Source organism: Delphinapterus leucas, chromosome 5 (assembly GCF_059928025.1).
Source record: "Delphinapterus leucas isolate spDelLeu-1000000601 "Yukka" chromosome 5, BTC_Dleu_Yukka2, whole genome shotgun sequence".
Classification (NCBI taxonomy): Eukaryota; Metazoa; Chordata; class Mammalia; order Artiodactyla; family Monodontidae; genus Delphinapterus; species Delphinapterus leucas.
Window position 1 is genome coordinate 52,673,824 of NC_143133.1, and position 280,632 is coordinate 52,954,455.

The 280,632-nt window shown below is 39.1% G+C and overlaps 2 protein-coding genes and 1 non-coding gene across 3 annotated transcripts; 1 reads left to right on the top strand and 2 right to left on the bottom strand.

Annotated features, from left to right (window-relative positions):
* Nucleotides 1-9,754: 9,754 nt before the first annotated feature.
* On the bottom strand, nt 9,755-18,445 carry CCKAR (cholecystokinin A receptor). The gene is made up of 5 exons (XM_022567146.3): nt 18,322-18,445; nt 17,389-17,640; nt 13,951-14,212; nt 11,584-11,711; nt 9,755-10,647 (listed from the first exon to the last, which is right to left on the bottom strand). The coding sequence occupies exons 1-5, from the start codon at nt 18,428-18,430 to the stop codon at nt 10,115-10,117; spliced, it is 1,284 nt and encodes a 427-aa protein (XP_022422854.2). The 5' UTR covers nt 18,431-18,445; the 3' UTR covers nt 9,755-10,114.
* Nucleotides 18,446-87,808: 69,363 nt separating this feature from the next.
* TBC1D19 (TBC1 domain family member 19) lies at nt 87,809-243,584 on the top strand. The gene is made up of 21 exons (XM_022566430.2): nt 87,809-88,030; nt 119,922-119,994; nt 120,974-121,019; nt 137,394-137,469; nt 154,753-154,827; nt 156,002-156,065; nt 157,235-157,281; nt 161,182-161,292; nt 175,640-175,712; nt 179,051-179,089; nt 180,613-180,725; nt 189,494-189,568; nt 192,853-192,915; nt 204,738-204,822; nt 207,823-207,867; nt 223,686-223,718; nt 227,262-227,371; nt 229,467-229,558; nt 236,671-236,786; nt 242,121-242,191; nt 243,210-243,584. Exons 1-21 carry the CDS (start codon nt 87,932-87,934, stop codon nt 243,282-243,284), a joined length of 1,581 nt encoding a protein of 526 aa, XP_022422138.1. The 5' UTR covers nt 87,809-87,931; the 3' UTR covers nt 243,285-243,584.
* LOC115801957 (U5 spliceosomal RNA) lies at nt 156,442-156,557 on the bottom strand. The gene has a single exon (XR_004022334.1). It is a non-coding gene; the product is annotated as a U5 spliceosomal RNA (small nuclear RNA).
* Nucleotides 243,585-280,632: the final 37,048 nt, after the last annotated feature.

Consider the following 280,632-nt stretch of genomic DNA (forward strand, 5'->3'; position numbering starts at 1 on the left):
ATAGATACCTCTGTTGTTGGAAGCTGAACTCCCCCTACCCTCATGCTTCCCACAGCTCACCCAACAGTGAATTATTCCCTGGCTGGTAGCACTTTTTGAACCTCAAGGAATTTGCCAGATGATTCCAGACCCAAGCATCTGCTCAGTTCTCTATGGGGACTCAGTTTTCTATTGGGGATAACCATTGGTAAGCCCTAGTCCTCACTCACTTGTCCCTCTTTTGAAAGGGCCAGTGGAAGTGAGGGTCACAAAGTGTGACTTCCTGCTCTGCCCTCATGAGTGATGTGGTTCTTGCAGCTTTCTCAAACTCTTTCTCAAACTCTAGTCTCGTTTATAAAATGAGGTTAATAATAGCCACCTCAAGGAACCATGAGGATAAGGAAGAGACATGCACATCTGAAACTGCATTCTGCCACAAGCTGAGGAAGCAGAGGGATTAAGCATTTAATGGACACACACTGAGGGAGGTGGGTGAATACTTCATGGGTAGACTTACTTATGCCCATTTCACTGAGAGCTGTGGAATTAGGAGACTTGAAGTCTCTAAGTCACTGTTACAGGTTGAATTGTGTCCCCTCCCAAATTCATGTGCTGAAGTCTTAACCCTCTCCCCAGTACCTCAGAATGTGACCTTATCTGGAAACAGGGTCACTACAGGTGTTATTATTTAATGACATCATTAGGGTGGAGCCCTAATCCAATATGGCTGGTGTCATTATTAAAAGGGAAATTTTGACACAGAGGCATGACCACAGAAGAACACCAGGTGAAGATGAAGGCAGAGATGGGGTGATGTATCTACAAGCCAAAGAATGACAGACATTCTCAGCCAACCAGCAGAAGCTAGGAGAGAGGCATGGACAGGGCTCAGAAAGAACCGTCCTTGCTGACACCTTGCTTTTGGACTTCTAGCCTCTAGAACTGTAAGAAAATACATCTCTGTTGTTTAAACCTCCATGTTTGAGGTCTTTTGTTACAGCAGCCTTAGCAAAGGAGCACAGCCACTAAGATTCTGCAGGGTCAGAGCCTGGGTCACCAAGGGTCTACACGTGGAGCTGTTGCTAAGACGGTGCAGGGCTCAGGCTACCCCAGGGCTGCGACCTTGAGAGAAAGCATACTGTGCTCTCTCCACCCAAACCAAGGGAGACCTGGTTGAAAGCAATATTTAAGGCAGCCTTAGGGTGTCAGAAATGCCCCCACATGGTAGACTGGGGAGTATATTCAGGCAGTCAGACCTGAGTGTGTCTCATTTTAGTTTCAGATCTACATTCTGTCTCCTTCCCTCAGCCTTTCATGTCCATGCCTAAGTCTCAACCTCTAGTACTCAACACCTTGATTTTTTTTTTTTTTTTGCGGTATGCGGGCCTCTCACTGTTGTGGCCTCCCCCGTTGCGGAGAACAGGCTCCGGACGCGCAGGCTCAGCGGCCATGGCTCACGGGCCCAGCTGCTCCGCGGCACGGGGATCTTCCCGGACTGGGGCACGAACCCGTGTCCTCTGCATCGGCAGGCGGACTCTCAACCACTGCGCCACCAGGGAAGCCCAACACCTTGATTTTTGAGCACCATCCTTGTATATATCTAGGAGCCATGGATCCTGGCCAAACTCTGTTTTTTCCTAATAGCAGCCTTGACAAGGTGGCAGAAGCCACAGGGGAGAAACACTGGCAGATAGAATAATGGCCCTGCAAAGATATCCATGTCCTAATCTCCAGAGCCTGTGGGTATGTATGTTACCATGATCCAGGTGGACCAACGTAATCACAAGGGTCCTTATATGTTGAAGACAGACAGATCAAAGTCAGAGAAGGAGAAGGGATGATGGAAGCATAGAGGGGGCAAGGAGAGAAAGGAAAGGGAGAGGGGGATGGGGAGGACAGAGGGAGAGAGAGAGAGAGAGAGAGAGAGAGAGAGAGAGAGAGAGAGAGAATTGAAGGTGCTATGCTGCTGCCTTCAAGATGAGAAGGCCATGTGGCCTCCAGAAGCTGGAAAAGGTAAGAAATGGGTTCTCCCCTAAAATTTCCAGAAGAAATGTTGTCCTCCTGACACCTTGGTTTTAGCCCAGTGAGACCCGTTTCAGATTTCTGACCTCCAGGGCTATAAGATAATAAGGTTGTGTTATTTTAAGCCACGAGGTTTGTGATAGATTGTTACAGCAGCAACAGAAAATGAATACAACTGGGATGCTTTGACTTGACTCCAAATAACGGGCTGCAGGCTGGGATGGTGACAGTCTCCAGCCCCACCTGCCCTGGCCAGAGACACATCACCCAGAAGCACTCCTTTCCTTCTTCCCAAATTGGTTCAGAACCTATGATGTGCCAGTCTCTGCCGTGTCCTCCGTCTGTGCTGCACGTGGTCATATTTAATTTCTTCCCTCTCGGTTTCCTGACATCCTTTCTCTGCCCCAGCACCTGAGAGCTCCTGGATGCAGTTGCCAGATATAGCTGATAAATACAACATTGCCCAGGACGTGCTTATACTAAAACATTATTCATTGCTTATCTGAAATCAAAATTAAATGGTGTCTTGTATTTTATCTGGCAACCCTCCACCTGGAAGGCGCCCAGGGAAACACCTGCTGAGTTAGGGTCTGGGATCCATTGGCTCCACCTGGGGAGTTTTTCAGCTGGGTTGAACCCGCTCAGCCACTACTCCTGTTCTCACTTGCCCAGCTCATTTATTTGCCCCGCACCCCAGCCCCCAGCCAGCTGTTACCTTATCGCAGCTGCTGCTTCTGTGCTTGAGGGATGTAGCTGAAATTAGGGCCCAAGAGGGAAAGACAGAGCAGTTGATGGAGAAGAGACCTAGGGGCAAGTGTGAGGACTTAGCTCAAACAACTCTCAGAGGTTCTGGTGGTGCCACACAAGGGGCATTTCTGAGGCTCTGTCTTCTCTGACCTGTTTGGACTGGTTTTGGGCCTCAGGAATGAGAGTGGCCTTCTGAGCCCTGCACCTTTGGTAGGGGGAGGTGTATTAGTCAGCTAGGGCTACATAACAAAATACTACAGACTGGGAGGCTTAAACAACAGACATTTATTTTCTCACAGTTCTGGAGGCTGGAAGTCCAAGATGAGCAGAACTGGTTTCCTTTGAGGCCCCTCCTTGGCTTGCAGATGGGCTCTTGCTGCCTCTTCACATGGTTGTCTCTCTGTCCACGTGCAGCCCAGGTGTCTCTCTGTGTGTCCAATTTCTTCTTATAAGGACACCAGTCAGATTGGATTATGGCCCACCCTCATAGCCTCATTTTAATTACCTCTTAAAGGTCCTGTCTCCAAATACAGTCACATTCTGTGGTACTGGGGGTTAGGACCTCAACATACGAATTTTAGAGGGACACAATTTAGCTCACAACAGGAGGCATGTTGGACCGGGATCTCCTCTCAGCTAAATGCTGTGATGTGTTGAGTGGTCTGCTCGCTCGACAAAGCCAAGGGCACAGCAAGTCTGCAAATCAAGACCCTAAACTTGGGGGGCCAAGCTTAACTGTAGTCACTGGCTAGTCCTGACGGAAGACAGGCTGATACTGCAGGTCCAAGGATCACAGATTCTTAGTCTTGAAATCGAGTCAAATTAGTGGTTTTCAAACCCCAAGGGGTTCCACTAAGATTTCAAGGAAGTGTCTCAAAGCCCTCAATCTTTCATCTCTTTCCCATTTGGGCTTCCATACAGAATTGCTTGGGGAGGTAGGGAGGAAAGAGGTTCCTCTGTGTTAAAATTTTAAATCCACTAATCTAGACCCAATACTTTATTTTCTAGGTGAGGGATTCATTCATCAAACATATTTTGAAAACCTTCATGTATGATCCTCTGTGCTAGATTTGGGGTTTTTTGTTAATGAAGCACAAGGCAACAAAAATTGACCAATAGGGCTTCCCTGGTGGCGCGGTGGTTGAGAGTCTGCCTGCCGATGCAGGGGACACGGGCTCGTGCCCTGGTCCGGGGAGGATCCCACGTGCCGCGGAACGGCTGGGCCCGTGAGCCATGGCTGCTGAGCCTGCGCGTCCGGAGCCTGTGCTCCGCAACGGGAGAGAGGCCACAACAGTGAGAGGCCCGCGTACCGCAAAAAAAAAAAACAAAAAAAAAGATGAGCCAGATTTTGAGCCTGAGAGTCTGAGCAAGTGGAGGTACCATTAGCAAGCAGACAGAATCAGGAGAGGTGGTTTGAGACAGATCATTCCATTTCAGATGGTGAACTTGGGGTGGGGACATCTTAGTGACGGTCTGCAGATAATAATAATCTGTAGATTTAACTGGGGAAAGGGGATTCGATAGAAAGATATCAGGTGAAGCGACAGACCAGGAAGCTTCACATGGCAGGCTGACAGATAAATTGGCCTATATTTGTCTCCTCTCTGATTCTTCTAAGAAAATAGACCTACTTTAATAATGTTGATAATTCGCCCAAGAGGTGAAAGCTCATTGACTGATAGCATCTCTCGACTTCCCCGTGATATGGCAAAGTGTATTATCTTCCCTCTAAAAATTAACATAGAGATAGAAGCATCCAAGACACATGTGCAAAATGCCAGCTTTCAAATCCTCCACATTCAGGGAGCTCAGAGCAAGGCCATTGGTGAGTGAGTTTGGGGGGGGGTGGGGGACAGAGACGGGATTTCTCATCCTTAGGCTTGTGTAGCACCAGGACTAGGAACTGTGAAGCATTATAGGAAATGAAATCACCAGCTGTTGATCACTTAGGTTACTGAATGTCACCTAATCCCGACAGCAGCTTGGTGGCATTAGAATGGGCCCGATCTGTCTCTGCTGTTTACTAGCTGTCGGACCTCGTACACATGGTCACTCCCCTGAGGCTCAACTTATTAACCTGTGAATTGTGGAAAATGATGCCTCACACGTTGTTTTGAGATTTAAATAAGAAACCAGATGCTGCTTTGCAAGCAACCTTCTTGGGGCCTTCCAGGGTAAAATCTGAAACCGGCCTCCTTGGTAGAGGGCAGGGAGAGACTGAAGACAGAGGCAGCCCTCCAGATTGGTCATGGCAGGTATAAGAAGCAAGGGGACTTTCTTGGGTGGCAGCACGATGAGTAGATCTCCACGCGTGCCCACCAGACTCTTAGAAGTTTACTCAGAGGCCTTCTCTGCACAGTCCAGGAGCCTCAGCACCACAGTTCTATCTCAAGGCTGTATCCTTGGAGCAGCTTCTGGGAACAGGGAATGCAAGTGGAAAGCATATTCCAGGGACAGGGGAGGGGAAGGGGAGCCTCCACCTCAAGGGTCAACTGGCGGTAGCATCTTTTTGATGGCCTCCTTTAACCCCATATGTACTAGACATTCATTCATCCTTCCATGAGTGTGTATTGTTACCCGCTGTCACCAGTGACTTCACAATGCATAAAGCAGGCTTTAACGAATGTTGGTACTTCTTTCATCTAGGAAAAACTTGGTTTGGGAGTGGATCTTTCTGCCTACGTTTCAGTGGGAATGTGGCTCGTGTTCCAGGGACCAGCCTCACACAAGTTGCTCTGGGCAGCTGTGACCTAGAAGGGGCTGAGAACTTGCACATTCCTCTTTGAGACCCTTTCTTTCTCACCCTGGCCGCCTTCTCTCAGAGGTGCCCTCGAGATCAAGCCTTCCTCAGAGGTGGTTATGTGCTTAGTGTCAGGGAGATTTTCTGATTGCAAAGACAACGGGAAGCCAACAAAACTAAGGGAGGGTATGGAATAATAAAAGCACATAGCAAATTCCGACACACTGAATCCCACAGTACCAAAACTGGAGCAACAACCCGTCATTTTGCAGGAAGGAATTGATACCCAGAGAGGGTGTGTGACCTGCCTGGAGCCACACAGCAAGTTAGGGACAGGGCTAAGTTTGGGACACAGACTTCCGGACTTGGGGTCCAATGTATATCCTCTTTACCGTCAGAGGACGTGTTTATGGTCAGCGAACTGGAAAGCAGTTTTTGCTGTACTTCATGTTCAGCGTGGAGGATTGGAAACAGAATGAGGCTGCCCAGTCAGCTTTACCTCTTGTCAGGCCCTACCTACTGCACACTCTGGGCAAGATGCCTCTGGTTAGGATGGTGCCGTCCCCAAAGCAGCCCGGAAAGGCCTGGCATTGAGGATGGACTCCATTCAAATGTATTCATCCATTCACTTATTCATGCACCCCCAGACACTTACTGAGCACCTGTTATGTGTTATGTACAAGGGTGGCTGCTGGACAATTCATATTTGTCTGATCTCTCTTCTTGAGCAAGAAGGAGGACCTGAAATTCTTCCCAGGCTGGGCTGCTCAGAGCAGGGTGTAGCGTGGAATTGTGGGGCTGGCCCTCAGCTGTGGCAACAGGTTTAGGAAATGTGGAATCTATGTTCCACTTGAGGGTGACCAGAAAGCCGGAGGGGCCATAGAGATCCGAATCAAGGAAGCACCTTGGCTGGAGCTGAGAGCCGGCCACAGGGCTCAGAGGTAGGGTTGGGGCGGGGCGGATGACACAGGAAGATGCCCAGAGGTACCCAGAGGAGTCCTGCAGGAGAGCAAATAGATGGGAGGTAACAGCTAAGGGCGCCAAGTGGGCTTTGATAATACTTATCAGCCCTAACGAGTGAGTAGAGTACTTAAACATGGATTAGGAACACAGTGATGGTTATTTTTACTGTTCTCCTTAAAGAGAATGAGGGTGGAAAGGAGCAAAACCAAGGGATACTATAGACCAGTGCTTCCCAACCCCCTTCCCCCTTTTTTATTTTACTAAAAAACACATTAACTTTAAATTTACCATCTTAACCATTTTTAAGCACACAGTTCAGTAGCTTTAAGTACATTTACATAGCTGGGCAAGAGACCCTAGAACTCTTTCATTTTGCAACACTGAAACTCTACACTAGCTAAACACTAAATCCCCAGCCCTTGGTAATCACTTTTCTATGTTCTGTTTCTATGATTTTTGACTATTTTAGATACCTCATGTGAATAGAACCTTACAGTATTTGTCCTTTTTCCCAGCCCTTTAAAAAAATCTGTGTCCTGGCACCGTTCACAGGCGTGACAGCATCCCATTGGTAACATCTCCAATTATACACACACACACACACACACACACACACACACACACACAAACACACACCACGGGGGAGAGCAAAAGGGAGGGAGAGGTGGCAGCAAATGCTCACACAGCCAAGTCTTGGGTAGGGATACACGCACAGTTGGAAAAAGCCCTCTAGAAATTCTGATACTCCCCAAGAGTATGCCCCCCTTGTTGAGACTCACTGTTGTGGACAGGAAAAGAGTTCTCCAAAGCATCGGAGGCAGAGCAGGAGTCAGTCACAACGTTTATTGAGCACTCATGGTGTACAGAGTACTGGGCAAAGCACTGGAAGGAAATACAGTGGAGATTCAACAGCTACTGTCGCTCGCCTCATGATTACATTTTAAGTGAATGGAGAAGATACACACACGAACATGTATAAACTAATATCTAGACACATGCATTTCTTATTCACCACTGCAAGCTATCTTGAGAGTTTACCGAAGTAACTAAGGCATGAGAAGCCATTGGGACACATGGGCTAAGTAAAAATCAAAGATACATTTCAGTGCTCAGGTTCAAACTTACCACTCTGGTGATGAGCGGAAGCTACCAGAAGACACTAGAAAATACCAGAAACTTGGTGAATCTATTTTCTTAACTCTATTGGTCATTTTATTTCAAATTTAAGAATTCAGTTTACCATGAAATAAAGGCAATTGACTCAACAAAGTATTAGAATAGCTTTATGTTAAAAGCATTTTTTTTAAAGTAAAATCAGCCTATTGATAGTACCATTTCCAAAGGTCAGGCACCGATTCTGAAAGTTAATAGCATTTTTCTTCTTTTTAAGAAAAGCTTCCATTATGTGAAAGACTTTCCAATAAATTTAGTGAACAGAGGCATTTTATTTCTCTATATTATATTTGGGAAAACTTGTTTATATTCTTACATGCTTTTAAAGTAGGGTTGCCAGATAAAATATAAGATATATTTTAGTGCATGGGACATACTCATACTAAAAAAAATTATTAATTGTTTATTTGAAATTAAAATTTAACCGGACATCCTGTATTTTAGTTGCTAAATCTGGCAACCCTATTTTTAGGTTAACATACCTTTGGAATTTCCAAAGGTTTCCAATAAGGTGTGGGGAGCAAAGAGGCTAATTTAGCTTCAGTTATATGCTAACACTGTCAGAGAGGAAGGTTTATTCTTCTGGCAGGAAAATGGTAGGTTTTGTAGGGTTTACTCAAATATTGGAGACATCTTCATTTCTTACACCTTTTATCATTACTATTTTAGCAGTGCACGTTTTAGTCAGTTGAATTTTTACCTTGAAATTTTTGACAGAGATGACTGGTTAGAATTATTAAAATAAGATTGTAGTCTGAGGAATAGAAAAACTAACATCTGGCTTGAAAAGTCCCCTATAACATATGTTCACATCCTCAATAATTTCTTCTCTGTTAACACTTTATACCCCCAACCCTCAAAAAAACAACAAATGTCAACACTCACATCTCGTTACATTATACAACGTCCCTTCCCCTATTCCTGATCACTTCCTGCCACTCTCTGCCCCTCCCCTTTCCATATTGATTTTTTTTTTTATAATTGAAAACACTAGCCCTTGTGCACCACAAAGAGTGTCTGTCAGGCATGGATCAATGGGTGGTCATGGACCCAAGAAAACAGGAAAATGAAAAGCTCACCTCTCAGATGCTTGGAGGCATGAAAACTATGAAAGAAAGTGGTGGGGAGGGAGGGAGGAGGGCTGGTAGACTGGATTGATACATTCTGTTCTAGAAATGCACTTCCTTGTATCTAAATGTACAGTTCATGTCTTATTTTAAGTTGAGATTCTACATTGGAGGAGAGAGATTTCAACACCAATTTTGCAAAGAAAAGAAGTTCATGAAACTCCAACCGTTGTAGAGGAATGTAGAATGATAACACTTTCTGAATTCCAACCTCTATCCACTATTCTTTTTTTAAACACCCTGAAGAGTATATATATATGTAAAGAATGTACTTCTCTGTTCATATTCCACATACACATAAAATTACTATGAACATTAACAAACACATAGATTGTACTTAAAGGCATATACAGCCTTTGACTTTCAAAAGCTACTTGTTAATTGAGTCCAAGTATGCCAGTTTTTATTCTGGGCCTGACTCCACCTGTTTCCAGCTTGGCCAGGTGCACATAGGTTACAGCTCTCCTTTGTACCTTGAGGTCTTTCCAGAAAAGAGGACGAGTATGAGAAATTAAGTTGAGGCAAAGAAGGCATGGGGTTTCATATCACCATATAAAGGTGGAGTTAAGCAATATATATTATTAAAGTAGAAAAATATTTCTATGCCCCCTCTGGCATTTAACATTCCTTATGCTAAGACAGCATTCCATCCAGCTACTTGCCACATACTCTTTTCTTTTCAGAAATATAAGTTCCAAATTCCATCGTTTAGACAACTTTCCAGATGCTGTTCTGATGACGACATAAACTTACGTCTCTGAATGCCCCTGACCGACCTCAAGGAGCACAAGTCAGGCTGTTCTTTTACTACAGAAAACGGCCGGAAGAGGGTTTGCTTTGGGTTCCCATTCGTGGTCATGATGAGGTGGGTGGCTACAGAATGTACGTGAAAGAGTGATGGACTCCCCAGGGGCAAAGTAGCCCCCCAAATTTTGCATCAGCAGAAGCAGTAGTGCACAGAAGGGTGTCCCTATGGGGAGTGAGAGCCCACTCTAAAGCCCCACTTCTAAAGCTCAGTAGGGTCCGCGTCCCAGTTTGAACACGTGCTTGGCAATTACATGTGCAGGAGGAGTCCTGTTGGACTCCTGTTACTGGCCTGCTGAGGTTTTTCTAATGGTGACTGGTATGGAAACTGCCTGCCTGGAGCTGCCTGGAAACCCAGTCCCGGCCCCGCCCTAGTAGTGTTCCCCTGGCACCCAGACGAAGGATGCCAAGCAGACAAGGAATAGTTCCCACTGGGGATGGCGCCTTCCTGCTCCTTCACTTCCCGCTTCCTCTTCCTCCTGCTTTCTTCTTTTTCTCCTTCTCTGCTGCCTCCCTAGGTCCCCGCTCCATCCTTTGGTGCTGGCGGCCAGGGCACAGCTCACGGGGGCGGGGCAGAGGCGCTGGCGTGGCTGTACGAGCGCCTGGACAGAGAGGCCCGGGTGGTCCTGCTCTCCACCTCCTCCCCCGCCTCCCCTCTCGCTCCTGGGGGACCAGGGTTGGGGCAGCAGGGGAACGTGGCCATGAAGCCGAGGCGGAACCGCTGGTTCATGAAGCAGTAGATGATGGGGTTGACGCAGGAGGAGGTGTAGGAGAGCAAGAGGATGAAGGAGATGGGGGTCCCGGAGAGGCGGCGCTCTGCAGAGGCGGTGTCAAAGGCCCGCCAGGCGTTGGCGCTGAAGATGGGCATCCAGCAGAGGAAGAAGAGAACCACGATGACCATGAGCATGCGGATCACCCGCTTCTTGGCCATCAGGTTGGCCGCGGGGCTGCTGCTCCTGATGCGGCTGAGCCTGCCGCCGCCGCTGCTGGACAACTGCTGCAGCTCCAGCTTCCCTGGGTGCTTGGACCTCTGCAGGTAACACCCATCGCTGGCCTCGTATCTGCCGCTGCTGCCGGGGCTCGGCTTCCTTTCTGGATGGGCAAGGGACAACACTTATTTTTCGGGATGGGTCATGCCAGACGGAAGGCGTGGAACCCCTGCCCCCTGCATCAAGGGGCTAAACCACACTTGAACTGTATATTGGGCAGGCGACCTCGGGCCTGCCTTGACGTGGGTAGGTATTGTTTACACTAGTCCTTTCCTTCAAATGAAAAGCTACTTAAAACTACTAAAATAATGTATAGTATCTGATGTACATAATTTATAATAGTAAAATAATATTTTACATATGTAGATTATAGGGCTAAAGAACTGTTCAAGAATGAATAGGCACACTCTTCTTCCAGCTCCTCAGGGGGAAGTTTCCTGCTTGCTTGGGAAAGCTCCAGACTGCTTTTACTGTGAGGACTCTGCATAATGAGCAAAAACCAAAGAAGGCCTTGAAGTTGTATAAGTGGTAAAGAGCTGAGTAAAGGGGTGGAGTGAGAATGGTGTGGGGGCGGGGCGGCGAGTGATACCAACAAAGGTGTCGGGTAAGTTTCTCTGGCGAGTGGACTATAATGAAAGGGGGGACGGGAGGCTCTGTGGCAGCTGCAACAGGAGTGAAGGGGAGGAGAGAGGATGGCGCCTGGAATTACAATTTGCTTTGTTTGCGGAAGGCGGTCCATTTGTATGCAACAGCACAGAGAGCCTGGGACCCATGGGCCCTCAGCTTGTAATTGGGCGATGTGTGTATTATGTCATCTTATTCCACTCAGCACCCTTTTGAGAGGAATAATTTCTTCATTTTACAGATGAGGAATAGAGACACTGGGTCTCATGACTGTGCCTTAGGACACAGAGTCTCCTAAGAAGACTTTTGAAAACCTCTAATATACCCTATACACACTCTGGGTATATCCATTTAAGTTACAGAAAATAAGCGTTTGTAATCTTTTGGCATAAACGTACAGCTAAGAGATAGTTACCTCTAGCAGACTTCTTCTGGCTAGCATCAAATTTTATTCCCTGGTAAAGTTCCAGAGAGATTAATCCATATGCCACCATCATCACAATTCCAGGAATAAGAAAGAGGATGAGTAACAGGAAGGTGTGCCTAATAAAATAAAAAGCAATCCAATAACCAGCATCTCTAGCATTTCAAACTCAGATGGGATGGAATAAGCAGGGTTCATCTCCATTTTAATGAGTCTGAGGAAACACATTAATTACTAGTATTTAATATCTTTGGAAATTCCCCATCTGGAGAGTCAGTCATTAGAAGTTGTTTTCTTCTTTTCTTTCAGATAAAGTCTCTTATGAAGGACTAGTTAAATGGAAAAGTTTGGTGTAAGTCTGCCTGAAACAAGTCTACATTTAAAACAAATGAGAGCTTAAAAAAGAAAAAACAAACAAGCCAATGAGAGTAGGTGAATACCTCAATAAAACGGTTTCTGAAATAATAATAAGAAGAATTTACATTCATTGATGACTTATTCAATTTCAATATAGTATATATATATATTACTATATCTAATTCCCATAATAACTTTTGAGGTAGGTACTATTAACATAATACCCATTTTACAAATGAGGAAACAGACTTAGAGACAATAAACAATTTGTCCAAAGTTACACAGCTCGTGGCAAAGGTGAGATCTGAAGCCGAGCAATACAATTCTAGAACTCAGGCTCTTAAACATCACAATATACCATTTGTTGACTTTATAGCAACAGAATCGTCTAATGCATAGGTAGCAATGATGGAAAACCTCCTTGGTTTTGCAAAATAAGCATTCTGGCTGTTCTGACCCGCTGGCACAGTGGCAAGCTCGTTCTAGTGCCTGGTGGGCCAGAGCTATGCTTTCTCTAAATATGTTTGATTTCTGAAGAATCGCAGCCTCCTTCTTTATGAGTCTGGCCCCTAAATCACTTTTGCAGTCTGGCATGTGTAAGATTACGCGATTAGGCCGTAAAATTGTCAGAGGCTCACGGTGGCTGAGCCATTTCTTATTTCAATTGGACATGTTTTGATAAGAGTTCTTTTCAAATCTTGGAAAAGTCCCTCATTTGCAACATAACTCTTTTTGTGTGTACGCGTTACTTGGTTGAAATGAAAAAAAGGAAGGCAAAGAAAGCAGAGATTATCTCAGTTTTGAGCTATGTTTTTTTTAAATCCTTGTCTGAAGTTTCCAACATCTGTGTTATTTAGGGTTGGTTTCTATTGCCAGTTTTTTTCTATGTACAGCTCATATTTTCCCATTTATTCCCATGTCTAATACTTTTTTAAAAAAATTTATTTATTTATTTTTGGCTGTGTTGGGTCTTCTTTTCTGTGCGAGGGCTTTCTCTAGTTGCGGCAAGAGGAGGCCACTCTTCATCGTGGTGCGTGGGCCTCTCACTACGGGGGCCTCTCTTGTTGCGGAGCACAGGCTCCAGACGCGCAGGCTCAGTAGTCATGGCTCACGGGCCCAGTTGCTCCGCAGCATGTGGGATCTTCCCAGACCAGGGCTCGAACCTGTGTCCCCTGCATTGGCAGGCAGACTCTCAACCACTGCACCACCAGGGAAGCCCTTGAGCCATTTTTAAATGTCTAGCTCCCTGCTTCTAAAACATGCTGGGAACTGGTAAACATAATGTCCTGCATTTGTGTAGCCTTTTTAAAAATATTTAGTGACATTTTCATAAACATGCTCTCATTTGAATCTCACATCCATCTAATGAGGTAGATAAAAAAAATCTTTATTCTTAAATCTTTGTGTAGATAAAGAACTTGAATGTCAGGGAGGTTATATGAACTTGTCCAATATCACCCACTAGTAAGCAAAGAAACAGGTACTAGAACCTTGCCTTTTTATTTCCAGTACAGTGTCCCGTGCAAATACCACAGCTGCAGCTCTAAGAAAAACCACGTGGGATTTGGAACTCATCCTCGGCTCTACCTCCAGTTCTTGGAAAATCAGAGCTCTTCCAGAAGCACGCTGCATAGTGGTTAAGACCAGATGCTATGCTCTCTTATCTCTTCTAGGTTTGGGAACTTGAGTGACTTGCTTAACCTCTCCATGTCTCAGTTTCCTCTGTAAAATGGGGACAATAATAGTACCCACCCTATAGGGTTTTGAGAGGATTAGTTGAATTTATATATATATATATATATATATATATATATAGCATTTAAAACACAGCACTCTAAGTGTTTGCTGTCACTGTTACTCTAGAAAGAGGTTCGAGTGAAACTTCTCGATAAGTCTCCAGGAGACTGATGCCCCCAGACACTGGACAATACATTCCAGTTTTTATTAAACCTGCAAAATTATATCGAGTTGTATTAAACAAATAAACCCATGCAGCCTTACCAGGACTGCTGCATGACATCATTTGGCAGTAGAAAGCGGCACATGTTCGCGGTCTGATTGTTATTTTTGGTAAAAGGCACCAAGTTGCTATAAATCGGGTACGGAGTCATGATGGTAAAGGAGAGGCACCAGGTAGCGGCAATCACCTTCAAAGCGTGGGATTTTGTCTGCCAGACGCGGGACTGTAAGGGTTTGCAAATTGCACCATATCTCTCCAGCGATATGGCTACCAGATTAAAGGTGGAGACACTCACAGAGGTGCCTGGAAAAGGAACAAAGAAGCTGGTTATGCAGGCTCTGAAATCCAAAGTTTATTTGCACAATGAGCTTAAGCATACCTGATCTGCGCAGGTTTGATAGATAGCAGAGGAAAACGCTCAGAGGGTAAGAATATTGTGTATGTATATCTAAAAAAAAATGACTTATTCCCAGCTTTGTTCCCAAAACGATTTGAGGCAGGTAAAGAAATGTGTTTGCAAATACATCTTATTGCCAATTTTTAGATAAGTTTATTGAACTTTGATTACAACCAACTCCTTCCTAGGCTGAAGGCGCTCATTAATTAATAACCAAGTGGATGAAATATGTTCCTATCCCACAGAAGAGGTTCTGAGTGACCTGTAGAATAGCTTTAGTTTTGAGTGTGATCTGCATAGTTAAGTTGACCTTTTAACCCAATATTCTCAAGGACTGTGACCCTGAAAATTCAGTGGGGTCTGAGCTGGGAGCATTAAAACTCTTCCTGAAAATTTCTAGTACAGACTTTTTTTTAAAGATTTTTTTGATGTGGATCATTTTTAAAGTCTTTATTGAATTTGTTACACTATTGCTTCTGTTTCATGTTTTGGTTTTTTGGCCACAAGGTATGTGGGATCTTAGCTCCCTGACCAGGGATCAAACCCACACCCCCTGCATTGGAAGGGGAAGTCTTAACCACTGGACCACCAGGGAAGTCCCCAAACTGTTTTTAAGAGTGAAACATTCTAAGTTTCCAAATGGAGTGTTGAAAAATTACCTAGTGAAAAAGGAAGAAGGGGAAACTCTCCATATTATAACTAACGTTTTTCTCTGGGTGGAAGGACTAGGGCCTTTTTTCTTATTCTCTTTGCTTTCTGTATTTTGTAAAAGAAACATGCATCATCAGTGAGAAAGACGTCAAAACACCTCATTCAAAAGGATATACTTACGTATAGTCAAAAAAGCTTAATTTTCCTTATTTTTTGTATTTTGTGTGTGTACATACTTATTATAATCTCATATCCCCTTAAAATTCCCTTCATCCATAAATTCAACTGATTCTTCTCTTATCTCTTACCATGATGGAGGAGTTCTTAGCCTGGGGCCTTTTGTGAAACTATGTATAAAAATATTCTTTTTCTAGGGAGAATATCCATAGTATTCCTGAGAGACTTGAAGGAATCTACAACCCTGAAACCATTCTATAAGAACTTACGTTCTGAGACAGGATTTGCTGTGTTTTATAGGACTTTACTCTAAGGAGTTGATGACATCTGAATTAGAGGGTACAGCCCCAAAGTCCTCAGAGTCAAGTCTGTACAATGGGTCCACTGTACTTATAAACCCACCAGCAGGCAAGCACTCTTTTTTTTTGGCTCTGTATTAGGAGCTTAATGAGTGTTCACTATAAGAAACGGTATTGAGGAGAACATAAAATTAAGGGAAGAATTGAAATCACTGGAATCAGAAATCCAACAAAACCATTAGGGTATTGCAAACACTTTCAGAATTATCTTGCTTTTCATTTTCTAGAACAGTCTGTCCTAGAAATTTTCAGGAAGAGTTTTAAGGCTCCTAGCTCAGACTGCAGCTATTTTAAAACATTTTTGGTTGAGGTGACACTTACATCACATAAACTTAATCATTTTAAAGTGAACAGTTCTGTGGCGTTTAGCACCTTCACAGGTGACACATCACATAAACTCAATCATTTTAAAGTGAACAGCTCTGTGGCGTTTAGCACATTCACAGTGTTGTGCAACTACACAAGCACTCTCTTTAAATCTCCTTCCACAAACCCTGGTTAAGATTATTCAATATTATCATAAGATATATACAGACAGGTCTTGAAAGCCTAAAGCACTATGAGATGTTGGTTATTATTATTGCGTCATTGTTTAACAATGATCCTTTTCATTTGTGCGTCGAGGACTGGACCCAGATTGACACTTCCTTGGCTATTTGTCCATGTCGCGCAGATCAGTTATTCGTCAGCATTTTGTCACTGCTGGATCCTGCTTCCTCAACTGGGAGAAATAAAGGCTTTTAAAGCTTTCCGGTCATTGAAGGCTGCCCTAGCCCAACTCAGCTCTGCGTATTTGGCCCAGCTTAGGTCAGAACAAACAACAACTCCTTCCTCATTCCCCGCCTCTCCTCCTCCTCTCCCAGCTAATTCTCACAATGGGCAAGGGACAAAGCATTTTGGCAGACAGAGGGGACAAAGAGACATGTTTTGTTTCCGCCTTAGAAGAGCCACAACAGTTGGCAAAGCGAGGTCATGTACTCACCACTGTTGTGGCTACCGATCTGGGTTCAAGTCAGCTCTGTAGCTTACCACCTGTGTGTCCTTGGGCACATTATTAACCTCTCTGTGCCTCTGTTCCCTCCTCAGTGAAACAGGGAAGGATAACTGTATATTCTTTATAGGGTGGTTGGGAGATAAAATATGATCATGGAAGTAAAAATTCAAAGCAATTAGGAGAATATCGGGTGCTCAAAAAATGCATTCAAAAATATTAGCTCTTGTGACTTTTATTATCATCACCATCATTTTGATTGGCAAAGGCAGACAGCTGCATATCTCAGCCAACCAGTGTCAGCTTAGTGACCCACAGGCTCTAGGAGCAAATTCAATTCCTCGTCTAGTGGCAGAGGTCTCTCTCTCTCTCTCTCTCTCTCTCTCTCTCTCTCTCTCTCTGTGCCTGAGATGGTCCCAGACCCTGGGAAAACAGTCTGGGAAGTGAATCCTGAGAAGGGAATCTAGACCTCTGATGAAACTCGTTTTCAAATAGTCCCTGTTCCTTAGGAAAGCCAGAGCAACGGCAGAAAGAGCCCTCTTCCAGCACCCTGGCCACCCCAAAACCATGCCTTGGGTTGGGTAGAGCTCAGAATACAATCAACGACCTCCAGGAAGGAACATAACAGCTTGCATCTGTCTTACTTTCTAACAGAAGCAAGCAAAACCAACCTCTTCTGTGGCTTCTTACCAACTTATTCCACTTTGAGAAACTGACCCTTAAAACTGGGGACTGACTTCTGGGGAGTTATGAGGACTGAGCCCCCCATAAAGCCAGCTCCTCTGTCCTTACACCTAGCCCCACACAGACAGATGTTTTGTTTTGGCTGTTAAGGGTTGGGGAAGGTCTGGGGCTGAGCAGGGTCTGGGGCGAGCTCCAGAAATAGGCACCAGCAGCAACTCACCCATGAAGTAGGTGGTGGTCTTGCAGACAGCGCTCCCAAAGATGAAATCCTTGAGCAGGTTGGGGATGAGGTTGAACGGCATGCAGAAGAGGCAGAGCATGAGGTCACTGACAGCCAGGGAGAGCAGGAAGATGTTGGTGACCGTTCTCATCCTCTTGTTCCGAATCAGCACCGTGATGACCAGCGTGTTTCCCAGCACACTGAGCAGGAATATCAAGGAGTACAAGAGAATCTGCACGGCTGGCTGCCACTCTGAGAGGAGGAACGCGGACGAGGGATGGAGGTTATGAGAGCAGAATGTTAAAACCTAGCACGCGCAGCAAGCACTTATTTCCTGCCGATTTTTTTTTTCAGGGGCGGACATCATTGAACCCAGCTCTCCCTGTACTTAGCAATATTTTGCAGAAACAAAGTGAGGGGAGCACAGAGTGATTCAGTTGCTCCTAAAAGGTTGGTCTGTTAAAGGATCACTCACTCAGGGAACCACTTTTTCTTAAGAACAAAGCTTCCCTAGTGAATAGTGATTGCTTTCTTTCCTAGCTGCTAAGCATTATTTCGCTATAATCACTTCTTCACACTGATTTCCCCCAAGAAAAGGCGACAGCTAGATTGTGACAGCACCTTTTCTGTGATGCTTGTAAAGTTCAAGCTTTTACACTTGTCCTCGCTTCTGGCTCCCCTTCAGGTCCTCCTCCCACTGCTTTTGTGCCCCCGAGTCCTGTACATTAATCCCAACTCTCCCCTGGGGAACAAGAAGAACATTGGACTCAATTCTGCTCTTTGATCTCTTATCCAAACTTCTGAACAGATGACTTTACCCAGCCTTGTCTCACGAGGACTTTGTTATATTTTTTGCAGTCAGCCTTGCCTTTGCTGATTTCTTCCCCCAACGTAATAGTTTTCTGAATTAAAGTATCAGCCTCTGACACCTACCTTTGGAAGCATGGGGCTGATCCAAGCAGAAAAGCGTCTCGTTTTCGATCCCCAGTTTGCAGGGAGGCGTCGTGTTGCTTCCATTCAAGAGAAGGCTGTCCACATCCATCCTTGCTTTGCTGCTTTTCACCAAGCGCTGGTGAGCTGATGAACTGCTCACTCTTGGCTCATTCCTCTAATGACCGACTGGAGAGTTTCCCAAATGGAACCTGCCGTGGAGGGGCAAGGGGGTTGGGGGAGTGATTGCCAGGTGTGGGCTTCTGAAGCCATTCTTAAAGGTGACTGGAGTTCCACACACTCAGGCCAGCTGGGCAAGCATGTGCACTCCTGTCATGGAAAGAGCAGCTGGTGCAAGGCAAGCCTGCTCCACCTTCCAGGCCCACCCCATTCCTGGGCCAGCCATGGGGCCCTGAGCACAGACAGCCTGATTGTAGCTTAACCCTTCCTGGAGTGTCGCTGCTTTTCCACACACATGCCCACAGGTGTGGACACACACACACATGGACACATTACCTCTCTTCTCTGTATAGGAACCTGTCACCGTCCCAGACATAGGCAGAATAAAGCCCAAACTGGCCGTGTGAGACAGAAACAATTAACACAGTAACAGATACCATAATGCAGAGCATCAGGACTAAAGGACACGGAGGGACTGTGTTTCTACCTCCTTATATAAAAGCAGTTAGTGCCTTTTTAGCTTTGGACTCATGCCCAGCAGTGTGTGTGGATATAACTACCGGTTGTTAAGTTCTTACCAACCACAGGGTTATTTCTCTGCCCTTGGAAACTGAAAGAAGGGGGGTACTTTGACTATAGGTGCCTGGATTCTTATTACAGAAACACTTGAGTAAGATTTTCCATTCGTTCATTTATTCACTCATCCATTCATTCAGCACATGTTCATTGAGAGTCAGCCGTTTGCCAGGTACTTTTCTAAACACATAAGCAGATAATGAATAAGATTATTTCAGATGTGTAAAGCACCACAGAGGAAGTTAAGCAGGAAGGCGTAATGGAGAGGGATGGATGGGGGGGTGCTAATTTAGGCAGGGTGGTCAGGAAGGGCCTCCCGCAGGAGGGGTCTATGATCAGAAAGCTAGATGGCAAGGAGGAGGAAAGCTTGTGCCGATCTGGAGGAAGCTGCTTCTAGGCAGCAGGAGCAGCCTGCTTGGCAGAGGTCACAGCAGGAGCAAAGGCCCTGAGGTGGGAATGAACTTGACCTGTTTGAGTTCAGTTAGAAGTAGGAATGAGGTGGGAGGTTAGGATAGAGAGGGGGACCTGGCCGGGAGCTCTAGGTTTTCTGTGAGGCTTTGTGGTGCCGGAAAACTCCTCCAGCCCTATTGTACACGTGCTCTCCTGAGTTGAGACCTTTGGGACAGCAGGTGACAGCAGAGGGCCCTGTGTTTCTCACATGTTGCTTGGCCCAGCTGAGACCTGGTCTAGACGCCTCTGGGACCCCTTGTGCTTTGACAACTTGACAGAGCTACGTGTTATATATTTGCTGAATCCCTGCCGGACACAGATGAGCTAATGGACATTTTCACCATCCAGGCTCAGTGGAGCTGGGAAGAGAGTGGTACCTCTGTTCTCTGAAACCATGAACAGCTCACGTTGAGGCACTTAGTCATAAGAGCTAGAAATTCGAGGAATGTTGGAGAAGCTAACAGTAATTATTAAGAAGACAAGCTTTGGCATCAGGCAGACCCAGGATCACATCCTGGCTTCACTGGTTACCTGCCGGGAAATACTGGGCAGGTTTCTTAACCTAAGGCTCATTTCCTTCTTCTGTCAAATGGGGACCAAAATGACCTCATAGATATTTGTTATGAAGATTGATTGCCTCAGGACAGTGCCTGACACAGAAAAAGTGTTCCATAAATCACAGAGAATAATAACTATTATTATTATTTTCCTTTTACACACAAGGAAATTGACTCAGAGTGGCCATGTGATTTGCTGGCGAGAACCAGCTGTGGATACCCCCTCACTGGCCGGCAGCCCCATCCTCACTCCTCTCCCTGCAGCATAGAGCTTTCTTCACTGTCCTAGTGTCCTGCAGCCAGAACCCGTGTCTCTGCCTGTCATTCCTGCCTCGGTTCCTGTTGGCTGAATCTTCTCATTCTGCAGACTGATACGGACCCTGCCCACTAGGAGGGGACCCTGTGCAATACTGTCCTGATTTGGAAAGGGATAAACATTCAGATTCTGAGCACTGGCTATAGCTAAATTTCACTGCACTGCTGTTCCTAGCAGCTGACTGCTTCAGCGCTTTAAGTGGGCTGATATCACCGTCCATAGAGGGTGCTTCCTAAGGACGTTCCTCAGGCCCTTCGGCTGCGCTCCAGCCACTGTAGGGAACCTGCTGCTCAGGGTCCAAGAGCAGAGGGGCAGAGGGCTGGTGTCCACCTGCTCTGAACTGAAATGGAGCCCAATTTGGAGCATTTCTCCTCCTTTCCTTCCTCCCTCCCTCCCTCCCTTCTTTCCTTCCTCCCTCCCTCCCTCCCTTCCTTCCTTCCTCCTTCCCTCCCTTCTTTCCTTCCTTCCTCCCTCCCTTCCGTCCTCCCTTCCTCCCTCCCTTCCTTCCTTCCTTCCTTTTTTCCTTTTATCCTTTCTTCCTCCTTTCCTGCCTTTCTATTCTGTTCTGTTCATCCATTGGCAGGAAGAAAGGGTGGAGTGCAGGACAGTGAGTCCTAGAAGTTTTGTAAACTCGCAAGGAGTAACTGTGGCACATTTGAGTGCTGTGCTTTACGAACTTTAGTGCAAATCTGATCACTCGGCTTAGTGGTTAAAAATTGGGGATTCCCAGGCTCCCTTCCCAAGGATCCTGATCCTTCAGCCCCAAGCCTGGGAATCTGCACTTTTATCCAGCATTCCTGGTGACTTGGAGGCCAGTGATCACAGGATTACCTCTCAGGAAGCTCCCTGGAAGCTGGTAAGTGTGTGAGAACAGGTGTCAGATGGCGGGAACCTAAGCCTGAACTTCACCCCAGTTGTGAACATGAACAAATTACCTGGCTTTTCTGAGTCTCAGCTTGTTCATCTGTAAAACAGGCATAATATAGCACTACCTCTAAACAAAGCAACACATGGAAAGCACCTCGAAAAATGCCTAGAACACAGGGCTGGACTCTAATTGTTATTATCAGTGGATAAGAGTAATCCTGGGAATGCTCTGTTTATCCCCGTTATCACGGTCAGGATAAGGGTTTGTGTCTCCAGTACACCAGCACAGTGCCTGGCATACAGTATGTGCTTGGGGAATGGGAATAAATAAGGAGTAAAAAATCAGGAGAGCCAATATTGCATTGCTTATTCTACCCTTCTATATCTCTATTACATCGGTTCTTTTCCTGGTCAGCTCTGGAGTTTTCAGTCTGACTTTCGGAGCCAGTGTTACCACAGAGTTAAATTTAAAAAGAGAGAATTCCAACAAGAGACATTAGGGCTATCAAGGGGAGAGCTGATGCATTTTTCAGGGCGTTAGCCGTTACTTCGTTCCTCAGTACGCATTTATCGAATAACTTCTAAGCGCCAGGCAAGGTGCCAGGTGCTGGGGATAAGCCATGAGCCAAGTGGATGGAATCCTGCCCTTGGGAAATTCTCCGTGCACTGTGAGAGGCAGGCGATAAACAGATGGGGCAAAATAAGAGTAGCCTTCTCGGGCTTCCCTGGTGGCGCAGTGGTTGAGAGTCCGCCTGCCGATGCAGGGGACACGGGTTCGTGCCCCGGTCCAGGAAGATCCCACATGCCGCGGAGCTGCTGGGCCCGTGAGCCATGGCCGCTGAGCCTGTGCGTCCGGAGCCTGTGCTCCACAACGGCAGAGGCCGCAACAGTGAGAAGCCCGCGTACCGCAAAAAATACAAAACAAAACAAAAAAAAGTAGCCTTCTCGCCGTGGAGCCCTACCTTCTGACTGAGCAGAGGCCCAGGAGAATTGATAAAAATTCACTGAACTGAGTTGAAATGGTTTAAGTGCCTCCCCTCTCTCCGAGCCACAGAGTTTGGGTGTCTCCTGCAGTCCCCAAAGCCCTGTGGGTACTGAGGACATCTGGCAAACGCTCTCCACTAGGAAGACAGAACATGAGCAATCCTGATGGACCCCTGGATAAAGAAATTGGTAGCTGTTCCCCAAACCATTCTCCATCTTAAGAAACAGTTGTTCTAAAATACATAAAAGATTTATTTGGATTTTTTCCCTCATTATAACATGAATCATATACTCATGATTCATGCTATGCACATTTTTTAAATAAAGAAAAATAGATAAGTAAAAATATTATACAAATACATTTCAGAGCCCCACATGATTTATCCTCAGAGAATCACAGTCCGGAAGCCAGAGGTAGTTAACAGGTAATGGTATGTTGCAGGATTCTCAATTCTTAGGGGCAGCCTGACATTTCTTCAAATGATCTTGCCTCCCCTCTGCATTTTCCCCCTCTCTGCTGCTCAAAATGTCACTCTCTAAATTCCTTATTCCTCATTCTCTTTCTAAACTCACCCAGACTGCTGCCTACTAGGGTTTTTCTCTTTTCCTCCCTGTAACCATCTCAAATTTCTGGAAGAGCCTGACTGGGACTCCCCTCCCTCCTCACCCTGCACTGGCCACGTATGGGTTCCTCAGGAGGGTAGATGCACTGAGCCCTGCTGCCCTCAGAGGCTTGTGTGCAACCCCCTCTGAAGTCCTTCTCCCACTGGCTGCCCTTCTTGAGAAATCATATTGGATCCTTTCTGACAAGTGAAAAACCCCTCCTTGCTACAGAGGAGGGCAGACATCATGTCTGTGTCTGATAAGGCTGTCACTTAACAAGTCATGGCTGAGTTTGGGCAGGTAGCTTTGCCTCGGTCTCCATTTCCTCACCTGTAAAATGGGTTAACAGAGGTAACACCTACCTCAGAGAGCTGCTGGGATATTACATGTCACAGTGTGTGTAAAGCACACAGCAGAGTGGTTGGCATGTCATAAGGGCTCAGTAAATAACAATAACGATAGCAATAGTAATAGTAATAATAATAATAATATACCATGTTTCATGTTGATAGGAACATTAAAATCATCCTTAATACCACTGCCTCAAGATAGATGTTTGTTTGTTTGTTTGTTTGTAAACATCTTTATTGGAGTATAATTGCTTTACAATGGTGTGTTAGTTTCTGCTTTATAACAAAGTGAATCAGTTATACGTATACATATGTCCCCATATCTCTTCCCTCTTGCGTATCCCTCCCACCCACCCTCCCTATCCCACCCCTCTAGGTGGTCACAAAGCACTGAGCTGATCTCCCTGTGCTATGCGGCTGCTTCCCACTAGCTATCTGAGAGAGTGGCATGGACATATATACACTACCAAAGATAGACGTTTGTTAAAGATTTGGTAGCTCTCCTTCCAGCCTTTACCTCTAATCACAGTTCATAAAAAGCAAATTTGAACTCCTACTTTATATACAGTATTCATCCTACTTACCACTTTTTGAAAATGTATTTTTAAGATAGAATTTTCTCTCAAAATGAGAAATATGGTTTTTGTAGGGTTCTGGAAAATGTATTTATTTTTTTTTAATTTAGACAAGAAAGTAAAAAAAAAAATTACAACTCCACCACTCAGAGAGTTTGAAAAGTGCTTTACACATATACTATTTTGTATATTCATTATTTTCACTTAGTATTTTTTCATCATCCTGTTTCGGTACTTCTCTATGGTATTATTTTTAGGGATGGCTATTATTTCATTCAGAACACGTACTCCAAATGACTAAAGTATTTCCATACAGTTGGGTGCTTAGTTATTATTTGTAGCCTTTTGCTTTTATAAGTGACACTGTAGTGAACACTGGTGCATATATATATTTTGAGGCATTTGATGTACATTGGCAACCTCGGCGCTGCCATCAGTACCACTCCAAGGGCAGCGCTCACGGTGAATGCACTGTCACTGCCACTTGTTAGAGCTGCCAATGAACGACGCCTGGCACTGGTGGCCTGAGGCCTGGGCAAATAGCTTTCTAAAGGATCAGACTCGTTTATAAGGCTGCTGTTTATTAGTCCTGGTTTATTATCCATTTATCAGCATTTGATATTATGAGTTCACATTTTCAGTTTGCTAATTTAATCATTGAAAAAAAGCACCTCGTGGTTGCTTTAATTTACACTTTTTCTTTTAATTGAAGTATAGTTGATTTACAATACTACATTCATTTCAGATGTATTACATAGTGAGGCAATATTTTTATAGATTATAATCCCTTTACACTTATTTTAAAATGTTGGTTATATGCCCCGTGTTGTACATTACATCCTTGTATCTTATTTATTTTCTACCTAGCAGTTTGTACCTCTTAATCCCCTACCCCTATCTTGCTCCTCCCCCTATCCTTTTCCCCTCTGGTAACCACTAGTTTGTTCTCTGTATCTGTGAGTCTGTTTCTGTTTTGTTATATTCATTTGCTTGTTTTATTTTTTCAGATTCCACATGTAAGTGAAAACCTACAGTGTTTGTCTTTGTCTGACTTATTTCACTTAGCATAATGCCCTCCAGGTCCATCCATGTTGTTGTAAATGGCAAAATTTCAATCTTTTTTTATGGCTGAGTACTATAATTTGCATGTCTTTTATTACCAAAGATGCTCCATATTTTCCATGGGTTTGTTTACTAGTTGTATTTCTTCTGTCACTTATGTAAACCCAGGATAAGCCAGAGCATTTTTTATGAATTGTTTATGTGCTTTGTCCATTTGCTCAATCACCAAATATTTATTGAACACCTAGTACTTGGCAGGAACTGATGTAGGTACTGTTCACAGCAGTGAATGAAACAAAGTCCCTCTCCTGACTGAGCTCCCATCCTCGTGAGGGACGCACAATAAACATAGAAGTAAATAGAGCACATAATACCGGATAGTGATAAGTGTTATGCAGGGAAACAAAGCCGGATTAGGGGATGGAGAGTGATGGGTGACCAGAGAAGGCTTTCCTGAGGAGGTGACATTTGAGCAGAGATCAAAATAAATTGAGGGAATGAGTCTCATGACTATCTGGGAAAAGAACATTCCAGACGGGGTATTATTTGTCACCCTAAAATGTTTTTCTCATCACTTGACAGGAATCCTACCTAAAGAGACGACAGCGATATTTAATTTACAATTTACTGTCATAAACTGCTGTGTGTAGCACAGACTGCTTCCCTTCCCCCCCTTCTTATATAGTAATTGAAGCCCCAATTTTTAATTGGGTGCGTGGCTGCCTAGAATTAATGTTATATATTTCCATTCTCCTTTGCAGCTAGATGTGGCTGTATGCCAAGGTCTGGCCAATGAGAAGTAGGCAGAAATGAATATACAGCTCCTGAGAAGTATCTTTACAGAGAAGGAGCATACCATTTTCTTTCCTTTTCATCCTTCCTCTGACTAGAATGAAGATGTGAGCACTGGAGCTGGAGCAGCCACCTTGTACCCCGAGGTGGGTGCCAAGAATTGAATGTAGCAGAAACCTGGATACTAATAGAAACCTAGGTTCCTGATGGTCTTAAAATTTATATACTAGCCAGACCTGGACAGCTTACCTCCCAACTTCATTTATGTGAGAAAGAAAAATAAATTTATTTTATTAAGCCAGTGTTATTTTGGGTTTTCTGCCACTTGCAACCTCATCCTAACTGAAACAGTGTGAACTAGAGTCTGCATATTTAATTTCTGATCTAGTCTCACACGATTCCTCAGTTGCACTCAGGATGCATCATGATAGCGGTCACCTCACCGACTGGGCTTGCCAGCATGTCTGACTCCTTCTCACCTAATCAGGGTTTACCATTCTTCGGGGCCCAACTTCATTCCATCTCCAAGCAGCCTTCTCCAGCCCTCATGGCTCTGCCTTTTCTTTTTTTGTGTGTGCGGTACGCGGGCCTCTCACTGTTGTGGCCTCTCCCGTTGCGGAGCACAGGCTCCGGACGCGCAGGCTCAGCGGCCATGGCTCACGGGCCCAGCCGCTCCGCGGCATGTGGGATCTTCCCGGACCGGGGCACGAACCCGTGTCCCCTGCATCGGCAGGCGGACTCTCAACCACTGCGCCACCAGGGAAGCCCTCTGCCTTTTCTTTTAACTGCCACAGCCTTTCCCACTGATCCCACCCATTGGGACTTAATCAAATTGCCTTATTCTTTCTCAGGTTGAAGATAAATTTCTGTCCCATTATTTCATCTCTCCATCTCCACTGCTCTACCCCAGTCCACGTGACCCATAACTGATGTTCCTACTTTCCCTATGACTTCTCCTATCCCTTCTCCATGCAGTAACCTGAGCCGTGGTTTCAAAACATAGACCAGGGGCTTCCCTGGTGGTGCAGTGGCTTCACCTTACATCTGCATGGCTTCATCTTACACTATTCCCCACCCACTCCCCGACTCTGTGTGTGCCGACACACTTTCTCCTCCCTCCTGTGCCACACTCCTGGTCCACTCTCTTCCCCACAGTGTTTGCCCACATTGTTCTCCTGTCCGGGCTTTTCTGCCTGCCTGCTATCTCACCCTCACTTACCCCTACCCACTGATGCCACCTTCACAGGGAATTCTCCCCTGGACCCAGACTAGGACGAGTTTTCCTGTTGGATGTTCATACAGCCTGCAGGACTCTTCTTTCACTTACTATGTACTTACATAGCACTTACTGTAGTTTTGAACGTTACATTTGTGTGATTGTGTGGTCATCATCTGTCTCCCCATTAGCCTGAAGCTCTGCGAAGACCAGGGCTGTGTCTGTTTTGCACATCACTATAGTAACTCCTCAGTCGAAGTGTCCAGGACCATTCCTCGTAAAACCTCTAGGAAGTAATAATATCTATTACTATAATTTCGTTTGGCAGATGAGGAAGATAAGCCACAAAGAGATTGGAAATGCAACATCAGTGTTCAGCCCCAAGTAGGACTGGGGCCAACATCTACGCTTGTTTCATGACACGACTACAGTATAAATACCACCTAACAATTCTCAGAGTCTTATGGCAAAAGAGACCAACAACTGACCGACTCCCACCCCGTCTGGTCCTCAGCACTGTTGTGGATGGGCTGTGAGTCTTTAAGACCCAAGGATATGACTCTCAGAATGGAATTTCACAGTGATGAGAGACACTGGGCGAGACACGTGGGGGCAGAGGCTCTGGTAACCTGAGAGTCAGCAGCAAGACAGAATTAGCTTAGAACTTTCCCCATTCTTTCTTAGGGTCTCCAAGGACCACTCAGAGCAGGACATCCAGGGATGAACATGCCAGGACCCCTCCATGTGTCTTTACTGTGTCATCTCCATTATCTGGCCTCAGTTGGGTTCCACCCTTGACCTTCATGACTCTGAATATCCAGATCCTCATTCATAAAGTACTGATTATAATAGGAAGCTCACAGGCTCATATGAAGATCCCGTGGGATGGGGTACGTGTGTGAAAGTTCTGTCTGAACTCTAGAGAAATGTGTGAGTGATACAAGCACCATTTACTGAGCATGAACCCTCCTTTGGGTGCTTTATTCTGCCATTTCTATTCCTCACCCAACCTTGTGAGGTGGCTTTAATTATCCTATTTTACCAATGAGGGACTCAGAGTTCCAGGAAATAGACCTGCTGCCCCACCACGGAGCATCCTCCAGTTATGTGTGGGAGTCCTCAAAGCAGGGCTCAAGGGCACCTGCACACCATTCTCTTAGCTACCATTCCCTCCTGATGTCTATCATTTTATCTCCCACCCTGGATCTCACCATGGACATGTACTACCCTTGCAGCCACAGGCTATGGAAAAGACACTGTCTCCATATATTCCCACAGTGGCCAGTCCCTGGGCAGAGGTGGCGACCAAGCACCCAAATGGGCCAGAACCTCAGAAAGCCTCCTGTGAAAAGTGTTCCATCCGCCCCAGTCCCCAAATCCTGTCCAAAGGCCGCCCTGACCCTCCATCTCCCCATCTCCCGCTCTCCTGCTCTGCTCCTCAACCAAAAGCCTTTCCCCCCACTGAGTTAAAAGACCACAGCCCCCAGGGACTTCCCTGGTGGTCCAGTGGGTAAGACTCCACGCTCCCAATGCAGGGGACCGAGGTTTGATCCCTGGTCAGGGAACTAGATCGCGCATGCACGCCACAACTAAGAGTCTGCATACTGCAGCTAAGAAGCGCTCATGCTGCAACGAAAATCCCGTGTGCCGCAACTAAGACCCAGCACGGCCAAAATAAATAAATAAATATTAAAAACAATAAAGTCAATCCCAAGGTTGTTTTTTGTTTTTTTTTTTTTTTAAAATGGACCACAGCCCCCAGAGATATCAGTGGCTGTGAAGAGCTGGATGTGCCTCCTGGGTGGTGGAAAGTCTGTGTCCCAACTCTGCCAGCCAAATGTCCTATTCCATTATTATTATCATCATTCAGTAAGATGTCCCAGTTACGCCAGGACAAGGCTGCTGCACACCATTAGGTCACTAAAAACTCCAGGTTCACATGGCTCAGAGGTGTGGGGAGCCATCAACACTGCTCTTATAGGGACCTCTTAGAGAGGTGTGCCTGCTGGCATCTGATTCACCCACATGTCCACTTGCTATCTGGGGACTGTAACAGCTACTGAATCCATTAACTGGACTAAAAATGAAAGCAGTTGGAAGCACAAGTGGCTTGAAATGTTTAAGCACCATAATGCTGATCTGGCTTCATTACTGCCAAAAGTAGGGTCAGAACAGAACTCTTGATCTCAGCCCCCTTCATGGCCCAATACATTAAAGGAGAAATGTCAGATTTAAGGATTAAAAAATATGATTTCTCTGCCTGTCAATAATAAAAGCTTGGATTTGAAATTCGGTTGTCTTAGAAAGGTACTAACAGGTCACAGTGTACTTACGGCACCTAAGCACCCAGGCTCAGAGCTTATAATTCACCTTCCTTCCAGCTCCACGAAGTGGAGGGGGCATGGGGTCTGGGCTCCTTGAGGTCAGGGCCCCCTCAGCCACTTTTGCTGCAATTATATCTCCAGCTGTTCCTGCAATATCTAGTGCATTGTAAGCATTCACTAAATGCTTGCTGGGTAAATGCATGAACAGATGGGAGGATTGATATCATTGAATGTCATTTTATCATTCTTATAGACAGAAGAAAATTTTAGAGTCTGACACTGTGAGATTTTCCAGACTGGATGGCATCGTCTTCCTTATTTTACTTGTGATATAACTGTTTAGAGAACTCAAGTCTCTTGAATGAAGGGCTTTTTTGAAGCCATTAATAATATAGCAGCAACAATGAAAGTAATAATAATACCTAACATTGATTGACTTCTGTTTCATGAGCTTTATAAACATTGACTCTTATAATCCTCATATAACCCCTGAGGGAGGAACTACTATGACCCCCATTTTCTGGAGAGGCTGAGTAACTTTCCGTAAGACCACAACAGAAAAGAAACATGTTCCACTAGAGCTGTTCATGACTTTCTTTGTGTCATAAATCCTCCTTAGGAATCCGACATTATGAGTTTCCACCTAAGGAAAAATGTGCACTCCTCAAAACATACACTACCATGCACAGTTTCAGCAAGTGCATGAACCTGCCAAAATCTATTCATAAACCATAGGTTAATAGCCAGTGTGACAATAACCTTAGGTTTTGGAATAAGACACACCTGGTTTCTTTCTCTTTTTTAAAAGTAATAATTGTTAATTAAGAACTAATACTGGGGACTTTCCTCGTGGTGCAGTGGTTAAGAATCCACCTGCCAATGCAAGGGACACGGGTTCGAGCCCTGGTCCAGGAAGATCCCACATGCTGCAGAGCAACTAATCCCATGCGCCACAACTACTGAGGCCACGTGCCACAGCTACTGAAGCCTGCACACCTAGAGCCCTTGCTCTGCAACAAGAGAAGCCACAGCAATGAGAAGCCCACGCACCGCAGTGAAGAGTAGCCCCCGCTCGCCGCAACTAGAGAAAGCCCGCGCACAGCAAAGAAGACCCAACACAGCCAAAAAAAACCCCAAAAAACAAAAAAAACCCTAATACTGAAGTACATGTTCTTTAGTGAAAATCCAAACATTAGAGGTAATATCTAAATTCCTTTTGACCAGTTAATTCCAGGACCCTTCTTAGAAGTAACCATTCTTATCGGTTCACTTTATATCCATTTTCTATACATTAAATACCTATCTAAGTACCCATGGAAATTACTTGGTATGGTTGCATGTTACTGGGGAGTTTGCAAAAATGATATTGTATTGCATCTTTTTTTCCTGCAACTTGCTTTTTTTTACTTAAGAATCATCAGAGTTTTTCAGCCTATATAGATCTGCTGTATCCTTTAAGCGACTGCATAGTACTGCACAGTGTAGACACATTACACTATCACCATTTTCTTATTAAGTGACTTTAGATTGTTTCTAGATTTTTGCTCTTGCAGACAAAGCCACAGTGAACACTTTTATACGTACTTCTCAAGCATGTGAGCAGGTATTTGTCTTGAAGAACACCAAAAGTCTGGGATTGCTGGGTCATAGAATATGTGCATTTTGCTTTTGTTTTTTTTTGCGGTATGCGGGCCTCTCACTGTTGTGGCCTCTCCCGTTGCGGAGCTCAGGCTCGGGACGCGCAGGCTCAGCGGCCATGGCTCACGGGCCCAGCCGCTCTGCGGCATGTGGGATCTTCCCGGACCGGGGCACAAACCCATGTCCCCTGCTTCGGCAGGTGGACTCTCAACCACTGCGCCACCAGGGAAGCCCTGCATTTTTAAAATATAAACAAAACCACCAAATTTCCCTGGAAAATGATGCTGTCAATTTGTACCCCCTCCAACAATGTACACAATCCATTATTTATCCACATTCAACCATTACTTTTACCAATCAGTCCAGTTTTCCCTAATCCGATAGGGGAAAAAAGGTATTTTGTTTTATTTTGCATTTTTGATTACTAGTGATGTTGAGCATCTTTTTGTATTCTACTGATCGTTTGTATTTTTTCTTTTGTGAATTACCTGCTCATTTTTCTATGCATTTTCGTCTCACCATTGATTTATGAGCTCTCTCTCATATTCTGATACTAAACATTTATTAACTAATGTTACAAATATTTTCTCTCCATCTATTTCTTGTGCTTGTAATTTACACACCTGGATTAAAATCCCGGCACTAACACTGATTTCTGGATGACTTGAATAAATACTTACTCCTATGAGCCTGAGAGTCCTCAACTGTGAAATAGAAGTAGCATTTACCTTTAGGGTTGTTGTTAGGATTAAATGAGATAATGACTATAAAATGCTTGACTCAGTACCTGGCACAGAATAAATGCTCAAAGGTAATTAATGTTATTATTATTATTCATTGCTAATCTTTAAAAGATTCCCCCATATTTGAGCTAAAATAATGCCTACCTTCAACTTTTACCCAGTGGTTTCAGACCTACAGGAAAACAAAAATGAAAGTTTGAAAGATCTTTTAGGATGAATGGTAGAAAAAACATCACATCTGACTTTAGTTTATAACTTCTATTATAGCTCTGTTTTATTTTCACTTCCAGCCAATGTTGAAGAAATCAAATTGTTAGCACAGCAAGGGAAAGCCTGAACAGAAGTAAAAATTGAAAAAAATGTTTCAAGCAAATTTATAAAAACATTTTTCATAACAGCTTGGAAAGATGCACAGACATCCTGTCTTCTCCCTGCTATAACATTACCTACAACATCATTGTTCTTAAAACCACCCATTTGTTCCTAAAGATCAAACAGCTCCTTCTGAATCTGAATCATCATAAGACTTTTTGTATAACTTTGCTCTACAGGTCACAGACCGCCTCATGAACTTGATTCCCCCGTAAGCTTCTAGAATAGGTAAGACAGGAAGAACTCTGCCCCTCCAAACTTCCAAAAAAGGAAACAGAGGCTCTGAGGCAAAGCCATCTCTGACTTTCCCAGTCTGACTTGGAGTCCCCTTCTAGGCACCTCCATCCCATCATGCACCTACCTTACCTCTATCAAACCACCTTCAAGTCGGGTATATATGTCTTGGTTTCCTTCACTAAATGAGTTCCTTGTGAGCAGAAACTCTACCCTCTGTCTGTGCATCCTTAATCCCTGCCTAGCATGAATGCATAGATAACAGACGGATGAATTGATGGATGGATGAATGTATGTCATACCTGCTAAAAAGTGGTACCCAGGTCTCCATAAGCCATACAGAGCATTTCATTTTTAGATGTATTAACACAATTTTTTAATGTCTTAAATGAACATACAGTACAGTAGACTTTGGGGGGAGTGCGTATATAGAGCTCTATGAATTTTAGGACATGTATAGATTCACATACTCGCAGCCACAATCAAGTGACAGAACTGTTCGATTGCCACTAAAAACTCCCTTGTATCACCCTTTATAGTCACACCCTCCCCAACCCCTGGCAACCACTCGTCTATTCTCTATCACTAGCATTTTGTCTTTCTAGAACGTTGTACAGACCATAGAGAGCATGCTCTGTAAGGCACTGAATATTCTAGAGCTTAACTTTGGTGTTGCAGCTCCTCCCTCAGATATTTACCTTGCTATCCCCTTGGCCGCTTCCTGCTCCTGTCTTATTGGCAATTTGCCTCTCTTGCAGGAACTGACTTTTCGGCCCATCTCAGCCTGCTCTCACTTCCGGCTGCATTGAGTCTCTCATATTTTGAGCTTTCCAGATCCACTGAGGGGCTTTATTTATGATTAACATTTTCCACACTGTGTCTGTGCCCTGTATGTCTTTCTTCTTCGCTTTATTAAAACTGGGTATGTTAACACTAGGTATTTTCATCTTTATTAATATACTGAAAAACAGCTTGTTTGTTATAATTTCATCTTCCCAGGACTCAGGGGTGAGTCCTTGGGTGCTGCGTCAGAGGGCAGACAATGGAAGTGACCATGGGATCTCATGTTGTGTTCAAATCCTCCCTCCACGCTAACCCTGCTGAGCTTGGATCACATCTGCATACTTGACTCTACCCTGGGACAAGAGTTTTCCCAGGAGGATTTTCTATTCCTTATGTTAATAGGGTCTTGATATGATCCTCTCCACTACTCTTCCAGATGCAACTGAATCCTGGAGTAAAAGCCCATGGGAGTCCCTGCAAATATACTGGCATACAAGAGTGTTACACAGTTCTGTTGAAATAGCACGGGCTTTGCTGTCAGCTGGAGCTGGAATTGAAAGTGATTTTATCATGTGCTCAGTGTGTGACCTTGGCCAAAGTACTCAACCTTTCTGAGCCTTGGGTCCCTTATCTTCATGTGACAGAGAAAGAAGGAAATATGTTAGATTATGACTATTTGCACTCCCCACCCCCATACACACACACTCCACAATACAACGCACCTGAAATGAGCAAGGATTCTTTGCCTGCTTTTGGGCTCTGGATTGGTTCCACCAGGGTGAGAGGTGGAGAGGAGAATTAAAGAAACCAGAAAGGCCAGATTGCATTGTTTAAGAAAGATTTGAAGGGGCAGTGGTAAACCAGAAGGGAGCAAGCGGGAGCCTTTTTCATGGCCAACTACAAGGACGTGGGAGCTTAGGAGCTGGGGCTTAGATGTGTCATTTTGCATCTTCCGAGAAGCAGATGCCAAGATGGAATTAGAAATACAGATATTTATTAGGGAAAATGCCCGTAAAATAAAAGAGAGAGGAAGCAGGACACGCAGGAGGGAAGTTTGACACCTGTGAAGAAAGAGTGGGAAGGAAGGAGGATTGAATAAGAGCTTCAGTCTGCAGTACAGCTCTGAGGGAGTCTTGGCCAGGCTGATGGGAGCCCCAGACCAAAGACTTCCCAGTAGAGGAGTCCCCTGTTGGGCAGGAATGGCCAAGCTCAGGTACCCCTACCACTCACGTTGGCTGGGAGCAGTCCAGGGAGGGCAGTGGTGGGTCCAAAGCCCTACTGACACTATGGTGGGTCCAAAGGAGCTGCAGCACGAGGCTGTCAGCTACAACAGGTTCTCTCTTGAAGGGAGATCAGAGAGGCATGCTCCAATGTCCGCCATAGACCGTGGTGTAAAGATGGCCCTACCCCATATACCCTCATGGCTGCAGGGTTGATGGTCACTGCTGCTGTGTTACCGTTCTATTGCTGCTCTTGACAATTACCAAAAACATAGTGGCTTGAAACAACACACGTTTATTATCTTATAGGCCTGTAGGTTTGAAGTCCAAGCAGAGTCTCACTGGGGTAAAGGCAGGTGTTGGCAGGGCTGTGTTTCCTTCTGGAGGATCTAGGGGAGAATGCGTTTCCTGGTCTTTCCCAGGTCCAAAGGCTCACAGCCTGCTTCCTCCATCTTCAAAGCCAGCAGCAGCAGATGGACGCTTCTTACATCCCATCACTCTGACCTTTTTTCTGTACTCACATCTTCCGCCCTGTCTCCTCTTCTGCCTCCCTCTTCAACTTTTATGGACCCATGTGATTACATTGGGGTCACCCAGATAATTCTAGAAAATCTCCCCATCTCAAGGTCCTTAACTTAGTCATACCTGCGAAGTCCTGTTGGCTGTTCAGAGCAGCATATTCATAGGTTCCGGGGGTTGGGACGTGGACATCATTATTCTGCCTCTCATGGTGGCTGTGAGTTTTCAGTCTGGATTCTGTGTCCCATCAGAAACACAGTCTGTGGAGCCAGCCATTGACAGAGAGGGAAGCAGTTGGGTTGTGTGGCAAATAGATGAACTCCAAAGTTGGATTCTTATCAAGAATTATGTGGGAAGTTAATGATGGATATTTCTTACAAGCCATGTACTAAAAATAGTTTTGTTCAGGCAAAAATGGGAAGGGGATGATCAATTTGAGGGCAGAGGTAACGCTAACAAGATTTCGTCTACAAAAGAAAAATACAAGTGTAGCCAGTTTGTGGGATGCTTTCATCTGAAGTTGGTTCTTTTTGTCCAGCAGCCTTTTCCCACAAGGAGAGTACCTAAATATCCTCCACATAATCAAAATTTCAAGAGAAACATATTCACAATAAAGCACATATCTGTTTAAGAAGAAGAATCTTGAAATGTAGTGAATCTGAAACAGATTAAATTCTTTTGCTTCAAAAGAGTAAGTTCATACTGTGGGGAATGCATTGAGAGTAAGGGTTATGGGATGGCCTTCATCAATGTTCAAAATCTTATCAATGCCACAGAATTCATAACGGAATAAAAATCTGTGAATAAAATGAATGTAGGGAGATTTTCAGCCATGGCTGTCATCTTACTCAACATCAAGGACGATATGCTGGAGAAAAATGCTGTGGCTGTAATAAATGCAAGAAGGCTTTTAGCCAGTGCTCCATGTTTACTCTCTATTGGAGAATTCATATTGTGGATAAAGCCTATGAATGTTAGGGGTATAGAAAACCTTTTAGCAAGTTCTCAGACCTTACTAGGCACCGAAGAATTAATAATGAAGTTGAAACCTATGAGCTTCATCACTCTAAGGCTGGAGTAATGACTGTGAGAAGACAAGACCTTCAGCCATGCCTCCAGCCTTGCCTAAAGTGAGAGAATTCATGTTGGAGGAAAGCCCTACAAATGTAATGATTGTAGGATGTCCCTTAGACAGAGCTCAAACATTGAGCAACATTTCAGAATTCTCATGTGAGTAATGAATGCAGAGAAGACTTTAATAGATACTGGCAATTCATGTATTGAACAAACCCTATAAATACAGAGAACGTGGGGACACCTTTAGTCTGTGTCACTTCTTACTCATATCAGAGGATTCATATTGGGGAATGAAGGTGGAGCTTCTCTTAGTTATAAATTTCATTGATTTAACATCAGAAAAAAGGCACAGCAGTGAGAAACCTCTGAATTCGGCAATGCCTTTGGTCATAGCTCAATCTTATTGACAAGCAGAGAATTCTGATCTGGGAGAAATCCAAATCACAGAGCAAGTGAGTAATTTGAATACACAGGTAAAGCCTGAGAAATGTGAAGAGATCCATTTGTCTGTGTAAATACTTGATTTTCATTATCATTTCACAGAAAATATTGGTAAATCAAGCCAAAGAGCAAGGATATTGAGGACTTTTGTCTTAGAGTCAAAATCAATAGAGGTAGCGGCTGCAGACAGAAGGCAATTTCTCTGTTATAAGGAAAGCCTAGCACATTTGTTCTTAAAAGCCTTGTCTTTTGGGACTTCACTGGTGGCGCAGTGGTTAAGAATTGGCCTTCCAGTGCAGGGGACATGGGTTCGAGCCCTGGTCCAGGAAGATCCCACATACTGCCAAGCAACTAAGCCCGTGCGCCACAACTACTGAGCCTGTGCTCTAGAGCCCGTGAGCCACATGCCACAATTACTGAAACCCATGCGCCTAGAGCCCCTGCTAAGCAACAAGAGAAGCCACCACAGTGAGAAGCCCGCACACCACAACAAAGAGTAGCCCCTGCTCACCGCAACTAGAGAAAGCCCACACACGGCAACAAAGACCCAACACAGCCAAAAATAAATAAATAAATATATTAAAAATTAATTAATTAATAAAAATAGATAAAAGCCTTGTCTTTTAATAATGTGTATTGTAGGAATCATGAATGAACTCATTTTTTAATGGATAAAGTTTTTTGGGTTTTTTAAACATCTTTATTGGAATATAATTGTTTTACAATGGTGTGTTAGTTTCTGCTGTATAACAAAGTGAATCAGCTATACATATACATATATCCCCATATCCCCTCCCTCCTGAGCCTCCCTCCCACTCTCCCTATCCCACCCCTCTAGGTGGACACAAAGCACCGAGCTGATCTCCCTGTGTTGTGTGGCTGCTTCCCACTAGCTATCGATTTTACATTTAGTAGTGTATATATGTCCATGCCTCTCTCACTTCGTCTAATGGATAAAGTTTTGAATCTATTCCAAATGGCTCTGAGGAGACAATGAAGAACGAGTCATCCAGAATGAAAAGTTTCCAAGTGAAAAGTCTTGATACACAGGAGGAGCCACCATTTTGTGATAATGAGTGTAAAAAGGAAGATGTAGGAGCAGAATGGGGGAACCTAGTGATTTTAGAGGAAACAGTAGACTCACAGTGGTGGTGAGCATTGACTTATGGGGAGAAGAAACAAGGACAAGCTTCAGGATGGAGATCTGTGGAATCTGAGGGAACTATTTTCTTTGCTATCAGAAACCATGTGGAGAAGCAAGTGTGACCAAGGCAAATGGGAATGAAGGGCCAAGGTCCTCGGGGGAGACTGTGGCAGGACTCTCATTTAATCCACAGTGAACATGAAAGTTGGGGATTATGTTATTGTTTCACTTGAAAGTAATTTAATATATTGTATAAAGGAAAAGGTTTTTTTGGAAGAAAAAGAAGAAAAATATTGGACTCCCACAGTGGGGAAAAGATTTGCAAATGGAAGGAAGAGAGGGCTAGGGAGCACCAGGAGGCTGAGAAAGCATGGCCCTGTGGAGAGGGAGAAGAGGGGAGAGATATGCAGATCCTTGAGGAACAGATTTTAATTACGGAGAGCAGGTCTGTGGTGATTGTGCAACGTAATTCCTTCTTTACTTCCCCATCCTGCTTCCACCCTAATACAACCTTCAGTAAAGTTCACATTGCTTTCAGTGCCAGCAGATCAGATTCGTGCTTCTTTTAAGGTGGGCTTGTTTTATTTGGGTTATGTGTAAAAGCACGATTAGCATCTACCTTTTGGTCATAAGGGATACGTAAAGCGAAGCACGTGGAATTGCTTGACACAGAGCATACTGAGCATCTAAGATGTACCTGTCACTATTCTATGTGCTAGGAATGGAGCGATAGACAGGACAGTCTTGCCCTTGTGGATCTTCATAAGTGGTCATTTTTCTTAGCTTCCTTCTCAGGAAACATTCAGTTTAGGAGATAATGCGACCAAAAGGACATTTAGGATCTCTTTGATTTCACACCTGCATAGACAGGCAAGCCCCTTGAGTGGTATGATATTGACCAGTTATAATAATAATCTTGGCTAATATTTGTTGCTTGAACTTGGGGAGTTTTTAATGTGTGAATGTGTTGAATCCTCACATCGTGCTCGTAAAGCAAGTATCTGTGTCACCCCCATTCTGAAGATAAGGACGATGGAGCACAGAGGTCTCGAAGCACTTAGCAGGGATTGGGCAGAGGTGAGATTTAAACCAGATGTTAGCCTTCAAAGCTGCCACTCTGTGGAGACACCATTCTACCACTGGAGTGAAAAGGCCTATTCCCTCCCGAGAAGTAAGTGTTATCTAATGACCCTACCCACGCAGCCCTTAATGAGTTAACTGTTGGGCAAATGTTTGCTTTTCATAAAGCAAACTTTAATGCCTTTATCTTTCCAAATGTGTGTAGTGCCGACAAGGCCATTCAGGGAGCCAGGGAAACAGAAGCAGGCCGAGTAAGCCTTTATTTGCGTTTTGAGAAGACAGTTCAGCATTTTTCTTGTCTACAGAAGAACCCTAATATCTGTCTGCAGAGCTCGTTCTGGGTTCCCGCCACTGTTTGCTCCCCAACCCCGCTGCCAAGATAAAGTCCTCCCCTTAATCCTCAGGATGCTGAGACTGCCCTTGCTCCCACTTCCAGACAGATATTTTCTGTGCCAATGCCAGGAATAATTCTTCAGCAGATTGCTGTATTAGTCCTTCATTTGTGTCCCAGGTTAATTTTTTTTTCCCACTGCCATATTCATTTCTCCTGTGAATGACACACCTTCTTCTGGATTCATTTCTGTCTACTTTTTCCCTCTTTCGTTTAGTTTTTTCTTCCTGTTATTCAAGGTTAATAGTGATATTAATATCTTCTATTTGCACAGTGCTCTCTGAATTACAAATGTTTTCATTTACTTACTTTAATCCTCTCGAGAGTTTTATGAGATGGGCATTTTACACCCATTATAGAGATGAGAAAACTGAGACTCAGGTATTTTTGGCAATTTGTCCAATGTGATTGTAGTGGACATTTGTTGTTCACCTAGCATCTGTTTCCCCTTTTTCTAACACCGTTCCAATTTTTATTGCCGTTGAGTTCCCCGGTCTTAGGGCGTGAGGTCCTTGTGAAGCTGAGTCAGCTAATGGTTCCACAAATGGCTATTAGAGTAATATACCACCTGAGCATCATTGAAAATTGGTCACTGACCTCCATAGAGGTGGCAAAAGGTCATCTTGGGAGTGATCTGGAGAAGGGCCTTCTTTTTTACTGAACATGAATCTTTGAGGACCCACAGGAGAAAAGAGATGACTGAAAATGGAGTTGATGCAGAAGGACGCAGAGCTGAAGACAGTCAGCGTCTTTATAAGTTGGATCCTGCTAGAAGTTCCGGTTGAGAGAGCCAACACCCACCCCTTCTGACTTAAGCCAGGTGAGTTAGGTTTCTGTGGCCGAGTCCTGATCACACCCCACATGCTCAAAGCAGCAAACTGATGTGACCCAGCTCACCTGACTCCACACCTAGTGTGTTTGCCCCTGTTCAGAGTCACCTTCAAAGGACCAGTGACCCACCCACCTGAGTGTGACTGGAGAGCATAAGGGGCCACTCCATTACAGTGTCACCCCCTTCCTGCACACCCCCAGAACTTCATCTTTATCCAGGCAGCTGCATTTCTACTTAAGGATCTTCTCTAAGATCTTTAGAGATCTTAGTGATTAAAAACAGAGTTAAAAATGTCCAGCCTGCAAGCCCAAGGTCACTCTTTTTTCATTTTGAGTGGAAGCGTGATCTTCCTCATTTTCTGAGAGTTTCCTTTATCCTTCTGAAGAACTACAAAATAATAGTTAATAGCTTTGCAGTAATATCTTCCCATTCCCTGAATTCCTTAGAATAAATGCCATCAAGCTTGGCTAATTGGAGTGTGTTCAGCTTCTAAATAATCACTGTCATTCTTTCATCTGCAGAGACAGAGATTAAAGAGAAAACAGTTAAGGGCTGCCAACTTTAGTAATGCTATTTTTTGTCTATCTCTTTTACATTTTGTTTTGTTTTTCCCTAATTTTTATTGCAAAATTAATACATGCTTCCTGCAAAAATTTAAAATAAAGCATATAATATTAAAAACATACTCCCACTCTCCATTAGCCCACTTCCCAGTTCAACTCTCGAGAAATAATCACAGAACAGGGAATCAAAAAACATAACAAATTATATTTGAGTCTTTCCTAATATTTTTTTAATGCATTTCAAACGTATTCTTTGGGAAAAAAAGCACATATATGTATAGAAAATACTCCTTTTCTCCACTCTCAAATTTCACTCCCTTAGGGTAGCAACTGGGTATTTTATACTGTTCCGTGATAGTTTTTGTTTTTACTTAAGAATATATGATGGACACTTTCCAGATCAACATACATAGTTCTACCTTATCCTTCCAAAGGCCGCATGATCGTTCACAGTCTATTTATACTATAATTTATTTAACCATTCTCCAATTGATGAGCACTTCAATTGTGTCTATTTTCTATGATTATGAACAATAAAGCAATAAATATTCTCATACATGTATCTTTATACACACCGGCACAAGTATTTGTGAAGGCTCAATTTCTGAAAGTGGAATTTCTGGGTCATAGATGAAATATATATATATATGCATATAATGTATATATATATATACATATATATATCCTTTTTTAGATGTTGTCAAGTAATGCTCCAAAAAGGCTTTAGCAGTTTATATTGCCATCAAAGTATATAAAAGTGCCTGTTTCTCAACATGCTTGTCAATACCAGAGGTAATCAATTTTTTACATTTTGCCAGACAACAGGTGGAAAAAGGAATCTTGTGGCTATTTTATTTTTATTTATTTATTTATTTTATATATATATATTTTAACATCTTTATTGGGGTATAATTGCTTTACAATTGTGTGTTAGTTTCTGCTTTATAACAAAGTGAATCAGTTATACATATACATATGTTCCCATATCTCTTCCCTCTTGCGTCTCCTCCCCTCCCACCCTCCCTAATTGTGGCTATTTTAAATCCTCTTCTTTTACTATTAGGAGGAGTTTGCTCCTTTTTAATATGTACTTACCATTAATATTTCTTCAGTGAATTTCCTTAATATATCATTTGACCATATTTCTATTGAGTTGTTTGACTTTTTCTTACTGATTTTGTAGGACTCTTTATATTATTTATTTGTTTGTCCTTTTGTCTCACATCCCATGAAAGCTTTCAGCTTATTGGATTATTTATATTGTGATCCATGGTGACTCATTTTACTCTAATTTTCCAGATAGACGATTTCCCCCATTTTTATGTACTCAAATTTATCTGTTTTTCCTAATATAGTAGTCTTCTCAGTTTCATTTCATTATTAGGAAAACCTACTGCAATTAATAATTGATTTTTCTCCAATATATTTGTTAACCTTTCTTAGTTTATTTTTATTTTATTTGGTGTTAAGTAGGAACTTCATTTAAATTTAATAAATTGGTTGTCAATTATTCCAACACACTCTATTGAATAAATCACATTGTTTCTTCTGATCTGAAATACCACCTTTATCATATTTCCTAAACCTGTCTTTATTCTAATTCTGGACTCCCTGTTTTGTTCTAGCAATATATGTGTGTATTCTGAACAAGTGTTGCAGTATACCTATGCTCTACGTTATCCATTACACGTACTACAGAGTTAAAAGCACAGGCTCTGGAATCAGACTGCTTGGCTTCAAATCCCGGCTACACCACTTATTAGCTGTGTGACTTCGGGCCAGGTACTAAATCTTTCTTGACTTTGCTTTCCTTATCTGGAAAATGTGACCAATAATAGTATCAGTCTCACGATGTTGTTGAGATGCTTAAATGAGATAAGATATGCCGAGCATTTAGTTGAATGCCTAGCCCGTTAAAAGTAGTACATTCCTAGGGAACTTCAAGTCTGAGACCAACCAAGTGCTGTGTGCTCCTTTTACAGATATGTTTTTTAATTTCCACTTTAAAAATAATAAGTAAGATTTAGAAATTTTAAGAAACTTGCCTGATGTGTGATGTGGTGGAACCCTGATTCTAAACTATGTCTCATTGTAAGACATGTGCCCTTTCCACTGTATTATCCTCCTTTTAAACAACAGGCACTTTGCAAGAGTGGTAATTTGTGACTCACCTCCTTCCTTTTTTTTTTTTGAATTTAATTTAATTTAATTTTTTTATGCAGCAGTTTCTTATTAGTAATCTATTTTATACATATTAGTATATATATATGTCAACCCCAATCTCCCAATTCATCCCACCACCACCACCCCCCAACCAGCTTTCCCCCCTTGGTGTCCATATGTTTGTTCTCTACATCTGTGTCTCTATTTCTGCCTTGCAAACCGGTTCATCTGTACCATTTTTCATATTCATTTATATCATAGTCTTATTGCTAGTCCCATTAGTCTGAAATCGGTTTTCCCAAAAACCACTGTTTTTTACCCTCTCTTGACCCCCTGGCTTCCATGCTGAGGAAGGATGCCAGTGTTAAAGTTAGTTCTCCTGGGCTTTCCTGGTGGCGCAGTGGTTGAGAGTCCGCCTGCCGATGCAGGGGACGTGGGTTCGTGCCCCGGTCCGGGAAGATCCCACATGCCGCGGAGCGGCTGGGCCCGTGAGCCATGGCCGCTGAGCCTGCGCGTCCGGAGCCTGTGCTCCGCAACGGGAGGGGCCGCAACAGTGAGAGGCCCACGTACCGCAAAAAAAAAAAAAAAAAAGTTAGTTCTCCTAAAAGTCTAAGTCTCCTTAGACTTCCCATGCACTAAGAATTGGGGACAACAAACAAGGCCTAAAACATTTTCTCTTCTGGTGGTTTTCATAGCTATGTTACCCAAAAGAATATTCAACATAGGCTGTTGGCCAAAGCTTAAAATTATTTTAACTCCACTGACTTTTAAAAATGATATTCCTAGTAATAGATTTGGTCATGGTGCTCTTGGTTTGCCCTCTGCTCTGAGTTCCCAGGACATCCTACACCCTGCCACCCTCTACTCTCTTTGACAGTTTGTTGAGCATCCCCCTCACTTGGCTCCAGTGCTTCTAGGATTGTTCTTTCCTAGATCAGGGATCCTTTATGTTGAAAACTCACTGCAGCAGAGGCCAGCTAGATGTTCACCAATCCCGTTTCCTCTTCTTAGACACATGGGACAACTATATTCCCTGCCTTCCCTTATGGGTAGAGCTGGGCCTTAGGATGAGTTACGGCCAATGAAATGTGGTCAGAAGTGATACACACTACTTCCAGGTCTGACAAGAGTAGGCTGTGTGTGATGGTTAATCTTATGTGTCAACTTGATCAGGCCACAGTTCCCAGATATGTGATCAAACATTATTCTGGATGTTTCTGTAAGGGTATTTTCGGATGAGATTAACATTTAATCGATGGACCTTGAGCAAAGCAGATTGCCCTCCATAATGTGGGTGGGCTTCAACCAATCAGTGGAAGGCCTTAATAAAACAAAAGACTGGCCTCCTCCAAGCAAGAAGAAGTTCTGCCAGCAGATGGCCTCAGCACCAGCTCTTCCCTGGTCTCCAGCCCACCCACCCTACAGATTTTGGAATTGTCAGACTCTATAATTACATGAGCTAATTCCTTAAAATAAATCTTTTTTTCCTCTCTACACACACATTCTATTGGTTCTGTTTCTCTGGAGAACCCTAATTAATACACTGTGCCATTCTCCATGCTATTTTGTCCCCCAGCTGTGTGGCTAGAAGTAAAGTCCTCCAAGATGAGGGAGCCACGTGACAGGAGGAGCTTGGATCCATCCCTGCCTGAGTCACCATAAAAGGCATTCTGCCCAATAACATCATCTGGCTGTATCAGGCTTTGTATGAGCTGGAAATAAATGCTTTTTTTGTTTTGTTTTGTTAAGTCACTGAGATGTGTTACAGCAGCTGGAGTTACTTGTCCTAACTAATATACACACTTATATCATTGTTGTCTAGAAAATCCAATGAAAATGTCTGACTTTTCTGAAGTCCTTTCTTTCTTTCTTTTTTTTTGCGGTACACGGGCCTCTCACTGTTGTGGCCTCTCCCGTTGCGCAGCACAGGCTCCAGAGGCGCAGGCTCAGCGGCCATGGCTCACAGGCCCAGCCGCTCTGCGGCATGTGGGAACTTCCCGGACCGGGGCACGAACCCGCGTCCCCTGCATCGGCAGGCGGATTCTCAACCACTGCGCCACCAGGGAAGCCCCTGAAGCCCTTTCTTGAAACTAGGAATTTTGCTTGAAAGCTATCCTAACCCTGGGATTCTATCACACTTGAGTGATAATCCTGGTGCTCAACTATGTGATCCTAATAATTTTTTTCTTCCAGTTTTATTGAGATATAATTGACATACAGCCCTGGATAAATTTAAGGTATACAGCATAATGATTTGATTTACATACATCATGAAGTGATTATCATAATAAATTTAATGAACATCCATCATTTCACATAGTTACAAAATTAAAGAAATTGAAAAAAAAATTTTTTTCTTGTGATGAGTGATCCTAATAATTTTGTCATATTTTCTATAGTAGACTAATTAAATAATCTGCAAACATTATTTTATTAATTTATTCAAGAAGTATCTACAGAGTGCCTACCAAGTTCTAGGCACTGTTCCTGTTAAGGACACAGTGGTGAATAAGAAATGTATGATGCCTGTCCCATAGAATATACAATCTAGTGGGGGATTTATGTCCCTCAGAACCTTGCAAGGTTCACATTATTATCTCTACAGATGAGGAAAAGGAAGCACACAGAAGTTAGGTGGCTCTATTAAGCTCTTTCCGGGTAAGGAGATCTGTCTCATTGACTCACTAAGCCACCCTAGATGCGGGCTTCCAGTGAGCAGTACCTATTTCTCGTTTCAGCTTCCAGTAGCATTTGATTCAGGAGGAGAGCATTGTTTACCACTTTTCTTGCACGCTTATTCCTGAGCTCCTCCACTTTCCATACAAAAGTGTCCAGCGAGCTAAGGAAACCATAGGCTTCTTCTCTACTGGTGTGCACATCCAAATGTATCATCAAGGCTTGTGACCGCAAGCAACAGAAACTAAGTTTGGTTAACTAGGGCAGAAAAGAGAATCATTAGAAGGATATTCTATTTCCAACAGAAATGATGGAAGATTTAGAGAGCAAGTTAAAAAAAAGTTGCAGGAACCCAGGTTAGCAGAAACATAGCCATGACCACATCTCAGGAACTTTCTGGCGAGGCTACCATTGCCACTGTGGTCACTGGATTAAAAACTGCCATTTTTGCTTTGAATACTGTTTCTGCATCTTTGTGTCATCGTCTGGATGGGATAATTGAGTTTTAAAATCTGGGCCAGGAATCCATGCTAAAGTAGCCAGGGATCAGGGAGAAGGATCCCTTTGAATAGAAATGGTGTGGTGAACAGATTCTGGGTAGCCAAAAGTAATGAATGCCCACTCCACCAAGACAGTCCCAGGTGAGACTGGGGTACAGAGGAAAGCCATGACCATAAGAAACTCTCAGCATTGGTGACCCCAGAAGCCAGGCATTGGCAGGGTTTTAATTCTGGGGTAGAGGGGATCCATCAAGTGTGGAGCAGTAGTAATCAAAATTCTGAGTTTCAAGAAGTAAAAATAAACTCTTTTACCTTAAGCAAAAAAGGGAATATATTTCCCAATGACATGAAAACGTACAAGAATATTTTGGCTTTAAATATGTCTTGGTACAGAGATTCAAATGACATCACTAGAATCCAGTCTTGCCATCTCTGAGCAAACTCTCCTGTATGTTTACTCTATTCTCAGGCTCTACTTTGTGGCAAGATGGCTACCAGCAGCCCCAGGCCCACATTCTCCCAGGTTTATAATCAGCAGAAAACAGTGTGTGCCCCTCTCCAGAAAGTTACAGTAGAAGCCTAATTATGTCTTGTTGGTTTCTACCGGTGACATGCCCATCCATTAAATCATCAGCATGGTCAGGGACAGATGATATCTGATTGGCTAATCCCAAGTCACATGCCCACCCTAGAGCTGGAATAGAATTAAGTCTATTTGGCACAAGGACAGAAAATGGGGGAGGAACTGGCCCTTCAGAGAAAAACCAGAAGACGGCAAGTGCATGTTAAAAGCAAGATGTCCACTTTGAAGTAGGACCCCCAGACAGTGGTGGAACATACAGGCTAGAAGGTCTAACCTGGCAGATAAATAGGGGGTTCGTCCAAGTGGGGAACCCTAATGAAAACCAAGGAGGTGATGCAGAAGGGACCTGGGAATTGAGCAAACACAGAGAAGGCTTATGGACCAGAAGCTGGCCTGGTGGGCCAGAGCTTCCTCAGGCAAAACATATACTTGTCCTGCAAAACACACTTTAGACTCCAGCTGCTGGTCAGTGTGAGCTGATTGTCTGGTAAGAATCAACCCAGGGACTGCAAGAGAATGAGCGACTGGGCTCTTGTGGAGCCAGAGAGGCTGGGGCCCAACCCAGCTTACTCAGGAAGCAGGAGGGCAGTGTAGGTAGCTGGATCAGTAGCACTAGCCCAACCTCCCTTGGTCCTTTGCTTATATTCATACTTCTCCAAGTATCCCTGCCCTTCCACCTAATCTTGCTGACATCCTCATTTCTCCCTCTTACCCTATTTCTCTGTGATGAGCTGGGTTTCTTGCTCCCCTCACTTAGCCATCTGGCTCTGATCCATAGCTTGTTTTGGCTGCCAGGCAACCAGATGAGAACTCAGGAATCAGGCACTGACCTCAGCCAGACTCTAGTCTTTGATGTCTCCTTGCTCCTTGTAATGGATTGAATAGTGCCATCTCCCCAGTCATGTCTACCTGGAACCCCAGAATGTGACCTTATTTGGAAATGGAGTCTTGACAGATTCAAGTAAGTTAAGGCTCTCAGAGTGAGATCATCTTGGATTTAGGGTGGGTCTTACATCCAGTGACAAACATCCTTATAAGAAATACAGAGGATGCAGAGACACACATCACAGAAGGTGATGTGAAGATGGAGGCGGAGACTGGAGTGATGAGTGTGCAAGCTGAGGAAGGCCAAGGAGTGCAGGCCGCCACGGGAAGCTAGGAGACAGGCCTGGAACAGATTCTCCCATTGAACCTCTGGAAGGAACCAACCCTGCCAACATCTTGATTTCAGATTTCTGACCTCCAGAACTGTGAGAGAACAAATGTTTTCTGTTTCAAGCCACCCAGTTTGTGGTAATTTGTTATGGCAGCCCTAGGAAATTAACACCCCCCTTCAGGCCCTGCTGTGGCTGTTTTTCTGTATACATTGCCTGCTGCTCAACGTTAAACAGCCAGTTAGTGGTTGAATAGAGTTTGAAGCTGGTCCTTATGATACCTGAATTAAAACTCTTGCCTCTACCTCTTGAGGCTTTAGGAAGCACCCGATTAACGTGGAGGACGAGGCAGCAGGGAGCAAAAGCCCTTGATATCATCAACCCTGACCACTATCAACTTCATCACGGACTTCCTGGTTCAGTATACTTGTTGCCTAATTTCCAACCTTCCTCCGAGGTGAAGAAGGGAGACTGCAAAACCTGTTCAACACAATGAAAGAGAAAAATTCTGTTCATCACCCTGGTTTTTATTTGCTAGTTCCAAACAGCTTAATAACAGAATTCTCTAACTGCCATCAGGATGTGTTTGCTTGGCCCAGGTATGGACAGGCTCAGACGTCTCCATAGTTGGCTTTGTTAGAGGAAAAATAATTAGAACGATGACTCAATGCAAAAATCACATTACTTTAAATGATATGAATAGCAGTCAAGGCAAGAATACAATTATCTGCAGGTGGAATCAGAAAGCAGAGGTTCACTGTCACAGTCCAGAAGGAGGTTTGTTGTCGTCTGAGTTCCTTCCTCTTCCAGACAATTTCATTGACTGTTGATCAATCAAACACAGTCGAGAACACAGAAACTGACCCCAGTGTATCTAAGAAAATAAGATGGTATCTTGGTCTGTGTGGGCTGCTGTAACAGAATACCATGGACAAAGTGGCTTATGAGCAACAGAAATTTATTTCTCACAGTTTTGGAGGCTGGGAAGTCCAGGATCAACAGGTCAGCAGATTCAGTGTCTGGTGAGACTCCACTTCCTGGTTCATAGGCAGTTGTTTTCTCCATGTCCTCACATGGATGAAGGGGCCAGGGAGTTCTCCTGGATCTCTTTTTAAGGGCACTAATCCTATTCATTAGGGCTCCACCCTCATGACCTAAGTACTCCCCAAAGAGCCCACCTCCAAATATCACATTGGGGATTGGGATTTCAACATATAAATTTTGGGGAGACATAAACATTCAGTCTATAGCAGATGGCATTTCAAGTTAGTTGAGGGAAAACAGATTATTCTTATCATTCAACAATTCATATGGGATCAATTGATTATTTGAAAAAAGTTAAGTTCTATTCTTACTGCACAGCATACTTGAATTAGTCGGTGTACTTGGATGCAGACAATAGAATCCTCTCTAGTTAGTTTAAGTAGAAAAGGAAATGATTAAATTATTGAAGGATATTAAGTGGCCCTGAGACTCTCTTAAGAAGGCCAGGAATCAGGCCTGAGGACTATGCGGCCAGGGAATAACCCAAATTACAATACAGCCCAGCTCGAATGGAAATCCTATTTCTCCCCTCCTAAGTATGGACCTCCAGACTTCACCACTGTAGCTGCGCAAAAGCTGGTGACCCCAGAACCTCTGCCATCGCTGCCTCTGAGATCTGGAGGCCTGTGCCGCCACCCTGCTCAGGGTGGATCTTTGGAGGCCTCTACTCCGATCATCACTGGTTTCTAAGTTGAAATTTTACATGGATTGGTAAAGCATTGCTTGTGCCCTATTTGCAAAGGCAGCTGAACATCAAGCTTCTGGCTTCTACCATGAGGGAAGTACAAACAGATAAGGTGAGAACAACCCCTAAACACACACACACACTAGAAGGAGTGTGTCCAAGTTGCTGGTTAGCCAAAAACACGATAAATATTCACTATAATACTTCAGAATAAATTCTAGGAATTACAGAGTTAACTGTAAAGAAGGGAGCCCTAAAAAGACTGGGAGAAGATACAGGCAAATATTGAACCAATCTTGAGACAAGGAAAGACTTCCTGAGCATAAAAGCAATAGAAGAAATCACAAAGGAACAGATCAATAGATTCAGCTACTTAAAAATCTAATCCTTCTTACATCAAGCAAACCATGAACTATTTGACTGATCACCCCATGTGGCACTTGCCTCCTTTAAAATACACACGTGTAAGGCCAAAGTCAACTGAATAAAATATATTTGGAAAGTCATCGGACATCACACAATTTGAGTCTAAATGAAACTATTTCAGTCCTCTCAGATTACCTAAAAACCAGCTCTGTTCTACTCCAGAGGATTATTTATATTTCTAAAGAAGAAGCTCTTGTTTTTCCCAGTCTCTTAAGAATTGCTCTTACATATTAGGAAAGTTTGTTTATTTTTATTGTCCAAATTACTTTCTGCCTTTTAGAGGAATTTAAGTTAATCCATGTCTAGACTTATGAGATTCTTTTAATTAGAAAGAGAAATGACTTGGTTACAATGTCGATTTTTCCTGCAGTTCCCTCAGCTCTGTTTATAAGGTTATTGCTGAATGTATTATTGCTAAAGTGGAGACCGATGTGGGGCGGTTAAAAGGAATCCTCTTTATTCCTTTTCTTTACAGCTACTGGAGAATGCTGGGACTCGGCTTTTGTGGCTAGCTGGGCTCTGACAAGTGCTTTTTACTGACAATATAAAATATATGTTTTTTGATTCCTTGTCAGATTTCAAATGTATCATTCAGATGATAATAAACTTAACCTGCAAGGAAAATGAGGAAAGAAGAGCAGATCAGGGTCTTGACACAGAGATGTGCTGATGTATGTGAGGCTGGTGGTCTGAGCCTAGAGCAGTGCAGATGTGGGGGGACATATCCCACACGCTGACCCACTCACTCCGCGGTAGGTGAGGGGATAAACAATATCCCACAGATGCGGAGGAGATAAAGAAAGGCTATCTGACCAATGTGATCTTAATTGTTTTGGAGTTTGTGATCTAAGATTAAACAAAAAAGGGTACTTGTAAGCAGATATGAAAACCAGGGTCTATTCCCAGCCAGTAGTTTCCATCCTGTGCATTTTTACCCCTGTAAGCTTACCAATACCCATTTCATCACAAAACACAGAAAAAGTCAGAAAACTTTATTCTGGCATCTATATGCCAAGCACTTTGAATAGGTAACAGGAAAATAATTTTGCTGTTGACAACACTTTTTTCAAGATGACAGGTGTGGTGGATTAAAGATGGTGCAAATTCTAATCTGAGTTGGCTCTAGCTTTGACCAATAGAAGGTAATAGAAATTTTTACCTTAGAACATCCAAGGCTGAGCTTTAAGAGAGCTGCAGCTTCTGCTTTCAAGTGTTGGGAATGTTCCTTCTTGGAATCCGATTGCCATACTATGAGAAGCCCAAGCAAGTGGAGAGGCCACCTGAAGGGGAGCTGTGTGGCTCCAGTTCAGCTCCCAGCAGAGACACAGCACCAACTGCCAACCATGTGAGTAAACCATCTTGGACATTTCATCCTCCTGATGCCGGTAAGGCCAGCTTACACCATGTGGAGCAGAGGAACCACATGGCTGAGCCCAGCCAACCCAAAGAACTGTGACAGAGATAATAAATACTTGTTGTTATGTTAAACCAGTGAGTTTTGGGGTGGTTTATGCAGCAATAGGTAATCAAAATAGTGAGTCCTGATAAAATGACCGGAAGGACCCTTTGTTTCCTGAGCAGTGTGTCAAGTTTACATGTGTTAGTGTAAAATTCAGACCTGGCTTAGAGCCAAAGTCATATGGTAATAAAAGTTTGATAGAATTGCTTAGGGTGAAAGATACTGGAGGGAGAGGAGTAGAGGCAAAAAAAGAAAAAAAAAAGAGAGAAAGAGAAATGAGAAAGGAAAAGAAAGATAGATGGATAGAGAGAGATAGAGAGAGAAGCTCTGCCCCATCCCTTCTGGTGGCAGGTTAGCAGAGAAGGGAGTTGGAGAAAGAAACACTAGGTCATTCGCTATTCTTCATTGCCCCTACACAATCTTCATTAAAGTCTACATTACTTACAAATGTCTCTGCGCAAGTGCAACAGTCAGACACAGTGGCTGCCCACAGTTACTCCAGAGCCACAGGACAAGAAGGCAGAGTGCAGGGCACAGGCAATAGGCAGCATCTCATCTTGTCAGCTGCCCTGTGAGATAGGTATCATTCAACTCATCGGCAGATGAGCCAATCGATGCTTTGAGGTGTGATGTTTCCAAAGTAGTGCAGCGTAAAAGTGACAGCAGCGGGATGATTCACCTCTAATACCATTCTCTCTAATACCATTGCTTGAATTCTTTCCACCTCACCTTGTTTTCTGTGCCTCCTCTCATCTTTTACGTTCAGATAAGCAATCTTCAAGACTTAAACAAGGGTTTCATATGCCTTTTATCCCTTGGTTTCTCAAGGCTTTTATTCTCTATAAATTCAATCTCCTAGTAGTATTTAAATGTTGTTTGAGAGGCTATTAGCCTAATGGCCACATGCATAGATTCTGGAGCCAGACTACCTTGGTTCACAGCTCACATCTATCACTTACTGACTTTCTGAAATTCGGCAACTTCCGTAACCTTTCTTGTGCCTCTGTTTCCTCATCAGTAAAATGGGGATGATATTTTTTAACCTCTCCGGGTTGTTGAACATTTTCAATGAGTTAATGCCTAAAGTTCTTATGGCAGTACCTAGCACACAGTAAATGCTACGCAAGTATTAGCTATTGTTATTACACTACCCACATTGTATCAGCACCTTCTGGAAGATGGGAAACTAAACTTTTCCAGTCATTCTGATGTTTATTGCTGGTATTCTTGGTTTGTATTGGAGATGACAGGAGGCAGGATGCCCTCTCCTTGTTGTGAGCTGCACTGCCTGCTGAAGTGGTCAGCTTGTCCCCGGCAAGTGGACAGTGAATTCTGTCACAGGAGAGCAACTGAGGACCAATGAAGAAGTCCGTTTAAAACTTCCTTTTTCTTTGTGGGACGAAAAGAAATAAGCTCCTCTATAATTTAAGGAGACATCAGAAGAGCAAACAAACAAGCTTATTAAGCGAAAACTCTAAACAAATTTCTGCATGGCACTAATTTTCGTTCATTAAAGGAAAAGAGGCAGTGACTTTGGTTGGCATACCTCATCTGTTTCCATGTGAAGGGAACAGCATTACAAGGTCATGTCAAAGATCTCAGATGTGATTTGGGGATTTGTCTCCAGGATTCCCCCATGAGAGAAAATGTAAAAACAGTTCAGGAAGACTATTTATCAAAATACTAAAGGTGAGAAATTTGAAACTTTCTAAGATCAGGTAAAAGATGTCCCCTCACACCACTCGTTTTCAACATCTTACCGGAAGTTCCAGCTAATACAATAAAGCAAGAAAAGAGAATAAAAGATATACAGATTGGGAAGGAAGAATTAAAACTATCTTTGTTTCCAGATGACATGATCTGGAAAGTGTGAGAAAACACTCCTGGAACTAATAAGTGAATATAGCAAGGTTGCAAGATACAAGGTTGTTATACGAAAGTCAATTACTTTTCCACATACCAACAATGAACAAGTGGAATTTGAAATTAAAAACACAGTATCATTTACATTAGCATCCAAAAAATTCAACCTAGGTGTAAATCTAACAAAATATGTACAAAATCTATATGAAGACAACTACAAAACTCTAAGTAAAATCAAAAAAGAATGAAATGAATGGAGACATATCCATGTTTATGGATAGGAAGACCAAATATTGTCAAGATGTGAGTTCTTCCCAACTTGATCTATGGAGTCAGTGCAATCCCAATGAACATTCCAACAAGTTATTTTGTGGATATCAACAAACTAATTCTAAAGTTTATATAGAGAGGCAAAAGACCCAGAATAGCCAACACAATAGTGAAGGAGAAGAACAAAGTTGGGGGACGGACACTACCTGACTTCAAGACTTATTATAAAGCTGTAGTAATCAAGACAGTATAGTATTGGCAAAAGAATAAACAAAGAGATCAATGGAACAAAATAGAACTCAGAAATAGATTCACATAAATATAGTTAACTGATCTTTGACAAAGAATTAAGGGCAATACAATGGGGCAAATATAGTTTCTTCACCAAGTGGTGCTAGAACAACTGGACATCCACATGCAAAAAATTGAATCTAGACACAGCTTATACTCTTCAAATAATTAACTCGAAGTGGATCACAGATCTATATGTAAAACATAAAACTATAAAAGTGCTACAGGATAACATAGGAGAAAATCTAGGTGAATTTAGGTAAGATGGTGCCTTTAAAAATTTTTTTCTTTTGACATCGACTATTATTTTTAAAGTCTTTATTGAATTTGTTACAATATTGCTTCTGTTTTGTTTTGGTTTTGTGGCTGTGAGGCATGTGGGATCTTATCTCCCTGACCAAGGATCGAACCCACACCCCCTGCATTGGAACCACCAGGGAAGTCCCTGATGATGTCTTTTTAGTTTTTTATTTTTAATTTTTTTTAACTTTTTATTTTGTTTTTTAAAAAAATTTATTTATTTATTTTTACTTTTACTTTTTTTTGGCTGCGTTGGGTTGTCATTGCTGTGCGCGGGCTTTCTCTAGTTGCGGTGAGCAGGGGCTACTCTTCGTTGCGGTGCACAGCCTTCTCATTGCGGTGGCTTCTCTTGTTGCAGAGCATGGGCTCTAAGTGCGCGGGTTTCAGTAGTTGTGACACACGGGCTCAGCACTTGTGGCTCGTGGGCTCTAGAGCGCAGGCTCAGTTGTTGTGGCACATGGGCTTAGTTGCTCCACAGCATGTGGGATCTTCCCGGACCAGGGATCAAACCCGTGTCTCCTGCATTGGCAGGCAGATTCTTAACCACTTCACCACCAGGGAAGTCCGATGCCTTTTTAGATACAACACAAAAGACACAATCCATGAAAGAAATAATTGATAAGCTGGACTTTTTTAAAATTAAAACTTGTGCTCTGCAAAAGACAATGTCAAGAGAATGAAAAGAGAAGCCACAGACTGTGAGAAAATATTTCTAAAAGACCCATCTAATAAAGGACTGTTACGAAAATATACAGATAACTCTTAAAACTTAACAATAAGAAAACAAACAACTCAGTTAAAAAATGGCCCAACAACCTTAACAGAGACCTCACCAGAGAAGATATACAAGTGGTAAATAAGCAAATGAAAAGATGCTCCACATCACATGTCGTCAGGAAAATGCAAATTAAAACAACAATGAGATACTAACACACACCTTTTAGAATGCCCGAAATCTGGAACACTGACAATACCAAATGCTGGTGAGAATGTGGAGCAACAGGAACTCTCATACATTGCTGATGGAAGTACAAAATGGTACAGTCAGTTCGGAAGACAGCTTGGTGGTTTCTTACAAAGCTAAACAGCCTCTTACAGTGTGATCCAGCAATCCCTCTTGCTTTTTATTCAGAGCAGTTGAAAACTTATGTCCACACAGAAACCTACCTGCAGATGTTTATAGCAGTTTACTCATAATGGCTGAAACCTGAAAGCAGCCAAGAGGTCCTTCAGTAGTGAATGGATAAAATGTGGTCCATCCAGACAATGGAATAGTATTCAGCACTAAAGAGAAATGAGCTAGTAAGCCATGAAAAGACATGGAGGAATCTTAAACGTATATTACTAACTGAAAGAAGTCAATCTGAAAATGTTACATGCTGTATGATTCCAACTCTATGACATTCCGGAAAAGGCATAACTATGGTGACAGTAGAAAGATCAGTGGTTGCCAAGAGTTGGCTGGGGGTGGGGGATGAATAGGCTGAAACAGGATTTTTAGGGCAATGAAAATATACCTTAAGTTGTTGTCACAACTCTTATCCAGGGGCAGGCTTTAATTTCTGTTATAAGACCTGGGGACCAGAATGCTCCATTGCCAATTGTTCTGCCTTAATGATAATAATAGTTGTAATTATTATCATTAATAATAACAAAATGACCATACTGGTATATTATTATTATTGCTACTACTACAATTCGTTCTAATCATTTGCAATAATTATGTTCTAAAGAGTTACTGAGAACTTTAAATTAGTTGATACTGAACAATTGCTCCTAGGGGAAATATAGGGTTAGGCACCTATAAACCTATGTTCACAACATTTTCATCAATCAATCAATACATACCTTATTTCATGTATGTTTCTGTTTAAAGATACCTCAGTTAGCATATATTGTTGATTAGTTAACATTGAACTCGTGGCCAATAGCACCATAACTCATGCCTGAATGACTCTTTCTTTCTTTCTTTCTTTCTTTATTTTTGGCTGTGTTGGGTCTTCATTGCTGCTTGCGGGCCTTCTCTAGTTTTGGTGAGCAGGGGGCCACTCGTTGTGGTGCATGGGCTTCTCATTGCGGTGGCTTCTCTTGCTGCGGAGCACGGGCTCTAGGCACGCGGGCTTCAGTAGTTGTGGCTCGCGGGTTCTAGAGTGCAGGCTCAGTAGGCGTGGCGCACGGGCTTAGTTGCTCCACGGCATGTGGGATCCTCCCAGACCAGGGCTCGAACCCGTGTCCCCTGCATTGGCAGGCAGATTCCTAACCACTGCGCCACCCCAGAAGTCCATGCCTGAATGACTCTTATCTCACACATGTATTTTCTCTACAGGGCATAGCACAGCCTTCTTGCACTTAGGGACACTAGACATCACTTCACCGTTACACATGGGGATTATTCTAAACAGACATCACCAGAAAAAGCAGAAAAATGCAAAAATCTTGGCACTAAATAGACTGCAAAAGGCAATAGGTTACAGTATGAGAGCTGAAACAAGGAGGCAGAGCATTGCCTGGTTCAACCTCAGCTGGAAGCGTGATCACTGAGTTCCTCCCTAATTTAAAGAGACAAATACATAGCAGAAGAGCAAATAAACAATTAGGTAAAAAAGAACTCCTTTATATTATTTCTCAATTAGCCCAGAACTTACTGGGCCCTGGCATGTACCCCAACACACAGTAGGAACTTAAAATCCCTGGAATCTGAAACAGTTGAAATTTTCATCTCTGATTCCTGAAATTGTCTGAGCTACCCCTTTGTCAAACAGAGTTTCTCAGAGAAGGGAGATGCTTTTTACAGCAAACTGTTATAGAAGCCACCTGGCAAGTCACAGTAGCCCTTCAGGCCTGGCTTGCAATTTCATTGTATGAACTACAATATGCTGGGGCTGGCTCTAACACATCAGGACCACCCATTTCACTGTCCTTGGCACACAGACTTAACAGGGCTCCCTGCTTCTATCAGGACTAAATGACATTCAAACACCGACCAGGAACCGGGTTGGCCGTTGCAAGCTGGATATATTTTCTTTGTTTTGTTTCAGAGCATATTGTCAGTCTCCCCAGGGCACTTTATATTCAGAAAAGATCTTCCCTGGGAGCAGTAGGTAGCTTTTACAGTTTGGCAATGTGGATACAGTACTGGGTTTGAGGTGGCTGAAATGAAGTAAAATCTAAACGTCATTTTCATTCCAAACTCTTAGTTTACCTTAAATCAGCAGCAGGCTGCCTACAAAATCAGAGCATTTAACCCAGAGGAACATGAAAGGGAAAGTCCAGGTTAGATTTTCTAGCAAATTCATTCTCTTGTTAGGGCCCCTTTTGAAAGCTTTTTGTTAATTACAGACATAAGCCTAAAATCATGTTTATTTATTTATTAACGCTTTAGAAGCAGTTTAGACATCTCTGTTCTAGAATAGAATGATGGCAGAAGATCTTTCTTGCTGAACATTTAGTCTGTCTGAGCACAGTCTTAGGCACTTTCACAGATAATATTCCATTTAACCTCCACAATGACTCTGTAAATTGCATATTATTACTCCATTTTACTGGTAAAGACACCAAGGTTTAAACCTGTAATGTAATTTGCCCACAGCAGCTCAGTTAGTAATGGGAGAAATGGAAGGAGAATCAAAGTTTCTAAGACCAGGAGTAGAATAAGAATTTTTTTTTGGACCCAGAGTCAAAAGCATCACAAACTTGACTACATTAAACAAACAAACAACAACAAAAACCTTTTACAAAAACACTATAAGCAAAGCAATATGTCAAGAGTCCCTACATTTCAAAGTGAGGTGCTGGACCAAATATGCAGGACTTGCAAAAGGTATTTAGAAAATATTATTTTGTGACCCCAAATTGAGTGATCTGGAGAGTCAGCGTTGGGGAGAGAGTTGCATATGCTGTGCATTCTGTCTTCCTTTGATGAGGGTGGGGAGGAGAGCGCTGTCTTTCCACCGTAAGCCACATTCTGCAGGTTGCAAGAGAGCGTGGCACGTGTCCCTTGGAGTTGAAGGCACACAGGGATTTGTATTTGACCCAATTCTGAAAAATTTACAGGCGAGTGCTGGGTGATGCTGCTTGAGGCAACTGAATAGAAAGGTCCACTGGGAGTAAACTACAGTTCACTGATGGGGAGCACAGATGCTTCCTGGGGGACCAGGGGGGACTAATTGGAAGATTCCAGCTTGGAGTCATCTTGGACTCCACCTGAGAGAACCTTCCAGAGGTGTAATGTGACTCCAACAGAGGGAGTGGACAGCCAGATGCCCACAGGCTTAGGAAGAATTCTAAGTAGCCAGTGAAAGGGGGGAATTCTCCACATTAAGGAAGCTGTGATCACATGGGGCATCTCTGGAAATCCATGAAAGCATCCCATGAAAGAAAGAATCTGCTCTGGGAATCTCCATACAGTAGAGACAGTGCTATGCATTCCAACTCCCGGGTACCCAGACCACACTTTCCAGCTACACTAGCAGTTTGGTGGGATCATGTGACTGAGTTACAGCCAATGGAGTGTGAGCAGGAGTGGTACCACAGACACCTTCCCAACTAAAATACATCCACAGGATCTTCTGTGCTTTTTCTCTTTTCCACCAACAGCAGAGCAGGATAATGCCCTAGAAAATGGAGAAGCCACAGACTGAAAGAAGTGGGGCTTTGAGTGCTACCAAATATTGGTCCTCTTCTGGCTTGTAACGTCCCTCTACCTCACTCTTATAAGGACACTAGCCATTGGATTTAGGGTCCTTCTGGATAATTTAGGATGATTTCTTCATCTCAAGATTTTCAACCTAACTATATCTGCAAAGACCCTTTTCCCAAATTAGTTAACATTCACAGGTTCCAGGGATTAGGATGGAGACATATCTCTTGGGAGCCACCATTTACCTCACTACAAGTTGATTAAAACTTTAAAAAATCTTTACTAACCTTATAGATGAAAAAATATGTTCTAGGTATTTTTGCTGAAAACATCTTTGCCACAAGCATTTTTGTCACCTAAAAATGCCCATTTTTCTTACATCTGTGGGCTCACACCTATGCTCTTCCTCTCCAACATATTTAGGTCTCTTTGGTGCCTCTTCCTTTCTATTCAAGCATGCATACCTCCATCCTCCCTTGAAATCAAACACATAAGAGCATCTTCATTTAACCCTGTAACCTCCTCCGGCTGAGATTCTATTTTTCTCCTTTTTATTGCTAAATTTCTGGACTAAGTAGGCATCAAATGATCCCTCTGTTGCTTGAATAATTGCACCTTCATTGCCATATTTTGTCATAAAAGATAAAATAATGAAACTTAAAAGAGGGACATTAAAAAGGACATAATGAAGCAAGAAAAATGAATAATAAAATTAAAAAGGCTTCCTTGCAAAATACAAAATATCTGAATACATTTAAAATGTGTGCAGATTCATGGCAATACTGTGCAAATAACTGATTGTATTTTGTGGTTCATACCTAAGTCTCTTGTTCTTGAACAAGTCTCTTGTTCCAAGTCTCTTGTTCATAGTATTTTATACCTTTTTTTCCTGCTTATTGATTTGTGTCCTTGTTTGGCATCACACTTTTTCTTTTTTGCTAAAATTTCTTCCTTCATTAAGAGAGGTATTGGTTTCCACTACTGAGTCAGAATCAGCATTTTAACAAGATCCCCGTGTGTCAGAAGAGTATGAAAGTTTGAAGAAGCACCTGTCATATTCCACTCTCCCTACTAAAAATAAAATATGTGTTTTCTCATTAAAAAAAGAGAGAGGTATCAGTTTCCACATGAGAGGATGCATGGGTGTAACTGAGCTTTGTGTTGCATTGTGAAAGCCTACACTGTTGCTTGTTCTTGGCATATTGTCACATGTCCATGGATAGATGTTCCAAAGTTGTACGGGCAAAGGGGTTCAACTCCATGCCTTTGAGGCCCTTGGCCTCTTTCCCCTTCAGTGTAGGGTGTTTCAAAATAAGAAACCCACCACTGGGGCAAATCATCATCTGTCAGCTCAGGGAAGCCATCAGTAATGTTACTGACTGAGCAAATGCTAGCATATTTCAACCAGTTGAAACCAAACTGTCAACCCATTATTTCTCTTTCATGGAAAAATTGCCTTAGGCAAATTAGCTAAGTGGCAAAAATGCCTGTGGTAAAAGTGTCTATAGCAAAGAAACTTAAGTGAAAATACCGGACAGACAAAAAAAAAAAAAAAAAGATTACCTCTATATACTCCTCTCTTTTTTTTTTTTTTTTTTTTGTGGTACGCGGGCCTCTCACTGCTGTGGCCTCTCCCGTTACGGAGCACAGGCTCCGGACGCGCAGGCTCATCTGCCATGGCTCACGGGCCCAGCCGCTGCGCGGCATGTGGGATCTTCCCGGACTGGGGCACGAACCCGAGTCAGGCAGGCAGACTCTCAACCACTGCGCCACCAGGGAAGACCCTCCTCCGTTCTTAAAATGCCCTTGTGCCTTGATGTGTGCAACATCCCTCTCTCGAGTCCTTTTCTGGCTGTTCCTTTTCAGTCACATTTGCTGGTCTCCCCTCATTTCCTCCTTTATCTCCCCAGGAGATACTCTTTAGAGCTCCTGTCTCCTCTATCTTCATGCTTTTCCTCCATCTGACCTCAACCAGTCCCATGGTTTGAAATACCACCTTTCTGTGCCCACGCTCCTACATTTATATGTCTTGCTCCAGTTTTTCTCTGTACCCTAGTCTATGCTGAGACTCGACATTTCCTCCTGGATGTGGTACCCCGACAAGCATATTGGAGCCTAAGGCAAAAGGAAACAGGTGAGCCCCTATATATGTTTATCAAAATATACGCTAGTGTTTTGAACCAAGTGAAAAAAATGTTAAAAGTTCTACATTTAAAAAAATGAGTATCTGTGGGACTTCCCCGGTGGTGGACTCCATGCTTCCACTGCAGGGGGCACAGGTTCAATCCCTGGTCAGGGAGCTAACATCCTGCTGCTGCAAGGCGTGGCAAAAAAACCACAAAGATTATTTGTAAAGCTTTGTGTTGCGTCATCTGTTCAAATGCCATTGTCAACCCTTGCAAAGTGGGGTAAGGTGTTCCCTGAGGAACCACAGGCTGGTGGAAATGATGGCTCCTGTTGAATAATAGTGCAGGGTCTTAAAGCAAACAAATAACATTGTTTAACATTTTGATATTTCGTTCAACATCAAGTTTTGCATTAATTTTAAAATACTGTATTACAATACTATTTATGCTGATTGTTGAGTTTTTTGGTGCCCCTTAAATTTTCTGCCCAAGGCAAGTGCCACCTTTGTTTCCCCCTGATCCTGGCCCGGCTTGATATGTGAAACCAAACTCTGCATTCGCCACCCCGTCCCCTTCCACCCCACCCCAATCTCAAACTTGTTCCTTGTTCATCTCTGTAAATGTTGGCTCATTCTCCTGCAACTCCTTGAGTCATCCTTGAGGCCTATCCTCCATATCTAATCCATCAGTAAATCTTGTCAGTCCTACCTCCAAAATTACCCACAGTCTGAGCACATCCCTGGACTTCCAACACTACCCACTTAGTCTAAGGCACCACGGTCTCTCAACTGTATCACTGCAAAAGCCTCCCAAATGGTCTTTCTGCCATTACCTTCTAGCGACTTCCAGGCTAACACGGAACAAGACCCAAAGCCATTTTATGTCTCAGTAGACCCTTACATGATCCAGGCACCCACACTCCCAGTCTACCAACTCTCTGACTTCTCCTCCTCCTCCTTCTCCTACCCCCTGCCCCCAGGCTCCAGCCACACTGGCCTTCTTACTATTTCTCAAATATGGCAAGCTACTCCTGCCTCAGAGCCTTTGCACTTGCTGTCTCTCTGCCTAAGAAGCATCCCTACAGCACTCCAATAAGACCTCTGCTCAAATATCACTTCAAAACAGTCTTCTTGACTATTATTTCTAAAATAATACAATCCCCCCACCTTCTACTCCCCATTATTCTCTACCCTATCACCTGCTTTTATTTTCTTCATAATGACCAATATCATATATATATTCATATGTTTATTTACTTCTTTTGTTGTCTGTCACTTCCCACTAGATTTAAATCCATGAAGGTGGGGAATTTCTATTATTCAGTCATATATCTCCTGTGCCTAGAACAGGATCTGACTTGGAGTAATTTCTTGGAGCAAATATGCTCAAACCTGGCTCTCACCCTAAAAGCAGTTAAATACACTATTCTTTGTCTTATTTCTAGCTACCTACATGGCCTATTGAAGTTTATGTGTTCTGGATGTCTCTCTTTCTGTAAGCAAGGTCAGATCTTTCTGGTGTTTCTCTCTCTCTCCTGCTTAGCACTCCTTTAGGAAGTTAATAAAAGTCTGATGATGATAATGATTTTCTCCTTACATCAAGAAGATGAAGTACTGGTAGACTGAGAGCTGGCTGAAAGTCACCCTGGAGAATCACGTTGATTGGTACCTCGTGAGTTAGAGGTCAAAATGACTTAGTTCTTATTATGTGAATAAAAACATTTCAAAGCTTGTTTATATTGCTTATTGATTACTCCACTGAGTCTTGTTGTTAACACATTGGGGAAAATAAATGTAATTCAAAGTCACCCTTACCAAAGAGAAAATGATCCATCAAAACTAAAAATAAACTCCAAAGGGAACAGGTGAGATAATTTTGGGGGAAAACAAATGGCAGTGAGTCAGGTTGTGAAAGACTTGATTGTACAAAGGACAGATGGAGGCTTGACATCTTAGTGCAACTCACACTGGACCCAACCCTCTAGCAAGAGAGCAGCCGGCATTCGTTGGGTACTTTTTAAAAGAGACGGGCACAGTGGAATCCTATAAGATAGGTAATATTATCACCCCCATTTAACTGACAAGAAAACTGAGGTTCACAGAGGTTGGTAAGTTCTCCCAGGTCACAAGGCTATAAAGGGCACACCCAGCCTGGGACTGAATATATGCCCAAGGGAATCACAAGCAAACTGAGGAAGCTCTTCTTATCTTGAGTTAGAGCTTTGGGTCCAAATTTATTCTATTTGAGACAGAATTTGACACAACCTGAGAAGGAGCCAAAAAAAAAAATGGCTTAAAGGAATGGAAATGTGTGAAGAAAGCATAGAAAGCAATCTATTCATGGTAAAGGAAGGGAAGAGTTGCAAGGTTGTTTCCTAAACATTCCTGCTCTAAAATGATTTCTTACCTTGCAACTGAGAAAAAGGCATGCTGACTGGCTACTTTGTTTGAACTTATGAATGGTCAGGCAATAGAATAGGAAAGGGTAATTGAAAGATTGTAAAAACTGCACTGCATTTTTTTTTTTTTTTTTGCTGTACGTGGGCCTCTCACTGCTGTGGCCTCGCCCGTTGCGGAGCACAGGGTCCGGACGCGCAGGCTCAGCGGCCACGGCTCACGGGCCCAGCCGCTCCGCGGCATGTGGGATCTTCCCGGACCGGGGCACGAACCCGTGTCCCTGCATCGGCAGGTGGACTCTCAACCACTGCGCCACCAGGGAAGCCCTGCACTGCATTTTAAAGTAAATTGTCCACCTACACATTTGGGGTAGTCAGAGGACAGAGGCAAATGCCATTTAAATACTAGTTCTCCATGAATTTTAAATGACAAGATGAGATTGGAATTATAATGTAGTGGTAGAATGACTGTACCCTGTATATAATTTTGTCTTTGCTCTTGCCATACTTTGATGTAGCTATTTGTTGAGTGTTTCTTCTGTTGATTGTGAGCATCATAATAACAGCACCCACTTCTTTTTTTTTTTTTTTTTTGGCGGTACGCGGGCCTCTCACTGCTGTGGCGTGTCCCATTGCAGAGCACAGGCTCCGGACGCGCGGGCTCAGCGGCCATGGTTCATGGGCCCAGCTGCTCCGCGGCATGTGGGATCCTCCCGGACCGGGGCACGAACCTGTATCCCCTGCATTGGCAGGCGGACTCTCAACCACTGCGCCACCAGGGAAGCCCAGCACCCACTTCTTTTTTATCTCATAGTTCCTGTGCTATATGGTTTGTTGATTTCACTTATAATAAATAATTGACACCAATTTTCATATTAATTAAAGAAAAATTAGACACTCTCGCCCCCCAAAACATCTGTGAATTGTGGTTGAGCCAACATGTATTAGTCAGGACTCTGTCAGTTGTTAAGGACCGAATTGGCTGAAGTTATCATGGATCCTACAATAGGTGGTTCATGAAATTAAAACAAGCCTTGTAGGAATCATGGCAGCTCCAGGGACATCTGGGATTGGAACTAGACCTCGAAGGCCCAGGACTCTACATCATCTGCCCATCATATTTCCAGTCTCTCTTTACTCTCACCTATTGAAGATGAGCTTTCTCCACGTGGAAGGGAAGAGGGCCACCAGCAGCTCCTGTTCCACATTTTTTACCTCCTGTCCCTTCAACTCCAAATGGACAAATCCCAGGGAAAGGCAATTTTTGGCCCAGCCCGGTCACTTTCTTACCTTGGAACCATTCTCTGTGGCCAGGGGAATGAGAGACCGTGGCCTTCCACAGAGGAATGGCTGAGGGACTGGGGAAGGGGGTAAGGGAGGGGTATCACTCAACTGGAGAAGGAAGGTTCATTCCTCTACTTGGAGGAGGTGTCCTACATCAACAAAAACAATAGATAATCACCTCAGAAATGCCTTATTATTTGGAATAAATCTTACATCAATAGATATTTACTGAGTTTCCAAAGGTTGACACTGAAGGTTGGGAACAGCAAAAGTTTGAGACCCAATGTCAAGGAGCGGGGGGGCCCAAAGAACATGCTGATTTCACCGACTCATCCTTCAGACATCAGCTCAAATGTCAGTTTCCTCAGTCTCGAAAATGAGGCCTATTCCTTTGTTATGTACTCTTGTAGAGTTGTGTCCCTTTCCTTAAGGTAACTTGCATCGAAACATTTCCTCTTTGGCTCTTCTGAATAAGTTGGTGTCCTCTAGAGTGTAAAAGCCCAATGATAGGAGGCAGGACCACATTGGTTTAAGTGCCATTGTATCCCCAGCACTGAGCACACAGTACTTAGAATAAAAGATGGACATAATTGCTGAAGATGTCAACATGAATAACCTATTTGAGGAAGTGTGAAGAGATAGCAAAGCTGAGAGCCAGGGACTGAGCTTAGAGAGGGCCTAAATTAATTTGAGTAAGAGGAAGAAGAAACGGATGGTGAGCCAGACAGAGATGAGCTAGAGAAGGGAGATTTGGCTTACCAAGCCAAGATAGGATAGACTTTCATTGAAAATGGAGAGGTGGCAATGTTTACTGCAGTGAATCAGAAAAGGATAAAAACAATTTTAAGTCACAGCCCCCAGGTTTGTTCTGGAAGAGAGAGGTGAGACTCAGCGCACCACCACAGTCCGTCTTGACCCAAATCAGAACTGTTCCCCCATGGATTAAGGAAAGCTCTCCCACTTAGAAAAAGCCTGAGCACTTGGCCTCGAGCCCAGCCTATGAATCTGATCTGGGGTCTTTGCAGCCTTTAAGAAAAATGAATAATTTCAAAGCTTCTGCTGGTTATTTGTTTTGTTAAAGGTCATCAGTTGGGATTCACTTCTAGTGAAAGCAAGGAGAGATTAAATCTCTGTGCAAAAAAGAACTCAAACTCATACTGGAATTGAGAAGCCGAAATAGTGGGCAGGGAAGCTGGGACTTCTTTACTCTGGCTGCACACTGAACCACATGGGGAGCTTTTAAAACATAACCATATCCTGACCCTGATTCAGAATCATGTGAATCAGAATCTCTGCAGGCACAGTCCAATCACTGGAATTTTTAAAAAGTCCCAGGTGACTCTAGTGTGTAATCAGGATCGGGCTAAACTTAACTAAACTGTTTTATATGTTTGTATGAGCTTTTGGAAGTTTACCTTTCTCTGCCTGGGGCTAGAGATGGGGAGCTAGAACTTGGGAGAGAGAGAAGATAAGAGGGGGCCTTTTATCTGACTGAGGAGGGGACCCTCAGCATCACTGTGACTGACCTTGGACTAAGGAAGTAGACAGCCTATATTGGATGTCCCCCCAGTCCCCTCTCCCCCCCTGCCCCCCATGAAAGGGCCAGTTGGTAAACTTTAGGATTTGTAATTTGTAACTTATGACTGATACATAGTTAATTCTTTTGTCTTCTGTGATAATTCCTCACAGTAAACTTGTGTTAGCAGGGCCATGGGGAACGAGAGAAGGGGCTGTGTCCACACCTGGGCAAGAGTGGCAAGATGGCAAGGGGTACCCACCAGAACAGACTGGTACAACCATCTTGAGGGTGGTGACAAGCATCTTCCATCACTAATCTTCAGCTAGATCTGGCAAGACACTGGATTTCTCATAATAATGCAGAACGAGGGCAAAAGATTTTATCTGAATATAGTTTTTAAAACTAGTCCAGGGCTTCCCTGGTGGCGCAGTGGTTGAGAGTCCACCTGCCAATGCAGGGGACACAGGTTCGTGCCCCGGTCCGGGAAGATCCCACATGCTGCGGAGCGGCTGGGCCCATGAGCCATGGCCGCTGGGCCTGCGCGTCCGGAGCCTGTGCTCCGCAACGGGAGAGGCCACGACAGTGAGAGGCCCGCGTACCGCAAAAAAAAAAAAACAAAACTAGTCCAGAAGAGCAATAAATTTGATTGGGGACAAGGAGATCAAGGACCAAGGAAGGATTTTTAGATTTGGCATTAAGATCTGTGGGAACACCCAAACCATCAGTTTCAGAGGAATGGAGTCATATTTGTAGGCTCTTACCAACAGGGTCTGTGTGTGCACGCACTTGCTGGGGGTGGTGGTGAGGACAAAAGAAAAGCAATGAAGGTGCAATTATTCAAGCAACAGAGGCACCATTTAATGCCCACTTGGTCCAGGAATTTGGCAATAAAAAGGAGAAAAATAGAATATTAGCCAGAGGAGGTTAAAGCATCAAATAAGGAAGCTCTTATGTGTTTGATTTCAAGACAGGTTGGGGGTATGCATGCTTGGAAAGAAAGGAAGAGGCACCAAGGGGAACTAAAGATGTTGGAGAGGGAGGGCATAGGTGTGAGAAAAATAGGCTTTTTTTAGGTGCGTGGTCTTGAAACTTCTGATTGTGCCATTCCTATCAATATAATATGTTTGAGGGTTTACTTTGAATTCAACTATGTTTATTTACTTATGAACTGCTTATGTGACATGATTATTTTATATTATATTATATATTAATAAAATTGGCAAATGGGTATTTTTAAATGATGATATAAAATAAAATATTTCAAAACAGTTTTAATTATGATACTACATAAATCTTTTGTTTTCAAAATATTATTTATATCCATGACTACATATTATTAATAGTAAAAATATTTTTAATCACAGCAAAGTAATCAAATATGCTTCACTATTTTTGAAAACCTTGATTTAACTTTTTGTATTATGTAATTCCAAGGTCTGGTTCTAATTTCAACCTATTTTGATACTTGATTTTATGTCTATGAGAGCCAAAAAAGATACCTCACAAAGATACATAGATCTGACTGGAAGTAGTGTATCATTTGCTTTGCTTGTCAGTTCGTGATACTCATTTTTTATTGCCATCCATCAATTATGCAAGGGTTGTTCTTGAAATTCAGCTAGGAAATTTTCATCTTCCCTGATGTCAATCATTTGTTCTTGTAAACTAATTGTAAGGCATTCTGTCTCTATTTTTAACAAATGGGTTTAAAATCCACTGAAATTATTTGTTTAGGGAAAAACTTCTGTTTTATTGAGTGATAACACACATGGTAAAATACACTGATCTTAACCTCAATAGAGGATTTTTAAGCAGTAGAAAATTCAGTTTCCAAGTTTTTCAAGGGTGCAAATATGGCTGCTTTTACAGATAACAAACATAAATCGTTTGGAGCAGCAACATGAAATAATTGTGGGAAACTCCCAGTACCAGTTTCCAAACTGATCCCTCCATAGCATCAATACATTTTAAAAAACAATGACAGTTCTTTTCTCATCATTAAAAATCTCACTCACCTTAGGGCTTCCCTGGTGGCGCAGTGGTTGAGAGTCCGCCTGCCGATTCAGCGGACACGGGTTCATGCCCCGGTCCGGGAAGATCCCACGTGCCGCGGAGAGGCTGGGCCCGTGAGCCATGGCCGCTGAGCCTGCGCATCCGGAGCCTGTGCTCCGAGACAGGAGAGGCCACAACAGTGAGAGGCCCGCGTACCGCCAAAAAGATAAATAAATAAAAATAAAAATAAAAAAATCTCCCTCACCTTAAAGGGACAGATTAAAGACTTACTTGTTTCAAAAATATTTGCTAGGTAGCATTCTAGTGACATTTACTTGTCATCACAGAAAAGGTCAGTAGATTTGTAATATTTATGGTTTTTTTGTAAAAGAAAAATAAGTATCATCTTTAAGTTTGACAGTGATTTTGCTTTGAGGTAACTGCTTTGTATGTGGGGTACCAAATTAGTCTACTGTTGCTGCAATGATGCGGCGTTACAAACAACCACAGGACCTCAGTGGTCTAAGGCATAAGCAGTGTTTCTTGCTCACATGTCTGGGGAGACCCTGGTCCTGGTTGTATGTGACTGAACTTGGCTCTGGGCTGCTTCGTGTGTCTTATTCGGAACCCAGGCTGCCAGAAAACAGCAATTTAGGGCCTAGTCTTCTCATGGTTGTAGAAGTGAGCAGGACTTGCATCTTAAGCCTCTGCTCATGTGACAGCCTCTAACACCCTATTGGCCAAAGCGAGTCACACACTAAACCCAAAATCAAGAGTGGAAAGAATACTCCGTCCATTATGAGTCTAAGTCAAGTGTATTGAAGTTAATTTTCCAGACTGAAGAATTGAGACCAATCATTCAGTTCACCACAGGCTCCTAAGATTTTTGTGGTCATTTCTCATCTCTCTAAAACATATTATACAAACACTACCACAGGGAGTGCTGTATTTGTAATCTTTCCACAGAATGTGTTTACGTATTCCTCAATGCTCTGGCCCCATCAGTAGTTTGCACTAACACAGCTTTAACTAAAACATCTCTTTCTCTCTCTCTTTGTTTTTGAATGGAAGGCATTCCTTTTTTTTTTTCAAAACAAACAACTTTTTATTGAAGTGTAGATGATTTACAATGTCGTGTTAGTTTCAGGTGTACAGCAAAGTGATTTAGTACACATAATATATATTCTTTTTCAGATTATTTTCCATTATAGGTTATTACAAGATATTGAATATAGTTCTCTGTGCCATACAGTAGGTCCATGTTGTTTATCTATTTTATATATAGTAGTGTGTATGTGTTAATCCCAAACTCCTAATTTATCCCTCCCCCAAGGCATTTCCCATTGAATTCACTCGAATTCTTCTGCTGGATGCCTTTCCTCAGAGGTTCTCACACACACACGAAAGTGGTCAGTCCTTCCTCTGTTCGTTACAGAAACAGAACCCCCAAAACCTTGTGAAGTGAAGCGTGCTGGCGTGACTGTGTTTTCCTTTGACAGAGTAGCAAACTTCCCATACTGCTTAACTTGAACTAATACTAATTTATTCAATTTTACAGGAGTTTTTGGTTATATATTCCAACAATATTTTCTGACAGATGAATATGTATTGTTTGTAATCCTATTGCTTTCAACATATCATTTCAGCCATTTCACCACCACGGGAAGAACAAGTGTTTCCACCTATGGTGTGTAGCTTGCTTGGTTTCAATCTAAACATTTCAAATGAGCATTCTAAATATTTATCACTCAATTTAACAAAATGTCATGAAGTACTAAATTGATATCACATGATTTTAACTATTGCTGAAAAGTAGTAGATTTTAACTATTGCTGAAAAGTAGTAGGTTTCATGTTTTGCCTGCTTGATTTTTTATGTGACTTGGTGTACTATCAAAGGAGAATATCCACTATATCTGGTAAGGATACTAAAACACTCCTCCCTTTTCCAGTTACATATCTGTGTGACACTGGATTTTTTTCATCAACCAAAAACAATGTAGCACCAAAGATTGAATACCATAGCAGATTGAAGAATCCAGCTGTCTTCTGTTAAGTCAGACATCAAAGAACTGTGCAGAAATCTAAAACAATGCCTCTTTTCTCACTAATTTTTGTTTCTGAAAATACATTTCTTTTAAATTAAAATATGTAGGTTAATATATAACAGTTTGTTATTGTTATTTTTAAATGAATTAATAGACAGTGTTTTATTGTGGTAAAGTGTACATAACAAAATTTACCATCTTAACCATTTTTAAATGTACCATTCAGTGATATTAATAAACATTCATATTTTTGTGCAGCTATCACCACCATCCATCTCCAGAACTCTTTTCATCTTGCAAAACTGAAACTCTATACCCATTAAGCAAAAACTGCCTTCCCTTCTCTCACCAGTTCCTGGCATCCACCATTCTACTCTGTCTCTATGATTCTGACTGCCCTAAAGTACCTCATGTAAGTGGAGTCACATAGCATTTGCCTTTTTTGTGCCAAGCTTATTTTACTTAGTATAATGTCTTTAAGGTTCATCCATATTGTTGCATATGTCAGAATTTCCTTCCTTTTTGAGACTGAATAATATTCTATTTTACGCATATACCACAGTTTGTTTATTCTTTCATCTGTCAGTGGGCACTTGGTTTGCTTCAATTCTTTACCTATTGTTAACAATTCTTCTATGAATGTGGATGTACAAGTATCTCCTCAAGACCTTGCTTTCAATCCTTTAGGGTATACCCAGAAGTAGAATTGCTGGATCATATAATAGATCTCATTCTTGGGCTGGCGTCTTCCAGTAAAGTGAGATGTTTCCAGTATAATTCCCAAGATTTAAAAGCTTCTTTTTCCTTCTTTTTCAAGGTTTTGTTATCTTTGTGACCTAAACAAAATAATCTGTACAGTACAATTTAGAAGTTTCTTGAATTTTTTGTGTTTGGCTACAATTTGTACCTTTGAAGATGGGCTATGACTTTTCTTTGCTGTTTATGGCAGAACTATCTATTTTGCTACTTTCAGCTCTGGCCAAGTCGAGAATGCCATTTAAAATTAGTCATTTTTTCCTTCCTGGGCTTAATAGACACCTATTTATGTAAAGACAGAGAATGGATCTTTGCATTTCCAGGAAATAGGGACAATTATGAGACTGTGCAAATAGTGGTCCCAGACAACACAGTGGTCCCAGTGGCTAACAGAATTTTATGCCATTCAGGAAATAGGAAAGCAACATGAGCAAGTTAGAGAGCAAATTATGGATAGATTTCTTTTCCTAACAAAGTGTCCAAAGAATTAGACAAGGGACATTAAGCCCCATAAGGAGAATGAAGAACAATTTGACATAATAGACCCTGAATTATCAGGAAATGAGGAAAGTTTATCTTTAGCCATCCAGCCTCCTCCTTTTATTAATGACTCTCTCTAATATCTTTACAGCACTTTGCAATTTACATAGAGCTTTTCTTGTTGGTGGCACCCTCCTCCTCATGTTTTCCCCTGGTCCCCCTGGGCGTTCTCCAAATCTGATCTCAGAAATGCAATTGCACGACTCATCCCCAGAAAGCAGCTTCAAATCCTTTACGCAACAAGACAGGGTCATACTGGAAAAAAAAAATTCATTCAAACAAAGGTAAAAATGACTGATAATGTTTAATATGTGACCTTTCCAGAGGCATTGTATTTTACCCAAAGATAAGGTCTTAAGTTAAACAGGTGATTCTGTAATTCTATAGGTCGGGCAGCAGGAGAGATTTTCTGGGGGAAGGGAGGGCATAGGATTTGAAGTGTCTTTTTTGATATCTCTAAAATGAAACTATTTAGGAAGCCATTTTGCTCTCTGGAAAAGTATTTCTCTGTCTAGTTCTGTAAAACTGATGGCGTACATTTCTTAGATTAGTTGAATTTAACTGGTTAGAATCCAGATTTTCAAACCATCCAAAAATATAGACTCAGAATTTTAGAGATTGGGACTACAAACAGCAAATGCTGGAGAGGGTGTGGAGAAAACGGAACCCTCCTGCACTGTTGGTGGGAATGTAAATTGGTACAGCCACTATGGAGAGCAGTATGGAGGTTCCTTAAAAAACTAAAAATAGAACTACCGTATGACACAGCAATCCCACTCCTGGGCATATACCCAGAGAAAAGCATAATTCAAAAAGAGACATGCACACCAATGTTCATTGCAGCACTGTTTACGATAGCCAGGTCATGGAAGCAACCTAAATGCCCATTGACAGACGAATGGATAAAGAAGATGTGGTATATATGTAAAATGGAATATTACACAGCCATAAAAAGGAATGAAATTGGTTCATTTGTTGAGACGTAGATGGATCTAGAGACTGTCATACAGAGTGAAGTAAGTCAGAAAGAGAAAAACAAATATCGTATATTAATGCACATATGTGGAACCTAGAAAAGTGGTACAGATGAACCAGTTTGCAGGGTAGAAATTGAGACACAGATGTAGAGAACAGACTATGGACACCAAGAGGGGAAAGTGGCAGGGGGAGGGGTGGTGACAGTGTGATGGATTGGGATTGACATGTATACACTAATATGTATAAAATGGGTAACTAATAAGAAACGGCTGTATAAAAAAATAAATAAAATAAAATTAAAAAAAAAATAGGAAATATCCCAACATGCTTTCAAAAAAAAGAATATTAGAGATTGGGAGAATCTTACAGCTATTTTGAACAAACCCCTTATTTTATAAATAAGAACATTGAGAGCAAGAAAGTCTAAATCTGATTAGAGCCACAAGATCCAAATGCTTTATTAATCAAAGAAGCCAATAATGTAAAGACTAAACCTCAAATTGGTGAAGAAAATCCCAGAGGCCAGGTTTTGTATGTTTGGTTGTGGCTGTGGTTCCATAAATCCAACTGAAGTGCATCCGAGCTGTAGGTGACATGGTTCTAGTGCTTACCGAGGTGTTGCTTTGATCGAGCAGAATCATTACCTTTTTTCCCTAGATTAATCATTATTACTTACATTAATCTTTTACTCTCTATATATATTTATGAAATTTAACATATAGCAGGATACTAGAGAAGTCAACAGATACTCTTTAATCCTGAGTTCTTTCATCACATTACAAAAAATGTCCTTCCTTAAAATACAGTATTGTTGACCTGCTGGATTCCTTGCTGGCTTTACACCGTCATAGATTTTTGATGGAAGATCTTTAAAGATCATCTTGTTTAGACACATGTGGCTAAACAGATGAGACACTGAGACCCAAAGAGCTGCATCCAGAATTGAAAGTTTGGATGCCCTGTATCTGCGTCCATGACTCTGTCCGTCGTACCACGTGGCACCATTTTACAACAAGCCCAGAGGCCTCTGGTGGCTCCAGAGAGACACTTATCCTATATACTTCAAAACTGGGTAAGGTTGACCGGCATGATCCCTTTGGAGTAAATCCAGTTCTGGAAGAGGAGAGGAGACTAAAGTATTCTTTTGCCAGGCTTTATGAGATCCCTGGAAACGTTCTCAGATGATGTGTTAGTCGCTAAGAGTTTGATTTTTTTCCATTTAGCTCCTTTTTGTTTTGCTTGGCCTAACAAGGAAGGAAAACACTTAACTGGGTGATAAAACCAATAACATCTAAATTGGCTGCTTGTTTTATGTTTTCCTCGTTCAGTATTTCCATTTGTGTTAAAATTCAGAAGCTCATCTTAAAGAGCAAAGGTTACATTCAAGATTAATGTCAAAGAATTCCTAAAATAACTGACTGAACTACCAAGATCCTGGTCCTTGGAGGAGCTGTTCTTTCCAAGAAAAGTCTGATAACTCGTGTTGGTTGTAGGAGTTTGTAATTTGCCATGAAAATTGAGCATTTATGATTTAAAGTTTTCCTTGGCTACATCTACCCTAAATTATTTGGAGGAAAATTGGAAAAAGAAAAAACCAACCAAACGATCAATTGTCTGGGTATTTTGGCTCCATAATGACAAACATATAGCTGTTCTGCAAGTATCATATGACTGCCTGAATTTTTTATCATCCAGATTTACAGTCACGCACACATTTGAATTCAAACCTGCATTACCATCAAGGAACAATTTGTTTCTACCTGGCATATAATTGGAAATTTAAGGCACAGATTTTGATAATTACTAGCTTAATGAATGAACATAGTTGAATATGAAACAGCATGACTCATAGAATCAAAAATTAGTTGAAAGAAAAATATTATGTCAGAGAAAGGATTGAAGCAATCCAGCTGCAACTTATAATCAGAGCCAGTGTATTGTCTGCATAATGAGGTGTATTTTAAACCTAAATGTTCATTAAGACAATCATTTGAAAAGTTTCATTATAAAGGCAGGGTCTCTGGAACCTAAGCCCTGAGTTCTACTGATTACTAACAGGAAGGAACATCCACACATAACTTGTAGGTCAAAGGTTCACACTCACCTGTCCAAGAGTTCAGCCAAGGAATCCCTGGTGCCCAGAAAACAGGGGAGGAAAAACACACAAAAACAGGAGATTGTACTAAATGAGAAGGGTCTGTTCTGACCCACATCTATTCACCGGTCTTCAGAGGCTTTACTGCTCATATCTACCAAACTTCTAACCACTAGCAGCTTGGGCTTGGTTTCTTTTGTTTTTCCGTTTGTTCATCCAAGCTAATACCTTTAATTTTGTATCATATTAATTATTTGGATGACGAATACTATTTGATGTTGATGACTAAGTAACCTGGGTCGGCCTTGTCAAATATCATTGCTTAGAGATCACTGATTAGAGATGCCTTCCCTAATCACCCAATCTACATATCAGACACCTCTACCCATCACAGTGTTTTATTTTCTTCAAAGCAACCATGTTCATCTAAAATTGTCTTTAAAAAAAAATTGATGGGGCTTCCCTGGTGGCGCAGTGGTTGAGAGTCTGCCTGCCGATGCAGGGGACACAGGTTCGTGCCCCAGTCTGGGAAGATCCCACATGCCGTGGAGCGGCTGGGCCCGTGAGCCATGGCCGATGAGCCTGCGCGTCCGGAGCCTGTGCTCTGCAACGGGAGAGGCCACAACAGTGAGAGGCCCGGGTACCACAAAAAAAAAAAAAAAAAAAAAAAAATTGGTCATGCATTTACAGTACATTTTCTAGAGTAGCACTGTAAGATCAGGGTCCTGGATGGTCCAGTTCATTGCTGGGTATCTCGTGCCCAGGACCTAACCTGGTACAGGAAAGACACTCAATAAATATCTGTTTAATAAATGTCTGCCTAAGGCACATGGCCTTAATTAGATCTCTTTCTTTGCTTTGGAAGGGAAAAAACCCTCTAAGACAAACTGAGAAATTGGAAAGAAGTTAGGAATAACTAAAAACAAGATGGAATAAAACAAGCAGAGCAGTTGATTGAAAAATAAAAATTCAATGACTATTATTATTCAATGGTTAGGAAATAATTTATTTAAGTGATTTTACAGGTAAAACTTCAAAAGATAGTGAAAAGGTTAAAAAGTAGAAGTAAATTTGGCCAAAAAAATAAATAAAGACAAGATATTGGGTGGAAGGTTTGAACTGAAGTCTTGGCATATTCCCTGCAGGGATCCTCGGGAATTAGAATCTTGGATGGGCCAGAAGCGCGGAGGATCTGGATCTTCCTGGCACTGTAAATAAGAGCCCAATCATTGGAAGCAACCCAGATTCAAATCCTGGAAAGTGTAGATAATTCTGAGATGAACCTTAAGTGAGGTAAACCTGTATAGGTCTTAGCACTATACCTGCTTCTTAGCGAGTATTCAAAACTGCCAGTTCTTATGATGTTTTTTTAAATCAGTAAACAGGCTGCGATGAGCAGAGCTGGTGGACCTCCCTGCCGGCATCCCATCAGCCACCAGGTTACTCCCAAAGTTGGAGTGGAGATTTGTCCAGAACATCAACGACAGCTTGCAGGCGACATTTTGTGCTATCCCCTTTCCTCACTATTGGGTACTTGAGTTTCCCAAGAACTGTACATCTAGAATGGAAAAAAATTCATAAGAAAGGTTCCACTTATAAGCTCTTATTCAGACACATGTAACTGATCATGAAAGGCTTCCCCACCTCCTGTGCTATATTTTCTCCATAATCTCTCCCTGCTTCTGTTATGGCACTTAGCACCTGCAGCTGTGTTTATAACTGTTTCTCCTACAGCAAATCCCTCCAGGACAGAAGCATGTGTTACTCATTGTTATGGACTGAATTATGTCTCTCTGCCCTCAAATTCATATGTTGAAGCCCTAACTCCCCGTGTGACTGTATTTGCAGATAGAACCTCCAAAGAGGTCATTAAGGTTAAATGAGGTCATAAAACTGAGGCCCTAATCCAATAGGACTGACTTCCTTATAAGAAGAAGAGATGCCAAGGATGGTCAAGTGCGCAGATGAAAGGCCATGTGAGGGCACAGTGAGAAGCAGCCACATGGAGCCAAGGAGAGAAGGCTTAGGAGAAACCAAAACTGGCAGTCCCTTGATCTTGAACTTTCTGCCTCCAGAACTGCGAGAAATAGATTTTTGTTGGTTAAGCCATCCAGTCTGTGGTATTTTATTCTGGTAGCTTCGGCTAATACCTCCATCTATGGTGGAAGTGGTAGATTGGCACTCAGCATCCCTTGCAGCCTCCTTCCAGTGTGTCTTCCTGTACTGTAGAGGAAGAGAGCTCGAAGTGTTCTCTTTCAGTCTTGAATGTAAATGAGTTTACTCAATCAGAGGCCCTTACGGGAGATTTGGAAGGTGGAAGCGAGGCAGGGGCTGTCTTCTGGCGGCTGAGGATGTTGCTGGGGCAAGCACAGTCAGGAAGATGCTGAGTTGTTCTGCCACAGCATTCTAGTATCCAGAACTTAGCTTCGAGGGTATTGAGAGATAGCTGTTGGCAGTGGTTGAGATAGCCTCTTGATTGCTAGATGGCCGCTAAGGCAGTGTATCCTCAAACTCAACTGTTCCTGAGGGTGATCTGATTCCCCTCCCCTGACTGTGGCAGAGGCTGCAGCTGCCTTGGTGGGTCCCCTTGACAATGTTGTTCTGAGAAACATTTCTGGAGCCCTGGTTAGAACTTGCTTCTCAAGGCTTTCCTATTTCCCAAGTATTTAATGGTCTGGATAAAATCCCCTCCTGCTTAAGAAAGCTAGAGGGGTTTCTGTTCTTTGCAACTGAATCCAGACGGACGCATTCTCCTCTGTGTCATTAGCCTTGAGCACAATGCCTGGCACGTGTAAAAGGTGAACACATGTTTATTGTTGCAGTCTAAACTAACGGTTATTAATCTTTGATGTGTATCATCAACACCTGGAAGGCTAATAAAGAACACAAAGTCCCAGGCTCATTGAGGTAGAATAGGGCCCTCATTTTTATATTTTTATCAAGTTCCTTAGGAGATTCTAATACTCACCAAAGTTTGAGAAGCTCTGGCTGAAACATTCTCTGAGGCCTCCCAGGGACCAGGGCATGCTTCTAAGCACTTAATACTCAGTGATTCATTGAAGTCTCGTAGTAACATTAACAGTTGGAAGTAGTATTATCCCCATTTTACAGATGTGAAAACTGAGGCGTAAAGAGCTTAGAAAAGTCCCCCAAATCACACAGCAAGTGGTAGATCCTAGCATCTAACCCCAAGCATCAAGGAGCTTAGACCATGAGCCCAAGCTCATGACCACTATAGTCTTCTGCTTGGATGGTCTCTCTTTGCAGAGCCTAAAGATGAATCTCATTTAAATTTACATCATATTCCTCCGAGTAATTTTTTAAAAACTTAACAATATCTCAGTCTCTCTGACCAGGTCCTTCAGTTACTAAAGAAAAATATTGAGCTAACAAAAATCTTTCCAGCAAAACAACAGTCTCTTGGATAAATGCCAACATATTTCAAAGTCTAATAAAACCTATTTAAATCAAGGAATAGCTTGAAGGAATAATTGCCCTCAGATACAAAACTAATAATTCCCTGAATTTTATTATCTTTGAAGTGAAGAATAACAAAACTGACCCTTAGGTCCAACCATTTATTAGAGAAAGCATTTATACATTTTCAAGAAGAATATATGAATATAGTATTATTTAGCTACAGAGTCTCACACTCCTTTTTCCTTACTAATCATGTTCCTTACATTCTCAAGATTACATCCCTAGGATTTAATAAAATCTGATTATTTCTCTAATGCCTAGAAATTAATAATGTCAAAAAAGATATTAGACGATGTCTAGAGGAACTTCTTATAGAGATGTGCACAATGAATAAAAGGAAATATTCTCCCCTCACATACTTTGTAACCTCTTGGTCAAGAGAAGTTCTCACATTTAAATTTTATCATTATTAAAAGGGAGGGGGCTTCCCTGGTGGCGCAGTGGTTTGGGGTCCGCCTGCCGATGCAGGGGACATGGGCTCATACCCCGGTCCGGGAGGATCCTGCATGCCGCGGAGTGGCTGGGCCCGTGGGCCGTGGCCGCTGGGCCTGCGCGTCCGGAGCCTGTGCTCTGCGACGGGAGAGGCCACAGCGGTGAGAGGCCCGCGTACCGCAAAAAAAAAAAAAAAAAAGAGGATTTCTGAAAACTTTTGAAATTTTCATTCCTATCACTAGTGGGGCTTGTAAGACAAAAATGGGACCTGAATATTTTTGAGGCAAAAATTACCCTCATTTTTCCCAGAGAGGAAATATGAGGCCAAACAAGCTGGGTTCAAATCCCAGCTCTGTTATTATGAACTTTATTGTGACTTTTGACAAGTTACCTAAGATTCAAGTTTTAGTTTCTATAAAACTTAGGGAGGGACTTCCCTGGTGGCGCAGTGGTTAAGAATCCGCCTGCCAATGCAGGGGACAGGGGTTCGATCCCTGGTCCGGGAAGATCCCACATGCCCCAGAGCAACTAAGTCCGTGCGCCACAACTACTGAGCCCACGCACCACAACTACTGAAGCCCGTGCGCCTAGAGCCCATGCTCCACAACAAGAGAAGCCACGGCAGTGAGAAGCCCGTGCAACACAACAAAGAGTAGCCCCTGCTCGCCGCAACTAGAGAAAGCCTGAGTGCAGCAACAAAGACCCAATGCAGCCATAAATAAATAAATACATTTATATATATTTAAAAAAAACTTAGGGAAAATAACCCAGACCTTATGAGGTGTTACAAGGGTTAAGTGAGATAATATTAGTTTATTTCCCTCCATGTTGAATCTCTGCAGCTCTGAAACAAAAGAAGGAAGGAAGGAAGGAAAGAAGGGAGGGAAGGAGGGAGGGAGGAAGGGAGGGAGGGTGGAAGGAATGGAAGAAAAGGAAAGAAAAAAGATGATGACAACAAACATCACTCACCAAAATAAAAGTTCTGGAATCATGGGAATGCATGGGATAAATTGTCAGAAAACTTGGGTGTAAATTTGGAGTTCTGCCTCCATCTTCTTATGTGACTAGAAGCAGTTCTTTAATTTTACTGTTGGAAAGAGCAAATTTTCACTCTTGTCAAAAGGAAATGAAATTTTTGACCTCCCAGCTTTGTTCTAATTCTGACAATCTGCGCTGCAGGAATCTAAAAATTAATACTTAAAATTTATTTTAAAATTTCCACCTTTACTCATATCCTGAAAATCTTAAAATGTGCTTTTCAACCATCTACATTTCCTGTCCCTTTTCTTTATTTGTACTGTCAAGAGAAGTTGTTCCAGCAAATGAGTCAGTTGAGACGGAAACATTTATTTTTCTGATGTAATGTGTCAATGATGCTCTTTTAAAGTGTTTCCTGTATGTTTTGACATTAAGTAACATCACACACACACACACATACACACACACACACACACACACACACACACACGGTCTGAGTAAAATACTAATGGTAAATCAGAGCCACTCTTCCCTTCTCCTTAGAGACTCTAGTTTGATTTTGCCATCTTCCCTTTCTCTTAACAAAAGTGCTGTTTGACATACATTTCATGTTTAGTTCTATGAATTAACTTTGTTTTGCTTTGGGACTCTCATACATTACTTGGGACCCAGCAAAATGGACCATTGGGCCCAGATGCCCAGTCTTGGAAAGGGTTGTGGACCCAGCACAAGAGGTCAGTCCCCAAAAATGCAGTCCAGTTCAGCAGGGACACACCAAGAACAAAAGAACAATGCAGCAGGGTAAAGTGCCAAAGAGTCCCAACAGAAAATCAAAATGGAAATTCTATAGAAAGAGTCAGGATGTTAGGGAGACAATGAGGGGGTCAAAGTAGAATGGGACTCCACGGAGGGAGGAATGTACAAGGGCTGTTAAAGACCTATGTAAGAACATGAATACCTCTTGTGTTGGTTAATTTTATGTGTCACCCTGGCTAGGCATGTCCTAACACTAATTTGGTCAAACCCTAATCTAGAAGTTGCTGTGAAGGTCTTTGGTAGATATGGTTAGCCTCTACAATCTGTTGACTTTAAGTAAAGCAGGTTGGCCTCCATAGTGTGGGTGGGCCTCATTCAATCCGTTGTAGACCTTAAGAGCAAAAACTGAGGTTTCCTGGAGAAGAAGCAATTCTGCCTCAAGACTATAACCTAGAAATTTTGCTTGAGTTTCCAGACCGTTGCCCTGTGGATTTTGGACTCAAGATTACCACATCAACTCTTACTTGAATTTCCAGCCTGCTGACCTGCTCTACAGATTTCAGGCTTTCCAAGCCCCACAGTCATATGAGTCAATTTCTTAAAATCAATCTATCTGTATCTGTATCTGTGAGTATAGATTTCTATCTCTATGTCTATGGGTTCTCTTCCTCTAGAAAATCCTGACTGATCAGATCTCTGTTGTCATTGTTCTTCTCTAATGCAAGGATATACAGTTTGGAAGACTCTCCTGGCCTGAAAATTTGGGTTTAAAGCTGCAAGACCCCAGCCAAGCAGCCCTGCCTGGAGAAAATTGGAAATGGTCATTTTTTTTCTTTGACCAGCCCCTAAGAAATGTCTGCTACCTTCCAGGAACCTTACTTGGTGCTAGACTTATTTTGGTTCCCCCCAAAGCAGGCTCTGAAATAAGAATTTGAGTGTAAATAGTGTGGGGAAGTAGGGAAGTGAGACAGGATAGGAAGACAAACAGGGTATGTTAGTAAGTAGGGTACAGTTGCAGGCTAAAGTTCAATGCCACAGAGACTTCTAGAACACTGTATGCTCTGGGGGCATACAGCTGTGTATCAAGGATACAAATTTTGCATTAATTTTCTAGATGTTGCACTATTTAAAATATCTTTACATTAAAATAAACAGACGCATATCTTGGAATACCTACACAGTCTTGTGAATTTTTGAGATAAAGCATGAAAACTCAAAGTATTTTGAGCTATTTGAGAACCACTCTTTTAGTTCAGTCTTTGTCTTTTCTGCTCTTTATCAAACAGGTAACTCAGTTTCCCATTTGAAGGCTTCTCCTTGCTGTGACATCCACTTCATTCCAGGGTTCATGGCCTTGCTCCTTCCACTGCATAGAGCTTATCTCAGGCTTAAGTCCTGGTAACAGACCTGTCAGCCCCTTCCCCAGGACCCCTTCTTGTTAACAGCCTCTGCAGTGGGCCTGCTGGTTATTCACTACACGGCCGTGCTCTGCCCTTCACTGGCTCTGCTCCCAGATGACTGGGTCTCTGACATATGGTTTTTGATATTCTTCCCAGGTCTATAACTTGATCCTAATTATCCATAGGGACAACTTGTTTCCTTCCATAGTGGATAGAGACAGGCCCTACTACGATCTGCAATTGGATCTCTAGGACTTAATATTGTAGCTGTCTTATTCTGATATATATGCTTGTCTTGTAAATGTCACTATGCCTTCAAGAAAACTGCAAAAACAACAACAACAAAAAGATGGCAAGGAGGTGCTGCAGGGAAGGCCGCATAAAATGGAAAAGAAGCAGAGTTGTAATCATAGAAATGAAGAGAAAACGAGCTAGGTAGATCCTGCTCTACTTGGTTCCCTGAAACTTAGAGGAAGAGCCTGGAGAAACTAGGACATCACTTGGCAGCAGTAAATCTCTTTCTCCCCAAGCAGTGCAGCTTGTATTGAAGAATAGGTTATTTCTAATGTTCACTTCTGCTTGTACCACCAGAGAGAATAACCTAGAATTTCAATAGAGTGGTTGCTAGATACAGAGAGCCCTTCATCGAAAGTCATTTATGCACAGAAATATAGATCAATGGAACGGGATAGAAAGCCCAGAGATAAACCCATGCACATATACCTTATCTTTGGTAAAGGAGGCAAGAATATACAGTGGAGAAAAGACAGCCTCTTCAATAAGTGGTGCTGGGAAAACTGGACAGCTACACATAAAAGAATGAAATTAGAACACTTCCTAACATCATACAGAAAAATAAACTCAAAATGGATTAAAGGCCTAAATGTAAGGCCAGACACTATAAAACTCTTAGAGGAAAACATAGCCAGAACACTCTATGACATAAGTCACAGCAAGATCCTTTTTGACCCACCTCCTAGAGAAATGGAACTAAAAACAAAAATAAACAAATGGGACATAATGAAACTTAAAAGCTTTTGCACAGTAAAGGAAACCATAAACAAGACGAAAAGACAACCCTCAGAATGGGAGAAAATATTTGCAAATGAAGCAAATGACGAAGGATTAATCTCCAGAATTTACAAGCAGCTCATGCAGCTCAGTATCAAAAAAACAAACAACCCAATCCAAAAATGGGCAGAATAACTAAACAGACATTTCTCCAAAGAAGATATACAGAGTGCCAACAAACACATGAAAGAATGCTCAACATCATTAATCATTAGAGAAATGCAAATCAAAACTACAATGAGATATCACCTCACACTGGTCAGAATGGCCATCATCAAAAAATCTACAAACAATAAATGTTGGAGAGGGTGTGGAGAAAAGGGAACCCTCTTGCACTGTTGGTGGGAATGTAAATTGATACAGCCACTATGGAGAGCAGTATGGAGGTTCCTTAAAAAACTAAAACTAGAACGACCATATGACCCAGCAATCCCACTACTGGGCATATACCCTGAGAAAACCACAATTCCAAAAGAGTCATGTACCAAAATGTTCATTGCAACTCTATTTACATAGCCAGGACATGGAAGCAACCTAAGTGCCCATCAACAGATGAATGGATAAAGAAGGTGTGGCACGTATATACAACGGAATATTGCTCAGCCATAAAAAGAAATGAAATTGAGCTATTTGTAGTGAGGTGGATGGACCTAGAGTCTGTCATACAGAGTGAAGTAAGTCAGAAAGAGAAAAACAAATACCATATGCTAACACATATATATGGAATCTAAAAAAAATGGTCATGAAGAACCTAGGGGCAAGACGGGAATAAAGTCGCAGACCTACTAGAGAATGGACTTGAGGATATGGGGAGGGGGAAGGGTGAGCTGTGACAAAGCGAGAGAGAGGCATGAACATATATACACTGCCAAATGTAAAACAGATAGCTAGTGGGAAGCAGCCGCATAGCACCAGGAGATCAGCTTGGTGCTTTGTGACCACCTAGAGGGGTGGGAGGGAGGGAGACGCAAGAGGGAAGAGTTATGGGAACATATGTATATGTATAACTGATTCACTTTGTTATAAAGCAGAAACTAACACACCATTGTAAAGCAATTATACTCCAATAAAGATGTTAAAAAAAAAAAAAAAAGAAAGTCATTTATGCAGAAGCTGCTTTCTTCACATGTCACCAAGTTTTTTTTTACGGTACTAGGGCCTCTCACTGTTGTGGCCTCTCCCGTTGTGGAGCACAGGCTCCGGACACGCAGGCTCAGTGGCCATGGTTCACGGGCCCAGCCGCTCCACGGCATGTGGGATCTTCCAGGACCCGTGCGCAGGAACCCATGTCCCCTGCAGCGGCAGGCGGACTCTCAACCACTGCGCCATCAGGGAAGCCCACATGTCACCAATTTTTGTCTTTTTTTTTTTTTTTACAATAACATTTACAGATATTTTGCTCTTGCCACATAATCTTTTACTCATAGACCTTATTTTACAAGTGGGTCTTCTTACTTGGTTTTAGCTTTTAAAATAGCATCATGATACTGAGAAGTTGCTACATTGAGAAGTACTATAATTTAGATTCTGGGTCTTAAACTGCACACAATCAACTCTTTGTGAATGGTAAGTGATCTGAATATTGCCTGACTCTAATGGTTTTAATTTATTTGTAGTCTGATTGGCCCCAATATCAGTCAGGGAAGTTCATTTATAAGTGTTCATATCATAGTAAAATTTTACACTGAAGTCATTTTGGACAATATAGCAGCATCAACAAGCAATCCTTCTCCCTCATCTTTCTCCCAGGATTGAGAATAAAGTACTGAATTATTTCTTGCCAGAGTCTTTTGTAACTAGAGGTGGTTTTGTGAGAGAGCTTAAGGCAATAAGTAGCATGGAGTATTCTTGGGGGCTTCTTGGAAAAAAAAAGTTTTTCCTCAAGAAAGAGAGACATACACAGTCATTGAGAACTCTTATTTCCTCCCTCCCTGCCTTTGTAGGCAGCAGTAGGAGAACATGTTACTTGGAACTGCAGTAACCATCCTGAGACTGAAGCAATAAGCTAGATGGTGAAAGCCAGCATGCTAAAGATGGCAAAATGGAAAAGAAAAGGAGAGCTCAGATTCTTGATGATGTTGCTGAGGCACTGAACCAAACTTGGGACACTCTTCCAGATTTGTTGTTAATAATAAGTATCCTATAATTTAAACCACTGTTACTTGGATTTTCTCCTGAGAGTTTTATAATTTACAAGGAGTCAGCACAGTTCCTGAGATTGCTCACAGAGCCAGTAGCCCAATCTTCCCGTTTCACACACAGTTGCTTGGGACCAGAGGAAGAAAAAAAAAATGGGGAGTGGAGGATAGCGTGGTTTGATACTCAGCCTGGACTCAGAAATGAGGTGTGGCTGCCTTGTAAAGAGAGGTGGCAAACAGCATCAAAGGGGCTTTTTTCATGAAGGCTTTGGTGACCCTTGGGATTTAAGCACCTGTGGTGTTTTGCAGCTTTAAGATCACCAAGAAGCAGCACCCTGGACAGTGGCTTGGGGGCATCAGACATCACCCAAGTGAGCAGAGGAGGTAACAAGCAGAATTTTTCTTAAGCACACCTGTGTCGTTTCCTAACAACTCTCAGGAGTGGCAGGAAGAGACTTTGAAGAGGAGCCTGAGGTCTTGCGCTAGCACGTGGGGCTGCATATCCATGACAGGTAGTTGATATCCCTATGAGCTCATTTGTTCCCAAACACAGCGAGATCTGTGACATTCATGATACACACAGCACACATAATAATTGTTATTTCAGTAAATTCCTGACGACATACAATTCAAGCCATTCTGCAGACACAACATGCTAAAAGCAGTGTCTCCTTCTAAAATAACAGCTGAAAATCATTTTCATTGTAGATTGTAGAGTTTATGCAAGCCACACTCATGTGAATAAAGTAAGGACATGTTCTGTTATACCCTGAAGCATGCCTTGTTTTTGCTGGCAGGGTGTGTTTGATGTGGTCCACACCCTTGCCTCTGTGAAGTTACTGGTCAGTGATTTTAAATGCATCCCCTCACCCACAGTGAAATCTGACACTACATTGTATGTAAAAGAAATCAAAGCAGCGCAGGTCTGAGAAAGTCAAGATTGGGTACAGGGCCTTATACATGTTGGCCCAGAGTACCTCTGCTCCGAATTTGAGGCAATTTCAAGGAGGCTTCTCTCTGCATCTAGTTTGCTGTTGTCTCCGTTTGTACAGTTTTAACCATTCAGATTATTTGGACCCCTTTTGCTATCATTTGTTAGTCTGGGTCATGGTTCACTCTAACATGTCAGAAATAGAGTGTTTTCCCAATCCTCAACCACACTAGGTAGAGTAAGAATTTCCAAGGTAAAGTTCTCCCTTGAGGGATAAATATGGGAATCTGCACCTTCAATGACTTTAAAGTAATAAAATGTCCAGATACACAGGTGGGAGGGGCCTGTCTACAATTCCAGCTCTTTATGTGCTGGCCTTACAATCCCTTTGGGACTGAGAATTCCTTGAGAGAAAGGACCATTTCTTACTTGTATTCCTTGCCATTCCTAGCACAGAGCAGGTGTTCTGAAAAGTCTGGCTAAATCGAATTGAAAAAAAACAGAGAACCGAGGGCATTCTAGAATTGAATTATACTCCAACACACCCGCTTCTATGTATGTGAGAAACACTTTTTTAATGTTAGGATTAAATTTTGTTTTTGCTTGGGCATGCCTTCAGAATCAAATCTGAACTTCTTAATTGCTGCTTTAAGACTGAAAATTGTTTTCTCTTTAAAAGAAAAGTTTTTAAAGCCTCTATCTGTGCAAAGAATTGTGCTGGCTACTTTCACATGTTTTGCTACATTTCTTTAGGTACTTTCTATTCCATTGTCAATTGAACTGAGCATTGTTTTTGCCAAATTATCTCAATTTAATATTTACTGATTTTTTAATACTAGGTACACTATCCCCTCAGGTGGGTATTTTATCCTCTTGTTACAGATGAGAAAGCTGAAACTCTGATGACGGAAGGGACTCATGCAGTTCCAAGGCTACAGAGTAGGAGGGAAGCTAGACCATCTTCTGACTCGACGCACCATGCCTTTTCTTCGGCTCCATGGTTTCATTTCTTTCCCTTTAGTTATCTCTTTAGTTATTAATCACTTCACCCTTTTCAATCTCAAAAGAACTTTCTCCACAGTTTTCTTTTTTTGTTCATAGTGATGTTTGTGCCGGAGATTCCTGAATGGGTGGGGTGTTGGGATGGAGGGACTGTAAAGAGTTGAAGAGATGTACTCATCTACGAGTTTGAGAAATTCTGAGTTGTGGGAGAACGTTTTGTAGAGTCTGTCATTAATTGCCTTAAGTACTTTTTTTTCTTTGCCTGCCTCATTCCAAAGATGTTTTAATAAACGAACCTGACCAAACAGGTTATTTGGAATTTGTATTTACCATCACAATATTCTGAACAGTTGTGTTGTGAAGACCAGGGTACTGTGCATAGATGCCAGAGGTCCGGTCCCTTTGAATTGTTATTGTTTACCTGGTTTAGTCCTTTGCTATTCAGAATATAGTCCTTGGGCCACCAGGGTCACGATCTCCTGGGAGCTTGCCAGAAATGCAGGTTAGCAGGTCCCACCAGAGGCCTATTGAATCAAAAGCTCTCTCGATGCCTAAGCACATTAAAATTTAATGCACTAGTTTTTGCAGCAATCTTGGTCTGTTTTCTTGGAATCTACATCTTCTCTGCTTAAAATATATGCACACACACATTTGAAATTAATTCTTTATTATTTTGGTGAGGTTATTCTAATACATATATTGTTCCATAGGCCTTATATTAGCTGGCTTTTGGAATGCCATTCAACTAATTAAATCAGCTACTTCTAGTTCTCTTAAAAAATTTTGCTATGTTACTTTGATGTCAAGAACCATGTTTTATTTACCTTTGTGTCCACAGTTTCTTGTATGTAAATGCTCAATTGGTTGAAAGCTGAATGAATTTTGAATTGATTTTTGATTGAACGAATGACTGCATGGAAGAAGAGAAATCTAGATGGCACATTCCTTAAGGCTGGGACAATGTCTTAGCTATCCTGGAATTGCCAATGCTTCACAGAAAACCTATCAATAAATGCTTCTTGGTTAAGTTGTAGCTGTTAGATAAGGAGATGCTGTCTATTTATTCCTGGCATAAGACCCCAGAGAACAGAAAGAGAAGGGGGAAAAAATGGAGTGCTAAGTATAGTACTAGGCCCCCTCACAATTGTTACCTCAGCTAATCATCAGAGCATCTTGTCAACTGGGTATTATTTTACTAAGGCGGAAACTGAGTTCTGAAATTTAAGCACCTCGCCCAAGTTCACACAGCTAGCATCACAGCCTCATAATTTTTGGAAGTCATTTGCAATGTCTTTGTGTGCACTGCCCTGGTTCTGTAGAGATTGGAAGGTTATTATTTTCCTTTACAATATTTTCCTATTATTTTCCTTTATAATAAAACACAAAATACACAACTTTCTGATTTCCCCTGGTGCATCAGAGGCGCTGTGGCTCTAGAGGAAAGAGCTCCTCCTCTTGCGTTTCAACAACAGACCAAGCAGGAACAATGGAGTGAAAAGCTACTCCCCTCCCCCCACCCCGCAGGTCGTTTTCTGCCAGCGGAACGCAGGGGCTGGAACCTTCAGGCGTGGGGGGGACCAGAGAGGAACGGACACACGGCCCGGCAGTTGCCTGGTAACGCCCGCTGGAGGAGTCCCTGCGTAATAAGGTCCCCGAGAAGTGTCACTGGCCCTGATTGGGACCCCGTACGTAGCCGGTTCTCTCCCCGCTAGCGGCCTGCCCCCGCTGCTTGGCGGGCTAGGACAGGGGAAATGTTGCAGGAGGAGTCGGATCTCGCTCTCATTATTGCCCAGATAGTCCAAAAGCTCAAGGGCTCCAATTTGTACGCTCAGTTGGAACGGCAGGCCTGGGTAAGTGAGGCTGAGTGGGAAGGGATGGAGACCAGCGGGGCCGTGGCGGTGCTTCGGCCTCCTTCTGCACCCCGCTGACCTAAGCCGAAGCCCGCCTCGGGTCTCTCCAGCTCCGCTCCTGGGCAGGGAAAAACCTCCCTTCCAGGTGTAAGCTCCACTTGCTCAGCTTCGGGCGTGAGAGTGATAGATTTTTTTTTTTTTTTTTTTTTTAAAGAAAGGTGGGGCACGTCACGCCTTTCTTCAGGCCAGAGAACCGCTGAGGCTATTCATTCATATTGTAGTCCTTTACAGGGTCTAATTTTTTAAGCTGCTGGCGTCAGTGGAGGTAGGTTGGACTACTTTTTCCATCCTGTAGGTGGGTTTGAGCCCCCAGGTACATTTTGGCTTTCGCGTCTATATATCACCTTCTTGCACTCTACCCTCCCTGCAATGATTGCCCGTCTAACCGTCCACTGGGCGTTTATCGAGTATTTTCTAATATGCTAAGTTCTTTGGATGCAGAGATTGATCAGGAGATCTTTCCCTTTTTTTTGTGAATGTGATAAATGGAATCATACAGTATGTAAAATTTTGTGCCTGGTTTCTGTCATTTTGCATAATGCTTTTGAAATTCATTCGTGTTGTTGGTATTTCAGTAGTTCTGTTCCTTTTTATTGTTGAGTAATATTTCATTGTTTGGATGTACTACGATTTGTTTATCCATTCATTGGTTGCTGGGCAGTTTTGGTTATAGAGCTATGGGTTGTTTCTGTTTATAGAGATTATGAGTAAAGCCAATACATGTTTTCTGGTATAGGTTTTTGGTTTTTTTTTTTTGCGGTACGCGGGCCTCTCACAGCTGTGGCCTCTCGCGTTGCGGAGCACAGGTTCCGGACGCGCAGGCTCAGCGGCCATGGCTCACGGGCCCAGCCGCTCCGCGGCATGTGGGATCTTCCCGGACCGGGGCACGAACCCGTGTCCCCTGCATCGGCAGGTGGAGTCTCAACCGCTGCGCCACCAGGGAAGCCCTTTGTTTTGGTTTTTAGTTTTCTTTTCTCTTGGATAAATACCTAGGAGTGGAATTGCTGAGCTGTATGGTAAGTGTATGTCTATAAGAATCTGCCAAACTTTTCCAAAGTGGCTGTATTATTTTGCATTTCCACCAGCAGTTATAAGGATTGTTTTGCATCCTTGCTAGTGCTTGATGTCAGTTTTTAATTAATTAATTTTTATTTATAATTACACTCCTCTAGTAGGAGCATAATGATATCCCATTGTGGCTTTAACTGCATTTGCCAAATGACTAAAGATATTGAGCATCTTATCAAATGTTTATATCTCCTTTGGTGAAGTAGTCTGTTCAAATCTTTTGCCTATTAAAAAAAATTGTGTTTGTTCTCATATTGTTGAATTGTAAGGATTCTTTATATATGGCATAAGTCCCTTATCATATATGCAGCTTGCAAATACTTTCTCCCAGTCTGTGGTTTATCTTTTCATTTTCTTAACTGGGTCTTTCAAAGAGCAGAAATTTAGAACACATACATTTTTATCAATTTCTTTCATGATTTGTGCTTTTTGTGCCCTGCCTAAGAATCTTTGCCTCCCCCAAGGTCTCAAAAAGCTTCTCCACAGTATGGAGGTTCCTTAAAAAACTAAAAATAGAACTACCATACAACCCAGCAATCCCACTACTGGGCATATACCCTGAGAAAACCATAATTCCAAAAGAGTCAGGTACCAAAATGTTCATTGCAGCTCTATTTACAATAGCCACGACATGGAAGCAACCTAAGCGCCCATCAACAGATGAATGGATAAAGAAGATGTGGCACATATATACAATGGAATATTACTCAGCCATAAAAAGAAACGAAATTGAGTTATTTGTAGTGAGGTGGATGGACCTAGAGTCTGTCATACAGAGTGAAGTAAGTCAGAAAGAGAAAAACAAATACTGTATGCTAACACATATATATGGAATCTAAGAAAAAAAAAAAAAGGTCATGAAGAACCTAGGGGTAAAACGGGAATAAAGACACAGACCTACTAGAGAATGGACTTGAAGATATGGGGAAGGGGAAGGGTAAGCTGTGACAAAGTGAGAGAGTGGCATGGACATATATACACTACCGAACGTAAAGTAGATAGCTAGTGGGAAGCAGCCGTATCATAGCACAGGGAGATCAGCTCAGTGCTTTGTGACCACCTAGAGGGGTGGGATAGGGAGGGTGGGAGGGAGGGAGACGCAAGAGGGAAGAGCTATGGGAACATATGTATATGTATAACTGATTCACTTTGTTATAAAGCAGAAACTAACACACCATTGTAAAGCAATTATACTCCAACAAAGATGTTAAAAAATAAAAATAAAAAAAAATAAATGGATCATGTCAGGAGGGAAAACCAGAAAACGATAAATTCCATATGTTTAAAAAAAAGAAAAGAAAAAAAAGCTTCTCCTATGTTTTGTTCTAGAAGTTTTATTAGTTTTAGCTTGCACATTTAGATCTAGAATCCATTTTAAGTCAATATTTGTATATGATGTAATGTAAAGCTTTTTGTTGTTGTTGTTTTTTGCATGTGTATGTCTAATACCATACCTATTTCTAGTACTTATTTGTTGACAAATCTATCCTTTCTCCACTAATTTTCTTGGCACCTTTGCTGAAAATTGATTTAGTATACACACACACACACACACGTGCATGTGTGCATGCGCAAATATTTCTTACTCTATTCTGTTCCATCGATCTATTTGTCTATTATTATGCTAATACCACACTATTTTGATTTTTATAACTTTATAGTAAGTCTTGAAATCAGGTAATTAGTCGTCCAACTTTGTTTCTCTTTTTCAATATTGTTTTGACTACTCTAGGTACTTTGCCTTATGAATTTTAGAATTATCTTGTAAATTACTACAAAAAACTTACTGGGATTTGTATTGGGGTTATGTTGAATGTAGAGATCAATTTGGGGAGACTTGACATCTTAACAGTATTGAATTTTCTGGCCAATGAACATGCTTTGTGTCTCCATTTATTCTTATCTGCATTTTCTCTCATCACTGTTTTATAGTTAAGTGCACAAATATTGCACATATTTTATTAAGATTTTCCCCAAGTATTTCATGTTTTTTTGATGCTATTAACATGCTGACTTTTTTTCTCATTTCAATTTCCAATTACTTGTTGTTAGTATACAGAAATAAAATTGATATTTGTATATTTACCATGTATCCTGGGGACTTACTAAACTTACTTGTTAGTTATAGTACCGTTTTTGTAGATTGCTTAGTATTTTCCAAGTATATGTGTCATTTGCGAATAAAGATGTTTTACTTCTTCCTTTCCAATCAGTGTGCCTTTTAGTTCTTTTTCTTGCCTTGTTACACTGGCTAGTGACACCAGTGCAATGTTTTATAGATGCTTTTTGTTAGGTTGAAGAAGCTCTCTTCTATTCCTGGTTTTCTGAGTGTTTTATTACTAATTGATGTTGAATTTTGTTAAATACTTTTCTTGTATCTGCTCATGTGATTTTTTAATATATGTTGATATGGTGAATAATACTATTTGGTTTTGATTGTTGAACCAATTTTGCATTCCTAAGATAAATTCTACTTGGCTATAATGCATTGTCCTTATATATTTCTTGATTCAACTTGCTAATACTTTGTTGAAGATTTTGTGAGTATTTTTATAAAGGATATTGGTTTATAGTTTTACTTTAACATCTTTGTCTAGATTTGATATCAGGTAATGCTGATCTCTTAAACTGAGTTGAGAAGTGTTCCCTTCTCTCCTGTTTTCTGGAAGAATTTGTATAGAATTGATATTATTTCCTCCTTAAATGTTTGGTAGAATTCCCAATAACGTTATTGGGGGCTGGAGTTTTCTTTGCAGGAACTTTTTTTTTTTTTTTTTTTTTTTGCGGTACGCGGGCCTCTCACTGCTGTGGCCTCTCCCGTTGCGGAGCACAGGCTCTGGACGCGCAGGCTCAGCGGCCATGGCTCACGGGCCCAGCCGCTCCACGGCATGTGGGATCTTCCCAGACCGGGGCACGAGCCCGTGTCCCCTGCATCGACAGGCAGACTCTCAACCACTGCGCCACCAGGGAAGCTCACAGGAACATTTTTTAATAAAGAATTTAATTTTTAAAACATGTGTGAGGCCATTCAGATTATCTTGTTGAATGTTCCACATGCCCTTGGAAAGCATGAGCATTCTGCTGTTACTGTACTATACATGTCAATTAGGTCAAGTATATTGACAATTTTGTTCAAGTGTTCTATATCTTTACTGAGTATGGAGGCTTCAGTCAGTACAGTCAGGAGCTAAGCTAGGCTTGAGTTTTGTTATTACTGTCATTAGCTTCAGTGTACCACAAGCTTGAAATTCAGTGGGCTGCTGTAACTTTGTGCTTAGAAATAGTCCTGGGGTACTGGAGGGTTTTTCTCAGTGTCTGTATCCTCAGTTTTCATTTGTCTCGTTTGCCTGTGCCACAGAGGGAGGTCTCTCTCCATGCTCTGATCCCTTCCTCAGCAGTAGTCTGTTGTTTGTTACTCAGTCCTAAGCTCATGGTAGATACAGGCGTTTTCTGTCCTCCTGGTCCTGTCTCAGTCCAGGTGCCTTGGGAGTGGGTCTTTGACAATGTTCCTTTCTCTTCTGCTTTTGGCAGCCAAACTTCGCCTTGTGGCAAATAATGGGTGAAAGAGAGATTCCTGCCTCTTTCTAGTTGTGGCTTACCTCTGCTATGTACTGGTACAGGATTTGGGGCCCGTGAGAGTTTTCTTATGTTTCCGCGAGGAAGACAGTTTTTGTATCTATCTCACCCCCAGAAGCAACAAATTATTGCCTCCCTCAGAGGTTTAAGGCCTCTTCCTCAAATGAGAGGAGAGTTTGGGCAAGGTGGCATGGTTGCATGCTTGTTTTGTAGTGGTAGCCTATCCTTTCTTGCACACCTGTGCCACAGAAGGGGGCTCTCTGCAGTCCCTGCTCTCCGTCCTGATGGAGACCTATGGAAGAGAGCATGCAAGTGAGTGTGAATTCCCCTTGGGTTCTGAGCTCCCAGTGTTTCTCAACTGACATGCTAGCCCACATTTCATCAATAACAGTTAACAATTTTAGCTGAATTCTTCGGTAGCCTCCTTTTCCTCCTGTGCTTTGCCAAATATGAAATAGTCTGGAGTCCCATCTGTCTTTAGAGGGGCTTGTTACTCTTTGGAATTTAGTTCACTTGATTGTCTTAAAACTTCAGTTTTTTGGTGAGTTGAAAAGTTATGATTTTGTAGATTATACCACTTTTTCTCATTGTTAGGGTGGGAGTGATGTTCCTTATTCTGGCTGTCCACATCCTATGCATTAGCAGAAGTCCAATAGTAAGTGCTGAAGGATTGAATCTACGTCAGGGAGAAAGATTGGTCTGTAATTTTCCTTTCTTGTAATGTCTTTGACAAGTTTTATATCAAGGTTATACTGGCCTGATAAAATGGTAGGGAAGTGTTCCCACCTTTTTTCTTTTCTATTTGATACAAAAATGTTTAACTGTGTTATTTCTTTCTTAAATGTTTGGAAGAATTCTCCACTGAAGCCTGTGTCTCAGATTTTCTTTTGAGAAGGTTTTTTATTTTGTTGTGTTTTGTTTTTAATTAGTAGACTTTATTTTTTAGAATGGTTTTAGGCTTACAGAAAAATTAAGTAAAAGGTACAGAGTTCCCATACATCCCCTTTCCTTATATACTGTTTCCCTTATTATTGGCATCTTGCATTAGTGTGGTACATTTGTTACTATTGGTGGACCAATCGATATTGATACATTATTATTAAAGTCCACAGTTTTCATCAGGGTTCACTGTTTGTGTTGTACAGGTCTATGGGTTTTGACAAATGTATGATACCGTGTATCTACTATTCCAGTATCTTACAGAATAGTTTTACAGTCCTAAAAAAAATTCCCTGTGCTCCACCTATGCATCCCTCCCTCCTTCCAAGCCCCTGGCAACCACTTGGTTTTTACTGTCTCTATAGTTTTGCCTTTGAGAATGTCCTATAGTTGTAATCATAACAGTATGTAGCTTCTTCAAATTGACTTCTTTCACTTGGCAATGTCCGTTATGTTACTGTATGTCTTTTTGTTTCTTGATAGCTTTTTTTTTCCTGAATAATATTATATTGTGGGGATGTATCAATTTGTTTATACATTCACTATCTGTTGAAGGACATCTTGGTTGCTTCCAAGATTGGCAGTTATGAATAAAACTGGTATAAACATTCCTGGGTAGATTTTTGTGTTGACATAAGTTTTCAGCTAATTTTGGTAAATACCAAGAAGCATGATTTCTGGCTTGTATGGTAAAAATTTGGTAGAAACTGACAACTTGTCTTCCATTGTGGCTATACCATTTTTGCATTCTCACCAGCACTGATTGAGAGTTCCTGTTGCTGTACATTCTCACCCGCGTTTGGTGTTATCAGTGTTTTAGATTTTGGCCATTCTGAGAGGTGTGTTCTGATATCTCACTGTTTTAATCTGCAATTCCCTAGTGACATGTGATATTGAATATCTTTTCATATGTTTATTTGCCGTCTGTATGTCTTCTTTGGTGAGGTGTCCCTTCAGGTCTTTTGCCCATTTTTAATTGGGTGTTCTTATTGTTGAGTTTTAGGAGTCTGTTTTATGTTTTGGGTACAAGTCCTTTATCAGATATGTGCTTTGCAAATATCTTCTCCCAATTTGTGGCCAGTCTTTTCATTCTCTTAGCAGTATCTTTCTCAGAGAAGTTTTTAATTTTAATGAAGTCCAACTTATCAATTTTTTTCTTTTATGGATCATGCTTTTGGTGTTATGTCTAAGAATTAATCACCAAACTTAGATTTTATCCTATGTTATCTTTTAGAAGTCTTATGGATCTGGGTTTTACATTTATGATCCTTTTTTTTCTTTTTTTTTTGCATGTGGATGACCAGTTGTTCCAGTACAATTTGTTGAAAAGACTGTCTTTGCTCCATTGAATTGCCTTTGCTCTTTTTTCAAAGATCAGTTGACTATGTTTGTGTTGGTATTTCTGAGTCTCTATTCCATTGATCTACTTGTCTATTTTTTAACATTGCCACATCGTCTTGATTTTGGTAGCTTTATAATAAGTTGAAGTTGTCAGTCCTCCAGTTTTGTTCTGCTTCAGCATTGTGTTGGAAAGATTTTAAAGAACAGATTCAATTTTTAATAGATATAGGAGTATTCAGATTTTCTATTCCTTCTATTGTCAGCTTTGATAAATTGTGTTTTTCAAAGAATTTGTTCATTTAAATGATATAAATAATTGGCTTAAAGTTGTCTATAATAAGCTATTATTTCTTTATAATGTCTGAAAAGTCTGTCACAGTTTCTGATTATGAAAATTTGTGTGCATATGTGTCTTTGAACAGTTTTGCTAGGTGTTTATCTATTTAATTGATCTCATCAAAGAACCAGTTTTAGCTTTGCAGTTTTCTCTTAATTTTGGATCACATCTTTATTATTAATTTTCTCCTATTTTCTTTGGGATTGATTTGCTGTTCTTTTTTTAGTTTCTTGAGATGGAAAACTAGATCATGGATTTCATGATATTTCATGATATTTCATAATATTTTCTTTTTTTTTTGTACTTTTTTCGAAGTACAGTTACTGTACAATATTATGTTATAGGTGTAAAATATAGTGATTCACAATTTTTAAAAGTTGTACTCCACTTATAGTTGTTATAAAATATTGGCTATATTCACCACGTGGTACAATATATCCTTGTAGTTATTTTATACCTAATAGTTTATACCTCTTAATCCCCTACTCCTATATTGCTCCTCCCTTCCCTCTCCCCACTGGTAATGACTAGTTTGTTTTCTGTATCTGTGAGTATGCTTCTTTTTTGTTTATTCACTAGTTTAAAAATTTTTTAGATTTCACATATAAGTGATATCATATAGCATTTGTCTTTCTGTATGACCTATTTCACTTAGCATAATGACTTCCAAGTCCATCGATATTGCTGCAAATGGCAAAATTTTGTTCTTTTTATGGCTAAGTAGTATTCCATTGCATGCATATATATGTGTGTGTGTGTGTGTGTGTGTGTGTGTGTGTGTATATGTGTGTGTATATATAATATATATATATATAAAATCTCCCATCTTCTTTATCCATTCATCTAATGATGAACACTTAGGTGGCTTCCATATCTTGGCAATTGCAAATAATGCTGCTATGAACATTGAGGTGCATGTATCTTTTGGAATTAGTGTTTTTGGTTTTTCTGGATATGTACCCAGGAGTGGAATTGCTGGATCATATGGTAGTTCTATTTTTAGTTTTTTGAGAAACTGCCATACTGTTTTCCATAGTGGCTGTACCAATTTACATTCCCACTAACAGTGTAGGAGGGTTCCCTTTTCTCCACATCCTCGCCAACATTTGTAACTTGTGTTCTTCATGATAACTATTCTGACAGGTATGAGCTTTCGATGTGCATTTCCCTGATGATTAACAATGTTGAGCATCTTTTCATGTGCCTTTTGGCCATCTGCATTTCTTCTTTTAAAAAATGTCTATTCAGTTGTTCTGCCCATTTTTTAATCAGGTAGTGTTTTTTTATATTGAGTTGTATGAGCTGTTTATATATGTTGCATATTAATCCCTTATCAGACATATTGTTTGCGAATATTTTCTCCCATTCAGTAGGTTGTCTTTTTGCTTTGTCAATGGTTTTCTTTGCTTTGCCAAAGCTTTTAAATTTAATTAGACTGCATTTGTTTATTTGCTTTTATTTCCTATGATTTAGGAGATGGATCCAAAAAATTATTGCTGTGATTTATGTCAAAGAGTGTTCTGCTTATATTTTTCTCTAGGAGTTTTATAGTATCTGGTCTTACATTTAGGTCTTTAATTCATTTTGAGTTTATTTTTGTATATGGTGTTACAGAATGTTCAAATTTGTTTTTTTACATGTAGCTGTCCAGGTTTCCCAGTACCACTTATTGAAGAGACTGTTTTTTCTCTGTTGTATATTCTTGCCTCCTTTGTTGCAGATTAATTGACCTTAAGTGTGTGGGTTTATTTCTGGGCTGTCTATCATGTTGCATTGATATATGTGTCTGTTTTTTTTTTTGTTTTTTTTTTTTGCGGTACACGGACCTCTCACTGTTGTGGCCTCTCCCATTGTGGAGCACAGGCTCCGGACGTGCAGGCTCAGCGGCCATGGCTCACAGGCCCAGCCGCTCCGCGGCATGTGGGATCTTCCCGGACCAGGGCACAAACCCGTGTCCCCTGCATTGGCAGGTGGACTCTCAACCACTGTGCCACCAGGGAAGCCCTATGTGTCTGTTTTTGTGCCAATACTATACTGTTTTGATTACTGTAACTTTGTAGTATGAAGTCAGGGAGCATGATTCCTCAGCTCTGTTCTTTTTCTCAAGATTTTCTTGGCTGTTTGAGGTCTTTTGTATTTCCATACAAATTTTAAAATTATTTGTTCTAGTTCTGTGAAAAATGCCATTGGTATTTTGATAGGGATTGCACTGAACCTGTAGATTGCCTTGGGTAGTATGGTTATTTTGACAATATTGATTCTTCCAATTCAAGAACACGGTGTATCTTTCCATCTGTTTGTGTTGTCTTCAGTTTCTTTCAAGAATGTCTAGCAGTTTTCTGAGTATAGGTCTTTTACTTCCTTAGGTAGGTTTATTCCGAGGTATTTTATTGGTTTTGATGTGATGGTAAATGGGATTGTTTCCTTAATTTCTCTTTCTGATTGTTGTTAGTATACAGAAATGCAATAGATTTCTGTATGTTAATTTTGTATCCTTCAACTTTATTCTATTCATTGATGAGCTCTTGTTTTCTGGTGGCATCTTTAAGATTTTCTATGTATAGTATCATGTCAATGTTATTGATTTCCAGGTTAATGTCAGTGTTGTCAGAGAACGTTCTCTGACTGATTAACTATTTTAAAATTTGTTGAGGCTTGCTTTACAATCTAGTATGTAGTCAATTTTGCTGCGTGTTCCACATGCACTTGTAAATAATGTGTATCTGTTACTGTTGGGTCAGGTTGGCTATATATGTCACTGAATTCCAGGTGTCAGTTATGCTGTTCAGCTTTTCTATAATCTTATTGAATTTTTTTCTGTTTGTTACCAGCTATTCAAAGATATATGTTTAAATCTCCCATCATGCTTGTATATTTGTCTATTTCTTTTAATTCTCTAAATTTTTAAATTTATTTTAATTTTAAGGCTATTTCATTGGTTGTATATAGCTTTATATTGTGATAGCTTCCTGGTGGATTAACCCCTTAATCTTTATGAAATGTCCTTCTTTATCTCTAATAAGGTTCTCGCCTTAAAGTCTGTTTTGTCCAATGTTAGTATAGCCACAACAGCTTTTTTTGGTTAGTGGTTGCATGGTATGACTTTTTCCATACTTTTATTTTCACCCTTTCTGCATCAGTGTCCTTGTATAGTTGTTTTTTAAATCCAGGCTGACAAATCTTTTTATTTTATTACTTAGTATATTTACATTTAATGAATTTACTGATATATTTGGTTTTATATTTCTGGTCTTAATATTTGGTTTTTTAATTTGATACATTTGCTTCACATTCTGCTTTCTCTCTTTTCTTGTATTCTTTTGGATTATTCAGATTTTATTCAAATATTTTTGTTGTTCTATTTTTGTCTCCATTAATGTGATAGTTACACATTATTTTACTGTTATTTATGTAGCTACCCTAGAGGTTACAGCATTTATTCTTGATTAATTGTAGTCTTGAATAAACTAATTTTTTTTTTTTTACTGTTTCCCTGTAATGTAATGCTAGAACTTAGAACACTTTACTTATTTACACCTCTTTCCTTTGTGTTATTTTTGTTATGCATTTTATTTTAAATTCCACAAGACATTGCTATTATTCTTTTGTAGCATAAGTATTTAGTCAGTATTTGCTGGGGTTTATTTTTGGTTTTTTTGGTTTTGCATTTTAGTATTTTTAATGGTATTGCCAGCATCAGTGCATTCATTATGTGATTTTTCAGAAAGGAGTCGAAATCCTCTGACCTCGATTCTGATTGCTTCTGATTTGTAGCCGAACTGCCTGAATGGGAAAGTTAAGACTATCTTAAGAAAGAAAAAAAGTAATATTTACTCATTTTTAACCAATTTTTATCCTTTTTGTTTCTCCTTATTCCCTCCTGCTTTTCTGTATTTACCCTGGGATTATTTTTCTTCTGCTATAACAACCCTTTTTAGTATTTGTTTCAGTGCAAGTTTCTGGGTGACAAGCTGCTCAGTTTTACTTGTCTGATGATGTCTTTATTTTTGAAGGATTTTTTTTTTTCTGTGCATAAATTTCAAAGTTGTCAGTAATTTTTTTGTCAGCCTGTTGAGACATTTCATTGCTTTCTGGCCTCTTTGTTTTCTGTTGTAAAGTCAGCCATCAGGCTTTTTGTTATCCACTGAATGTATGTCCCTCACCTTCACTCTGGCTGTTTTAACATTTTCTATCTTTGATTTTCAGCAGTCTTGTTAGGATGTGCCTTGGTGTGTTATTATTGTTGTTTGCATTATTATTATTATCATTTAATTTATTCTGGTTTGAGTTTGTGGGGCTTCTTAAATCTGGGGTTGATATCTTTCTCCAGTTTTGAAAAATTCTTGGTCATTATCTGTTTGAATATTTGTTCTGCCACATTTTTCTCTCCTTTCTTTCTGAGACTCCAATTTGTACGCCTATTAGATTTTTCACTGAGTCTTACTTATCTCTAGTACTCTTTTTCTTTACTTTACATTATTTTTTTCCTCTGTGCTTCAGTTTGGAAATTTTCTTTTGGCCTTCTTTCAATTCACCAATCCCGTTTTATGCTATTTTATATCTCTTGGTAAATCCATCTAATGAATTCTTATTTACATTTAGTGTATTTTTCAATTCTAAAATTTCCAAATGGTTCTCTTTTATTGATTCCAGTTCTCAGGTAAAATTACCTGCTTTTCATCTACTTTGTCCAGTTTTTCTCTTTTAAAAAAATATAACTCAATTGTTTTAAAGTCTTTGTCAGTTAACACCAAAATCTGGATCATATGTGGATCTCTATCTATGGTGTTATTTTCTCTTATCTTTTATTCATCTGATTTTGTCTGCTGGCATGCCTAGTAACTTTTATTTGTTGCCAGACATTGTGTCCAAAAAACTGTAATGCCTCCTTTTTTGAGGGTTCACTCTCCCCTCCACTGGGCAGATAGTCCTGTGACTGATTTCCTTAATCCAGTTAGGGAGTATGCTGGTTTGAGGCTGAGTTTTACTTTCAGGCTCAATTTTCCTCTGGTTCTTTCCTGGCTCTCACAAGTTTTCAGCTAAGAATTTGATATACTCTAAGGGTCTTTGCCCTTTGGGTCCCAGACTCTAACCTTTTTCTTGTCAGACTGCTAAAAAACTTTTTCACAGGTTTCATGCTTAGGTTTGTAACCTTCTACCCCACAGAGTTCTAGTATTCAAAAAGTTTCTTGAGAAAACTGGCCATGTGCGTAAGATCTCCAAGTCTATGCAACACCTCTGCTTATTTCTCTGTCCAACCTTGGTAGCCCTCCACCAGGCTTTGTACTGGGTTTGTCCTGATTCTCAGCCTTCTGTTCATGCTCAGAATAATGATCCCAGGGAAAATGTTGCTGCAGAAGCCAGTTCGTCTCTCAAGATTTTTTTCTCTTTCTGTTTCTCTAGTTCTTGTTCTCTCAACAACTCTTTTCTGTCTTCAGATATTTGGATTTTTGTTTGTTTGGTTGGTTCTACTAGTTGTTCTACATAGGGATGCTGATCGACCACCAGCTCCTACATACAACTTGGAAGCATAAAGCCTATTTTGTGAGGACTGAACAAGATAATATGCCAGGCACATAGTAAGTACTCAGTAAATAGAAGTCTGAGTTAAAAGTCCAAATGAAATATCACTCCTTTTTCTAAAACCCCTCAATGCTTTTCATTGCCCTTGGAAAAATGTACAGAGTCCTTGATTAGGCACATAGTAAGTACTCAGTAAATAGAAGTCTGAGTTAAAAGTCCAAATGGAATATCACTCCTTTTTCTAAAACCCCTCAATGCTTTTCATTGCCCTTGGGAAAATGTACAGAGTCCTTGATTAGGCACATAGTAAGTACTCAGTAAATAGAAGTCTGAGTTAAAAGTCCAAATGGAATATCACTCCTTTTTCTAAAACCCCTCAATGCTTTTCATTGCCCTTGGAAAAATGTACAGAGTCCTTGATTAGGCCTACAAAGCTTGGTGGCACTGTTCTTCACACTCTACTGTTCAGCCATAACTGTCTAAGCTTTATAGATCTTCCATAACCTTACAGTTTAGTTTAGGTACTTCTTTTTTTGTGATCCATAGTACCTGGAACTTTATTTTTTAAATAAAGTTAAGTATTTAAACATAAATATAGTTTAAAGTTTAAGTATTTAAACATAAAAATAAAGTAGTATTTAAACATCTGCCTTCCCCGCTAAAGTCTGTTTCATGAAGGCAAGAAAAGACTGTGTCTCTTGTCCTGCTCTTTTTTACACCTAGCATAATGACTGGCCTGAGAAGGGTGCTCAACATATCTTTATTAAATGGAAAAAATCCCAATTCTTCTTTTTTAATGTTCATTCTAACAGTATATATTGAGTACCTACTATGTGCCAGTTACTTTACTAAATGATAAAATAATACAAAAAGCATCTTTACCTTAAGGAATTCAAAGTCTGCTGTGGCGCTCTGCTTTTCTTTAAAAATGTTTTTCCTTTAAATATTTCTTTTTATTCTAATTTGGGATCTAATAAGTCAATAGCTGTTTCTCAATTTTGTAAGAAAGCCTGAAGCTTCAGAAAATAAGCAGTAATGACAAAACTTTTTTTGAAGATTTTTGTATTTCACAGTTGCAAATAAGAGATTCATGACCTATATAAATTATAACTTCATTTGGATATTACTGCCCTGAAGACATATTCTTGTTCCTTTCTGTTTTGAACTCCACTTCTATTAATTCAATGTGATTCTTTATTTTGATTATTCAACAAATATTTATTGAGTGTTTACTATGTGTCAGGCACAATTCTAGGCCCAGGGGATAAAACAATGAATAAGATAAAGTTCTGCCCTCATGGCAAGATGATAGTATTACAGATAAATACAGGTCCATAATCCCTTCTCCAAAACCTGGGGAAGATATGTTTTGGAATTCACATTTTTCAAATTTTAGAAAGGTAATTCATGCATATTTGTATGTTATTTAATATCCTTACCATTGTCTTACAGCACCTTGTAATTATACACATTAATATTAATGTAGCAAAATGTATGAATTTTTACACTAAGTGTGATAAATAAGGACTATAAATAGTCTCATGTCTATTCAGGTCAGATCAGATTTTGCTACCAAATGAGTTCAAGTCAGGACAGATTTCTGCCACTAAGTCAGTTATGAAAAAACTTTGGTTTTCAAAGCTTTTCAGGTTTTGGAATTTCCTGTAAAGGATTATGTATCTATGTAACATCAGGCAGTTAATTGTCTTGAGGTAATAAAACGTAGAGCAAGGAGGAAAGATAAAGGAGGGTAAGGAGATGGTTACATGGGAAACTCAAAAACATGTATTTGGCTGATTCTTAAGATAAAATAAAAGATCTATAACATTATAGGTTCATACTTTAAAATAATATAATTATAAATCCTTTAAAAGTAATATAATGTGGTCTTGGGCTTGAAAAAATAAGTGATAATGATTTTGCCTTAGTTTATATCCAATAGCTCAGGCATTTAATAGAAATCAGTTAACTCTTAAAAGGCAACTTTACAATCAGCCTTGATAATATACATTTAAACAACTGGCTGTTTATTTGTTACACGCCTTTAAAAATGTAATCAGGAGGGCATTTTCCTGCCACGAGCATTTTCTGTACTGCCTTCATTTTATCTGAGTATATTCAGAAAGTGCTACAGCAGTGCTGGCCCAACTTAATTAGAAAAATAAAAATCACACCGAATACTTCAAAGACAAATATAAATGATTTTCAGATTTTTCCCTTGCCACTAGTGCTTCTCTTTTAGTATTAAACATTGACTTTATTTTAATGTATCCTTTTATATATTGAAGTTTAATTATTTAAGATCTTGGTATAATAACATGGAATTTTGTGTTTCTAGAAAAAGCTTATGGTTTTTGATTTCTGAGTTTTCCTAAATTATGAAGTCAACCTACATCTTAAAATTGAATTTGTTCACTCATCCTCTAGACATTAGAGTGATAGCTTAATTCCAAATTTGATCTCTAGCACCAGATCAACATTGTTATTTTGTATCATGCATTATTTGTGTTTAAAATGGATGTTGTGTAAAACCTCAAATGTTATTTCCATTCCATTAAGTGCTTAATAAGTCTTGTTGCTCAGATTGTTATTATAAATAATAGAATTGTGAAAGGAAGGAATCTGAAAGAAGATAAGCTTTGGAGAGAGAAGGAATAATATAACTGATAGGATGTTGTCATGAGTCTAGAACCCCATAGCTTCTTAATGCTGGTGTCCCTTACTAAAAAACTTATGAAATTGTATCTCAAATATCGTTTGTTATTCATCGTTATTAGAAATATGTACCATATAGAGAGAGTTTAGAGATCGTACAAATGAGAGAAGAAACTGACATTTATTTATTATTTATTTTAGGGAAATGAAAATTAAATAGATTTAATTAAATAGATTTTAATTAAATACATTTTCTGTAAGGCATGGATGGATTGAACATATATAAAGTCCTGTGCCATGATTAGAGCTTATTATCTTCTGTCTTTTTTTTCTCTCTAGGGTGGGATTGGAATATATTAGGGGAAGTTCCATATTGAACTACTGCATTTATTATATAAATCACAATTCAGTGACTCTGATTGTGTTTGATGTGAGCCAGGGAGTGGTATCATCCTTACCAATATCTGCCTTGGCTACTGTCATGTCCTTTCATCTTGGAAAGTAAGACAGTGAAGAAATGAATCATGGTATACAGGATTTCAAAATAAGGAACCTCTTGTCCATAGAATTTAGGTACTTGAGGGATTAGATAACTATTAAAATGTGGATCTGCTTTGTGTAAGTAAGTACATCTCTTCATGTTTTATTTCAGTACTGAGTTGCTTAGAGGTCATGTAGGGTTCTTGAATTAGGTAAGGCCAAGTTGAAATGAGAAGGAAAAGTACAATATATTATGAAAGGAGGCTAAGAAGTAAAGATGTAGAGTAAGGGGCATAAGACAGTCAGTGCTGGCTAAGAAGGGGGTCAGCTTGGGAACATCAGCAAAAGAAAGCCAGTGAAGGATCCATCCTCAGGTGAGAGAAACCAGAGCAGAGTTCGAATTATACAATACAGATTCAGTATTAAGGCATGGTCAGCTTGCACAGAGCCAAAATTTCCAGTTTGAAACTAAAACTCATTCTTGGCTACAATGCACGTCCACTGGAACTACGGGCCTTACAGAAACAAATCTGGTTTACAGTTTTAGAAAGAACCAAAAGTATTAGGAAGAAAAGGGGGTACCCAATTCAGCATGTTTTAATTGAGCCTCTTTTCTGTGGTGGTGATGGGCTCTTGAGAAAAATTCGACGAAGTACAAAACAGTTAGATAAGAATGTTTGCGTTTGATGTGGGAAAGGGCACTATTTCCTTTTTTTTTTCTTCTCCCTTAGCTTTTTGTTTACCTCATGAAATACGTTTTGAGTTCCACAAGAGTGAGGGAGGACTATGTGTTGGTTTTCTTTTTATACTGAGGAACTGGCATGTGGGACGTGTTCAGTTAATTATTGAAATAAGAATGCAAATGAATAGGCATATACTAGGGTATAACTATACTAAAAGGAGACCCCTGGGATTGGAGAAGGCTTGGATGGCACTCAAGGTGGGAAGATGGGAGTGAATTCCCAATGTAGGAACAGTGAGAAGGCTAAGCAGAAGGTTTCTGTTGTAGGGTACTTCTAGAGAGATGAGATTATATAAATTGAGTGGGACAAGATTTTTAGAGGCTTGTAAATGCCAGAACGGGTTTGACTTTATTTTATAGGCAGTGAAGTGGTCATTGAGGTATTTTGAGGAGGGTGAAGACATAAAGGTGGCTTTTTGGGACACTAGTCAGGCACTGGTGAGCAGGATGGATAGGAATCCAGACAATGTTCCCCCTTCATCCTCCACTTTATTTCTTCCTACGTTCTATTGGAACTTTGACTATTCTACAAACTGATGGTGCACAAGAACATTCCCATGCCTCTGCTCAGTCTGTCCTCTCAACCTCTATGCCTTTGCTCCCCTTTTCCAGTTTCTTCTATTAGAGTTAATTGTTCCTTTCTCTGTGGATGATACCTCTGTTGTAACATATTTTCTTATAGCTATCTTCCTTTCTGGACTAAAAATTCCAAATACAAGGACAATGTCTTATTCATCATGTTCCCCATGGTTTTGTTTTATGCACTTTTATTTGTAACCTTTTTTTCCTCCTGTTTGGTTTTGTTGTTGTTGTTTTTTGCTGTGCCACGCAGCTTGCGGGATCTTAGTTCCCCAACAAGGAGTTGAACCTGGGCCACAGCAGTGAAAGCGCCAAGTCCTAACTCCTGGACCACCAGGGAATTCCCATTCCATGGGGTTTTGCAGGTGTAGGCCTAAGGAATCTTTAGTGTAATGCATTCATTGAAAACATGTTTATGAAGTACTTACTATGTGATAAGTATTGTTTTGGTATAGAGATGAAAGACAAGTCCTCTAGAAACCTATAGTCCAGTGCAGTGGTTCTCAAAGTATGGTCTGTGGACCCGTGGTGGTCCCTAAGACCCTTTCAGGTCAAAACTATATTGTAAAATACAAAGGCCTTTTTAAAAAAAATTCACTGTGCTGACATTTGCACTGATGGTACAAAAGCAATGGTGATGGGTTTAAATCGGGGAACTAGTACCAAACTGTACTAGTAGTCATTGTATTCTTCACTGATATACATTCACAGTTAAAAAAAAAAGTTTAATTTCAGTGTACTTGATCAAACAGTAAACAATTATTTTATTAAATCTCATTTCTTGAATATACATTTTTAAAATATCCTGTTTGAGGAAATGGAAATTATGCATAAGGCACTACTGCTGTATATTGAAATAAGACGATTATCTAGAGGAAAACCACTCTAGTGATTAATTAACTGAGGTACAAGCTGAACTGCTTTTTTTTTTTTTTTTTTAATGAAACATCTTTACTTGTAAGAGTAAACTCTTGACACACTGTTATTCAGACTTGGATATTTGGAAGATATTTTCTTTAAAAATGAGCAAAGTGAGCCTGTCACTTCAAGGAAAACTGTTAGTGTTGCCAGTGATAAAATCCAAGCTTTAAATAAAAATCAGATTCTGGAAAACTTGTATTATCACTGTGACTTTGATGGCTACTTAATACTTAAAGACTTTTCTGATGATATTGATGGTGATATTAACAAATGTTACTTTTTGATATTGTTTAATGAAATGTGTCCACTGCATCACTTAGTTAATATATTTGAAATGATCAGTACATAATGTTACAAAATCATGTGTAGGTAGAAGATTGATTCAAAGTGCAAGGCAGATTGCTACATGTTTTTCTAATAAAGTCTGAAAAGTTTATTGATGTTCAGATTCCACATTACAACTAATCTTTAGGAAACTACTACTTGTCAAATTTAGTGTACTATCAAAGGAGAACATCCACAGTATCTGAAAAGGATATTAAAATATCCTTCCCTTTTCCAGTTGCATATCTGTGTGACACTGACTTTCATATACATCAATCAAGACAACATAGTGCCATAGATGAAGTATCACAGCAGATTGAAAACTCCAGTTGTCTTTTACTATCCAAACATCAAAGACATTTGCAAAAATGTAAAACAGTGCCTCTTTCTCACTAATTTTTGTTTCTGAAAATACAGTTCTTTTAAATAAAAATATTTAGGTTAATATACAATGGATTTACATTGTTATTTTAAGATGAATTGACAAATTTTTTTTTTTTTTTTTTTGGCTGTGCGGGTCCTTTGTTGCGGTGCGCAGGCTTCTCTAGTTGCAGTGCATGGGCTTAGTTGGGGTATGTGGAATCTTAGTTCCCTGACCAGAGATTGAACCCAGACCCCCTACATTGGTAGTGCAGAGTCTTAACTACTGGACCACCAGGGAAGTCCCAACAAATATTTTTATTGACATAAAATTTAGATTTTAACCATTTTTAACTGTACAGTTCAGTGGCATTAAGTACATTCACATTACTGTGCAACCATTATCACCATCCATCTCCAGAACTTTTTCATCATCCCAAGCTGAAACTCTGTACCTGTTAAACACTAACTTCCCATTCCCTCCTCCTCACAGTCCCTGGCTATTACCATTTTACTTTCTGTCTCCATGAATCTGACTATTCTAGATAACTCATATAAGTGGAATCATACAGTATTTGTCTTTTTCTGACGGGCTTATTTTGCTTAGCATAATGTCCTCAAGGTTTATCCATGTTGTAGATGTGTCAGAATTGTCTTCCTTTTTTAAGGCTGAAGAGTACTCCATTATATGTACTACATTTTCTTTATCTATTCATTTATCTGTGGACACTTGGGTTGTTTAACTATTATGAATAATGCTGCTTTGAGCATGAGTGTACAAATATCTGTTCAAGTCCCTGCTTTCAGTTCTTTTGAGTATATATGTAGATTTGGAATTGTTGGACCATATGGAAATTCAATTTTTAATTTTTTGAGGAACTTCCATACTAATAAACAAATAGGTTTCATTTTTCTGTATTAGTTTCTAATACTGTAAATATCAGTATATCTAATCTACATAAACAAAAGTAATCTTGGATCCTCAGTAATTTTTATTTTTAGCAACTTTATTGGAGTATAATTGCTTTACATTGTTGTGTTAGTTGCTGCTGTATAACAGAGTGAATCAGCTGTATGTATATATGTATCCCCATATCACCTCCCTCTGGCACCTCCCTCTCACCCTCCCTATCCCACCCCCTCTAGGTGGTCACAAAGCACCGAGCTGATCTCCCGGTGCTATGCGCTGCTTCCCACTAGCTATCTGTTTTACATTTGTCAGTGTATATGTGTCAATGCCACTCTCTCACTTCGTCACAGCTTACCCTTCCCCCTTCCTGTCTCCTCAAGTCCATTCTCTACATCTGCAACTTTATTCCTGTCCTGCCCCTAGGTTCCTCAGAACCACTTTTTTTTTTTTAAGTTCATATATATATGTGTTAGCATACGGTATTTGTTTTTCTCTTTCTGACTTACTTCACTCTGTATGACAGACTCTAGGTCCATCCACCTCACTACAAATAACTCAATTTCGTTTCTTTTTATGGCTGAGTAATATTCCATGGTATATATGTGCCACATCTTCGTTATCCATTTATCTGTCAACAGACACTTAGGTTGCTTCCACGTCCTGGCTATTGTAAATAGTGCTGCAATGAACATTGTGGTACATGACTCTTTTTGAATTATGGTTTTCTTAGGGTATATGCCCAGTAGTGGGATTGCTGGGTCATATGGTAGTTCTATTTTTAGATTTTTAAGGAACCTCCATACTGTTCACTTTACATTCCCACCAACAGTGCAAGAGGTTTCCCTTTTCTCCACACCCTCTCCAGCATGTATTGTTTGTAGATTTTTTGATGATGGCCATTCTGACCTGTGTGAGGTGATACCTCATTGTAGTTTTGATTTGCATTTCTCTAATGATTAGTGATGTTGAGCATCCTTTCATGTGTTTGTTGCAAATCTGTATATCTTCTTTGGAGAAATGTCTGTTTAGGTCTTCTGCCCATTTTTGGATTGGATTGTTTGTTTTTTTGATATTGAGCTGCATGAGCTGCTTGTATATTTTGGAGATTAATCCTTTGTCATTTGCTTCATTTGCAAATATTTTCTCCCATTCTGAGGGTTGTCTTTTCATCTTGTTTATGGTTTCTTTTGCTGTGCCAAAGCTTTTAAGTTTCATTAGGTCCCATTTGTTTGTTTTTAGTTCCATTTCTCTAGGAGGTGGGTCAAAAAGGATCTTGCTGTGATTTGTCATACAGTGTTCTGGCTATGTTTTCCTCTAAGAGTTTTATAGTGTCTGGCCTTACATTTAGGGCTTTAATCCATTTTGAGTTTATTTTTGTATATGGTGTTAGGGAGTGTTCTAATTTCATTCTTTTATGTGTAGCTGTCCAGTTTTCCCAGCACCACTTATTGAAGACACTGTCTTTTCTCCATGGTATGTTGTTGCCTCCTTTATCAAAGATAAGGTGACCATATGTGCATGGGTTTATCTCTGGGCTTTCTATCTTGTTCCATTGATCTTTATTTCCGTTTTTGTGCAAGTACCATGCTGTCTTGATTACTATAGCTTTGTAGTATAGGCCGATGTCAGGGAGCCTGATTCCTCCAGCTCTGTTTTTCTTTCTCAAGATTCCTTTGGCTATTAGGGGTCTTTGTGTTTCCATACAAATGTGAAATTTTTTGCTCTAGTTCTGTGAAAAATGCCACTGGTAGTTTGACAGGGATTGCATTGAATCTGTGGATTGCTTTAGGTAGTATAGGCATTTTCACAATGTTAATTCTTCCAATCCAAGAACATGGTATATCTCTCCATCTGTTTGTATCATCTTTAATTTCTTTCATCAGTGTGTTATAGTTTTCTTCATCCAGGTCTTTTGTCTCTTTAGATAGGTTTATTCCTAGGCATTTTATTCTTTTTGTTGCAGTGATAACTGGGAGTGTTTCCTTAATTTCTCTTTCGGATTTTTCATTATTAGTGTACAGGAATGCAAGAGATTTCTATGCGTTAATTTTGTATCCTACTACTTTATCAAATTCATTGATTAGCTCCGCTAGTTTTCTGGTAGCATCTTTAGGATTCTCTATGTATAGTATCATGTCATCTGCAAACAGTGACAGTGTTACTTCTTCTCTTCTGATTTGGGTTCCTTTTATTTCTTTTTCTTCTCTGATTGCTGTGGCTAAAACTTCCAAAACTATGTTGAATAAATGCAGTGAGAGTGGGCAACCTTGTCTTGTTCCTGATCTTAGTGGAAATGGTTTCAGTTTTTCACCATTGAGAATGATGTTGGCTGTGGGATTGTCATATATGGCCTTTATTATGTTGAGGTAAGTTCCTTCTATGCCTACTTTCTGGAGAGTTTTTATCATAAATGGGTGCTGAATTTTTTTGAAAGCTTTTTCTGCATCTATTGAGATGATCATATGGGTTTTATCCTTCAGTTTGTTAACATGGTGTATCACATTGACTGATTTGAGTAAATTGAAGAATCCTTGCATTCGTGGGAAAAACCACACTTCATCATGGTGTGTGATCCTTTTAATGTGCTGCTGGATTCTTTTGCTAGTATTTTGTTGAGGATTTTTACACCTATGTCCATTAGTGATATTGGCCTGTAGTTTTCTTTTTTTGTAACATCTTTGTCTGATTTTGGTATCAGAGTGATGGTGGTCTCATAGAATAAGTTTGGGAATGTTCCTCCCTCTGCTATATTCTGGAAGAGTGTGAGAGGGATAGGCGTTAGCTCTTCTCTAAATGTTTGATAAAATTCACCAATGAATCCATCTGACCCTCGGCTTTTGTTTGTTGGAAGATTTTAAATCACAGTTTCACTTCCAGTGCTTGTGGTTGGTCTGTTTATATTTTCTATTTCTTGCTGGTTCAGTCTCAGACGGTTGTGCTTTTCTAAGAATTTGTCCATTTCTTCCAGGTTGTCCATTTTATTGACATATATTTGCTTGTAGTAATCTCTCATGATCCTTTTTATTTCTGCAGTGTCAGTTGTTACTTCTCATTTATCATTTCTAATTTTGTTGATTTGAGTCTTCTCCCTTTTATTCTTAGTGAGTCTGGCTAATGGTTTATCAATTTTGTTTATCTTCTCAAAGAACCAGCTTTTAGTTTTTTGATCTTTGCTATTGTTTTCTTCATTTCATTTTCATTGATTCCTGATCAATCTTTATGATTTCTTTCCTTCTGCTAACTTTGGGGTTTTTTTGTTCTTCTTTCTCTGATTGCTTTAGGTGTAAGATTAGGTTGTTTATTTGAGATGTTTCTTGTTTCTTGAGATAGGATTGTATTGTTATAAACTTCCCTCTTAGAACAGTTTTTGCTGCATCCCTTGGGTTTTGGGTTGTCGTGTTTTCATTGTCATTTGTTTCTAGGTATGTTTTGATTTCCTCTTTGATTTCTTCAGTGATCTCTTGAGTATTTAGTAGCTTATTGTTCAGCCTCCATGTGTTTGTATTTTTTACAGTGTTTTCCCTGTAATTGATATCTAGTCTCGTAGTGTTGTGGTCGGAAAAGATACTTGATATGATTTCAGTTTTCTTAAATTTACCAAGGCTTGATTTGTGACCCAAGATATGATCTATCCTGGGGAATGTTCCATGAGCACTTGAGAAGAATGTGTATTCTGTTGTTTTTGGATGGAATGTCCTATAAATGTCAATTAAGTGCATCCTGTTTAATGTGTCATGTAAAGCTTGTGTTTCCTTATTTATTTTCATTTTGGATGATCTGGTCATCAGAGAAAGTGAGGTGTTAAACTCCCCTACTATTATTGTGTTACTGTCGATTTCCCCTTTTATGGCTGTTAGCATTTGCCTTATGTACTGAGGTGCTCCTGTGTTGGGTGCATAAACATTTACAATTGTTATGTCTTCTTCTTGGATTGATCCCTTGATCATTATGTAGTGTCCTTCTTGGTCTCTTGTCATAGTCTTTATTTTAAAGTCTATTTTGTCTGATATGAGAATTGCTACTCCAGCTTTCTTTTGATTTCCTTTTGTGTGGAATATCTTTTTCCATCCCCTCACTTTCAGTCTGTATGTGTCCCTAGGTCTGAAGTGGGTCTCTTGTAGACAGCATAAATATGGGTCTTGCTTTTGTATCCATTCAGCCAGTCTGTGTCTTTTGGTTGGAGCATTTAATCCATTTACATTTAAAGTAATTATTAATATGTATGTTCCTGTTACCGTTTTCTTAATTGTTTTGGGTTTGTTATTGTAGGTGTTTTCCTTCTCTTGTGTTTCCTGCCTAGAGAAGTTCCTTTAGCATTTATTGTAAAGCTGGTTTGGTGGTGCTGAATTATTTTAGCTTTTGCTTGTCTGTAAAGGTTTTAATTCTCCATCAAATCTGAATGAGATCCTTGCTGGGTAGAGTAATCTTGGTTGTAGTTTTTTCCCTTTCATCACTTTATATATGTCCTGACACTCCCTTTTGGCTTGCTGAGTTTCTGCCGAAAGATAAACTGTTAACCTTATGGGGATTCCCTTGTATGCTATTTGTTGCTTTTCCCTTGCTGCTTTTAATATTTTTTCTTTGTATTTAAGTTTGATAGTTTGATTAATATGTGTCTTGGCATGTTTCTCCTTGGGTTTATCATGTGTGGGACTCTCTGTGCTTCCTGGACTTGACTGACTATTTCCTTTCCCATATTAGGGAAGTTTTCAGCTATAATCTCTTCAAATATTTTCTCAGTCCCTTTCTTTTTCTTTTCTTCTTCTGGGAGCCCTATAATTCGAATGTTGGTGCATTTAATGTTGTCCCAGAGGTCCCTGAGACTGTCTTCAATTCTTTTCTCTCTTTTTTCTTTATTGTGCTCTGCAGTAGTTATTTCCACTATTTTATCTTCCAGGTCACTTATCCGTCCTTCTGCATCAGTTATTCTGCTATTGATTTCTTCTAGAGAATTTTTAATTTCATTTATTGTGTTGTTCATCGTTGTTTGTTTGCTCTTTAGTTCTTCTAGGTCCTTGTTAAATGTTTCTTGTATTTTCTCCATTCTATTTCCCAGATTTTGGATCATCTTTACTATCATTACTCTGAATTCTTTTTCAGGTAGACTGCCTATTTCCTCTTCATTTGTTTGGTCTGGTGGGTTTTTACCTTGCTCCTTCATCTGCTGTGTATTTCTCTGTCTTCTCATTTTGCTTAACTTACTGTGTTTGGGGTCTCCTTTTTGAAGACTGCAGGTTCATAGTTCCTGTTGTTTTTTGTGTCTGCCCCCAGTGGGTAAGTTTGCTTCAGTGGGTTGTGTAGGCTTCCTGGTGGAGGGGACTGGTGCTTGTGTTCTGGTGGATGAGGCTGGATCTTGTCTTTCTGGTGGGCAGGAATGCATCTGGTGATGTGTTTTGAGGTATCTGTGAACTTAGTATGATTTTAGGCAGCCTGTGTGCTTGTGGGCTGGTTGTGTTCCTGTCTTGCTAGTTGTTTAGCATGGGGGGTCCAGCACTGGAGCTTGGTGGCTGGCTGTTGAGTGGAGCTGGGTCTTAGCGTTGAGACAGAGATCTCTGGAAGAGCTCTTGTCGATTGATATTATGTGGGGCCGGGAGGTCTCTGGTGGTCCAGTGTCCTGAGCTTGTCTCTCCCGCCTCAGAGGCTCAGGCCTGACACCCGGCCTGAGCACCAAGCCACACGGCCAGGTACGTGGGGAGTTTCTTGCCTTTTGGGAAGTCTGAGGTCTTCTGCCAGTGTTAGGTGTTCTCTAGGAGTTCTTCCCCATGTAGATGTATTTTTGATATATTTGTGGGGAGGAAGGTAATCTCCACGTCTTACTGCTCTGCCATCTTGAAGTTCCTCCCAGATCCTCAGTAATCTTTAAGAGTGAGGGTCTTGAGACTTAAAAGTTTGAGAATCAGTGGTTTAGTGGAATGAGTGAAGTAGAGTGGTAGGTTAGGAAGTTACTACAATAGAGGAAAAGTTGGACTGGACTTTGCTCAGACAAGGATGGCCAGGGCAGTAAGGAGAATCTGTCATATGAAGAGATCTTGGAGAACCTAGAAATGTATGTGACCTTGAGAAGCTTTCAGGGAAGACACAGTAGTTAAATTCGAATATTTGAAGATCTCTCACAGAAAAGTGATTCAGCATATTTTCTGTGACCTTGGGGTGGGTGGGGGGGCACACATGGTGGTGGCAGATGCTAAGGGGAATCAATTTTAGTTCATAATAAAGGATTTTCTAACAGAATAGTTCAAAGATGGAATTGACTAAAGGTGGGGAAAGCTAGCTTAGAGTTTCTAAGTGAGAGTTTCTAAGCTAGAAAATCCCTTGGAGAAGAGAGTCAGTCATTAAATGGTTAGTCGACCTAGAAGAACTCTGTAGTCCCTTCTAACCCTGAAACTCTGTGATTCTTCAGGCACAGAAAGATGAAGACCAGGATTGGCACAGTGGCATCATGAGAAGTGGAGAGGATGGGACATCTTTAGAGAGAATCAGAGGGTTTTTGGAACCCTTTTTGTAAAACTTCCTCTGCCTTGGTTTGTGCTTCATGAGTATTTAGCCTCAGTTTATCTCCTGGCTTTTTTGACCCCACCACGACTTCAGCCACTTTGCTTCTCCAGTTTCCTTTACTCACCAAGTTTAGAAATTTAAGATTGCCAGTGAGCAATGCTTTGGATTAAGCCTGTTCTGGTGGAAGTAGAACGAAACTGGATATGCGCCACCAGGGAAGCCCCCCAAGTGGTTTTAGAACTATGCTCTGTTATATCCAAGGATTCTGAAAACATTCTATTCACTTAGAAATACTTAATTTAATCATTATATTAAGAAACAACACTCTTTCAAATGCATTGTTATATCAAATACTCCATAATCCACTATTGTGATTTCACATTAACTTGTTTCTGCATAGATCTTAGAGGAAGAAAAACCAAAACCCTGTTTATTTCATCTCTTCATATGTTTATTTGGACACTTAGAAATGTGTCATTGGTGAGGAAGGATGTAAATCTGCACTGGTCTTTCCAGATATTTGGGCTTGCACATGTCCACTCATGGTACGTTGTACAAGTGAGGTAGTACTGCAGGGGGTATACAGTGACAGGCATGGGCCAGGCCGAGTGAAGGTGCATCTGCTCAACACGAGCCCCCATCCAGGTGCACTGCTGAGATATGGGACAACATCTGATGTGAGAACACGTCACATGGTAGTAATACTATGGGATGCATAGTTTCAGCAGTTCTAAGTATCAGAAGGCCTTTTCTGATTTTTGTATTTGTGATAAATACTTTTAGTGATTTGTCTTCAAAATAAAAAATTCCAGCTGCATACTTCTCTTTTGATTTCCTGCAGCAGTTTGTTTGGGGGTGTGCTGAGATTGCCAGGAGGGCTGTTAACAATGTAAACACCTATCTCTGTGAATCAGGATTTTTTTTTTTTATTGAGCAAATAAAACAAAATACAAAAATAAATTAGGTATTGAGACCATAGCAGAATAAAGCCGTGCCTTTTTAATGTTAATCATACCTTAGTCAATGAGAAAAGACTTATTGTTTTCATTGTCTAGTAATATCACTTTCAACGTGTTTTATATAATTGGGTTCCGATAGGGTTCAGATTTCATTTGAAAGAAAGGATTATGCTGCTAAAACATGTTTGAGAATTGCTGTGCCTTATCACGTTGTCCTCCTGTCACTGTCCTGCTTCTGAGTCTCAAATTTCTCAAGATTCTTACAATTAGCTTAGATGATTAATGAATTTTGATTTGCCTTTGATATCAAAAAGTATGTCTAGGAGGACTTCCCTGGTGGCGCAGTGGTTAAGAATCCGCCTGCCAATGCAGGGGACACGGGTTTGAGCCCTGGTCTGGGAAGATCCCACATGCTGCGGAGCAACTAAGCCTGTGCACCACAACTATTGAGCCTGCGCTCTAGAGCCCATGTGCCACAACTACTGAGCCCGCCTGCTGCAGCTACTGAAGCCCGTGCGCCTTCAGCCTGTGCTCTGCAACAAGAGAAGCCACTGCTATGAGAAGCCCGCGCACCGCAACGAAGAGTAGCCCCTGCTCGCCACAACTAGAGAAAGCCCGCGCGCAGCAACGAAGACCCAACGCAGCCAATAAATAAATAAATAAATTTATATTAAAAAAATGTATATCTAGGATATCTAGCAACTTGAAGTATTGAAAATGCTTAGGAGGAATAATCATTTTTTTTCTCTTGAAATTCTTTAAATTTTGCTACTTCTGGGTCGTTTCCAAATACAGACTTAGTAAAAAGAAAACCTATTTCCTTTTGCCTTGATACTCTTGAATAATAAGAAGGGTTTTGCAGCTTTTAAAATCCTAGGAATTATAGACTGGAAACCAGTCTCTTCAGTTAAACATAAGTTTTATGAAGTTCCTTGTTTATTTGAGGGGAAATTAGTTGAAAAGGATAGAACATGGTTTGGTCAATATAATTTTGTCAAGCAACAGTTAATGACAAGTAACACTTGGGATGCAGAAATGAAGACATGGTCTTGCCTTTGAATTTAAGAGTTAAAAAGAGAAATAGGTGAGCTGAAAATTACAGTGTAATTGGGTAAGTGCTCTCACAGAGGAATAGCATGTACTATCTTTGCAGGTAGCAGGTGGGGTAGTTGGGAAAGGAGGTGATATTTGAGGGATGTCTGGAAGTGGAAGCTAGTAGGTATTTGCCAAGGTGTTGAGGGAGCTCTTATATCTGAGGAAACAATATGAACAAAAGCCTGGAACCCTAAAGTATTTGACATTTGGGGTATCAGGGATTATAGCTCACTGTGGCTAGAGTGTAGGGCGTCAGGGAGGAGGTGTGAAAAAAGAGAGGATGTTGTTGGCTTGGTGGAGCAGCAGCCGATGAATTTGGAGAGATAAGTTGGTCTACATTGTGAAGGTCCCAGTGTGTGCTGTTGAAAAGTTTAGATTTCTTATATATGCTGTGGAGATCCACAGCCGAGAAAGACTTACGTTTTAGGAAGAGAATGCTGGAATATGGATTGGAAAAGGGAGAAATTGGTTCATTTATTCAATAAACATTTATTGAGCATCTACTATGTGAAAATAACTATTCTAGGCACTTAGGATACAAAGGAGAACAACAAAAAAAGATATGTGCCCAGGTCGAGCTTACCACTTCTAGTGTAGGGAGATAGTATACCAATAAACATAGTAAATAAATCATACAGTATGCTAAGAAAGAAGAGAAAGTAGAGTAAGGTGGTGTGAAAATGCCAGGTGGGGGGTAGTTGCAATTTAAATAAGGTGGCAGCACTACTATATATAAAATAGATAACTAATAAGGACGTACTGTATAGCACAGGGAACTCTACTCAGTACTCTGTAATGGCCTATGTGGGAAAAGAATCTAAAAAAGAGTGGAGATATGTATATGTATAACTGATTCACTTTGCTGTACACCTGAAACTAACACAACATTGTAAATCAACTATACTCCAATTAAAAAAAAGAAGAAAGTACACATACCAGATGGGAAGCTGGCCATGTTTCTTCCTCCTTGACCTATAAACAGAAAAATCAGGTTGCCTTAATAAAGTGGGACTTTATTTTATTTTTTTTTGTGGTACGCAGGCCTCTCACCGGGGACTTTTTAATTTAATTTTATTTTTTTGCGGTACGCGGGCCTCTCTCCGTTGTGGCCTCTCCCGTTGCGGAACACAGGCTCCGGACGCGCAGGCTCAGCGGCCATGGCTTACGGGCCCAGCCACTCCGCGGCATGCGGGATCTTCCCGGACTGGGGCACGAACCCGTGTCCCCTGCATCGGGAGGCGGACTCTCAACCACTGCGCCACCAGGGAAGCCCTAAAGTGGGACTTTAGAATGGAGAGAAGGGATAGATTGGGGGAATGTATTTTTCTTTTTCCTTTTTTTGCCCTGTTTGTTGTAAAGTAAAACACAAACAGAAGCTACACAAAACAAATATATAATGTAATGAATTATTATAAGATGAACGACCTTAAACAACCACCCTGCTAAAAAAGTGAAATGTTGCCAGCCACACCAGAAACCTCTCCATTTGTCACACCCCAATCACAAGTCCTTCCCTCCCAGAGGACCTGATTTTTATGGTAATCACTTTCCTGCATTTCTTGATAGTTTCATTAACCAAATGTATATCCCTGGATGCTCTTAGTCTTGCCAACTAAAAAAAGATTCTTTGATATACCTTTTAAGTCTTTTAAAATCTACAGGTTTTCTCTCCTTCCTTTTTTTTCCCCCTTACAATTGATCAGCTGAAGAACTGGGCCGTTTGACCTTTAGGATTTCTCACAACCTGGATTTTTCTGATTACACACTCATGGTGCAGCTTGTATGACGTAGAAGTTGACAGTTGGACCCAGAGTCTTTGATCAGGCTCAGGTGCCATCTCAGTGACCACGACTATTGGCACTGGAGTCTTCTTTCATTGAGAAGCACATAATTGCTGGTTGTCTTTTTGCAAAGTTAATAGCTGTTTCTGCTCAATGCCTAGATTTGATTAGGGATAGCAAAACGGTGATATTCTAATTATATCATATGTGTTTTATCTATTAGCTGGAATATTTTTATAAAGAGACATTTCCCCTTATCTATTATTTTGTTACCAAGTGGTACAGTTCCTGTAGGAAAGGCAGGCTAGATAAATGCCTTTTCATTTATTAATCAGTTTTCAAGGTAATAAGTTGGTTCCCTGTCATCCTCAGTTTTTATTACTCTATCAAGTTTTTCTCCTCAGAAAGTGAGAAAGGGAGCCCTGGCTGGCCAGTTTCAAGAATTCATGGGTGCTAGGCTGCGCCAGTGTCTTCAGACCTCATCTGCTATATTGGATTAGACAAAACCCCTCCCATTGTCAGCTCCTGTTCTAAAATTAGCTCATCGTATGTTCCAGTGAACACTTGCTGGCTATTTTGGGGTTCTCCTCTTTTCATATCTATCAGATACCCCTCTGCTTTTTCCTGTGTAGATGCTAATACCATACAGGTTATGTGGCTGTTGGTTTGTCCACAACTGCTTATATTTTAGGTTTGTGAGGAATATCTTATCACCAAGTTTGGTTGTAAATGTTTTCCATGGAATTTTGGTTTTGCTCTCTAGTTGCTTCGTCTGTTTTTATGTGGAGATCAGGAAGATTAAAAAAAAAAATTGCACTGCCACCAATGCCATCTTCCCAGAAAGGGGTTGAATCGTAGAAGAATTAGAGTAGAATTGAGAATAACTAAAGTTTCTGAGTTGGAAGTTTTGGTGAATGGTAATTTCATGGATGAGGATTAAAAATAGAAGAGGAGAAAGGTAGTAAGTGGAAGATAAGATCAGTTTTTGATTTCTTAGATTTAAAATGCTTATGAGATACCCTAATAGAAAAACCTTTTTAAAAAATATGCTTCTAGAATTTGATAGAGAGAGCTAGGTGATGAAAGATGAACACTTCGAAGGTAACTGAAGCCATTATAAGTTGGAGAAATTAGTATTTTTGGTAAAAATTACAGTGTGAAAAACCAGTAGAATAGAAATCATGCAATTGAAGATGAAAGAGACACTAATAAGCATTTGTGAGTGAGTAGTTTTATGTATTTTCCATAAATATGTACAACAAATGCAGGTTTACAGAGCAGCGATCCAAAGATGACACTGTTCAAAGCTCCAGTTATATGGATGCAAACAGAGTTTTTGGTTATTAGGTGAATGTAGGTGCTATATATGCTAAGTATAATATTAAGAGAATGAATTTGTAAAATCTGAGTATTTTTCCTATTAGAAAAATAGATGTTAAATGTTCATAAAAATAAAATGCTTAGGTGAAGATGTTAACTATTCATAAGCTGCAAGATTTAATATTTTAAGCAGACTATAGTATATTATCACAGGTCCTCTATTTCAAGAGTGGGTGAAAAAGTCTTCTCTCGTATGAGCTATTCCAGATACTCAGATGCTCTGACCTCAAAGGGGATTTTTTAAATAGTGTGCACATTTGAACATTCCTTTTTAAAACTTTCATTAGCATTAAATATCATCCCAAATGACTTACTTTTGACCTCTGTCTTTTCCTTTCTTCTTTTTCTTCTTCTTTCTAAAATTAGGCCAGTCTTCAGAGACCTGAGATTAAACTTGAATCACTAAAAGAAGATATTAAGGAATTCTTTAAAATATCAGGTTTGTAAGTTGCTTTTTTTTCCTTCTCTGATTCTTTAAGGCAAAATAAGGAAATACTTTATTTTGAGGGAACACTGTATCCACAGCCAATTACTCATCCAAATTTGTGTAACAGTTGCGGGATACGTTTCTATTTGGGGAGAATTAGAACTTTCAGATATTTCTGCAGAAATGCTGCAAAAATTCAGGAACACTGTGGGAATGACTGCTTTACATTAATCAGTTTTAAATACTGTTTACCTTCCTGGTCAAAATACATCCTGAATGTACTAAGAATCTCCATAGTTAAGTAACTTGACTTTTACCTTTCATTTGTGGCTTTTTTCCTTCTCTGCTTCTTTTCTCTCCTATGTTTCTTTTCTCTCCTCTTTTCTGCCCTTTCAAAGAAAACAGAAGAAAATCCCAACTTTTTTAGAGCAAGCTGTTTAGCAGCCCTTGCACATGGGAACTGAGATATTAAGTGGTTTACTTGCCCGTATAAGTTCAAGTAGTTAGCAGCCAAGCGAACTGATCTGACTGACGGTGCCTCATAATAATCTACTTCTCTTGTTTAGGAGTTTAATGACTAGTTAATTGTCACGAATTACTTGTAATCTTTGTCAAGTGCCTGGCTGTTTCTTGCCCTTCCCTTGGCACATTTCTCATAGCTCTGGTAGTGCGATAGCCCAAGATTTTGGCATTCATTGAGTACCTTAACAGTGGAAGAAGGAAATATTCTTCTCATCTTAAGAAAATGGTGCCATAGTTTTATAATAATAAATCATGTTGATGACTTTGCTACTTAGTGTTAGCCAAGGGATATTGGTAAATATATAAGAAATAATTCCTTAGTATAACACTTTACACAGCAACTGGAAGTTGATAAAGTTCTTTCACAAATGAATGTAATGTTAAAGTTTTTGTGAGATAAATTTAATTATAATGTATGTTTATTTTTAAAACTAATATGTTTGTATGTTTTACTCCTTTTTTTTAATAGGTTGGGAGAAGAAACTTCAGAATGCTGTGTACAGTGAACTGAATGTGTGAGTTTTTCCTACCTATTTTGAGATACTCGTATGTTTAGCTGTATTTGCTTTGTAAGTAACGAATATAGTATTGCTATGTGTACTCAGTGTTATTATTTCTCATTAGTATTTAAATGGCATTTCAAGTAAGTTAATACTATTAAAAATTACAGTCTTGCCTGAGAATTAATAGGTGGGGTTTTTTTATTGCCAACATTTTTATACTAATTCATTTATCCAGTGTAATTAGGAAATACGATATTTCTCATAAGTTAATATTTTGGATAATTTAAGCTTACCAATGTTCTTTTTATTGTTGCCATTTTGGATATTATCCTTCTGTCTTTGTAAACTGATCATTTTAAACACAATTAACTCTTTTTTTAAAAAACTGGTGTCATTATTAAGAACATTAATGTTTTTATTTATCTGGATTTGTTCTCAGAGTCTGCTGAAGTATACAGAACTATTTGTCATTACAAAAAATATAGATCCCAAATGTTAGCTTTTGTAGTTTATTTAATGTTCCATTATTCATCTGTTATTTATTTCTAGCACTATGCCAGGCACTGGGAATATAGCATAGAACAATGAACACAATTTCTGCCTTCATGGAGTTTATAATCTAACAGAGTTCTTAAGTCTTTTTTTCTTTTTTTTTCCTGCTATCAATGTGTCTCTAGCATTCTCTAGTTTCTCACACTCCCATTTCCAATTTGCTCCTTCTAATCTGCTGTTAACTGGGAAATGAGATAAGCCAGTTTACCAGAATTGTCTGTAAAACAAAGAGACTCAGATGAATGCTTGTGGATTTGTGCTTAGACACACGTTTTTGTTTTTTAAATTTATTTATTATTTTATTTTTGGCTGCGTTGGGTCTTCGTTGCTGCACGTGGGCTTTCTCTAGTTGTGGTGATCGGGGGGCTACTCTTCGTTGTGGTGCGCAGACTTCTCATGGCAGTGGCTTCTCTTGTCGCAGAGCACAGGCTCTAGGTGCGTGGGCTTCAGTAGTTGCAGCACATGGGCTCAGTAGTTGTGGTTCACGGGCTCTAGGGTGCAGGCTCAGTAGCTGTGGTGCACGGGCTTAGTTGCTCCACGGCATGTGGGATCTTCCTGGACCAGGGCTTGAACCCGTGTCCCCTGCATTGGCAGGCAGATTCTCAACCACTGTGCCACCAGGGAAGCCTGACACACGTTTTTAAAATTAGTATTTGCTTCTTTGGTTATTGCTATCTTCTGAGTTGGTTTTTGACTTCTTAAATAACATCACATATAAAATGCTATCTGTTAACTAAAGTTGATTGTGATCATGCCTTTGGTTCTAGTCACCAAAGGAAAAGACATTTATCATGACAAATAAGGTTTCAAAATTCCCCAAATGTAGTAGAAATACCACGGGTTGATTAGACTAATATGGACATGGTGATTTATCTCTCTGCCTGTTAAAGCTTGTAACTTCAGTGTCTTTGTCTCTGTTATGGGCAGAATAAAAGCATCTGCTGTGTATAATTCCAAATATTAGATTTTCATCTGAGGAGATATTACTGATTGCTATTTTTGCAGCATAATGCATTCCTGAAAATTGTTCTATGAGACAGAGTGCCTTTTTACTTGCTGGCAGGGACAGTATTTCATTCATTGTCATATCTTTGATATCCTACATAATAGACGTTAAATAAATATTTTATTTTGAATAACTTGTTGAGATATTTGAAGGAGCCCAATAATACTACCTTTTTCCTCACTTGGGTTCTGAACAAATTGAGAAAATAAAATAAAATATAAAGGCAAATGGGGGATCAAAATTATACTTTTATTTGTGGTAAAGACTGGGTAGGAGGACATAGCTTAGTGCAAGAGCAAAATAAGCTGTTTAACTGAACTCTAGGCTTAAATAGACTTAACCTTCTAGTTAAATAGCGTTGGTGAGTGTGTCCAGCTTAGTCTTCCAAAATACAAAAGTTGGAGAAGGCGTTAAACCTCTTCTGTGGTGTAATGAGTAAAGCCCTGGAGAGAGGCCAAGAATGTTACGGTGAGGGAGCTCTTTTCATGTGGAAGGGCACATCTGGAGTGGGAAGAAGTGTTTCCTAACATAAGTCAGAAGAATAAAGTGGACTTAGCATATTCTGTTGCATTTTTCATTGGCAAAAACCACGATGGATAAGTAAAGAAAGCAAAAGTGAAGTAGAAATATTTATTGTTAAGTAATAGGAACTGAAAAAAAAATCCATACTCTCATTACTAATAGAAGTGTGGACATGTGAGCTCTACAGATCATACATGGAATTTGCTCATGTCATTTTAATTATTTTAGTAAACATTCCAAATATTTTAGTCAGATTTTTTTTTTTTTTTTTTTTGCGGTACGCGGGCCTCTCACTGCTGCGGCCTCTCCCGTTGCGGAGCACAGGCTCTGGACGCGCAGGCTCAGCGGCCATGGCTCACGGTCCCACCTGCTCCGCAGCATGTGGGATCTTCCCGGACCGGGGCACGAACCCGTGTCCCCTGCATCGGCAGGCGGACTCTCAACCACTGCGCCACCAGGGAAGCCCTAGTCAGATTTTTATTTAACAAATATAGCAGAAAATTTTCTGTATTCTGTTATTACATGAAACTTGTAACTCTAGCCCAGGTTAGTTCTTCCCACTTCAAAACTGCCTACTTTGTTTAACTATTATTGTGTTAATAACTACTTAATATTATGTTGATGATAATTTACATTGATTGAATGCTTATTTTATGTCCAGCACTGTGGTAAGCACTTTTAGGTATTACCTTGTATTAGGTAGTCTTTATAACCACCCTATGAAGTAGAATTTATAATTATCATCATTTTATAGAAGAGAAAAATGAGTCTTAGACCGCTTAAGTAACTTGCTGAAGATCATATAGCTTGTAAATGGCAGTGCTAGGGTTTCACCTCTAGCTGTCTGATTCTAAAGCCATACATTTTACTACATTTCACATATACAGTACATCCCCTACTTATGAACCTTCAGGCTGAGAACTTTCAAAGATGTGAACGTGCCTTCGCATGTCCAATTACGTAAATTAGTTCACGTGTCTGGCGTACATTGTCACGTGCACACATCCTCTACAAGTGGTTGTAGGTTTGTGTACTTTACTGTACAGTACTGTATAGAGTACAGTAGTAGAGTATCTTTATTTCAAGCTAGATCTGCAAAAGGACAACTTCATTGAACTCCTTGCTGTGCAACAAGAGGAGCTTTCTAATGAAGACCTGATGGAATTGGAGGCCCAGGGAAAGGACGAAGAGAGACAAGAGGAAGAAGAGATAACTGAAAAGCCGAAGAGATTCACGACATAGGAAATGGCAAGAGGATTTTCTTTGTTTGTGAGGCACAGGACCCGAACGTAGAATAGTAGACGAAGGTTGCAGCAGCCATTCAGAATGCAATCCAGTGCTACTGTGTCATCTTCGATGAGAAAAAAAGAGCTACTACCCAGACATCACTGGATCAGTTTTTCAAGAGAGTAGATAGAACTGAATCCAGCAAGGAACCAGAACCTGTGCCGTCAGTGTCAGGCGTGAGTGAAATTGCAGCTTGCCCTCCGTCTCCTATTGCTGAGATGCTTCAGCTCTACCATCTCCCATCTCCTCTCCCTCCTCCAGTCAGTAACTCTTCTTGCCTGTTCACTCGATGCCAGACCCTGTATGCCAGCTGTTGTCCTGTACTACTGTACTTTTCAAGGTGCTATACTGTTAAGATTTAAAATGTTTTCTTTACTTTTTGTGTTTGTTTTTTATGTATTATTTGTATGAAAAGTATTATAAACCTATTACAGTTTGGAACTATATAGCTGATTGTATTAGTTGGGTAGCTAGGCTAACTTTGTTGTTCTTACGAACAAATTGGACTTACGAACGCACTCTCAGAACGGAACTCGTTCGTATGTAGGGGACTTACTGTATTTACATCTTGTTTCTTACCTAGATTAAAAGTGTTCTGAAACAAGAATTATGTCTTACATTTCTTTGAGTATCTCCTATAGCATCAAATAAATGACGTTGAGTCAGCAAGTAGTTACTGAGCCAACCACCAATGCTGGCGCAAAATAAATATTTGTTGAATTGAGGACAATTAGTATAACTGTTAATCCTAAACTACTGTAAAGATTTCGAAAATGTACCGATTACTTTGTGTCCTATTCTTTACTGTATTTTGTGTAGAGCAGTTTATAAAGAATTAGAAGACCTATTGTTTTCCCTTAAGGAATATAAATTAAAGAAATATATAAACCTTTTTAAACCTCCTATATATGTATATATTATAAAAAAACATGTACTGTAGTCTACTGCTATAGTAGATATATGCAAGTGTCTACCATACCTTGGAGAGGTATAAATGCTGAACTACAGTGGGCCCAAAATGGAAAGATTTTAGATAATGAGTACCTTACACTAGACCACAAGATTGGGTAAGTCTTTATAGACATTCACGGTGCTCTCTGGAAGAGTCCTCAGGTGGTAGACCTGGACACCTCCGAAGTGTCCTAATCATAGCTCTTCTTTGCCCTCTTAGTTGTTTGTTTGTTTGTTTTTTATCTTTATTGGAGTATAATTGCTTCACAATACTGTGTTAGTTTCTGTTGTACACCAAAGTGAATCAGCCATGTGCATACACATGTCCCCATATCCTCTCCCTCTTGAGCCTCCCTCCCACCCTCCCTATCCTACCCCTCTAGGTGGTCACAAAGCACTGAGCTGATCTCCCTGTGCTATGTGGCTGCTTCCCACTAGCTAACTATTTTACATTAGGTAGTGTATATGTGTCAGTGCTACTCTCATTTCACCACAGCTTCCCCCTCCCACCCCGTGTCCTCAAGTCCATTTTCTATGTCTACCTCTTTATTCCTGCCCTGCAACTGGGTTCATCAGTACCATTTTTTTTTTTTTTTTTAGATTCCATACATATGTGTTAGCACACGGTATTTGTTTTTCTCTTTCTGACTTACTTCACTCTGTATGACAGACTCTAGGTCCATCCACCTCACTACAAATAACTCAATTTCATTTCTTTTTATGCCTGAGTAATGGTCTATTGTATACATGTGCCACATCCTCTCCATCCATTCATCTGTCGATGGACACAAAGGCTGCTTCCATGTCCTGGGTACTGCAAATAGAGCTGCAGTGAACACTGTGGTACATGACTCTTTCCGAACTGTGGTTTTCTCAGGGTATATGCCCAATAGTGGGATTGCTGGGTCATATGGTAGTTCTGTTTTAGGTTTTTTAGGGAACCTCCATACTGTTTTCCATAGTGGTTGTAACAATTTACATTCCCACCAACAGTGCAAGAGGGTTCCCTTTTCACCACAACCCTTCCAGCATTTATTGTTTGTAGATTTTTTGATGATGGCCATTCTGACCATTATGAGGTGATACCTCATTGTGCTTTTGATTTGCGTTTCTCTAATAATTAATGATGTTGAGCATCTTTTCATGTGCCTCTTGGCCATCTGTATGTCTTCCTTGGTGAGTCTAGTTAGGTCTTCCACCCATTTTTTAATTGGAATCTTTGTTTTTTTGACATTGAGCTCCATGAGCTGTTTGTATATTTTGTAGATTAATCCTTGGTCTGTTGTTTCATTTGCAACTATTTTCTCCCATTCTGAGGGTTGTCTTTTTGTCTTGCTTATGGTTTCCTTTGTTGTGCAAAAGATTTTAAGTTCAATTAAGTCCCATTTGTTTATTTCTGTTTTTATTTCTGTTACTCTAGGAGGTGGGTCAAAAAAGGTCTTGTGGTTTATGTCAAAGTGTGTTTTTCCTATGTTTTCCTCTAAGAGTTTTATAGTGTCTGGTCTTAAATTTAGGTCTTTAATCCATTATGAGTTTATTTTTGTGTATGGTGTTAGGTAGTGTTCTAATGTCATTCTTTACGTGTAGTGGTTTAGTTTTCCCAGCACCACTTATTGAAGTGGCTGTCTTTTCTCCATTGTATGTTCTTGCCTCTTTCTCATAAATTAGGTGACCATATGTGCGTGGGTTTATCTCTGGGTATTCTATCCTGGACCATTGATCTATATTTCTGTTTTTGTTCCAGTACCATACTGTCTTGACTACTGTAGCTTTGTGGTATTGTTTAAAGTCAGGGAGCCTGATTCCTCCAACTCTGTTTTTCTTTCTCAAGATTGCTTTGGCTCTTCAGGGTCTTTTGTGTTTCCATATGAATTGTAAAATTTTTTGTTCTAATTCTGTGAAGAATGCCATTGGTAGTTTGATAGGGATTGCACTGAATCTGTAGATTGCTTTGGGTAGTATAGTCATTTTCAGAATATTGATTCTTCCAATCCAAGAGCATAGTATATTGCTCCATCTGTTTATGTCATCTTTGATTTCTTTCATCGGTGTTTTATAGTTTTCTGAGTATAGGTCTTTTGCCTCCTTAGGTAGGTTTATTCCTAGGTATTTTATTCTTTGTGCTGCGATGGTAAATGGGATCGTTTCCTTAATTTCTTGTTCTGATTTTTCATCGTTGGTGTATAGTAATGCAAGAGATTTCTGTGCATTAATTTTGTATCCTGCAACCTTACCAAATTCATTGGTTAGTTCTAATAGTTTTGTGGTGGCATCCTTAGGATTTTCTCTATATTGTATCATGTCACCTGCAAAGAGTGACAGTTTTACTTCTTTTCCAATTTGTATTCCTTTTATTTCTCTGGTTGCCATGGCTAGGAAATCCAAAACTATGTTGAATAAGAGTGGCGAGAGTGGACATCCTTGTCTTGTTCCTGATCTTAGTAGAAATGGCTTCAGTTTTTCACCATTGAGAACGATGTTGGCTGTGGGTTTGCCATATATGGCCTTTACTATGTTGAGGTAGGTTCCCTCTGTGTTCATTTTCTGGAGAGTTTTTATCAAATGGGTGTTGAATTTTGTCAAAAGCTTTTTCTTCATCTATTGAGATGATCATATGGTTTTTATTCCTAAATTTGTTAATGTGGTGTATCACATTGATTGATTTGCGTATACTGAAGAATCCTTGCATCCCTGGGATAAATCCCACTTGATCATGGTGTATGAACTGTTTAAAGTGTTGTTGGATTCTGTTTGCTAATATTTTGTTGCGAATTTTTGCGTCCATGTTCATCAGTGATATTGGCCTGTAATTTTCTTGTTTTGTGATGTCTTTCTATGGTTTTGATATCAGGGTGATGGTGGCCTCGTAAAATGAGCTTGGGAGTGTTCCTTCCTCTGCAATTTTTTGGAAGATTTTGAGAAGGATCAGTGTTAGCTCTTCTCTAAATGTTTGATAGAATTTGCCTGTGAAGCCTTCTGGTCCTGGACTTTTGTTTGTTGGAAGATTTTTAATTACAGTTTCAATTTCATTACTTGTGATAGGTATGTATATATTTCCTAATTCTTCCTGGTTCAGTTATGGAAAATTGTACCTTTCCAAGAATCTGTCCATTTCCTCGTGGTTTTGCATGTTTTTGGCATATAGTTGTTTGTAGTAGCCTCTTACAATCCTTTATGTTTCTGCCGTGTCAGTTGTGATTTCTCCTTTTTCCTTTCTAATTTTATTGATTTGCGTCCTCTCCCTTTTATTCTTGATGAGTCTGGCTAAGGGTTTATCAATTTTTATCTTCTCAAAGAACAAGCTTTTAGTGTTATTGATCTTTCCTATTGTTTTCTTCGTTTCTATTTCATTTATTTCTTCTCTGATCTTTATGATTTCTTTCCTTCTACTGACTTTCGGTTTTCTTTGTTCTTCTTCCTCTAGTTGTTTTAAGTGTAGTGTTAGATTGTTTACTTGGGATTTTTCTTATTTCTTGAGGTGAGATTGAATTGCTATAAACTTCCCTCATAGAACTGCTTTTGCTATGTCCCATAGGTTTTGGGTCATCGTATTTTTATTGTCGTTTGTTTCTATATATTTTAAATTTTCTTCTTTCATTTCTTCAGTGATCTCTTGGTTATTTAGTAGTGCACTGTTTAACCTCCATGTGTTTGTGCTTTTTACAGTTTTTTTTTCCTGTAATTGATTTCCAATCTCATAGCATTGTGGTCAGAAAAGATGCTGGATACGATTTCAATTTCCTTAAATTTTCCAAGGCTTGATTTGTGACCCAAGATGTGATCTATCCTGGAGAATGTTCCATGTGCACTTGAGAAGAAAATGTATTCTGCCACTTTTGGGTGGGATGGTCTATAAATACCAATTAAATCTATGTGGTCTATTGTGTCATTTAAAGCTTGTGTTTCCTTATTTATTTTCTGTTTGGGTGATCTGTCCATTGGTGTAAGTGGGATGTTAAAGTCCCCTGCTATTATTGTGTTACTGTCGATTTCTCCTTTCATGGTTGTTAGCATTTGCCTTATGCATTGAGGTGCTCCTCAATGTTTATTGGGTGCATAAACATTTATAATTGTTATATCTTCTTGGATTGATCCTTTGATCCTTATGTAGTGTCCCTCCTTATCTCTTGTAACAATCTTTACTTTAAAGTCTACTTTATCTGATATGAGTATTGCTACTCCAGCTTTCTTTTGATTTCCATTTTCATGGAATATCTTTTTCCATCCCTTCACTTTCACTCTGTACGTGTCCCTAGATCTGAAGTGGGTCTCTTGTAGGCAGCATATATATGGGTCTTGTTTTCATATCCATTCAGTCAGTCTGTGTCTTTTGGTTGTAGCATTTAATCCATTTACATTCAAGGTTATTATCGATATGTATGTTCCTATTACCATTTTCTTAATTGTTTTGGGTTTGTTTGTTATTTTGGGGGGGATTTGTTTTTGTGGATCTTTACTTCTCTTGTGTTTCCCGCCTAGAGAAGTTTCTTTAGCATTTGTTGTAAAGTTGGTTTGATGGTGCTGAATTCTCTTAGCTTTTGCTTGTCTGAAAAGCTTTTGACTTCCCCATCCAATCTGAATGTGATCTTTGCTGGCTAGAGTAATCTTGGTTGTAGGTTTTTCTCTTTCATCACTTTAAGTGTACCCTGTCACTCCCTTCTGTCTTGCAGAGTTTCCGCTGAAAAATCAGCTGATAACTTTATGGCGATTCCTTTGTATGTTATATTTTGTTTTGCCCTTGCTGCTTTTAATATTTTTTCTTTGAATTTAATTTTTGTTAGTTTCATTAATATGTGTCTTGGTGTGTTTTTCCTAGGGTTTATCCTGAATGGGACTCTCTGTGCTTCCTGGACTTGGGTAACTATTTTGTTTCCCACGTTAGGGAAGTTTTTGACTATAATCTCTTCACATATTTTCTCAGTCCCTTTCTTTTTCTCTTCTTCTTCTGGGACCCCTACATTCAAATGTTGGTGTGTTTAGTGTTGTCCCAGAGGTCTCTGAGATTATCTTCAATTCTTTTCATTCTTTTTTCTTTATTCTGCTCCTCAGCAGTTATTTTCACCGTTTTGTCTTCCAGCTTACTTATTCGTTCTTTGCCTCAGTTATTTTGTTATTGATTCATTCTAGGGTATTTTTCATTTTAGTTATTGTGTTGTTCATCTCTATTTGTTCTTTAGTCCTTCTAGATCTTTGTTTAACATTTTTTGTATCTTGTCAATCCGTGCCTCCATTCTATTTCTGAGATTGTGATTCATTTTTTAAAAATTTTATTTAAAAATTTTTTTAACATCTTTATTGGAGTATAATTGCTTTACAGTGGTTAGTTTCTGCTTTATAGCAAAGTGAATCGGCTATACATATACATATATCCCCATATCTCCTCTCTCTTGCATCTCCCTCCCACCCTCCCTATCCCACCCCTCTAGGTGGTCACAGAGCACTGAGCTGATCTCCCTGAGCTATGCAGCTGCTTCCCACTAGCTATCTATTTTACATTTGGTAGTATATGTAAGTCCATGCTACTCTCTGACTTCGTCCCAGCTTACCCTTCCCCCTCTGTGTCTCCTCAAGTCTATTCTCTGTGTCCCCCTCTGTGTCTCCTCAAGTCTGTTCTCTATGTCTGCATCTTTATTCCTGTCCTACCCCTAGGTTCTTCAGAACCATTTTTTTTGTTTTGTTTTGTTTTTATATTACATATATATGTGTAAGCATATGGTATTTTTTTTTCTCTTTCCAACCCACTCAACTCTGTATGACGGTCTCTAGGTCCATCCACCTCACTACAAATAACTCAATTTCGTTTCTTTTTATGGCTGAGTAATGGTCCATTGTATACATATGCCACATCCTCTCCATCCATTCATCTGTCAGTGGACACCCAGGCTGCTTCCATGTCCTGGATATTGCAAATAGAGCTTCAGTGAACATGGTGGTACATGACTCTTTCCGAACTATAGTTTTCTCAGGGTATATGCCCAGTAGTGGGATTGCTGGGTCTTATGGCAGTTCTACTTTTAGATTTTTAAGGAACCTCCATACTGATCTCCATAGTGGCTGTATCAATTTACATTCCCACCAACAGTGCAAGAGGGTTCCCTTTTCTCCACACCCTTTCCAGCAATTATTCTTTCTAGATTTTTTGATGATGGCCATTCTGACTGGTGTGAGGTGATACCTCATTGTAGTTTTGATTTGCATTTCTTTAATGATTAGTGATGTTGAGCAGTCTTTCATGTGTTTGTTGGCACTCTGTATATCTTCTTTGGAGAAATGTCTATTTAGGTCTCTTGCACATATTTGGATTGGGTTGTTTGCTTTTTTGATATTGAGCTGCTTATAAATTTGGAGATTAACTCTTTGTCAGTTGCTTCATTTGCAAATATTTTCTCCCATTCTGAGGGTTGTCTTTTCATCTTGTTTATAGTTTCCTTTGCTGTGCAAAAGCTTTTAAGTTTCATTAGGTCTCATTTGTTTTTTTTGTTTGTTTGTTTGATTTTTGCAGTACACGGGCCTCTCACTGTTTGGCCTCTCCTGTTGTGGAGCACAGGCTCCGGACGCGCAGGCTCAGCGGCCATGGCTCACGGGCCCAGCCGCTCCGCGGCATGTGGGATCTCCCCGGACCAGGGCATGAACCCGTGTCCCCTGCATCAGCAGGCGGACTCTCAGCCACTGTGCCACCAGGGAAGCCCAGGTCTCATTTGTTTTTGTTTTTAGTTCCATTTCTCTTGAGGTGGGTCAAAAAGGATCTTGCTGTGATTTATGTCATAGAGTGTTCTGCCTATTTTTTTCTGTAAGAGTTTGATAGTGTCTGGCTTTACATTTAGGTTTTTAATCCATTTTGAGCTTATTTTTGTGTATGGTGTTAGGGAGTGTTCTAATTTCATTCTTTTACAAGTAGCTGTCCAGTTTTCCCAGCACCACTTATTGAAGAGGCTGTCTTTTCTCCACTGTATATTCTTGCCTCCTTTATCAAAAATAAGGTGACCATATGTGTGTTGGTTTATCTCTGGGCTTTCTATCCTGTTCCATTGATCTATATTTCTGTTTTTGTGCCAGTACCATACTGTCTTGATTACTATAGCTTTGTAGTATAGTCTGATGTCCGGGAGCCTGTTTCCTCCAGCTCCGTTTTTCTTTCTCAAGATTGCCTTTGCTGTTTGGGGTCTTTTGTGTTTCCATACAAATTATGAAAGTTTTTGTTCTAGTTCTGTGAAAAATGCCATTGGTGGTTTGATAGGGATTGCACTGAATCTGTAGATTGCTTTGTGTAGTGTAGTCATTTTCACAATGTTGATTCTTGCAATCCAAGAACATGGTATATCTCTCCTTCCGTTTGTATCATCTTTCATTCCTTTCTTCAATGTCTTGTAGTTTTCTGCATACAGATCTTTTGTCTCCTTAGATAGGTTTATTCCTAGGTTTTATTCTTTTTGTTGCAGTGGTAAATGGGAGTGTTTCCTTAATTTCTCTTTCAGATATTTCATCATTAGTGTATAGGAATGCCAGAGATTTCTGTGCATTAATTTTGTATCCTGTTACTTTACCAAATTCATTGATTAACTCTAGTAGTTTTCTGGTAGCATCTTTAGTATTCCCTATGTATAGTATCATGTCATTTGCAAACAGTGACAGCTTTACTTCTTCTTTTCCAATTTGGTTTCCTTTTATTTGTTTTTCTTCTCTGATGGCTGTGGCTAAAACTTCCAAAACTATGTTGAACAATAGTGTTGAGAGCGGACAACCTTGTGTGTGATTCATCTTTACTGTTTTTTCTCTGAATTGTTTTTCAGGTAGATTGCCTACTTCCTCTTCATTTATTTGGTCTTGTAGGTTTTTACCTTGCTCCTTCATCTGTCACATATTTTTTGGCCGTCTCTCTCTTTTTTTTTTTTTTGAGTGGCATTGTGTTTCTGTCTTACTGGTTGTTTGGCCTGAGGCTTCCAACACTGGAGTTTGTACACTTTTGGGTAGAGCTGGGTTTGGTGCTGAGATGAGGACCTCAGTGAGACCTCACTGTGATGAATATTCCCTGGGGTCTGAGGTTTTCTGTTAGTCCAGTGGTTTGGACTCGGAGCACCCACCACAGGAGCTTGGGCCCGACCCCTGGCTCATGAACCAAGATCCCGCAAGCCACGTGGTGTGGCAAAAAAACAAAAAAACAGAGAGAACAATAACCAAGTTTAAAAAAATTAGACTAGGAAACTAACAGATGTATTAGAAAGTATATAAAAATAAAAATGTAGATGAATCAACAACCAGAAGGTACAACAGTACCACAATAGTAAAAAAAAAAGAGGAGGAGGGAAGAGATAAAAAAAGGGGCAGGTGGGGAAGGCCTTGGCTCTGGAGGGCAGGACCTAAGCAAGGGCAAGTTTTGGTCAGTGGGCAGGGCCTATGCTTAGGACCCACAGGGCTGGAAAAGGCCCTGTGGGCTGTGGGAGGTGGAGCATAGGCTCAACGGAACAGAAGGGGCCCAGGTATGCTCCCCACCGCTGGTCTCAGAGGGTGGGGGAACTCACCTGGGAGCCCAGCAGAATTTCTAGGCTCGAGTGGGTGGGGCAAGCACCCTCCTCTCCTCTCCTGTTCCTCTGGTTTCAGAGGGGCCCTCCTGCCTGCCTCTCCTTTTATCCCCTCAGCCTCCTTCCTATGCCCCCGGGACCAATGCGGCCATGGGGAGTTGGGGCCCTTGGAGGGCAGGGGACCAGCTTGGGAGCTCAGCAGTCTCCCCGTGCCCAAGTCAGTGGGGCAAATGCCCTCAGCTCTTCCTCCACTCCTCCCTGAGGGCCCCTCCCAGGTGCCTTTCCTGATCTCCCCAGCCTCAGGGGCACTGATCCTGTCTGGCCTCCACTTTTCCTCCCCCCTCAGTCCCCCCACGTCCTACCAGTTCACTTGGGAGTTCCTCCCATCTCCTTGGGCGTTAGGGTCCTCCACCAGCAGCCTGCAGGGAACCTAATTATGGGGAGACGTTAACTTGGCGTCTTCCCACACTGCCATCTTGACTCCACCCTGCCCTCTTAGTTTTAAATATTACTATGTGCTTGTTATGTGTTATGTACAGAGCTAGGTGCTGGGATAGTGAACAAGCTAGGCAGATAGTCTTTGCTTTTTATGGAGCTTACATCCCAGTGGGGCACAGAGAATTTAAAGAGGCAATTATAGTACAATATAGTAAGCGCTATAATAGGATAAGTACAAGGAGTACATAGGGCAGGCACTTAACTCACATTGGGGATGTCATGATGACTTATCACAGGAAATAATACTCAGACTGAGATCAAAAAGCTGAGCTGGATTTAGTCAGGGGAAGGGGTAGAGAAGAAAGATGCTTTAGGCACAAGGGAACAACAGGTTCAAAGGTGTTTATAGGTGGAAAAGAATGCAGTATATTGGAGGAACAAAAGTTGTACGGCAACAAAAGTTGGGTGGTAGAGAGGAAAGGGGCATAGGAAAGAATTATGCTAGATCTGTAGGCAAGGATGTGCTTCTTACTCAAGGATTTGTAGACTGGATCCTAAAAGCATTTGGGTGCCATTTTAGGATTTTTAAGCAAAGTAGTGACATAACCACATTTGCATTTTATTTATTCAACAATGTACTGGATATCTAGTATGTGCCAGGCCTTATGCTAGACACTGGAAATACAATCACTGGTGAATAAGGAAGACCCTGCTCCTGACTAACCGCCAGGCAAATTGGCAAATAGGTTGAAAATAGTGTGGAAGCAGGGGAGACTGCTTATGAATCTGTCAGATGAATGCAGGCGAGAAATGTTGGTTGCCTAAAACTGTCAGTGGTGTAGAGAAGATGAGTGGCATTTATGGAGATTTAGGGAGACAGGAAGAGGGAGGAGTCAAGAGTGATATGGAGGTTTCTGCATTGTTCCTATCTACTGACCCTCATCTCTTTGTATTACTAAATGTAAAGTACGTGAGGACAGAGATTTTATTTTATTTTGTTTTATTCTTTTGTATTCTATTCTACTTCATTTTATTTATTGTTTTGGCTGCGCGATGTGGCATATGAGATCTTCCCCGATGAGGGATCGAACCCGTGCCCCCTCACTGTACCTCCAGGGAAGTCCCAAGGACAGAGATTTTAACATGTTTTGTTCCCTGCTGTATCTCTATTACCTTGAACTTAGTAGGTTCTCATTAAATATTTACAATTGAATAAATATCTAACTTTATTTTGGTTTAATATGAATGATTTGGGGTTGTCACTTCTCACCTTTTTTATGGATAAATTTCTTTGAGCATTAAATAACCCTTAAGTTCATCAGTAAGTGCTCTCAAGTTTCAATCCTAAATTTCTAAGTTTTATTAAGTTTAGAAATAATTACCATTAAAATGGAAGAATTTTTAAGAGTTATATTTAATTATACATCACGTCTCTTTACAAATGATGTAGTGAGTGGTATAAAATATATAGCTTTTAAACTATCTTGCATATAAGAAGAAATACTGAGATACCTAGAGATTATCAATTTTTTTTTTTCACTTGTGAGTGGGAAAAGGTGATTTGTTTAGGTACATGGAATGCAGATTTTAGTAGAAAAAAAACAATTAGCCAGAAATAATCAGTCAGTGAAACTGTCTGGTGTCCCCCTTTGGATGTCCCCCTTTGGATGAGGAATTTCTTGAGAATTCAGTGTATGGTTCTTGATTGTGAGAACGTGGTTGCTTTGCTGTAGGTACAAGTTATATGATTAATTTCAATGGGAGCTATATGTTGTGAAAGAGATTGAAAACTCTAAGTAAATGTTAAATTGTTGTGTTCTCCTATTGCCTTCCCTATGACTTTATATCACTCTGTGCCTCAGTCATTACATTTCAACCATCCTGGCTTTTTCTGATTTTTAAACATTCCATATTTTCCCACCTCAGAGTCTTGTGCTTGCTGTCCTTTTACTTAGAATGTTCTTCCCCCAGATCTTTGAATGGTTGGCTCCTTTTCACTCATGTCTTGGTTCAAATATTAGCTTTTCTAGACACCTTCCCTGCCCTTCCAAATCACTTTTGACTCTATCCTGCTCTCATTTTCTCATGGCACTTATTACTATTTTATATTATTCTATTGATTTCTTTATTTGTTTGTTTTTATAAATATTGACTCTTTCTTCACTAGAATATTAGGTACATAAGAACAGGAGATAACTGTCTTAATCCTACCATATACTTAGTACTTAGAATGGCTCAAATATTTGTTGAATAAATAAATCTGTTTTCTTAATAAAAAACAATACATTTTGAATATAAAATGTAATGTTACATAGAAAACATAATTTTCAAGACATTAAAACTTTATTAAATTTGTGAATTAATGTAGTATGTAATATATTAATACTAAAACATGGCTATTACAAAAGATAGTATTTTTACTATCATTTCAATCCTATGGAAAAGGAAATTGGGAGAAATGAGAAAAGTTGATATATTAGTAAGTTAATGGACTTTTTTAGACTTCAGAATTAAAAAAAATTTCTCTAAGTGTTATAGTACTTACATACTAAAATTAACAGTTGTGAAAATTTTCATGTGAGCACTTACAGAGCTAAATAATTTTTAAATTTACCTAAATTTATGAATTCGCTTTAACTTTTAACAAGTCATTAAATCATTAATTTACAACTACTATGCTAGTAGGATAAGAATTAAAGTTTTATTAGGTTGTTGTACCTTGTGTAAGCACATAAAACTGCTAACAAATATCTATTTCATTTCTATCATGGACTACAGAGGTAAGTAATTTCTAACCAGGCGAGCTGATTAATTATTAAGAGTAATGTATATACTTTTCAATTCTTAGCATAAGGGAAAATTGTATCAAATACATAACTCAGACTTCTTTGCCCCCTATATATGCTTTTGTGGTGCTTTTGTAGTTTTTCTTGCTTGCTTTTGGTTTGTAAACCTTTTGAGGGCAGGGGCCTGTTTACCTGTATATAACCAGTACATGGCAGTGGGCTCTCAGGTCTGTGGTTGTTGAGTGAATAAATAAAAACATGCATTCTTTGTTTATTTTTTTTTAAAAAAGAGTAATGTATAATAGCTTCCTCTTTTTGTCCCCAGGTTTCCTTTACCCAGTCATCCTGCTGCACCTCCTGAACATCTTAAAGAACCTTTGGTATACATGAGGAAAGCACAGGTTGGCTACTGTTCATTTTAATTTTATTTTTCCATACCAAGTTATATAATGCAGAGTGAGAGATCCTTATTAATATTATGACTGTATTTATTATATGAAAGACTGGGTAAAGACCATTAAAGTGAGGTGAATACTATTTGCATACTTTTTATTTTCAGTAACCAAGGATTGCACTTACTTAACTATAGTAATCTTGAAAATGTTGAGTAGAAGAAAAAAAAATCATGTACTATACTGGCCTAAAATTTAAAATATCATAAAAGTAAATATTATGAAACAATTTGTTCCTAATGTTGTGTGATATTAAAGGAATGAAATGGGAATGAACTGACTCACTCTTCCCTTAAAATTTTAGCTTTTGACACCAGTGTTACTGATACTATATTTGAAACATTTGTTTTCACAGCAGGTTATACATACTAATTGTATTCTGTTACAGAACCTAAATGAACCTTGTATCTAAAATGCACTGAAAACAACTAAGTCACTTTAAAACCGTAAAATAAAATAACTTTAACAGAAAAACTGTAAAAAGCTGTTAAAGTAGAAACTTAACAAGTTCTGTCACATGCCCCTAATTCTTTTAGCTGGCCTTTGCTTTGGCCCTGTGTGGTCTACCTGCCTGTGAGGTGGCACTATTCATGAGCCTTCCTCACAGTGCTGGGGACTCTCTAACTAACACTGCTGAGGCATTTAATGGACCTCATAAGTCAACCTTCTTTCTCTATCATAGTCTCAGAAATTATTATGAAAATTTTCAGATACACCCCAAAGAACTCCAGTGAACCCGTCACCCAGCTTCAACAGTTATAGTTCTGCTGCTCCTGAGAAGTGTTCTGCTTGCTTTGAGTTACCATGCTCCACAGTGGTAGATGTTAGGCAGGTTTTTCTTTTTCTGCTTTTATATTCATTTTAAAAACCCTCAAAATTAGAGGGTGAAAGGAAGCAATATAAACAAAAAACATGGAGATATTTGAGGAAATATGTAATATGTTTCTATCTCTAGGTGGTACCTTAGGGCTAGCAATCAGACAGTATTTATTATTGATGTGTCATAAATCATAATCATCACGTGATACACGTACGAAATAATTGGTCTTTTGTTGTAAAGATATAAACTCAAGAAAATAAAACTAAATGCTTAGGTCTAAGTATTTTTTGGCAAATTTTGAAAATTTCTGAAAGTTTTAGAGAAAGTATCAGTTTTAGCATAAGTATAAAAAACAAAGCACAAAAGTTGGTTTCCTATTAAGACTGAAGAGATACAGAGATAAATAACTGGTCTGTTCTTAAAGCCTACTGCTAGTTGCTGAGACTATATATGAATGGTAAATATATGTATTGTGTATATACACACAAGGAGTATGGTACTCCTTTCTTTCCTCTCCAGGCTTACCTGCTAGATCCAGAGTTGGCACGCTACAGCGCATGGGCCAGATCTGCCCTGCCACCTGTTTTTGTATGGGTAGCAAGCTAGGAATTTTATTATTTTTTAAAACATTTTCAACTGGTTGAAAAATCAAAAGAAGAATAATATTTTGTGACCCATGAAACTTATAGGAATTAATAAAATATGTTTTATTGGAAAATAGTCATGCTCCTTTATTTACATATTGGCTAGGTCTGCTTTTGCACTACTATGTCAGAGTTAAATAGTTGCTTTAGAGATGTTATGACCTGGAAAGCTTAAATTTTTTACTATCTGCCTTTTTATAGAAAGTTTGCAGATTCCTGCACTAAATTAGTCCCTTTAAGAGCAGGGCCTGTGCTTTTAATCCTCAGCATCTAAGCATAGTGCCTAGCCCACAGAACACTCTCAGTAAATGTTTGAGGAAATACAGTTGACTCTTGAACAACGTGGGTTTGAGCTGCATGAATCCACTTATATGTGGATTTTTTTCAATGCTAAATATTGCAGTACTACACTAACCTGGGCTGGTTGAATTTGCAGATTCAGAACCACAGGAATGGAGGGCCAGATGTTAAGTTATACTCAAATTTTCCACTGTGTGGAGTGTTGGCATCCCTAATATCCAAGATGTTCAAGGATCAACTGTAATTGATTCTTTTTTGTTTCTCTGTTTGTTTGAAATTCAAGAATTGTTTATTATTTATCAAAATAAGGGAAGTGACATTTTTACAGTCTTTTTATGTGGGTCTCTAAATCTGCAAGACTGAAGTTTTTTTTGTTGCAGTAATTTTTTTTAATATCTTTATTGGAGTATAGTTGCTTTACAATGGTGTGTTAGCTTCTGCTTTATAACAAAGTGAATCAGCTATACATATACATATATCCCCATACCTCCTCCCTCTTGCGTCTCCCTCCCACCCTCCCTATCCCACCCCTCTGGGTGGTCACAGAGCACTGAGCTAATCTCCCTGTGCTATGTGGCTGCTTCCCACTAGCTATCTATTTTACATTTGGTAGTGTATATGTGTCAGTGCTACTCTTTCTCTTTGTCCCAGCTTACCCTTCCCTCTCCCCATGTCCTCAGGTCCACTCTCTATGTCTACCTCTTTATTCCTGTCCTGCCCCTAGGTCATCAGAACCTTTTTTTTTTTTTTTTAGATTCCATATATATGTGTTAGCATACGGTATTTGTTTTTCTCTTTCTGACTTAACTTCACTCTGTATGACAGACTCTAGGTCCATCCACCTCACTACAAATAACTCAATTTCATTTCTTTTTATGGCTGAGTAATATTCCATTGTATACATGTGCCACATCCTCTCAATCCATTCATCTGTTGATGGACACAAAGGCTGCTTCCACGTCCTGGCTATTGCAAATAGAGCTGCAGTGAACATTGTGGTACATGACTCTTTCCGAACTGTGGTTTTCTCAGGGTATATGCCCAGTAGTGGGATTGCTGGGTCATATGGTAGTTCTGTTTTTAGTTTTTTAAGGAACCTCCATACTGTTCTCCATAGTGGCTGTATCAATTTACATCCCCGTCAACAGTGCAAGAGGGTTCCCTTTTCTCCACACCCTCTCCAGCATTTATTGTTTGTAGATTTTTTGATGATGGCCATTCTGACCGTTATGAGGTGATACCTCATTGTGCTTTTGATTTGCATTTCTCTAATTATTAGTGATGTTGAGCAGTCTTTCATGTGTTTGTTGGCAATCTGTATATCTTCTTTGGAGAAATGTCCATTTAGGTCTTCTCCTCATTTTTGGACTGGGTTGTTTGTTTTTTTGATATTAAGCTGCATGAGCTGCTTGTATATTGTGGAAATTAATCCTTTGTCAGTTGCTTCGTTTGCAAATATTTTCTTCCACTCTGAGGGTTGTGTTTTCATCTTGTTTATGGTTTCCTTTGCTGTGCAAGAGCTTTTAAGTTTCATTAGGTCCCATTTGTTTATTTTTGTTTTTATTTCCATTTCTTTAGGAGGTGGGTCAAAAAGGATCTTGCTGTGATTTATGTCATAGAGTGTTATGCCTATGTTTTCCTCTAAGAGTTATATAGTGTCTGGCCTTACATTTAGATCTTTAATCCATTTTGCATTTATTTTTGTATACAGTGTTAGGGAGTGTTCTGATTTCATTCTTTTACATGTAGTTGTCCAGTTTTCCCAGCACCACTTATTGAAGACACTGTCTTTTCTCCATTGTATAGTCTCGCCTCCTGTATCAAAGATAGGGTGACCATATGTGCGTGGGTTTATCTCTGGGCTTCCTATCCTGTTCCATTGATCTATATTTCTGTTTTTGTGCCAGTACCATGCTCTCTTGATTACTATAGCTTTGTAATATAGTCCAATGTCAGGGAGCCTGATTCCTCCAGCTCTGTTTTTCACTCTCAAGATTGCTTTGGCTATTCGGGGTCTTTGTGTTTCCATACAAATTGTGAAATTTTTTGTTCTAGTTCTGTGAAAAATGCCATTGGTGGTTTGACAGGGATTTCATTGAATCTGTAGATTGCTTTGGGTAGTATAGTCATTTTCACAATGTTGATTCTTCCAATCCAAGAACATGGTATATCTCTCCATCTGTTTGTATCATTTTTAATTTCTTTCATCAGTGTCTTATAGTTTCTGCATACAGGTCTTTTGTCTCCTTAGGTAGGTTTATTCCTAGGTATTTTATTCTTTTTGTTGCAGTGGTAAATGGGAGTGTTTCCTTAATTTCTCTTTCAGATATTTCATCATTAGTGTATAGGAATGCAAGAGATTTCTGTGCATTAATTTTGTATCCTGCTACTTTACCACGTTCATTGAGTAGCTCTGATAGTTTTCTGGTAACATCTTTAGGATTCTCTATATAGTATCATGTCATCTGCAAACAGTGACAGCTTTACTTCTTCTTTTCTGATTTGGATTCCTTTTATTTCTTTTTCTTCTCTGATGGTTGTGGCTAAAACTTCCAAAACTATGTTGAATAAAGGTGCTGAGAGTGGGCAACTTTGTCTTGTTCCTGATCTTAGAGGAAATTGTTTCAGTTTTTCACCATTGAGAATGATGTTGGCTGTGGGTTTGTCATTTATGGCCTTTATTATTTTGAGATAGGTTCCCTCTATTCCTACTTTCTGGTGAGTTTTTATCATGAATGGGTGTTGAATTTGTCGAAAGGTTTTTCTGCATCTATTGAGATTATCATATGTTTTTTATCCTTCAATTTGTTAATATGATGTATCACATTGATTGATTTGAACATATTGAAGAATCCTTGCATTCCTGGGATAAACCCCACTTCGTCATGGTGTATGATCCTTTTAATGTGCTGTTGGATTTTGTTTCCTAGTTTTTTGTTGAGGTTTTTTGCATCTATGTTCATCAGTGATATTGGCCTGTAGTTTTCTTTTTTTGTGACATCTTTATCTGGTTTTGGTATCAGGGTGATTGTGGCCTCGTAGAATGAGTTTGGGAGTGTTCTTCCCTCTGCTATATTTTGGAAGACTTTGAAAAGGATAGGTGTTAGCTCTTCTCTAAATGTATAATAGAATTCGCCTGTGAAGCCATCTGGTCCTTGGCTTTTGTTCTTGGAAGATTTTTAATCACAGTTTCAATTTCAGTACTTGTGATTGGTCTGTTTATATTTTCTAATTCTTCCTGGTACAGTCTTGGAAAATTGTACCTTTCCAAGAATTTGTCCATTTCCTTGTGGTTGTCCATTTTATTGGCATATGGTTGCTTGTAGTAATCTCTCATGATCCTTTGTATTTCTGCAGTGTCAGTTGTTACTTCTCCTTTTTCATTTCTAATTCTATTGATTTGAGTCTTCTCCCTTTTTTTCTTGATGAGTCTGGCTAATGGTTTATCATTTTGTTTATCTTCTCAGAGAACCAACTTTTAGTTTTATTGATCTTTGCTATTGTTTCCTTCATTTCTTTTTCATTTATTTCTGATCTCATCTTTATGATTTCTTTCCTTCTGCTAACTTTGGTGTTTTCTTGTTTTTCTTTCTCTAATTGCTTTAGGTGTACGTTTAGGTTGTTGATATGAGATGTTTCTTCTTTCTTGAGGTAGGATTGTATTGCTACAAACCTCCCTCTTAGAACTGCTTTTGCTGCATCCCACTGGTTTTGGGTCATCATGTTTTCACTGTCATTTCTTTCTAGGTATTTTTTGATTTTCTCTTTGATTTCTTCAGTGATCTCTTGGTTATTTAGTAGCATATTGTTTAGCCTCCATGTGTTTGTATTTTTTACTGTCTTTTTTCCTGTAAGTGATATCTAGTCTCATAGAGTTGTGGTCGGAAAAGATACTTGATATGATTTCAATTTTCTTAAATTTACCAAGGCTTTATTTGTGACCCAAGATATGATCTATCCTGGGGAATGTTCCATGAGCACTTGAGAAGAATGTGTATTCTGTTGTTTTTGGGTGGAGTGTCCTATAAATATCAGTTTAGTCCATCTTGTTTAATGTGTCATGTAAAGCTTGTGTTTCCTTATTTATTTTCATTTTGGATGATCTGTCCATTGGTGAAAGTGAGGTGTGAAAGTCTCTTACTATGATTTAGTTACTGTCGATTTCCCCTTTTATGGCTGTTAGCATTTGCCTTACGTACTGAGGTGCTCCTGTGTTGGGTGCATAAATATTTACAATTGTTATGTCTTCTTCTTGGATTGATCCCTTGATCATTATGTAGTGTCCTTCTTGGTCTCTTGTCATAGTCTTTATTTTAAAGTCTATTTTGTCTGATATGAGAATTGCTACTCCAGCTTTCTTTTGATTTCCTTTTGTGTGGAATATCTTTTCCATCCCCTCACTTTCAATCTGTATGTGTCCCTAGGTCTGAAGTGGGTCTCTTGTAGACAGCATATATACGGGTCATGTTTTTGTATCCATTCAGCCAGCCTATGTCTTTTGGTTGGAGCATTTAATCCATTTACATTTAAGGTATTATTGATATATATGTTCCTATTACCATTCTCTCAATTGTTTTGCGTTTGTTTTTGTAGGTCATTTCCTTCTCTTGTGTTTCCTGCCCAGCGAAGTTCCTTTAGGATTTGTTGTAATTCTGGTTTGGTAGTGCTGAATTCTCTTTTGCATGTCTGTAAAGGTTTTAATTTCTCTGTTGAATCTGAATGAGATCCTTGCTGGGTAGAGTAATCTTGGTTGTAGATTTTTCCCTTTCATCACTTTAAATATGTCCTGCCACTCCCTTCTGGCTTGCAGAGTTTCTGCTGAAAAGTTAGCTGTTAACCTTATGGGGATTCCCTTGTATGTTATTTGTTGTTTTTCCCTTGCTGCTTTTAATATTTTTTCTTTGTATTTAATTTTTGATAGTTTGATTAATATGTGTCTTGGCGTGTTTCTCCTTGGATTTATCCTGTATGGGAGTCTATGTGCTTCCTGGACTTTATTGACTAATTCCTTTACTATGGTAGGGAAGTTTTCAACTATAATCTCTTCAAATATTTTCTTAGATCCTTTCTTTTACTCTTCTTCTTCTGGGACCCCTATAATTTGAATGTTGGTGCATTTAATATTGTCCCAGAAGTCTCTGAGACTGTCCTCAATTCTTTTCATTTTTTTTTTCTTTATTCTGCTCTGCAGTGGTTAGTTCCACTATTTTATCTTCCAGGTCACTTATCTGTTCTTCTGCCTCAGTTATTCAGCTATTGATTTCTCCTAGAGAATTTTTCATTTCATTTATTGTGGTGTTCGTCATTGTTTGTTTGCTCTTTAGTTCTTCTTGTTCCGTGTTAAACATTTCTTGTATTTTCTCCGTTCGATTTCCAAGATTTTGGATCATCTTTACTATCATTACTCTGAATTCTTTTTCAGGTAGACTGCCTATTTCCCCTTCATTTGTTTGGTCTGCTGGGTTTTTTCCCTGCTTCTTCACCTGCTGCATATTTCTCTGTCTTCTCATTTTGTTTAACATACTGTGTTTGGGGGTCTCCTTTTCTCAGACTGCAGGTTCATAATTCCCGTTGTTTTTGGTGTCTGCCCCCAGTGGGTGAGTTTGGTTCAGTGTGTAGGCTTCCTGGTGGAGGGGACTGGTGCCTGTGTTCTGGTGAGTGGGGGGTTATCTTGTCTTTCTGGTGGGCCAGACCACATCCAGGGGTGTGTTTTGAGGTGTCTGTGAACTTAGTATGATTTTAGGCAGTCTCTCTGCTAATGGGTGGGGCTGTGTTCCTGTCTTGCTAGTTGTTTGGCATGGGGCATCCAGCACTGGAACTTGCTGGCCGTTGGGTGGAGCTGGGTCTTAGCATTGAGACTGAGATCTCTGGGAGAGCTCTCGCTGATTGATATTACATGGGGCCAGGAGGTCTCCTGTGGTCCAGTGTCCTGAACTTGTCTCTCCCACCTCAGAGGCTCAGGCCTGATATGGCCTGGAGCACCAAGACCCTGTCAGCCACACGGCTCAGAAGAAAAGGGAGAAAAAAAAAAGAAAGAAAAATAAATTAAAAAAAAAAATAAGTAAAATTATTAAAATAAATAATAATTTTAAAAAAGAGAGTAACCAAACCAATAAACAAATCTACCAATGATAACAAGTGCTAAAAACTAAACTAAGATAAACATAAAAATCAGAAACAAGTCAGTCGCAGACAGCAAACCCCAAGTCTGCAGTTGCTCCCAAAGTCCTCTGCCTCCATTTTGGGATGTTGTCTATTCAGGCATTCCACAGATTCAGGGTACCTCAAGTTGATTATGGGGATTTAATCTGCTGCTCCTGAAGCTGCATGGAGAAATTTCCCTTTCTCTTCTTTGTTCTCACAACTCCTGGGGTTCAGCTTTGGTTTGGCCCCATGTCTGTGTGTGGGTCGCCCTCAGGCATCTGTTCCTGCCCAGACAGGACGGGGTTAAAACAGCGGCTGATTAGCGGGCTCGTGCTCATTCAGGCCTTTTGGGAAGTCTGAGGTCTTCTGCCAATGTTCAGTAAGTGTTCTGTAGGCGTTGTTCCACATGTAGATGTATTTTTGATATATTTGTGGGGAGGAAGGTAATGTCCACATCTTACTCCTCTGCCATCTTGAAGGTCCCTCACTACTAACTTTTATAACTACCAACTTTCAATCTGTCTTTCTCCTTATGTACCTTCAATTCTATTAACTTTAACCTCAAGCAGATGAACCCTTATAATGTGTCTCACTGCCTTCTAACAGACCTTCAGTGATTGCCAATTGCCTAACAAATGACGTTTCTACTCCACAGCCCACCATTTAAGAGCTTTTACTATCTGTCCCCAGCTGCTCCTTCCACTTTATCAGTCTCTGCTGTCTTATAACTGCCGTTTGTGCCATTCCAAGTGAATCATTTTGCCTTTCCTCTTGCATCTTTAACACTTACTTTGTTTTCCTGTCATGGAAAGCCCTCTGCCTGCTTTACATTATGTAAATCCCATCTATTTTGTGTCAACTCAGATGGCATCTCTTCTCTGACGTTGTTATTACCCTGTTGAAAGGATCTCTCCCTCTTTTGCACTCTTGTAGCACACTGTCATTTCATGGCCTTCATTCACAAATTGCATTCTATTATAGTAATTTCTGTACGCATCTTTCTGTCTTTTCCTATAAGCCTCTGGAAAGCAGTAACAATTTTAAAAAGACTTTTGTGTAACTGTTACCTCTAGTATACTGACCTTTATGTAGCAGGAGCTTAGTAAGTTTATAATGAATCAATAAGTAAAGGCATTTACCATCCTTTCTAGCAATTATTACAATATTTACTTAAAAGATATTTACTGAATGCCTACGAGTAGAAGACACTCTGCTATGTGCTGTGAAGATTCAGAAATAAATTAGATACAGATTCTGCCTTCAGTTAACTTTATGATTTAATAATTGAAATAAGACTTGGACATATGTACCCATAACATAAGGTAGAAGGTGCTATGTGCTATAGGGAAGATGGCTAGGAAGTTTTCTGGGCTGATGAGGGGAAGAGGCTCCTTATACTGCATCAGCATTTTCCAGAGTGTTTTATACTGAATCCTAGCCCTGAGAGATGCTCCATAAAAGGGGGTTCCAGGGACAAATAAGTTTGGGGATGGAAGTACACATTGTTTTCCTCTTGGTGAATCACAATTTATTATTTTTAGTGGACTTGATTTTTTACAAGGGTTTTAGATTTACAGAAAAATTGAGAAGACGGTACAGAGAGTTCCCATGGAACCCGTACCCAGTTTCCCTATTAACATCTCACATTACTATGGTACATTTGTTACACTTAGTGAACTAATATTAATACAGTATTAATAACTAAAGTTATACTTTATTCAGATTTCCTTAGTTTTAACCTCATATCCTTTTTCTGTTTTAGGATTCCATCCAGGATACCACATTACATTTGGTTGTCACGTCTCCTTAGGCTCCTCTTGGCTATGCCAGTTTCTCAGACTTTCCTTGTTTTTGATGACCTTGACAGTTTTGAGAAGTACTGGTCAGGTATTTTGTAGAATATCCCTCTCTTGGAATTTGTTTGATGTTTTTCTCATTATTAGACTAGGGTTGTGGGTATTTTGGAGGAAGATCACAGATATAAAATGCCATTTATAGTCATTAGATTATATCATGGTATATAAAATCAGTATGATATATCACTGTTGATGTTGACCTTGATTGCCTGATTGAGGTATTATTTGTGAGGTTTTTCCACTGTAAAGCTACTCTTCACCCCCCCACTTTGTATGTATACTGTACCGTCTGGAAGGAAGTCATGGTCCACACTTGAGAAGTTATGTTCCACCTCCCTGAGGGGGGGAGTATCTACAGAAATTATTTAGAATTCTTCTTCATAGAAGAGTTGTCTCCTCTCCCCCATTTATTTATTTATTCAATCATTTATTTTTATCAGTAGGGACTCATGGATATTTATTTTATACTTTTTTTAAATCTAATTCTCCTTAATTTTGTTGCTTACAATTTCTTTTGGCATGTTAACAGCTCAGAGAGTTTCTGCAATAAAGAAACTGTTTAATTTTTATTTAATCTAGTGTTGTTCAAACTTATGTAATCTATTTCCATGTAAAATACTTTGGGAACTATTTTGCCACACCTTTCACAGGAAGCAATATTTGAAGAAACTTATATGCAGTGTGATAAATATAAGTGCATAAGTTTTCTTGTGAAATAATAGTAGTAAGCACATAGAGCTCTAATTACGTGCCAGGTACCATTCTAGTGCTTTACAAGTATTCACTCATTTAATATTTATGCTGACTCTATGAAATGAGTCACTCTTACGGTCTTAGATGGGGCCAACTTTACCAAACTACTCAGTGGAAGACCTGGAATTTGAATCTTGGACAGCCGCTCCAGAATCTACACTACCTGACGATATTTAGCCTATTTCTGTATCCAGTCCAGAAATGCTCAGACAAACTCAAGATGTGCTGTGTGGTTGAATTTATCCTATTCACTGCCAATCGAGTAACCTTAGCAAAAATGAGAATTTTGCTAGTTTTATATTACTTCAATTCACATCCCCTTCCTAATTGGCCTTTCTGCCTTCTGTATTGTCACTCCATTTCTTAAAACCTCTAAGACTTTTAGGATAGAGCTCCATTTCCTTACTTTTGCTTAAAAGGCTATAAGTGATCTTGCCCCTTTTTACTGTTCAGGTCTCATCTTTTGCCTCCTCACACTGTCCCTCCCCCTACTGCCACTCCCATGCCCACTTCCACACACGTATGTTCTCTCTCTCTAGTCATCCTTGATCTCCTCAGTTGTTCCCCAGCAGGAGAACCTGTGCTCATGCTGTTGCTTCTACCCAAAACTGCCTACCCTCAAATCCCACATATTTTTGGCTAACTTCTGCATATTCTTCAGGCCCTGTGTTAGATGATAGTTTCTTTAGGAAGGACTTCTGACCCCTAGTTCTCAGATATTTATCCTGTTTCTCCAATCTTCCACATGGGAGGCACCCTATACTTCCCACCACAATACTTGGGTTGTCTGTATCATCACTAGATTCGGTAGAGCAGGGCCAGTGTCTCTCTTTTCACAACTGTATCTGCAACATCTGGCATAGTGCCTAGCCCATGGTAGACGCTCAATAGATATTTTTTTAAAATAATGAATGAATTGAATAATCAAAAACTGCAAAGTATTCCCTTTTAGAAAATATTCATACCCTTATCCCTAGTAATTTCATTTCTCAGACCCTAAAGGAAAGAATCAGAGAAACACAAAAATTCATGTTCATGATAATAGTAAAAAATTTTAAGGCATCTAAACGAATAGCAATAGGGCCTGCTTAAATATAACATGGAAACTCCAAAAGACAATGTTATACAGGCATCAGAAATGACATTTTTGAAGAAATATAATGACATGGGAAATTGCATATGATATAATCTTAAATGGAAAAGCAAACTATAAAAACAAAATAATTCTGCTTTAATTAAATGTATATATATGCGTGTGTATATTCATACACACATATACATCTCAATTGTACATATTCATGCATAGAAAAAAATGAAGAGAATAAAATGGTAACAGTGGTTATTTTGGCTGATTGAAATCTATGAGTGCTTATTTATTATTTTATTCTTTACATATTATTGTTTTTCCAACTATCTTGAATAAATGTGTTACTTTTATAATCGGAGAATTACTAAAACCTTTTTCCATTAGATAGCTGGATGATTTTTATTTTGTTTTACTTTATTCTTTTCAAGGTGAAGAAAGTAATTTAAAACTTTATAATTTCATAGTTGTTTGCGTGTTATATATTTATTATGTATTTTTTAATGACTTCTTATTTATTTTCATTACTATGAAAAAGTAACAAGGTGATAGTTAATACCCATTTAAAGATTTCAATACAGTTGCAGTTCTTTTGTGAATCTTTTGCCTCTCATGGCTTAGAAACTACTGTATTTATAAAACTCTTGAAATACTTTGAGTTAATACCATAGATTCCAATTATTAGGGAAACTGATTAGAATGCAACAATAATTTCATTTAGAGAGGATATGGGTTTAGGTAAAAGGTAATGTCTTCCTATTTAAACATTTTAAATGTAAAATGCCATTCATTTTCCTTTTAAACAACATTTTAAAGATCTTTATTTTATAAGTCTTTGGGGTAGAAACTATTACTTTCTTCTTATTTTGTCTTAACGCACTGTTGTTTTTCAATAACTTATTTGCTACTTCTACTTTTTTTTGGTGCTAGGTACACACTGAAATTTTTACTTAAATAATAACATAGAAATACCTATGATTTTTTTTGAGCATTTAGTTTTGAGACTTAGAGCTTATTTATTCACCTCCAGAAATAGGACCTGAGAAAAATTAAGTATCTGTAAAACTGGAGCTAAAGTGGACCTTCACATTTATCCAGTCCAACCTCTAGAGTTCGTCTCCTTTTGGTGGAGAGCTTCTGGAAACAGGGAATTCACAATTTCACTGACTTAACCCATTTTGATTAAGTCTTCTTACTTGTTGGAAAGTTTCTTGCTTGTGTTAAATGGTTACATGCTCCTTATAACATTTACTCACTGGCCTGAGCTTTGTGCTTTATAGATAGAAAGCATTCAGTACATGTTAGTCAGTGAGACAAAGGAATGAATGAATACCACTTACTCAAGATTAGAGTTCTTGAGGATGACCTAAAGGATGACCCAGCTTAAAAGCAGCCGCTTGCTTCATCTTGGATTTCTCCTCATTGTCAGGAAATCCTATTACTATTTCTGATGTCTGAGCAAATGATTTCTCTGACCATCCAAGACTTCCATGAAATGACTTCTGACCATCTGACTGAAGTTCTTGCAAGGCGTACCTTGGAAAAATCCTGCCAACCTTGCCATAGATATGGAACAGGGAGTAGGGAAGTGGCCAACCACTGGGGTCGCTTTTCTTTCATTATTTTTAGGATTTTCAAGGAAGTGGTATGTGTTCTGTTGTCAACTAGAAGTTTTGATATACCTGGCTTCCTATTGCTTGCTTATTGTTTTATGTTTTCTTTGGTTTATGACATATAGACTGGTGTAGCCCTTATGAACTTTTTGCAGCTTATATTTGTTTCTGTCTTATCCTCCCCACCCTCACTACAGGGATGCTGTTTCATTCATCTTTTAGTGACATGTGTTTAGTAGGTGCACAATAAACATTTGTTGAATCTATGTCTTTTCATTATTTGAAAACTCAGCTGTTACACCTCATTTCCCCCTTTTCTAGCCATAAAAATTTGATTTTTTCTGAATTGAACATCCTTTTCCTCTTTCCTTCTCTCAGTTTTAAGTTGTTCTTCTCTTCTGGATCATCATTTCCAAGTTTCCTTTTTTTTTTTTTTTTTTGGCTGCATCAGATCTTAGTTGTGGCATGCGGGATCTTTCGTTGTTGTGCATGGGCTCTTTGTTGTGGTGCATGGGTTTCTCTCTAGTTGTGGTGCGCAGGCTCCAGAGCGCGTGGGCTCTGTAGTTTGTGGCACGCGGGCTCTCTCGCTGAGGCGGGCGAGCTCAGTAGATGTGGTGTGCGGGCTTAGTTGCCACATGACATGTGGGATCTTAGTTCCCCAACCAGGGATCAAACCCTCATCTCCTGCATTGTAAGGCAGATTCTTTACCACTGGACAACCGGGGAAGTCCCCATTTCCAAGTTTCTGCTTTAGTTGCAGAGCACAGAAAAAATAATTGAGTAAAACTTTGTGCAGCATTGCTTCAGTTCTTAATATTCTTTTCCATTCTACTCTCAGGTGCTCTTTTAAAAAGTTTCCTCATTTGTAAAATGAGGGTAATGATACATATCTCACAGGATTAATAAAATAACACATGTAAACACATGAAAATCACATAGCTCTGTTTCCTAAATTATTTTCATTCAGAATGCTTTCTTCTAATATCTAATTTCTTTTCTTTGTAACTTTTTTCTTAACTAGTTTCTCTATATATTACATGTAACATTAAATTTAAATTTGGTAAGTTGAAATACTTGGTAAAGTGGGATATCCATTTAGGAGAACTATGATTAATCACTTGAAATTGTACTTTATTGAAAACACCTGGAGAGATGTTTTTGTTAGAATAATTTTTTAAAGGATAAGATAAATATGTTTCAGAATATCTTATCAAGGTATAATTACAGAAAGTATCATTCTATTTTAAATGGCCTTCATGTTTGAGTTTTTAGTAGGTTTTATGTTGCATTAAAATAGTGTATTGCAGTCTTGAAAATATGCACAGTGTATAAGCCACACATTGATGTCTCTTGTAACTTTAATTTTGTTTTTATATCTTAGAGTTATTTTCTTTTTATCAACTCAAGAGCCCTCTTATTAGTGGTTGAAAATGAGAATTTTTGGAATCATAATTCAATAGCTAGAAATTTAGTTCTTTATATAATAGGATAAGTAATACAAATTCAGGGATTGACTTTTTAATCTTATGCAAATTTTAGTTTTATAGTAATGGCTGAATTAAAATTAACAGTTTTTTAAATTAAACTTTCTCATACCTGCTCCTCCAACAATCTGGAGTTGGGGGAGTAAGTGACAGAAGGCTTATTAGAGGAAATTATTTTTAAGCTGAGATCTGAACGTTGAATAAGATTTATCTAGATAAATTGGGGATAAGGATGTTGAGGGTGGAAGTGGGTTATATTGCAATAATTAAAGTTTGGTCATGAATAATGTACCCAAATGTATTTTAAGTCTTGGATCTAAGAGAACTTTTTACAGTTAAAAAAAAAAGAAAAGAAAAGAGAAAGAATTGAAAATAAGCCAGTAAATGGAATTCATTTTGGGGGTATTTCATGCAATTAAAAAAATTTTATTAATTTTATTTATTTATTTGGCTGCATTGGGTCTTTGTTGCTGCACGTGAGCTTTCTCTAGTTGTGGTGAGCGGGGGCTACTCTTCGTTGTGGTGTGCGGGCTTCTCATTGCAGTGGCTTCTCGTTGCGGAGTATGGGCTCCTGGAGCATGGGCTTCAGTAGTTGTGGCTCACGGGCTCTAGAGCGCAGGCTCAGTAGTTGTGGTGCACGGGCTTAGTTGCTCTGCGGCCTGTGGGATCTTCCTGGACAGGGATCGAACCTGTGTCCCCTGTACAGGGTGCTCCGGGTCTGCTGGCGGTGGGGGGGATGGCCACTCAGGCCCTGGCAGGGCACCTGCGTTTCAGACTTCTCTGCAGCCAGGGGCCACAGCTGGGGCGGGGCCGGTTTACCTGCCCAGGGTGGGAAGGAGGTGGGGTCACACGGTATGGGCAGTATTTCATGCAATATATTGAGTATTCTTTTATTCTTGAAAACCTATTTCTACATATTTAGTTTAAGCCTCATGCATTTCACACAGTTCTGTATTCCTCCTATAGATGATTTTTTTCCTGTTCATTCGTTGCTTAGGCAGTTGTATCAGATTATTTTTAAATGCTTGCAACATAACTTAGGGTAAAATCTGTTCAATTATTGAGAATTTATTATGTGCTAGACAAAGTGTGATATGTGCTATGATAGGTGAAGGAAGAGGTGCTGTGAGAACCCATAAGCAAAGGTACCGAATATTATCTGGGATGAGGGGCCAGGTAAGAGAAGGCTTAATAGAGGTAAAGACCTGGAAGGTGAATAAAATTTATTCAGATAATGTAGGAATGAGTATGTTGGGATGGGAGGAGAGCATGGAGGGTTTATTCCAGATAGAGAGTAATGTATTTAAATATGTGTATTAAAGAAGAAGCTCTGAATAATGATAGCTGTAGTAAAAGCTATCAATTATTGAATGATTATCATTATTGTGTCACTGTTCAAAGTACTTTAATCTTTATAACAATCACATAATGGAGCTATTATTATTCTGCTTTTATTGTCTGGTTGTAACTGTCCTTTATGGGTAATGTAATATATAATTCTCTCCTTTTCTCCTCATTTGGGTTAAATTTTGGAGCTTTGGCATTATTTTATTTTGGTTTTAGTGAGTCAGAAGTGGTCTGTAGGCATATTTTAATAAAAAGACCAAAAATTATGGCATTTTAGCTTGGCATTAAAAAGAATAGTTTACTAAAATATGGTATATATGGGTAATCCATTTATGACTGACCATTAAAATTAACTTATTATTTCAAGTTTACAAAAAATGTAATAAATACTGTGAAAAAGTAGTAAGACCAATCCAGATTGTGATACATAAGAGACGAGTGGTCTGGACTCCTCAAAAAAGTCTATATGAAAAAGAAAAGGACGAAAGCACTCTAGATTAAGCTACAAGAAATGAGACATAACAGCCAAATGTAATGTAATACATTCAATTTTAATGGATCCAAGATTTTAAAAAATATAAAGACATTTTTGGGGATAATTGGAAATTTTTGAATATGGACTAAATAATAGATAATATGAAATATTATTGTTAGTGTTTTTAGGTGTGACAATGGTAATGTGGTTATGTAGGAGAAAGTTCTTATTCTTAGAAAATTCATGATGAAGTATTTAGGGTAAAATATCATGTTTGGAAAAATTATAATATAACAATTTCTGTAAAATTTTATTCTACTAGGTCATTAATGGGATTCCTGAGTATCAAACATTTATAAAATGCTTAAATCTAACTTACCTTTTTATTATCTGCTGTTTTCCCTTGTAATGTTTATCACCATCTGATTGTTGATTTATTTTTTTTGTCTATCTTCATTCCCATCCTCCACTAGAACGTCAGTTCCATGAGGACGGAGACTTTCTGTTACTCACAGCTTACTTCACAGCGCTAAGGATAGTATCCGGCACATAGTAGGCAGTAATCAATATTTGTTGAGTAAACTAATGAATAAAGATAACCAATCTCAACCAACTTCACCATTTCTATATAGCTCATAACATCTTTAATGTTTTAAAATCAGTTTTGGTACTGTTAACCAGAAATAATAATAGATTGTTCCTTATGTTTCAGGGAAGTTGGGAAAAAAGAATTTTGAAGAGTTTAAATAGTATGTGCACTGAATTGAGTATCCCATTGGCACGAAAGGTACTTTTTTTTTTTTTTTGATTGGAGTATAGTTGCTTTACAACGAAGTGAATCAGCTATTATGTATACATATATCCCCTCCCTCTTGGACCTCCCTCCCACCCATCTAAGTCACCACAGAGCATGGAAAGTACTTCTAACATTTAAGTATTTTTTTGTGAATCAAGTACTAGGAAGTATCATGAAATAACTGTCAGACAGATTTATCTATCTTTTTTTTATTACTAGTATATCAGTTTGTTTTGAAACAAAAATCTGTGAAAGGCCAATTATGTGGATGTAGTTTATATAGGTTTCTATTATGTATGCTGTAGTGCTTTTTGTAATAAACCTATATCTTGAGAATAAATATAGACTCTGCAGTATAGGTGATTTGGAGATTTGTCTTATAAATACACTTTAAAGGTTTTAATTACCTTTAGTCTCCTTACTTGAATGATTTGTCATCTCTGCAGAACTATTTAGATCTAATACTCAACATTTATCTGTCACTCTGGGCTTTGAGAGGGGAGAGGTGAAAAAGGAGAGAAAAGCCACTTGAGAAATATTCTGGATTCTTTATAGCTGCTCATGAGTAGGAGAGAACGTTTCTCTTCACTTCATTCTCCAAACCTGCTATTTATTTCCTGCTGTTGGACAGGATATAGTGAATGTACTTTGGATAATATCCAAGCACAAGTCACTGAAGGCACCAGAAGGATGGTGTAAAAAAAAAGATAAGTTTATATGAAAAACTGTCTAAATATGTAGTATTGTATAATATATTGTCTTTCATATAGGAAGATGGTGCTACTGATTCACAGTCACACTCTCTTGGCCAGTCCCCCTTGCAATGCATTTCTCAGATTGCTGGATGGGGTAAGAGATGTAGTATGTGGCTGAGGAGCAGTTTTTCTTTGTGAAATTTTACTAGCCAGCACAGATCATTTACCTTCTATTCTTGGACTCATTAGCACCACATTGTAACTGAGCCACTGAGACTACTGTATAATGTAATAGTTAAATAATGTAATTTAAGTGTAATTCCCTAAGAAGCTAACCATATGTAATGAAATTATTTTTTCTTGTGTTATGGTAGCTTATTTAAGCTTTTAGATAAGGTATTGATTCTTATTTTTCATCTTCATTGCTTAACTTCACAAAACAAAACCAATTTTAAAATTACCTTTTTTAGAGGCCAGTTGGAGAACAGAAAGAACTTCTCAATAAATGGAATGAAATGGGAACTGATGAGCCAGGTATATGTAAAACTCTTTTCAAAATGTGGTAGTGGGGAAAAAAAATTGCCTTCTTAATTGTGAATCCAAAATAACAATATTAACAATTTTTTTGGAAAGACAGCAACTTTCCCTCTCCACTAATTTACTATCATCTGATTTTTTTTGCTTAAACGTCTACTTTGCAGTTTAAAATTCCTAACTTTGGTCAGTGTTCTCCATTATTTTGAGGATATTTAAATCAGTTATCTTTTTTTAAAGCAGCATTTGAAAACATTTTTATAAAAGGGTAAATTAAATCATTCAGTGGATTTCATAGACAAATCTTTTTCAAACTTTAATTACATTGAGATGTTAAAGATGGATTAAATGTGGAAAAGTTTGGGTTTTTTTTACTAGCCCTACCAAAGCAAGGCCTCAAAAAATTTATTAAACACTCAGATTTGTTTCTCTCCACGAAAATCTTTAGTAAAAGGCAAGAGATTTATTTGATCTGAAGAGAAACCAGGGTATATGTGGAACAGTTTTAATACTTCTAAAATGTTTTTAAGAATTTATTTTGGTTCATTTTAATGTTTAAAATTGAGTCAATCAATTTTATAAACATATAATGAGTGAGAACTCTAACATTTACTATGATAAACAGATACATATATAAAATTGTTTAGGTAGACATGTACATAATTCCTCACCACTCCTTCTTAAAAGAAAGTTGAGGGGGGTGGGTACTGGGCAAGAAATTGTGCCATAATAAAGGGAGCAGTGTGTTATAGAAGTTCAAAAGGGAGAACAGTTCAATACAACTACAGGAATTCACTAAGAATGCATTGTTTGTATTCTAAGTACTTTGAGAATTTTCATATAGAATTCTCTATTCTCATATAGAACTTTCATATTATACTGACATTGTTTTTCAATTCAACTACAAATAATCTATTACAAATTTATCAAAGGGGGGACTCTTTATTTCTTCTAGAGTATGTCATCTAGGCTGTCAAGGGAAGGGACTACCTTTTTATTTTTATTGGCCCAATACTTAACACAATGTATGACAAATAACTGATATTCTGCAAATGTTTGAATTAATCTAGCTGCATAGCAACATATGAAAGAATCATTAAAATTTATTATTAATAAGAATTTTTATGTTATAATTGAAATTTTGTTTTAATCTATCTTATTAATTCTAGATTTAAGCCTTTTCAGGCCTGTTTATGCACCTAAGGATTTTCTCGAGGTAGGTTCTATTGGCTAAATATATATATATATATATATAAATGAGGTAAAAATGCAAAAGAAATGATGGTATAAAAATATCTCCAGGCAGAGGAATCACCATGTAAAAAGCCCCAGAGCCACTGAAATGGTGGAATAACATGATTATATTTGGAAATTGCTCTTGGAAAATACATTGGAGTGTGGAAAAATTAGAGGGAAGCAAATCAGGAAGATTTGATTAAAAAATAGTGACTGTAAATCATGTAGCCTGCTTCCTGGCACATATAGTTGCTCAGTGAATTGTTTCCTTTTTTATTTCCTTCTTGTTCTAGTAGTTCAGGCAAGGCATGATAAAGGTCTGAACTAAGAGAACAGCATTCAAAATGGAAAGAATTCAACAGACTTGAGAGATTTTAAGGAAGATTTGGGAACTGATTAGATCTAAGGAGCATGAGGAAAAAAAAAACCAAAGATAACCTTTAAGTGTCTAGATTGGGTAATTGGGCAGAGGTAACTTGCCCTTGAGATACAGAATACAGGAGGAGAAACAGGTCCATTAGTGAAGATGATGAGCTTAATTAAGTTTGAGAGGCATATTGAGCATTCAAGTGGAACTCTTCAGTAGGCAGTTACAACTCACTAATTATTTTAATTCACCTCTCTTTGATTACACTTTTTTTCTTGTACCTTACATGTAATCCATCAGCAAATCCTTTCAGCTTTACCTTTGAAGTATATCCAGAATCCATCCACTTCTTACTGGGATCATTCCTATTTCACTGGTCCAAGCAGCCATCTCTTGTCTGGACTATTTCAGTAGCCTCTTAATTGCTCTTTCTGCTTCTAAGCTGCCCACCTAGAATCTGTCCTTTTGTTCTTAGCAGAGTTTCTAGAGGAAGACTTGTAAGTACAATTCTGAAGAAGCCACTCTTCTGGTATCCAGGTGCTTCCTATCTCCTTCTACTTAAAAACCAAAGTCATGACAGTGGCCTAAAATATCCTGCTTGGTCTGTTACCCCACCACCTCTCTGAGTTCATCTCCTATTACTTTTTCTCCTGATTTGTTCTACTCCAGCTATTTTAGCCTCCTTGCTTTACCTTGGCTTCTGCCCATTTGTGAGGGCCTTTTGCTCCTTCTTTTCTCTGCCTGCAGTGCTTTTCCCCCATATACTTGTGTGTACATTCCCCTCACTCCTTATGTCTTTGCTTAAATGTCACATTCTCAACATAAAGAGTATGGTCAATAATATTGGGTATTATATGGGTATAATATGGGTACAGATGGTTACTAGAGTTATTGTGGTGATCATTTCACAATGTATGCAAATGTCAAATCACTTTGTAGTACACCTGAAACTAACATAATATTGTACGTCAACTATATTTCAATTATTTTTTATTTCAGTTAAAAAAATATTCATGGAAAAAATTCAAACACATACACACACAAAAAAATGTTGCCTTCTTAGCAAACTTTTCCCTGGCTCCCCTGGTTGGAACTCCTTATAGCCCTTTCCTACTTTGTTTTTCTCCATAGCATTTAGCATTATATAACATACTATTTTTCTATTTGGCTTATTGCCTGCCTTATCCTATTAGACGGAAGTTTTGTTCACTGCTGCAACAATTACAGAGTCAAGTCAGATAATTGAAAAGGCTCAACAAGACTTCACCCACAAGGATACACCCACATAAGGCTTTCTTTCAGCAAGAGAAAGAAAATACATGCAAATACAAAGAGATGGGAATTTCCAGACACATCTCCCAGGCCCCTTTCTCAGTTGCACAGGATGCACTTTGTCTTTGGGTTATGAATCTCCAAGGTACATGCAAGATACTTCGGTCTTGGGAGTCAAGGCACAAGTTTTCTGAGGGGTCTTTTATACCCCACTGGTAATTCAGATGTAAACCAGCAATCTGTACATTTTCAATAAACAATGTAAATAAACTGATATGGAGTTCCTCCAGGGGACATTAAATAGCACATTATAAATGACTAGTTAGTGCATTTTACCCCTTCTTGGCCAAGGGTTGCTACTAGATGTCCAGGTAACCCTGAAGATAAGATAGAGCTACCATAAACCAGCTGCAGCTGCAAGCTGATCCTGTCTTTAACTGTTCTCTCTCCAACAGGTTGAACAGTGCTTAGCACATCATGGCTCAGTAAACGTGTTGAGTGAATGAGTAAACGAATGATTGAATCTTTCACATTTTATTTATTTTTTCTTTTCTGAACCTGTTGTCTCTGATACCAGTTTGCCAGCATAGAACATTGTTAGAAATTATTTCAGGCCTTTTAGAATTGTAAGCAGTATCTTTTTAACTTTAAAGAAAAATTACTTTGGTTTGAAACTGCCTTTATGGTGCTAGCATTATTTCTCTTAGCTTATTAAAGATTTCTCCCAAACTCTTTCCTTTTCTAGCACTTAAATTTCATGTAATTTTTTTATGGTTGTCTTTAACTGTTTTCTCCTTAATAATCATAGTGTTCTGTGGCCTTCAGGACTGTTGCTGAATTGATCCTTTTATTAGTCATGCTGAGATTCTTCTTTAACTCAAGCAAATTTTCTATAATCATTCCCTTAGTTATAGTTTCTGCTTTTCTAATATTTTCTCTTTTCTATTGCCCACATATTCATAGTTTCTTTTTCTTTTCAATTCTGTGTTTTTGAGTTTCCCATGCAAGTATGATGCCTTATTTGTGTAATTAGACTAAAATTGTGTTATTCTATATTAGTCTGTATTTAACACTGTTGATTCTTTGCTAAATCTTCTTTTTTCTTTTTTTTTAAACAAATACCTTTGATATTTTTAGTTTCAATTTAGTGTTTGCAATTTTAGGAAACTCTTCTGGCCTTATAGCATATTCCATTTTATCAGCCATTAGTTATCAGTTTATGAATGCCTTCTTCAGATATGATAGTGTTTCTGTCATTATAATCTCCTTCCTTGGATTCTTGGTGGTTTCTTTCCCTCAACAGTTTCAATTTTTAAATATTTTTGAAATTATTATTATTCTCTCCCCAAAATGTGTGTTGTTAGAAAAATAAGAAAATATATGTAAGAAGAAAATTTAAAACAGAAATTACTCATAATGCCATCATACAGCAATAAATACTACTATACTGTAACTTTTTAATTTAATAAACATATTGTGATATTAATTGAGGCATATTACACTGTATTTTGTACAAATTAAACATAATTTATTTAGGTAATTTCCTCTAATGGAATATTTAAGTTGTCTCATGTTTTTCTGTTTTATAAGAGAACAGTACTTCCTTGATGTTTTTTTCTGCACTGTCTCTGCAAACAGCTTTAATTATTTCCATAATCATACTGATAGAAGTGAGATTTCTAGAGTAAAGGCTGTGCAAATATCTAAGTTTTTTTTTTAATCTAGTTAATTTTGAAAAATATATAAATCCATCTTTCTTGTTAGCTTGGCCTCTGAAAAATTTTTTTTCCCTTTGGGTTTGGTTTATCGGCAAAACCTTATGATGTTATTCACTGTCTTTCTATAAACCTTGTCAGTATCTGTTTTTTAAAAGAGTTAGAGTTGGTTCTAAAATTTTTCCTGGCAAATATTACAATCAAGCAATTTAAATTTTTCTGTCATTTTCCCTGGTAAAATATAATCAAACAATTCTTTTTACCATCAGAAAGTTTTTCTTTCTAACTAAATTTTTAATTTTTTAGTTTTATATGGTAGATCATCTGTTGGAATATTAAATTAAAAACATATTTATAGTATTTTAACATTTTAATACAATTTTAGTTTTCAGAATGTAATTAAAGTATATGCATAACCCAGATAGTTTTTAATCTTGTGATATATACTAAGGTTATTACTACCAATTTTGTAAATGTAAATAGTCAATAAAGAAACTAACCAATTATGTTGGATTTGTTTTTAAAGGTTTTAATTAATCTTCGCAACCCAAATTATGAAAATGGTGATTCTCATAGTTTCAGGACTCATTTGGGTTTAATCCAAGTTCCTCTCAAAGTAAAAGACATCCCTGAATTGGTAAGTATAGGCATTTAAAAATAAATTAACATATTTTAGAGGCAACTATTAGAAGTATATTTTAGTGCAGCATATATCTAAAGCAGTAGGACAATCTGCTCATTAAATAAATGAATAAAATGAAAAGTTTCTTTTTTATTGTAAGTATGTTGTATAGAGAGTGAGTTGCTTTGCTAGTAGGATTAAAGATGAGCTTTCCTTGACCTATAAATGCTTTTGCTTATTTCTTATTTTAATAAACAGCATAGATTTATAAGACAGGTTGTTGGAAATTGCCTGATGTATAGCTGTAAAACTGATTGAAACAAATTATGAATTTTATAAAAATTTTTTTTAAAGAATGTACATTTCATTTAATTCACCCAACCTTTATTAAGCTCATGACACGGTGAGACACTGAGGGAGATAAAAGAACATAAGATGAGTTAAAGGCTGTCTTTGCTCTGGAGACTGTCACAATTTGATAAGGTCGTTAGTTTAAAAATAGAGTAATTATAGAAAGGTGGGAAGATTTCCTGATAAAGGAGTTAAGAAATTACCATCACTCCTTCTTTTGTTAATTACCCCAAAAACGATAAGGAGCGCAGAAATGTAAATACTGTCTTTGGTGAAAGTAAGAAACAACTTGTAACTCTAAGCTTTAAAGTATTAAGATAGAGAGCTGATGGGAGAATGAAGAATGACGCAAACATGAAGATGGTCAAGCCTTAATGCCTCTAAAAGGTGGGAGGTATGGATGACAAGTGTGACAGTAATCAATTTATTATCTTTCAGCTCCAAATCTACCTTTTTTAAAAATTGAAGTATAGTTGATTTACAATATTGTATTAGTTTCAGGGGTACAGCAAAGTGACTCAGTTATACACACACACATATTCTTTTTCAGATTTTTTTCCATTATAGGTTATTACAAGATACTGAATATAGTTCCCTGTGCTATAGGGTAAATCCTTGTTGTTTATCTATTTTATATATAGTAGTGTATATCTGTTAATCCCATACTCCTAATTTATCCCCCTTTGGTAACCATAAGTTTGTTTTCTAGGTCTGTGAGTCTGTTTCTGTTTTGTAAATAAATTCATTTGTATTACTTTTTTAGATCCCACGTATAAGTGATATCATATAATATTTGTCTTTGGCTTACTTCACTTAGTATGATAATCTCTAGATCCATCTATATTGCTGCAAATGGTAATATTTCATTGTTTTTTATGGTAAGCAATATTCCATTATATATATATACCACATCTTCTTTATATATTCATCTGTTGATGGTCACTTAGGTTGCTTCCATATCTTGACTATTATAAATAGTGCTGCTATGAACATTGGAATGCAAATATATTTTCAAATTAGAGTTTTTGTCTTTTCCTGATATATGCCCAGGAGTGGGATTGCTAGATCATATGGTAACTCTATTCTTAGTTTTTTAAGGAACCTCCATACTGTTTTCCACAACAGGTGTACCAATTTACATTCCTACCAACAGTGTAGGAGGGTTCCCTTTTCTCCACACCCTCTCCAACATTTATTATTTATAGACTTTTTGATGATGACCATTCTGACCAGTGTGAAATGATACTTCATTGTAGTTTTGCAAATCTGCCTTTTTTGCTCTGTTTTATTATACTGGAGCTGGACCTTATAAACATTTCTTTTTTGCAAACTAGCTTGATGTTAGACTTTGTCAACAGAGGATTCTGGAGAGACATTGCAAGACAACAGCAGGAGAAAGGGGCTTTCCATGTACAGAAGCCAGCAGATCAGCAAACAGAAGACCCAGTAGCACTCACCTTGGCAGCCCTCAGTCAACCAGCTCCAGCCTGTACTCTCTGGCAAGGTTTTTCTTCACCTCTGGTCTGCACATTCCTGTGGCAGGCATACCCTCTCCTTAAAAGTCTGAATCTCAGTCTTGAGGGCACTGGGGGACCCTTTCCTGAGTTCTTAGTTCCTTCTTGGTTCACCCTCCTGCTTAGAAGTCATAGTTCCTTTCTGCATTTGCTAATTCTGTTTTTCCCTGTTCACATTTCTGGTATGGTTTCTATTTCTTGACGGGACTCTGACTGATACAAAAAGCCAGATGATTTTTCTCCCTTGAACTTTGGAAAGGATCAAGAATTGGAGATACCACATGTTATAGAGTCTCTGAGGAGACATAGGGCTGAAAGTGGAGATTGTGTAAAAGTCTGTATCAGGAAGGGTTAAGACCCCCGGACTCTTCTCATCCTGCATATTCCGGTGACTCCTCCTCCCTCACAGAAGACCAGAGGTGTGTTAATCACTACAGAAACAGAATCAGAAAGGCTATAAACTCAGTGACCTCAGACATAGAGCTGAACAGGAATGAGGCACGGTATTGAAAACAGAGGAATTAAGTGAAAGTTGACCGAATCGTGAACTAATACCCTTGTCCCCTACCACTACCACTATGCCTGCCCAGTCTCTCCTTCTTCACCCTCCACCAACTTTAGAATGCCAGAGAAAAGGCTAACAGAGATTTGGAGAACCCTTACCAGGGGCGGGGAAAAAAAGAAAAGAAAAATAGCTGGCTGGCTATAATTGCTTCACAGTGAAGTCCACCACACTCTGCCCAGTTCTTGCAGACAGAGCTTCCAGTCAGTCGTTAATTGCCTCAACCCTAAATGTAACTGACCAGCCTAGGATCTCCAGATACTTGAAATCTTCCAATTTTAAAGGCATAGGTCAAAACTTAAACAAATAAACAAACAAAAAAAGAAGAAGAAGAAATAGCCAATTTAGGGAATGAGTGCTTATTATGACCACCAATAGTTATTTCAGGCTTGAATTTACATCTACACTCACAAGATACAATAGGCCAAAACCTGGTGCGAGGTTCATTTAGATTTGCAAAATGATACAGGACAGAAATATGTCAGTATATCACGTAGATGATATCACGCGTGTCAGTATATCACGTAGATCTTTGTTGGAAGTCCTTGCAGCCAACCTAGATGCTACTTCCTAGCCCTACAAGGAGTGCATGCAATTTGAAGTGCCAAGGCTACATAGGCACAGCATAGGAAAGTCTCATATGTGATAGGAACTATTTCTTATAATGCACATGACCATAGCTTCCAAGTCCTCTCAAGAGGCACACCAGGTAGCTAAGGCCTGTGTTTTCCATTATATTTTTATAGTCCACTTACAGTCCTCCATTTCAGATATAATTTACCAGACAAGGGTCATATTTTTTCAGTAAATTATATTGCTTAGTAATATAGCTGGCTTTCCTCTCCACAGTTTTTTTGTGTGATCCAGTACATTTTCAGGTCAACAGTGCTGAGAGAAGGTAAACCCAAGGTTATCTTCAAATGGACAAAAAGGTTAGCCTGTTGTTAACCATTTCTCCCCAATAGAAGATGTAAAGCAAACATTAATATTCTCAGAGAGAAGATATTACTCATTAAACAAGAATAGAATTTCATTAAAACAACAAAACAAAACATTAGAAAATGAAAAAAGAGCTTATAGGACTCAAAAATATGGTATGCCAAAAAAAAAAAAAAAATTAGTAGAAAGCCCAGGAAATGTCTATCAGAAAACAGAGCAAAAGCAAAAAAGCCAAAGAGATGAAAAATAAAAAGGAAAAGGTATTTTTTTTAAATTAGAGGATCGATCCAGAAGGGCTAACACCTGACCAATAGGAGTCCTAGAAAGAGAAAACAGAGGTAAAGGAATTATTTAAAATTTTAAGAACGGAAAGACAGGAATCTTCATTGTGAAAAGGCCCACCCAGTACCCAATGCTGTGAATGAAAAAAGACCCAAGGCACCTGAATAGGAGAAGACTAAAAACTTTTTATGGAAGAAAAACAGAGTATATATAAAGTTTCAAGCATCTGACCGCTCAGCAGGAAGACTGGAAGCCAGAAGATTTTTAAGTAAAGCCTTTAAAAATCTGAATGAATTCAAGCCTAGAATTCTGTATGTAACCAACAGTCAATCAAATGAGAATTTGAAGTAGACATTTTCAGATGTATGTGATCTCAAATATTTACTCTTATTAAGGGAACTATTGGCAGAAATGCTCCAAAACAAGATCAGAAACAAAAAGAGCAAAACAGAGGATCCAGGAAATGGGATTCCAGCCTAAGAGAAGAACAATTTCCAAAATGACAGTGAAGAGAGGTTCCAGGACAAAGTTTGTGCAACAGGACCAGAGCAGAGCGATTCCAGTTTGGAGCAGGAGGTTGGAGGGTTCCAGGATGCGTGCCTGCAAGAAAAACACCAAAAGTAAAGATGATCTGACAGGTTTAACCACATGCAAAATTGTATTGTGGAGGGTCTTTTCAGAGTTGTTAAAGGGTAGAGGAAGAGGTAAGTGATTACAGAAAATTGCATAAGTGAAAAAATGGTTTAATTATGGACTGTATGAAAAAAATACATATTTTAGGAAAGGAAACATATTTATAGCATACTCCTTGCCTCAGCAGTGAATAATTTTTAAATAGTAATAATAATGTAAACTCTTAATATGGATTTAATCAAGAATTGATGTATACTTATAATGGAATGATGGAGGGAGGAAAAGAGAATGTACATGAGCTAAAAATCCTCATCATAAAAAATCAGTAGATATTTGAAACTGATAAATTAAAAATAACAATGTATACTTGTTACTTGAAATATGGGTGTAAATACCAGAAAAAGAAGCTGAAATTGGGCTTCCCTGGTGGCGCAGTGGTTGAGAGTCCGCCTGCCGATCCAGGGGACACGGGTTCGTGCCCTGGTCCGGGAAGATCCCACGTGCCGCAGAGCAGCTGGGCCCGTGAGCCGTGGCCGCTGAGCCTGCGCGTCCGGAGCCTGTGTTCTGCAATGGGAGAGGCCACAACAGTGAGAGGCCCGCATACCGCAAAAAAAAAAAAAAAAAAAAAAAAAGCTGAAAGTGGTTGTTCCTGAATAGTGGGCTAATTATGATTGCGTGTGTGTGTGTGTGTGTGTGTGTGTGTTGTGTATGTGTGTGTTGGGGAGGAGTGCATAAATAGGGAACTGCTGTTTTGTTGTTGTTGTTAAGTCTTTTAGCTGATTTGACTTCTGTTTATTGCCTGTAAAGATAGTATAGTGTGGTGGTTAGGTGATTAGATTCTGAAGCCAACTAACCTGGGTTTAAATTCTTGCTCTGCCACTCACTGGCTGTGTGACCTTGGGCAAGTTTTTCTTAACCTTGAGCTTTAGTTTTCTTATTTAATATATGGACAATAGTATCTTTTTTTAAAAATAAATGTATGTATTTTTATTTTTTTTGGCTGCATTGGATCCTTGTTGCTGAGCGCGGACTTTCTCTAGTTGTGGCGAGCAGGGGCTACTCTTTGTTGCGGTGCGCAGGCTTCTCATTGAGGTGGCTTCTCTTGTTGCAGAGCACGGGCTCTAGGTGCGCAGGCTTCAGTAGTTGTGTCTTGCAGGCTCTAGAGCACAGGCTCAGTAGTTGTGGCGCATGGCCTTAGTTGCTCTGTGGCATGTGGGATCTTCCAGACCAGGGCTCGAACCCATGTCCTCTGCATTGGCAGGTGGGTTCTTAACCACTGTGCCACCAGGGAAGCCCTGGACAATAGTATCTCTTAGAAGTGTTGTGCAGATCAGTAAGTTAAGATATAAGTTATGAGTTGAATTGTGTCCCCCCCAAAAGATATGTTGAATCTTGACATCCAGTACCTGTAAATGTGACCTCATTTGCAAATAGGGCCTTTGCAGATGCACTGAAATTAAGATGATGTCTTACTGGAGTAGGGTAGGCCCAAAATCCAATTCCAATATGACTGGTGTCCTTATAAGAAGAGGAGAAGAGACACAGAAGAGAGACACACAAGGAGAATGTCATATGACAGGCAGAGACTGGAGTGTTGCATCTATAAGCCAAGGAACACCAGAGATTGCCAGCAATACCAGAAGCTAAGAGAAAGGCATGGAACAGATTCTCCCCTAGAGCCTTCAGGGAGAGCATGTTAATATCTTGATTTTGGACTTCTAGCCTCCAGAACCGTGAGAATGAGTTTCTATTGTTTAAAGCTAACCAGTTAGTGGTACTTTTTGTACCACTGGCAACCCTAGGAAACTTATATATAAATATAAAGCATATAGATGGTCCTTGGAAAGTAGTAAGCAGTATATAACTGTTAAACATTACTACTACAACTTTCATTAAAAAATAATTTTTAAGAAGTTATTTTTAAAAGATGTTAGAAGCCCTATTAGTAGCAGTTTATACAAAGTGATATGGCTGTACAGAAGAGGAAGTGGCAGATTCTTTTCCTAGAGGTGGGGGAGGTCTTCTCAGAGGTACTGCCATTTGAAATAGTTTGAAGGAGTTTGCTAGATAAAGAAACAGGGAAAGGATAATGTATGAAAATGTTTGGCATGTGCATAAGTGGGGCTAATTATGCCTCTGTCTGTCTGAGGGGACCTGGAGCTGGTGTGGATTCATTCTTAGCTATTGGAGAACCAAAAGCCTGTGGCAACTTTTTAAAAAATTGTAACTATACCTAATGTCTGCAGGCATGAGGGATAGTTGTCCCCATGTTTCCTGAACGATGTAAACTGGTGATAGTGATTCTGACCTGATGATGCATGGTTTATCTGTAACCCTGGTCTGTCTGTGTGAATACTGAACTTAGTGAGACTCAGTGAGTCTCATATGATGCCTCAATAGATGGCCCTCAAACCTAGTTCACAGTGTTAGGGTTAGACTTACCCATATCAAAAGGGTCCCACGCAGCCTGGAGGTAGCTTTGGAGGGCAGAGGATCAGCACAGGGAGACTGCTGAACTCTCAGGCCTGTTTCCTGCCCTCCACGGCCCCCCGCCACCTGCCTCGGCCACATTGGTCTTTGGGGGCATAAGAGGGAGGCTGGGGAGATCAGGAGAGGCAGGCGGGAGGGGCCCTCCCAGACCCGAAGAGCAGAAGAGGAGAGGAGAGGAGGGCGTTTGCCCCACCCACTCAAGCCAGGAAGCCTGCTGGGATCCCAGGTGAGGTCACCTGCCCTCTGAGACCAGGGAAAGGGCACACCTGGGCCCCTTCTGTTCCTTGAGCCTAAGCCCCATGCCCCACAGCCCCCAGGGCCTTTTCCAGCCTTGTGGGTCCTAAGTATAGTCCCCGCCCACTGCCCAAACCTCACCCTTGCTTAGGCCCCGCATTCCACAGCCAAGGCCTTTCCCCCCCTTTTTTTAAATTTTCCCTTCTCCTTTTTTTTACTATTGTGGTACTGATGTATCTTTTGGTTGTTGATTCATCTATATTTTTATTTTTGTATTCTTTCTAACATATCGTAATTTCCTAGTCTAATTTTATTTTTTGCTACCCCATGCAGCTTGCGGGATCTTGGTTCACGAGCCGGGGGTCGAACCAAAGCTCCTGCAGTGGGAGGTCCAAGTCTGAACCACTGGACTAACAGAGAACCTCAGACCCCAGGGAATATTCATGGGAGTGAGGTCTCACAGAGTTCCTCATCTCAGCACCAAGACCCAGCTCTACCCAATAGCCTACAAACTCCAGTGTTGGAAGCCTCAGGCCAAACAACCAGTAAGACAGGAACACAATCTCACTCATTAAAAAAAGAAAACGATGAGACAACAAAAATATATGTCACAATGAAGGAGCAAGGTAAAAACATACAAGCCAAATAAACGAAGAGGAAATAGGCAATCTACCTGAAACGGAATTCAGAGTAATGATAGTAAAGGTGATCCACAATCTCGGAAATAGAAATGGAAGCGTGGATTGAGAAAATACAAGAAAAGTTTAATAGAGATCTAGAAAAACTAAAGAACAAACAAACAGAGATGAACAACACAATAACTGAAATGAAAAATACACTAGAAGGAATCAATAACGGAATAACTGAAGCAGAAGAACGAATAAGTGAGCTGGAAGACAAAATGGTGGAAATAACTACTGAGGAGCAGAATAAAGAAAAAAAATAATTGAAGACAATCTCAGAGACCTCTGGGACAACACTAAATGAACCAACATTCAAATTATAGGGGTCCCAGAAGAAGAGGAAAAGAAAGGGTCTGAGAAAATATTTGAAGAGATTATACTTGAAAACTTCCCTAACATGGGAAAGGAAATATTCACCCAAGTCCAGGAAGCACAGAGAGTCCCATTCAGGATAAACCCTAGGAAAAACAAAATAAGACACATATTAATCAAACTAGCAAAAATTAAGTTCAAAGAAAAAATATTAAAAGCAGCAAGGGCAAAACAAAATATAACCTACAAAAGAATCCCCGTAAGGTTATCAACTGAGTTTTCAGCAGAAACACTGCAAGACAAAAGGGAGTGGCAGGATACACTTAAAGTGATGAAAGAGAAAAACCTACAACCAAGATTACTCTAGCCAGCAAAGATCTCATTCAGATTGGATGGAGAAGTCAAAAGCTTTTCAGACAAGCAAAAGCTAAGAGAATTCAGCACCATCAAACCAACTTTACAACAAATGTTAAAGAAACTTCTCTAGGCAGGAAACACAATAGAAGAAAAAGACTCACAAAAACAAACCCAAAACAATTAAGGAAATGGTAATAGGAACATACGTATCGATAATAACTTTGAATGTAAATGGATTAAATGCCCCAACCAAAAGACACAGACTGACTGAATGGATACAAAAACAAGACCCATATATATGCTGCCTACACGACACCCACTTCAGACCTAGGGACACATACAGACAAAGTGAAGGGATGGAAAAAGATATTCCATGAAAATGGAAATCAAAAGAAAGCTCGAGTAGCAATACTCATGTCAGATAGAATAGACTCTAAAATAAAGACTGTTACAAGAGATAAGGAGGGACACTACATAATGATCAAAGGATCAATCCAAGAAGAAGATATAACAATTATAAATGTTTATGCACCCAACATAGGAGCACGTCAGTACATAAGGCAAATGCTAACAACCATGAAAGGAGAAATCGACAATAACACAATAATAGTAGGGGACTTTAACATCCCACTTACACCAATGGACAGGCCACCCAAACAGAAAATAAATAAAGAAACATAAGCTTTAAATGACACAATAGACCACATAGATTTAATTGATATTTATAGACCATTCCACCCCAAAGTGGCAGAATACACTTTCTTCTCAAGTGCACACGGAACATTCTCCAGGATAGATCACATCTTGGGTCACAAATCAAGCCTCGGAAAATTTAAGAAAATTGAAATTGTATCCAACATCTTTTCTGACCACAACGCTATGAGATTGGAAATCAATTACAGGAAAGAAACTGTAAAATCACAAATACATAGAGGCTAAACAGTGCACTACTAAATAACCAAGAGATCACTGAAGAAATCAAAGAAGAAATTAGAAAATACATAGAAACAAATGACAGTGAAAACATGATGACCCAAAACCTATGGGACACAGCAAAAGCATTTCTATGAGGGAAGTTTATAGCAACTCAATCTCACCTCAAGAAATAAGAAAAATCTCAAGTAAACAATCTAACCCTACACTTACAACAACTAGAGAAAGAAGAACAAAGGAAACCCAAAGTCAGTAGAAGGAAAGAAATCATAAAGATCAACAAAGAAATAAATGAAGTAGAAATGAAGAAAACAACAGCAAAGATCAGTAAAACTAAAAGCTGGTTTTTGAGAAGATAAACAAAATTTATAAACCCTTAGCCAGACTCATCAAGAAAATAAGGGAGAAGACGCAAATCAATAAATTTAGAAATGAGAAAGGAGAAATCACAACTGACACTGCAGAAAAACAAAGGATTATAAGAGACTACTACAAACAACTATATGCCAATAAAATGGGCAACCATGAAGAAATGGACAAATTCTTGGAAAGGTACAATTTTCCAAGACTGAACCAGGAAGAATTAGAAAATATAAGCAGACCTATCACAAGTAATGAAATTGAAACCATAATTAAAAATCTCCCAACAAACAAAAGTCCAGGACCAGATGGCTTCACAGAAGAATTCTATCAAACATTTAGAGCAGAGCTAACACCGATCCTTCTCAAACTCTTCCAAAAAATTACAGAGGGAGAAACATTCCCAAATTCATTCTACGAAGCCACCATCATCCTGATACCGAAACCAGAAAAAGATATCAGAAAAAAATGAAAATTATAGACCAGTATCACTGATGGAAATAGATGCAAAAATCCTCAACAAAATACTAGCAAACAGAATCCAACAGCACATTACAAGGATTGTACACCATGATAAGTGGGATTTATCCCAGGGATACAAGGATTCTTCAATATACACAAATCAATCAATGTGATACACCACATTAACAAATTTAAGAATAAAGACCATATGCTCATTTCAATAGATGCAGAAAAAGCTTTTGACAAAATTCAACACCCATCTATGATAAAAACTCTCCAGAAAATGGGCAGAGAGGGAACCTACCTCAACATAATAAAGGCCATATATGACAAACCCACAGCAAGTAGCATACTCAATGGTGAAAAACTGAAAGCATTTCCACTAAGATCAGGAACAAGACAAGGATGTCCACTCTTGCCACTGTTATTCAGCATAGTTTTGGAAGTCTTAGCCACAACAATCAGAGAAGGAAAAGAAATAAAGGGAATCCAAATCGGAAAAGAAGAAGTAAAACTGTCACTGTTTGCAGATGACATGATACTGTATGTAGAAAATCCTAAAGATGCCACCAGAAAACTTCTAGAGCTCATCAATGAATTTGGTAAGGTTGCAGGATACAAAATTAATGCACAGAAATCTCTGGCATTCCTATACACCAACAACAAAAAAATCGGAAAGAAAAATTAAGGAAACACTGTCATTTACCACAGCAACAAAAAGAAAAAATTACCTAGGAATAAACCTGCCTAGGGAGGCGAAAGACTTGTACTCAGAAAACTGTAAAACACTGATGAAGGGAGTCAAAGATGACATAAACAGATGGAGAAATATACCATGTTCTTGGGTTGGAAGAAGCAATACTCTGAAAATGACTGTACTACCCAAAACAATCTACAGATTCAGTGCAGTGCATATCAAACTACCAATGGCATTCTTCACAGAATTAGAACAAAAAGTTTTACAATTCATATGGAAACAAAAAAGACCCCGAAGAGCCAAAGCAATCTTGAGAAAGAAAAACAGAGTTGGAGGAATTAGGCTCCCTGACTTTAAACAATACCACAAAGCTACAGTAGTCAAGACAGTATGGTACTGGAACAAAAACAGAAATATAGATCAATGGTCCAGGATAGAATGCCCAGAGATAAACCCATGCCCATATGGGCACCTAATTTACGACAAAGGAGGCAAGAACATACAATGGGGAAAAGACAGCCTCTTCAATAAGCGGTCCTGGGAAAACTGGACAGCTACATGTAAAATACTGAAATTAGAACACTACCTAACACCATACACAAAAATAAACTCCAGATGGATTAAAGACTTAAACATAAGACCAGACACTGTATAAAACTCTTAGAGGAAAACATAGGAAAAACACTCTTTGACATAAACCACAGCAAGATCGTTTTTGACCCACCTCCTATAGTAACAGAAATAAAAACAAAACTAAACAAATGGGACTTAATTAAACTTAAAAGCTTTTGCACAGCAAAGGAAACCTTAAACCAGTCAAAAAGACAGCCCTCAGGGCTTCCCTGGTGGTGCAGTTGTTGAGAGTCCGCCTGCTGATGCAGGGGACACGGGTTCGTGCCCCAGTCTGGGAAGATCCCACATGCCGCGGAGCGGCTAGGCCCATGAGCCATGGCCGCTGAGCCTGCGCGTCCGGAGCCTGTGCTCCGCAACAGGAGAGGCCCCCACAGTAAGAGGCCTGCCTACCGCAAAAAAAAAAAAAAAAAAAAAAGACAGCCCTCAGAATGGGAGAAAATATTTTCAAATGAAACAGCAGACAAAGGATTAATCTCCACAATATACAAACAGCTCATGGAGCTCAATCTCAAAGACAAACACTCCAGTTAAAAAAATGGGAGGAAGACCTAAACAGACATTTCACCAAGGAAGACATACAAATGGCCGAGAGGTACATGAAAAGATGCTCAACATCACTAATTATTAGAGAAATGCAAATCAAAACTGCAATGAGGTGTCATCTCATGCTGGTCAGAATGACCATTATCAAAAAATCTAGAAACAACAAATGCTGGAAAGGGTATGGTGAAAAGGGAGCCCTCCTGCACTGTTGGTGAGAATGTAAATTGATACAACCACTATGGAAAACAGTATGAAGGTTCCTTAAAAAACTAAGAATAGAACTACCATATGACCCAGCAATCCCACTGCTGGGCATATACCCTGAGGAAACTGTAATTCAAAAAGAGTCATGTACCACAGTGTTCATTGCAGCACTATTTACAATAGCCAGGACATGGAACCAACCTAAATGTCCCTCAACAGATGAATGGATAAAGAAGGTGTGGCACATATAGGCAATGGAATATTACTCAGCCATAAAAAGAAACGAAGTTGATTATTTGTAGTGAGGTAGGTGGACCTAGTGTCTGTCATACAGAGTTAAGTAAGACAGAGAAAAAGAAATACCGTACGCTAACGCATATATATGGAATCTAAAAAAAAAAAAAAGGTACTGATGAACCTAGTTGCAGGGCAGGAATAAAGAGGTAGACATAGAGAATGGACTTGAGGACATGGGATGGGAGGGGGAAGCTGGGCGAAGTGAGAGTAGCGTCTCCATATATACACTACCAAATGTAAAATAGTTGGCTGGTGGAAAGCAGCAGCATGGCACAGGGAGATTGGCTCTGTGCTTTGCGATGACCTAGATGGGTGGGATAAGGAGGATGGGAGGCAGGCTCAAGAGGGAGGGGATATGGGGACATGTTTATGCATATGGCTGATTCGCTTTGTTGTGCAACAGAAACTAACACAGTACTGTGAAGCAGTTATACTCCAATAAAGATCTATTAAAAAATAAAATAAAATAAAATATTGGCTATATCCCCTGTGTCATACAATATATTCTTGTAGCTTATTTATTTTATATGTAGTAATCTATATCTCTTAACCCCCTACCCCTTTCTTGCCAAAAGGGAATTTCTTGAAACTGAAATTTATTAACTCTAAAGAGAAGTTGCTGACTAATTCCTGTTCACTAATTCAGTGTTGTAGAGACAGCAGGTGGGAACTAGAACTCAGTAGTGTGGTTCACTATTTACTGACTCCCCACTGTTATGTGTCACGTAGCACTGTGCTAAGAACAGGAGGTGCAAATGTGTGTAAGAGATAGTCTTTGTCTTCCAAGAGCTTCAGGCTAATGAGATGGACAGTAAAAAGATAATTTCAATATGGTGTGATTATATTCTTTGATACAGGTTGAAAAAAGGTAATACGTGTTCATAGAGAAGGAAGTCTGAGATTAGGGACCAGGTCTACTGACATAGAGTAAAAAATATCCAAAGCAGTGAATTTTTACCACTTGAGTCATTAAAAATTGGTAACATAAGTTGCAGTGCTTTTTAAAAGTATAGGTTAAAATTAGTTTAGTTAAAAATTGAAATATAATGGCAGTTATTTAAAATTGATACAGAAATGAAATGTGTGTTAGGCTGAATAACTGTCTTATGAGGGACACAAATAAATCACTAACTTAAATAATCATAGATAATTATGAAGGATTAAAACTAATTCCATTTTTTAAAGGAGAAGGGAGTTTGGCTTTAGCAATTAGAATAGTAACAAAACACTGAGGCAAATATTAATAGAAATATTTAATTACTTAGGCAATAAAAATAATGTGAATACTATGGGGTTGTTTTTTATATATTTATAAAACAACAGACAAACATGATTACTTTCCTTAGACATTACTAGATAAGTAGAGGAAGTCTGGAGAGTAAATCTAATTTATTCTTATTTTAGCAGAGTACTTGGTAGTCTAATTTTACTTAAAAATTAATTTAAGTTGTTTTGGATATTGCAGTATTTATTTGATTAAGAGCTGAGTGAAGTACAGTACCATAGAAAGCACAGATACAGAATTATATTGGTAATTTTAGACAATGAATTTAGAAAATAAAATTGCTAAGTGCTACATATGCTGTGTGTGTATGTATGTTTCAGGAGAGATTTAAATTTTATTATTCTTTCCTCAGAATAATTATTCCTTACTTTTACTGATTAGTTTGTTACCTAAAAAGGGAAAATTTTGGACTAAAGCATTACTATCTAAAAGTTCAATAATATTCTTTTCTTCTTTAGATATTTGAATGAAGCAAAGATTTATTTTACATTGTAATTTTCATTTAAGTTGATGTTTAGGTGAAGGTGATTTTTTTAAAATAATGTGTAGCAAAGTCTGAGATGCATGGTAATTCTGTGTTTTATTTTTCAGAAAGAATTCTTTGTGGAACTTGGCTTAACTGCCGGGCAACTTGGTATAGATGACTCTACACAAGTGCCTCCTGGTTAGTATTTCTCCCATATGGCGTATACTAAATGAAAATGAGAGTGAGGTTAAGGTTTATCTTGCCATTTCCAAATTAATCTAGTAACTTTTTAAATATCTGACAACTAACATGCTTTTTGCCTCTCCTTGGTTACTATTAATTATTGAATAGAATCTTGTATGTTACAATTATTAGAGTTCAACTAGATTTTTGTCTTTTTATTTGAGGGTCTTTAAAATAATTTTGGAAACTCATTAGACATATGTAAGTCATTTTGTTGGCAAAATTCTAAGAGAATGGCTCAATACATTTTCATGAATTGGACACACCTAATTAAATTACCACCCAGATCAATAAACTGAAGCCCCTTCCTACCATCTTTCAATCTTTATCCCCTGTGTCAAGGATAACACTATTTTTACTGTTCAGGTCTCATCTCTTGCCTCCTCACGCTGTCTCTCCCCCTCCTGCTACTCCCATCCCCACTTCCACACACATGTATGTTCTCTCTCTAATCATACTTGAGAAACTGCTGCAAATTTTTCAAGTGTCCAGATTGATGGCTCTGCCTCCTCTAAATCTTCTGCATCATGATCATCACCATCATCTTTAGAGGATTTCAGCAGATCTTCAAGTTTCTTGTTGGTAAGGGTTTCTCTACGCTCTTCTGTGTGTTCCTCAACATTGTCTTCAATCATGTCAGAGAAGCCTTCCCCACCAAACTTCCCCTGCAACATTCAAAATACTACTGACTTCTGCATCAGTAGTGGAGAAGCCCCTGAAATCACTGATCACCTCACTCCAGAACTGCCTCCAGCCTGCATCGGTGGTCTCAGGACTTAAGGCATCTACAGCCTCTGTGGGAAGCAAAACTGCACCTGCAGTTGTGAAGCTCTTTCGTAAATCGATAATGCTGCTCAGTCAGGGTTAGCATCAGGGGCAGCACGAAACGTCCTGAAGGCGAGGTAGGTGTTACTTCACCTCAGTGCACTGCTGCAGGAGACAGGAACATCACGTCCACATTCTCGCCAGTGAAGCAGAGAGTGTTGTCAGTTATGAGGAGGACCTTGAATGGCAGCCCCTTCTCTTCATCCCTTTACTTCAGGAATGAAACACTGATGGAACCTCTCCAAGAACAAAATGGCCATTGCCCAAGCCTTCTTGTATTGCTGGAACATAGGCAGGCAATTTTTGTTTTTGTTAAGGGCCTGGGGATCGCTTGCTCAGTAGATGAGGCCTGGCTTGATCACGTGACCTGTTGCATTGCCAGACAGCACCAGTCTAAGGTGATCTTTCCAGGCCCTGAACCCTGGGGCCTACTTTGCTGTCTTATGGATATAAGTACGATTGGACATCTTCCAGAACAAGCCCATTTCATCACAATTGAAGATTTGCTCTGGAAGGTAGCCTTTCTCTTCTATAAGTTTTTTGAGCTCTTCTGAGAACGCTGAAGCTGCCTTGGCATCAGCCAATGATGATTCTCCCATGATCTCTAAGTTCTTAAGGCTGTAGCACTCTACATAGTTAGCCAGCCATCCCTTATGAGCCTTAAACTCCTTCATTCTCCTCAACCCCATCACAGTAGTATTCACAGAGGCTAAGTGCTTTTTCACACATCATTTTGCCATGAACAGGGATATGCTTCTGTGACATGTCCTCCAGCCACATACTTGACGCCTTTGCGAGCAATTTGTCATGAATGAGAGACCACTTTTGCTGTTGTAGGGGCAGCACAAACACTTCCACAAATTTCAGCTTCTTTCTGCTTTATTTTGCAAATGCTCAATTTGTTCTTACTGACCTTATGGCCTACCTTGGCAAGAAATATGCCGCTTTGCAAAAGATCTAAGATTTTAATTTTCTTGTTGAGAGATAGCACTTAACGCTCCCTCTTAGCCTTTGAGGGATTGTTTAGCTTTTTAAAAAATTATTATTATTATTTTTAACATCTTTATTGGAGTATAATTGCTTTACATAGCTTTTGAGGGATTGTTTTGACCACTTAATTGCTCTTTAGGAGCCATTTTTTCACAGAAACAAAGGGTGCACACAACGTAAGTGACAAACGAGACACAAGGTGAACAATACTCAAACACAAGTGCTGGAGACTGAGGATCCATGAAATGGCGGGAGACTACAGCAGGGTATGCCAACACATCAGTTCATGCACACAGATTCAGTGTAGTGCTTGGCACACAACAAATTCAAGTTTTGCTTTTTTGAACTTTCTGGAATTTTTTTTCAAATGTTTTCAATCCGTGGTTGGCTGAATCCACAGACATAGGGGGCTGACTATTATCAATAGTGCTTCTGTGCATATTCTTGTGTAAGTCTCCTGGTGCACATAGGTATAAGATGCGCATCTGAGAGCGATGTGCTGCTATCATAGGGCGTGCATATATTCAGTTTTCCAAACAGTTTTCCAAGATGGCTGTACTGATTTACACTCCTACCACCTTTGTATGAGAAGTTCATTTGCTCCATTTCCTTTGCATTTAGAATTGTCAGTCTTTTTCATTTTAGCCATTGTGATGGGTATGTATTTCATAATGGTTTTAATTGCATTTCTCTGGTGACTGATGTGGTTGGGCATCTTTTCATATGTTTATCGATCCGTTGGATTACCTCTTTTGTAAAGAACCTGTTCACAGCTTCTGCCTATTTGTGTCAGATAGTTGTCTTTTTTAAATTGACTTACTGGGAGTGCTTTACATGTTCTAAGTACAAGTCCTTTGCTGGATATATGTATTGCAAATACAGTCTTCCACTCTGTGACTTACCTTTTCACTCTCAGTGGTATCTTTTGATGAACAGATGTTTCTTGGTTTTAATATGATCTAGTTTAGGAGGTTATTTCCATTATGATTGGTACTTTAAAAACAAATCTTTGTTTCTCCCATACAATCTTTTTAAATGGCATTTGTATAGTGGGATTTCCTATAAAGTATTAAGGCTTTTATTAGATTTGCTTTCATGGTAGCTTAGAGTAGAAGTAGGGATTTGCAAATAAAGCTATCAATAAATTTTGTTTTGTTTTTAGGAAAAAAAAGTCAAAGATGAATGGACAAACATTTGTGTTGTGAGAAGATATTCTGTATTATTTTAACAAAGAAAATTAGTTTATCAATCTTTTCTTCTGATTAAATATATTTCCTTTTCATTTCTACAAACTTGAAATAACTTAGAAAAAAGATTTTTCCACATATAAAGATAAATATTCTTATAGTTTCCTGGAGAGCCATTCAGCTTTGAAAATAATTAAAAGCATCAACACCAGAAAACATTTACATAATATTGTTCTAAATGTGGCTGATTATATTTGTGTCTAATAATTTTATTTATTTTATCATTTTTAGAACTTTTTGAAAATGAGCATGTACGTATTGGGCAAAAAGGTAAGCTTTTGATTATACTTATTTTAATTTCTGAAAATGAGACAGTCTCAAGTAAACGTCTGTATCATATACCCTCAACTGAAATTTAATCTCTGAGAAGCTAAAGACCTAAAAAGGAATAAAATTTAACAGTGTAGATAAAACAATGGGAATCTTTATAAAGAGGGGAAATGCATCAATTTGGCTTTATCAATAAACGTCAGGTAAAGAAGTACACAGATGGTTCACTAAAAAGGAAATGATAAATGCAAGCACACATTTCTCAAGGATATTAGCTTAATCCATTCAACAGTAGAATTTCATTTTAAAATCAAAGAGCCAGGTTCTCTCTTTGATGTGCCCACACCCTTCTCATTAGTGTTAATAGGAATATGCTCCTGCATCAGGAGAGAATAATAGCTGTCACACTTCCCAGCGACTGTTCACCATGGTAGGGCTTAATAACTGAAGCAGCTGTTAGTGTTCTGGAGAACAAATTTTCCCCATCTTTTTAAGATTCTTTTCCTTATTTTTATAAACCCTGTTTTGTCCTTGAAATATGAAGTGCAGGTAAGTCTTGTGTCAGAATAAATCTTCTATGGCAATTATATTATCATGTTCTAAACTCCCTAGTTCAATTTTTCAGAATCCTATTTATTTAGAAGACTGCATTTGTATGATTTGATATTTTCATTAAACACAATTGCAAGTTATCATGTGGTCCCTTTGTTTCATTCTCATTTAGTGTAAGAATTTTTTCCTTTTTCTTTTAAGAAGAAAATATAAGAAAACAAAACTGTTTGACAAATATCAGCAGTTGTCTAGTATTTCTTCTTTTGTTTTTGTTTTTTGGTTTTGTTTGTTTGTTTTGGATGGGGGCTTTATTTCCAGACTTAATGGCTAGTATTTTCATTAACATAAAGGTGAAAACAAAAGGATAATATATTAATTTTGTGAACTTGACTGCTTATGAATAATTTTTGGCCTTTTTAAATTTAGGTTATCAGATCTTTTTTGTTTTTACTTCTTTAAAAATCCCTCTTTTCTGTTGATTTTGGCAGATAGCTAAAAAGTCATCGAATAGAATGGATATCTACATTCTTTAGAATTCTCAGTCATAATACTTCAAATAGCATACCACTTCCAACTACTAGAACATTCATGACTTAGTAGAATATGCATAAGAAATTTAGGGTTTCTGTAGCTATGACTTCATGTGATCATGAAATCCAAAAATTATTCTATATATGCATCACAAGTTTCACATCCATGGAGCTATAGTTAAAGCACAGTGAAATCAAGGTACCTACATTAAAAACTTTCACCTGGTGGGGTAGGAGGTGGAGGAGCTTACGGCTTGAAACTTACAGGGCTGTAAATAAGGCCACATCAAAAATCTGAGAGTAAAAGAAGATTGTCAAGATATGATGCAATTATGTTAGACATAAAGATGAAATGTTAGCTTCCCAAAAGATTTTTAAAGATTTCAGTGTTATTTCTTACATTATGAATTTTCTAATGAGATTTTAATATACTTTTGACAGTTCTATCAGAACAAGATAGTGCTGCTGCTCAACAGTATATCAGACAAGGAAGTCCCACAGCCCTGAGAGCTGAATTATGGGCTCTCATTTTGAATATTTCCAGCCAACCTGAGGTAAGAAGAAAAAGGATGGGCCAGATTTGATATTTGTTTTTCAAAGACCTGCATTCAAAGTAGAAATATTTTTTTCTTAGTCTAATATTTACTCCCTTTTTAATTTCCAAATTCACTGTAGTTTAGAGTTCTAAGATAAGATTAACATATAATTTAATCACTGTGTGCTTAACATAGACGTTTTTGTTATTAATAATTAGTTGGATACGGTGAACCTATACATACAACAGAACAATAAGTAAAATCTTAAGAAGTGGAGTCCACCAATTCAGATCAGTGCAGATGTGTGGTAGAACTGGGAGTTATAATAGGGAGAAATAAAGATGGACAGCTCGATATACGTAAATGACTACTTTGTCCCTACAGTTACTTTCAAAATATGCACGATTTTTATGGGTTTAAAAATTGACAGATTATGTGGGAATGTTATTTTTCTAAGTATAAGAACATCTTATTTTAGGAAATAAAATGAATATGAAGAGAAATCACCAACAGACAGGTAATAGATTCAATAAAGAAACAAGTGTAAGACATTGATTCTTTTTGAAATATTTTGGAGAATTTTTTTTTTGCTGAAGCCCACTGATCCTATAAGTCATCTATTTAAAGATTTTAATAAATAGCAAACTAATAGTTCCCTAACCTAGCAGTTAAAAACATGGGTTTTGTTTAGAATCATATGACCTAGTTTCAACTCCTAGCTCCCTCAACTTATTTGAAATAAGTCATTGAGTGAGTTAAATTTCTTCAAACTTCAACTTACCCATACTTAGATATAGGTAATAATTTTTATATCCCAGTGTGGTTGAAAGAATTAAATGAAATCTATGTGAGTCTTTTATTAACACAGTACTTGATATAACAGGTCACCATTGATGGTAGCAATAGTAATTACATATTACATGTAATTATGTTATAAATTAATTATAATTTATAATAATGCAGTTTTTAAGAAAATCAAACATTATTAACATATATTATAAAAACTACACCTGTAACCTTTGCAAATTATGTATGCATGCTTGTGTGTGTGTGTGTGTGTGTGTGTGTTTTAAATCTCCCGCTCTGAACAGCACTATCAAAAACCACTTGCTTCCTTTTTGAAAGAATAAACCTTGTGATTTATTTTAGAGCAGTTTTAAACCAAATGATACTACTGATGTTTTGAGGTGACACTTTAAAAGTAACAGTTTACAAAACAGTTTTGAGTGTACGCTGGGCATTTTTTGTGAGTGTATCAACTCTTGTAGAAGAGGTAGTAGTTCTTGTCCTGACCTGTGTAGATGACCTACCAACTTCGCTGATCAGGAGCTAAGTTAGCAAGTCCTGTCTCTGCAGAGGAACTAACTACTACCATTTCAAAAATAGATTTAGAATTTTTCCAGAAGTATAGTTGTAGAATAAAAGTAGTAATCCCAGATAATGATTGTATAAAGTTCAAAGGCAGTTTTTACACTTGAATTCTGGAGTTAAGTTATCTTGATTTTCTATATTCAAAATGGCAAATCTGTAAATAGAAATTAATATTATCAGAAGGCAATCTTGATTTTATTGAATAAAACATTTTCTATCACTTACACTTATTTTCACTGCAAATGTGTGACCTGAACAAACTATAGCAGTTCCGAAATAATTGTAGGTGGTACATTAGAGGGTGGAGGGGGAGAGAGCGAGAGGCAGAGAAAGGGAGAATACTTACTTCTTATGAAGAATACTTTATCAGAACTTTTTGTTCAGTTACTTCCCAATCACTTAAAATAAGCTACACATACAAATGCATCATATTTGAGGAGTTAGATAAATGGAATATTTCAAATTTCACACTCATAAAGCTATTTTTAAAATCTTACCTCAATAGAAAGACTTGGGATTTAATGCTTTAAGTTCCTAGCAGTTAATTTATTTAGTACTTTTACTAGAACATTATTTAACTTTGATTTTTTTCTCTTTTTAAGAAAATGTGTGATAAGTTTAAAAGAATTGCTTTTATATATTTTCTTTTCTACAGCTCTCTAGATCTCTGGATCAAAATATCCATATTTAGTAAACATTCATATTTAAATTTTTTTGTTTAATTTCAGTTTGCTAATTAAAAGTAGAAAATTGTCTTATACTTTGCTCTAGGTTCTTGCTTACTGATAAGATAGCCAAGATGAGTATTAACATTTAAGATTTCCTTTAGTGATTTCACAATAATGTTCTCCACAACCTGACCTAAAGGTTGGCAATAATGCCTGACCATCCTAGATCTTTCTGGTCAGCTCACCTAGTCTTCCCAGTGCCTGTTTCTGTCCTTCACTCTCCTCGGCCACTTATTTTCAGAGTCTTAGCAAAAGATCTCACCTTCTCCTAACCAGAGAAAACAGAAGTCATCAGAAGGAACTCATTCAAATTCCTTCCACCAAACCTGTAAACTTACTTGCATCAGCACCTGTTCTTGCCTCTACTTTTACATCTAAACCTTGTGCAAGAAAAGTCTATGCTAGATGCTCCTACTTCCTTAATCCCATTAATCACTCAGTCTACCATAGTCTGGCATACACCCCACTACATGACTATAACTGTCCTAGCTAAAGTTACCAGGGAACAGTGGATACATTTTAGTCTTTACATCTACTGCATTTGATACTCTTATCTATTCTGCCCTTGAAATATTCTTGGTCTTTAATTTAGTTCATCCTGTTTTCTTAGTTCTTCTTTCCCTCTTTTTCTTTCTTTTTTTTTTCTTTTTCTTTCCTTTTAAGTCTGCATTTGGGTTCGCCTGCTAGACCTCAAGTGCTTGTATTTCTCAGAATTCAATTTTGATCCTCTTTTCACCCTGCACATTTACCCTGGACTGTCTCATCCACAGTCACCTTTTCCATAATGGCTTCAACTCTGTTTTCAACCAAACTTTGTCTTAAGCCTAAAACTTTTATTTCCAGTTTCCTGCAGAACTCTAATACATGATCTGAAAGTGTATCAGACTCATGATATCTAAAAGAAAAGGTATAATCTTTACCTCAATTTATTTGTGGTCATCCAAGAGATGCTGAATTATCTCTCTTCCCACCTGAAAAAAAACACAAAAACCTTGTAAGACTTTTGTCTTCTTGGATATTCTACTTTTCTTTCGCGTGCAGTTTATTCCATCACCTTTCCTGAGAAGCCTTCCTAATATCTCCTCTACCTTGTCTTCTCCCAACTCCATCACTGCTACTCTTAGATACTTCCTTCATTTTTCTCCCACCATAACTAGTGCAGGAGCAAAGACCTAAAGACAGAGAAACATATACCATACTTCTTACTTTATTTGGCTGCCTCCCTTTCTAGATTGAGTACCTGAGGACAGGGATTTTTTTTCTTCTTCATCATCTGTAAAGTCAGTATCTTGTACAGCGTCTAGAAATGGTCAGCTCCTCTAAATGCTTAATGAACAATTAAGTATAAACTGTTAGGAATGTTCTGTGAGTTCTTTGACTTCCTGAGAGTATATTTCCTTTTTTCTTTAGTTAAAGAGATAGTGTGTAAGTCTGCATAAAATATAAAATAGATACATATACTAAAATTGAAATATTCTCTGATGCTAAAAATTTGGGCTATTTTTCTTTTCAAAGATTGCTTTTTATAATCATAATTTATTACTGTTAAATATCTATTTTGCCAAAGCTTATACAAAATACTCTTGAAATATCCTATTATATTATTGGAAATTGTTATATTTTATAAATTCTTGTTTTATAATGTCTTTGGTATTAGGGTAATGCTGGCCTCATAGAATGAATTAAGAAGTATTCTCTCTGCTTCTGTCCTCTGAAGGAGATTGTAGAATACTGGCAGAATTTCTTCCTTAAATGTTTGGTAGAATTCACCAATGAGGCCCTCTGGGCCTGGTACTGTCTGTTTTAGACACTTATTAATTATTAAGTCAATTACTTTAATAGATGTAGGCCTATTCCGATTGTCTGTTTCTTCTTGTGTGAGTTTCAGCAAATTCTGTCTTGTTCAAGTAATTGATCCATTTCATCTAGGTTATCAAATTTGTGGGCAGAGAATTGTTCATAGTATACCTTTATTATCCTTTTAATGTCCATAGGATCTGTAGTGATGTACCCTCTTTCATTTCTGATTTCGGTAATTTGTGTCCTTTCTCTTTTTTTTTTTAGTTAGCCTGGCTAAAGGCTCATTCGTTTTATTGATCTTTTCAAAGAACTAGCTTTTTGTTTCAATTATTTTTCTCTATTAATTTCCTGTTTTCAATTTCATTTATTTCTGCTCTAATTCTTATCATTTCTCTTCTTCTGCTTACTTTCAATATAATTTGTTCTTCTTTTTCTAGTTTCCTAAGGTGGAAACTTAGATTATTGATTTTTAGATCTTTCTTGTTTTCTAATTTATGCATGCATTCAATTCTGTAAATTTCCATCTAAGCACTGCTTTTACTGCATCCCACAAATTTTGATAAGTTACCTTTTCATTTAGTTCAAAATATTTTTAACTTTCTCTTGAGATTTCTTCTTTGACCCATGTGTTATTTAGAAGTATGTTGTTTAATCTCCCTGTATTTGGGGATTTTCCAGTTATCTTTTTGTTATTGATTTCTAGTTTAATTCCACTGTGGTCTGAGAGCAGACACTGTATGATTTCTATTCTTTTAAATTTGTTAAGGCTATGTTTTATGACCCAGAATGTGGTCTATCTTAGTGAATGTTCCATGTGAGTTTGAGAAGAATGTGTATTCTACTGTTATTGGATAAAGTAGTGTACAGGTGTCCATCATATCCAGTTGATTGGTGGTGTTGTTGAGTTCAACTTCGACCTTACTGATTTTCTGCCTGCTGAATCTATTTCTGATAGGGAGGTGTTGGAGTTTTATTTCAATTGGAAATGCATGGTTTATTTAATAAATGATTCTGATAACCATACTTCTGAAAGAAAACTCAGACCTTTGGCTTACCATATATAAAAATAAATTCCAGGTAGGTTATAAACATTTAAATTAAAAATATCAATTTTAGAAAAAACTAGAAAAATATTTGTATAAACATGTGATGTAGGAGAGCCTTGCCTAAGGGAAGCAAGAAAATCCAAAGCCATAAAGAATTTTTTAAAATTTGTCAATGTATACCATAAACAAAAATCAAACAACACATATTAATTTGAAGAAAAAGTATTTGTAACACAAATGACAAAAGGTTAATCCTCATTATCAATAAAGAGCCTGACAAATTAATAAAATAAATGTAATCTAATAGAAAAATATGTAAGTCATTGAAGTGGAAATTCAAATGACCAGTAAGCATATGAAAGAATGTCAACTTTATTAGTATTTGGGAAAGTGCAAATTAATACAACAGTAAGATAACCATTTTTCATCCATGGAAAAGTTAAAATGGTGAGGATATAGGTAAACTTTGTGCTCTCATGGGTTGCTGGTGGGAATTTGAATTGATACTTTTTTGGAAAGTAGTTAGACAATTTGTAGTCCAACTAAAGATATATGTGCGTGTTTGTGTGTGTGTGTATATATATATATATATATAGCCTTCAGCCTACAATCCTACCTTTGCTAGTTTATCCCATAGATACAAAAGCATATGTGCATGAGGATATTTATTGCAGTATTTGTAGTGACAAACAACTAGAAACAACCTGAGTAGCCATCTATAGGCTAAAGGAATGGTTAAATAAATTGTGATACATCTGTAGCACAGCTTCAAAAATATTAAAGTGTATGTAGTTATTAAAAAGACATAGAGAGATGACCATGATATACACTAGAAACTGAAAAATAAGTATAGAATGATTCCATTTTATGTTAAAAAAACAAGTAAAACCCTTAAATATGATTATATGTTTGTATAAGCATGGAGAAAAGTATGGAAGAATACAAATTACAAATAATGTTACAAATACAATACAAATAACATTAGTTTCTTCAGTGTGGTGGCAGGGAAAAAGAAAAGATTATTAACTTTTTCTTTATCCAGCTTTAAATTGTTTCACTTATTTTAATGGTCATATATCAGTTTGTAATTTTAAACTTATTTTATTTTTAAAAAGAGACATAACTCTAAGCATCTTAGCTTTTCCACTGTGTTCCCTAGAAGACATTAAAGTATAAAACTATGCCCTTTGCCCATTGTCAAGGATTGGTATTTGAATTAGGTGCTGTTCCTGCCTTTAAAAATGTTTTTTTATTCTAGCCAGAGAGATGAATTTAATAAATACAATAGAAGGTAAATAAAATAGTAAAATAATTTTGCTTTAGGTAAGAAATCAAAACAACATGAATGAGAACAACGTAAGGCTTTTTAATTAAAATTAAAATGACTAAAAATAGCCAGTAAATCCCCAGATTATCTTTATGCAAAGAGCACTTTGCCTCAAATCAGAGAACTGTGTATTAAGCATCTTTCAAGACAAAGAAATCGTGTTTCAGGAAACATAGGGCTGGACACCGCCCTGCCAAGGCAGCTGCATGCAACAGATATTCTTCTTTGTCCCAGACGAACCTGTCTCACAACTCTTATTTGAGGGAATGTCTTCAGAAAGAACCACGTAGACTGGGATGTACTGATGGAGCCAAGCAGTATTTGGATATGGGTGGAAACCAGGGCTAAAATGCCCAAGACATGGATGGAGGGATTTGGAGGAACACAGGGATCAGCTGAAGTAGTGAGATGATATTTCCATCTCTCTTTAACACAACTACTACCCATTTAGTCTTAACCTTTTTTTTTTAACCTTTATTATTTATTATGAACACCCCGACCAACTATTAGCCTGATGCTTAACTGGATTACGTCTTATGTCCCTCCTCCCTCTCTGCCTTCCCCTGTCTTTTCTTCTTTTTCCTTTCCTCCCCTTTTCTCTTCTTCCTATCTTTCCTCTCTTCCTTCTTATTTCTTATTCTCTATTAAATTAAACATTAGCCAAATCTTATCACTGTTTAGAGTTAGATTTTCTAATATAATACCATATTCTTTTATTTTTTTAAAACTGATCTTTTTGCTATTACAATTTTTAAAAATTTTTATTTTATATTGGAGTATCATTGCTTATCAGTGTGTTAGTTTCAGGTGTACAGCAAAGTGATTCAGTTATACATATACATGTATCTATTCTTTTTCAAATTCTTTTCCCATTTAGGTTATTACAGAATATTGAGCAGAGTTCCCTGTGCTATAACTGATTTTTATTTACTTTTCTAAAAACCTGGACTCAGATGTAAAGAAAAGTACACTGCTGATTCTATTGATCAATGTCATTAAAAGTCCTAAACCCTTATTATTGTCCATTAGCCAGATGAGATGAGAGTGTTTCTCATTATCTCTTGGAAATTTATGTATCTTCTCAAGCTGTGCTTAAATCATGTACAGGTTAACTGCATAGGATTCTGTATAGTTATAATCATTATATTTTGAACTAAAAATGAATAATAAAGGATTTTTAATCTAAAAAAAAAAACCCTGATGTTTTTCATATGCTCTATGATTACTTTTACTACCAGGGCTGATTTAGTATGTTTAAACTTTTTTATTTTATAATAATTTAGATATTAGAAAGGCAGTATAGTGTAGTCATTCTGGGTTTTCATATAGGTTTCGGGGCTTTCCCGGGATCAAATCTTACTACCTTTGTGGCCTTGGACAGCAAGTTACTTCTTTCTCTGGGCCTTAATTTCTCAAATGTAAATGGGAATAATAATCATTGTTGAACAGTTTTATTTTGTTGGTATGGGATTAAATAGATTAACTCATGTGTAGTGGGATTAAATAGATTAACTCATGTGTAAAACAGTTCCTGACACATAGTAATTACTTAATAAATACTGCATTTGCTATATTTTTATTTTTTAAAAAAAATAAATTTATTTATTTTGGGCTGCGTTGGGTCTTCGTTGCTGCATACAGGCTTTCTCTAGTTGCAGTGAGCGGGGGCTACTCTTCGTTGTGGTGCACGGTCCTCTCATTGCAGTGGCTTCTCTTGTTGCGGAGCATAGGCTCTAGGCACTCGGGCTTCAGTAGTTGTGGCACGTGGGCTCAGTTGCTCCGCGGCATGTGGGATCTTCCTGGACCAGGGCTCGAACCCATGTCCCCTGCATTGGCAGGCGGATTCTTAACCACTGCACCACCAGGGAAGTCCTGCATTTGCTATTAAATTACAGTTAATCAGTTTAGCAAACATTGATTAAATACCCACCAGGTAGCAGATTTTATCCTAAGGGATGGGATTAGGTATATTTATTGATCATCTACTATTGGCCAGGCATGGAGACTGTAGTAGTGAATAAAAAAAAGTCCTGGGAACTTCTCTGGTGGGGCAGTGGTTAGGAATTGGACTGCCAATGCAGAGGACACAGGCTCAAGCCCTGGTCCGGGAAGATCCCACATGCTGCGGAGCAACTGAGCCCACACACCACAGCTACTGAGTCTGTGCTCTAGAGCCCGCGAGCCACAGCTACTGAAGCCCATGCGCCTAGAGCCCATGCTCCGCAACAAAAGGAGCCACCGCAATGAGAAACCTGTGAAGCCACCGCAATGAGAAGCCCATGCACCACAACGAAGAGTAGCCCCTGATGGCCGCAACTAGAGAAAGACGGCACGCAGCAACAAAGACCCAATGCAGCCAAAAATAAACAAATTAAAGAAAAAAAAAGTCCTTATCCTCTTAGTGTTTATAATACTATTAATGATCATTATTTATTAAAGGCATTATTTATTTGAGGCTGACTTTAAAATGTGATTGACTTTTAATGTTTTTGTTTGTTTAACTTTTAAATCTAGGATATCTTGTATTATGAGCAGCTTAAGACTAATGTGATACAACATGACCTTTTGGTGGACAGTTTAATTTATAAAGTAAGTAAAAGTATACATAGTTTTTCCATTTCATTAATATCATTAAGCAATTATTGAGTCTTCAACATGTAGGGACTGCACTATGCATGATGATACATACTAAACTTGAAAAATAATTTTAAGTGATCATTATACTTACAAAGTTAAGTTTGACCTTCAAAATTTGCAGTTTCTATTCAATGTTATCCTCCTTCCCGTTGAAACTGTCCTCATAATCCTTTCCTGACCCTCCCATTTATTGATTAAGAGAATGATAAGCATTTCCTGTCCTTATAAATTCAAGTTTTCCACACAAACTACATAAAAAGAAACTAAAAGGAAAACGAGATTATGGATTTTTTATCTTATTTGTCTCACAGTCTTTAGGGCCTGCTTATTTATTTTATTATTTTGAAGTCATGTTTTATTTTAAATTTCTTTTAGTTTCTAGACATATAGTTAAGCATGTCTCAAGTTTTATGATAAGGATTCATTGAGTTTTTGTTTCCAGGCATCTGATATTGAGACGAGATGCAGATGCCGAAAACGTGGTATAGGATATGACTGATTCTGGATTAATAATTGGGTTGTTTAGAAGACTTGGATTTTAGATTTAGAACTTGTAAGATAGAGGAGAAGGGCATATTATTCCAGATCTCAGAAACAGGGGAGAGAAGAACCTAAAAATTTGTCTGGGTAAAACATAACCAAAGTTAATTATAACAATGACTACTAGCATTTAATGATTGCTTACTATGTGCCATACATTGTTCCAAACTCTTTACATAGATTGTCATCTGATCCTGTTAGCTACCTTGGGTGGTAGATACCAGCATTTGGGCTGTAAATGATAAATGCATTTTTTCCTGGAAAAAACTTGCATTCTGCAAAATCATGCTTAAAAATAAGAGCTTATAGGAAAAATAGCACTTTTGTAACTAAAGTGCTAACAGAAACAATAATTGGGAGATGAATTGGACAACTCAGGCAGGCTGCTCCTGCAGGAGTTATTAAAAATGTACAAAAATAATAAAGTGTAAATGCTAAAGTAATGCAGGTGGAAGTGGTGCACAGCACCACTGGGGCTGCTGTTCAGGTGGGCACAAGAGGAAGTGCAGAAGCTAAGAGATGTGCAAGGCTGGGGGTGTGCCTCTCTGGAGAGGGGCCCCCCCGTGCAATCATTCATTTTCCATTCTCTTGAAATACAGTTATAAGGGCTCATGCCTGTGGAAGACTTTGTCCTTTCCTGCTGAAGGTTATAATTCTACTTCTGCTGTTCTGGCTTCCCTTTTTTAAAGAAAAATTGCATATGAACGAACACAATTTTCATGTTATACTGCCATCATTCCCTTACTCACCAGCCACATATTGATACATGTGTTGTAGCAAAACAGGAAGTACTATCATTTTGCCATTTTACAGATGAGGGAACTGAGGTAAAGAAAGAGTAAAGAAATTTGTTTAAATTCATATATTAAATAGCAAAGCCAAGATTTGAATCTAGGTAATCTGACTTCACAACCGTACCTTTAACCACTGTGCTCTACAGAGAGAAAAGATGAGGAAATTTAAGAGGATGCAGTCTTTTGATGAAAAGTCTTGACTCTCACAGAAGTTTTTACATAGATTTGGATCACAGGTACTACTATTAACTTTGAGGTCAAATGATTGTGCTCAGGGGATTATTTTAACAACAGCCTAAGAGATCTTTTGGGCTTTAAGACCTTCAATCTCCTTTCTGTTCAAATGAGAGAAGACTCACAAGAGAAGTTGTTCAAAAAATCCAAGAGTGCTAGCATGAGAGTTCTCTTTGCTGCCAACATGAATTTCAGTTAGAATCAGTAAAAAACAAATCTGTCATGAGAAAGAGGTAAACAGTTTGTGTCTGAAGAATTGAATATAAGTTCTGCTAGAATCAATCCTGACTGTCCACAACATGAGTGTTTTTAGGAAGATATCTGTCTCTGGTTGTTTCTGACTTGTATTAGTTGAGCTCTGCTGATCTTATTGGAACAACTCCAAACATTATTAAAGTCAGCCCTTGAGGAAATGAGCATTTTAAAATTATTTGAAGTTTCATTACAAGTCCCTTTGGCAAAGGCTCATTTTTAATTTAACTGAAAGTAAAGTAGAATTATTTTAGTGATTAAAGAAATTAATGAAACAAGGCAATGCTTATATACAGGACACCATCAAACCCTCCCTAAGCTAAAATATCTAATGGTTCTCTCTGGACTGTGTTTTTTTTTCCCACAAACTTGCCTTGAATCCACACCATCTACAGTTTTCCACCACTTGCTATGATGGACAGTTGACCTGTCAGTTTATATCAGTGTTTCTCAACCTTTTCTTCATTATTATCCCTAAAGAGAAAATTTTCTCTAATATAAAAAAATTAAATACCAAAGAATAAGATTTTGGTGGGTAAGGATAAGCTTTGGAGGTCCACAAACCATTGTACTATGTAAAAGTTTTTGATCCCCAGGAACGAAGTCTCACCCCTTAGAGGCAATATCATCCTCGTTGAGATTGCATGGTCTCTGCCTCTGCCCACGTTGTGACTTAGACTGGCTCCTTTCTTTCCTCTTAGTCTGCGTCTTTCAGTTTTCCCAAGCGTAGCACACATTCACTACCTACAGAGTCATCCACAGCTCATTTCATCCTCCTGTAATTGCTGCTTTGATCAATAGTCTGATTGAATTTTGTAGGTTGAGCAATATTATCATAGATTCCTGCAATATTTCTTTGTAACTGTTCCGATATTTCTACTATGTATGTTTTCTTGCTGGTGAGATTGAAGATAAATATTGTCTAGTTTGTTTGTTTGTTTGCTAGCAAGCAATGACTTGCAAGTGAAAAATCACAAAAGCATGAAAGATTTTTGGTATTTTGAGGGAATGGCAAGAATGTGGGTCTGAATAGTGGAAGATGAGATTGGAACAGTAATTTGAGGCCAGATTGTTATGGTTGCTTTTGGATGTTGTGATTGCATCTCCTTTTCTAATTTTAAGACACTTAAATATTAGATTTAAAGGAGATAAAATTGAAATAAATAATAAAGAATTACTAATGGAACCAAAAAGACTGTGAACAATTTGTAGTCAAATAATGTGTCACTTATATTAGTCAAGTAAATTTGTAAGTTTACCTGTGACAATTCTAGTGATAAAATCTAATTGAGAAGTTTATAATCATACATAAAAATAAAATCATTGCAGTATTATTTCTAGATGCTGCCTTTATGTCTTAGTACTATAGACATATTCATTTAGGTTCTCTTCAGTGCTCTCTACTTTTAATTATAGGATGTGAAATTGACAGCAAGCAATGATGATTATTATTTTGTATTTGAAGATTACTTATATCAGGTAAGTTGAAAAATTAAAATATGTAATGTTCTTGTTTTAAGTTCTCTAACTCAGGATACTTTAGAAGATATCTCTTTTGTTAACTGAATCTTCCTGAAATCCACTATGTTTATTTTTTATCTAATTAAATGTTCTAAGTTTGGGATAAGGTTAATTTTTGTTCTTACATGGGACTAGGTAGGAGAATAAGAGCTACATATCTGCTCCAACCAGGAGAGGTACATGCACAGATTTTTTTTTTTTATACATGTATCAACTCTTTTTTACATTCTATTCCCATATAGGTCATTTCAGAGTATGAGTTCTCTGTGCTGTACAGTAGGTTCTTATTAGTTATCTGTATATATATATATAGAAGTGTATATATGTCAATCCCAGTCTCCTAATTTATCCCTCCCCCCCGTAACCATAAGTTTGTTTTCTACACCTGTGACTCTATTTCTGTTTTGTAAATAGGTTCATTTGTACCTTTTTTCTTTTAGATTCCACATATAAGCAATATCATATGATATTTGTCTTTGTCTGACTGACTTCCCTCAGTATGACAACCTCTAGGTCCATCCATGTTGCTGCAAATGGCATTACTTCATTCTTTTTTTACGGCTGAGTAATATTCCATTGTATATATGTACCACATCTTCTTTATCCTTTCCTCCGTCAATGGACACTTAGGTTGCTTCCAAGTCCTGGCTGTTGTAAATAGTGCTGCAATGAACATTGGGGTATGTGTATCTTTTCAAATTATGGTTTTCTCCAGATATATGCCCAGGAGTGGGATTGCTGGATCATATGGTAACCCTATTTTTAGTTTCTTAAGGAACCTCCATACTGTTCTCCATAGTGGCTGTACCAATTTACATTCCCACCACAGTGTAGGAGGGTCCCCTTTTCTCTACACCCTCTCCAGCGTTTATTGTTTGTAGAGTTTTTGATTAGGCACGGATTCTTAAATTGAATGTCCAGTTCATATTTCAGTCATCCCAAGACGTTCAGAGAAAGCATTTTACATGATAGTTTTCTATTAAAGGCCTTGAATAAATAATTAAATGTTTTGAAATCAGTGTGAAGCATTGTGATTACTCTTTGATCATTTCATATGCTGATATTGTGGGTGTTTGGATTTACCTAGGTCTTTTTCATATCTACTAAAATAGAAACATCTTATCACAAATAGGAAATATGAAATTTATGTAGAATTGCTTAAATAATACTTTTTCTTAAAGATCACACACACATAGATAGATAGATAGATAGATAGAAGATTAATAATTTGATTTTGAGCGAATGTCAACATGTGTCATGGAGAAAATGTCTAGATTCCACATGACAATTTCTGCTTCATTAAATGTAAATCAGTCCCAGCTGTCTGGATTTGCAGGTTTCTAATTGGTAATAGTGGTGGTAGTTGTGCGTCTGTTTAAGAAAAGAGTTAAATAAGATTCTCTCAAGAAGGTTTAATTAATCATATATTCCAAGAACTAAATTCCAACGATTTTATAAAATATATTTATAAAGCTAAAATTTGAAATAACCCTGGAAACAATTTTAAGGAAGTTTCAGTGATTTTAAATGTGCCATTAATTTTTTTAATGTTAAAAAACAGTAAAGATTTAAAATCCCATTCTTTAACATAATTAAAAGTTGGAAAATACAAAAATCTAAAAGTTTATTTACTTATCTAGCTAATATGTAGCCTGGTACCTAATTCTTAGTACTCAGTAAAATTTTGAATGTACAGTAAAGTTAATGCTTCATTTATATATTAATGTTTGTTTCCATACTTAAGAAATATTGAGTGGAAATGATTAGTTTTGGTATTGTATCATAAGGAGGTCCACAGAACCATCCCTAGCAGAAAAATCAAAATCAGTGAAAATTATTTAAAAAACAAAAATATTTAAAGTATCTGGGGCTTCCCTGGTGGTGCAGTTGTTGAGAGTCCGCCTGCCGATGCAGCGGACACGGGTTCGTGCCCTGGTCTGGGAAGATCCCACATGCCATGGAGCGGCTAGGCCCGTGAGCCATGGCCACTGAGCCTGCGCGTCCGGAGCCTGTGCTCCGCAACAGGAGAGGCCACAACAGTGAGACGCCCGTGTACCACAAAAAAAAAAAAAATCTGGAAGCTGTGTTAAGGTTATACATGAAGACAGCAACAACAACAACAAAAAAAACCAAACGACATTTATTTAAGAAAAGCTACTAAATCTCAGAACAGTCTGTAGCACTTGAGTCGTGATGCACTCTCTCCCTCCCCTCACCCCCAGATCATCATGATGGAAGCTTCAATTCAGCTGAGTGTGGCCAGGAAGATGGGGTTCCGTTTCCCTATAACTTCTAGTCAAGGGCTGCAGTATCTCTATATGAGGGTCAGGTAACCAGTATTTCTCACACTCCTCAGCTCTGTGTTGCAGATGCTAAATTCCAGAAGAATGCAGCCAAGAAGTCAGGGACTCCCTGCCTCCAACTCATAGGGCAGACCTCTGTGGAGAGCAGGTTTGAGTAACCTCCATATTTATTTTCTGTAGTGGCTGTACCAACTTGCATTCCCGCCAACAGTGCACTAGGGTTCCCTTTTCTCTGTACCTTCCCCGATACTTGTCTTTCTTTGTCTTGTCTTTTTGATGATAGCCATTTTAACAGGCCTGAGGTGATAACATATTGTGGTTTTGATTTGCATTTCCCTGATGATTATTGATGTTGACTACCTTTTCATGTACCTGTTGGCCATTTGTATGTCTTCTTTGGAAAACTTCTATTCAGTTCCTCTGCCCATTTTTTAATTGGGTTTTTTTGTTTTTTTGCTATTGAGTTGTAAGAATTCTTAATATATTTTGGATATTAACCCCTTATCAGATATATGATTTGGAAATATTTTCTCCCATCCTCCCATCCTTTTCATTTTGTTGTTTATTTCTTTTGCTTTACAGAAGCTTTTTAGTTTGATGTAGTCCCACTTATTTATTTTGCTTTTGTTGCTTGTGGTTTTACTGTCATATCCGGAAAATCTCTGTGAAGTCAAGGAGCTTTTTTTCTGTGTTTTTTTCTAGGAGTTTTATGGTACAGGTCTTACATTTAAGTCTTAAATCCATTTCATGTTCATTTTTGTGAGTGGGGTAAGATATGAGTCTAATTTCATTCTTCTGCATGTGGTTATCCAGTTTTCCCAACCCTATTTATTATTGAAGATACTATCCTTTCTCCATTGAGTATTTGTGGCCCCCTTGTCAAATATTAGTTGACTATTTATGTGTGGTTTATTTCTGGGCTCTCGATTCTGTTCCATTGGCTTGTGTGTCTATTATTATGCCAGTGCTGTACTATTTTGATTACTATAGCTTTGTAGTATAGCTTGAAATCAGGAAGTATGATGCTTTGTTATTCTTTCTTGAGATTGTTTTGGCTACTCAGGTTCTCTTGTGGCTCTATACAAATTTTAGGATTGTTTTTCTATTTCTGTGAAAAAAATGCCATTGGAATTTAAATAGGGATTGCATTGAATCTATAGATGGCTTTGGGTAGTATGGACATTTTAACAATGCTAATTCTTTGGATCCATGAACATGGGATATTGTTCCATTTGTGTCTTCTTCAGTTTCTTTCATCAAAGTCTTGTACTTTTCAGTGTACAGATCTTTCACCTCCTTGGTTAAACTTATTCCTTAGTATTTTATTGGTTTTGATGCTACAGTGAATGGAATTATTTATTTCTTTTTCAGATGTTTTGCTGTTAGTGTATAGAAACACAGCTGTTTTCTGTATGTTGATTTTGTATCCTGCAACTTTACTGAATTCATTGTTTAGTTCTAGCAGATTTTTGGTGGAATCCTTAGGATTTTCTACATATAAGATCATATCATTTGCAAATAAAGATAATTTTATTTCTCTCTTTCCTGTTCGGATGCCTTCTTTTCTTTGTCTTGCCTGATTGCTCAGAGTGGTCTTGTAAAAACACCAATCAATTCATGTTACTTGTGAGATTAAAACCAAAAAGACCAAAATCCTTCATGAAGCCTACATGACGCTGCGTGCACTGGTCCACCTCTTCAGCCTCATTGTTCACCTCTGCCCTGACACTCTGGCACAGTGTATTCCAACCACTCTGATCTTTTAGTCCTCAAGCTCACTATACTACTTTCTACCTCAGGGCCATGAGACCTGCAATTCCTTTGATGTAAAAGACTGTTACCCTCCCCTCTTCCTCTAATAAATTCCTATGTTTCCTTCAGCTCTCAGCTAAAATATCACTTACTCACAAATACCTTCCCTGACCCACTCCCTGCTTCCCAACACAAACACACAAAGTCATGGCCATCTAAAGTATGCTTTTAAAGTCCTATGTAGTATTTTTCATACTTTTTATTTATAGTACTTTTTATAGCTTATTTGATTATTTTATAATTTCTCCCCCATAAATGTTTAGTATTATGACACTAAACATGAATACATAAATTATAATATCAACCAAAGGCCAATAATCGTATGATTTATAGTGTGTTGACTATTCTACTTCAGTGTGTGGGTAGAAAAAGTGTAAATTTGACAATTTCATCCCCTTTGGTGACTGGAAAGAAGAGGATTGTCAATTTTAAGTTACAACTACAAAGGCTTTTTGGTGGTAGTAAAAGAGATTTGCCAGGCAACATATCTGCCCCATTTGATGAACAGGGTCAGTAATGATATCATTTTAAATGAGAGTAGTAACAATTTCTCCAAATAGTGCCAGAATTTGCCCTTGAGGATATACTCATCTTTGTGTACCCCATAAACTTGGAAAACTTATAAGTGACTAAGTCTGACAAACAGAACCATTTATAAACAATGGATGCATTCTCTGAGAAAAAGCAGGTTGATCATCAGTAAATATTTATTGATTCTTATATGTAAATGATACCACCTTTGATGGGCTTATTACATTCTAGCTAGGGAGGCAAAAATGTTTTGAAATTGTTTTAAAGTGTTTATGTACAGCATTGGATATTAAGTTAATTAATATCACAGATAGTAAGTACTATAGGAGTGTGCTTTAACATTTATTTTCCATTTTTATCATATTTTAGTCCAAATTGTATTATTTTTAGATTTCACATAATTTTTTCAGTCGTACATCTCCTGGCCTCTGCTACTCTTAGTACTTTGTAAAGCTGTAATGTGGATCTTTATCCTTATAACATAAATAAAAGGATAATTATAACACCTAAGTTCTGTCTTTGGGAATTATGCAGAATTAAATTTTCCTCATGTGGATACTTTCCATGATCATACCTTTTAAATAACTAATTTTACAATTAGTCTGACTTATCAGAGGGAAGTTCATTTTAAGTAATAAAAATTATAATTGTATGTATTGGAAACAATATTATCAGAAATTGAGTTCTGATTTTTCTCTGGGAAAAGAATTTTATCCCTATACGTGTGTGCATGCACACTTGTATGTGTATGTATGTATAAGAAAGAAGAAAGGCTTTTCTTGTCACTAATTATAGGCTTTCCTTTGGCAGAGCTGCCTAGCAACATAACTGCTCTATGGGAAAATTGTTGATTGTAATGGAGTGAACTTAATGTTCCTGGCGTGTTCTGTGTCATAACCAATTTATTGGGTTTTGTGACTAGGCTACAAAATTAGACAGCACGTGGCATTGCTGTGTCCATATGTAGACGAGAAAACCTCCAGTAATCCCTCCTGAAGGAAGATCTGGACCTATGCTACAAGGATACACAGACACTCTTCTGAGTGACTCATGTTAGTTACCTAAATTTTATAAGCAACAACACTGAGCATTACAGAAATAATGTTTTGAGTTATAAGTCAACTTTTTTGTATTCCAAAGTTTAGTTTTTATTTTGCCTGAAATTCTTAAAAATACTTCATTGTGCTGAAAGTTTTAAATTATATCAGAGTTTTAAAATGTGTTCAAACAGAAGATAACCCTTATTCCCTGGAAGTATATTGGGTAGTTTGACAATAACATTTTCAGGTTCTAGTACTTAATAGCATCATGACAATCTATAAAAGTTAACTTATTGTCCAAAGTATATAAAATATTTATAGGGGGGAATGTTTATATAGTAAAGAGAAGACACGGGTATTAATCTTTCTGTTGGGTGACAAATTCTCTACCATATGCTTGGCTTATCTAGCATATGCTTAGCAGGAATACTGACATATTAGAATATGCCATAGTTATACATATTTTAATGCCATTGAATGGTGTTCAAGAAAGGCCCAGGTGCAATCAGATATCCTTTATTCATGTCAAGTTATTGAGTGTCTGTTCTGATACAGGGACTGTGTAAGGTGCTGCATGTTTATTAAGCTCACATTTTAGTGAAAAACGAGGTAAAGGCAAATACATAGTTATAATTTGATAAATGCTCTGATAGATGTTTATGCAATGTTGCATGCAAGTACAATTAAAGGAGAAATAAATTCTGGGAGTAGTTCAGCTTAGCGGTGGCTTCAGAATAGAAATGTTATCTGAAATGTCTGGTTCTTTTTCCTTTAATTTAAAAATTTTTTAATTTTTTTATCGAATTATGGTTGATATACAATAGTATATTATTTTCAGGTGTACAACATAGTGATTTGACATTTATATACATTACAAATCGATCACCGTGATAAGTCTAGTAACCATCTGTCACCATACAGAATTATTCCAGTTATTATTGACTGTATTCCCTGCGCTGTACATTATATTCTCATGACTCCTTTGTTTTGTAACTGGAAGTTTGTACTTCTTAATCCTCTTCACCTTTTTCGCTCAACCCCCCACCCACCTCCCCTCTGGCTACCATCAATTTGTTCTCTGTATCTATTTTATTTTGTTTGTCTGTTTGTGGTTATTTTTTTTTAAGATTCCACATAGAAATGAAATCATGGTATTTGTCTTTCTCTGAGGAAATGTCTGGTTCTTAAAGGCAAGGAATTAGGAGACTGAGAAGAACAAAAATAAACATGAGCCATGTGCGTACGGTGATTAGTGAAGAGAGATTAGCTTTTCATGGCAGTGAACAACTCTGGCAGTTCCGGCTAACCTTAATGAGCACTTGCTATAGAGCAAGGTCTGTGTGAACAGAGAGAGAGAACAAATGTGAAAGACATGTCAATACCATGACCTATCATTATAATCACTTCCTCTTGAATACATGTTCAACTCCCTCACCCTTCTCCCAATTTCTAGTAGTAATTGCCTGACAAAACTTTAATTCTGGTTAAGTACAACTCTCCACTAATTCTGTGGCTGCAGTGTGCATTTGAAAGTGGCTAGAGAAAAACATGCAATCATGAGGACTGGTTTGATTTAAATTCATGACCTTTAACCTCAAGAGAGTCCTTACTTCTGCTCGGCATTTCTACTTCATTTCCCTGGTCCAATCATTCATCTATTCCCCTAGAGGACTTCTCATACCTCCTCTCTCTTCAGATCTCCACCTCTTCTCTCTCAGGTAATGACTTTGAGTTCTGTTTCTGAAAAAAATAAAAGTTCTGAGAACCGCCCTCCACCACACGTATTCCACCTCCCTGCCTCTGCACCCATATATTCAGCTTTCCCTTCCTCTTATTATGGATAAACTGCCCGTGCTTTTATTTATAACAAAGCCAGTCCCAGCATTTGGACACTGAAACTCATCTTCCCTCGGTACTCAAAGGCAGTGCAATTGTTAGTTTTTCCATCATCCATTTTCCCATTTCTATTGGATCACTCCTCTTAGTATACAACTGCATGGTTATTTCTCTCAATCTGAAAAACAAAGCAAAATAAAGTGAAACAAAAATCTTTCTTGATCCCTTATCCCTTCCAGCTACTGCCCCATTCCCCTGTTCCCTTGTTTGGCAAAACTTCTTTTAAAAAAATGTGCAGATATTGTTTCTAAGTCCTATCCTCCTATTCTCTCTTGAACCTTCCTTAATCAGTCTTTTTTTGCCCAAGTGTCCTACTGAAGATCACGAGTGATTTCATATTGCTGGTCATTTCCCAGTTTTCACCTTACTTTATCTGTTTGGTCACTCAATCATGCCTTCTCTTTGATTCTCTTTCTTCACTTGGCTTCTAGGATATCATGCTTTCTGGTTCCCTTCTATCTTACTGGCTGGCATTCTCATTCACCTTTGCAGCTTTCTCTTCATCTCCCTGTCATACCCTGGAGTAACGCCAAGGATAAGTCCTTGGACCTCTTTTTTTCCCCCATCTTTGCCATTGGTGATCTCATATATTCTCCTGACTTTAAGTACCATCTGTACACTGACAACTTCCAAATTTATATTTATCTTTAATTTACATTTGTCTTTTGGGGCTTTCTGGACCTCTCCCTTCAACCCCAGGCTTATTTATCTGGTCCCGGTGACCTGTTCCAAAATCTTATTATCCCAGGCTCATTTCCTGACCACTTTTAGGTTCCTAATTAAAATACACATCAGGGCTTCCCTGGTGGCGCAGTGGTTGAGAGTCCGCCTGCCGATGCAGGGGACACGGGTTCGTGCCCCGGTCCGGGAAGATCCCACATGCCGCGGAGCGGCTGGGCCCATGAGCCATGGCCGCTGAGCCTGCGCGTCCAGAGCCTGTGCTCCGCAATGGGAGAGGCCACAACAGTGAGAGGCCCACGTACCGCAAAAAATAAATAAACTATTGTTTGTCTGTATAGTGGATTATTCTGCAGCATTAAAAAATGTGGGTAGAAAATACTTATTTTATAATTTTTTTTTACAGATTTATTTATTTATTTTTAAAATTTTGGCTGTGTTAGGTCTTCATTGCTGCACGTGGGCGTTCTCTAGTTGCGGTGAGCAGGGGCTACTCTTCGTTGCGGTGTGCAGGCTTCTCTTTGTGGTGGCTTCTCTTGTTATGGAGCACAAGGCATGCAGCCTTCAGTACTTGTGGCACGTGGGCTCAGTAGTTGTGGCTCGTGGGCTCTAGAGCACAGGCTCAGTAGTTGTGGCACATGGGATTAGTTGCTCCGCGGCATGTGGGATCTTCCCAGACCAGGGATTGAACCCGTGTCCCCTGCATTGGCAGATGGATTCTTAACCACTGCACCACCAGGGAAATCCCTTATTTTATAATACTGAGAGAAAGTAGAGTATAGAACAGTATGCATAATCCTATTTTGTTGGAAAAATTTGTGTATGTATGTATAAGAACAGCCCGGAAGGATATACATCAAAATATTAACACTGGTGAGATTGTGGGTCTTCTTTCTCCATTTTTTAATTATCTCTATTTCTAATTTTTTTTCTTATTTTTATCATAAACATGTATTGCTTGCATAGTCTTTTAATATATAAAAATAAATCAGCAGCAATGGTTGGTATGTATCTCACGACTGCACCTGACTGATGCCCAGTCTCCATATCTATCCTGTTTCTAGAGCTGGGCCCCTTTCTTGTGTCTTGAACTCATGGTTCCCCTCTCCATTCACTCCTGCTGCTAGTCGAGCCCTGATTTTGTTCCCCAGTTCTGTTAACTGGGCTTCTGCCTTTTTCTGTTATTCCCGAATCCTTTTCTCAGTAACATCTTTTGAATCCCAGGACTTCTAATACCAGGACCTAGATTTCCTGTCACTCACTAATCACCTTCCTGGGGATTGGTCCCCTGCCTCCAGGCTGGTATCAACAATCCATTTCCTCCTACTGGACATCTTTGATTTTGACTTTCTGCCCTACCTATTTTCCTCTCCAGGTAGAGTTGCCATATCTACCTGCTGGTCAGAACAACCAGCTTCTAACCTGTGCTGGGCTGCCACTTGTTCTACTGCTGCTAATCCCTTTTAGATACCATGAGTTGCCTTCCCTCCCACCCTGACATGCCCACTGCCAGCTGCTGCATCCCAGCAATGAGGCTAGTTCCAGTTTCCTGCACTTTTCAAACTTCTCTGTGCCATCGTAGTTACCTAGGGTCCCCGCTCTACACATCTTATCTTATTAAATTTCTTCAAGTTGGTTCTTTTTTGCAGATTAAAAATACACTAAAAGAATCAACTGGTCAACATCACTAATCATTAGAGAAATGCAAATCAAAACTACAGTGAGGTATCACCTCATACCAGTCAGAATGGCCATCATCAAAAAATCTACAAACAGTAAATGTTGGAGAGGGTGTGGAGAAAAGGGAACCCTCTTGCACTGTTGATGGGAATGTAAATTGATACAGCCACTATGGAGAACAGTATGGAGGTTCCTTAAAAAACTAAAAATAGAATTACCATATGACCCAGCAATCCCACTACTGGGCATATACCCTGGGAAAACCATAATTCAAAAAGAGTCATGTACCACAATGTTAATTGCAGCTCTATTTACAATAACCAGGACATGGAAGCAACCTAAGTGTCCATCGACAGTTGAATAGATAAAGAAGATGTGGCACATGTATACAATGGATTATTACTCAGCCATAAAAAGAAACGAAATTGAGTTATTTGTAGAGAGGTGGATGGACCTAGAGTCTGTCATACAGAGTGAAGTAAGTCAGAAAGAGAAAAACAAATACCGTATGCTAACACATATATATGGAATCTAAAAAAAAAAAAAATGGTAATGAAGAACCTAGGGACAGGACAGGAATAAAGATGCAGACGTAGGGGCTTCCCTGGTGGCGCAGTGGTTGAGAGTCCGCTTGCCAATGCAAGGGACACGGGTTCGTACCCCAGTCTGGGAAGATCCCACAGGCCGCAGAGCGGCTGGGCCCGTAAGCCACGGCCGCTGAGCCTGCACGTCCGGAGACTGTGCTCCGCAATGGGAGAGGCCCGCGTACCACACACACAAAAAAAAGATGCAGATGTAGAGAATGGACTTGAGGACATGGGGAGGGGGAAGGGTAAGGTGGGACAAAGTGAGAGAGTGGCATGGACATATATACAGTACCAAATGTAAAATAGATAGCTAGCGGAAAGCAGCTGCATAGCACAGGGAGATCAGCTCGGTGCTTTGTGTCCACCTAGAGGGGTGGGATATGGAGGGTGGGAGGGAGATGCAAGAGGGAGGAGATATGGGGATATATGTATGTGTATAGCTGATTCACTTTGCTATAAAGCAGAAACTAACACACCATTGTAAAGCAATTATACTCCAATAAAGATGTTAAAAAAAAAAAAAAGAATCACCTGGTAGTTAGTAACTTGCATTTTCTGCTGTTGTTTAAGGCTTAGGTGACTAACAGTGAGAAATCTTTGGATGAACTTTGCCCATCACACTTGGTCTCTACTGTAACACTTACCATAGGTGTACCAATAGAGGGCACTCTTCCCATTGAGAGGCACAGTACTGAACTTAAAAGTTTCTACCTCAGTGCCTCTCAAGCAGAAGTAGCAATGAATTACCTGTTATAAAACAGTGCTTACATATATATGGAATCAAAAAAAATGGTTCTGAAGAACCTAGGGGCAGGACAGGAATAAAGACGCAGATGTAGAGAATGGACTTGAGGACACGGGGAGGCGGAAGGGTAAGCTGGAACGAAGTGAGAGAGTGGCACTGACATATATACACTACCAAACGTAAAATAGCTAGCTAGTGGGAAGTAGCCGCGTAGCACTGGGAGATTAGCTCTGTGCTTTGTAACCGTCTAGAGGGGTGGGATAGGAAGGGTGGGAGGGAGACGCAAGAGGGAAGGGATATGGGGATATATGTATACGTATAGCTGATTCACTTTGTTATACAGCAGAAGCTAACACAACACTGTAAAGCAGTTATATTCCAATAAAGATGTTAAAAAAAATAAAAAGTACACAAGTTAACACAACATTGTAATGCAACCATATTTCAATACAAAATAAAGGAAAAGAAACAGTGCTTAATTGTTTGTTTTTTCCAATGTTGTACCCAGGTATTACTTTGTTTCTCCCGAGATACATCTGTGTTGGGTCACTTTGCATACAACAGTGCTTCACCACCGAAATCATACATAAGAGGTAAACTTTTAGTATATAAAGGAAGTATTCTTTAACACTTACATAATCATGCCAAGACTGTTTACTTTATAGCATATATTGGTTGTCAAAATTTTTGTTGTAAATTATTTAATAAGATGCCTCTCAGGTTATTGTAACTATCTTTCACTCCCGCTTAGATCAGTGCCCAAGCCACTTATCGCAGATCACAGGAAAGTGGTTCCCAAAAACAGCAATTTAAAATTACTTCTTTATTTTCCCTGTTGCTCTCTCCTCTGTTGCTGTTTTTGCCATATCTGTTGACTTTTACTTACCCTTCTAACTATGAGTTTATCAGTTGAATTTGCTTTCTCTTTTTTTTGCTTTCTTTATTCCTTCTCTCAAAATGTTACACCACACTTAAAGTTTGATATAATTTATATGCTATTAGCTTTCTTAATTCTATTTTATTGCTTGCTTCTCTTTATCACTAGCTGTCTACAAGATAATGCTATTTCAGTATCCTGCTATCACCTGGCAATTGAACCAATTTCAGCTGGAAGCCTTTCCCCGATTTCTCCTTTTCATTAAGTAGTGAACACCCAGCACTGGAAGCTTATAAGCCTATTGTGCATGGTCATTCTGCTATTCCCAGAAAGAAAGATGCTGTTTGTCCTGTATCTCCTAAGTCCAACTGTCTGCCTGCTTACTACAACCCCTGCCCTAAGACAGGCCCACATTGCCAGTGCTGGGATCAGGCTCCCCCCACTTGGGGGCTCTCTTGGTTACATTGCTTCTATACTGAATCGACAGAAGCATTTGGTTTACTTGTTCGTTTCTTTCATATCATCTGCTGAAAAACTGATTATAGAACTTATCTGATGGACTTGCCTCTAAATTCAGCCCTCCGTCAGTTGATCCTGTCTTAACCTAGCTAACTTTGATTCTCTGTTTATTCCACATTACCCCACTTTCATTCTAAGCCTCTATATATTCCCTAAACATGGAAAGATTCCCACTCCTGCACCCCCAAAATCATAGGTTCTTGAAGAACTAGCCTATATCTCACAGTATCAGAAAAACTCAGATTATTTCCTTCTATGTAGGGAAAAACCCAATTCTTTCCGACTGTGTTTTGCTCCTGTGTTTTTAATTTACTACTCACACAAAGCACTTCACTTCTGACACTTTTGGTCGCACATATGTGGGGAGTTTTCCCCACAATAACAAGCTAGTCTTGACACCCCCTGGGTGTCCTGCAGTTTAACTCAATTCTAACACTGTCTACCTAGAGATGGTGTCAGATCCCACAGGTTAAGGACTCAGTCCTCACATACATACACACACACACACACACACACACTTCAGACACCAGTCACAAGCTTAGGTTATCACCTGTGCTTCTGACCAACTGGCTTTAGACTGGAAGTTCCAACAACCCTCTCCTTGGGTTTGACTGATTTACTAGAGAGGCCCACAGAACTCAGGGAAACACATAGTTACATTTACCAGTTGGTTAAAGGATATGATAAAGAATACAAATGAACAGCCAGATGAAGAGATACATAGGGCTACGCCTGGGAGGGTCACAAGCATAGAAGCTTCTGTCCCCATGGAGTTGGAGTGCGTCTTCTTCCCAGTGTTGATGTGTTTGCCCACCTAGAAGCTCTTCAAACCCCCTACTTCTGGGGTTTTATGGAGTCTTCCTCACAGAGGCATGATCAATTATTAAACTCCATTTCCAGTCCCTCTGGAGTATGAGGGGGTGGGGCTGCTAATCAAGGCTTGGTCTTTCTGGTGACCAGCGCCCGTTCAGAAGCCCACTCAGAGTCACCCCAATAGAATGAAGGATGCTCCCAATGCTCTTATCACTTAGGAAAGTACAAGGGTTTCAGGAGCTCTGTGCCAGCAACCAGGGGCAGAGACCAATATACATTTTCCATTGTCTCCAAGTCCACCAACCCATCATCAATTTCCCTCTCCTCGAAACCTCTAAAGCACTTAAAGCCTGTGCCAGAAAACTTACCAAACATATCTTAATGTTTCCTGTTTTAGTCTGGATTATAAGCCACATGGTTCAGACACCATATCTCATATCTACTCTGTTTGCCTCTCGGCACCTAGCCCAGTATTGGGTACCCGGCAGGTATTCTCTATCATCCATCCATCTACCTACCTACCCATCTATCATTTCATTCTCTTCTTACTCACAAGATCAATCCTTGTTGTCTCCACCCTAACCTAAACTGCTCATGCAGTTCTTCATTTCCTCTCTCCCACCATTCCCAACCAAAAAAAAATGTTTAATTAAAAATCTTACCTTAAAGCCAAGTGCAAAAACGCACGTGACTTTTCAGTAGACTCAACAGTGTTAGAAAAACTGTCAAGATAAGAGCTACCTACTTTTTCCCACCTCAGTAGAAGGTGGGAAAAAACTCAGACCTTTGAAAGTTTTGAGGAAAAACTTTTTAAAACTCACTTAAACATTTAATTATGGTGAATGTAGTTTAATTTTCTGAGATAATCCTGATTTCAAATATTTAGCCTCATTCTCAGACCATATCAATTGTTTAGGAATTCAGAAAATATTACCACCATACAGTGAAAGACATTTAATTTTAACTTTTTAGCTCACTCCATAAAAATGTAAACTAATGAGGTGTTGCAAAGCTTAGGACTTACTTTAATGACTAGACTAGAATTACTTATAATCAACACAACAATTCTAGGCTTACAAATAGATGCTGCTCTTAAGTGCTTAAGGAGCTTGAAAACGTTTGTTCTTTTAATTATTTTGTATCACTTACCTTGTAGTGCTTAAGTTTATATTATTGACTTTAATTGATGAAAGGATTTGCTAATACCAAAAGATTGGCTGGCATATTTTCAAATTAATTCCATATCTTAAAATGAAATGAAAGGAGATTGTACTATAGTAGTTTTTAAATTCCATTAATTTTTAGTATATTCACAAAATTAATTTTTAAAGTTTTTTCTATTTTATCTAATCATATTGGAACTCTCTATGGTTTTCTCTTACAGGAAAACTAGGACTAGAAGAATATGCCGTCTTTTATCCACCAAATGGTAAGAGCAATGCTATTGCTCCCTCTAGTGGGAAATAGGAAAATTACAACTTTTATAATAGCGCTGTGACTTCTTATTCTCTCTTTAAATGGATAATAATTTATCATCTAAAATAAACCTTCTATAGAATAACTATTCTAATTAATTTCATGTTTGTGGTAGTTTTTTGCTGAACTGTGCATATCCTTTCTGATTTTCCTTGAGACCAGTAGTAGCATTTGTGAGAAAGCTAAGAAGACTCAGGTGTCTAAGTCCAGGGTGCCTAGCTTTCCTCTGAAGGACATTAACTCGTCCGTCTAGGACCTTCCTTCTGGCTTTATTGGAGCAGTGCCCTAATGAGTGGGTTGTCTTGTGTTGCACTTTATTGTTCTCATGATTTGACAAGTGTAATATTTATGAAATAAAAATATTCCAAGAAATACGTCACTGAAAAAAGTATGTTTTGATTAAAGTGATCAAATGTATAGTGACCTCCTTGAATATCATTTCTTTGAGATTATCAGATAGTTTTAAGATATGCTCCTTGGAAAAGCAATATATAGCAGTCCTTATTATGATACTATAATGTTGCATCCTGAAGAAGTTCTTTTACTCCAGCAGAGTTAAGAACATGGGCTTTGTAATCCTGCAGACCTGGGTTCAGATCCCAGTTCTGCCAACTCACCCTATGACCTTGGGTAAGTTATACATCTTCGCTGAACTTCAGATTTGTCATCTATAGCACATGGGTGACAGATTAAAGGAGGTAACACTGTATGACACAGCACCGGATGTGTAGTGAGTGCTCACAAAATGCAGCTGATACAAGTTGCGTTTAGCTTCTTTACTGACCAGCCCATCTGAAACTCATCCTTGGCTTTCATGGCACTGTCCTCTCCTTGTACCTCTCAGTGTGCTGTCCCAGGTTCCTTCACAGGCTAGCCTCCTCTGTCCCTCTTTAAGCACTGGCATTCCAATGTCCCACCCCACTCTTGTTCTGCTGCTCTTTTTCTTTTTCTGCTTCTCTTCTTTTCACACATCTTCCTAGGACTTCTTATCTGCTCTCTTGCTTCTATTTGTTAATTACTCTAAAACTGATATCTTCAATTCTGACTTCTACATTATTCAACTCAAATTTAACCTGAACTAATTACTCTTCATATGCCCACTATTTAAAAAAGAAAAACAACAAAGGCAAACTTAAATTTAAAAAACAAAACGACAGCAACAAGATAAACCAAACACTGTCCTCTTTCTCTCTCCCGTTAATTGTACTCTCATTTAACCAGTAATTCAAGGCCTAAAATCTGGTAGTCATCCTTGATTCCTTTCAATCTTGGACCCCCTTCATCTAATAAATCACCAGGATCATCCAATCTTATCTTCAAACTACATCTGGAACCCTCTCTACCTCACCATAACTACTACCTTGCCCTCATTCAGGCTTTACTATCTCTAGTTTATTCATTGCAACTGACACCTAACTTGTCTCCCTTCCTCCAGTCTTTTCTAGCTTTTCTCTATCTTTTACAATGCTGTCTCAGTTATACAGCTAAAAGGAAAATCTGAAAATTGCCATTTTTCTCCTTAAAGTTTTTTATGAATGGCTCCCCATTTCTTTATAGGCAATGTCCAAGCCTCTCAGCATGGCATAAGACAACCTCTCTTGACTCTGGCCCCTATTCAGTCTAACTCCTAGCTTCATTTCTCACCATTTCCCATTTCACTTTTTTTTTTTAATTGCAACAATATCAAATTATTAATTCTTCACACAAACACAGCTACATACTCTCAGAAGAGCACTATGCTGCTTTCCTACCTCATGACTTCTGTTCCTATGCTTGTAATAGCACATTCAACATTTCTTCACCTGGCTGCCCTCTGGTTCAGCTCAGGCATGATCCTCTCCAGGAGACTTTCCTTGGAACCCCAGGTGAGGTTAAGGGCCCTTTCTCTAGGCTCCCATAGTACCCAGTGTGAATATCTTTGGTATCTCTTACTATATTATCTTGGCATTAATTGTTTATGCTTTATCTCCCCCTCTAGATTGCAAGCCTCTTGAGGTTTAGGACCATATCATTCATTTTTGCTCCTCCAGTGTCTAGCTATAGTAGGACCTTAATGAGTATTTATTTGAACTAAATTAGAGGCTTTTTAATCTTAATATTTATGTGTAAACTTTGTTACATCTGTCTCCCCAGAAACTTAATTTTCATATAACTTTTTATATTTATATAAGAATCGGAAAATAAGAAAAAATAAATACCTCTGAAAGGCCAAATGAAATGTCCGTGGAGTCAAGTTTCTTTTCTCTCTTCATATATAGGAGAGCTTTTCCAACTTAGTTTAGAATATATTCGCTTTTACTTAACACACCTGCCTAACAAACTTGGTTTGCTGGTTTTTATGACCCCTGTAACAGAAGAAGTACAGAAAGAAACTGATATACATAGGAAAAATGATTAACAACAGTAGAAGTGAAAATCAGAGACCTCACAAAGGAAAATAGAAAAGCTATAAAACAGCATATAAAAGCACTCCTGCAAATAGGTCTGGGACCATTTCATGTAAAAGCCAATAACCCTCCACCCTTTAAATAAGTATCATTGCGTTGTAACATATTATAGTAATTTAAGACTTTTATAATGAGCTAAGGCACCAAGAAAAAAAATGTTGCTATAACAATAATAGTAATAGTAGTCACAGCAGTAGCAGCTAACATTTGTCCATGCAGGACTATATACTAAGCAGTGTGCTAAGTACATCCCATGTGTTAATTCATTTAATCCTTACAAGAACCTTCTGAGGCAGCTACTAGTATTCTCCCTATTTATAGATAAAGAAGCTGAGGCACAGGGTGTTAACTTGCCCAGCTGGTGAGTGGCAAAGCCAGGCTTTGAACCCAAGTTCTTTGACTTCAGAAAAGAAGTCAGACTTTTTTTTTAAAAAAACGTTCTTTTTTAAGAAAAAATATGTTTATCATTTATTTTAGGCTGCGTCGGGTCTTAGCTGGAGCACGCGGGATCTTCGTTAAGGCATGCAGGATCTTTCATTGCGGCGCACAGGCTCTTTGTTGCAGTGCGCGGGCTTCTCTCTAGTTGTGGCGTGCGGGTTTTTCTCTTCTCTAGTTGTGGCATGCAGGCTCCAGAGCATGTGGGCTGTGTAGTTTGCGGCACGCAGGCTCTAGTTGAGGCGCACGAGCTCAGTAGTTGTGGCATGGGGGCTTAGTTGCCCCGAGGCATGTGGGATCTTAGTTCCCGACCAGGATTCGAACCTGAGTCCCCTGCATTGTAAGGCAGATTCTTTACCACTGGACCACCAGGGAAGTCCCAAGAAGCAGTATTCTTAATCACCATGCCCTACTACCTCAGAAAAATGTTACTGAGTTCATTGTAGTATCTTTTAGAAGAAAATTAAGCGGTTAATATATTGAAAATTTTGATGTATATAACAGGTTCTAGAAACAATTTCATCCAGAAAAAAAATAGTTTAATGTTTAATGGGATAAACCCATTTATTATAAGCTTATGAAAGAAAAATACTACTGAATTTTGGAAAGAGAAGATTGTGGTATTTTAATTTACCCACCTTTTTTGATTCAAGATCTATATTTTCCCCTCTGGCATGAGAAAGCTGCACCAGGAATGTGGGCAGTTGTCTTTATAGCCACCAAAGTAGAGAGTGGGGGGTAGTAGGTGGGTAAATTAAAAGCTGTTCATAAGCTGTTCATAATCTTAATACTTAAGTATCATTTCTTGTCTCAGGTTGTTTTAGAACCTTACCAGAATCAGAGGAGATTCTTCTCTGGGGATTGATTCTGAAACTGCAGAACAAGAAGAGACAAAGAGCATTCAGCCCACTGTCCCTTTGCTCTTTACTCAAGGCAATACCACCCAACATTTGTATATTACCTGCCCTGTTTTTCAACCTCTGCCAAAGATGTGATTACTTTGAAATCTCAAGGACACCTCTCCCACTGCCACCAAAAGTGGCCTGGCTTTCGTGGTCACAGGGGCTCACCCAGAGAGCTTCGCCTGCAGCTCACTGACACACTGTCCACCCCTGACCCAGCGGCTGCTTAAACGGGGACAGAGGTTTGCTCACTCACTTCCCCACCTGTGATCTCCTTTCCTAGGATGGAAATAACAGGCCATCATGGCATCGGACATTACCCTGTCACCTTATTTGAAGCCTTGTCAGTGGAAAGACTTTCTCTAGTAGATTTATTAAACAACTGGTGAGCAAAAATTTCTGAGCTGAAGGAGACTTCTCACAGGAAATTTTTAAGCTTTTCTTGTTTTTACTCTTTGTTCAACATGTATAACTTTATTTATTCATTTAATAAACACTTATTAAAGGACACAGATAAAGTACCTGCTGCCAAGGAGCTTACATTCTAGTGAGGGAGACATACAATAAACAAGTACATAAGTAGCTACCGTAAATAAATAACTCTGAAAATAATTTCAGAGAGTGACGTGAACAATTAAAGGGAACAGAAATTGATAGTAGGTAGGGAGGTGGGGGAAGGGCACAGCTATTGTAGATAAGGAATCAGAAAAGATGCCTCTGAGGAGGTGGAATGTGAACAGAGCCCAGAATGTGCAGAGTGAGCTGTGCAAAGGAGGAGGAGAAGAGCACTCCAGAGGGAACGCAACATGTTTAAAGTCCTAAGAGGAACATACTTGATGAACTAAAGAACAACAGGATGGCCAGTGTGACTCATGAGAGTGAGCAAAACATAAACTGGTACAAGGTGAGGTGAGAGGTAGACAGGGGCCAGGCCAGTTAGGGGGACAGTTGTTCTACAGTTTTGTCTAGTAAGTCCAATGTCTGGGCTCCCTTAGAGGCAGTTTCTATTAATGTCTTGTTTTGCTGTGAATAGACTATACTTATTTCTTTGCAAGCATAGTAATTTTTTTGCTGTTGATAACTGGATATTTTGAGCATTACATTGTGGTAACTCTGAAAAATCAGATTTTCTCCCCTCCCCAGAACTTGCTGTTGCTTGTTGTGGGTTGTAGTTTTTTAGTGACTTTTCTAAACTGTTTTTGTACAAATTATCTCTTTTTGTATTGAGTGCCCCCTGAAGTCTCTGTTCCATTAGCTTAGTGATCAGTTAGTGATCTGACAGAGATTTCCTTAAATGTCTGAAACCAAAATCAGTCTTCACTGATGTACTCTGTGTAGGGAGTACTCCTTCAAGGCTTAGCCAGGCCATTTACGGCTCTGCCTTAGCTTTCACTTCCTGCTTGCACACGGCCCAGAAGTCAGGCAGAAATGAAAGCTGAAGTTCTTCTCAGGTCTTTTCTAGATTCCCCTCATTACAGAGGAGCTTTTCAAAGGCTTTATCCCTCCATATTTATGCCTCTCCAATCTCTTCCTTCCGAGGCTTTTCAGTCTGCCTAGTCCTTGCCCCATCTGTTATCCCTTGCTGCCCCAGGTGGCTAAGGCTAATACATTTGCTTTTATTAAAAAAAAATAAATAAATCTGATAAATATCACCTGGCTGGCCACTTCAGCCCAATCCCTCAGGTAGCTACTAGACAGGTCAAAACACACAACCACAATTTTTTGATTCAAGATCTATATTGCCCCTCTGGCATGAGAAAGCTGCACCAGGAATGTGGACAGTTGTTTTTATAGCCACCAAACTAGAGAGTGGGGGGTAGTCGGTGGGTAAATTAAAATACCACAATCTTCTCTTTCCAAAATTCCGTAGCATCTTTCTTTATTAAGTATTTACTTGGTTGTTGTAAGTTTTTTATTAGATTCCAGAATTCAAAAAAGTTGATTCTAACAGTTCTAGCCAGTTTAACCGTTGCTATAGCAGAGGGATGGTGTTTTAGAGTTTTCTATTTCACTCTTCTCAGTGACATCTCTCCTCCAGTTCCTGATGAATATTTTTAAAAGATCATCCTGACTACTATGTAGAATAAAAGCATAAGCTCCAAGAGAACAAGGACCTTAATAGTTTGATGACCAATATTATCTAGCATCTAGAATCATGCATGGCATAAAGTCACTGCTCAGGAAACATTATTGAATGAGTGAGCTAAGGAATGAGGGAATGAATGTAGAATGATATAGAGGAGCAAGAATAGAAGCAAGGAGGTGAGACTTATAGGAAAAATATACATAGATCCGACTGAGACTTAAAATAACAAACATCATAATTTGCTAATACCATTTGTTTCCTACAAGACAAAATAAGTAATTGCTAGTGAACATTAGGGAGAGGAGTGTTAGGACTCCAGAGCAGTGGTTCTCCAGTAAGGGCAATTCCACCCCCTTACCCTCCAGGGACATTTGGCAATGTCTGAAGACACTTCTGGTTGTCAGAGGGGAGGGATATACTACCAGTATCTCCTGGTTAGAGGCCAGGGTTGCTGCTAAACGTCCTACAGTGTGCAGGACAACCCCTCACAACAAAGATTAGGAAAGGCTCTTGGAAGAAATAACAAAAATATATCATTTTAAATCTGCCTGCAAGTGTCAGGTTGATAAATAGCAGTGTACTTTGTTATCTAAATTAATCAAATAAATTAAAAACATCGCATAATCCAAAATTCATGTCATGTGTAACTTTGGACATAAATTGAAAAACTAATTATTTAAAGTATCATTTCTAGATTGATATTTAAACATGGTTATGTTCTGATGTTTTGGGAACTTTTAACTACTAAATTTAATAAACTAACAAAGTCATATTCTGAAGTTCCAATTCAGAAAGATAACAGAAATAGCTAGAAAACAATTTGACCATTGTCCTAATCCCTATGCTTACTGACCTGTAGGCTACATGTGAAATGAGAATAAACAGAGGAAATGATTATTTCAACATTGAATTAAATAAATCGTACTAAGTAATCCCAAATGAAAGAGTGTAAAAATTTGCTTTCAACTGGAATGATGTTAAAGTGAATCAGATGTGAGAGTTATGGTACAACTATAAACGCTAAGTATTAATAGAGACAGTGAGGAAATGAAGGGAAAATATTTAGTAAGTGCAAAGCTTGTTGATATTTGGTGTGTTTTCTGAGTCATATTTACTATTTATATCTCATCTAGTTCAAGATTTCTTTTTGTTGATGATGTTTACCATTTTGGACTATGTCAAAGGCCCATTAAATCATTACTTTATAAAGTTATTTCTATTGAATGGAGTAGGCAGTTAATATTTTAGACTTTCTTCAGTTAGATAGAGTTAGGCTAGGATCTTAAAATAATCACTCATAGCAGACTTGTAGAACTCTAAGGCCAGATTAACGATGGTGTCCCAAGCATCCCAATGCCTCTTGGATGAAGGCCAGGTGGATGAAAACTTGGCCCTTGAAAGACTGAAGTGGTGAGAGGGAAAGGAAAGGATTTTGAAAAACTGGTCAAGAACGTGACAGCCTCTGAGATCAAAGAAATGTTTTAGGTGGTATGTGCCCTGGAGTGTTAATGAATTCACTGCTTCTTATGCCTCCTACGTTTGTTTGCCAGAATCTGACATTGTCCTTCTTCAACAGAGCAAACTATGTACCCTCTTCTGGAATCCTAAGCCCTGGTTAATCTTGATTAAGCAGAAGTGAACCTTTATTTAATACTGACAAAATTTTTTTTTTCCTTAGGTTTAAGCTGATACTTAAATGTGGTACTCTCCCTTCTGAGAGCATAAAATAGCTATAGTTAGTGAGCATCTGCTGTGTACTGAATACTGTACTGGTACGCTTTAAATACATTAACTCGTTGGTGCTTTAGTACAACCCAGTGAAGTTAGTAGTATTTATCTCCATTTTCAAAAATGAAAATAGAGACTCAGAGAGTGTTGGTAACTTTCCTGGAGGCACACAAGACTCGAATGCATGTCTGTATGACTTTGTGGGCCATTTATAATTTCAACACTGAGTTATTGAGAACCTCCTGTCCTATATGTTAATTGCTTATTCATAAATGAATCTAATACTTTAATATCTTATTTATAAGCTGTGATTATACTTATAAATGCTTGAATTTCCATCACTAACAACATATATTGAACATCTCACTTGTAGAAAATACCATGCTGGATGCTGAAGACGATACACAGTATGAATTGTGGCCCTTGCCTCAAATAGCTTATAACCTAGCTGCTTATAGAGCAGCTATAGATTTCAGGACTTGGGGGAAATATGGTGAAAGTGTGATTAACCATGGGTCATTTTTTTTTTTTTTTTTTTTTTTTTTGCGGTACGCGGGCCTCTCACTGTTGTGGCCTCTCCCGTTGCGGAGCACAGGCTCCGGACGCGCAGGCTCAGCGGCCATGGCTCACGGGCCCAGCCGCTCCGCGGCATGTGGGGTCTTCCCGGACCGGGGCACGAACCCGTGTTCCCTGCATCGGCAGGCGGACTCTCAACCACTGTGCCGCCAGGGAAGCCCTACCATGGGTCATCTTAATACATGCATCCCTTTTGCTTCTTGGCAGTTCACGAATTCATTCACTCTAACCTTCCTAACGAAAAGCGCTCTGTCCTGATTAAGGTATTCCTATACTTAGGACATCTTTAATTAATATTTATAGAAGATGAAAATAGTAATAGTAAGGTCTTCATTTCTGACTACTTTAACATGCTTGTTTAAAGGTTTCTTCAGTACTTAATAGAGGAAGGAAAAAGTGTTTTTGCGTAAGAATATAGGGGTTTTGTATAATAGCAACCTGTTTTGATATTTAGTATTTAGAAAGATGTAATGTATACTTATATTTTTGTAAGGTATCAAAATATGCCTTCTATTTATGAACTTATTTTTCTCTCTTAGTTTTTCTTTCACATGTCAACATGATTAGGCGAAGATGAACTTTTAAAATTATTTGTTAAAAGTTTATAATCAATAAAGGAAATAAAATGAAGCCGCAATTAGGGAAGATAGAAAAAAGATGGGTGTTCACAAGAAGAAAAAGGGACTCAACCAAAGATAGAAACAGAGAGAGAAATTAAAGAAGAAAGATGGTCTTTGGACCCTCCTAAGTATTCCATTGAACTAGAGCTGGTGGCTCTAGTGTCATTAGGAATATTGACTTTCAGTGTGTGTATCTAATCTGGTTTTGAACTTTTTTGTTTTTAGAAAGCAAAAAACTTTTAAGTTGGTAAAGAATCTTAACCATTGGAAGATTCTCATATGTCCAGTTTTCTTCACGTCTCACAAATTTTTCTGTATTTGCCCTAGACATAATTGTTGAGCATAGAACTCTACAGTTAGATGATATTTCAGAGACAATCTTAGTCCCTTCTAATGACAGCCAATTACTGAAGCTCAGGAGGTTTGATGACTTTGCTAAGGTTACCCAGCTGGCTTCTGATAAGCCCACAGTGGAATCCTGATCTCCCGACTAGAGACCAATAAATTTCTTGCTCCTTCTCTATTCATCATTAACTTACCCATCTACCCATTCATTCATTCAGCAAAACTATATTCATTATCAACTATGTGGCATCATAAAATGCATGCAAAGATGAATAAAGCATATTTCCCGTCCTCTGGAGCAATCTGTCAAACAGCTAATGATAACACTAAACTGTGAAATTATAGTGATGGAAATGTGAACAAAGTGCCATGAGAATGCAGAAGAATGAGCATTTAATTATGATTAAGAGCTTTGGTATGTTTCTCTGAGACGTTACTTGTCCTTAGCAAGGTTTTGATAGACATTAAAGCAATTCATGGTACAGAATTACCAAGTTCAAAGCTACCAAAGTATGAAAGTGCATGATGAGTTCTGACGACGATGACTAATCTAGTGTGGCTGTACCACAGTAGGTATAGAGTCAGGTAGATATATCTCAGGTTGCCATCGTGAATGGTTAAGACCAGATCAAGGTTTTGAATTTCACTCTGTAGACACTTAGCCTATATTATAAGGCTAGAATGTGAATTCCACAAATATAGAGAAAACGTTATATTCGTTTTAATCTCTGCAGAGGCTATAGAGTAGGTTTTTAAACACTGATTAATTGTGTGAGTAGGAACTCAGCAAATACTTGGTGGATGGATGAATGGTCAGAGGAAAATCCTCGATAGATGTAGAGGTCTTTTTCATGGTCTCATCAACCTTTTTAGAAGATAACCTGAACCATTACGAAAGTTTGTTGGAGGGCAGAGAGTGTTGGTAAAGGGATACCAATCAGGAGGCTCTTGCAGGACCATAGGTAATAGTTCATCAGAGCCTGAACTCAGCCCTGGCAGTAGGAAGGAAGCGAACAGTTGAAAAATGGTAGAGGTAGATTCTCTAGGACTGCATATATTCATTCCACAAACATTTAATGAGTACCTTTTATATTCGGGGCAATAAGCTTGCCTCTGGGAATAGAGATAAATAAGGAATAGTTTTTGTACTCAGGTAATTTATTTCACTGGAAGAGAGAAAAACAAAAAATGATTGTATGATAAGAGAATGAAAACATCATTTGTTAAGTACTGACTTTGCATCAAGTGTTGTGCTAGGCATGTAACATACATCATCTTATCTAATTTTCACAACTTCATTGGTATTGTCCTCATTTTGCAGCTGAAGGAAAGTCTGTTCCTAATTTTTGCAGGGTCCAGGGCAGGAGTGCAATTGGAAGCCCACCTACTATAAGTCTAGATTTTTAGAAGTTATAAAATCAGACTAATAAACTGATAAGTAAAGTCTACTTTGTTTTCTTGTCTTGAAAAATATACCTTTGTAACAGTCTGGAAGGCCAGCTTCAGATTCAGAATTCTTAGACTCCTCAGAAGTCCCTAGCTTGTGGTATCCCTCACCCGCTTCTTATCTATGACTCTACCCCACACCTGGACAGACTTCATGCGTGTGGACCCACTAGGCTGCAGGTCCAAGCTCTGCTCACATCTTCCGCAAATAACCATCCTTTGCCCACCTCTCCATCCTGAGGATAGCACCCATCAAGGAGGTAGCTCCACCTAAGAGGCTGTGCAGACCCTGGAAGCTGGCTAGGAGCCTTTGGGCTGGGAATTTCAGAGTCTTGGGTGTCTGGGTTGTGGTCTGAAAGGAGGGACGTGAACTCTGGGTGAGGGGTATAGTCAGAGGAGGGCCAGAGCAGGGCCCTTACTCCAAGGCCCCCTGCCTTGGTCTAAGAGCAGTACTGGATAAGGAAACAGGTTAAGTAAGCAACCTAAGTGTACACAGGTAGAAAGTGGAACCAGAATTGCTCAGGTCTGTCTAGGCTCACAGCGGTGAAAGGGTACCTCAACCAGTCAGGGCAAATCAGCTGATACAAGAGTACTGATTAATGAATGATTGCGGGTAGAGAGTCAGGGGCTGTCAGGGAGATCTTTCTAGGAGGAGTATTGTTTAAAATCTCGAAGGGGGCCTCCCTGGTGGCACACTGGTTAAGAATCCACCTGCCAATGCAGGGTTCGAGCCCTGGCCCGGGAAGATCCCACATGCTGTGGAGCAACTAAGCCCATGCGCCACAACTACTGAGCCTGTGCTCTAGAGCCCGTGAGCCCCAACTACCGAGCCCGCGTGCCACAACTACTGAAGCCCGCGTGCCTAGAACCCGTGCTCTGCAACAAGAGAAGCCACTGCAATGAGAAGCCCGCACACCTCAACAAAGAGTAGCCCCCGATCGCCACAACTATAGAAAGCCGCGCGCAGCAATGAAGAACCAAAGCAGCCAAAAATAAATAAATTAAATAAATAAATTTATTTTTAAATAAATAAAATAAAATCTCACAGGGGTGGGGCTGGGACACAGCTAGAGGTGTAGGAGAGCATGGCCTACAGCCCTTGTCCTTAAGCCCCAGAGGCTGAAGGGTTGGCAATCAGTTTGGCAGGGTTAGAGTTGTGCTTGCGGGGTAGGGAAGAAAAATGAAGCTGCTGACTTTAGACTGTGGCTGAATCCTGAAGAGTTAAGCATTCTTCATCTTAAAGGGACAGGAAAGGAACACAATCACATTTAGGTATAAGGGCTGAGGGAGGACTAGAAAGCAAAGATGACTCAAAGCTTTCTTCCTTGAAGCCTAGGGAGGGAAGGAGTTGTTTACAGAGCTAGGTAGTCCAGAAGGAGGCGCAGGAAACTGGGTTTTTACTGTTTGAATTACAGGTTAAAAATGAGAATACTGGTGGAAGGAGAGAGAAAACAAGTATGACAGAGTCTTGGAAAGTAGCTATATTTAAGGAGTGTGCGGAAGAGACAACTAGTCCAAAAGACAACAAAACAAAAACAAAAACTGAGCAGCAGAAGTTTCTGAGGCAGGGAGCCTGATCTGCACAGCGTCATCAGTGCCTGGTGGGCTCAAGTTTGAGAAGGAACATTCAGTTGCTAGGAGGCCAGGACACACACAGAGGGGAGATGCCTGGATTCAGCCATCAGGAGTTGGGGTGAGAGGGGTGGAAACCAGTTTAAGGAATTGGGGATATATATAATGTGGAAATAAAGGAAGTTACTTTGAATAGTTTTTTAAAAGTTAAGCTTGGCTTCAAGGAAGGAAGAGAGATTAGAGATTTGTTTGATGGGAAAGTAAGGTTCAGGGAAGAAAATGGACAAGTCCCCCGCCTCCTCTTCTTTGGTGTCATTATTATTAGCAAGGGTATTTGTAATATCTTGGGCTGAAAGGTTGCAGTGAAACAGGAGAGACTGGAGAGAGGAGTACTTTGATAGGACCTACCCACGCCTTGCCTCTGCTCCTCCACTAGCAGGGGTGAGAGCCCATGCCGCCACCCTCCGCCTTCAGGCCGTTGACCTCAGGAAGCTTATCCCGGTTCACAGCAATCGCCACGTGAAGCCCAGGGCCTCCGGTCACCTCTTACCAGGTGACTCTCGTCTACTTAGCTTCAATGGCTCTTTTATCAGTAAGACCTCCTCCCTCCCCCAGCCTTTTCCTCTCACTCCCCCTTCCCTCCATTATTTCTCTTTGTGGCACTTATCACTGTCTGACATACATTCACTTATTTTATCATGACTTTCCTGTCCCTAATAAAAAGTAGGCTCCAGACCTCAGAACAGTGTCTGGCACATAGTAGAGGCTCAATTCCTATTTGTTGAATGATGCACACAAAAGGGTGAGGAGGAAAATTGATGGGGCAGGATTCCAAAGCAGAGGTTGGCAAACTTTTCTGTAAAGGGCCAGATAGTAAATATTTTAAATTTTGCTGGCCACAGACAGTCTCTGCCACATATTCCTCATTGTTGTTTTTTAAAATAATCTTTCAAAAATGTAAAAATCCATTCTTAGCTCACAGGCCAAACATAGACAAGCCACAGATCTGACCATAACTTCTGTGAGAGAAAGTGAGGGAAACAGGATTAAGAACACAGGTGAAGATGGTAGCTCTGAAAAAGAAAAAGGAAGAAGCATCTTCCTCCGAAGACCTCCCTAAAGGGAAGTGAGAAAACAGATGAAATGTGTGAAGAATGTTTGAGGTAAAGAACAACAAGTGAGAATTTCTGTCAGTGGCATCAGCCTCCCAGAGAGGAGGGAAGTTGAGTGTGAAGCACTTGAAGAGCAGGAAGGTTCTGAAAGAACAGGGTGGCTCATCAAACAGAGATAAACAGGGAAAATGATAAACAGCACAGAATTCAGACACAGTTGGACAACATGAATCTGTGGTGTGTTCTAGAAGACCAGGGAAAAATGGGAAAAGGTAGATCCTGAGAATTACAGCTTGTGAAATTTAAGAGTGATGCAGCACAAAATTCTAAAGGTGGTTGACCTGGCATACTAGTTCAGAATAATGTTGGATTTTCCTCATACTTTTTTTGATAAAATTACTTCTAGAATCATCAAAGAAATAAGAGCTAATTTGTGAATAATAATATCAATAATTAACTTTTATTGAGTCTAAACTATTTATTTATTAATGGCTGAGCTACAGTCATTATCTCATTTAATCATTTATGTAGTTCTAGCATTGTCTCTGATTTACGAGATGAGGAAACTGAAGGTTAGGGGATTAAGGAACTTAACCTAAAGGCACACAAAGTTCTTAAACAACAGAGCTAGATGAACCCAACCAAGTCTGTCTGATATCTGGTCTGTGTTCTTAACTTACCACAATAGGGTGCTGATCAATGAATTACTATCAGTATGGAAGGAGGTCTCTAGTGACAAGTCCTGTCCTCACTCTGTCTTTTTTTTTTTTTTTTTTCGGTATGCGGGCCTCTTCCTATTGTGGCCTCTCCCGTTGCGGAGCACAGGCTCCGGACGCGCAGGCTCAGCAGCCATGGCTCACGGGCCCAGCTGCTCCGCGGCCTGTGGGATCTTCCCGGACCGGGGCACGAACCCGTGTCCCCTGCATCGGCAGGCGGACTCTCAACCACTGCACCACCAGGGAAGCCCCTTCACTCTGTCTTGTTCAACATTCTTATAGTGCTCTAGATGAGGACATAGATAGTGTATTTATCAAACTTTCCAGCAATGTGGACCCAGGAAGAAGAGGGAATACATTAGATAACAGGATGAGAATCCAGGATTATCTCAAATTGGAACGGTTCACCAAAGAGGAAATGTAATAGAGATAAGAATACAGTTCTTTACTTAGGTCAGAAACAACTGCACAAGTGCACTGTGCTTTAGCTGTGGGGTGTGTAGGGAGGAAAAATTCTTAGAGGCTTTCATCACCTCACTTTAAGGACTGTCGTAAACTACAGCTTGTCCAGAGGAGAATAGAATAGAGAAGGTATTCAGTCTGAGGAACTGTTAAAGAAACTCATAAAGTCTCAGAGCAAAAAAAAAAAAAAAAAAAAAAGCCAAAAACCAAAACAAAACAAAAATCCCAACCTGGTGGGGATGGGGATGGGGGAGAGAACAGTGTCCTCCAGTATTTCTGAAAGTTTTCACAGAAGATAAATTAGGTGTGTTTCATGTGACCCTTGTGGTCAGAACTAGGAAACGTAAGTGGGGATTACAAGGAACCAGAGTCTCACTCCATATGAGAAATAACTCCCCACCAAATTGTTCAAAATTGTAATTGGTTGCATTGCGAATGAATGTGCCCCCTATTGCTGGATGTTTTAGACTGAGACTGAACTATCATTTGTTAGAACTTACCCTAGGTGACCTCTGAAGGCTCTGCCAACACTAAGTTTTTGCGTCTGAACATGTCATATGAATGAAGCATTTCTGTGCTATTTTTCAAAACAGTAAACTCATCTTTCTTTTGTGTTTGCAACCTGATTTACTACTGTGTTAGATATATGGTGGTGTATATATTACAGAACTTCCATTTTGAATCTAAGCTGTACAAGTTCTAATTTTTCACTTAGAGTGTGACAAGATGTTTAGCATACCAAGTTAGGCTTCAAGTATTTTCTTCTAAATGGATGTGCACTTTACTTGTGTATAATTCTTGCCAAAGATTACACTGAATTTGTACCATATTCCTGCCAATATTTTTTCTAAACCACATCCTGTGATGTAATTTGTGGTAAGTTTATAAGGGAATGCATCTATATAAGAGGTGCCTTGAAATGCTCACTTACTTTTTAACAGATTGGACTCCAGTATACAGGATGAAGTTGCTTCAAGAAGGACTTAATCTATTGACTTTCTGAGACCGTTATAGTTAGTTCTTAAACTTAGTTCTGTGGTCTGCCTTGTTCTGTTTTTTGTAACACATATTCACAGTCTTAATTTTCAACTTTATCAATAGAAAGTTAACTGGATATATATTGAAAACCTCTAGATTGCTTTTCTAAAGGTATTAAAAAGCCTATCGTTTTGTCGGTGACCCATCACTAAGTCTTTCTGACATGCATGAACAAAGTTGAAGCAAAAATAGGAGACCTCACTATTTTTGGCTTTAATTCTCTAAAGTTTACCTAATAATTCAGTGGGTATACTAATTGAAAAGAAATACTTTTTTATTTTTTTAGGTGTAATCCCTTTTCATGGATTTTCAATGTATGGTAAGTTGGGCTTTAAAATATTCACTGTTTTTATTACACTTTAGAAAATTAAACATGAAAATCACACTTTATATTACATCAACCACACACTTAACAATGTTATTGTGAACATTTTTAAACATTGGATTTGATATCTGTTTATATGTCCAATTAAAAGTTTTTTCAAATAAAGCGTCATCATAATTGCTCAGATGGTGATTGCTTGTCAAATTAGAATTGAACATACCAGGAAAATGGTTCTGTGGTTTTCCATTTTCTAATTCAATGGAACTTAGAGCCACACATTGATATTTAGTTCTAATAGATGTAATAATTTATTGCTGGAAAAATTTATTTTTACATCTAATAGATGTAAAAATCTAATAGATGTAAAATTCCTAAACTAATTCTCATAAGTCTTTAAAAAAAAAAATAATAGGTCAGAAAGAATGCAAAGGGAGGGACAACACTGAGTGTAAGTTCATGATTTCTCCAGTCTGGCTGGTGTGCACAGCAACAATTACATTGAAGCATCCAGTCATCCTGAGGCACACGTGACAAACGCATGTGCAGGTTTGAGAGCCCTGAGCACCTTTGTGTCCTCACGTATCATTGAATGAGGAATGCAGGAAGCATAACAAAGATTAGCAAGAGGAAGAATGCTCTATGCCTTAAGTGCCACTTAATTTTTAAATTTTCATGCATTACATATGAGCTTGTTGAAGATTGTTGTCCCAACTATTCCTACTCCCCAACCTTTAGACTAAACAGAAATATACATTAATGTTTACTTTTGTAAAAAGAATCAGCAATAAATTAACACTTTTCTTTGTAAAAAACCCCTCAAGTGTTCAGCATCAGACAGTCATCGTGAATGACATAATATAAAACCTTTAAAACGAGCATACAATGAAAAGGATTCAAAGTGCCTAGGCATTCTGCATTATGCTGCCCTTGGCTTTATTCTCTTGAACAACAAAAATTTCATAATGGAACACATAATGTTATAGTGAGGTTCCAGCATATTTCTCTTTTATAAATATGTGAGGAATTTAAAATAGAAAACCTAAAAAGGTTAAGAATATAAATTTTTACCTTTAATAATAAAAAATGTTAGCCCTTTTATTCTTTTATTTTGATAATTCCAACTGCAAGCATTTTTCAAGTAATTAGTTTTTAAAAGGTGTACTTGAGCGATTTGGAGAACAGTTAATAACATCAGGAAAGTTTAAATCTTCTAACAACTCTCAGGGTACAAAATACATGTTTGACTCCTGCCTATTCACATTTCTGGTTGTTTTAATAGGTTAAAGTTTATACACCCAAGGAGGAAACGTTCGCTAAGGAAATAGGCGATGCAAAATGTTTGATATACAGTTTATACTATTTTAGAAAAATATGTTAAGCATCCACAAATACTTTAGAGCAGCGACCACTTATTTAGAACCAGTATACTGGCATAATTGCAACTTATCCCCAGGATCTCTACATAGTACTAGGCCATTTTAGTTTTAGTTACTGTATTTCTTTAAAATTATAGTACTTTCCTCTTTTAAAAATTTATTCAAAACTTTTCTCTAATTTAAACTGGCCTTATCCTTTCCCACATATGTAGATTAATGAAGTTTTTATTGTAGGTATAGTATATTATGATTTCATAAATAAATTCCTATAATGCAGTATTTAATTGGTTAAAAAGATGATGAGCTCATTCATTTTTATGGAGGAACCAAATAGGGAAAGATGCTTAAGATGGAAAATAAAGTCATGTAGAAGATTTTTTACATATTATATGTAATGGACTAAAACTTTTCCATTTCATAGCTATGTAAGGGAATTCAACATCAACAATTGTGGCATCTGGAATAATAACTGATTATAACATTTTCTATATTATATATGTTTATAGAAAAGTGCTGATTTTAAAATTCTCTTTCATTCCTTCACTGGAAATGATCATTAATGATTACTGAATCTTTAAAATCTTTAGATTCAAATTACAAGTTTTTAAATAACAATAACTTAAGAAGTTGGAGGGGAAAATATGCATCATCACAAAAAGTAAATGAATTCCATACCTTCATTTTGAATTTGTAATAATACCATGTATTTGTGCCACATTGCTTTTTCTTAGGTTGTTGCAATTAGAATGAGAGTTATTCTTTTTAAATGTATAGAATACCTCAGTTGGGGCTATTTAAATAAGTAGGAATTTATTTTGATAGTAAAATAATTTTTTAAAATTAGTTTTGAAGTGAAAGGACATGGCTGTTAGTTTTTAAACATATATATATATATATATATATATATATAACATAAAGGTCTTTTCCTGTAGATATATATAAAAGGAGGGGGTTTTTTGGATGTATTTAGATATTTACCACCCTAAAATTGATTTGTCTCTCTTTTGCCCTTCAGAAAAGTGAAATTTCTCAGTTGCAATGCTAGTTTTTGATAATTTATTCATCAGTAATACTGTGCACCGCCATTTATCCCAGATAATCGAATTTTTGTTTTGTCAGAATTTTAAATTTTTTATCATTTTTTCCTTTCACGTTGTCAAAAGGAAGTGAGCTGAGTTGGCTCATTGGTTTCCCTGCTTACTTAATGCCTACTGCCCTCAGGGCATCACTGACGTTATAGAGCCCAAGACCTTCTTACCTGTCTGATCTATATCATAGATGAAATTACCCAATAAATAAGTCACTTTTATTAAATTAATATTTAGGTAATGCAGTTTTATATTATCTGCATTATAGTGTATTTATGCTGCCTAAAATTCTTGAGTGTTGAAAAGATGAAAAGCATGACCACGTTCGCAAGTGCAGAATAATCAGACTGTCAGGTCAGCATCTGATTTTAAAATCTGACTTTCTGACAGTCAGCCATGAGCTGTCTGGTTGAGTTGACCCACCTGTGCTTAACTGCCATGAACTGGGTACAAAAGAAAACTTAATTCAAATTCATTAGAGAAATAAATTCTTAGAGTTGTTTTATTTTAAGCCTATGAAAATTGTCTAGATACATATTGAGATATGCCAATATAGACCAATAGCCTAAACTGTTCATCAAAATTTTAATTTTCAAATTCAGTTAGTTGAAGACCATCGTTCTAAAAGCTAGTCGTAAATCATCTTATATTTTACTTACCTGACTTCAAAAATTTCAAAAGATCCTTTGTGGGACAAAGTAAAAATGAATTGCCTGATTGTCACTTTCTTATTATTTCAATTGAAAAAAAGAGAGACTTGACTTTATGTAGTTTTTAAAAGTTACTTTGAATTTTCAATATCCCTGTATAGTTCCATTGTGTCATTCTTATTCTACTGTTGAGATTATAATATTTTATAATTTACTCCCTTCTTTTTAATTTTTAATGACTCAGTTTTTTATGTGTGCATATATTCCCTTTTCAACATGAAAAAAGAATATATATATGATTCTAAACTTGTCTATGAATGAATATTATTACTAGAAAATATTTATTCTTTCATGTTTTGTGAACTTATTTTTTTAATTTTAGTAGTTCTGCAATATTATTAATTAACTTTTTTGTTCTTTCAGTTGCACCACTTTGTTTTCTGTACCATGAACCTTCCAAATTGTATCAGATATTCCGTGAGATGTATGTGCGTTTTTTCTTCAGACTTCATTCCATCTCTTCTCATCCTTCTGTAAGTTCATTAAAAAAAAAAAAAAAATGGATCAAAGCAGACTCTAATCTGTTTTTCCTTTCCTTAAGAAAAACAAATGTTAATTTGTGAGGTCAAGCAACACTTTTCTATGGAATAAGTGAAAGAGAAGAAGAAATTGATATTTAAATAGTTTTAGTAATAATTAGAGAGGAAAAAGCCTTTTATCAATTGCATTTAAATTATTTTTTATATGTTGAAAGAAAAAACATAGCAATGTCTGTATTGTTTTCTTTGACAAAGGTGGCTAAGTTCTTTGAATGCTGGTTTCCTCCTCTCTGAAACTCATTTCAGAGTTAATAATGAGTTTCTGTGGTGCTGTAGAGCAGTGTACAAAGCACCTGGGTAGCACTTGGCTCGTGGCAGATGTTCAGTAAATAGATGGCTGCTGTTTATATTGTTGTCGTTATGATTATCATCATCGTCATCATCTTTTCTTTGTTAATGAAAAATAAACATTTATTTGTCCCTTATTTTTCAATTTGGCTAATTATCAGTTATCAAACTAGATATCTCCTTTGTGTTTATTCAATAGATGGCTCCTTGGCCTTAACATGAAATTCAAAGAGAAGCATACTGGGAGTTGTGTATTTGTATCTGTTTTATTTTGTCCAGTCCTTTATCATATCTTCCTTCCCCCACCCCCACCCTCCTTAGCCTGAGTAAAAGCAGTGTTTATTTTATTTCAGTTATACTTTTTCTGTCTTTGAGCCTGCTTTGGTCTGCTTGTGGGTAACTTGACTGACTCTCCAGAAAAAAACATTAAAAATTGGAATGTGTCAGGGCTACCAAGTTTCCCAAAAGAGGAGGCTGTCACTGCTACTCAACTAAATAGCAGTTCATTATCCTCCCCCCGCCATTCCTGTGTATTCCTGTTCCACCTTCCTCTGTCTCCACTGTTGCTCTCATACATCGCTAGTGAAAGCAGGCAAGTAACAGAAATCCAGGATGTCACAGATGAACAAATGAAGTACCGCCAATTATCTTGGGTTTCTTCTCTCTGAGACAACTTGATTTAATGCCTATATTGCATGAATATTTAATCTAGAATAACCAAAATATATATTATATTAAATATATTAATAATTCTTTTTTCTTATAACTCATCCTTAGCCTCAGATTTCTTACTCACATATTCTGTACCATTTTATGCTTCAGAGTTTCAAAAAACTGTTTTTAACTGGCTGCCCAGTAGATACCCATGTTTTCCCTGTGCAGACCACTGAAGCTTGCCACTGAGCAACTCTGGATATGCCTTCTCTATATCTGTGCTGACCCTAAGGTGTCCTTATTTAGCTGATTGACTGGGACAGCCCTGCCTCTGCCCTTTCTTTATTCAGTGAAATAAAGACTTAACAGGCAGTCATCTCCTTTTCTGGCTTGCAGCCAGACTTAACTATTTGGAACCATGACAGCCTTATTTCTTTAGAAATTCAAAAAGAGGATTAAAACTTCCTTACAAAGATCAACGCTGAGGAATGCTGAGCTGCAAGAAAGACTTTATTCAGAGTTGTCAAGCAATAAATGCACTTGAAAAACCATCTACTTTGTACTCTACAGATAATGCCCTTTTAAAAAAGTGGATTTCAGCTTTTTAAAAAGTTATCCTTATACTAAGTAATCAAACATTCTTGTTTGATAACTTCCTGATGCAAATTTCAAACAGTCTTTCTCTGGGGATGGATTTCAATGAAAGAGTTAAAAAAGCAGGAAATATTTTCCCTGATGGGTGAGACAGCTGGAAGGGAAGGGACATATGGAGGAGAAAGTGAAAGGTGTGGCTATAACACCAGAGAAATACCTGGAAACTGGAATGCATCCAGAAAAAACTAATTTTGCTGGGCCTACGTGATACTATATGACTTACAGAGAAGCAGGTTTTTCTATAAAATGCCGTTTTCCTTGAATTCCTAACATTACTACATGCCAGGTTACGTGGGGAGCCTATCGTTGTTAAAAAGGAAAAAATATTTATATTGATAATCTTTTTCTCATTTCCATTTGAATAATTTAATGGCAGAGTTCATTTTTAAATACTAAATTATGCATTTCTCTTGTGATTTATTATTGTATCCAGGGTATCGTGTCACTCTGTCTGCTGTTTGAAACTCTTCTTCAAACTTATCTCCCCCAACTCTTTTATCATCTACGAGAAATTGGGGCTCAACCGTGAGTATTTTTCTCTCCTAATTGAAGAATAAATTGATATCAGAAGGCTCTTTTTCATCATCAAAGATACAGTAATTTTTCAGAGACATTAAACTAACAGTCTCCCCAATAAAACAATAATTATCAAGTAGTAAATTATAACTCGACATTGTGCCAGAAATTCTTGGGAGACTTACCAAAATCCTAATAAATTCTTATTTGCTTGGATTTTTGTGCTTGGTACAAGAATCACTAAAAGAACTAATTTCTATTCATAATGAAATGTGTTGGCCAAACTGAGGCAAAAATTTGTGGAAACAAATACTACCTGAGAAATGTGATAATACTAAAATTAAGTCAGTTTAGGCCAAATTTATCAGAAAACAACTTATGAAAGACAGAAAAGTTAAAGTTTGCTGGCTTTCATTAAAGGAATCTAGATCGATTATTTACCAATGGTTGTACACTGTGATTTTTTCTTCCAAAAGCTTGAATTTTTGTTCATTTATCTCAATATGAGTTATCAGTGAATATGTAGGGTACCTGTGGACCTCATTATTATTGGTTCTCTTTTCTCTTTTTTAATTAACAGTGTCTTAAGGCAACAGAAATTTCCAAATGATTTATCAGTGTTTTGTTACTGTCTTCCTTTCTGTGTAACCATTTTCTCCTATATAAGGACATATTTGAAAGGAACACTAACTCTTTGAGACCACGAAAGTAGTTAATGGGAAATAGAATCCATAGCCGATGGATGAGTGGGTGGGTGGGTTTAAGAGACAGACCCAGATTCAAATTCTATCTCTACTAAACTATAAAATCCTGATAAAATTATTTAATTTACCTAAGCCTCAATTTCTTTCATTAAGTCAAGATAATTTAATTTATTCATCTTTAAAATCAAGGGAATTCCTACCTCATGGAGTTGTTTAAAGATTGAATATGTATATGTTTATATATTGATATATATATGTATATATACATATATATCTCCATATATATATAATGTATATCTCCATTCTAAAATCACCATCGAATTTCAGACATTTTAGATCTTAGAAATGCCATTTATAAAACAACACCTCATATCATCCGTTGATAACACCTAGGTGGCACTCTTTCTTTTGTAGACATTAAAAAACAGGATTTTATTAATAATTAATATTATAAAACAAGAATATGGCAGAAATATTTTATATTACATACAAGTCATTTTTTCTTGTGGTAAACTGACCTTTATTTTACTACTGTAAAATGAATATTTGAATATAACTATGCTTTTCCTTACTAGAGTGAAGACATTTCGTTTATTGCTAGAAGCTAAAATCCTGATTTTTTTCTAGTCTATTTATACACTTTAATCATTAAAAGGAACAAATTTATTTCAGTGAATTATGATAAACATTAAAATTCTGATGCAAGAGAAAATATAAAAATTTAATTATCAGGCTAGAAATCAATTATTAAAAGGCTTTCATGAATTAAAACTAATGCTATTGGAAGGTTTTTAATTTAGAATTTAATTTTTTTACTAGATATAGGACTCTTCAGGATATCTCCTTCTTCTTGAGTACTTAGTGCATTTTATCTGTTATCATATTTATGGACGTAAATTATTCATAATATTCCATAATAATTCTTAATTAGCCTTTCAATATCTATAGAATCAGAGTGACATTACCACTCTCATTCCTGAGATTGATATTTGTATCTTGTTTCTCTTCCTTGATTATTCTGGCCAGAGGTTTATTAATTTTATTCTTCTTTGAAAGAATCAGTTTTTGGTTTCATTGATTTTGTTTTTCTATTTTCAGTTTCATTGAGTTATGCTCTTTTTTTTTTTTGCTGTATGCGGGCCTCTCACTGTTGTGGCCTCTCCCGTTGCGGAGCACAGGCTCCAGACGCGCAGGCTCAGTGGCCATGGCTCATGGGCCTAGCTGCTCCGTGGCATGTGGGATCTTCCCGGACCGGGGCACAAACCCATGTCCCCTGCATCGGCAGGTGGACTCTCAACCACTGCGCCACCAGGGAAGCCCTATGCTCTTTTATTTGTTATTTCCTTCTGTATACTTGCTTTAGTTTTGTTTTGGTCTTGTCTTTCTACTTGTTTAAGGTGAAATTTAGATAATTAATTTGAGACATTTCTTCTTTTCTAATGTAAGCAATAATGTTATAAATTGCCCTCAAAGCACTGCTTTACCTCCACTCAACAAATTTTGATGTGTTATGTTTTCACTTTCATTCAATTCAAAATGTTTCTTAATTTCTCTTGTGACTTCCTCTTTGACCATAGTTTATATAAAACTGCATGTTTAATTTCTAAATATTGGGAAAGATATTATGTCTTTCCGTTATTGATTTCTATTGTAATTCTGTTACAGTTAGACAATGTGCTTCATAAGATTTTAGTTCTTTTAAATGTGTCACAGTTTGTTTTATGACCCAGAATATGATCTATCTTGATGAATCTTCCGTGTACACTTGAAAAGAATTTGTATGCTGCTAGTGTTGAGCAGAATGTTCTGTAAGTGGTAATCAAGTCAAGCTTGTTGATAATGTTCAAGACTTCTATACACTTGTTAATTTTCTGTCTACTTTTTCTATTGATTATTGAGAAAGAAGTGTTAGAGTCTCCAATTATAATTGTGAATTTGTCTTTTTATTTCTGCATTGCTATATATATTTTTACTTCATGTATTTGACTCTGTTTTTAGGAGAATTGATCTTTTTATCATTATGTAATGTCTTTTCCTAGCAATAAATCTACTATGTCTGATATGGCCATTCCAGCTTTCTTTTTATTACAATTTGTATAGTGTATTCTTTTCTGTCTTTTTACTTTTAATGTATTGATTATCAATGTCTTTACTTTTCAGATGGCTTTCTTGTCAGAAGTATACTTGGGTCATTCAGTGTGGCAGTTTGTCTTTTAATTGGTGTGTTTATTCCATTTACATTTAATGTAATTGATATTATGGGATTAAAATAATATCAATTGATATTATTTACTATCTTGATAGACATTTTTTTGTTTGTCCCATGTACTCTTTATTCTTTTTGTCCTCTTTTCCTGCCTACTTTTTTTTTTTTTTAATATTTATTTATTTATTTATGGCCACATCGGGTCTTAGTTGTAGCACACGGGATCTTTCATTGCAGCATGCAGGCTTCTCTCTAGTTGTGGTGCAGGGATTTAGTTGCCCCGCAGCATGTGGGATCTTAGTTCCCTGTCCAGGGATCAAACCCATGTCCCCTGCATTGAAAGGCGGATTCTCAACTACTGGACCACCAAGGAAGTCCCTCCTGCCTACTTTTGTTTGTTTGTTTGTTTGTTTTTAATTTATTTATTTTCTTTATTTTTGGCTGCATTGGGTCTTAGTTGCGGCACACAGGATCTTCGTCAAGGCATACAGGATCTTTCGTTGCAGCATGCGGGCTTCTCTCTAGTCATGGCATGCAGGTTTTCTCTTCTCTAGTTGTGGCGCGCAGGCTCCAGGGCAGGTGGGCTCTGTAGTTGTGGCATGCAGGTTCCAGAGCGTATGGGCTCTGTAGCTTGTGGCACACAGGCTCTAGTTGAGGCGCATGAGCTCAGTAGTTGTAGCACGTGGACTTAGTTGCCCCACAGCATGTGGGATATTCGTTCCTTGACCAGGGATCGAACCTGTGTCCCCTGCATTGTAAGGTGGATTCTTTACCACTGGACCACCAGTGAAGTTCCCCTCCTGCCTACTTTTGAGTTGAATAATTTTTTACTCCATTTTATCTCCAGTGGATTATTATCTATACCTTTCTAAAAATATATTTTGATAAGTGTCTGTCTTAGTTCAGTCTGCTATAACAAATTACCGTAAACTGTATGGCTTATAAACAACAGAAATTTATTTCTCACAGTTTTGGAGACTGGAAGTCTAAGATCAGGTTGCTAGCATGGTTGAGCTCCAGAGGACCTTCTTCTAAGTTGCAGACTGCTTCTCATTGTATCCTCACATGATGGAGAGCAGAGAAGAAAAAGAAGCTCTCACATGACTCTTATGAAGGCACTAATCCCAAACATGAGGACCTACCTTCATAACTTTATCTAATGCTAATTAACTTCCAAAGGCCACACACCTCTTTCCTAATACCATCACATTGGGGGGTAATTTCAATATATGAATTTGGGGGTGGGAGTGGGGACACAAGCATTCAGTCTATAACAGTGCCCTAGGATTTACAATATACATCTTTAATTTATCCCTTCTACTTTCAAATAAGCTCCAGGCCTGGAGGGTTTCATGGGCAAATTCTACAAAACACGTCAGGAAGAAATAATATCAATTATTGTTTTTCTGTGGCTGCTGTCAAGATCTTTGTCTTTAGATCTTAGCAGTTTGATTATGATGTATCTGGACATGGATTTCTTGGGTTTATCCTGTTTAGGGTTTGCTTAACATCTTGAATTTGAGGCTTATTTCTTTTGCCAAATTTAGGAAGTTTTCAACCATTATTTCTTCAAATATTTTTTTCTGCACCACACTCATTATCCTTTTCTTCTGGGACACAAATATTAAAACTTTTAGTCTTATCTCACAGCTTCCTGAAGCTCTGTTCATTTTGTTTTCAATCCTTTTTACTCTGTAGTTCAGATTGGACACTTCTATTGATTTATGTTTAAATTCACTGGCTCTCTCAATGGTTATTTCCATTTTGCTATTGGATCCATCCAGTGAGGGTTGTTTTGTTGTTGTTGTTGTTATTGTTTTTGTTGTTTTTATCAGTTCTAAAATTTCCATTTGGTTCTTAACAAAACTCAGAATTGTGCATTAGTAAGGGCAAATTCTACTATACATAAATTATACCTCAATAAACTGTATTTCTAAGAAATTGAATCTGTGCTGTCTACTAGGGAGCAGAAGGCATGATGTGTGGTGCTGTTGTTCTAATAAGACACTGAGAGATCCAGTAAAATGAAACTAGTTGAAGTTAATAATTGAGGCTTAAAAGTTAGTAAATTATTTAAATTTAAAATAATTGGTGGCTAAAAGTTTCTTTGGCATCTATAAACAGATATTCTAAAACCAACCAAAAATCTTGATTTATCAATACTACTGCCTACATGTACTTTGTTATATTAGAACAATAGTTACCTAGTATTGAGGAATTTCTGAAACGTGGGGGTCCTTTTTCAGTCTCAAGAAAAGTTAATGTGACACCAACAAAGGTAATCTCTCAATCCCATTTTCTCTTTTAAGAAAAAGTACAGATATTTATCTATATAACAATTTTAACAAAGAATTTGTCTAGAACCTCTCAGGGGCAGTCAAGTGATGTTTAATTGCCAATAGATAGTACAGAAATTGAGAGACTATTTAATCTCTTCAGGCACCAAAGCCAAAGAGTTTGTTTCCTGATTCTAGAGATAAATTGTTATTGTAACATAACCTATTTATGAAACAGTAGGATCTCATACTTCTTAGGACTTTTTTTTTTTTTGCAAAATAGAATTTAATTGAATTTTCTGGTTGATTTTTCAGAGTTCTGATGACCTCCTCTATAAAGCTAAGGGTTTCAAATCAGAGGTTTATTTCTAAGGTCCCTTATAGCTTTTCCTTTTTTAAAGATTTAATTTTATTTTTTATTTTTAGCTGCGTTGGGTCTTTGTTGCTGTGCGCAGGCTTTCTCTAGTTGCGGTGAGCAGGAGCTACTCTTCATTGCGGTGCGCGGGCTTCTCCTTGCGGTGGCTTGTCTTGTTGCAGAGCACGGGCTCTAGGTGCATGGGCTCAATAGTTGTGGCTCGCGGGCTCTAAAGTGCAGGCTCAGTGGTTTGAGGCATGGGCTTAGCTGCTCCGTGGCATGTGGGACCTTCCCAGACCAGGGATCGAATCTGTGTCCCTGCATTGGCAGGCGGATTCTTATGCACTGTGCCACTATGGAAGTCCCCCTATAGCTTTAAAACTAGTTTTCTTTGTCTTTTTTCATCCTTTGTAGCCATTTGAGTGAAATGTAGGAATATAATCTATTGAATTGGAAAAATATGCAGCTATCAAGCTCTTTCAAGAATCTTGAATGAAAATTCAAATGTTCTAGGCTTGCCTGGAACTGTTAAGACTATAAGATCACCTCACTGATAGCTAATTAGTACACACCCTGAAAAACAGAATGTAGAAGTGAGTTTTCTAAAGAATGAACTATAACATAAAGTAGGACCCAGGAATATAATTCTTTCTCTTAATGCTTTTTTTTTTTTTGCTGTATGCGGGCCTCTCACTGTTGTGGCCTCTCCTGTTGTGGAGCACAGGCTCCAGACACACAGGCTCAGCGGCCATGGCTCACGGGCCCAGCCGCTCCGCGGCATGTGGGATCTTCCCGGACCGGGGCATGAACCCATGTCCCCTGCATTGGCAGGTGGACTCTCAACCACTGCGCCACCAGGGAAGCCCTCTTAATGCTTTTGAGACCACTAATTTGAGGACTCATGGTTTCTCACCATTGCACTTTTTACAGCTTTTAATAGAGTATTTGAGTTTTTTTTAATTTATTTTATTGAAGTATTGTTGATTTACAATGTTGTGTTAATCACAGCAGTGTTTCAGTTATACGTATACATACATTGTTTTTCATATTCTTTCCATTATGGTTTATCACAGGATATTGAATATAGTTCCTTGTAGGAACAGTAGGACCTACAGCAGTAGGACCTTGTTGTTTATCCATTCAATACCATAATAGTTTGCATCTACTAATCCCAAACTCCCCATCTATCTCTCCCCCCTCCCCCTTGGCAACCACAAGTCTGTTTTCTATGTCTGTGAGCCTGTTTCTGTTTCATACATAAGTTCATTTGTGTCATATTTTAGATTCCACATATAAGTGATTTCATGTGGTATTTGTCTTTCTCTTTCTGACTTCCTTCACTTGGTATGATAATCACTAGGTCCATCCATGTTGCTGCAAATGGCATTATTTCATTCTTTTTTATGGCTGAGTAGTATTCCATTGTATATATGTAGAGTGCTTGAGTTTTAAATGCCCATGTGATTTTTCAGACCCACAAAGGGGTTACCTAATAATGGAACTGGTTGAGTTCTTCTGATACTGCTTTTTGACAAGAAAAAATTCCACTGGTAAAATTTCTTTCTTTTCTTTGCTTACAGACTTCGCATATCATTTAAATGGATGGTTCGAGCTTTTTCTGGATACTTAGCTACAGATCAACTCTTGCTTTTGTGGGATAGAATCCTAGGGTACAACTCTCTGGAAATTCTTGCTGGTAAGAGTAAGTGCTTGTTTGTAAAACACATGCTCTTTTTATAGTAAAGCCCCTTTCCTTTCTGACATTCACCATCTGCAATTGGAATTTAATTCTACAGTTGTCTGTCATTTCTAATTCATGAACATTTAGTAGATGTATCTGCCTTAGAAGACAAGCACTGAGATTCTGCGATCTAAATATGTCTGCATAACTGCCCATCACGTCTATTCCTAGTCTTTTTTCGTCGCTTCTAGGAATGTCCAGCTCCCCTCCCCTGCTTTTAATCCAGCCAGGGCTTACAGTCTCAGCACCTGTGAGGTTTGCACAGCAGAGTGTAGGTATACTTCTGTTCTTTTCCTGACTCCTGTGACTACCTTAGTGTCCTGTTCTGTGCCCTTTCTCAACTACTACCTAAAATCCAAACTGAGACTGCTGAGCCTCCCTGCATAGTTGAAATCTCAGCTCTTCTGGACTAGTTTATACTGAACTCAAAACCTTTTCCTTGTTGCTAACAGTCTCTGACTCCTGCCCTGGTAACTGAGTTTCCCCTTTTACATATTCTCTTAAGCCAAAAAGAAATTCATCTTTTTTTCAGAAAGCCACAAATCTATCTCTTATTTAATAATTAAGTTCTTACAACAGATATACACAGAGGGCAACTGTGTGATAACACATAGGGCACAGATTTCTTATTATATTATTTTGCTTCTCTGTGTGTAAAATCGACTCAATTATTTTTATCATTGAAATTATCAGGGAATTCAAATAAGTATTACAGGGTTTTCACATGGAAAGCAGAGAATGCTGGTTCCAACCTTCTCCAGTTTTGTGACATTGAACAAATTATTTAATCTTTACCCAGTGATAGCATTGTAAAGACACCTCTCTGGGCCATTTGGAAATAATGCTTAATTGATGACCCTTTTCTTGCAGAAGATTCTGTAGGTACCATATTAACATATTTTTGAATGCTGAAATTTCGAGTAATTAGGTGGCATTTTGAAAAGGAAAATTGAGGTAATGATAAAGTACCATGAAGATAAATGTTGCCCCTGGTATAACGAGAGATTATCATTTACTGGGGTTTTTAACAGCTCCCAGTATCCTTCTATCTCAGTTGTTTTTAAAGCCCGTCCAAATATGAGTTAGGAAAAACTGGTCTGCCATCACCTCTTTTGGCTGAATGGTAGCGATACATACAATCTAGAGACAAAAGGAAATCCTAGAGGTCATCAGGTATAACTTCTTTTAAATATTTCTAACAGGCAGCCCTTATCCTGTTTCTGAATATTCAGTGTTGGATAATCCCTGTCATACCAAGTAACCCATTTCATTTCTGGATAATATAACTTTTTTTTTTTTTGGCCACGTTGCATGGCATGTGGGATCTTAGTTCCCCCACCACGGATCAAACCCCTGCAGTGGAAGCATGGGGTCTTAACCACTAGACAGCCAGGGAAGTCCCTGGATAATATAACTTGTTAGAATGTACTACTGTTAAACCAGGATCATCATCATGTTTTTTCTACTCTCTCACCCCCTCCTTTCCTCAAAGTCTTCTATTTTCCAGGCTAAGTAGTATTGTTTTTTGCTACCATTTCTCAGGTAACAGGATTTTAGATTTTCTACCAAGTAACTCTTCTGGGTAGGGCATAAATTTTGAAGAGTATTGTATGTAGCTTTTTGTATCATTTCAGAAAACATTAGAGCATGTTAAAGAAATGGGCTCAGTATTAGAAAGTACTTTCTAATAATTAGGACTTTCCAAAAGTAGAATGGGCTTTTTAACTGTCATCTGAAGGGTTAAGAGGTTTTCTATCATGAAAGAAATGTTGAATTGGAAGACCTTCAAAGCGTCTTCCAATGTAAAGTCTCCCATTCTGTGACTTATCACCCCTCAGCAAACTGAAGTGAAAGAGAAATGAATGTTGAATGCTGCATTTGCTCTAAGCCACGTACTTTGCTGTAAGCTTAATACAGTAATTAAAAAGTTATTGATGTATAGGTAGAAATGCAGTTCACACTATTGCATCCATTCACTTTCTCTGAGTGTTTTTAAAAAATCAACAGAGGGGCTTCCCTGATAGCACAGTGGTTAAGAATCCACCTGCCAGTGCAGGGCACACAGGTTTGATACCTGGTCCAGGAAGATCCCACATGCTGCGGAGCAACTAAGCCCAAGCGCCACAACTACTGAGCCCCTGCGCCTAGAGCCCACATGCTCTGCAACAAGAGAAGCCACTGCAGTGAGAAGCCTGCACATCGAAACAACGACCCAACACAGCCAAAAGGAAAAATAAACAAATAAATAAATTTATTTAAAAAAAAGAAATCAACAGAGAAGAATTGTAGAACATCTAGAAATGGAATTAGACTAATGGGAATTCCTACCATGGAATTCAGATAAAGAGCCATAGGGTAGGTAATTGCATGTAGATGTGTATATAAGTCAGTTTTGATGATTTTATACATTTTTGAGGCTGAATATTTTGTGACCACCTTTTTTGCTCAAGTGAGCTTATGTAGTCTTTCGAAATATTTTAGTAAATATTACTGGTTTCAATTGTGAACTAATTAGGGCCTTTTGAAGAACAGTTTAAAGCATAGGTGTCTTAATGTTCATGATAGAGTTGCTTAAAATTAATGAGAACAGTTTAAAAGACCAAAAGTAAATATCTGAGTTTCTGTATTTCATATGAAGCATGACTTCAGTTGAAAATATCCCAGGACTCCCCTGGTGGCGCAGTGGTTAAGAATCCGCCTGCCAATGCAGGGGACACGGGTTCGAGCCCTGGTCTGGGAAGATCCCATGTGCCGCGGAGCACCTAAGCCCGTGGGCCACAACTACTGAGCCTGCACTCTAGAGGCCGCGAGCCACAACTACTGAAGCCCACGTGCCTAGAGCCCATGCTCCGCAACAAGAGAAGCCACCACAATGAGAAGCCTGCGCACTGCAACAAAGAGCAGCCCCAGCTCGCTGCGACTAGAGAAAGCCCACACTCAGCAATGAAGACCCAACACAGCCAAAAAAAAAGAAAAAAAAAGAAAAAATGTTTTTAATTAAAAAAGAAAATATCCCAAAGTATAGACCTGTTTTCCTTGGCAAATAAACCTGCTGTGAGGAAGTACTGGGCAAAGCAATCATGAAGCAGACGGAAAGGAACTTCTGTGATGTGACACCAAGATAAATAAAGGTTGTAAGCACATAAGCATTTTGGATGCTGAAGTCAATTAGTAACTACTCTTTTATTCCCCCTCTTATCTACCTTTGGAAAAACTATATATTTCCCACCATGTAAAACTCTTTCCTGCTACAGCGGAAAATTTGACCATCCTGTCAAGCTTTCACCAACTCCGTTAAATTATACTCAAAAAAGGAAATAGTGACCACAACCCTTAGCTCCTAAAATGTCTGCATTTTCAAATATGATTCCAGATATTAGAAAACTATAAAGAAGTTGTTGGTCCACAGAAATGGTTTTCTTTGATATTCTTGTAAAAATGGAAGCTGAGGGACTTTAGGTACTTAAGTTTTCTCCATTTCAATTAAAGGGTAAATCCTTTGCCCCAGGTCTCTTATATCCCTTGTTACATATTAAATAACCCCAGCTGATGACTTTTTAAATTTTGTTTTACCACTACCTTGTATTTTTCTCCCAGAATTTTCCTAACTAGTTCTAATGCTTTTTTTGACAAACTGTCCAAAATCTGTTGTCCCCTCGAAAAATGCCTGTGCTTCCCAGTCACTCAGCCTCTATCTGGGGAAATTAAAAGACCTGGATCCTGACTTCTAATCCATAGGCATGACCGCTATCAGGTGGTCCAGAGCCCAGGACCACCATGCATCATCCTTCAGGCCATCTCTGGAAAACCATTCTTTTTTTTTTTTTTAATTGAAGTATAGTTATTTACAATGTTGGGTTAATTTCTTCTGTACAGCAAAGTGACTCAGTTATACATGTATATACAGTCTTTTTTATATTCTTTTCCATTATGGTTTATCCCAGGGGAAAACTATTCTGAGAGACAAAAGAGAAGGTGATTCTTAGGAAAGCACACAGATTTCTATATCAGGGATGAGCCATTACTGCTTACCTTCAATTTCAAAAATGTCATCACATAGTGGTTAAATGCTTGAGCTCTAGGGCCAGAGTTGAGCAGTCACTACTATTTTCTACCTGTGTGACTCTGAATATATCATCCAAACTCACAGTGCCTCAGTTTCTACATTAGTAAAATGGGGCTAACAATAGTACTTAACTCATTTTTGGTATTAGAATTAACTGCTATTATCATTACTTCCATAGTAAAAATGTATTTTAAAAAACATTTGCATTATCTATGCAATATACTTAGGAACGAGTCTTCCAAATCATTTTAAAGATTCCTTACCATTCATTTCCTAAACTTTAAGGGCATGTTGGGTTAGGGAATGTACTACCACTACTGGTGATGAAAAAAATGGGGAGAAGTCAAGAGTCACCTCCAGGCAGTACCGTTTCCTTATCAGAGTTGCCTGAACCTATTACATGGTCCTTCCATTGTTCATGATGACTCATTCACTTTCACAAAGTTTTGTGGTAGATTATATAAGAAGACATAATGCATGTAGCATTACTCTCTTTTCATATGCAGACGATTAATGGGAACAAAAATCCAAATGTTTTCTACTCAGTATATATTATTGACCTTCAAGATGTTCTATAATGGTTTGCTTTATTTTCTTTTCAAAGTTTCAACTTCTTTTTCTGTGGCCAACATTAATGTAAATGTCAGGATCAATCCCACGGTAGCCCGCCCCACAGACGTATCCACTTATGACACTCTAAGAAAGTCAATGATGAGCATAAAAATATAAATATAACAAAATAGTATAAAAATATTTTTAAGGAAAGACTTTATTGCCACATTTTTATCAGGATACCTCCTTGATACATATGAAACATCATCTGATATATTTAAAAATTCAGTCTGCATATAACTTCTCAGAAGCCTCTCCATTGCATCAGTAAGAAACACCTGCATCAAAATAAATCTTTATTTATAAGATAGTCATTAGATCTTCATGCCATTTAAAAATTGTTACAATTGAAGTTATAGGTATGAAACAATTTATAAAATGGCTTTTTTAAAACCACTAAAATTTCCCTTTTTCCCAAAACTGCACCATCAAGCCACTGTTCTCCAGAGGAGACAATTTCCATTCATCACAAGGCCTTAACTCAGAATGCAGGATGCAGTCGTGAAGCACTAATTCTGAGCCCTCATCGTGGGTTGTGGGCGTAGCAGTAAAGTTGTCTGGCTGATGAGTAGACCAGACCAGCAGTTGAAATAGTGTGCATTCTTTTCCAGTCCTGGCAGCTGCTGTGTTTGCTTTCCGAGCAGTGAACCTGATGGAGGTGACATCACTGGCTGCAGCTGAAGTAAGGATACGTTTCACTCAGATGGGATGGAAATAGTTCCTGAGAGGTTGCCAGGCTCGGGCACTTTAGTATCAGATGCATAGGACACACATTACTCGCAGACTAATTTTTTAACTTAGGTAAAACCCGTAAGTTTTGAGCTAAGTAATATTAAGTATTCAGAATTCCTTAATTACTTGAAAACAATATTCCTGTGAAGGAGTCATAAACAAGATTATTATGGGAAACCACTATAACCATTACAGGAAACAAGATACCTAGTAGTTTTAATAGAAACTATTGGGACTTAATGTTGCATTTTCTTATAATTGTTCACATCCATGTGTTATGCTCATAGAACAAAGACAAACTAGTTGAAAGAATTAAAGAGCATGTGTTTGGATGATATAGTAAAGATACATGGGCTTTTTGTTTATTTTTAGTTGTGGGTTAATTATTTAGAGCTCGTTTCTTTTCAGTAGTATATCTTACACCTGAAGCATGGTTCAATTAAATAGTGGCTTACAATATTACTCTATTTGTTATCTCTCATAGAAATGTAAATTTTATCCTTAAAATAGCTGCCTACATTCTTTGTTTAAAGGGAAGAGGATGTTTATTATGCATCTTGCAACTGAGTAAACATTAGTTCCATCTTAAAGTGATTTCCTAAAGTCAGTTACTCCTTAGTATAACGGGACTAGGATTCATAATGTACGTTTATTTATAGAAGCAAGTTGAAATGTTAGACCTCTTATAAACTCATGCTACCTTGTATATTTGAAGAAGGCTCAAGACTAAAGTCCAGATTATTTTCTACTGCACATTTGAGTATTTTGCACATGTTCTAACATTAAGATGTTCAGAAAAGAGAAAGAAGGTTGTAGCTTCAGTACAGAGATTTGGGACCAATCTGAAGAACTTAAGAGTGTGTTGATATCAGAATTACATTGTAAAGGTGTTTCTGTGTTTATTTCATAGGCTTCACTTTGCTGATCAGAATGCCGATATTAATCATTCCTTTTGTTTTTTGTTTCAGGCAGTTCTTGCTGACCTTTCTACTTTAAAAGTTATGCCTCTTCTTCAAATTTTTCTGTTTGCTACTGTCACCTGATCTTCTTCAAGGTCACTGACAACACATCTAGTTTTTCATTAGAAAGTAATCATGAACTATGCAAACTCTGCATAAAACCAAAATTAAACTTTGCATATAAGCCAATAAAGATCATGTTCCTCCTCAGTTAAACCTAAGTAGTTTTTCACTTTTTGAAACAATAACCCTGCACACCACGTATTGCACTGCATGCTGCTGATTTTCAAGAGAGAAGCAGTAGATATAACTTCTGCTAAATTGAGCATACATAGCATAGATAACCCTGGCTTGTAAAAGGCATGTAACAATATATGCAATAAGAACTAAAGATACTGTAATAAACTTGAATAGGTAATGTAGCCTCTGGGACAGTTCTTTTATGTCAGCTTGTAAATTTATCTCTAGATAATGAATCATTTTGTCTTATAAATTGCATTTCACTCAAAGCCAGGGGTGGGGTAGGATGTGGGAAGACTTGAAAAAGATAATGCTTTTAAGTGGGAATTCAAATGTACTTTGGTGTTTTTAACAACTTTTCTCTCATCAGAAATCTAGATCCCTCTCCATTTTATTTCTCTCTCTATTGGGGAAGGTCAAATACAGTTGTCTCCATCTGACAGTTTTATTCATCACTTTCTGAAAAAAGAAAATAGAATGATCCCTTTAAATTTCTCAACCTTCCATCTCTTAGTTAGAAGACTTGACGCTGCTGAGATCTGTTGCCAGATTCCATTACTTTGGAAGTTTACAAAGAGGACACCCAAGGACTCAATGAAGGGAATGAAAAATCAAAACCATATGCACTTTTTTTTTGTGGTACGCGGGCCTCTCACTGTTGTGGCCTCTCCCGTTGCGGAGCACAGGCTCCGGACGCGCAGGCCCAGTGGCCATGGCTCACGGGCCCAGCTGCTCCGCGGTATGTGGGATCTTCCCGGACCGGGGCACGAACCCGTGTCCCCTGCATCGGCAGGCGGACTCTCAAGCACTGCGCCACCAGGGAAACCCCATATGCACTTTTACTGAAGTTTGGTTTAATGAGATTTACTTCTAGGGCAGAGCAGCTTAGCGAGACCAGAAGTAGGTATTATACATTCATTCTAGAACTGAAGACATTATGCAAGGCATCAGTCTTATTTTGGTCCTTATTGTAAGTAGAGGGTCTTATTTTATATTACTTCTTAGAGACCTAACATTTCTATAATGCAGAATGATAGAATGTGGGGGAAAAAAAGTCCAAAACTCATTGTCTTTCAATTTTATACTCAAATTCAAGATGCTGATCACTTCAATAAAATTCTGAATCAATGGATTGATAGTCTTACCGAATGCTTAGAATTGTATTAAGTTTTATCAAAATCTAGTTCCGGAGTCTTTTATTTAGAGAGTATATTTTTAGGAAATGTATGAGGTTTAGCACAAGACTGCAAGTGTGGTGGAATTTTATATAACTACTAGTTATTAATTTGGAAATCTACATAAATGCTTTTATTCTTCAGGTACTTGTTGACTTACTGAGGACTAAATAATCATTTATTCAGTGATTGATTCTTAATAAACTCCATGTTATTGCTTTTGAAGGCGATACAATTATAATCATACACTTTGCCATTCTGTGTATACGAATGCACATTCATCACAGGGATAAGCATATACCCGTGATTGTTAGGAAGAGAGAGAGTTTTAAATGATTAAGGTCAAATGTGTACAGATACACCCACCTTTGGCTTTTTTCTTTAGGAGAATATTCATAAGCTTTTTTAAAAGTAGCAATGTAGTAATCTAGTGGGAGAAACATTAAACTGGAGGAGTTCTTGTCCTAGCTTGAAGTCCCCAGATAATCTATTCTCTCTTATCTGTAATTTGGGTGGGGTATGCGGGGGAGAGGACAGGCAGCAGGAAAGTTTTGTGTCTGCTCTGTTTACCTTACAGGGTTGAGTAAGACCAAATGAGAAAATACATTTGAAAGTGATTTTTTTTTTTTAACTACAAAGCACCAAGCAAATATAAGAGGTTGTCAGTAATTAATTTTGTTTTGTTTTATTTATTTATTTTTTGGCTGTGTTGGGTCTTCGTGGCTGAGCGCAGGCTTTCTCTAGTTGCGGTGAGCCGGGGCTGGTCTTCGTTGCGGTGCGCGGGCTTCTCATTGCGGTGGCTTCTCCTGTTGCGGAGCACGGGCTCTAGGTACGCAGGCTTCAGTAGTTGTGGCTCGCGGGCTCTAGAGTGCAGGCTCAGTAGTTGTGGTGCCCAGGCTTAGTTGCTCCACGGCACGTGGGATCTTCCTGGACCGGGGCTCGAACCCATGTCCCCTGCAATGGCAGGTGGATTCGTAACCACTGTGCCACCAGGGAGGTCCCAGTAATTTATTTTAAATATGACATTTTAAGATCAAGTGGTAGAAGATAATATGTGAAGAATGCCCAACTTCATTAGCATTTGTATGACTTTGATAATTTGAGACTTCTTCTGTATCTATAAGAAAATGAATGGACCATAGCATAGCAGATCCTTTCGTTTGGAACAGGTGGCCCTAGCCAGTCATTGTGAATCTGAACCCCAAAGCCAAACCTAGTAGGCTGCCACACATTTCGCTGCTGTCACAAACCCCTCTCAGCCGTATGCTGCTCTTGGCAGCTTGTTAAAATACTGCACTGAGGGCAGTCAGGTTGCCTTGCCCACTCCATCTCTAACTACACTCACACTACTTCTCTTGACCTCCTCCCTCCAGCATTCTCCCATGTCATCTCCTACCAACCCCTGGCAGCCCCTCACATAGGCTCTGCCAGTGATCACAGTGATCTGAATGACCAGTGATAATTACATCATTATTCTACCTGTGGCATTCTTACTGGTGGTGAAATAGCCTAATAGACGAATGGCATTTGGCTTTTCTGGATTTCAGTTCACTCACTATGTATGTATGTAATATGTATGATCTTATATTGTGGAAGACTTTATTGAACAATCTTTTAGATCAGAATGTTTTGGTAATGCAGCCTTCTGGCTAATTGAAATTTTCAGTATATCTTAAATGCATAGCACCCACTTACACTCTGCATGTACTCTCTCTGCCTATTTTATAGAGAAAATAGAGACCATTAGGCTTGAACTCCCTCAGGCTTCCACTTCACAACTTAGCTTTATTCCCCTATACTTATCTTCTTCCTTGTCTCAGGAAGTATCTAATCTGTTCTTGCAGCTCTCTAAATACAGGTTCGATTGTGTCATTTACACGCTTAAAAATTAAACGATACCACATTGCTTAAAGGATAAAGTCCAGGCTCTGTAGCAGAGTGGGGGAAATTCACCACAGCTTGATCTTTCCATTCCCGTTCTCTCACACTGATCTGTTATCCTGTGCATCATGCTCACCAAATTACGTGCTCATCCTCAACCAGCTATGGCCTTGTACTTTATCTCTGCCAGAAGGACCTCCATCTTTCAAGGCCCCACTAAAAAACTCTCCTCTACTGTAAGATACCCTGGAGCCTATAAATTAGAATTAATTACACCCTTCTCTTTGTTCTCATAAAACTGCTCATTTACTAATATGGTGCTTAGAATACTGAGTGATAGTTTTTTGTATATGTATTGAGTCTCACATCACTTTGTTCTGAAGTCAATTTGCATTGACTAGTCCTAGGAATGGAAGATGAAAGAAGAAATTTGTCCATGTGTGTTTGTACCCCCGGACTTGTTCTAAAAATTGTTGGAATCTGTTCAACAATTTTGTTTTTCTTAAAATATAATTCCTCCTAAGTATCTATAGTCTCCCTTCTTCTGCAAAGGCTCTAATTTTTATTTGGAGATCTACCCCTCCTCCATGCGCTTCAGATGAGGCTGACTCCCACCTCCAGGACCTCTGGGTCCTGGCCAAGCCATCATTATGTACCATCTCTCTGGCCACAAGGATTGCTTCAGGATCCGTGCAAAACCTAAGACTGTGCAAAATCAATGAACCTTGATTATGAGGCTTTGGTTTAGTCTTTCAGGGAAGCTGGATATGAACAAGAGAGGATATAGGGTCTGGAGCTACTGCAGCCTAGGAATGCAAAAAGCTAGAAGCTGCTCTGTTGACCTTGTTAATTCCCAGGTCACACTCCATCAGTCTACCCCTGGACTGTTTTGTTACATGAGCCAAAAGATTCTCTTTGCAATAGAAAGGATCCTAACTGAAGGTATAGTTATTTTACCTTTTAGGTGATCCTCTACAACATGGATATCATCTTTGGTACAGGACCCCTATCTACACACTGGTTAAACTAGCAGAATCTTTTAAAACTTTTTTTCAGTCAAGACACAAGGATGAAATCTGTGTTCCAGATGTACTAAGCAACCTGCAGTACCTTAAACACATGGTATGTCTCTCTCTCCTTTGGCCCTTTGCCCATACAGCACCCTCTGCTTGGAATGCCTTCTCTTCCCTCTCTACCTAACTCTTACTTGTACCTCAAAACCCAGCTCAGGTGTTGCATCATCAGGGAAGATCGCTTCTCTTATGAATTCTCCTCATACCCTAAATATACGTAAGCAGTATCCTAATGATATGTTAGCTGTCTTCCCCTAGACAGATTCCTAAAGGGAAAAAATGGTTTCTTTTTCAGCTTTGTATCTCTAGAACCTGGCATATTTCTTGCCCATAGTGAGCTTTAGTCAGTGCTTATTGAATGAACAAATGAAGTCATCTAATTCACTCATTTTACTGATGAGGAAAATTGCTCAGTTCAGAGTAATAACTCACTTGTTCAGTGTCACTCAGCTATTTTACCTACTAAGTTGATTTGTGGAGTTGCCTGTGGAAGTCCAAAAAGTAGGAATATTTTGAGAGAAAAAAATGTACATGCTTCAGCTCACTCAAGTTATTTCATTTAAGTCAACTTTATTAAGATATAATTTATGTACAATAAAATGTATTCATTTAAATTATACAGTTCTGTAAAGTTAGACAAATGTATAAACCCACATCACCACCACCACAGTCAAGGTGCAGAACATTTCCATCACCTGAAGCAGTTCTCTTTATGCTCCTTCCCATTTGATCTTCCATATGCACATTCATTCCAAACAACCATTGATCTGCTCTGTCCCTAAATATTACATTGGTCTTTTCTGGAGTTTCATGTAAATGGAATCATACATATGTACTCTTTTGTGTCTGACTTCTTTTGCTCAGCATGATGTTCTGAGATTCATCCATGTTGTGTGATTAGTTTTCCATTCCTTTTTATTTCATACAGTTTGTTTGCCCATCATTGTTAATGGCCATCCATGTTGTTCTCATGTTTTCGTGTATTATGGATACAGCTACTATAAACATATGTGTGCAGGCCTTCATGTAGAATATCTTCATTTCTTTAGGGTAAATACCTAGGAGTAGAATTGCTGAGTCATATGTAAGCATAAATTTAACTTTCTAAGAAACCTCCGAACTCTTTTCTGAAGTGGTTCTACCAGTTTACATTCCCACTAGCAATTTGTAAGAGTTCCAGTTGCTCCAGATCCTCACCAACACTTGGTGTTATCATGTTAGTCATTCTAATAGGTGGTTTTAATTAGCATTTCCCTAGTTACGTATGATGTTGAGCATCTTTTAGTGTCCATTTGCCATTTATATATATCCTTTTATGAAGTGTCTAAATCTTTTGCCCATTTTTAATCAGTTACCTGAAGTTGTAAGAATTCTTTATTCTAGTTACATTTCTGGTTTGTAAAATTTTCTCTCAGCCTCTGGCTTGTCTTTTAATTTTTAACTATCTTTTAAAGAGCAAAAGTTTTAATTTTGTTGAATCAGTTTATCCATTTTTTTGTGGTTCATACTTTTTGCCTCTTATCTAATAAATCTTTTTATAACTCACGGTTACGAAATTTTTTTCCTATGTTTGTTTCTAGAAATTTTATAGTTTTAGCTCTTATATTTAGGCCTTTGATTTTTTTTTTTTTTTTAGTTAATTTTTGTGTATGGTACCAATTAAGGGTTGAGAGTCACATTTGGCATATGGATGTACAATTGTTCCAGCACCATTTGCTAAAAAACTATCCTTTTATGTCAGCACCTCTGTATAAAATCAATTGATCATATGTCTGTGGGTTTATTTCTGGACTCTTTATTCTGCTCCATGGATTCATGTCTATACTTATTCCAATATCACACTGTCTTGATTTTTGTAGCTTTAGAGTAAATCTTGAAATCAAGTAGTATAAGTACTCTAATTTTGCTCACCTATGTCAAAACTATTTTGACTGTTTTAAGTTATTTGCATTTCTAAATAATTCTTAGAATCAGCTTTTCCATTTGTACCAAAAAAAAAAGAAAAAAAGCTGCTACAATTTTTATTTTTATTGAGATAGCATTAAATCTATAAATAGGTTTGGGAACAATTGATATCTTAACAATATTGAATCTACCAATCCATGAACAGGGACTATCTCTTTATTTTCTTTAGGTTTTGTTTAGTTTCACTCAGCAATATTTTGTAGTTCTCCATGTAGAGTTCTTGCACATATTTTGTTAAAATTATCCCTAATTATTTCACTTTTTATGCTATTGTAAATGGTATTTTTAATTTCAATTTCCAGTGGTTTGTTAATATACAGAAATACAGTTGCTTATTTTATATTGACCTTGTATCCTGAGATCTTGCTAAACTTACTACTTCTAGTATCTCTTTTTGTAGCTGCCCTAGGATTTTCTACATATACAATGTGTCATCTATAAATAAAGACACTTTTACATTTTTTTCAAATCTATATGCCTTTTATTTCTTTTTCTTCCTTTATTCACTGACTAGAACCTGCAGTAGAATATAGAAGTGCTGCAGCTCACCTAATTTTAAATTAAATGTACTCCTTTCTTGAATAAGTGCAACAAATATTTTAAATATATGTCCATTTACTAGTTTGGCCAGTTTAGGGATTAAACGGTGGAAGGAAATGAGACAGATTCAGAATGAGGTGGGGAGACATACTGGTACAAAGTGAAGATAACTTTGTTAAGTTTTATTTTGCTGATGATCCAAATCGCTTCTTCAGATCATTTAATTAAACAATTGGCCTCAGGTATTAATGTCTTTGTTATGTTAATTAGGTGATTATTTTATATTACTTCAACTATTCTTTACCCTTGAAACTTTTTTCTTAGATATGTGGTATGCATGTATTTATTCAACAAACACTAAATGCTTACTATGAACGAGGTACTATTCTGGGTGCTCATGTTTATACGTATTTGTATGTTTGCTTTTTCAGTAATAAATGTGGTAAGAGACATTACTTCTTCTGGAACTAGAATACTAACACCTCTTTCTTTGAAGTAATGGTGCTATCCCTCTTACAATAGGAAGAATAATGTTTCCCCAAAGATTTTCATGTCCCAATCCCTGAATCCTGTGAATGTGTTACCTTACATGACAAAAAGGCAGGTTGTTTGTGTGATTAATATAAGGGATTTGAGATGGGGCTGTTATCCTGGATTATCAGGTGGATTCAATGTAATGACAAGGGTCCTTATAAGGAAAAGAGGGAGGCAGGCAGGAGTATCAGAGTCAGAGAAGGGTTTGAAGATGCTATGCTATTGTGTTTTTTTTGTTTTTTAATTCTTTCCTTTTTTTTTTATAAATTTATTTATTTTTGGCTGTGTTGGATCTTCATTGCTGTGCGAGGGCTTTCTCTAGTCGTGACAAGCAGGGGCTACTCTTTCGTTGTGGTGCACAGGCTTCTTATTGCGTGGCTTCTCTTGTTGCGGAGCTCGGGCTCTAGGCGCGCGGGCTTCAGTAGTTTGGCAAGCAGGCCCAGTAGTTGTGGCTCATGGGCTCTAGAGCGCAGGCTCTAGGGCACAGCCTCATTAGTTGTGGCGCACGGGCTTAGTTGCTCTGCGGCATGTGGGATCTTCCCAGACGGGGGCTCGAACCTGTGTCCCCTGCGTTGGCAGGCGGATTCTTAACCACTGTGCCACCAGGGAAGCCCTATGCTATTGGTTTTGAAAATGGAGGAAGGGACCATGAGCCAAGGAATGCAGGAATGCGTAAGGCAAGGAAATGGAGTCTCACCTAGGGCTTCTGGGAGGAACTTGGCCCTGCTGACACCTTGATTTTCAGACTTCTGATCTTAGAACTGTAACATAATCAATTTGTGTTATTTTAAGCCACTAAATATGTGGTAATTTATTACAGCAACAGCAGGAAACTAACCTACCTCCTCTCAGATAAATTGTGTTTACCATATCGACTGCAACCTATGACAATAAATACGCATTGCTTCAATTCACTTACCTAAAAAATAGGTGATTCTACCTGTCGAGTTCCTCTCATGTGGTTTTTATAATATTCAAATAGGATAAAATTTGTGAAAGTATTTTGAAGACAACCTTCTATTGCTCTGGTGGTGACAGGGAAAAGACCCCAAAAAGCTGGGCTTTTATAAGGCAAGTGTAACGGAGGAAGAGACGTGTTGGGGGAAATGCATTGCCAAGTCGTAATGTTCCTCTCCACGTGGAGGGAGTTCACTGCTGTAATGCTTCTCACTCTCTCCTCCCATAGAGAGGAGTGAATTATATTGTTGTTGAGGTTGGGATCAACGAGTGAGCATGTAAATAAATCCAGCCCCTTTCTTACCTTTCTTTTAGGGTCTAGCAGCCCAGAGCAAACGTATGTTCTGTAGTGTTCCTCTACGCCCTAGAAGTATGGATCCCGTGGTATGGGGAGAAAGTGGGGTGAGGGGGTGGCTGCAGTTGTTCAGGTCATCCCTGAGTGCATAAGCCCAAGACACACTTTTGAAAAGCCTGTCCTTGCTGCAAAATTAAGTCACATTCCTGAGATTAACTTTATCAGTAGGAAAAGATACATCACCTTCATCTGCTTTTATTTACCTAGATTTTCATTTTACCTCTCAAGTACTCAGAACTCAGGCAGGAAGAAGGGTGCTGTTTATTGGACCTCCAAACTTCATTCAGTAGGGCAAAGAGGCCACTTCTTTGGCGGTCCAGTGATTAAGACTCCACTCTCCCAATGCAGGGGGGCACTGGTTTGATCCCTGGTCGGAGAAATAAGATCCTGCATGCTGCAAGGCATGGCCAAAAAAAGAAGGGCAAGGAAGTTAAGGGTTTGAAGGAAAAAACTATAACAATGGGTCATGGAATATAAACTAGAAAAGAAGAAATGAGGGATAAGGAGGGGTTGGTGATTGAGGGCTTTCATTCTCTTATATGAATAAAGAGAAGTGGTTGGATTAAAGGTCACAACAAAAAAGTGAAAGCACTTTTGAAGAAAGGGTACTTTAGCAAGTAGCTTGGAAGAATAATATTTGTAGCCAGGATGAGATATTTGCATTTGAAATTTTGGAGATTATGCCATTTTTGTTGATGCCGAGATCTCAGGCATGGTGGATAGCTATGGTAGGGTAGAAGAAACACATCACTGAAAATATGAGGAAGTCAAGAAACCAGGAGTCTGTAGTATTGGATGAATCAATCATCAGCCTACGTGTGGAAATCAGCAAGAAGGATGACAGGGACAGAGATGAGAAGGAAATTGAATTGCAAGTTAGCCTTACTGAGAATGAGGAAGAAAGACCCAGAGGCTACTAGCTAGTGACTGTAACATGGAGGAAGAAGAGTGGTACAGTTGGATGCTGTGAGCCTCAAAGGAGCAGAAGGGATTTGCAAGAGGGAAGGGGGGATAAAACTCCAACTGGCATTGAGGAGTAAGGCTGATGCTGAAGCACTTTGGGTCTGAGAGAAAAGAAATAATCCATTTGAGAGGGCTGCATAGAAACCATGTCCCCAGGATACAGCCACTTTTAGTTAAGGGGTGAATACAGTCTTCAGAGAAAGGGTTGAAAAATACAAGGGTTCATTGATTTCACATTGGGAATTAGGAATTTTAAGAGACAAAGGGGGAGGAATTTACTAGGGAGAGGAATGAAGGATGGGTGGGAATTAGGTCAGAATAAGGGAGGAAAGTTTAGGTAAGTAACTGATGACTGGGAAGCTTAGAATTCTGATGGAGAGAGGAATAAATGGAATCCTCTCAGAGATGATTGCTGTGCTCCAGACGGTTTTCTGTGGTGGAGCAGCTGCTCCCTGAGGGAGCCTGGGGTTGGTATGGTCTAATTATAGTCAGCTGCTTCTTCAGTCAGCAGGAGTTGTGGTTGTCTCTGTGCCAGCACTGCACTAGTTTGGTGACTTAGCTGTTCTTTTCCCCATCCAGTGAATTTGGTTCTCCTCTCCCTCTTTGGGCTTTTGCCTATTCATGTTTCAACTTATTCATGGCTTGGGGAGAGATTATTTTAATTACTCAGACAAAAGGATCCTTCCTTTATAAATGGAATCACTGCAAATTTTCATGAAATAGAAAGCAACAAATTGTCTCTAATTACAATTTAATTTGCACCCATTGAACAAGCGATGGATTGACTCATGGAGAGACAATGTGTGTATGTGAGAGAGAGAGAAAAAATGAGTAAATGAATGAACGAATGAAAGGATGAGAATGTCAATGTTAAGACTGTATAGGAAGAAACTCTCTCACCTTTCAAAGGACTGTGTGCCTTACCCTCAAAGAAGGGTATACTATTTTTTGTGTTGATGGGCTTCCTCCCCTTATTGTAGGAGAAAAATGGCTGAATAATTAAACATCTCATGTGTGAGAACCTAAAGAAAATGGAAAGACCAGAATAAATGTATGGGAAGAAAGATTTAGATCTGCGGACAGGCCTCTAGGACCCCAACTCTGACAGGGCTCTGACATTGCCAGGCTGGTGGCCAAGTTCACAAATGTTGTAAGGGGACACCATATGAGGGACAAGAACTCCCCTGGACAGAAGGCCAACCCAGGACTTCAGCCCTAGGACAAGGTCAGTGGCCTCATCCAGAGAGTAGGAACAACACCCTTCCTGACCTTCAGGACTTCTCTTACCAATATAATCAATGACTGTGTGAGGACACCTCCCAGCATTAACCTTAGGACCCTCTTTACTCTAAGGGACCACCAGATACCTATTCTATGTGAGGGAGATTGTTGGAAGGGAGGGGGAGTTCCTACTGTGCTTTGTAGGGAACCATGCCTATTAGTAACTCCTGTGCTGAAGATAGAGGGAATGGTCACAGCTCTTGAAAACAAATATTTTCACAATATCCCTTTCTTTTTTTAATAAATTTATTTATTATTTATTTATTTATGGCTGCATGGGGTCTTCGTTGCTGTGCTCAGGCTTTCTCTAGTTGTGACGAGCGGGGGCTACTCTTCATTGTGGTACACAGGCTTCTCATTGCGGTGGCTTCTCTTGTTGCGGAGCACAGGCTCTAGGCGCGCAGGCTTCAGTAGTTGTGTCACGTGGGCTCAGCAGTTGTGACTCACGGGCTCTAGAGCGCAGGCTCAGTGGTTGTGGCGCACGGGCTTAGTTGCTCTGCAGCATGTGGGATCTTCCCGGACCAGGGCTCGAACCCATGTCCCCAGCATTGACAGGTGGATTCTTAACCACTGTGCCACCAGGAAGCCCTCCATATTTTTTATGCTCTATTAGACATAAACTTGAAGCCCAGCTCCACCATTTGCTAGCTATGTGACCTTGGTAAAATTACCTAAACTTTATAAGCCTTAATTTCTTCATCTATAAAATGCTAATTAGAACCAAATAGGACTGATTACTCTGAAAATTAAATGAGATAATGCATATAAAACATTTCACATGACACTTTACTTACAAAGAAGAAAGGAAACTGTTCTTTTCCTCAAGAGGTATAGAATTAATATGTACATAGTTACACCAAAAATAACAAGTCCTGAATAGTAGGGCCCATCAAAATCTCTGCCATTTTTAGGATTTCATGATCAGTACATTCGGGAAATGTGTAGTACAATATCTTCCTTTTGGAGATTTACACTGCCATTAGAGACTGAGAACTCTTGCAATATACAACCTGATTAACTACTTAGCCCTTGGGTTTTCAACATTGTATGTACACAAACTATTAACATCTTGCAGATTTAGCCTTCCCCAAAACACAGTTTGGGGAAACTTCCACTTCTGTCCTAGGTGGTTGTTATTGACTGAGTGTTTGTGTTGCCCCCAAATTCATATGTTGAAGCCCTAACACAGAATGGGATGGTATTAGGAGGTAGGACCCGTGGGAGGTAATTAGGTTTAGATGAGGTCATGAGGGTGGAGCCTCCTGATGGGATTAGTGTCTTTATAAGAGGAGGAAGAGGCTCTGGTCCAGCCCTCTTTCCAGGAAGAAAAGGTTCTGTGGGCACACCAAGATATATTAGCCACCACAGGCCAAGGGAAGAGGCCTTAGAATGAAATCTACCTCGCCAGAAACTTGATCTTGGACTTTCCAGACTCTAGAACTGTGAGAAATTTCTGTTGTTTAAGCCTCCCAGTCTATGGTATTTTGTTATAGCAGCCAGTTAATGAAATAATTGGAATCATATTTACTCTCTCCCTAAAGCAACTAAAAAACAAACTAAAACAACAGGTCTCAAGACATGTGGGACATCAAACACTAAGGACAGTGAACCTTACATTGCCCCAACTTACTGCCTATAGAAAGGTCCCATGATGCAACATAGGAAGGGGAAACCCAGCAAGAATTTGATGGTCTCCCTGAGTTGAAGAAATGGAACTAGGAGGCCAAGGAGGCCAAGACAACAGGAGTTTGCAGGACAGAGTACTGGAGAGGAGAACGATGCACAGAGAAGTGAAACTAAGGATCTGCAAAAAAATCCTTTTCAACTATCCAGCTGGGAGCTTTCCTCAGAGCATGCATGTGAGGAAACTACCCAAGGCCAAGAAAAAAGAAAAAACTACCCAAAAGTATTAGAACAATCCCTTGAGCTCACACAGGGCCAGGATGGTGCCTGTTCCCACCAGCCAAAGTGGAAAACCTCATAATTCATGGGGCATTAGGCAGAGTATTCAAAAGCGTTTTGCCTCATCAGTGGAGAATATTAATCCTCAAACCAATGGCGCCCTGGTCCCACCTAACAAACCTTAACAGCAAAACTGAAGATCAAATGGTTTCCAAGTAACTTAACCCTAACCCAAAAGAGAGCTCAAGAATATCTATAGGAATACAAATATACCCAGCACTCAACAAGGTAAAATTTACAATATTTGGCATTTAATTTAAAAATTACCAGGCATGCAAAGAAGTAGGAAAATTCACTTCATAAGAGGCAAGAAACCAATAAATCAAAACTGATTGAAAAGACACAGATGATAGAATGTGTGAACAAGGACGTTAAAACAGTTTTTTATAACTGTGTCCCATATGTTCAAAAAGCTAAAGGAAAAACTAACCATGTTAAGTAGAGACATGGAAGATATTTAAAAGTTCCAAATCAATCTTCTGGAGAAAAACAAAAATACAGTGAGATGAAAAATAGCTGGATGTTTTAACATAAAATTAGACATTTCAGAAGAAAAGATTAGTGAAACATGAAGAAATTGCAATAGAAAGTATTCAAAATGAAATACAAAGAGAAAAAAAAGACTGGAAAAAAAATGAAAAGATAAATGAGATATATGTCAGCTTCAGACAACCTAATATACTTGTAATTAGAATCCCTAAGGTGGGGGGTAGAGAGGGTGATATTTGCAAAAATAAAGATAAAAAATTTTCCAAATTTGATGAAAAATAACTTCATGTGCAAGAAGATCAACAAACCCCAAGCAGAAGAAACATAAACAAACTGCAACAAGACAAATCATAAATTTGGTTAAAAGCAGTGATAAAGAGAAAATCTTAAAAGCAGCTGAAGAACTCCCATTCTATGCAGAGAAATTAGGTTAAGGATGACGACAGCATGTTACTTGCCAGAAACATGCCACCTAGAAGACAGTAGAATAATATCTTTAAAGTACTGAAAGAAAAAATATTGTCAATCTAGAATTTTTTACCCAGTAACTTTATCTTTCAAGAATGAATGGGAAGGGACTTCCCTGGTGGCACACTGGTTGAGAATCCGCCTGCCAATGCAGGGTACACGGGTTCAATCCTTGGTGCAGGAAGATCCCACATGCCGCAGAGAAACTAAGCTGGTGCACCACAACTACTGAGCCCACACACCAGAACTATTGAAGCCCATGTCCCTAGAGCCCATGCTCCACAACAGGAAAAGCCACCACAATGAGAAGCCCACACACTGTAACAAAGAGTAGCCCCTGCTCACAGCAGCTAGAGAAAACCCTCGCACAGCAACGAAGACCCAATGCAGCCAAAAATAAAATTTAAAAAATGTCTTAACACTTAAAAAAAAACTTAAAAAAAAAGAATGAATGGAAAATAAAGATAATTTTTTCACACATTCAAAAGCTGAATTTATCACCAGCAGACATGCCTTAAAAGAAATGGTAGGAGGCGGAGTCAAGACGGTGGTGTGGGAAGACGTGGAGTGAGCATCTCCCCACAACTAGGCCACCTGCCGGCTGCTGGTGGGGAACTCTGACGCTCAAGGAGACAGGAGGAACCCTAAAGTGAACCAGTAGGACATAGGGGGACAGAGGGGGGAGGAAAAGTGAAGCCAGACAGGATCAGTGCCCCTGAGGCTGGGGACATCATGAAAGGCAGGTGGGAGGGACTCTCCGGGAAGAGTGGAAGAGCAGTGGAGGGCAATCACCTGGCCCACTCGGGCCAGGAAGCCTGCTGAGCTCCCAAGCCAATACCCCCCCGCAAAGCCCCATCCAGGCCACGTGGGTCCTGGGGGCATAGGAGGGAGGCTGGGGAGATCAGCAGAGGCAGGTGGGAGGGGCCCTCCCAGACCAGAGGAGCAGGAGAGGAGAGGAGGACATGTGCCCTGCCCACTTGAGCCCAGGAAGCCTGCTGGGCTCCCAGGTGAGGTACCCCGCCCACTGAGACAAGTTGTGGGGGGCACACCTGGGCCCCTTCTGTTCCTTGAGCCTAAGCCACACACCCCACAGCCCCCAGAGCCTTTTCCAGCCCTGTGGGTCCTAAACATAGGCCCCCCCCACCATCCAAAGCTCACCTTTTCTTAGGCCCTGCCCTCCACAGCCAAGGCCTTTTCCCCCCTTTTTCTTCCTTTCTTTTCCCTCCTCCTCTTTTTTACTAATGTGGTACTGATGTACCTTCCTGTTGTTGATTCATCTGTATTTTTATTTTTATACTCTTTCTAACATATCTGTTAGTTTCCTAGTCTAATTTTATTTTTTACCTTGTTATTGTTCTCTTTTTCTTTTTTTTTTTTTGCCACCCCACATGACTTGCGTGATCTTGGTTCATGAGCTGGGGGTTGGGCCGAAGCTCCTGTGGTGGGAGCTCCAAGTCTGAACCACTGGACTAACAGAGAACCGCAGACCCCAGGGAATATTCATCGGAGTGAGGTCTCACAAAGTTCCTCATCTCAGCACCAAGACCCAGCTCTACCCAATAGCTTACAAACTCCAGTGAAGGAAGCCTCAGGCCAAACAACCAGTAAGACAGGAACACAATCCCACTCATTAAAAAAAGAAAAAAATGGGGGGCTTCCCTGGTGGCGCAGTGGTTGAGAGTCCGCCTGCCAATGCAGGGGACACGGGTTCGTGCCTCGGTCCAGGAAGATCCCACATGCCGCGGAGCGGCTAGACCCGTGAGCCATGGCCACTGAGCCTGCGTGTCCGGAGCCTGTGCTCTGCAACAGGGGAGGCCACAACAGTGAGAGGCCCGCGCACTGCAAAAAATATATATATACATATGAGATGGCAGAAAAATACGTCACAGATGAAGGAGCAAGGTAAAAACCTACAAGACCAAATAAATGAAGAAGAAATAGGCAATCTACCTGAAAAAGAATTCAGAGTAATGATAGTATACATGATCCACAATCTCGGAAGTAGAATGGAGGCACAGACTGAGAAAATACAAGAAAAGTTTAACAAAGATCTAGAAGAACTAAAAAACAAACAGAGAGATGAACAACACAATAACTGAAATGAAAAATACACTAGAAGGACTCAATAACAGAATAACTGAGGCAGAGGAATGAATAAGTGAGCTGGAAGACAAAATGGTGGAAATAACAGCTGAGGAGCAGAATAAAGAAAAAAGAATGAAAAGAATTGAAGACAATCTCAGAGACCTCTGGGACAACACTAAACGCATCAACATTCAAATTATAGGGGCCCCGAAGAAGAAGAGAAAAAGGGACTGAGAAAATATTTGAAGAGATTATAGTCAAAAACTTCCCTAACGTGGGAAAGGAAATAGTCCAAGTCCAGGAAGCACAGAGAGTCCCATACAGGATAAACCCTAGGAAAAACACACCAAGACACATATTAATCAAACTAACAAAAATTAAATTCAAAGAAAGAATATTAAAAGCAGCAAGGACAAAACAAAAAATAACATACAAAGGAATCCCCGTAAGGTTATCAGCTGATTTTTCAGTGGAAACTCTGCAGGCCAGAAGGGAGTGGCAGGATATACTTAAAGCGATGAAAGAGAAAAACCTGCAACCAAGATTACTCTAGCCAGCAAGGATCTCATTCAGATTTGATGGAGAAGTCAAAAGCTTTTCAGACAAACAAAAGGTAAGAGAATTCAGCACCACCAAACCAGCTTTACAACAAATGCTGAAGAAACTTCTCTAGATGGGAAACAAAAAAGAAAAAGACCCACAAAAACAATCCCAAAACAATTAAGGAAATGGTAGTAGGAACATACATATCAATAATAACCTTGAATGTAAATGGATTAAAGGCCCCAACCAAAAGACACAGACTGGCTGAATGGATACAAAAACAAGACCCATATATATGCTGTCTACAAGACACCCACTTCAGACCTAGGGACACATACAGACTGAAAGTGAAGGGATGGAAAAAGATATTCCATGAAAATGGAAATCAAAAGAAAGCTGGAGTAGCAATACTCGTATCAGATAAAATAGACTTTAAAATAAAGACTGTTACAAGAGATAAGAAGGGACACTACATAATGATCAAAGGATCAATCCAAGAAGATATAACAATTATAAATGTTTATGCACCCAACATAGGAGCACCTCAATACATAAGGCAAATGCTAACAACCATGAAAGGAGAAATCGACAGTAACACAATAATAGCAGGGGACTTTAACACCCTACTTACACCAATGGACAGATCACCCAAACAGAAAATAAATAAGGAAACACAAGCTTTAAATGACACAATAGACCACATAGATTTAATTGGTATTTATAGACCATCCCACCCAAAAGTGGCAGAATACACTTTCTTCTCAAGTGCACACGGAACATTCTCCAGAATAGATCGTATCTTGGGTCACAAATCAAGCCTCAGAAAATTTAAGAAAATTGAAATCGTATCCAGCATCTTTTCTGACTACAATGCCATGAGGTTCGAAATCAATTACGGGAAAAAAACTGTAAAAAATACAAATACAAGGAGGCTAAACAGTGCACTACTAAATAACCAAGAGATCACTGAAGAAATCGAAGAAGAAATAAAAAAATACATAGAAACAGATGACAATAAAAACATGACAACCCAAAACCTATGGGATGCAGCAAAAGCAGTTCTAAGAGGGAAGTTTATAACAATTCAATCTCACCTTAAGAAACAAGAAAAATCTCAAATAAACAATCTAACCCTACACATAAAACAACCAGAGAAATAATAACAAAGAAAACCCAAAGTCAGTAGAAGGAAAGAAATCATAAAGATCAGAGCAGAAATAAATGAAATGAAAATGAAGAAAACAATAGCAAAGGTCAGTAAAACTAAAAGCTGTTTTTTGTAGAAGATAAACAAAATTGATAAACCCTTAGCCAGACTCATCAAGAAAAGAAGGGAGAGGATGCAAACCAATAAAATTAGAAATGAAAAGGAGAAATCACAACTGACACTGCAAAAATACAAAGAATTATAAGAGACTACTACAAACAACTATATACCTGTAAAATGGACAACCACGAAGAAATGGACAAATTCTTGGAAAAGTACAATTTTCCAAGACTGAACCAGGAAGAATTAGAAAATATAAACAGACCTATCACAAATAATGAAATTGAAACTGTAATTAAAATTCTTCCAACAAACAAGAGACCAGGACCAGATGGCTTCACAGGCGAATTCTATCAAACATTTAGAGAAGAGCTAACACCCATCATTTTCAAACTCTTCCAAAACATTGCAGAGGGAAAAACACTCCCAAATTCATTCTACGAAGTCACCATCACCCTGATATCAAAACCAGAAAAAGATATCACCAAAAAAGAAAATTATAGACCAATATCACTGATGAACATTGATGCAAAAATCCTGAACAAAATACTAGCAAATGGAATCCAACAACACATTAAAAGGATCATACAATCTGATCAAGTGGGATTTATCCCAGGGATGCAAGGATTCTTCAATATACACAAATCAATCAATGTGATATACCACATTAACAAGTTAAGGAATAAAGACCATATGATCATCTCAATAGATGCAGAAAAACTTTTGACAAAATTCAACACCCATTTATGATAAAAAGTCTCCAGAAAATGGGCCTAAAGGGAACCTACTTCAACATAATAAAGGCCATATATGACAAACCCACAGCAAGCATCATACTCAATGGTGAAAAACTGAAAGCATTTCCACTAAGACCAGGAACAAGACAAGGATGTCCACTCTTGCCACTCTTATTCAACATAGTTTTGGAAGTCTTAACCACAGCAATCAGAGAAGAAAAAGAAATAAAAGGAATACAATTTGTAGAATGGGCGTCATCAGAAAATCTACAAACAACAAATGCTGGAGAGGGTGTGGAGAAATGGGAACCCTCTTGCACTGTTGGTGGGAATGTAAATTGATACAGCCACTATGGAGAACAGTGTGGAGGTTCCTTAAAAAACTAAAAATAGAATTACCATATGACCCAGCAATCCCACTACTGGGCATATACCCTGAGAAAACCATAATTCAAAAAGAGACATGTACCACAATGTTCATTGCAGCACTATCTACGATAGCCAGGACATGGAAGCAACCTAAGTGTCCATTGACAGAGGAATGCATAAAGAAGACGTGGCACATGTATGCAATGGAATATTACTCAGCCATAAAAATAAATGAAATTGAGTTATTTGTAGTGAGGTGGATGGACCTAGAGTCTGTCATACAGAGTGAAGTAAGTCAGAAAGAGAAAAACAAATACCGTATGCTAACACATATATATGGAATCCAAAAAAAACATAAATGGTACTGATGAACCTAGTTACAGGGCAGGAATAAAGACTTAGACATAGAGAATAGACTTGAGGACATGGAGTGGGAGGGGGAAGCTGGGCGATGTGAGAGTAGCATCGACATATATACACTACCGAATGTAAGAATAGTTGGCTGGTGGGAAGCAGCAGCGTAGCACAGGGAGATCGGCTCGGTGCTTTGCGATGACCTAGAGGGGTGGGATAGGGAGGGTGGGAGGGAGGCTCAAGAGGGAGGGGATATGGGGACATGTGTATGCATGTGGCTGATTCGCTTTGTTGTGCAACAGAAACTAACAGTATTGTGAAGCAGTTATACTCCAATAAAGATCTATTAAAAAAATATATAATGAAAAAGAATATTATATATGTATAATTGAGTCACTTTGCTGTACAGCAGAAATTAACACAACATTGTAAATCAACTATACTTCAATAAAATTAATTTTAAAAAAATGGTAAAGGGAATCCTGCAAGCAGAAGGAAGATGACATTAGAAGGAAACCTGGATCTACACAAGGTAATGGAGAGCACTGGAAATAATAATTATGTAGGTAAATATAAAAACTTTTTTCTTATTATTTAAATCTATTTTTAAAATAAACCGTGTCAAGCAAAAATAATAAGAAATTATGAGGTTTATATAGAAGTAAAATGCATGGCAATAGCACAACAGCAAGTAGAGTAGATATGTAGTATACATAGTTTAAGGTTGTCCACATGAGTGGTATGACTATCACTGGAAGGTATACTATGATAAGTTTAAGATGTATATAATAAATCTTAAGGCAACCACTAAAATAAAACAACAGTTATTATAATAAGCCAAAGGAGATAAAGTGGAATCATAAAAAACATGCAGTTCAGAAGAAGGCAGAAAAAGGAGTAAAAAAGATACAAAATACGCATGGAGAAAATAGCAAAATATTCAGCCAAATCAATAATCACATTAAAATGTAAGATTTAAATGTAAACATTTCAATTAAAAGGCAGAGATTGTCAGATTAGATAAAAAACAAGACCTAACTATATATTCCTTTTAATTAACCCACATTATTATGAAGGTATATTTAGGTTAAAAGGATGAAAAAAGATATAGCATGCTAATACTAATCAAAAGTAACCTGGAGTGGCTGTATAACTAGCAGACAAATTAGATTTCAAAGTAAAGAAAGGAACGTCGCCATAATGATAAAAGGTGAAATCATCAAGAATATATAACAGCCCTAAATGGTTATACATACAACAGAGTTTCTAAAATTATGAAGCAAAACTGACAGAGGAGAAAGGAAAAAGAGACAAATCTAAAATCATGGAGATTTTAGCACCCCTCTATCAATTATTTACAGAAAAGTTAGGCAGACAAATCAGGATGTTGGTGTTGGTAGTTTTGTGCTGTTCTTCTGAGGTTCTTTCTGTGCTCTTTCAACACATAATTTCAAATCTTTTTTTTTTTTAATTTCAAGAAAATTTTCTTGAAATATAGTGTTTAGTATTTGTTCTGTTTTCTTGTTTTTGGTTTTCTTCTACAGGAAACCCTGGGATAGTAGGTCCCCTGATATCTTTACATAGCTCTGTTAGATAAGCCTTCTTCACTTTTCAGTGAATGAAACTGATGATCAGAAAGATTATGCAATTTGTTCAAGCTTCCACAGCTTGTAGGGAGAGAAGAACTCTGGCCTGCTCAACTCTGAATCCTGAGGTCTTTCTCCCACACTACCCTGCTGCCTGAATCCAGAAATCGGCCTTTCACTGCATTTATTTCACTGCCTTTCCGTCCCATGGTCACTCTCATATGTCTTAAAACCTTGCTTCTCAAAGTAAGGTCCTTGGACCAGCAGCATTGGCATCACCTGGGAACTCATTAGAACTGCAGAAACTCCCTTGCTTTAGGACTTCTGAATGAGAATCCGAACTTTTACAAGATGCCCTGGTGATTCCTGTGCCCTTAAAATTTGAGAAGCGCTGCTCTAGGAGAAATACCTGAAGGTGCTTCATGCAACGGTTCTCAAACTTTTACTGCCCGTTAAACGAATCACCTTGGAATCATTTAAAAATCCTGATACCCAGGCCACAATTCCTACCAAGTAAGTCAGAATCTCTTGGGATGGAGCCCATGCATCAGTATATTTTAAAGCTCCCCAAAAGTACAGCGAAGTTTTGACACCAGTGCTTAAGGAAGAGCTTTTTAGTCCTTAATGTTCCTAGGAATCACCCGGGAGCATCTTAAACGACAGATACTGATTTAGTGGATCTGGGGCGGGTCCTGAGATTCTGCATTTCTAACAAGTTCCCAGATGACAGATGCTACTGGTCCGAGGAGTTTCTGGAGCAAAATGAAACTCCCGGGGGTTTCTTTCAACAATACCAATAAATGCAAATAGCACAGAATCAAGGTAAGCTTATCTAAGGCACAGTCCTGGCCCGCTCATCTCTGAGTGAGATACAATAAGGAGCTCTGGGAGAAGGGATCGGGTGCTTCAGGCTCTTCCCGCTTGCTTCACACCTGGTGCTGGGCTGGGCAACCACACCAAGCCCGGGCTGATGGGCCAGCCAGCATCGGGCTGCGGCACTGGAGCCCCAGGGCGGAACTCTTGCAAGTACGCGCTTCTCCTTTCCGGCTGCCTGTGCCTTCATGGGCCGTCTACCTTTTCTTCCCCTAGTTATCCTCTCACTTCTCCCTGGGGTCCTGCGTCTAGGCTTACCAGCAAGCCCTGGGGCACTTCCTCAGCCCCGTGTGTGCTTACTTGGGCTAAGTCAAAACTGCAAAAGTTCAGGCCATAACACTGAGGAACTCAAGCCAGGAGAATAAGGGCCACAGGATGAGCGACCAAGAGACCCGGCGTGACGGAACTCGATTTGTTGTTCATCCCGGCTCCATGCATGGCAGGCAAGATTCAGTCTGACGACTGGAGCTTGGCAGGACTTAACACACACTGTGCTCACTCCAGCTTCTAATTTACATATTTTTCTCCCCTGGCAAGACCCAAGCGACTGTCATCAGCAAGTTGCGTGGGACCTGCCGAGTGCGAGGCGGGCCTGTGTTGGGCCCAGAGTTTTGACTCAGATCCCCTGGCCTCCAGCAGGCAGGGCTGGGTTGGTTGTTTGTGACGTGAAGGCTGAGTAAGGGCTCCCTCTGGACACATGGAGGCTGAGGAAGCCCCCTGGCCCTGTTTCTAAGAAGGCAGGACACTTACCCAAAATTCCAGTGGGCCCAAAAGTAACTTATACAACAGAGCAAACTAATTCACTTCTCTCTAGGGTTGGCAGAAAAAAAAAAGAAAAATGGGAAGGGAAGGGAAAACTGAGAACTTAAGACGTCTAGTGCACAGGCCACCAAGTAGGGGATTCTTTCTAACTGGGATTATCCCATGTTTTTTATTTGGGGCTTGTTCACTGATGTTTCTAAGCCCTACTTACAAGGCATTTTACCATGTGCCACATAAAACTAGCCATCAGAGCACAAACTGTTTACCCTCTGCAATAACACCTGCCCATCCCCCGCCCCTCCCGGCCCCCCCAGATTCTTGAGACTCTCTTTAATTTCCTGCCAAGGATTTAGAGAAAGCCACTCTGGGAACTAAAAGGGTTAATGTAGCTCAAAGGCTGAGCAAGTTTCTCCTCTCTACTGATAGCATAATTAATCCTTATTGTTCCCCAAAGGATAGCCAAGGGAATGCTTCATTCCCCAGATGCCGGCGTTCAACAACCTCCCAGAGGCTCTGGTCCCAGCTACTAAGTGGCCAAGTTCCCGCAGCACAATCAGTGGGTTGGACCCAGCCTCTCAGATGCGCCTCTGGTCTCCCATGACAAGTCTAAGTAGATTTAGTTTCCTGTCTTCACTTCCCCAAGCCTAATAACACCCCCTGGGGGCACTATTTAAATGTAGGCGTTTGAGGGTGGAAACAAAAGAAGAGATTACTTCCTGGCCAGTGAGTAATTGGCCTAGTGAAACTTCACCTGGGGGTAGCTAGTTAACCAGTAGAGAGCAGAGGTGGAAGCAACTCTGGAGGGAAGTACCCGACAAGTGGAGAAACAGCCCAGTGTGTGGAGATTGTCTGTTTATGGGACTGGAAGTTTCAGCCTGGCCACTGGGGCCCTCTGACAGCCCTAAGCATCCAATAAATTAGAGGAACTTCTTAAGGGCTCTAAGACCCAGGCCTTGAACTGTCTGCCTTGGAAAGCCCCAGAGTTAAGGTCCTGCTCTCACCCACTTGTTCTCAGTGCGGTTGCTAAGAAGCAGCATCCCCGTCACCTGGGAATTTGTTAGAAATGCACATTTTCAGGCATTCAGACCGCTTTCATTTAATAACTTTTCAGAATGATGGAGTTGATCAACTCTCAACTTCACTTCCTAATTGAATAGAACACAGGAGAGTGAAAGGTAAAAACACATAATAAATGTCCCATTTGGGGCTGAGATGTCAAGGAGCACAGGTGGACAATGATGTCCCTGAAGCAAGACTGTGCCCATAACCGTGATACCTACTCATTCACTGTATTGGTTTGCTAGGACTGCCATAACAAAATACCAGGTTGGGCGGCTTAGACACCAGAATTTAATCTTCTCACAGTTCTGGAGGCCAGAAGTCCAAGATCATGGTGTTGGCAGGCTCCTTCCGAAGTCTCTCTCCTTGGCTTGCAAACGGCTGCCCACTTGCTGCCTCGTCACATGGTCTTCCTTCTGTGTGTGCATCCCAGGTTTCTCTTTGTGTGTCCAAATATCCACTTCCTTTTTTTCTTCTTCTTCTTTTTTTCTTTATTTTTTTAATACAGCAGGTTCTTATTAGTTATCCATTTTATACATATTAGTGTATACATGTCAATCCCAATCTCCCAATTCATCACACCACCACCCCCGCCACTTTCCCCGCTTGGTGTCCATACATTAGTCCTCTACATCTGTTGTTTTTTTTTTTCCTTTTTAAGAGAGAGAGAAAGCTTAATTTGGGCTTTTCGTATATATAATTCAGGATCAGGCAAGGTTAACACAACTAATCAAAACAATGTGAGCGTTTTCCTTCTTAAGGCACAACACCTTTGATTCTATATTGCATGCTACATTGTTTTTTACTTATATATTAAAAAGTATATATTTATAGCAAGAATTTTAGAAAATACAGAGAACTATGAAGAGAAAAGAAAACACCCATATCCTACTGCTTAGAGATTGTCACTCTAGTACTGTTAAGCTTTCAGTATATTTCTCTGTGGTTTGGTTTTCTGCTCACAGGTGTAACTATTAATATGTGTACATATAGAAAAACCTTTTCATAGGAGCTCACTGTATTGTTGTGATCACCCCAACTCAAAATTTGGTTCAATGTCAAAACTGATGATGCCACACATGCACCAGCAGGATATGAAAAGGTTTATTACTCACATTATGAGGTATTCTGGGGAATGCAGGGCAGACTTCAAAGGAAGCCCAAAAATGGCTCGAAAGAGCAGAGAAAGGAGACTGGCTTGGGGGTTTTAGTGTGGTTAGAAGCGGGGGCTGGGTGAGGGTTCCTGCACGGGGACTGGAGCCTTGCATGGTTTGAACTTCCTGCTGGTGCCAAAGGAGGTTGCACCTGGGCGGGCTCCTCAGCTTGCCCAGCCGTGGGCCAGACAGGGAAAGGGAGAGGGGCTTGAAGGTTGTCGGCAGACAAACCTCAAAACTGGAGTTAGACTCCATTACTTGCACAGTTTTGCATCTTTGTCTTAAATTTAGCATTGCGTGTTGTACTACGGTTAATGGTGACCAAAAGCTTTATTGTCAAATTTAATTTCTTTTGACATTGGTGTCTTGTGGCAATACCTGTTTTCCCTGTAACTGATCATTTATTTATTCATATTATGGAAGGATGTGTAGGTTAAAAAACAACATTGATTTTTTTTCTTATAAAACAAATTTTTAAAAATCATGGAGCATACACACACTACTATATATAAAATAGATAAACAACAAGGACCTACTGTATAGCACAGGGAACTATACTCAATATTGTGTAATAACCTATATGGGAAAAGAATCTGAAAAAGAATATATATACATATATGTATAACTGGCTCACTTTGCTGTACACCTGAAACTAACACAAGATTGTAAATCAGCTATACTTCAATTAAAAAATAAACTAATTAAAAATAAATAAAATAAAATGCAAATTGAAACAACAGCAAATCATGGCAGAATAAAGCATAGCATATATTCTGAGAACAAGGCATTAATAAGTTTTCCTTGAAAATAAATACAGACTGCTCAGGGAAGAGAATACAAATAGTTTTCCTGTTTGTCAGTATATTTGCATTTTTTATGGTCACACATTCTACATTCTACAGAATGTGTGAGTCACATATCTAATCTGCTTTTAAATATTGGTCCTAAAGAATGTAAGTACGTACAATCCTACAGTTGGAGTCCACACCTTGTGACAACAAAAGACAACTCAAGTCAGCTTCAAACAGGAATTATAACTAACCTCAGGGCTATTTTTTCCAACTGTAATAAAGAATGTTCCAACATCTTAAATGACTGAAGATAATCCTCTGTCATGTTGTGCATCTAGGTTATAAAAATATATGCACTGCTTTGAAGAAAGGTCCTGGTCCACTGATGTCAATTGAAGGTCAGATTATGGAAAACTGGCATTGTTTCAACAAGAAATGAAGCCTGCTTATGTTTCTCTCGGTATTTTTGAATAAAGAATCTTACTACGTAGGTTCCAACTTGAAGATTTAATTAAGGGCATGAGGAGTGATTGATTCTAGATGTTGATCAGAGAAGATGACTCGCCGTGTGTTAGAGAAGCACCTTCCATTGAAATGTATGAGGGAAACAAAATCTGGTTTCTGATTGAAGGTCTACTGAAAGACATTTTGAATAGACCAGAAGAGCAGAACAAATTGGAATATCTTATTCCAAGATTAAAAATCACTTTTTAAAAAAAGAAGCTATTTGGGCTTCCCTGGTGGCGCAGTGGTTGAGAGTCCACCTGCCGATGCAGGGGACGCGGGTTTGTGCCCCAGTCCGGGAGGATCCCATATGCCGCGGAGTGGCTGGGCCCGTGAGCCATGGCTGCTGAGCCTGCGCGTCCGGAGCCTGTACCCCGCAACGGGAGAGGCCACAACAGGGAGAGGCCCGCGTACCACAAAAAAAAAAAAAAAAAAAAAAGAAGCTATTTGGTAGAAACCTTAGCCAATCCTATTTTTTTCCCTTTAATGCAAAAGAACTTGTCATCCCGAGAAATAAGGTATGCCTTTTGAGCTAAAGTGTAAAGATTGACAATACAATGTCAAAATGATAGCTAGATGGGGGAGATATAAGATAGGAGGATGGAGGCGGGGTGAACAATTGAGAAGGAATGCTCTTCACAGTTTTTAATTTAGAGAAATGGGCGTTCCTCATAGTTCCCCTAATAGGTATGGTTCAGCCGTGGCAGAAATGTTCCTGGAGCACAACGTCTTCTGGTGATTGCCATCTCCAGGAAGCTTCCCCCCAGCTTCTATGCTGATCATCAGTAATTCCAATAATGTATGCAGAGTGGCTAACACATGTCTGTCACACAGTTTGCACTGAAAGATGTTAATGCGATGATGATGGTGATGACGACATGGCTATTGCCCTCCAGGAGTTCACAGCCTAGGGGAGGGAGCATTCAAGTAAACAGGTGATCATAATACAGCGCTGTGAGAATATTGCATGAAGTGTGATCAGGACTTTAGATAGGAGAACTCTACCGAGACTGGGGCCAGGGGAGCGGGTGGGAACCACATCATTCAGTCAACACACAGAAGTGCTGCGTGGATGTGCATGGGTGGCTGACAACCGCTTGTTTGTCCATCTGCTGTGTAAACAGGAACAGAGTTGGGTTCAGACAACTGCTGCTTTATTCATTTCCTTTTCCTTGTGCTACATAGGACCAGGATCTCCAGGAGCTTTTTAAAATACCACTTTGGTTGCTGTTGAAGAGTAGATTGGATTTGTATTCCAGTCATCAGAGCTTTCATTGTAATATAAAGGGGCATGCAGGATGGAAAGAGAAAGAATTATGGTTGTTTAGGAAACGGAGCACTGTTTCCTGTGATTACAATCTCAAGGCTAAAGTTCAATGCTCACTGCCAGAAGTTTCTTGACAGCATTGTATACCTGTCAAAAGGTTTTGAAAGAATATAAAACTCAGGTTCTTTGGGGCTCCAGGAGACGCTGGCTCAGGACTCTGGCAAGAGACCCTTTGTCTGTTGACCTGTCTTGAATGGCCTTCCCTGGCCCTGGTCACCTAAAGACTTGGCCTCCTGCCTCCTGGTCATCTGGGAACATGGTTTTTATTGTCTCAGCCTGCCCATAAAAAGCAGCGTAAATATTCAGTCATTAACCAGTTGTCAATAAGTATCCAAAATGTCCAAAGTGCCGTGGTAGGCTTCATGAGGGACACCTGATCCCTGTCCTTGGTGATTCCGATCTGGCTAGAACGGTAATGTCTACACTAGGAAAGAATTAGTACCACACTGGGCTACCATAGGAGGCTTACAGATACTGAGTGTCACAGGACATTGGAAGTGGAAGAGAACTGCTTTGCTGTATGTAGGTATTTGGGGAAGGAACAAGAGGGTGGTAGATGGTCAGTTGAATGGATAGATGAGAGGGTAGAGGGGTGGGCAGACAGATGGGTGCCTGCACACATGCATGGGTGCTGTGGCATAACTCAGTGGCTTTTTCTTTTTTTGGTTTTCGTTTTCGTGTTTTGGCTGCGCTGGGTCTTCGTTGCAGCGTGAGGACTCTTCGTTGTGGGCTTTTCTCCAGTTGTGTTGCGCAGGTTTAGTTGCCCCGTGGCATGTGGGATCTTTGTTTCCACGTCCCCTGCATTGGAAGGCAATTCTTAACCACTGGACCACCAGGGAAGTCCCACAGTGGTTTTAAAGCCAACTGGGCAAGAGTTGCCGGTCTGTCATTTACTAGTGACATGACCTCAGGAGATTTAAATAACTCCTTCAAACCCAGTTTCTTCACCTGTAAAATAAGATGATAACACTTGCCTTGCAAGATTGCTGAGAGAATCAAATGTGATAAGGTTTGTAAAACACCTCTTATATGGTAGGCACTCAATAAAGAGTGACTTATTTATATTCGTAATGGTCTAGAAAAGTTTCCAGGTGGACATGAATTAAAGTCAGGCCTGGAGAAAGGATGGGATTGAGATGAATGGAAAGCAGAGAGAGGGTCCTCTGGCAGAAGAACAGCATGATGAGAGCGTGTGCCAAAAAAGCTGGAAGCACATTTGGTGTCACTAAGGGGGGCTACCTGGAGCCATAGTTTCCTGAGGTGGCAAAGGCGAATTGAGGCCTGAGCTTAGAGGACTTGAAATGCTAAGAAGTTCTGTCCGGCTTTTCCCTAGAGGTCAGCAGGGAATACCGAAGGTTCAGAGGAAGCAGAAAGGTTCCCTCTGGGCCCCCTTTCTTCCTCAGCCCGAACTTGACAACATCCGGACTTCCTTTGAACTTGGAGGCTCTCATTTTTTACAGTATTTCTAGTTCCCCTTACCTTTTACAAGTAGCCCCTGGACTTCCTGTGCCCAGGACAGCTGCAGGACTGTGGCAGCCAGCCTCTCCTCCATTACAGAAACCCTCCTCTGACAGTGAAGAAGCAAATGCTTTTTAAAGATTAGCTGTCACAGGGCTTCCCTGGTGGCTCAGTGGTTGAGAGTCCGCCTGCCGATGCAGGGGACACGGGTTCGTGCCCCGGTCCGGGAGGATCCCACATGCCGCAGAGCGGTTGGGCCCGTGAGCCATGGCCGCTGACCCTGCGCGTCCGGAGCCTGTGCTCCGCAACGGGAGAGGCCACAACAGTGAGAGGCCCACATACAGCAAAAAAAAAAAAAAAAAAAAGATTAGCTGTCACAAAGGGAAACAAGGCCCCTTAAACCTCCTTTGTCAAACAAATGCTCCCTGTGAATCAGAAGAGCTTCTGCCATGACTCACACTTTCACAAGGCTGGTGGAGAAGGCTGTCTGCCAGCAGATCTGGGGGCGCGGTGCCAAGCAACCAGAGGCCTTGGCTTGTGGGGTGCGGCTGTGCTTAGCACAGCCAAGCGGACCTCCTGGAGGCTGACCCCGGAACCCAGAAGGTGCCGGGAGGTTTCCTTCCATAGGAGGCAGCAAAAGCAGGGGGCGCGGCTCTTCACTGCTTTTGGAAAGCAAGAGCATTCAAGCTAAAAAGTAACCAGAGTCAGCTGATCTGAACGAGAGCTTCAGGGATAGCCTTCAGGAAGTCAGACAGTCCTGCAAAGTCAGCTGGCTATGTGCATTTTGTGGGGAGAGGACCCCTAGTTTTAGATACTTTTGGTTTTAAACCCCCCCTGGATGTCTTGATCACATCTCAACTCCTCACTTTGCCCAGAGAGCATGAGTGAGTGACTTCCCAAAGCTACTCCACCAGTGGGCAGCCGAGAAGAGAGAGGAAGCGAGGTCTCCAGGGCCCTTTCCACTGCCCTGGCCCCATGAGAGAGCCTAAAATAAGACGACAGCCCATGATGTTCTGAACAGGGCCCCCTAGACAGAAATTAGACCTGTCAGATGGACTACTGTGGAAGTCTCGATCCCTCAGCCCCTCTCCGCCTTCCGGTGAAGCCCTCCCCCACAGCCCACCCACCTGCCAGGCTGGCTTCCTGTTAAGAGAACAACGTGCTCTTAGTGACAGGCATTTGTGACGGGAGGATTGCTGAGGCTGGCTCCCTGATTATCAAGCACCTGGCAGGGAGCGGGCGAGATGGGCATGGGATTGTTGCTGAGTTTATGGCCCTCTTGTCTGTACCCTCAGGGGAAACAGCAGATTGAGAGTAAGCAGAAACATGGGAGCACTCTGGGGGTCTAGGAGTCATTGTTGCTTTTTTTTTCATTTATTGAGGTGGCTGGTCATCACTTTGCCCTAACCTCCATGGAACATCATCACAGTTGTAGTGATAAAGAGCCTGTACTCTGGGCACTGACAGCTTGGGTTTGCATCCTGGCTCCATCGCTTTTTACTGATATAACCTTGGGAAATTTCTTAACCTTCTAGCCCTTGGTCTTCTCATATGTAAAACAATACACTAGTGCCCGCCTTTGGCAAAGACAGATATGTGCCCACTGTTCACACACAGCCAGACTGTTCTTCCCAGCCCAGCCTCCCTTGCTGGTAGGTCTGCTATGGGATTGAATTCTCCAGCGAATGGAATCCAGCGAATGGAATGAGAGGGGAGTGATGTGCACTGATTCCAGGCCTGGCTCATGGAAACTTCCTGAGTGATCCTCACATTCTCACTTAACCCATCTGCTAGCCTAGGGTGCCTAAGAGGACTCTGAGGCCTTGGGGGTGAGGGAGCCACCAGATGGAAGGAGCCTGGGCCCCTGAGTCACCATGTAGAAGGCTGCCTGCCAAACACCTGCATGAACTATTACTTGAGTGAAAAACAAACTTTTTAAAAATTTTTATTATTTTTGGCTGCATTGGGTCTTCGTTGCTGCATGCGGCCTTTTTCTAGTTGCAGCGAGCGGGGGCTACTCTTCATTGCAGTGCACGAGCTTCTCACAGCAGTGGCTTCTCTTGTTGTAGAGCACGGGCTCTAGGCACACAGGCTTCAGTAGTTGTGGCACACGGGCTTCAGTAGTTGTGGCTTGCGGGCTCTAGAGCTCAGGCTCAGTAGTTGCGGCACATGGGCTTAGTTGCTACGCGGCATGTGGGATCTTCCCCAACAGGGCTCAAACCCATGTCCCCTGCATTGGCAGGCGGATTCTTAACCACTGCACCACCAGGGAAGCCCAAAACAAACTTTTATTGTGCTACGAAGCTGAGAATCTAGAGTGGGTTTCTACAACAGTTAGCCTACTTCATAAGGCAGTTGTAATAATTAAATGAAGTAACATATGCAAAGCTCAAAGCAGTGCCTGGGATATATACATAAATGAACTACATACATGATTGCTATTATCATGATAGGTGGATGGATGGGTGGATAACTAGGTACTGAGAGAGAGAAAGTGAGAGACCGAGAGAATTACCTTTAAGGATTGCAAAGGTATTGGCCCCAGAGTCTTTTCCCAGTTTTATGAGATATAATTGACACACAGCACTGTATAAGTTTAAGGTCTACAACATAATGGTTTGACTTACATATATTGTGAAATGATATTGTGAAATGATAAGTTTAGTTAACATCCATCACCTCATCTCGATATAAAAAAAAGAAAAAGAAAAAAAATTGTTTTTCCTTTTTAGGAGAACTCTTGGGACCTACTCTGTTAACAGTTTTAAAATATGCCATACATCAGTACATTACATCCCTAGGGTTTATTTACCTTATAACTGGAAGTTTGTACCTTCTGACCACCTTCATCCAATCCCCCCTCCCCCTCCTTCCCCTCTGGTAACCACAAATCTGATTCTTTCTCTGTAAGTTTGGTTCATTTTTGCTTTTTGTTTTGTTTTGTGGTAGATGCTACATATAGGTGAGATCGTACGGTATTTGTCTTTCTCTATCTACCTTATTTCACTTAGGCCAGAGTCTTATTTCTTAGATTGTTGCCAAGATAATATTAAAAATATATTTTTACCGTACAGCTGTAGAGTTTGCATTTTGGGGGCAAAAGATGGCATTGTAGAAAAATACATTGAAGCATTTATTAGTACATTCCTATGTTTCTTGAATAAAAACAAAAGTCTGCCACTTTCCTCAGAGAGATATAGTATGGATGAGACAATTAAATTTTTTTCCAATCAAATATGGTGTTTATGAAAAAAAATATTTTCACTTTTCCACTCAAATAATCATTATAATCATTTGCTCATTGGGAAATAAGAAGAAAAAGAAGGAAGGTCATAACTGAACGTGCCTCAGCGGAATCTCCCTCTCCAGATGTTGAGTTTTCCCTCGCAGTGCTGTCTTTCTGCCCCAGTCACAAAGGCTTAAACCCCAAAGTCATCATTAGTTCTTTTCTTGACTATAAAAATGGCCTCCTGCTGGCTAACCTGTCCCCAGTTTCCTCCCCATGCCCCCCCGCCCAACCCCACAGCCATCCATCACACTCTCCCCAAGACAGTTGCCCCCAGATTCTCCTTTGTCCCTTCTCTCTCTCTTGCTCTAAACCCTGCATGGCTCTTGGCTGCTTCCCACAGAGAAGCTCAAACTATTCTAGAGAAGAGCCGTAATGGAATAAGAGAACAAACTCTGTCACCGATTCTTTAATCATTGATTCAGTTCATTCCAATAACATTTTTGAGCACCTGTTATGAACTAGGGGTAGCGAAAAAACAGGCCAAAAAATCTCTGCCCTCGTGGAGCTTACACTAGAGTGCAGAAAGATAGAGGATAAATGAATAAATAAGTTAAATCACAGTAAATTAAATGGTGATAAGCAGAAGGAAAATAGTTAATTAGGGGTGAGTAATAGTAGGTACCAGGTGTGGGTGTAGGAGGATGCTATTTTAAATAGCACCTATTTTAAATAGGTGATCAGGGAAGGACTCACTGAAAAGTGATATTGAAGTCAAGCCCTGAGAACATGAGGGAGCAAGGAATGTGCAGAGCTGAGGAAGAGCATTCCAGAAGAAAGAAATTTGAGCCAAGAGCAGTCCTGGTGTGTTTGAGGAGCAGCAAGGAATCCAGCAGGACTGGCATGGAATGAGTCAGGAGAAAAGGCGCTAGATCAAGTGAAGACTTGAAAACCATCAGGAGTTTGACTTTTCCCCTGAGTGAACTGGGAAGCCATCGGAGGGTTCAACAGGAATGAATGGCATGGTCTGACTTCTGTACTAAAATGATAGCTCTGGTTGCTAGGTGAAAAATACCCCAACGTGGGCAAAGGCAGAAGCCAGGAGATGAGTAAGGAGCTGAAGAGAACATGAGCCAGAGACGATTGATCATTGCAGCTTAGACCAGGGTGGCACCGGTAGAACTTCTGGATATAGTTTGAACATAGAGCCAAGACAATTTTCTGATTGATTGGAAGTGGGTTATAAGAGAGGAATCAATCATGACTCCATTGTTTGAAGCCTAAAAGTATCAAAGATGGAGTTGTCATTTAATGAGATGTGAGAAGAACAGGTTTACTGTGGGAAGACCAAAAGTTTCCTTTTTGGGTGTGTTAAGTATGAGATGTATATTAGACACAAGTAGGGATGTCAACTATGCAGTTGGAATTCAGGGGAAAGGTCCAGGCTGGAGACAGCAGTTTGGAAGTTGTCAGCATGTAGACGGTATTTAAAGCTGTGAGACTGGCCGAGATCGCCACACCAGACATGTGAATAGAACAGGCAACAAAGGGCTGAGACCCAGAATGCTCCACCCCCTTGCCTCCCCCCACCTCCATGCAAAGTGGTCTGGGAAATAAGAGCCAGCAAAGGAGATGGAAAAGGAGTAGCCACTGTGAGAAAAGAGACCCTAGGGGAATGTGGGGTCCTGGGAGCCAACTGCAGAGAATGCTTCCGGGAAGAGAGGCTGGTAAACCACATCAGATTCTGCAGAGGTCACAGAAGCTGAGGGCAGGTAATTGACCACTGGATTTAGCAACATGGAAGCTACTAGGGACTCGAAAGATCAAAGTGGGAGCAAAGCACCGGTAGGGTAGGTTCAAGAGAGACCAAGATGAGGAGAAGGACAGACAGTAAATTTAGACATAGCCTTTTGAATGAGTTTTGCTATTAAGGAAGCCAATTAAAGGGGCTAGAGCTGGAGGAGAATATGGGGTCAGGAGAGGGCTTTCCTGAAGATGGGAGAAATTGCATCATAATTGTATATCACCAGAAAATTGGGGGTTCATTGGCTGAAGCAGCCTGTCATAAGCATAAAACTTCTTTGATGCCTTAAAGATTCAGATCAATTTTCCCTTTTATTCTGAAGAATATGTATTAATTTACAAGCAAGTTATCCTCCCAAAATCTTTGAGTAAAATTGACCTTCCCCCCAAAAAAAAAAAGCTATATTTGTCCTCTTTCCCTGCAAGTACTCAAAATATATACATGCCCCATTCTGAGAAGCTGAGTTCAGATCAAGTTCTGTCTGTTTAGCCTGGCTTTCCACGCCCTCTATACCCTGAACACAGCTCCTTTCCTGGCCTCCCTATCTCTCTACACCAACACACACACCCTGTCTGCAGCCTCCCTGCCTTTCCAGGCAAATGGGTCCCTTAAGGAGGTAGTTCTGTGACCAAAAAGTTAAGCAATTCTGCCTTTCTCCCAAGTCAAAACATTCAAACTCCTAGCCAGCTTTGAAATAAAGGGTTTTTCTTTCCTGTTACCCTTAAAAAACACCAACATTTAACAGACAACCATAAGACTTGGGGAACCAAATAATGTAGAAGTTGCACGCTGAAGAGACCTACGAAGTGGGCCAAGAGGGATGTGACTAAGAAAGCCTAAAGTATAGGAGGTGACTCTGCCAGTGGTGACTTGACCCCTCTCTAACAAGAGACGTGCAGTGACCACGCAATCTGTGTCTATTAGGATTCCTCATATGGTGTGTGTCAGAAGTCCAATTCAAACTCACTAGACAAAAGTGGTAATTTACTTGCTTGTATTACTAGAATGTTCAAAGGAGGTGAGTCAGCTCAGACATGGCATGATGTCATTAAGAATCCATTGCTTTGTCTCTGTGTTGACTTCAGTCTCAGGCTCTTTCTAGTGGCAACAAAGACAGCCGCCAGCAGCTCCAGACTCTTGCTTCATAGCATCTGAAATCTCAGAAGGACAGTCTCTCTCTTTCCCAACAGTTCTAGCAAGCCCTGGGAAGAGATCTGATTGGCTCATCTTGGGTCCTGAGCACATTCCTGGACCAATCATGTGGCCAGGTAGATGCAGAGCTCTGAATAGCTAGGTCTGAGTCATGTGCCTCCACCCTCGCTCGAGCTTGGCAGTGAGATCTCATTGCCTAAGGATAAGGGAGACCTTGTCCCTAAAGGAAAATTGATGTTCTGTTGCCAAAAAGAAGGGGGATGCATATTACAGGAGTAAAAAGAAATATTGATGTTAATTCTACACTACTAATTTCAATTTATTTTTGAAGGAAAAAAATCCTAATTTAGTCAAGAATTATTGTCACTTAACTATGCACATTTTCCAGCCTACTTTGTTAATGCCTTGGAGCTTAAAATTAATTTTTCTAAATAAGAAAATAAGCCAAATGAACTAGGAAGATGAAATTAATGAGACAAAAATCTAACATTATTGAAATAGAAATCAACAAAATAATGAAAGGATAAATAAATCCAAAGTTGAATTACTTGCAAAGACTAATAAACAGATTTTATGAGCTTTATTAAGGATAAAAGAGAGAAAAATGTACATTTATAAGTAAAAAGGAAACACAACCACATATACAGAAGAGATTAAAAGTCACAAATGGATGTACAATGGAAAACATCAAGGAAATGTATGATTTTTAAAACAAAATACAAACTATCAAAATTAATCATAAAAGAACTAGAAAAGTCAAATATTAATTACCATAGAGGAGATGGAAAATGTGACTTTAAAACCACCATTGAAACAGACATTAGTATCAGATGGCATCACAGTTGAATTTCAACTTTTAAAAATGGATAATTAAATGTTACTTAAATAATTCTAAGCCATAGAAAAATGTAAAAAGTTCTGTAATTCATTTAAAAGATAAAATAAACTAATCAATTAAACATAAATGTAAAACTTGAAAACAAATCAGTTAATACAATGCAGCAATGAATCAGAAGAATAATAGCTTCATGATTGAGTTTTTATTCCAATAATTCAAGGTTAGTTTAGTTTCAGAAAATCTGTCAACATAATTCATTACTACATTTTCCCAATTATCTATTAATACTTAACAAATGACCTCAAAACCTGTGGCTTCAATAAATGACCATGTAGTATTGCCTGTGATTCTGTAGTTTGGCTGGGCTCAGCAGGGCAGCTGTGTTCCACATGATGTTGTTGGGTCCCTCATGTGATTGTCTTTGACTGGGGGTTCAGCTGGGCCCGTAGCATCCAAGATGGATTCTCATCACTCAGTAGTTTAGCCTAAGCTTTGTTACAGCATAGCGCCTGGCTTCTAAGGGGGAGTGTTCCAAGAGGACCACTTCCATTGTGCAAGTGCTTATCAAGCTCTGATTGCAGCATGCTTGCTAATGTCCAGTTGGCTGAAGTCACACAGAGGTGGGAATACTGGGAAGGATATTCATTGGGGTCACCAATGTAACAGTCAACAACAATATTAAAAGAGAAAAATCATAGGACCCTACCAACGAGTACCAAAACAAATTTGACAAAATTAGCAGCCATTTCTAATAAAAAACTAGGTAAAAGAGGTATGGAAACCAAGAACAAACATTTCTATTGAATCATGTGAAATCACCAATGTTCACCTCTTTTAGACCTTAAAACAATCGCATATGGTTCAAGCTAATATTGACCTAAATGCAAAGTGCTGAAACTATTTCCATTAAAAAAAGGAACTTGGAAGGAAAACTATAATCATCATTATTTAACAATGTCTTGGGTTCTAAAAAATGCATTCAGACAAGAATATGAAATAACTGGTATAAATGTTGAAAGAGTCTAAAAGATCTCTGTTTGCTGATGATATGGTTATATATCTAGAAAACCCAAGATGATCTTATAAAATGCTACAAGAATTAATAAAAAAAAACTACAATGAGGTATCACCTCACACCAGTTAGAATGGGCATCATCAGAAAATCTACAAACAACAAATGCTGGAGAGCGTGTGGAGAAAAGGGAACCCTCTTGCACTGCTGGTGGGAATGTAAATTGATACAGCCACTATGGAGAACAGTGTGGAGGTTCCTTAAAAAACTAAAAATAGAATTACCATATGATCCAGCAATCCCACTACTAGGCATGTACCCAGAGAAAACCATGATTCAAAAACACACATGCACCCCAATGTTCATTGCAGCACTATTTGCAATAGCCAGGTCATGGAAGCAACCTAAATGCCCATCGACAGACGAATGGATAAAGAAGATGTGGTACATATATTCAATGGAATATTACTGAGCCATAAAAAGGAACGAAATTGGGTCATTTGTTGAGACGTGGATGGATCTAGAGACTGTCGTACAGAGTGAAGTAAGTCAGAAAGAGAAAAACAAATATCGTATATTAACGCATATATGTGGAACCTAGAAAAATGGTACAGATGAACCGGTTTGCAGGGCAGAAATTGAGACACA

Coding starts and splice junctions, on each gene's coding strand:
- CCKAR (XM_022567146.3), bottom strand. CDS start 18,430: ATGGATGTGGACAGCCTTCTCTTGAATGGAAGCAACACGACGCCTCCC. Junction 17,641..18,321: donor TCAGCCCCATGCTTCCAAAG/GTAGGTGTCAGA, acceptor TCCTCCTCTCAG/AGTGGCAGCCAGCCGTGCAG. Junction 14,213..17,388: donor GACCACCACCTACTTCATGG/GTGAGTTGCTGC, acceptor TTCCTTTTCCAG/GCACCTCTGTGAGTGTCTCC.
- TBC1D19 (XM_022566430.2), top strand. CDS start 87,932: ATGTTGCAGGAGGAGTCGGATCTCGCTCTCATTATTGCCCAGATAGTC. Junction 121,020..137,393: donor GTGTACAGTGAACTGAATGT/GTGAGTTTTTCC, acceptor TTTTGTCCCCAG/GTTTCCTTTACCCAGTCATC. Junction 154,828..156,001: donor GTATCCCATTGGCACGAAAG/GTACTTTTTTTT, acceptor TACCTTTTTTAG/AGGCCAGTTGGAGAACAGAA.